At 38.4% G+C, this 275000-nt stretch overlaps 13 protein-coding genes across 17 annotated transcripts in view; 5 read left to right on the top strand and 8 right to left on the bottom strand.

Moving 5' to 3' along the window:
• ece2a (endothelin converting enzyme 2a) overlaps positions 1-49761 on the bottom strand; it is an 86773-nt gene extending 37012 nt beyond the window's left edge. Inside the window, exons 1-3 of one of the 2 annotated variants that reach the window (XM_082173696.1) lie at positions 49635-49761; positions 49243-49406; positions 18859-19142 (exon numbers count right to left, since the gene is read on the bottom strand). In XM_082173696.1, the coding sequence (XP_082029822.1) occupies positions 18859-19142; positions 49243-49402 (444 nt within the window). In that variant the 5' untranslated portion in view covers positions 49403-49406; positions 49635-49761. Of the gene's footprint in view, positions 1-18858; positions 19143-49242 lie in introns of both variants that reach the window. The other variant, XM_082173697.1, reaches the window with a different exon arrangement.
• Positions 49762-50596: 835 nt separating this feature from the next.
• Positions 50597-63821, top strand: ncapd2 (non-SMC condensin I complex, subunit D2). Its single transcript, XM_082173441.1, has 32 exons — positions 50597-50747; positions 51074-51201; positions 51287-51362; positions 52515-52573; positions 52669-52844; positions 53312-53457; positions 53580-53707; positions 53811-53934; positions 54152-54299; positions 54888-55085; positions 55193-55327; positions 55660-55747; positions 55849-56038; positions 56121-56239; positions 56406-56612; positions 56773-56947; positions 57035-57119; positions 57206-57342; positions 57831-57963; positions 58244-58319; positions 58537-58740; positions 59221-59378; positions 59483-59591; positions 59744-59867; positions 60134-60289; positions 61130-61307; positions 61403-61497; positions 61583-61663; positions 62853-63036; positions 63152-63308; positions 63396-63503; positions 63586-63821. The coding sequence occupies exons 2-32, from the start codon at positions 51084-51086 to the stop codon at positions 63663-63665; spliced, it is 4152 nt and encodes a 1383-aa protein (XP_082029567.1). The 5' UTR covers positions 50597-50747; positions 51074-51083; the 3' UTR covers positions 63666-63821.
• Positions 63822-63948: 127 nt separating this feature from the next.
• acsm3 (acyl-CoA synthetase medium chain family member 3) lies at positions 63949-72400 on the top strand. Of its 2 annotated transcripts, XM_082173561.1 has the most exons (13): positions 63949-64559; positions 65360-65570; positions 66088-66295; positions 66394-66537; positions 67328-67484; positions 67848-67927; positions 68202-68325; positions 68524-68604; positions 71102-71203; positions 71292-71419; positions 71498-71597; positions 71820-71939; positions 72064-72400. In XM_082173561.1, the coding sequence occupies exons 1-13, from the start codon at positions 64332-64334 to the stop codon at positions 72157-72159; spliced, it is 1779 nt and encodes a 592-aa protein (XP_082029687.1). In that variant the 5' UTR covers positions 63949-64331; the 3' UTR covers positions 72160-72400. The 2 variants fall into 2 exon arrangements, 1 of the variants encoding a protein (XP_082029687.1); XR_014206882.1 differs by lacking the exon at positions 72064-72400 and having other exon boundaries at positions 71498-71715.
• A 1758-nt stretch (positions 72401-74158) lies between these two features.
• Positions 74159-83283, top strand: map6d1 (MAP6 domain containing 1). Its single transcript, XM_082173672.1, has 3 exons — positions 74159-74905; positions 76726-76948; positions 81404-83283. Exons 1-3 carry the CDS (start codon positions 74292-74294, stop codon positions 81473-81475), a joined length of 909 nt encoding a protein of 302 aa, XP_082029798.1. The 5' UTR covers positions 74159-74291; the 3' UTR covers positions 81476-83283.
• On the bottom strand, positions 83095-119877 carry yeats2 (YEATS domain containing 2). The gene is made up of 31 exons (XM_082173438.1): positions 119735-119877; positions 119207-119324; positions 119008-119105; positions 118177-118269; positions 116919-117146; positions 114661-114773; positions 112950-113111; positions 112456-112567; positions 111900-111944; positions 108504-108705; positions 108008-108232; positions 107238-107399; positions 104089-104183; positions 100991-101173; positions 98800-99040; positions 97279-97440; positions 96967-97085; positions 96572-96709; positions 94803-94985; positions 94277-94613; positions 93452-93586; positions 90531-90614; positions 90236-90407; positions 89695-89771; positions 88863-88942; positions 88568-88769; positions 85759-85997; positions 85601-85675; positions 85269-85342; positions 84561-84638; positions 83095-84387 (listed from the first exon to the last, which is right to left on the bottom strand). The coding sequence occupies exons 2-31, from the start codon at positions 119304-119306 to the stop codon at positions 84345-84347; spliced, it is 4257 nt and encodes a 1418-aa protein (XP_082029564.1). The 5' UTR covers positions 119307-119324; positions 119735-119877; the 3' UTR covers positions 83095-84344.
• Positions 119878-124496: 4619 nt separating this feature from the next.
• klhl24a (kelch-like family member 24a) lies at positions 124497-146153 on the bottom strand. Its single transcript, XM_082173558.1, has 8 exons — positions 145982-146153; positions 143643-144523; positions 142932-143047; positions 141468-141652; positions 136072-136190; positions 130951-131139; positions 126874-127062; positions 124497-126774 (listed from the first exon to the last, which is right to left on the bottom strand). Exons 2-8 carry the CDS (start codon positions 144441-144443, stop codon positions 126574-126576), a joined length of 1800 nt encoding a protein of 599 aa, XP_082029684.1. The 5' UTR covers positions 144444-144523; positions 145982-146153; the 3' UTR covers positions 124497-126573.
• A 163-nt stretch (positions 146154-146316) lies between these two features.
• On the bottom strand, positions 146317-149134 carry LOC309501493 (putative G-protein coupled receptor 148). The gene has a single exon (XM_082173641.1). It carries the CDS (start codon positions 148895-148897, stop codon positions 147785-147787), a length of 1113 nt encoding a protein of 370 aa, XP_082029767.1. The 5' UTR covers positions 148898-149134; the 3' UTR covers positions 146317-147784.
• Positions 149135-149264: 130 nt separating this feature from the next.
• On the bottom strand, positions 149265-152687 carry LOC309501495 (putative G-protein coupled receptor 148). Its single transcript, XM_082173650.1, has 2 exons — positions 152398-152687; positions 149265-151077 (listed from the first exon to the last, which is right to left on the bottom strand). Exons 1-2 carry the CDS (start codon positions 152408-152410, stop codon positions 150014-150016), a joined length of 1077 nt encoding a protein of 358 aa, XP_082029776.1. The 5' UTR covers positions 152411-152687; the 3' UTR covers positions 149265-150013.
• A 177-nt stretch (positions 152688-152864) lies between these two features.
• mterf4 (mitochondrial transcription termination factor 4) lies at positions 152865-157543 on the bottom strand. The gene is made up of 4 exons (XM_082173657.1): positions 157491-157543; positions 155052-155430; positions 153597-153781; positions 152865-153353 (listed from the first exon to the last, which is right to left on the bottom strand). The coding sequence occupies exons 1-4, from the start codon at positions 157515-157517 to the stop codon at positions 152928-152930; spliced, it is 1017 nt and encodes a 338-aa protein (XP_082029783.1). The 5' UTR covers positions 157518-157543; the 3' UTR covers positions 152865-152927.
• A 56-nt stretch (positions 157544-157599) lies between these two features.
• pask (PAS domain containing serine/threonine kinase) lies at positions 157600-175143 on the bottom strand. Of its 2 annotated transcripts, none has more exons than XM_082173463.1 (21): positions 174908-175143; positions 174587-174769; positions 172948-173165; positions 172616-172783; positions 171857-171991; positions 171032-171166; positions 170316-170517; positions 169783-169967; positions 168757-168868; positions 168565-168666; positions 168185-168359; positions 166437-167389; positions 163850-164025; positions 163615-163770; positions 163254-163379; positions 161865-161999; positions 161517-161716; positions 158817-158950; positions 158563-158706; positions 158252-158432; positions 157600-158151 (listed from the first exon to the last, which is right to left on the bottom strand). In XM_082173463.1, exons 2-21 carry the CDS (start codon positions 174756-174758, stop codon positions 158052-158054), a joined length of 3909 nt encoding a protein of 1302 aa, XP_082029589.1. In that variant the 5' UTR covers positions 174759-174769; positions 174908-175143; the 3' UTR covers positions 157600-158051. The 2 variants fall into 2 exon arrangements, with proteins under 2 accessions (XP_082029589.1, XP_082029590.1); XM_082173464.1 differs by having other exon boundaries at positions 174587-174768; positions 174911-175143.
• A 1116-nt stretch (positions 175144-176259) lies between these two features.
• On the bottom strand, positions 176260-230407 carry kcnab1b (potassium voltage-gated channel subfamily A regulatory beta subunit 1b; the record flags this gene model as incomplete). 2 transcript variants are annotated; one of them, XM_082173629.1, is made up of 14 exons in its annotated part: positions 176260-176584; positions 178827-178915; positions 180039-180159; positions 180789-180883; positions 180986-181106; positions 182938-183023; positions 191359-191445; positions 200740-200783; positions 201200-201244; positions 201359-201403; positions 202326-202405; positions 209147-209184; positions 213776-213819; positions 230154-230407. In XM_082173629.1, 14 exons carry the CDS (start codon positions 230405-230407, stop codon positions 176495-176497), a joined length of 1239 nt encoding a protein of 412 aa, XP_082029755.1. In that variant the 3' UTR covers positions 176260-176494. The 2 variants fall into 2 exon arrangements, with proteins under 2 accessions (XP_082029755.1, XP_082029754.1); XM_082173628.1 differs by lacking the exon at positions 230154-230407 and adding an exon at positions 223564-224604.
• Positions 230408-234863: 4456 nt separating this feature from the next.
• On the top strand, positions 234864-255365 carry dnaaf6 (dynein axonemal assembly factor 6). The gene is made up of 6 exons (XM_082173715.1): positions 234864-235074; positions 235159-235237; positions 238205-238310; positions 238394-238490; positions 254547-254632; positions 254717-255365. Exons 1-6 carry the CDS (start codon positions 234988-234990, stop codon positions 254844-254846), a joined length of 585 nt encoding a protein of 194 aa, XP_082029841.1. The 5' UTR covers positions 234864-234987; the 3' UTR covers positions 254847-255365.
• Positions 255366-255593: 228 nt separating this feature from the next.
• pip4p1a (phosphatidylinositol-4,5-bisphosphate 4-phosphatase 1a) lies at positions 255594-264953 on the top strand. The gene is made up of 7 exons (XM_082173682.1): positions 255594-255812; positions 257189-257382; positions 259036-259142; positions 259269-259374; positions 259569-259621; positions 262394-262484; positions 263449-264953. Exons 1-7 carry the CDS (start codon positions 255695-255697, stop codon positions 263590-263592), a joined length of 813 nt encoding a protein of 270 aa, XP_082029808.1. The 5' UTR covers positions 255594-255694; the 3' UTR covers positions 263593-264953.
• Positions 264954-275000: the final 10047 nt, after the last annotated feature.

Below are 275000 nucleotides of genomic sequence, written 5' to 3'. Positions count from 1 at the left end.
ACTATGCAGAGAGAAAAAAGAGAGATGATCATGGGACTATTTTGATGACAAGCATTTACAAAAGTTGATGAGCACTTGGAAAAAAAACACACACACACACACACACACACACACACACACACACACACACACACACACACACACACACACACACACACACACACACACACACACACACACACAAGCTTGATGACTAAATTTGCTGCCGACACCTTCCTTTTTAGCTTCAGTGAGAAAAGTTTGTAGTCCTAAAACCCATCCTGACTGAAAAGAGAAACATTGGTGTTCAAGTAAAGCATCTTCCCTATGAGATAGAAAGACTGTTTTGTGTTTCTTTCACTGTATGAAACTCAGCGACGCTCTACTGCAGTGCTGCTGCTGCTGCTGACGCAATATCAGGAAAGTTCATCTGTGCGCTAATATTCAGCTTTGACTCGCAATGTTTACACAAACAGCCCATAAAAACGAATGGCCGCATCAGAAACCCTTAATGAACTACTAAATGAGAGCACAAATCAGACACGCTCACATCTCTAGCCCTCACTGCAATCCCCACATCCAGTCATAAATGTCTATTCATCTGATAATTTGATGCAACCTGCTATGTTTACTCACATGGACATAAGCTGGTATTCTCTGATTGGCTGGACAGGCTTGACATCACCAAAGGGACAACAATTACATCATACTTAAAACTAATTACATTTGGCAAATTTCACATGCGGAAATGATATTGCTATACAAGATTATTGATGCCAAACAGACAGACAGAACACAATTGTATTTTTATGATTTTCTCTGGACATGGTACTTTGATATATCTCAAAATATTGGAATTCATGTACCATGGTATTTACATAACCTATAAAAAGAGTAATGTTTGCAGCACAGATGGTAATACCAAGTTTTTTTAGTACAGAAATTCACGTACCTTAGTTTATATAAGGTACCCCGTGGTACTTAAAAAGACTACCATAGTAATACCATGGTTGATTTAAAAAAATACCAGAGTTTAAAAACCCATGGTCCTTTTATGGTACCTCTGGTATGTATGTGTGTATCATTGGTATTCTTGGAAGTACCTTGGAAATGACAAAGTGGTAACAGTTCAGTCTAGGATCCAATTATCACTAATAACTAGTTGCTTATTAGCACACATATTAATAGGACATTGGTTTATTAGTACTTACAAAGCACATATTAATGCCTTATTCTGCGTGACCATATTTCATATCCCTAATCCTACCCAATACCTAAATGTAATAACTACCTTACTTACTATTTATAAGGAGTTTACTGAGGCAAAAGTCATAGTTAATAGTTAGTTAATAGTGAGAATTGGACACTAATCTAAAGTGTGACCGACATAGTATTTGAATATGGCATATATATATATATATATATATATATATATATATATATATATATATATCATACACTTATTAAAAACCACAGCATTCTAGGAAGTTCCTTGGAGTACCATGCTTCACAATACAGTACTTTGGCATTAACATAATAACATTATTGTACTCTGATGTATAGTAAACCATGGTACTAAAATGTTACCATGGTATTTATGGTACTCCAAGGTACTTCTGAGAATACCATAGTGGTTTTGTGTGATTGCCGTATTCATAAACGTAATCGGTTACTAACGTAACCTCGGTTCTCTCTAGAAGAGGGAACGAGTATTGCGTAAGTTAGCTTACGCTACGGGAAAGTCATCTTTTCTCGAGATCTGAAGCCAAAAAATTATCCTTAATTTTTATAATTTTGTCAACGCAGTGCAGCAGCACGCAGACCTAGGGCAGGCTTACTAGCGTGCCCATTGGCTGCCCTGCGGCAACTGCAGCAGCCTATCGCTGAGCCTTAGACGTGACGTCACGTCCAATGAGCGCGCCTCATGCGTCACAGCCCGCGAAAGAGGGGGTGTGGCTTAGCGTATAAAAGCGAGGCTTAGAGGCTGCTTCACTGGTTTCTGTCGCTGAAGCGAATGAGCTCGTGGCGCGAGCATGGCAGGTTACGCAATACTCGTTCCCTCTTCTAGAGAGAACCGAGGTTACGTTAGTAACCGATTACGTTCTCTTACGAGAGGTTCTCTCGTATTCCGTAAGTTAGCTTACGCTACGGGAACTCCCTTGTCAACGCCGTGCGCGCCCAGCATCCACTAAATGAGTCCCAGGGGAAGTCCGGGGAACACGATGAGTGGGAACCGGGCGGCCAATAGAATGGCTAGCGCAGTACATAAGCACACACTAGGGCGCTCAGAGCGGCACGGCCGGTCTGAGCTGATAAACCCTTGTATAATGCAGCTCAACCAGGAGAGCTAAATCAACCGCAGTAGCCCGCACACAGACAGTGGGCCGGCCTACGCGTGACTTAGACTGATAAAACTTTCGCCTGCAAGGCAGGAACTTCCAGGTTGTAAAACCTAACAAATGTCGAGGGGGAGGCCCAGCCCGCCGCCGTACAAATGTCATGAATGGAAATTCCGCTGGACCAAGCCCACGAAGAGGCATGCCTCTGGTGGAGTGAGTAGCTGCGATAGCGTCCACTATCCATCTGGACAGGCTGTGTTTCGAGGCGGCGAGACCTTGGTGCGCCCACCAAACGAAACGAAAAGCTGCTCCGAGCGCCTGATAGCGGCGGAGCGTGTGATGTAATTTCTCAGCGCTCTGACCGGGCAGAGGAGATTACCATCGACCTCGCTGCCGGAAGGCGGCAGGGCTGAGAGAGAAATGACCTGTGCTCTGAAGGGAGTGCCCAATATTTTGGGGACGTAACCATGCCTCGGTTTAAGAATAACTTTCGAGCCATAAGGTCCGAACTCGAGGCACACGGCGTTAACGGATAACGCGTGAAGGTCTCCCACACGTTTGACTGAAGACATAGCTATCAGAAAAACAGTTTTGAGCGTGAGGTATTTCATATCCACAGTTTCTATGGGTTCAAAGGGATTGAAGGCGCTTTCAGGGCCTCTAGGACCAGCGAAAGATCCCACATAGGAACCGAGGGGGGTCGCGGGGGAAAGCGGGTGACGAACTCGTTCCTTCCTAATGCGCGGCCCAGCGCCGAACCGGCAAAAGCTGAGATGGCCGCAACATAGACTTTGAGCGTGGAAGGGGACCTGCCCGTGTCCAGCAGCTCTTGAAGGAAAACCAATACCTGCGATACCCCACATGCTTGTGGATCCAGCCCCTTGGCAGTGCACCACTTTTAAACACAGACCATTTAGACGTGTAGAGCCGCCTCGTAGAGGGGGCTCTAGACTGGGTGATCGTGTTCACAACCCCTTCTGGCAGGTCAACGGGTATCCGTTGAGTCTCCATGCATGCAGAGACCAGCGCTCTGCATGGGGATGCCAGATCGAGCCGTGGGCTTGAGAGAGAAGGTCTCTTCTCGCCGGAATCGGCCAGGGGACTGTGTCTGCCAGCTGTATTAGCTCCAGGAACCAAGTCTGGTTCTCCCAGTACGGGGCTATGAGGAGCACCGTGTGGCGCGCCACGCGCTTCTCTGGTTCTCCTGATGACTTGTGGCAACAGAGAGACCGGCGGGAAGGCATATAGTGGGCCGCTGGGCCAGGTCTGGGCCAGCGCGTCCTCGTTCTTCGTAAAGAACTTTGGGCAGTGAGCGTTGTCTTTTGACGCAAAGAGGTCGACTTTCGCTTTGCCGAAACGGCGCCTCAGTGACTGGACTGTTTGGGGATGCAAGGACCACTCCCCAGGGGGAACATAGTCCCTGGACAGTCTGTCGGGACCCTCGTTCAGGTGCCCAGGCACATGCGCGGCTCTCAGCGAGCGCAGTGAGTGCTGAGCCCACACGAGGAGGCGTTCCGCCAGGGTGCAGAGCATTTTGGATCTGACGCCGCCCTGGCGGTTCACGTAGGCCACTACTGATGTATTGTCCGTGCTGACTAGAACATGGTGACCTTGGAGGACTGGGAGGAAGTGCCTGAGCGCTTTCTCGACCGCGAGCATCTCTAGACAGTTTATGTGAAGGAGATTCTCCTGGTCTGACCAGCGGCCATAGACCGGTCTGCCTTCGAAAAGTGCTCCCCAACCTTGGTTGGAAGCGTCTGTCGAGACAACCTTCCGGTGCGAGATCGCTCCCATCGTCACTCCCGTGCGATACTATTCGGCTGCCAGCCAGGGCTGTAGGGCTGAAATGCAGCCTTGATTCACCCTGACTCGCGAGTCGCCGGCCGCCCAGGCTCGGTGAGGCACGCGCGCTTTCAGCCAGCGTTGAAGCGGGCGCATGCGCAGTAAGCCCAGCTGAAGCACTGCTGCAGCTGAGGCCATATGCCCCAGGATTCGCTGGAATGTCCTCAGCGGAGCCTGGCTGCCCACCTGGAAGGATATGGCGAGATGACGGATGCGGCGTGCGCGCTGCTCCGATAATCTGGCCGCCATAGCCACCGAGTCCTGTTCTATCCCAAGAAGAAGATTGACTGGTGGGGCGATAATGAGCTCTTGGTCCAGTTAACCGAGAGACCCAGGTTTTACAAGTGGCTGAGAAGCACTGTTCTGTGAGACACAAGCTCTGTCTCTGACTGCGCCAGAATAAGCCAGTCGTCCAGATAGTTCAGTATACGCATTCCCCGTCTTCTGAGGGGAGCGAGAGCCGTGTCCATGCACTTCGTAAATGTACGGGGTGCCAAAGACAGGCCGAACGGCAGGACTGTGTATTGATATACCCGACCGTCGAAGGCGAATGTCAAGAATGGCCTGTGACGGGTGTTATCTGGATCTGAAAGTACGCGTCCTTCAGATCGAGAGAGATAAACCAGTCTCCTGGGCGAATTTGCGCGAGGATTTGTCTGGTTGTGATCATTTCGAACGGCCGTCTCATGAGGCTTTGTTCAAATGTCTCAGATCTAAAATAGGTCTTAGCCGTGTTCTATAGTGTTCAGCACCCATTCTGACATGCCCTGGATAGCTTCCCATGCTTCTGCACGCATAGCTAGGGGTCGAATGGTCTCTGGGTTCAGATCGCCGCACTGCGCGAGATGGGGAACCTGTATCAGAGAAGATGGGTTTCATTCATTCAGAAGATGCTTGAACATGGGGGCTGGTAGACAGTAGTGACTGGCTGTACAGCGTATGACGGCTCGATCTTTATGGATGGGGCACATTTCGCTGTTAAAAACCCGTGTCGCGAGAGCGGCATGAGGGGTATCGTGTTTGTTAGTAAGTGCGCGCACTCGTGAGCGGGCGCAGGGCTTACATTTGTCACACGGCCAGTGTTTGAGCGCTTTAGAGGGTCTGCAACCCGGGGTAACTGTGTGGCAGAGCGGGCAGTGGGTAGGTGTGGGCACAGAGTCGTGGACACATTCTCTACGCTTATCACTCGAGCGGCGCGTGCCCGCTTTACGAGAGTGCACTCTGAGCGCGTTACCAGGGGAACCGTGTTTGTGTGTAGCAGTGAGCACGAGGGTGTGGGCACATTTTCTACACTTATGACACCTTCGGCGTGAGCCGGACAACCCGAATTTATACTCTTTATGAGATTTATCTGGGCCGCCTTAAAAACGGCATTTGTGTGCAGGCGAGCGAGTTGTGTTACTGGCTCGTTGGCTGCGATGTAAGCTGCTGCAGTAGCCTCTTGTAAGGGGACTGACAGAGCTGGGCGCTTTGATGGCTCATAAATACTCAAGCACCATCCTTGTGAGCGGGAGGGTGCGAGATGCGGGTTCCCTTTCTGTATGTAAGAAAGCTGGCCGCGAGCTCGGAGAAGCAGACAGAAAAGAATTTTTCTTTGCCGCCAGGGCCGGAATCGAACTCGGGTCTCTGGCGCTAAAGCCTAATGTTCTGCCACTGAGCCACAGGGGCACACATAAGCTTTCAGTTAGCGCGAGCATATGACAGAGCGTCGCTCGTGACGTACGCTCTGATATCCCTTGAGAACGGCGCAGTTGCGCGGCTCGAACAAAGGGAGAGAGAGCGGGAAGCACACATCATGTGCTGTGACATCGTTTGTTTGCAGGCGTGCGTGTATTAAAAACAGGCTCGTTTACTGCAATATAGATATTTCTAGTCGCCTGAGCTTAGGAGGGGACTGAGAAATGTGTAAGAAATGGAGGTGAGTGACGCGCGCGACCGAGACGCGGGGTAGCTTTCTTATAACGTAAAGGAAGCTAGCCCGTGACCGTCCACTTCTGACATCCCTTGTGAGCGGCGCCTGTTTGCGCGGCTCGAACAGAGAGGTCAGCGTTTGTTTGCAGGCGTGTGTGTATAAAAAATAGGCTCGTTTACTGCAATATATGTATTTCCAGTCGCCTGAGCTTAGGAGGGGACTGAGAAATCTGTGAGAATGGAGGTAAGTCCGACCAGGGTGGGGCTAAACACTCGTCTCTCCTTTCGCCAGTGACGGGGGGGGGTAGCTTTCTTGTAACATAAAGGAAGCTATAGCCCGTGACCATCCGTTTCTTACATCCCTTGTGAGCGGCGCCGTTTGCGCGGCTTGACAGAGGGGGGTAAGCAGCTGTCTATGATAGCAGCGTTGTCTGCTTCATCCCCTGAGGCGACGGCAGTGCGGGCGAAAGCCGGCCGCTGCGCGTCGGGAGGTGGGGGGAAGGAGATAGCGAGGCTCGCGGGAGGGGCTCCGGCGAGCGTTCAGCTACTGCATCCGGGTCCGGAGGCAGGAGGAGGGTCCAACAAGGCGAGTCGAGCCCGCAGGGTCGACATCGGCATCTCCTCGGAGAGTTCGCAGCCGCCCGAAGTAAGGGCGAGGGCTGCGTAGTCGAGGCCCAGGCAGAGAGCGCAGATCACATGGCGGTCGCTGTCGCTGAGCGGGGCTCTGCACGAGCCACAGGGGGAGCGAGGCATTTGCAACAACGCCTCGCGCTCTTTTAGATGCAGTGTGTCGCGGGGCGAACACACAAACACACACAACACAGAGCAAAGAAGGATATAATCCGCCGGATAGCGGAGCAGGCAGGGAAGGCTGAAGGCGGCGAAGACGGCCGGCTTCCTCAGGCTGATATCCTCGGCGTGCTGGTCGCTTGTTTCAACGGCGGCGGCTTCCTCAGAGTTCAGCGATGCGGAGAGCGTCGCTGAAGAGACAGAAATCAGTGAAGCAGCCTCTGAGCCTCTTTCGCGGGCTGTGACGCATGAGGCGCGCCAAGCGCGCTCATTGGACGTGACGTCACGTCTAAGGCTCAGCGATAGGCTGCTGCAGTTGCCGCAGGGCAGCCAATGGGCACGCTAGTAAGCCTGCCCTAGGTCTGCGTGCTGCTGCACTGCGTTGACAAAATTATAAAAATTAAGGATAATTTTTTGGCTTCAGATCTCGAGAAAAGATGACTTTCCCGTAGCGTAAGCTAACTTACGCAATACGAGAGAACCTCTCGTAAGAGAACTATGGCAATTCCAAGGTACTTCAAAGAATACCATGATATTAACTTCATAATAGTGTCCAAAAACCATGAAATTAACCTGGAATTGTCTCAAAAAATATACATACAGATTACCATTCAAACATTTGTTCGTAAGAATAATCGTAAGATTTAAGATTTGAGGTCGGTAAGAAGTCTCTAATGCTCACCAAGGCTGCATTTATTTGATCAAAAATACAATAAAAACAGCAATATTGTGAACTATTATTACAATTTAAAAGAACTGTTTTTGTATTTTAATACATTTTAAAATGTAATTTATTCCTGTGATGGCAAGGCAAAATTTTCAGCAGCTATTACTCTTAATTGTCACATGATCTTTCAGCAATCATTTTAATATGCTGATTTGCAGCTCAAGAAACATTTCTTATTATTATCAATGCAGAAAACAGTTGCGCTTCTTAATACTTTTCTTTTTTCAGGATTCTTTAATGAATAGAAAGTTCAAAAGAACAGCAATCCCATGGTCATTTTTCTATGGGGATTAGACAAATGCATCCTAGCAGAAATAAAAAAGCTTAATAAAGAGTATAAACCAACATATAATGGCAACATATAAATGGCTGTAAGAGAGAAAGAGAGATGGCTGCTATAATCCATCCGTGCAGAAACGAAGGCAGCGCCTCGCTGAAAACTGGACAGAACCTGCTCTGACTGTACACACTGTGCCGAGCTCGAACTGTCGTCTTCTCTCTGTCTCTCGTCCTGTCTATCTGTCTTTCCTTGGCTCTAATTAATGGTGGCCCCCCTCCCAGTAGGCATCCAGCGTTTCCATAGCAACGCTGCTCTGCAGTCGATACTAGCCTCTCGTCTCCGTGGTAACGGAGTCGGGATGCGAGAGGTTCTGTCTCTGTGATTTTGGGCTGCAGTGTGTGGGAGACGGGCTGCACATGCATAAACAAACACGCAAACAAACATCCACGAACCAGCTTAAACGCTCCACTTGACAAGACCTCTTGACAAATTTGACAAGTTACAGGATTACAGACACAAACCCACATGTGTATCTTACATGCTGACACATTTGGAGATGCTAAGAGACTTATTTAAACTTTTTTCATTAGAACAAAACTCATACGCCTAAACATAAACAGTAACTATCCAACAGATAAGCAGGTACCATGGTATTACAATAAAATATACCATGTTAAAACAGTGGAAGTGCCATTATATTCTTTATATTACCTTATATGGGTATATGAACATGGCAATCATTCAGTACTATAGTGTGCATCGAAGTCCATACTGTCAATAAAATGTTGAAATGGAAAAAAGGTCAAGGATCAAAACTGTAATCTAAACAAAAACTCATTATTAATTAATAATGAACATTACTAAAGAGAATTCGGTAACACTTTAAATATAATTCATTATAAAGACATTTTTGATGCATTAATTATGCTTTGCATGGTCTCATGAATAACTGCAACCCCAGTTATAACACATTCTAATACTCATCTATTCACAACTTTAGAAAGTAAACATTTAAAAATACATGACAAACAACCAACTTCAGATGTAACAAAGAATCTGCAAATATTACAATGCATTTTAACTTTGGTCACAATTCTTTACGAAAAGATATAATGCTTTATAACGTACATTATGAACACCAATAAATAATTCATAAAGGCTTTAAGCAAAGAGTTACCGAGAATTCTTGTGATTTTACTCTCATATTCATTATAGGAAACATGATTATTGGAAAGCAAATCCAAACCAGTCTAGATATATGTAATATGTGTGAGTTATTTCCTATCACACACAAAGAAAAAGTAACAATGAACAGAAAACAAATGAGCTGACATGCCAAGTAATTCCGCTTAACCAGGCGCTGAAGGGATCACACGAGGAAAAATAAGAGAAAAGAAACGAGGGATTTTGTCCTTTCATGAGTGGAGATAAATCCTGAATGAAGGATTAAGGGAGTAATGCCCTGAAAAAAAGAAAGCCTAAGTAGGAAAAGAAAAAGGAGAGACAGAGAAGAGAGAGGACAAGTGAGGAAATCAGAGTGATGAGATAAATGAGAATATGTGTGTGTGTGTGTGTGTGTGTGTGTGTGTGTGTGTGTGTGTGTGTGTGTGTGTGTGTGTGTGTGTGTGTGTGTGTGTGTGTGTGTGTGTATCTAGAAATATAATGAGCACTTAAGCCATCTTATTGGCTAATCACCAATCAAAACACAAGGACCTGGCAATGACCATCAAACTAGCCCGGAAACAGAGAAAACGTGTGTGTGTGTGTGTGTGTGTGTGTGTGTGTGTGTGTGTGTGTGTGTGTTTAAAACTGTTCTTAATGCACGTGCATTATACACAAACACTTAAATACTAAGTTGTACAAACTTTTAAATTGCACATAAGGCTGTTATCATATAAACATGATAGATTTATTCAAACATCCATTAAATAATGACGATATATAATACAGTGCATATATTTAACAAAATTAGTTCTTTTTTAGATAACTAATGAGCTATGGACATTGAATAACTTTCCTGAGGTGAACGTAACGTTAAGTGACATTGTTTACAAGCGGTTTTACTGACGTCTTTCCGTGAAGAATTCAACATTCTCCATTTTATTTTGCCTTCTTGTGTTTGTCCTTGAAGTCCTCAACCAAAAGCAGCATCTAAAATTAGTCTCGTGCTAATTGTAGGACTGAAATGTTATTGAAGTGCTGAAGTTAAAATGCCATGGTCAAATCCACCTTCTATGAGCTCAGAACTCAAAGCAGACTTTGTTCACAGGCCTGGATTCTTCTTTTAACGCGTACACTCACGCTCACACTGTTAAATTTGTCCTCGGGTCTGAATAATGCCTGCATGTGATCTTGCCCGTTCCATCTCTTAACAAATGGAGTGCTGTTATTCATGAAGAGAGGATTTTAGCACTTGGTGCTGCTGATATAGTGATCAGCTGATTTTAAAATATGCCTAAATTAACTTCTGATTTAAATGTGTCTGTTTTTACTATTGGACATTCTATATCAACAACAGAGCATGTTTTTTTAGTTTTTTTATTCCATACATATATAATGACCAATAAATATCTTTATTATCTCAATTGTTCCTCTAGAAAAAATATATATATTAAAAGCAGAGCAAATTAACTCTCCTGCTTCTGGGCTTTGGCAACCTCACATGTGGTTCCTCAACAGATGAGTCCCATTTTTTGGATTGTAGGTCTCTTCTAATTATGTATAGTTAGAATAGCAAGAGAGCAAAATAAATGGGTATATAGCAATCCTCAAAAGGAGGAGAAAATGCTACTTCGTGTTTCTAATCAAACTTCTACAATATTTTGGTGTAAAATCACTTGGTACAGAAGAAACTCTCTATATAAACTATATACAAAGGTAAAATAAAATGCAATCTAGACTATTTTAAATACAGGTTCACATGCAACAATGAAACATGTTTTGTGTTGAGGAATTCAGGAGAAATTCAGAAATCAAACATTGAAAAGAGCAAAACTTAATGGGTAATTTCCTATTCAGCCATGCCAAAAAAATTCACATATTGTTGGGCCCATACAGGTTAATATTAATAATGCTTATTTTTATTTCTTATTTTGTACAATAATTTTGGTAACTTATTAATATGTTGGCAACATTATGGTAACAATCATTTTGGGTCAACACTAAAATCCAAGAATAAGATCTGTTTCCTGAAGCAAATCCAGTTGAGTACGACTGATTATTTATATTAAATGTCAACTGCGCTCATTGTCTCGAATTGTGCTCAGATATGTAGATATATTGAAGTGTGCAATCAAAATAGATTTCATTATGAACTCAATCATTTCTCATCACATTCCTACAGATCTGAAAAGGCAAAATGATCCAAGCTGTCATGAATTGTACAGCTCTATACTCTTAGTATGCAAGCCAACAAACTTTTTTTATTTATTTAAGGAGAATTATCTGAGCTCATATATTTAAATGTAACAATTTGAGAGAATTCCTAAGCCATTAGCCATGAAAGAGCAATCTCTGAGCAAACACATTTTTCTCTGGGAGTCTGAAGATCAAGACACACAAACCATGAGTGATGCGTCACATATCGCTTCTCTGATCAATAACTGGAAGCATAAACATAACACTTTAATTGCAGATATATGTTTAGTGTGTGTGTGTGTGTGTGTGTGTGTGTGTGTGTGTGTGTGTGTGTGTGTGTGTGTGTGTGTGTGTGTGTGTGTGTGTGTGTGTGTGTGTGTGTGTGTGTGTGTGCGTGTGTGTGTGTGTGTGTGTGTGTGTGTGTCCGAGTGGACATACTGTCAGCCATCTGCGTTCAGGATGAGAGGTGAATGTATGAGGAGAGAAACACAGCTTGTCTAATCAGCCTCAGGCACACAAACACAACACACACAGACACACACATAAAAACAGAAATAGTGTTTCTCTGTCCTACTGTCCATATGTCTCTCTTTTCCACTACACTAAATAGCTTTCCTTTTCTTTCCTTTTTTGCTTCCATTTTGTATTTTCTCCATCTGCTCTCTTCCCCTTCTTTTTTCCATCCGTGTAAAATATCCTCCTTAATTTGTACCTCTACATTGAAATGCATCAGTAAGGGGCCATTGACACAGAACACGTTTTTGCGGTTAAAAGACGCAGGTCGGGTGAAGCGAGAGAAAAATAGCGCAAGGTCTAGACACAAGTTTTTTAAACTTATTTTAACTTGAGTGCCGCATTTTTTAAATGTGAGATGCAAACGCAACGGTCAAACATCTGTCTAGCACGTTTACATTGGAAAACAAAGGAAAAGTACAGCAGTGGAATGAAAAAAAAACATGTTCTGTGTGAAACGGCCCTAAGACAGCTCTAAAGGGAGAGATATAATACTTTTTAAGTTTAGTGCAATATATAGACAGCCTAAAAAAAGTGGTTCACAACTGGTGGTTCATGACCCAAAAAAGGATCGCGTTTCTGTTATAATTAAGGTAAAAAACAATACTGAATGCATGAAAATGAAATGCAACTAACTATATAATTGTGCATAATAAGGGTACCAATATACTATATATATATTTTTTTTAAATTTGTTGTTGAAGTCAAATCCGTCAAATTTAATTTTACATTATTTTTGTGCAAATTCAACAAATAAGACAGATGCCAATACGGACAGGTTGGTAGCATTCCTTATTTTTTGAAAACTATGAACAAAACTATGAAAAGGTCAAAGAAAATACAACCCAACCCATCCAGTTCAACTTCACATCACATGGAACAATGAAATGTGTCGAGGACAATGCAGTGAATTATTGGCTCCCAAGAACATCCATCCATCTACTATCCATCTATCTACTGTATCTATCTCCATAATGTCTTCAGCATCAATCTGCCTCCAAGGTTTTCTTGCTCTACAGCAGGGGCAGGAAGAGTTTGATGTGGGCTGGTTGCTGTGAGGAAGTTTCTGGATTTTTCTCAAGACTCACTGCTTTAAGATGAAGAAATTCATTTCAAGCTGTATGTATACAGCGTACTACAAAACTATTCACATTTGCTGCCAGGGTGTTGGTGTCAGATGATGAAATTTTAATCTGTATGTGACAGCAGTTCTCTGCCAGTCAGGTCAGTGTTTATGTAAAGCCTGCAGGCAGTCAGCAGAGTTCTTAAATCTTTAATAAGACAAAATACACAGGTCCCGGAATCATCTCTCCAAATCCCCAGCTGCAACTCTCTCTTACACACACAACAACAAATCACAAACAAGGGCAGCCTGCCTGTGGGACACGGGTGGTAACATAATTATTCTGTCTCTAAACAATTTTTTTTTTTTTTTTTGTATTTGTGAGAAAGAATTAACTACAACAAGTGCTGACAATGCATTAAATAATTAAAAATGTTTATAAAAGTTGAATAACTTGACTTCATTCAATAATAAATGAATTTTACTGTCAGTTTTGTCAAGTCAGACATTTTTAAAGACATTTAAAACCACAAAAAAGGGTCCAAATGAAGAGAAAGTTATAATACGATCCCTAAAATGGTGTTCAGCTGCACCACACACCACAGATTCAATTTCTGGATTATAAAATACAGAATTAAAGAACTGGCTCACTTTCAAATGATGTGTGTGAATTTGAATTAGCCACAAACCACAGGAATTTGAATGGGAATCAATCCATCCATCCATACATACATACATACATACATACATCCAATCAGTCTGTAAGGCCCATAAACTGCCAAATTTCAAAGCTGTTTATACTTTTTGTAAACTTTCAAACAAGGCTTTGTCAAGTCATCATTCAAAATGTGTTGTGACAAACAATGTTATGCGAATTATTTTTATTTTCAATAGATTTAATTCTACTACCTTGAATTCAAATTGCAAATCTACATCCTATTTGCAGAAATCAAATTCAATTCAAATTACAGAATCAAGTTGGCATTCAAAAGACATTCTCAATTCAATTCTGAAGAGTGTACAACCCTGTTCCGGAACACACAAACACTCAAAAAACAACTCTTAGATAACACACACGCTTTACCGCACCCTCACACTACACCTCACACTCCAAGCGTCTCATTCCTCACACTTTATCCCACACACAGAGACACATCCCAAATTTCATTTTGCAATGTCTTATTGATATGAGCACAAATCTGACTGTCTGAGTCTAAGAAATCATGACTGCAGTATTACATAACTCTGGCTCTAGTTAGCACACTGCTGTGTATGTATGATACTAACAAGGGAGCTATCAAGACTTTGATGAGCTGACAGATAAATGAGCTCACCCACATGGACGGAAGCATAGAAATCTCATCTCTCTTTCTTTCCCTGTATTTTTCTATTCGATACACAAAATCTAACTGCATGCTTTTTAAAAACACACTTTCACGCATTTGATTTTTAAAATCACACTTTCCTCTCCACAATGACTTTCAATTATCTTTGTCAATTAAAATAATTTGTATTCATTTTGGGACTTTTTTTCTGCAAACATTGTACTTTTTTTCTTTTAATGTTGACATATGCAATTAACTGCAATTATCGGCATATTACGTAATTCTTTTGATTAAAAATTATAATCAACTGACTGCAGGAACACAGTCCTTTAAAGTGAAGAAATCTGATAAGACGCTCATCCTCTCCATCCTGGCTTTCTACTCTTTCTCTCGTTTCCTTTTTCCGAGTGAGCGTAAGAGCCGGAGGGCGAAGAAAGGAGAGGGAAAATGAAGAAAACGAGCAGACAGAAAATGAGAGTTGATGTGCAATTTAACCATCCGATCCGCAGCCTCCCTCCTCAGCTTCTTCCATCTCTCTCTCTCTGTTGAAGTATTATGTAACCGGGCCCTAGGCATTGTAATTAGGAAGCTTTAGGTATTAGCTAAGACCAAAGACAAGAACAAAAGAACAGAAAGAGACTGAGTGTGTGTGGGCATCTTTTTCCACTTCCACATATAAAGGTTGAGCCCTTAGTGAGGAGGTTTTTTGACCAGTCAGATATGTCTTAGACTTTCTTCAAGATAGCACTGAACTTCTGGACTATTCCTGACCCCGGAGTGTGTCTCATGCAAATCACAGGAAAAACTAATGGTGTGTATCTGATACAGTAAAGTTACTAGTTTATCCTTTCATAGAAAGTGATATCTTTACTTAATTGGAAAGCTATTATATTCTATTCTATTGTATTCTATTCTACAGTGCATGTGCCATGTGCCAAAACAACAGAAAGTACAAGACTAGATTCCAGTCACACTCCTTTAGTTCACACAAGCCAACTCAGGTGGTCCTGTAAAGTCTGTCTGGTGTAAAAATACAAGCTTCTATGGTGTGGGTTAGTCTATAGTAAATATGATTAGCTTTATATAAAAACAAATAAATCTAAACAAGTGAGTCCTCATTCATATAGCTAGATAGCCAAGTCAACATGCGAGAAAGACGGACTGAAGACTTGTTTGTACTCTGTAAGGGTCAGCAGAGTGAATCTACACAAGAAATATCTCACTTCTTCACCACAGGCGAGTGTGACACTCACCGAAGCAATCTCTGTGTGTCTGTGTGTGCGTGTTTGAGGAGGGAGCCCTGTGTGTGCGGACAGCGTTTCTATGGAAACGGGTGTAGGTGATTCATGGACCGTGTCAGGCTGAAAAATAAATTTCACACCTACGAGTGTGTGAGAGAGAGAGACAGAGATGATGATGTTTTCATGTTTTCAAGTGTTTAAGAGTGTTTTAATGTGTAAGAATGTGTGTGTGTTTGTATGTCATGAGGACAGTATTAACTTTGTGCCAATATTCATTAAATGCTCTTCAAATACATCAACAGAACATTATTTTACTATTGGTTTTTCAAAGTTGTAAAAAAGATTATTGGAGTACATTTTACAAGAAAATACAACTTCAATCTTTCTAGTTCCAAATCTCACATTTGATTTAATGTGTGACTTATTTGTACTTCTTTATAATTATTTGTGAAATGTACGAAAATTTCTGAGTGAATTTTTTTAAATGCTTTTTTTTTCAGCGCAGTTACGAATATATCAGCCCGTTCTCATCCCAAGGCGTCATATATTGACGCTTTTGACATTTCGTCTACATCGAACGCACATGGCACCCTTTAGCGTCAATATGAGACGCAGATAGAAATGGGCCAGAAGGCGCCTCCTAGCTTTCTAACCCTATCCCTACACTACACCTAAACCTACCCATAACCGAACAAAGCTCTGTGCGTCTCATATTGACGCTAAAGGGTGCCATGTGCGTTCGATGTAGACGAAATGTCAAAAGCGTCAGTATTATGACGCCCAAGGATGAGAATGCGCAGCCAGATATATATATATATAAAAAATTATGATCTATTATATACAATGATATACAATATAAAATCTTAATATTTAAGATATAATATTATATATATATATACACACACACAATACAATAGTAATAGTACAATAGTAGTATAATATTTCTTATAAATTTATAATTTATTATATACAATTAAAATACAATACATTTTCTACATTATATATAAATATTAATGTAATATTTATAGTATAAAATGTTATATATATGCATACATTTATACATACATGCATACATATTTATTATATATTTATTGTGTGACATTCATTACATCCAGTACGTCAGCATGCTCATATACACAGTGGAGATAGAAGATCTCCAGTATCATGGATCTTCCTGCTGTAAAACCAGATCTAACTCAAACTATTTCCTTTTCCTTTCTCATTTTAACTTTTTTAAACTTTTATTATGAGCACAAATCATAAGTAGTGATATCAGACTTGATATTTTTCACCTGTCAGTGGATTTAATATACTTGAAACTTTAATCAATGACTAATATTGGCCAGACAATAACACAATTACGAGACTCAGCTCAGAGTATAGGTTTTAATTTAGTTTTAATCTTGTGCACGAAGCTGAAGTGGAGCCTTAATAGAGCTTAAAAAAAGTCCAAATATATGAGTTTGTTCTATCAGTAATCTGTTAATAATGACATTGTTATTACTTTCCCTTTTCCCAGTTTAATGTGCAGAGACATATCTAAAAACACACATCAATGATTGGAGAGTGGCACAATCAGATTAACAATTTGTTTGAAAACATGACAGAATCTGTAACTTATTTCCCTTCCAACATCTGGACTCCTCTATCCTCTCTGAGTTAATACCTAAAGCTGCAAATTACCACAAACACTAGAATAGAGGAAGAGAGGACATTGTTCCTTCATAACTGGCAACATAAAACAGCTTAACTGGGGGTTGTGTTTTCATATTTTATGGGGACTTTCCATAGACATAATGATTTTTACACTGTACAAACTGTATATTCTATATACCCTAACCCTAATTTTCAAAAATCATCACTTAATATGATTTATAACCCTAAAAATGTCTCCACAAGGACAAGGATTCCAGATATTGCCATTTTTTGGGGGACATTTTGTGCCGATAATGTCGGGTTTACCAGGCCACACACACACACAACCACACACACACACACACACATCAGACTGCCAGCCTAATCTGTGCTGCTCTGACATACTGATGAATAAACTATGAAGGGAGGAAACTGAACTGACTGTTACACTATTAACATGAGAGAAAGAGATTAAATATAAATGGCACTGTGATTTCTGCTGTGATGAAAGGCTAGATTGTACGGAAATATTTCCTATGAGTTTTAAGAGTCAAAACATCTATTAGTAGACCTTTAGCACGCAAAAAAAAACACAGGGTTGTTCTTATGCTGTGTGGCACTCACTGAGACATCTGATGAATAATTCTTGTAGCAGTGCATTGTGGGATTGAGTGAAAGCCACTCAGCCCCTGTGAGTTTAATAACACAAGGTTTGAATCACTCATTTAAGGATAAAAGGGAAAAACACTTTCCATCTGTGGCCCCTTATGTCACTGAACATGAGTCAGCATGTCATCTGTACTGTGATTTTACTTCCCTCTAATCTTCATTAAGGGATGTGACAGATGTGGAAGTTCTTCAAATTTCGAAGAGTCGAATTAATCTCTACCCAAGAGGTAAAAATTGACTCATCCGGCATCCGTGAAAGGCTTCTCCTGAGCTGAGCTGCCAAATTTAGACTGTTTAGAATCATCAGTCCTGATGTAAAAATATTAAATGATTTTACCTGCATGAGTTTCTTTCTTGTGTTGAACACAAAAGAAGATATTTTAAAGAATGTTGGTAACGAGACAGTTGACGGTAGCCACTGACTTCAATTTTTTTTTTTTTTTTCTACTATAGAAGTCAATGGCTACTGTAAACTGTTTGATTACCATCATTCTTTAAAATAATATTCTTTAGTGTTCAACACAAGAAAGAAACTCATAGAGGTTTGGTACAACTTGAGGGCGAGTAGGTGATGGGAGAATTGTCATTTTTGGGTGAACTATCCCTTTAATTCAAACATTTAAAAAAACTGACGCAAATCGGTTCCCTGCAAATAGTCCCACTGGCTCTTTTTACTTACTGTAAATATGGTGCTTTCTTTACTAAATGTACACATAATTGAGAGTTACAGTTTCAATAATGCCTGTCTCCTCCTAACACCGCCTCTGGAATCAAGTGCTGCGAGAAGAAAACGACAAGCATATTGCGTAAAGAAACTGAAGTTATTCATAAATATTCTCTTAGATCTCTAAGGAAGTCAAATAAACAGGTTTCAAAGGGGAAGAATAAGAGGATAGTTCTGTCTAGTCCCTATACCAGAACATCAGAAAGGGATGTTAAACATAAGCAAACTTAAGTCTGTTAAAGGTAAAGCGTGTAACTCAAAGATTATGCTCAATCTTTTTTGCTTGAACGGAACAGGAACTCTTGGCTCATCCAATGGTGTAAGTTTGGGGAAGGACCACCTATTTGGCAGAACAATTTTGTTTTCGTGCCACTAGCAATGAAATCCATCTAGAACCCAATAGTCTCCAGAATTCAGACAGCTGAAACCCCTCACAGTCAAAATCTTACACTGTCGTTCCTCACCTCTAAGAGAACCTGGTGCAGCAGTCGGGCCGCCTTCTCGGAGACCTTCCACGGGTCGGTCTCCTCCACCAGCATGGCGTCCAGAGTTCCCTTCTCCAAAACCACATCAAACACACCGTCAGAGAAGGCCAGTCGACGGGCGTCCATGCACAACCAGCTGAGCTGAGCGCAGTTCTTGTGTCTCTCCGCCATGCTCTCCACACAAACACTAGAGTAATCCACGTTAGTGATGGAGGTGTAGCCGGCCTGGTACATATCATAGCTCAGAGCACTGTTACCACAACCTGAGAGACAGAGAGAAAGAGGCTGGCAAGTGAAAAACAGTTTGTTACTCTATATTTATGTTATGGCTTTATAAAAAACAGTTTGATGAACAGGAGATATCAGAGGTCACATACATACTATGAATTTCACTGCATATAAAGACCTTTATAAAGCCTTCTGTGAGCTTATTCAATGTGCATGTCTGTTTAGTTTTTGATGTCATAACCAAACTTTAAAGATTTCAAACTCTCATGTATATGGTTCACGGATGATATCAGTGTTCTACACTAACATTCAAAAGTTATTGTTTTGTTAAAGGGGGCCTATTATATAAAATTCACTTTTACATGGTGATTGAACGTAAATGTGTGTCAGCAGTGTGAACACAACCACCCTTTTTTCATTTTTTTTTTTCTCTCTCCACCATAGGTTCTACACACATTACGGTCCAGAGAATGTTTAAAAGCAGTTTTATACACAAAATATGTTTGCTATGTTGCTAATATTGTCAAAATGAGCTAAAATCAAAGTGTTTCTAAACATGTTGCTTGCTGCATTGCAATGGATACCACAATGTTTCCCATCTCAATTCTGGGAGTGACGACTTTGTACAGACATGGAGCGATAATATAGTAGTCGCTGTCGCAAATAAATGTAGTCACTCTCAACTTACTGCATTCTTGCGTGAGTTTAGAACGGGGCCAAGAAGTCAGAAAGCAGCAAGTCATAACTTTCTCATAATCAAAACATTCTAATTTTAAAATGTGCAAAAAATTGTCAGATGATTCAAAATCACCAGTCTAACCAGAGGTGTGAGTGACAGGAAGTCACATGTTGTGACTTCCTGTTGTGGCACCGGGGTTGTACGTCTCAGCTCCTGAGGCGAGAGCAACTTTAATTATCGCCTTCTTCGTTAGTCTAATTAAAGGTTGCTTAACGAGCAATCTTACAGAGGGTGTTTAATCAAAGGCATTTTCTCAGTCTGTAGTCAACACATCTCTCTTCTCACTTAACGCTGAATGTAAAGATAAAGTCATGAAGTCATTTTTCACAGGAAAGTTGGTGCACTATTAGTGTTATCTGAAAGCTTGCATGCTGTCATCTCAGCTGGACAAAAGGTGTTTCCCTGGAGGCACCTAATGGTACGTTTAAATCAAAGTGTTTCAAATTCGATTTATTGCTCTTTATAGAGCGTTTATCTCGCTCATGCTGCCACTCTTCTCCCAGATCTCATTACAAAACCATTCAGTTCAAGTGTGCCAGTTTGTGCCAGTGAAAAAAAAAAAAAAAAAAAAATTTTCCCAGCATATCAAAACCTAACAAGTCCACTTCAGTAAAAACAACCATTAATTTCACTTAACATACTTACTATAGATATTATTATCACTACAATAAACCAAAATAAATTAAACAACCTGACAGAGATTTCAAAAGCTTTTTATGCAAAGGAGGAAGTTCAGTATTAATTATAAATATTATAGTATTTATTAATATTTTGAATAAGCTTTGTATTGTTATATTTTCAGTTTTCGTTTTATTATTAGTATTAGTAAAAATGTATTTAACTATTTTTATTTCCGTTTTAGCTTAGTATTTTTATTACTTCAAATTAAGTTTATTTCAGTTAGTTGCCATAGTTTTACATTTTATTTCAATTACCCAAAATAATTTTTAATACTTTAATTTAACAATCCTTAATCCAATGTTAACTTATTTTGAATTTATAGTAGAAGTTAATATGGCCTAATTATGGTATCTTGGCAGAAACTTTGTTAAAAAAAATAATAATAATAATTTCTCCTATTCTATCTCATAGGTAAAATGTGTAATTTCTGCACCATTACTGGTATCAAATGGAATTGCAATTCTTGTTTTTTTATATATATATAACTAACTCAACCAAAGGCATTGGTTTTGGACAGATTTTTTGACCAATGGCAGACAAGGCTTTCTATTTAGGAAACCTGACTTAAAAACAGCCGTTATTTCTCCAATTCTGTTTCGTGCCACTAGAATGACAAAACCGACACAATTATTTTAAATGACTATCGTGTGCCAAAAAGCTTGAATATGAGACACACATTTGTGTGCTGTTTATGCTGATTTTGATACAGTATATACCCTGCCTCACAGGTGTTGGTGGTTTATAAGGTCACTACAACAGTGTAAATAAATGTGTGTGTGCAAAAGGAAAGAAAAGAGAAGAGAGAGAAACACTGAGAGAGAGAGTATTCCTAAGCTGTCAAGTCAACCACTGCCCTCCACTCATAAACAGTCCTTATTTCCGCTCTCTCCATGACATCAGCAGCTACACATCTCCCCTGACCTTTTCTACCGCTGCCTGTGCCTGGATCTCCCTCTTCAGAGCTTTCGTAGTGGCGTCGAGGACCTGGGAATTTCCAGAGCGGACACACTAACAGGACAGAACGCTAAAGTTAGTCTAGCATATCACGCGTAGCATTCCTTCATTCCCTGCTCTCTCACTATCTCCTTCTCCACATAGGGAGACGGAAAAAATTTGTCCACATCTCAGACAGTCACGAGACGTGTCGAACAAACATCACAAGACCCAGAGACTCAAGAACGTGCAATACACAGATCTCTAGGCAGTGTGTCTCTGAAATAGAAAGTAATCTCTAGGATTCACTGTATGAACTCTTTTACCAGTCAGGCTGCAATTTCACAAAACCTTCTCTCTCTTTCAGAAACTGAATGTTTAAAATTGGAACAGGTTGCCTCATGAAACCAACCAGTCTCATCTATACTGTAACTGAGGATCAGTTGATGTTTTTATCCTTGAGACGACGTAAGTGGCTCATCCATGATTTCCCATAATGCACCAATGCTGCAGTAATAATGTAAATGATTTAGCACCATGATGTCATACCAAGTAGAGCATGAGATTTCAATGAATTACGCAACACTAGCAGAATAAAGGCATGACTAGGCCTCTCAAAATAAAATAGTGATGTCACAGTCAGCTAGACTTTTTTGGGCCATTATTTTGTTACAACTTGACAATTCCATTGGATGATTGGCCGATTGTTAAAAGCGAAACCTACTGGCAATCTTATCAATGGATAGTTAAGGCCTGTTCACACCAAGAACAATAACTATAACCATACTATACACTTAAATTTTAAAATTAAGCCTAATAATTAAATTTGAATGCCTGATTTTTTTCGTTCTTTTTTTTTTTCTTTTTTGGATGATAAACAATAATAGTACCATGTTGTATTGTCACTGGATGTCCAATGTAAAACGTGAATCCTGAAGCAAAACCATTAGAGAACCACAAATCTAGATATTACCTGAACTGAAAAAACTATTGAAGTTGTTCACAAGAGACACAACAAAGCAGTTCCTCTGCAGGTCTGTAATGCATAATTTAGAGAAGGAAATGCATGAAGAGATACAGATCAGCATCTGAATGAGAGGACAAACTTTTTCTAAGATAAATTATCATCACTTTCCTGGAATTTGTGACTACTTCTGATACACGTGCTCTCTGAACATACATGTTCTTTCTTGGAAAACCTCCACACATTTTTCTCTATATAGTATTAACATTCGCCTTGATGTTAAACCCATAAAGACACTTCCGTGCGCACACAAACTCTCATATAGTTCCCGGAAATGTCATCTTCACGGAGGGAGCGGCTCTGTTGCCTTGGTGATGTGAGATAGAACGCATATAGACTGACTCCCACAGGGCTTTGTTTACCAGCCTCCCAAAGCATGCTGGGAATAGCAGATACACAAGAACACACAGGAACAGAGAGAGAGAAAAAATAACCATCATCAGCAGCGCCGTAATTAGGTCACGAGAGTGCAAACGCATAGGACGAGTAAAGCGGTGAGCATATGTGTCACTGTGTTTACGGCTATGAACATGTTCTTTCCACTACGAGCAGTGATGTGTCTGTTTATCTCTGTCACACACACTGAGACAATGAGATGGTCTGTCACACACTATATGAAATATTCTCCAATGAAACTTTCAACCAAACTAAACTCATCTCTAATGAACTCAGATGTAACTTTTACTGTTACACAGCACCAATATTGAACATGATTGATATTTTTTGACAACAAGACAATCAATGCAACTCTCAAATCATTGAGACAGAGGTCAGAGATTAAAGCCGCATTCACACTCACATTTATTTTAATAGCGCTTTTCACAATACATATTGTTTCAAAGCAGCTTCACAGAAAATGCATGTTTCTATGGTACAATTAAAAGTAATCAGTTATCAGAGGTGACTGAGTCCAAGTAATGTCCATATGGCAGATATGTACAGTAACAGTTGTAAGATAATACAAAGCATGCAATTAGCTATCATCATGTTTTCATTTAAGCAGAAACAATGAGCATGTTACATCAATGATGTAGTGTTGTGTTCATAATGATTAAAACATATGGAAAACTTGGCAGTTTTGTATGTTGAATCAGAGTTGGCGTCATCAGTTCAGACTAAGGACAAACTCGCTGTCTGTTACTCTCTCTCTGCATTAATACATAAACATACCAATAACCATATACAATGTATGTGAAAGCATGTAGGCCTATTATACAGTATTACTAATATTGTTGTCTTTATACATACATTAACGCAATAAATACATAAACTATATAAAAGAAATCAATACTTTTGTTCAAAAAAGATGCATGGGAAAACACCTCTTAATTTTTCAAATCAGGAGTTTTAATTAGACCCATTGCCACAGGTGTACAAAATCAAGTACCTAGCCATGCAGTCTGCATTTACAAACATCTGTCATTCTGGATAGCTCAGTGAATTCATGTGTGGTATTGTGACAGGATAATTCAAATCCTTGGCTTACCTAATCTGTTGCTTACCTTTTCGATAAGTCAGTAAATGTCATACCTGCTAAATATTCCATGGTCAACTGTAAGTGGTGTTATTAGAAACTGGAAGTGTTTAAAAACAGCAGCAACGTGAAGTCAGAGAGAGTCAGAGTGCTGAGGCACATGATGCATAAAAGTCACCAACGCTCTGCTGATTCCATATCTTAAGAGTTCCAAACTTCCACTGGCATTAATATCAACACAAAAACTGTGCGGCGGGAGCTTCATGGAATGGGTTTCCATGGCCAAGCAGCTTCATGGAAACCTCACATCACCAAGTACAATGCCAAGCGTCAGATGGAGTGGTGTAAAGCGCACCACCACTGGACGCTGGAGCAATCGAAACGTGTTCTGTGGAGTGACAAATCACACTTCTCTGTTTGGCAGTCTGATGGACGAGTCTGGGTTTGGCGGATGCCAGGAGAACGTTCCCTGCCTGACTGCATTGTGTCAACTGTAAAGTTTGGTGGAGGAGGGATAATGGTATGGGGCTGTTTTTTAGGGGCTGGGCTAGACCCCTTACTTCCAGTGGGAAATACATAATGTTTCAGCAGTCCAAGACATTTTGGACAATGCTATGCTTGCAACTTTGTGGGAACAGTTTGGGGAAGGCCCTTTTCTATTCCAGCATGACTGTGCCCCAGTGCACAAAGGTCCATAAAGACATGGTTAGATGAGTTTGGTGTGAAAGAACTTGACTGGCCCGCACAGAGCCCTAACCGCAACCCCATCAAATACTTTTGGGTTGAACTAGAACGGAGATTGCAAGCTATAGGCCTTCTCAGTGCCTGACCTCAGAAATGCTCTACTGGATGAATGGGAAAAAATTCCCACAGAAACACTCCAAAATCTTGTGAAAAGCCTTCCCAGAAGAGTGGAAGCTGTTATAGCTGCAAAGAGGGGACCAACTCCCTAATTTGCATTTAGAATGTGATGTCATTATATATAATAAAACATTTCTTGAGCACCAAATCAGCATATTAGAATGATTTCTGAAGAATCATGTGACACTGAAGACTGGAGTAATGGGCACTGAAAATTCAGCCATCACAGGAATAAATTACATTTGATCATGTGATCCTGGGTGGTGCATTTGAAATCTGAGGTTACATGGGATCACATGTTCCCAAAAACTTACCAGTTAGTTTACAAAGAGTAACACAGAAAGACAAAAGTTGAAATAAACTTGAATTCAAGACACAAAGAAGCTATCTGACGCAAAAGTTTCATTTGATAAAACAACCTTAAGAACCATAAACCTACATTTCTGTGCAATGTTATTGAGGTAACACAAAAATGACCCAAAATAAAGTGAGTAGGGCATAGCAATGTTTGAACTCACCCAAAGAAAAAGGGAACAAAGAGGTGTAGCGGCCAAGCCGACATTTCCAATCACCCTCCTGCCAGGCTGCAGTCTGTGCTCTCTCACACACAAACACACCAATTTCTCACATACTAGCTTTTACAAGAAAACAAGGGAGCGTTTAAGTGTATTCTCAAGTGCGTATTAATATCTCTTTCTCTTGAGCGGGGATCACCGCATAGTATGTGTGTGTCAGTGTTTGTAAGTGAGAGGATGTCCCCAGTTGTGTAAAGTGATATGAATCATCTTTGTGTGTGTTGAGAGAAAGTGTGTGTTTGGTGCAGAGATAACTCTAGGTGAATTCCTGATGAGACTCAAGGAGCTTTTCCGAACATACATACACACACACACACGGTTTAGCTGGAGGGGATGTTAGCAGTCGACTCACGGCAGGAGAAAATGAGAGCAGGACGGAGAGATTAAAGAGCTTACTCACCACAATCTGTACACAGAGAGAGAGAATGATAGAGGGATGAAAGGATGAAAAGAAGGTGTAGAGGACACTTCAGACCTCTTTAACTTCATTGTGACCTTATTGTGAGGAAGTTTGCATGAACATTTATGCAAACTTTGTCATTTTCACACGTGTCGATAAAGTTACAAATCCTCTGCCCTCTATCTGTTCCACTGCTGTGTTCTCTGACTAGTCGATATGTCTGTATTTCCCACAGGCCCTTAGTCACAGTAAGAGCTTTGTTGTTAGTGAGACTGTTGCTGAATTTGAAACCTAGTAACATTTGCATTCTAGCAAACTGCTATTTTCTGCCATAGAAAGATATGGTAAAAGTAATACGAGTAGTACTAGTATGCAGTTCCGAATTCACCATGTGACCTGCCAGAGGGACTCTCCCAGAATCCTCTCTGCTCTGACAACGACTGCATTGCTGCTTATGTAACAGAATGCACACTCTTTGGTGGCCTAACTACTGATTCAGGGGGTCAGGTGCATAAACATAGACCAATCTACTTTTTTATTCCACTAGCTTAAAAAAGTTTTGAAGACAAAAATTTGATGACTAACTTGTAAGATTTGGCAGTTTATGCACACGGCCACACTTGATTGGTTGAGTCAGATTGGTCTAAAATGTGACGTGTGCAGAGAAGTTCATTTAACCAAAGAGTTCACAAGTAGTTATTTTTTCAACATCATTAGACATTATGGCTCAGGTCCATCCTTTAATATAAAACCAGAATATTTGTATGACCTGTTCATTAATAAACCAAGCAAACAAAAGCAAGACCTTTACTCCTTTTCCTCAAGCTGCATGACTTAAAATATAATTCATGTCTGCAAATGGTATGGAACTAATTTCAAAGTACAATACTTATGGTTAGCAACTACCAATAACTGTAACAGGATAGAGACAATTACTATGACATCAACAGACAAAGCGGGAGAAAGCGGGAGAGAGAAAGATAGCAGCTGGCTGTGTGTCACTCAGTACACAGCATCTCTCTTGACCTGATATGATGATGTAATGCTTTGTCTCTGCCCCGGACACACACACACACGCACACACACACACACACACACACGGTCTCAACTTAATCTCATCCTTAATGCATTCTCCTGGCTGAGAATTCATAAACCACACACACACACACACACACACACAGTCTTTTCTGGTTCTTTCTTTACATGTGTGTGACACACAAGAAACAGTAGTAAATTAAGTGAGCGAGAGACAATGAGAAAGAGTAGATACGCTATTTCTGCTGACCTTGAAAAGAGTTTCTGATTCAATAAATCTTCTAGGCTAGTACACACATTGCAGCAATAACACTGACCCTAACATTCAGTGCTGACCTCTGACTTGCACACATGGGATCATGATTTTTTTTCCTGACCTTGTGACCTTACAACAGAAGTTACTACTAATATCAGAGAACACAGATTAAATGACCCACAGCCAACAGGCTATCAGCCTATGTTTGTGTCCGTGCCAAATTAAGCTCATCATAAAGATGTCTTTTTAATAAAATTTGCATATTTACTGTTTAGGTTTTAAAAATTTAACCTTGATTTTTTTTCCACAGTAAAGATTACAATTTAAAATGTTAAAACCTCAAATATGGTTATAAATATAATTTTCCATTTTAGTCTTCAAACATTGACCTTTTGACTAGTTTAGTGCTAAAACCTCAACCCTGCTGGTTTGTTTACGGTTTTCGTGCCTTTTGTTGCAAGTTTACTGTAAAATCTTTTAAGTAAAGATTTCAGTTTTAAAACAAACATTTCGGGCTTGTTTGCAGTACAATTTTAAGAAGCCTGTATGCTCGTTTACAATAAATCTACAATTTTATTGCTAAAACCTCAAACCTGCTGGCTTGTTTATCCTTTTAGTGCCCTTTGTCGAAAGTTTACTGTAAAATTTCATATTTCAGTTATAAAACAGCTTGCTTACAGAATAATAAAAAAAAATTAAGAAGCAAGACGCTTATATGCTAATTTACAATAAGTTAGTTTAGTGCTAAAACCTCAACTCTTCCGGCTTGTTTACCGTTTTAGTGTCATTACACATGTAAAGTGTAATGTTTCTGTTTTTAAAATGTTGTCTCTGTTCATCAAATTGAAACCATTCAAACATAAACCTATTTGCTGGTTTAAAGTAAAGTTTACAATTTTAGAGCTAAACCTCAACACTACTGCCTTCTTTACAGCTTTAGTGTCCTTTCTACCTAGTTTACTGTGAAGTTTACAGTCTTAATTAAGTCTCAACTTTCTCAGCTGGGACTGAGGGGCTACAGATGGAAGGACAAGACAATATTTTCTTGATATGTTTAATCATGATCTTAAGTCAGTCTGTGGCAGTCTTCCATGCAAAAGGATTTGATTTTATTAATCTTCCTCCCAAGTTATCTCTGTGATGAGTCTGTGTGTGTGTGTGTGTGTGTGTGTGTGTGTGTGTGTGTGTGTGTGTGTGTGTGTGTGTGTGTGTGTGTGTGTGTGTGTGTGTGAGAGAGAGAGAGAGAGAGAGAGAGAGAGAGAGAGAGAGAGAGAGAGAGAGAGAGAGAGAGAGAGAGAGAGAGAGAGAGAGAGAGAGAGAGAGAGAGAGAGAGAGAGAGAGAGAGAGAGAGAGAGAGAGAGAGAGAGAGAGATAAAGACTTTATTTGATTTGTCAATACTTGTAATTTACTCCTATTTTACTTATTTTACACTGCACACATGTACAGTTATTGTCATGCAAATAAATCACACTACACTAAAATGGAAATAGAGAGTCGATGGACACAGATTACTGCAGTACCAGCATGCTTTATTTGTGTTCATTTGTTAAACAATTATTCCCTAATTACCTAATTAGTGGGTGTGTCAGTAAACTACATGAAGCCAGTGTGGGGTCAGAGCTGCCAAACACCTTCCTTCTCTGCAAACACTGAAGAAACAAAACAAGCCTGAGCTGACCGGAGCTAAAGGTGAGCGGAGGACGACGTGATAGAGCAACAGACCGTTCAAACTTACTCTGGCATACGCCAAGACAGCGAGAGAAGGTTCTAGAGTTGATTATCCTGTTGAATGTATGCAGAAGAATTGCGGAGGATTTGGAAATGAAAGGCACATCTCTGTCCATCTGTTGGATTTCGAAGCATTGAATGTCAAAGAGACGGTATAGGACAAGATACCTGCGTGTGGGCGAGAGGAGGAAGGAGGGTGTGTGTTTTTTTTTCTGTGCTTGTCTTTTTTGAAAAGGGCAGAGGACTCTGGCAGCCTCTGAACTCACAGAGGAAAGCAACTCTACACATACTTTTATTCTGAACTCAACAGACATCAAATCTACCACAAGAACACTCCACTGTCTAACACCCCACACACTTCAACACTGTACACCCACGAGAGATGAAGCCCGAACTCCATAAAGTTTCACTCCAACACTAAAAAGTTATGTTTGTGGTATAAACCCCAAATCTTCTGCAAAGTCAGTAAAAATCTGCCTTGCTGAATTATCAAAACACATACTCCAGAAAAATCAGACCCCTCTTGGCTTTTTGTACATGTATCTAGTAATGAGTCAAACACCTGGTGATCGGTGCTAGTGTATGTGTCTTGCCAAATCCAAGTTCAACCCCTCTGGACCTCAATGGACAGGAGTGTGTAATGCCAGGTCAAAAAGCTGATTACATAAATATTATCATAACAGTACTGCAATGTGTATAGCGTGGAATAATACAATAGGGCTGTCAAAACTAACGCTTTAATTTCTGCTATGAATATTTTCTGTTTAACGCACTAAAAATATTTAACAGCATCTGGTTTTTTTCTTCCTTTGGTTAGCGTTACAGTGAGTGCAAAAATAAGTGTAAATACTTGTAAAACTGATGTTACATATCGAAAGGACTGATCCTAACTTAAAAATATTGATACAAATGTTTTAACTAGTAATTTTCTTACTTACAATGAAGATTAAAGCGCACAATAAACTTTGTGGGGAAAACATGAACTGACATCTCTCATTCATTCACAGAGAGCTGATATTGACAGAGACAGAAACATCACTATATATTACTATAAACAATATACAATACTATATTAAAGGCACAGCAGCAACATGTGACATAAATTATAATGGATTTATGCAAAGATTGTTTGAAGTTAAGAGAGGATGTAAACTTTGAGTTGAATGATCGGGGTAAATTGTACCTATTTTGTCTTCTGGGAAACATGAAAATATCTTATGTTACTTCTGGGGCCTGTACCATGAAGCCGGTTTAGGTGGCTAGCCAGCTATGTTTCAGTTTAGTTTCCGCCAACCCTGGGTTTTAGGTACTATGAAAGTAGCTTGGCTTGAATCGGTGTTCGTTGCCATGGTATCTTACGCTGCACGGCTAACCTGCTCCGGGGCAGGTTATGTTCTGGATTTAAGATCTCAGACTGAAGTTTGACCAATCAGCTGAGAGCAAAGAAACATATAGGTGACGTAACTTATTCCCAGTGTCTGTTACAATGACTTCACCTTTTCTTCCAAATCCGGTGGACATCTCAGCGCAAATTGTTTGACGAGCACTTTGTAGAGAAAGAGTTTTTAGCCAGACAAAATCCCCTTGCCTTTCCTGATAGTTAGGACTACTTGTATGAAAGATACAGATTTTCCGCGGAAGGAATGTCTTATCTTTGCGAACTTCTTGAGCCGCACATAAAGAATTTAACACGTCGAATTCATGCACTTACTGTAAAATATTGCGTTGCGTTTTTTTTGTTGTTGCAAGTGGTACATTCCTGTACGGTGGGTGACGCACAGAAGCTCGGGGAAAACACGGTTTGTCGAACCATTCGTAAGGTGGTCCTCGCTCTGCAGGAGTACATGAATAGTTTCATTAATAGTGTTCCCCAGACATTTATCGGCCATGTCCATAAAAGAGGGCTTTTATAAAATTGCCGGTAAGATATAGGCCTATTGATAGGGTGACATCACATGAACACATTTTATTATTTTTTTCAAAAAGCAAATTGCACAAATGTACTATACAATATAATACATGTTAAGAATTATTTTAAATCTTTATTATTATTCTGTTAATCTTATGAGATTCCCTAGCTTTTTTAGTAGTACAAATACGTTCTATATTGATGTAAAATGATGTATTTATGTATGTGTAGCCCTATGTGTAATATAGCCTATAGCCTATTTTTATAATATATAAAAAACGTGCATGTATCATTTTTTATATATTATAAAAATAGGCTATAGGCTATATTACACATATAGGCTACACATACATACATCATTTTACATAAATATAGACCGTATTTGTTTAACTTACACATTAACAATGAGCAATCTTTCTCCAACAGTCTTCTCTTGCTTTGGCAGCAGAGACCGTATTGTTTCAAAGCTTGAACTACATATTTAAATTCATCGTAATTCTGAATGATTATCTCTTGCTCCTCCGCGGGAAAATATATCGCTCACGCTCTACCCGCGATTGGTTGTTCAGTGTCGACGTCACTCTTTAATGTGCACGCGCGCGTGGAGTAATCATAGCATCGGTTTGGTTTTGTCAACTCAAAACTACTCCTGTAACCCCGAGTTTGTTCAGCTACCTTCATGGTACAGGCCCCTGTAGGGCAGTACTAAAAAAATATTATCTTTAAGCAAAATAAGAAATAGTTACCATCATCCTGTTCAAAGGTTCACAAAAAATAAAGGAATAATACTATATTTATAATAATAATAATAATAATATTTTTTAAATTATTAATTTGATTGCTTTCTGTGGTTACTAGCATTTGTTATGCTGACTTAGATTTAGCAAAGTAACTAATCAGCTTCTAAGTTTTTTTTTGTTGTTGTTGTTGTTTTTTTATCCCAAAATGTCATTTGACTTTTTTGTAGCTTTGGTAATATTGTGATGCACTATTTTAAACGCATAAATTTACATATTTTGATGGTTAAGAAGAATCCATTTAAGGATTTCTAATCAAAAACCAAACAGAGTACCATAACCGGACCGCCCACCATCCTTCTTGTTCAGAGGTCCAAAAGGGTTCCATATTTAATGGGTACTTGGATTTGGCATGACACCAGCAGCCTGAATCACACAGTTGAGAGTTAGTCCTGTGGCTCAAAGGTCCTGTCCATTCCAGATTCCTCTCTGCTTCTATCCAAATCCAGTTCTTTGCTTTGTGACTGAAAACTGGGCAAAGGTCAAAGACAATGACCTTTTCTTGCACCTGATATCTCAGCAGAATGACTCACTGAGTCAGCACATCTGTTTGAGCTGACTGTCATGAATATCCAGCATTTAATTCAACCACAAACGGTAAACACTTTTCACACGGCAGGATGGATCCATTACCTGAGGGAGGTCAAAGAGACATCAATGAAGCGGTACATGTTTTAAAAAAGTATGGTATAAAAAAATGGTTGGAAAAATAAATGTTTTTTCTAAATATTTTGTGGGGTTTACCCTGGACCCCATTATTTTAAGCAATGGCCCTGGGTATCACATAGGTTCTGGCGTTTTAGTGTGTTCAAGTCTCCCAGGGTAGTTCATATTTATGAGCTGGGAAGTCATAACTACAATGTTAGGTGCATTCAAATCACTTTGGTTAGAGTATGTAAACAAAAAAGATACATATCTACAGATTAAAAAAATTACAGCTCCAGAATGTTTTCCAAAAACAGTGCAATGCTTCAACCAGTCAAGTCTTCTTCAGTGCCTGATGAAGACCTGACTATAGTCGAAACGTTGCTGACATCTATCTTTTAGTCTATTGCGTCAAACATGTTTTCTCACTAACTCGAAAACACTGGGCTCAAAGAAAATCCAGTTTTCCACTTGTATTTACAACATTGTGGTAACGATCATGTGTATTCATCTCATAAATCTGCCTTAATCTTGTAAATCTTTCTGACATGATGCACCATTTGTACTGGCATGAATTCTTTTTGCAAAAACCAGTTCAGCGCAAATCCAATTTGCCAATTTCATTGGGTAAGGTTAGGGTGTAGGGTAGGGTTGGGATGAAGGGTAGTGTTGTGATAAGATTCCAGCATCAAGCTGTCCACACCAGACACAACGTGACCAAGAGGCACGATAAAATCAGCCAATCAGAGAGCTTGTGGGCGGAGTCTCTCTGCAAGCGCACTACACATGCAACCAAATGGATAAGTACATAATCAAATTCATAAATATTAGCCTACCTACACCATTTAAACATTATTAAAATTGCCTACCGAGTGACTGAAACAGTCTTTGTCATAGAATACACTTGATTGTTCACAGTTTAAACATTGATTCCTTTAAATTATTTTCAAGATCAGAGGTGAATTATCTATTGTCGCTTTTAGTAGGCCTATGGCAATAAAGGTCACACAAAATGATATTCAAGCTCATATTAGATGCTTTTAACATCAAAGTACTGTTAATATTTTCTTAAATCTTAGGCTTCCCTTTTGACTGTTCATGTGTAAGACACTGCCCGTGTGTTTGGAATCAAATATTATTATTATTATGTATTTGGACTCCATCATAAAGCAGATGTCATAGAATCGGCTGTGAGGCAGAATTTGCGCTGAACTGGTTTGGGGAACAAAAAAAATTCACACTTTGTTGTACTGACACATTCCTACATGACATCTGCTTTATGATGGAGTCCAAATCTTTTTGCAGCTGTGATATGACACCTGAGCTAAATCTAAAGGTAACAAACAGTATTTACTAACTTCAGCTCAAGTCTACAGTTAAACCTGTAATATCAGCCATCTGTCGGGTAGAAGTATTTGATTCCAAACCTGCTAATGAAGTAACAAGCACTGTTTTAGACTTCATTCAAATGTAAGATGTTTTAAAGTGTTAGTGCGGAGAGATCTGGGATCAATATGAATCTGCTGGAGAGGTTGCAGTGGTATAAAGTGGGGCAAAGGAACCAAAACTCTACGGATGCGACTGTTGCTTAGAAACAGTTTATTCCATGCCCGATCCGCTCACGACAGACAAAGCTCTGCGTGTGAACACACAGACACATTCACATGCAGATGAAAGCATGCCATGCCCACATATTGGCCCCACATGTTCGTGTGTATATATGTAAAGCATATCTTATTAGGAAAGGCAGCTGCTGCTTAGCTAATTAACTGTATTGTTAAAGAGGGGCAATCATATACAGCCTTTATAAAAGAAAAGCAAATAAAAAAGGGAAACATAGAGAAAGCGAGGGTGACAAAGAGACTGCATCATTTGTTAGAAGGTGACAGAAAGTTGCTGGCAGACAAAGGTGCATGCTGAACAGGATTACATAACGGCAGCAGGGGTCCTCCTCCTCTCTCGCATTGTCATTAAAATCGGATTACATGTACAGAGAACAAACGCTACACACTGCAGCAGGGCTAGGAGAAAGGAGAAGACAGACAGAAAAACAGAAACAAATATATTGGGAGGGAGGGATGGATGGATGGATGGATGGATGGATGGACGGACGGACGGACGGACAGACAGAAAAAGACTGTCAAACAAAGAGGCCGATACATAGACTGTTAAATGGAAGTATAGATGAATACAAACAGGTAGACAGATTAACAATAAGACAATAAATCAGGAATCAGAGAGATAGATGGATGGATGGTTTGAAAATAAAAAGCCCTTTCTATTTATAGATGGCATTAATTAGCTTGCTATGGTAGTATGCTAGTAAAAATACATTCATAGAATTTTGTACCATCATAGACAGACAGACAAAACTATATGAAAGACAGATAAATCTCTAGAACGATATTAAAAGACAGACACTACAAATCAAATCTTCTGGTGCATTAAGTGTTTTTTGAAAATCGCTGTTGAAAAGTGAATCGGACTGAGCACCAAAACACACTTGTAGCCAATCAGCAGTGAGGGGCGTATACACTTAAAAAGAAGAGTTACGATCAGGCAAGAGGTAGGCTAGAACCCGCGTTAATATCAGAGAAGCTTTCCAGTGCTGGAGGACCTTAAGGAGCGGGAAGGCCTGAAAACAGACGCCGAGATGGCTATATTTCTTCTAGATACATGAGTAACGTTGGTTTTGTGTGTTTCACAGAACTAAGATTAGCTGTCGTTTTCTTGAATATACTCGTGTCATCTTCGCTTGTTTGTTCATTTACATTATTATTATTATAAGCTTGAAACTCTAAACCTCCTTCACTGCACAGCTCCCAAAGTGTGTCCGTAAAGTGAGATAACATTCTATGTTTTTCCTTTTGGTTCCCTTTTTAGTGATCGCTATAACCCCTTAATCTGGTCACATTTGTAATATATTAGTTACTTGGACTATTGTGTTATGTAGGGAGCTGTTCATGGAAACTATTTGTTTTTTGGTAAAATTCCCGGTATTTTTTTTAAACGGTAAAATTCCCTCCCAGAACTATCTTACACGACTGCGATCCCAAACAGCAGGCATCCGCCTCTGAAAACAGGGTAACGCATTTATTGTTTAGTCAGCGTCCTCTGATACGCAAGTCATTTTATTCGCAAAGGTTTTATGCGATATTCCAAATTTGTTAAATTCACAACTTTGGATGGAAATCAAGCTATAGACAGACATTGCTTACATCATACCCTCAGGCAGGCACCGCAGGCTTCCGTCATAGTTGTTGCCTGTGTTGCATAGTGTGTACGTGAATGTGGGGGCGGAGGCATCAAGATAGGGGTGTGATCCTTTTGGGGAGGGGTGTGTTTGTTTTGGTGACTTCAAATATCAACAGCGTTTACCAGAAATTGCTTGCTGTACCTTTAAGTTAAATTCTGAGTTGTTTTTTTCTTTTCAGAATGAGTTTCACTAAAGCATCATGGCAACACCAGCAATAAGCCTCTCTGTAATAATAATGCCCTCCAACTAACCTCTAGCTGGAACATTCTCATTACCTCTAACCCAGTTCATCATAATGAGCATGTACACACTCACGTGCACACTCATGAATACCGTCATTCAGCGTTTTCCAGATACAGATGGTCAAAGGAACAAACTGTTTCTGTGTGTTCGGACATTGACAAGTAAACAGCTGATATGAGCACACGTAAGGTACTCAGAGGTAAGGAGCTTATGAGGAAGTCATGGGGCACTGAACCATCATATGAGCGGTGTGTTCTGATGCTGGTAGGTGGTGTTCTGAGTCAGTGTTTTAATCAAAAATATAAATTTATGAGTATAAACAAAGCATACTTTTGTACTTGTTGTGGATGTATACAAAAAAATATAGTAATTCTCTTTTGCAAAATGGTGCGGGAGGAATTTTCGTCTCAAAATCACACTCAGCTAATACGCTAAACAGTCACAAGACAAGAGTCAGTCGTGACAGAAACACTTGAGGTTTCACACACCCGTTCACATCTAGATTAACACACAGCGAAGTGTGAGATGGGATACATAACACTAATTCCCACACATATCAGTACTGCTGATGTCGAGAGATTGTCTTGTCTATTAGTCAGACCAGAGATCTGTCAGGAGTCGACAGACACAACTCACTTCCTGTGGACAAACGCCATCTGGCCCTCAAACACACCTCCAGAGAACTTCCAGTCCTTGCACAGTCACACATGCACACTTCAGGGGATGAATATAGCGTAATGCTTCCTGTTTAATTAATGATACTACTGACTACATTACTGTGTTAACTGCTCACAATCAATGCAGATTTATTCATCTTTTTTGAAAACCTTTAAAAAAATTATTATATAAAAGATTACATGATATTATATAAAAATATAAAATTATATAAATGTATAACTTTGCATCTTCATACCATAATAGGCTCAGTGTGAGCATTTAATGGTACTTTTTATTAAAATATATAATAAATAAAATGTATATCAATCAAGTCAATCAATGTCATATTTACAAAAATAAATAAATACCGTTTAAAAAAAGTCAGTCAATACGTAGTTTTTTTGGTGGAAATTAATATATTTATAGAGCAAAAATGCATTAAATTGATTTGAAAAAAGTACTGTAAAATGTTAGATTTTTAAAAAACTAATTTATTTCAAATTAATGCTGTTCTTTCGAACGTTTTTATTCATTAAAGATTCCTTAAAAAAATAATTACAGTTTAAAAAAAAAACAATCACGGTAATAATAATAAATGTTTTTTTCAGCACCAGATCAGAATTATTAGAAATATTTCTGAAGGATCATGAACATCTGACAAAGAAGACTGGAGTAATGGCTGCTAAACTGTGCATATAAAAGAAGATTTAAAATAATTTGGCTGGAAAGTCAAATGCTGAAAAATAGGAATAGAGTGACAGTCAGATGAAGGAATGTCGCACTGCACTGTGCTGATCAGGTACAAACAGTGTAGACAGCTGTGTGTGTTGATTATACTGGGACCGATCTAGATTTACCACATCAGTCTAGACAGACTAAGCTGCTGTTGTTTTGAAAACTTTACTTGGTGACAACATCATCCTGCCCTCTTGCCACTGGTGTTTAGTGGTTGTTTGTATAAGTCCATCAAATAAATATGGCAAATGTCAAATTTTCCAGCACGGAATGGTGGATAACATATGGAATGGGTTCAGATTGCACCGGTATAACGTAGGTGGGAAAAGTATTTCAGAGATGAGAAACTTCACTGCAGAATCCCTGGTTTCCATAGTTACGATTCACACTGCACCACTCAAGAGTCAGAATTCAGGCTTTGGCCTGTTCTAGCACAATGAAGTGGTAGTAAAACTAACACTGACCCAAAATCAGTCCCCCGGGGCCATCAATCTTAACCACGATCTGAAGCCAATATAAAATCTGAGCCAATGACAAACTTCTCTCAGCAGACAACTTATGAAAAACCAGCAGTCTGACAGCAAAGACAAACCACAAACACATTCAGAAAATAATTAATGCCTGACTCACAGGTTTAGGGATCAACAACACACAAAGTGTTAATACAAATTAACCCAAGAGAGAAATATATGTAAGTGAATTTGAGTCAGAGTTGGTTAGTTGGATCCTTATGGAAATAGGATACAAGTGTGTGTGTGTGTGTGTGTGAGTGCAGTAGTGATGCGCGGATCACGGTTATATCTGCACGTCGGGTGCGGAGGTGTAAAGACAACCTGAAAACCATACTCGAGTAAAAGTAAAGATACCTTACAGTGAAAATGACTCCATTACAAGTTACAAGTCACTAATTCCAGTACCACTTGAGTAAAAGTCTTAGAGTATCTGATTTTAATGCCTGGCTCACACTACAGGAGTTTTAGGCCGATTTATGCCCGATTTCCCCCTCCCGAGAATCGGAGAAAAAATCTTGTCGAGGACCTTGATCGGTTCCGATGTTCGGCGCAGATTATCTGGTAATGTGAGGTGTTCACAGATCGAATCTTGCACCTCCCGATCTGCTCTCACACAAATCGGGCTCGCCCCGATCATATCAAACATGTTTGATATTTAAGATTTTAAATCGGGATGAGCAAGTCTGTGATTACGTCAGTGCTGTCAAAATAGCCAGGAAACAAGTAGGGCTGTCGTGCTGAAGGAATTTCCCTTGAGATAATTTTGAGTGACTCAACTCGATATGCGTTTTTATCTCCATTTATTTATTGCTAAATAAATGAGTGTTACGCTGTGGTCAGCAGGCACAAAGACGAGTACATGTTCATGAAACCGAAAGTAAAAAGCGCGTTAAAACGAAGTGGATTAAAATGAAGATACAACACGTCAAAATAAGGGTCGGGGGTCCACATAATATAATAAACACAACATAAACACGACAATGAGCTTGTTAGACCATTGTTATATAACAGTTAATTCCTTGAATCTCACTTTACGAGAGGCTTTCTGCTGATATTTTTACCAGTATTGACATTGAAAGTCTCTGCGCATTAGAGACTGTCACTCAGTCATTAAACTGTTCTTTCAACGGAAATGTAAAAATGCGGATGCATTCACAGATAGGTGCTAGATGTAATGAAACAAGCTGTTAATTATTTTAATATTTAATTTAAACTTTGAGCTCCACTTTACAAGACTCTGAGCAGGACAACGCTAAAGCTGATGCGTCACTCCATGATCAACGCCGGCATTGATTTATTGTATTGACCAGCGCTGACGCCATTCATGAGAAATATCCTGAAAAGGATGATTTTTGAAAGATTTCGCTTTCCTTGGTCAGGGCTACCTTTTCACCAATATGACTTGATATGAAGGCACACCCGTCGTTTTGGGCGGCCAGGGGGCTGTGCCCGTCCCCCAAAATGCTTGTGTTTTTTGTGCTATTTGTTAAAATATTATAATGTTATTTTTTTCCATTTAGGCTATGTTGATTATGAAAAGTAAACAGCACGAGTAAGATATGATGTGCAATGTATCGGGAGACATAGAGTGGGTCAGACATGATTTTGACCACTTCATTACGTTTTGCTTTGTAGAAAGCCTTTCTTTAAAGTGAATTTCGTTTTGTATAAATTGTTTCTTAATTTATATAATTTTTTTATCAACCAATTGCCAATTGCCTGGAAGCAAATATAGCAAACAATAATCATGCAACAAGACATAGAGGCGCCTGCGCTGTCACTTGCATTGCTCGTGAACTGGAGCGCATCTCATCATAAATTAACCGAAACTCAGTGTATGCCTCACAGACATGAGAAATACATCGAATCTTTAAATGTCTTTAAACGAAACAATTCAAAACGAAAAGAAATAGGCTACTCTCTGATTATGTAATCCATGTGCATTTCTCTCTATATACTATAGGCGCGTTCACTACGGAGATGGCGATCGTCAACTTCATCTTTGCAGCCGACAGAAAACACTAGTTTATTAATAAAATCAATGCACGCGTCACCGGATTTACAAATGCACATCTAGCTTGTTGCACGCTTGTTGTCGAAATAACGAGATATTATGTTGAAATAACATTATTAGCCTAATAATAATAAATCTTTAATCAATATTTGATTGAATGCTGAATGCTGTGCTTGGTCAATTTAATAAAATTAATACTTTAATTGTGACAATTAAAATAATTGAATATTAAATATTAAGTGGCCAATTTTTGTAATAGTATGGGCTCGGGTAGGGTCGGGCTTGATTTTTTTGGGCCCGATCTAAGCTCTTAACTCAAAGTACCGGTAGGTTCAAAGTCTCTGTGCGTGTGTGTGTGTGTGTGTGTGTGTGTGTGTGTGTGTGTGTGTGTGTGTCTCATGGCAATGCATGTCCCATATGTTTCCATGCTTTTCCACTTAAGATCTGCTGCGTGAGATCACGTGAGGCGCTTCCTCTGGCACGATAATCTTAATAACATTTTGTAGTGTGTGGTGCACCGCGATTTTCAAACCTTGTAGTGTGAGCATGTTTAAGATTTGAGGGACGAAAATCTGCAAAGATTCTCCTTAAGTGTGTGCTGCAACCAGATTTCAAAATCGGTTAGGATTTTAAAACTCCTGTAGTGTGAGCCAGGCATAAGAGTACTTAAGTATTTTACTCGCACTGAATGTCGGCTCAAAGATGCACCCCTAAGAGATGTGACAGTGAAAAAAACAAGAAAAGGTTGATTTGTGAGGAGAGCAATCGCATGTTTATTTACTCAAATCAAAATAAAACTGAACACCTCAATATTGCAATAAATCAAGGTTCGACACAACAGCCTCTCAGTTAAAGTTTCAGTTAAGCTCAAGTAATCAAAAAGGGCATAAGTAAACCAATATCCTTCAGAAAGTTCGCTTCAAAATAATAATATAATAATGATGTTAAAGGCATTATTCAGTCCGAATACAATGATACGATGTCCTACCTGAATTCATGGGGAAAAAGTTTAAGTTGTCTGAAGTTTAAAATAATTGGTTACCCGTAAGCCAATCACATAACGTTTGGTTATGACTAGTGATGCTCCGATTGATCGGCCGCCGATCATGATCGGCCGATATTGGCAAAAAATAGCTTGATCGGCAACCCCCAAAAGCGCCGATCAAAAAAGCCGATCACGTGACGTAAATAACTCGCGCAACTTTTCCGCATGCGCGGCAACACAACAGCAGAGCAGAGCTTGCTTAACAGTGGCAAAATGAGTTCTCCTATGACGGCAATTCAATGGCAATTATAAACGAGCGCACAACTGATGCTGGCGCGCGCGGTAAATGACATTCGCGAGAGGATAACAGATCTACGCGCGAGGAAACGGGAACTCGCGAGCTCATTCAAACCCTGCGCGGGCGCATGACATCTCTGCCCTCGCGCGCGCGCGCATGATCATTCCCAGCACTCTCGCGCTTGATCTCCTCTCGCCTGCTGATTTTGCTCGCTCGAACACTTTTATTTTTGGCAGTCGAGGGGTAGGACTTACTGTTTTAATAACCTCAAATGTCATTGTCATTATTTTATTTTTTGGATCTGATGTAGTTAGTTCCTCAACTACATCCATTGTAGTCTGCCTGACCCCTCTTTGTTTTGAAAAATTATACTGTGCTTTATTTGGAAAAGGTGGCCTACAGTAGCCTTATGTTATCTTGTTTTCTAACTACAATTAAATAAATATTGGTGGTTCTTCAAGATTTTCTTGACTCTAGCATATTTCCATTCTGTGATCGGCAGTGATCAGCAATCGGCAGATCATGATTTTGGTGATCGGTAATCGGTGATCGGCCCCAAAAATGCTGATCGGAGCATCACTAGTTATGACGTGTGTTATGCGTCGGCTCAGCCGCATCGAACTTCCACTGTAAACATGTATGATGCGAAAACAAAACCATCGAGCGAAATCCCGGAGTGAACATGGCTGTGAACGACTTTTGCAGATTATGTGAATTAAATCTACGCATCCACGGTACAATCAACGTCTACCCTCTCAGCCCGCCCTCTGTTCGTTGATTGGCCGGCTGTTTTGAGGCCGGAGGAAAACTGGGAGATAGGTCGCCATCTCAGACTGAGTACAGAAGCGAACTGAAATTGAGCGGAAGTACAAGTCTGACGTAGTCAGGCTACCTGTGTTTAGGCTATTAAGGAAACGCAATTTTGCCAAAGAAGAAATTTTACTTTAAATACATTTTCACTTAAAAGCAGCCTTCTTCAGTGTAATTTGATACATATCATTATGCTTGACACTGATTATTAGAATAATTGTAAAGTGACAATCGGGTGGGGGAGTTTTGGATGATTTATTTTTAACAGCGGATTTCGGGTGACTAAATCACAGCTGATCTAGTGTACAGTTATCAGGTACAGGGTTAAACTCAAACCCTTTCATAAATCACACATACCCAAACAGTTTTCTTTCATGTGCATCCACTGCCCCATTTATCGGAGGAGAGCCCATCTATCATCCGAGCCCTGTTGCCCGGGTAACCCAGTTAACATTCCAGACACGAGTCACAGAGAGAGAAATAAAGAGAGAGAGAATGGGAGGAATTCTCCCTGATCTCCAAACAAATAATCAACACATTTAAAAGTCAAACACACAAAGCCAGATTTTCACAAGGTCACATAATGCATATGTGCTACTACAAGGTCATGCATAATACAAAATACATAAATATAACCTACACAAAACTATATCCAAAACTCAAAAACATATTTTATATGCAGACACACAGTGCACACTCTTTAAAGTATAAAACATTTTTTTTTTATTATAGAAAATCATATCCACGACAAATTGAATTATATTTTTCCGCTTATACTGTATGCAAAACTAAGCAGAACAAAAAACTGGATTAATGGCTGCTGAAAATTAAACTTTGGCATGACAGGAATAAATTATATATTTAAATATATATTAAAATAGAAAATGGGTATTTTAATTGGTAATAATATTCCACAATATTACTGCATTTTTTATAAAAAAATGTAAAAAAATAAAAATAATACGGTATAGTGTATAAAAGCAAATACGCACATTTTTACATGATAAAGCAGTAAAACACTACATAAAGACGTATGCATAAAAAAAAGGTCCAAACACGCAACAAAAAAATTTATAAGCAGGAACACCCATATAAATCTACACAAATATTTAGCTAATATCACATAAGATCACATCCAGTAATACACACGAAACACAACACATTTCATGCTTGTGTTGACAGCACCTGTCAAAACGACAATAGAACTCATTCAGATCATCAGCCAGCGGTTGTCTAATGCTTAAACAGTATAAATGCAAAATATGTATTTAACAAAACAAAAAAACAATGTCCAACACAAAAAGCCCATATTTTCTGTGCAAGCACCCTCATTTGACTACAAAAAAAATCTTTTTTATCAGTATCACGCACAAAATTATAGTAAAACACACTATATTCTTATGAATATACAGTATGCGTACAAAATACACAAAAAAAGCCAAAACAAGACAGATATTCCCACTTGAGCACAACAGTGGGTGAAGCACACACAATTCGCTCACATGCAACCCATTTCTTCATTCAATTTTCCCAACTTTCATTCATAAACTGCAGAGGTTGTGGTGGGGAGGGAGGGGGGTAACCCCCACATGACTGCAGTACCTTCCAGCAGCATTGAACCCTCTCAGCCAATCAGACGGCAGGGGGAGAGGAAGGAAGAACAAAAAAGGATTGGCGGGGACAAGTATATACCGCATAACACTGCAGCCTTCCCCTCCCCCACAGTTCATTCATTTGCTCACTTTCTTTTCATTCATCCCTTCACTGATTCATTCATTCATTCATAAAGTGAAGTGGTGTATCTTTAACTCAACCGCAGCAGATCTAGACTGCAGGACTTCAGGGTTCAGAACGTTACGTGTCTCTGGGGGTAATGAATGCCGAGAGTGAGAGAAAAGAGATGCGAGCGCGCTGACTCACACTCATTCTGACCGATAGTGACTCATGATTTCTCTATTCAAGATGGTTCATTCAAAACTCAATTCCCTCAAACTCTTCAGGATTTCACTGAAGATGAAATGTGATTGTTCAGACTCACTACAAAAGGACACTTGAACGCATCTCTCCTTCTTTGTTAGCTTGTTCACTGCAGTGAAACCAATAGCAACCGAGAGAGGAGTGTGCATGGGGGGACCCTGCTGGAATGAGCTGCCATGGCACTTCAAAGACCACCCTATCGCCTCCCTCCTCTATCTTTGCTCTTTCCATTCTGTCAGCAGTGACTCTAATGAATGCGAGTTTGCCCACTGACTGAGTGGAAAAAAGACCCACTTGAGAAGACCTACTAGGAATACACATGGGTAAACAACATTAAAGGAATGCTCCGGGTTTAATACAAATCCATAGACAGCATAGTGTCAAATACCACAGAAAATTATATCTACTCATCAATAATGCTTCCTGACTGACATCAATTTCAATGGCCGCCAAACTAACGGTTTTAAAGAGATAGTTAAACCAAAAATGAAAATGTCATCATTTACTCACCCTTTTCGAGTCATGGCGTTTCAAACCTGTATGATTTGATCTGCAGAACACAAAAGGAGATATATATTTTTAAACTGTTTCATCCAAAACAGTGTTGGACCCCATTCACTTTAATTGTAAAGACACAAAAACAAAGAATCACAAAGACATTTTTCAAAAAATCATCTTTTAGCGTTCTGCAGAAAAAGACAAAAATGCCCAAGGGTTTGCAATGACATTAGAGAAAGTAAATGATGACAGTTTTCATTTTAGAGTAAACTATCATTTTAATCTGTGGAATGTGCCAATATTTTCTGAATGTTATAGGTAGAAATGAATGTGTAACTGTGGTAAACACGATTTGTCCTGCAAACTTAATCAATAAAGACCACTTCTCAAAATCCAGTTATTTCCTGATGGATGTACTCACAAAAACACGTACACTACCGTTAAAATTGTTTAGGCAAGTCATTTTTGAAAGAAAGAAATACTTTTATTCAGCAAGGATGAATTAAATTGATCAAAGGTTACACATTTATAATGTTACAAAAAAATCTATTTCAAATAAATGCTGTTATTTTGAACTTCCTATTCATCAATGAATCCTGTAAAAAGAAATGCATGACAGTTTCCAGAAAAATATGAAGCAGCACAACTGTTTTCAACACTGATAATAACACGAAATGTTTCTTAAGCAGCAAATCAGCATATTAGAATGATTTCTGAAGGATCATGTGACACTGAAGACTGCTGAAAATTCTGCTTTGCCACCACAGGAATAAATTACATTATAAAATATATTAAAATAGAAAACAGTTATTTTAAATTATAATATTAAAGCTTTGGTGAGCATAAGAGACTTCTTCCAAAAACATTACTGAAGTACAATGAGTGCTAAACGCGATTTCTTGATCACTTTAACAAGTGTCCATTCTTGCATACAGTTTAAACAGGCCATGAATTAAAGGAACACTCCACCGTTTTTTGAAATAGGGCTTATTCACCTTCTTTCCTACATTTAGATAGGTGGGCAAATGCATTTTTGTCTCAGTGCATGCATTGTTTTAGTTTGACAGGGTTGGCGCTAGCTTAGCTTAGCATAATGAATGGAATCCTTTGTTGCCAGCTAGCATGTCCTGAGTAAAAGTGATAAAAAATTACTTCTTGTGGCCTGCGTATTCACAACAAGTACAAATAGCGATGCAGATTAACACTAGGCGATTTCCTATGCAGATTTTGACTTGGGACTATATTAGGGGGAAGCACAGGTGAAGCACTGCTACTTGGGCGCAGAGATATCACGCCCAAGTAGCAGTGCTTCGCCTGTGCTTCCCCCTAATATAGTCCTTAATATATAAGTTAATATCTGCCTAGGAAATCGCCTAGTGTTAATCTGCATCGCTATTTGTGCTTGTTGTGAATACGCAGGCCACAAGAAGTAATTAGGTAGGTTTTTTTTTTTTTTTTTTATCACTTTTATTCAGGACATGCTAGCTGGCAACAAAGGATTCCATTCATTATGCTAAGCTAAGCTCACGCCGACCCTGTCAAACTAAAACAATGCATGCACTGAGACAAAAATGCATTTGCCCACCTATCTAAATGTGGGAAAGAAGGTGAATAAGCCCTATTTCAAAAAACGGTGGAGTGTTCCTTTAAGGTTTCTTGTACCAAACAAAGCCATAATATATTTTTTCATGATCCTTTCCACACCCCCACTACCATAGAACTAAACACAGTTTTTGCCACCTTTAAAACCACTATATGTAAATGACATCTGTTATGATCACATAACCTCCGCATGCTAGCACAGTTTACACGTCGTTCATCAGGGTGAGACAAATTGCTGAACAGACATTGATATGCAAATGTGGTGATGGTTGTGCCATCATAGCCATGACTATTTACGATTACGAATGAGTCATTTTTGCAGCTTTATTCCCAATAATGGTCTGTGTGGACTAGGAAGAAAGTGTATATCTATAGTATGTATCAAACTCTTATTTTAACAGATCAAATAAGATCTCGCTTTCCAAATTCTATGTTTTTATGTACACATACAGATGAAGGGCACGCTGGGATATTAACTGCCTCTGCTTGTGACAGAATCTGCTAATGTTAACTGAGGGGAATCCACTTCTCCTCATGCCACAAATCATTCCACATCCACAGAAACTTGAGACACATGCAGCTTTAACAGCCTGAGCTAGTGCATTCTGGGTAAGGGAGGACACAAATGTTGCAGTGGCAGTTCTGAAAGAACAGTGTCCTTGAGCATAAATAAACTGTCCAATTCTACCCTGATCCATTAGACATTAGTTATACGCACACACACAAGAAGAGAACTGAGAAAGAGATGGATGGAGAGAAAGAGAACATTAGAGAACACAATCCCAAGCAATTCAGCAAGAAAGAACAAAATACATTTTATAACTATGAGATAAAAAAAAGGGGACAGAGAATGTTCTATTCAGCAGCAATTTAGAGGTAAAAGGGTAATGACTGGTGCATTACATTAAAAAAAAAACACTACATTAATTGTGTCAGAGGTCACAAGTGAAGCTTATGAGAGAGGGTACGTGCGGAAGAACTCCTCACCCTGTTCCCCGCTTGAGAAAGGTCATGGAGAGAGCGTGTTGTGGACTGCGGAGGGAACATGATGTGAGTGCAGAAAGGGTGTCTGTGTGGGGAGAGAGAATGAAAGAGAGGGAAACAGAGGAGGAGATGAAAGGTGAAAGAAGAAAGGTGTTTCCTCACTGAGCTGATGAAATCAAATCCTAGTTTTTCGTTAAACGAGTATTCCTGAAGTCAGTCACTGGATATCTATTTATTACTGAAATAAATAAATAAAATAAATATATAAATATATAAATATATAAATATATAAATATATAAATATATAAATATATAAATATATAAATATATAAATATATAAATATAAATATAAATATATAACAACAACATTTAAACATTAATCAAACACTTTTAAATTAATTTAGCAAAATCGAACAACTAGCTCAGGGGTTTTCAAGGGGACCGGGAAAAAAGGGGGTCCGAGGAAAGGTTTAGAGAAAAACAATAAATCTAAATACTAAAATAAGATTAAACTAATATAAATAGATTTAAACTAAATAAACTAAAATAAATTAAACATGATTTAAATAAATGTGGAAAAAAAACTAATAATTTATCCAAAAAATATATTTAAATAAATACAAATTAATTTAAATAAAAGAATGTAGTGATGCAACAAAATAGAACCTAAATATTTTCCAAAAAATATTATAAACATTTATAATACTAATTTTCACACTATTAATTTGATCTTTATATATAAAAACATAAAGTTGCCTTCTAAATTTGAGGGTGGGGGTCCTTCGCACAAGGAAGATCATGTTTGGGAATCTGTGGCATCTAAAAGATTGAAAACCTCAGATCAAACTAACCAGAAGCTACACACATCAGACTAAAAAAACAACACTACTGCCTGGTTTCACAGACTGGGTTTAGATGAAGCCAGGATTAGGCCTTAGTTCAATTCAGACATTAAGTAGCTTTTATAAATATGTCTTAGAAAAAAAACATTACTGGTATGCATCTTGAGACAAAACAATGGCACTGACATATTTTAAGATATGTTGCTATCAGTTAAAATAGCTCAAACATGCATTTTAGTCTGAGACTAGGCTTAAGCCTTGTCTGTGAAACTGGGCTTACAATTCCAAGGTTAACCACTGGTCTTCAAACGCTAGGTTAGGAACACACTTCATTGATCCATGCTCTTTAAAACTGCATGAAATAAAGATCAAATTGACCTACACTAGCCCCTAAACCAATGCGCTTTTATTATGCCACTTTAAGTGTTGGTAATTGGATTGAGATCTAGCTGAACCCCAGGGGGATGGGAGCTTGTGTCAGTGCATTGAAGAACAGATCTGGAGCTCAGAGAGCATGTCAGAGGTCCATGCTGAATATATAATCCATATTGTGAGTGAGTTGAGTAACACTGCCCCCTTCAGCTCATTGTTTGTCTGCCTGACATGATTTTTAAATAACAAATCTGGGAGTACAAAATCTTGAAAATGTATCAAGAAACAAAAGTTCCTTGTCTAGGCCAACCAGATGATAGGAGACCATTCTTGAGTTTCTCTTTGTGATAAGTACTTGTGAATATTTTTCATATTTCTAGGTTCCTGGGGTTACATGCTTTTAAAAAGCTGGAAACGCAAGGAAGGTCATACGTTCAAACCCTGTAAGGAGTTCCTGTATGTCCAACATGCCAACAAGTAACATGATCCCAGGATACCCAAAGGGGGACATCCCTGAAGGAACTGTACTGTCAAGCATCTGCTGAATAACTGATATTAAGATTATTAGAATAGAAGAACAAAACGGAAGTTGCAATAGCTCGTTGTGTTCGGTCTTCCGGTTTGTAATTCCACAGCATGAAGGTAAGATCTTACCCTCTTACCATAAGATATTTATGAATTTACCGCTCACTTTAAAATCTTCTTGGTCTACTGACATTTGTTATGACATCCGCTTCAAACATTTCAATGCTCTTGATAACTTTTGTTAACACTACAATAAGTAAATCCACTTCACCAAAGAATTACTCAGCAATGCCATAGAAATACATTGCTAACACAAAAATGGAAGTTCAAAGACAAAATCAAAATTCTAAAGATGGCTGCGCACTTGTTTCTCTGGCGCATAAGGTCTTGATTTCATGGTGACTTTAACTAAAATGCAACTTCTGTTAGCAACCTAAATTTAAAGATAAAGATGAATAACTTGGGATACATGATGATTGAGTCACATTATATCAATTTGCTCATTAAAGATGGATCCAGTGAGTTTTTGCTAACATTTGGCTCTTATTCGTCTCAACAGCACCGGTGCACAACATTTTAATATATTTTCGGTAAAGTGGTATTTCTTTTCAAATTATAAAATTGGCAACCAAAAAATAGCTGGGTGCGCCAAAAATAAAAACACAAGAAGTGCAGTAGCGCCCCCTACTGATCAGATGTATTATACACAATCAGCTAAATATTAACATTTCAAATTGTAAATGTAGTTTTTGGACTGTCTAACTTACCCAGCATCAAAATGTTTTCTTCAGATCCCACATGCTGTTTGAGCAGATGTCCAAATTTAGTGAAGTCTCCGAACCACTCGAAGCTCTCCTCCGTCCGGTACCGCTCATTCCAGTATTCCACATCTTTATATCTGGCGTTAGAGTCCGGCAAATATTCCATCCTTCTTTAAAATATAAACGAAAGTCCTACTGTTATTAAATGAATACAGGCTTGTTATTAAAATATTCGTTGCTGACTGTCATATCAACTATTGTGATGGTTTGTATATCTGTAAATATTGCCTGATCTGTAAATATTTTGCATGTTGTTGGTTCAGAAACACTAGTTCAATGCGGTTAGAACTATCAGCTGGCAAACTATAAAATAAACATCGGTATCCAGAGGCTCTTACCAGCTCAATATATTTATCAGTTTTAATATGAATTAAAACATATGCGTCTAAAACACTGAATAAAAGAATGGGCGAAATTACTAGCGGGTATTTTTGTCTGACAAGACAACCCACGTGTGTTTCTTTTTTCATGCACTCTAACCTCGTGTGGTCATCGTGACGCCAAGAGTGGGAAATCAATGCAATGCTGTCAAAATAAAAGTTTAACTAAATGCAAGAGGTTGATATTGGGAAATGAACAATTTTATGTACTATTTATGTATTTTATGTAAGTTACACAATTTACCACTGAGTTATTGTATAGTTTCGTTGTAGGTGCTTCCAATCACAATCAATCGACACTATCCTCCTTTAGTTTCCTAACTGCCCAAAGTCTATTATCAGCCTTTCAATGCTTGATCGTCTCTCTTTAGAAGGATTCATCTGCACTGTTCGCAGCTTGTCACTGTTTTATTTGCAGTCATTGTTATTCTGAATGGGCATTGATGATGATGGTCCTGTGAAGAGACTTGGTAAATCGTTGATACAAGAGGGACTAAAATAATTTAAATGTTCAAGAGTAAAATAAAACAAAAACAACCAGAAGAAACACAATACATTAAATAATGCTATACACATGAACTAAACATAGAATGCATACAAGACACTCCAACATAAGTGAGATGGTAAAACTTTACAATAAATAAGAAGAGGTTTATGGAAATGTATGTAGGCTACTTTTGACTTATAAAACATTATTTTCCCATAAATGTATACTTTCAAAATTCATAGTGTTTACAAAATATTTGTTTGTTTGGTTTTACAAAATTGTACCGTAACATTGCATGAGTTGTTTTTAATGGCCACATAACCGTATGTGTTTTTTAGTGTAGCATTTTTGTATTCTTTAAAAATCTGAAAATCACTACCATTATCGCAGAGTAGTGTGGCGCCCTCTACTGATGACTTCAGCACTTGTGAGTGGGCGGAGTCAGTGATGACGTCCTTCCGTTGGCGCGCTGTGTGAAATTCAAAGCTGCGACTCAAACCGTTCAGTCAATACAGTCAACTTTCTTTCTTCGGGGTAGTTCATCTGATTTGGTGTGGTTCGGAATAAGGCGGTCGGTTTGCACGGTAGGTTTTCGGATATGCGATATTACTTTTTTTAAACATTGGAAAGTGTCGTTTACTAAGAAACATTTTTTTTGTCTGTTCATACTGTGAGTTAGCGTAGCATGTTAGCTTACCCTGTCAAACAAAACAAACGTTTTGCTTCAGTTTAATAATATCAATTAAAACTCGTTATTTTCTTTATTTTGCGATTATGTTAAACGAGGTACTGATTTAAGTACAATGACCTCTATAAGACATATGTAAACGTGTTTTTTTTTCTGCTCCTGCGTTGCGGTGACTTTGGTTCCTACAGATAAACATATTTATATTCACTGCTTGTTGTTCAGGCGTGCAGAGATGTCGTGGGATTTTATCGTGCCGGTTTGTTTGGATGATCTCGTGAAGTCTGGTGCTGTTAACCAGTATGTGGTTCAGGATGTGCTGTCTGCTAAACAGCTCCCCTCTCACATCAACAGTAAGTGCTGCTGGGCTCTTTTAATCTGTTTACATTTCATTATTTCTGTAGTGGAATAATTACTTTTTTTCTGTCTCTTGCGAAGGCTTTAAAGCAGCACTGAGAAGCCAAGGGTCCCTGTGCATCCTGGAGCATTTTGACACAGCATACAGTGTTTTGCAGTAAGTGTGGACACACATTCCTTTTTAGATAAATGAGTGTAAAATTGGTTCAAGTTTTGTTATACAACCTATATGTTTTGGCAGCAGTTAAACCTGCAAAACTGGTGTTTTACAGTATTAATACAAAGAGGTGATGAATCATTAAATTAAAACAAGGCAACCATAATAACTAGGGTTGGGTATCAATTGAAATGTAAGAATTCGAATCCCAATTCGAAGTCAAACATTTTGATGTTTCATATTTATTTGAATTGAGATATTTAGATGTTTCACGGTTTTCATATTTATTCTGTGTCTTTTTGCAAAACAATCTGTTGCAGCTAAATAATACCATGAACAAAAATCAGCAGCCTAAAGAACAACTAACTAATAAACTAGGGCATGGGTTCACATGCACACACAATGCATGACAAGAAACCAATATGGGTATTAAACCAAGCTATATGCATAACAGATGGGTGAGGGGTAGCTATGTTATGAGCCCTGTTAAACATTGAAGGGTTAGTTCACCCAAAAATGAACATTCTGTCATTTAATTATTCACCCTCATGTCGTTCTATGTCGTAAGACTTTTGTTCATATTCGGAACACAAATGAAGATCTTTTTGATGAAACCTGAGAGCTTTCTGTCCCTCCATTGATAGCTACGCAACCACCACGCTTCAAAAAGGTCATTAAAACTAATCCGTATAAATTGAGCGGTTTAGTCCAATTTTCATTGGTTCTTGCACAAGATCAAACATGTCCAATCACACATGAAAATGAACCTCATTGGTGAACATGCTTGAGCTTCTGTTTACCACAACTGATGTGTGAGTTGATAAATGTTTGTGAATAAGTTTTAAATTCAATCTGTTTATCATATAAAGCAATTGTGTTTCTCTAGAAATTTTGGACTAAACTGCTCAATTCTTATGGATTAGTTTTATGAACTTTTTAAAGCGTCAAAGTGGCCATTGCTTAACTGTCAAGTGAGAGACAGAAAACTCTCAGATTTCATAAATATCTTAATTTGTGTTCTGAAGATTATTTGAAAGTCTTACCGGTTTGGAACGACATGAGGGTGAGTAATTAATGACATTTAAAATTTTTTGGTAAACTATTGCTTTAACTCCACGACTTGGCTAAGCATCATTTTCTGATTGCGTTTAGACATTGTCGCACAGTAGATGTGGCGGTGAAAGAAGACATGCTGGAGTTGCTGATACAAGGTTGGTATCACTCATAATCAAGCTAAATCTAGTTATGTTCAAAGAATCAAAACTACATTTCCAACAATGTATCACAATGCTGTCTTCGTTCTCAGTGGTCAGGGGTCTGTCGGTTTCCCTGCCGACTCTCCTCCTGTCGGGCTCTCTGTCAGCCGTGGACCGCAAACAGCAGCTCAACGCTGTGAAAATGAGTGTTTTTCTGCTCTGCAAACTCACAGAAACACTTGAGAGCGACTCATACAGGGAGACTATCGTCACAGCACCCAGCAAGGTACAGCTGGATGTTATCAAGTTTTTCATTAGTGTCATACTATGCCCCATGATGAGAACAAGGCAAATATGAGCTTATTGGGTGGGATTTTGTGTTCTCTTGTTAACTGATTGGTGGGTAATCTTGGCAGAGCAGTGGAGATTTGCTGCGCTGCTGTAAGGGCCCACCCATATTGATGCCAGCTGTCACTCATAATACAATTCTCCTTTAGAAATGGACATTTGTGGCTGATTTGACAGCTTACAGTGTGTGTGTGTGTGTGTGTGTGTGTGTGTGTGTGTGTGTGTGTGTGTGTGTGTGTGTGTGTGTGTGTGTGTGTAAATGTGTCAGTTAGCAAAGAGTCGCATCTCCTAATGAGCCCACCAGCTGTGAATGTCTTCTTTGGTAATCTGAGGGCAACAACTGTTGCTTCTGAGCTTGTTGATTTTGTGTACAACATATTAAACGTTTCTCTGTGTTTCTCTCAGGGTCGTAAGAAGGATAAAGGTGCTGGAAAAGGTCTCCTGCAGTGGGACAGTGAGAGAGAGACAGTTCTTCAGTGTTTGACTCAATTGCTGCAGTTGGACATCCGCACTCTGTGGAGTTTGTCTCTAGTGGAGGAAGAGTTTGTCAGGTAACTGTCTTCCTCTTAAACTGTCTCTCACCCTTGCTTTGTTTAATCTTTTTAAACTTTCTATGTCTTCATTGATCACAAGTGTCAGTTTCTGTTTGTGCAATGTGTGTTGGTTTATGTAGCTGTGTGACATGCTGTTGCTATAAACTCCTGGAAAACCCCACCATAAGCCACGTGAAGAGCAAGTCCACCAGAGACGCCATCATTCACGTCCTCGGAATCATGGTGAAGAAATACAATCACATGTTGGGTGGGTTTATATGCACATCACACACCCATGAGTGGGTTTGCATTGCTGTAGCCTAGATGTTGAGCTGAGTGTTGTCTGATTATGCTCTCTCTGTCTTGTACAGGAGCATGTGTGAGGGTGATTCAGCTCCTGCAGCACTTTGAGCAGCTGGCGTCTGTGTGTGCACAAGCTGTGGCTGCCTGGAGCACAGAGTATGGGGTCAAGGCCATCGTTGGAGAGGTCATGAGGTGAAATTGAAGTCTTTTTAGTGTTGTTCTTTTACTTGAATGGTATTGCTGGGTATAGAGATTGTGCTTTACAGTCTGATTCAACCAGTATTTGGTTTCAAATAGAAATAAAATTAAGTATAGTCAATAGTTCTCTACCTTTTTTACTCCATGGACCCCTTTGTCTCAGACAATATTTGAAAATCCTTTTATATAACCTGATGTGTATGTATTTCAGAGAGATTGGTCAAAAGTCGAGTGAGGAACTAGCTAGAGAAGCTTCAGGTGTGAAGGCTTTCTCCAGCTTTCTGTCTGAACTCAGTAATCTGGTACCCGAAACCATGATCCCCAACATCAGTGTTCTCCTGGCTCACCTGGAAGGAGAGGTACAGTCGCATTTGTTCCCTATTGCATCACTTCTGTCATAGGATTTTTGCCCAGTGATGAGACCAAGGCGAATATGAGCCCACTGAATTTGAGTCTGAGCTCTCCTGTGTTCCTATTGGCTGGTAATCTTGGCTGGGCAGTGAAGGTTTGCTGTCTTGCTGTAAGGGCCTGCCTACATCCAACAAGCCTCTTCCTCTTAAATTCCTATCCTTTGAAGATATAGGGGAGGAGAAAGGAGGGGGCTTACAGTTGTTGTTTTTGTGTGTGTGTGTGTGTGTGTGGGGGTCACAGGTTGAGTCTCAGTTCTCTGGAATAATTCTGTCGGCGTTGAGCTCTCTCTTTGGTAATCTGAGGGCAACCGTTAAAGAAAGTTTTATATTTTATAGCTTAACTTTCTTTTTTGACTGTGCTATTTATATTAATGCATTTAGAAACTGCTTTTATCCAAAGCAACTTACAATTGTGGAGCATGAGCAGTTTGTCACAGAGCCAGCAATGTTTGCAGAATACAATGCATCTTTATTAGAAAGAAATTAGGAAACACACTAGATCAAAGAAGTGTTAACATGTTGTTTGTGTTTGGACAGAGTCCGAGTCTGCGAGTGGCTGTGTGTGAGGTTCTCGGGGATGTTCTGGTCCGGGTTCTGTCTGGTGATAAGCTGGATGATTCTGCTCGTGCCGACCGAGATCGCTTTCTGGACACACTGCAGGAGCACATCCATGATGCCCACTCACATGTCCGAGCACGTGTGCTGCAGGTCTATGCACGTATTGTCAACAGTAAGGTGAGTGGCTTGTGAGGTCCCCCCCCCCCCCCCCCCCCCTTTTCATGACAACGGAAAACAAGGTGTATTTTTCTTGAGATATATAATTCCCCTTCTCCCTCTGACAGGCCTTGCCACTGTGCAGGTACACTGAAGTTATGGAGCTGACCGTCGGGCGTCTGGGTGATAAGTCTGTCCATGTGTGTAAGAGTGCCATCCAGCTGCTGGCTGCCTTCATTGCTCATAACCCTTACAGCTGCAAGGTATGAACATGCTCAATTAAAACATCTTGTACATATCCTACTGTACAAAAGTTTGCTGTCAGTAATTTTTTTTTTTTTTTTTATCTGCAAAGGACATATTACATGCATCAAATGTGCAACTAAAGACATTTACATTGTTACAAAAAGATTTCTATTTCAAATAAATGCTGTTCTTTTGAACTTTCTAATCAAAGAATAGCACTACTGTTTTCGACATGGATAGATCATGGATGATAGATAGGATCATGTGACACTGAAGACTGGAGTAATGATGCAGAAAATTCAGCTCTGCCAGAAATTAAATATACCTGTTTTTGTTATTCTGTGTTAAGTTAAGCAGTGTAGACCTAAAAAAGCCCCTGGATAAGGAGATGGCCAAATTAAAAGAGATGAGAGAGAACCAGAAAGAGCAAGTGCCTGGTATGTTGCTTTTATAATTGAATTGTTCCTTTCAGTCTTTAGCTGGTCATTATTCCTATCATTTTGTGTCCAGCTGTAAGATTATAGCTTTGTGTTTGTAGTTGCAGTCATCACAGCAGCCGATCTTTGGGATGCAATGAAGCCAGAGGTGGAGATGACCGTGAAAGCACAGCTGGAGCCTGGAAGTGAGGAAGAAGAAGAGGAGGAGGAGGAGACTGGGGGAGAGGAGGAAAGAAGCGACCGGGACACTGCTATCCAAATTGCACAGCTTCTCCGGGAAAGTAAATACAGGTACATGTGAACTAACACACATTCTCTCATACCCTTATTTCTGCACACAGACATGCAATGTGTGGTGTTTAACTGTGTGTAGGAAGGCAGTTGGTCTGTGTATGAGGGCACACTCCCTGTTCCCAGAGTCATCATTCTTCTCAGATCTGGCTGACTTGAATGCAGAAAAGCTGATCAACACACTTGCAACACTTTTCAAGGGTATGTTTTTTGGTACTTTGAATGGTCTAAATAACTTCCATTTTAAAGCATCATGCTGAGGAGCATGATAGTGTCAGACAGAAACTTGTGCATCATCTCACCTCCCTAGATAAGATGACAGGGTTCCTAGTCCAAATAAAAACATGGTGTGCATCTCTCTCCTCAGGCCCAGAGCAGGAGACACCTGAGGCTGTGACAAGCGACGCTCCACTCACCCCACAGAAAGAGGATGGAGGCAGTGAAGGGAAAGAGAGTGAACTCAAGAAGCAGGAGATGTTGGTTCAGTACTTGAAAGATACAGAGAGCTTTGCTCTACAAGTGGAAAGAGCCATTGCTGTCATTAACAACATGCTGTACTGGAAAACTACCACAGGTAATTACTGTGAAGTACCTGCTTTTTTTTATTTTTTTATAATTCCTCAAATATATGTCACAATACAGAAGAGATCTGTTGCTACTTCTGTTTCATCGTGACATTCAATACATATAAGTTGACAGTGTTTAGTTTTCTCTGACTGGTCTCCCTCTCTCAGTTGTGCAGGAGGCGGTGCAGTTCTGTGTCACAGCATTTGAGTTTAGTGTGGCTGACTCTGTGTGTGGAGTCAGAAAGATGCTGCCTCTGGTCTGGTCCACTGATGTTACAATCAAGGACGCCATTATCCAGGCCTACAGGCGCCTGTACCTCAACCCTCATGGGGACAACACCAGGTATGCAAACATTTTGGTTTGTTCAAGGCTAAAAGAGTACAATTTAATATACTGTAGCTCAAATGGCTTTTTGTGTTTGTCCATCAGAGCGAAGGCTCAGACTTTAGTGGACAATCTGTCAGAGCTGATGGTCGATGCTTCATTAGGGACAGTCCAGTGTCTGGAGGAGATTGTGAGTTTTAGCCCCTCATTTAAGCAGTCACTCCCACACTTTATTCTTTTGACAGTTTTTATTTTTGTTTGTTTTTCTTGGTGCAGGTCCAGGAGTTTTTCAGCAATGAGAGTGCCCTGCAGACTTCAGTGGTTCAGGTTTTGTGGGAGAGGTTCTCTGGTAAACGAGAGACTAAAGCACTTCATAGGAGAGCTGCAGTGCTACTGCTGGGCATGGCAGCACGGTGAGACCTTCAAACTCTTAATACTTCCTGGATCTTTTAGTCAATGATTCAGTTGAACTGATTTAATGTCAAAGCATAAAGCATAATAAAAATGTTGCCCAATGATGAGACCAAGGCGAATGTGAGCTCAGTGGGTAAGAGTCAGAGCTCTCCTGTGCTCCTTATGGCTGGTAATCTTGGCTGGGCAGTGGAGATTTGCTGCTTTGCTGTAAGGGCCTGCCTACATTAAATAAGTTCTTCCCCTCAAGCTCTCCTTCAGAGAAATGCAGGAGAGAGATGGGAAGGGTAGTCATAGTGTGTGTGTGTGTGTGTGTGTGTGTGTGTGGAGACACGGGTCGAAGCTCTGATCTCTGTAATGTCCAATGAGCTATGTGCTGGTTCTTTGGTAATCTGAGGGCATTCTTGTCTTTGACATGCTGCTTAAGAAATGTCGTATTTTTGAGGCATGGTGAACTACTTGTCTGACCTTTCTTTTGGTTTGTGTTTAGTGCTGAGAGGGAGGTGGTTCTGAGTAATTTGGACACACTCTGCTCTGTCGCTCTGGGTGAGAAAGTTGCAGAAGATTATCTGCTGGCTCGAGACACACTCATCACCATCGTTAATATAACAGACTATGTGAGGGTATGTATACACTGTGTATATACTACCCTTGAAAATATTGGAGTCTAACTTTTGTTTTTTGTTTTTGAAATGTCTCTTATGCTCACCAAGGGAGCATTTTCTTATAAATATACAGTAAAAACTATAGTATTGTGAAATATTACAATTTAAAATCATGATTTTTAGATATTTTGTGATTTTCTTCCTGTGATGGCCAAGGTGAATTTACAGAAGCAATTACTCCAGGCTTCAGTGTCACATGATTCTAATATGCAGATTTGTATGTTCTTGTGTGTTTAAGCAATCCAAGGGTGTCCCCTTCAGGCTTCCAATGGACCACCATCTCTTCAGCTGTCTGTCCCAGGCCATTGCTGATGGTGTGTTCTTATCTTTTTTTGGTGTTTACACCTCGTATTAGCTTTTGTCTTGGGTGATCTGATCACAAGTGTTGGTTAAAACCCTTGCTTTGCCACAATCACCCAATCTGTTGATGTCGGATGTAACATGGTCTTTCTCTCATTTCCCTCTTTCTCATCTAATTTCTCTTTCATACATATCTCCTGTTTGGTAATGGCAGTATCTTCATTTGAACAGGAGTTGTCCAGTCTGACCCCCATTGGCAGACCTTCATGGAACAGGCTGTCCGTGTCATCTACTTCTTAGCTGAGTCACCCGACCAGCTGTGTTCCCATCTCCTCCAACGCTCTGCTCGTCTCCTATTGGAACAAATCACAGAGGGCAGAGAGTCCACCCAAACACAACTGCAGGAAGGTGTGTCCCAGGACTCTGAGGAGCAAGGTAATGTGGACATGAGATGTAACTTTTTGCATAGTTTTGGAAAATGTTTAGGGTCATTAAGTTTTTAAAAGAAAATCTGTGCTTTTATTCAGCAATGAGGCATTCAACCGATCAAAAGACTTTTACATTGTTACAAAATACATTGTTCTATTTCTATTCAAAGAAATAGTTTCCACAAAAATATTAAGTAACACAACTGTTTCAACATTGATTAGGCTAATAAGAGATGTTTCTTAAGCACCAGCATATTAGAATGATTTCTGAAGGATCATGTGACACTGAAGACTTAAGTGATGATGCTGACAATTCCACTTGCCATCTAACTAATAAATTGCATTTTAAAATACTGTATATTAAAATGTAATATTTTAAAATTAATAGTTCAGAATATTACTATTTCTGATAAAAAAATCCAGCCTTGGTGAGCATAAGAGACTAAGACGTTTGGGGTCAGTAAGATTTTTCTCTTTTGTTTTCTAGTGAATTGTGTGAGCTTGGCCCAGGTGCTGTCACTGTGTGGAGCTGTGGCCTTCTGGCAGGTATCTCACCTTGAGAGGAGTGTCAGCTCTGAGCTACGGAGGAGGAGAGGACAAAAGGAAGAAGAGGAGGAGAAAGAGAAGGCACCTGCCAACAAAAAGGTTAATGACAGGCCCCTGTTTGGTTGTTACCTGTTTTCTGCACTATCACATTAAAGTGTTGATCCATTATAATGCTGTTGACTGATTTGTGCCTCTTTTGCTAGACGGCTAATGACAGTTGTGTGGATGAGGAGCTTGGGCTAGTTGGCGCTTCAGCTGAAGACACTGAAGCTGAGTTTATCCGCAAGATCTGTGAGACTGAGTTATTGGCCGGTGAGCCCATCTAATGAAACAAATTTGACTCTTGATGTTTTGGCTTGGAATGCAGAAAATGAAATCCTCATAATTGTTTATTGAAGGATTTACCTGCTTGACAAAGCACTAAAGCACTGATCCCTGTTGCACTGTGATCTCTTTTTTTGCAGAAGGGAACATGCTGAGTGCATTTCTGCCTCTGCTGGTGAAAGTTTGCAGTTCTCCAGGCAAATATTCCCACCCTCAACTCACCACTGCTGCCTGCCTGGCTCTGTCTCAGTATATGATGATCAGGTATTTATATTAATATATTTTACACTAAAGTTTAAACATTTGCAGTTGGTAAGTTTTGTCAACTTTAGAAAAGTCTGTTATGCTAAATAAAAGCCAGCATTAATTACATTTTTATTTTAAGAATTCCTTGAATGGAAGCTTCAAAATAACAGCATTTATTGGAAATAAAAATCTTTTGTAACATTGATTTGTCTTTACTGCCAAAACTTTTGAACTTATGTTGTATAACATTTAGTCAAGCAATGTTAACATCTGTCTTTCTCTAGTCCTCCTGTTTGTAAGGACAATATCAGGCTGCTGTTCACGGTGCTGGAGAAATCCCCACTTCCTGTTGTCAGAGCCAACACAATTGTTGCTCTTGGTGATCTAACAGTCCGCTTTCCCAACATCCTGGAACCCTGGACGCCCAACCTTTATGCCAGGTAGCTCCAAGCCAAAAGATCTTTCATGAATTTCTGTCTGATAAACAACTACTGGTTTTGGGATGTTTTGCATAATTGGTTGTTCCAGAAAGAAATCGTTCTTGCCACCTTACTAAACTTATTACTTTGCCACCATTTGAAAGTTCTGATTCACTTCAATTTAGGGCACTTTACTAATTTAAGCAGAGTAGTGATTTCACAATTTGGTTGGCAGAGGGCTAAGTTGAAATAAGAGATGCTCCGATGAATTGGCCAATGATCGGTATCAAACGATAAAGGCTTTTAAAGTCTGTCCATTTTGATCACAATTCAAACAATGGCGTTTTGACTCTCTTAAATGTGACATGACAGATCACTGTAGCGCTTCTGTTCAAGCGGCAGTGCGGAACATGAGTCATCTCTTCCATTTTAATACAAATTATAGCACAAAAAACATACATGAGCATCAGAAGGTATGTAGAAAGATACAGTTCAACTTACTGAAATGAACCATGTCTCATGTAATCGCCTAATCAGTGTTTCAACTGTGGAAAGATGTCAGTAAAACAGCTTGTAAACCATGTGTCAGTTCATTAGTTAGCTTTAAAAAAAAACACACTAGAGAGGAGCTTATTTACTGTTAATTATGTATGTATGCTTGAATGAATTTGTCATGAAGTGTTTATGAAAACTACCTTATGAGTTGAATACAATAGCTCTGTTAACTTTAACCTCTAATATTATAGAGCAACGGCAAATATAATTCTGAATAATCAGCTATCAGACACTCTTAGTATCGGTGCATCTATAGTTGAAATGTTTATTACTGTGGTGATCAGTATTGTAACTGATTTGTCTTAGGTTGAGTGATGAAAATTCATCTGTGCGTCTGACCGCCATCATGGTTTTGACGCAGCTGGTGCTTAAGGATGTGATGAAGGTCAAAGGTCAGGTTAGTGAGGTTGCAGTGCTGCTGCTAGACCCCGAGCCACACATTGCCAGCCTCGCTCTCAACTTCTTCAACGAGCTCTCTGCAAAGGTAGCTTTTCTACTGCAGCTCTGCTGTCTCTCATATCCCCCTCATAACTCTGAAAACGAGAAGTCCCAATTCTAATACTCTGCTTATGTCTTCAGGACAACGCCATTTACAACCTGCTTCCAGACATCATCAGCCGATTATCTGATCCTGAGCGTGGAATGAAGGAGGAGGATTTCAACACCATCATGAAGTGAGATATCGTTAATGCTGTTACTGCAGTTTCATTTATTCTACATGACAAATCACTTTGATTTAACTTTCTTTCTCTTTCTCAGACAACTCTTTTCCTACATCACTAAAGAGAGACAGACCGAGAGTTTAGTGGAGAAGCTCTGCCAACGATTCAGAACTGCAAAGTGAGTTTCAGACACAATGTGCAATTCATCTTTCTGCACGAAAACATTAAAGGGATACTTCAGGATTTAGCATCAAGAATGCTTTGTATTAGTAGAAAACCTGTAGTATTTTCGAATTACCGTGCTTTCCACCCTCATATCCCCCTGGGATGAGAGATTTATGTATTTTTTGTCTGGAAAAAATCCTCAGATGACGCAAAAATCGTCATATTGCGTCATCGGAGGATTTTCTGGCCAGAGGCTAAAGACTACAGCCAGTAGGAGGGGCTGTCCTGCATGTTTTCAACCCGCCCATAGGAGGTGGGATCTCACTCACAGAATGTACACAGTATCAGCCGTCTTTCTTTGGAAGCTAAGCTAGCAGGCTCTTGTTCTGTGGAGAAAGCTGAGTAGTAGGAGAAAGCTGAGTAGTAGGGGTTACCATCCTCTTTTTCCCGGACATGTCCGGCCGCCGAGATCGTCTAAAATGTCCGGGATTCGGCTTTTGCTTTCTGCAGTCGCCATTCATTGTTTACATGCACACCTTTTGTTTCAATCTAACTGAATTCATTCCGATTGGTGAATCTGAATGTAGTGTTTACATGAGCGCTAAACAAGTGATCGGTTGATGTGCGTTTTAACATTGCTAAGAAAATTCCCGCTCCTCCGTGAGAGATAGTAGACCGGTGCGTCTCAGTAATCACGCCACCGGCCTCGCGCCGTTCTCCCGCGGCCCTCAGCCTCGTCCTGCTCGCCACAGTAAACATGATGAATGGCGACTGTAGAACGCAAAAGCCGAATCCCGGACATTTTGGGCGATCTCGATATCCCGGACAAACTCGTCACGGAGACTCACTAGTAGCCTAACCTTGTTGTTTTCAACTGCGCTCTCTAACCGGGAGGTGTGGCTTGGGAGTGGCCTCGTAGAGCAGTGAAGCAAGTGCATTCTGGGAGTTGTTGTCTTTTATCCACATAAGCCAAAAATGAATTTTCTGGCTTTTCTTAGTCTAGAAAGCTCCAAATTCAAAAATTTCTTTACATTTCTTCTACATAAATGACCTATTTTAAATACACATTCATCTTTCCAGAGGTGAAGTATCCCTTTAATAGAGCAGCATTTCTGTTGTAAGATTGGGCTGCTTTATGACATGATCAGAATGAGGTCTGAATCTCCCTCTTATGTGTAATCTGTCCTGTGTTCTGTCTGCAGGACCGAGCGTCAGTGGGCAGATCTGGCCATGTCTCTTTCCCTGTTGTCTGTGTGTGAGCGAGGTTTCAAGAAGTTGCAGGAGTGCTGGGACTGTTACAGTGATAAACTCACTGAGCCTGGAGTCTATCAGCCTCTCCTGTCCATTGCGGCAAAACTCCGTAGAAGAGCAAAACCACAGTTTAAGGTACTACAATTGTGAATGTGTGGTGGCGAAACGGTGTATCCACACAGAGCATTGATCGTGACTTGGTGACCGGTTGCTGTTTGTTCTAGTATGCTGAAAGTAGCTGTTTGTTTAGGCACAGGTTGAAGACTATGAGAAGCGTTTGACGGCTGTTCACACTAAAGGGCTGGAGAATGTGGAGAGCGAGGAGAGAGAACCGCAGACAGGAGACACACAGAGCCAAAACTTGCATACGCCACAGCCACTCAAGAGTGTGCGCAAATCCACACGAGGTAAAGGTTCAAGCTAATTGTTCACAAACATACAATAAATAATTCTATTATAAAATGAATCTCATTGTGCATCTCCCTCTCCTTCAGGCCGTGGTAAACCGAAGTTGGATGACAGTGATCTTGTAACCCCAAGAATATCTCGTTCTCGTCCCAAACCTGCCATCACCTTTACCAGTGATGAAGAGGAGGAAGAGGGTCAGTTACTTTCATGTAATTCTTTTTCTCTTCTCATCTCTTATGCTTCATTCTGATTATTTTATTTATTTATTTTTTTCAGATGCTGTCATGGCTGAGAGTGAGACTCCTAAAGTGACGACACCCATCGCCCGCACACGACGCACTCGTCTCAGACACTGAGCAATCTTTTTTATTTTATTTTTATTTTTTTAATACAATTTTATCTTATTTTAAACATTATGTCTGTGACTTTTAAATGTTTTAATGTTTTAGTTGTCACATGTATGGTATAATCTCTGTGGATTTTTAATTAAACGTTTTTAAAACACAAAAATAGCTCTGAAGGATTGTTGCATATAATTATTGACTTTTGTTTTATTTATTTTATGTAAGTGCTTTTAAAATGGCAGTTTTCACTTCTGTTGAAGGTTTACGCACTTATTAACTAAAATCCATAAATTAGCATGCACTGTCACAATTATCCGGTTAGTCTTTGTTTTAAGGCGTTACAAGTGGGACTTTAGTTTTGTAGACGGTCCACTCCTTTCTACTAATCTGAAGAAATTTAGTGTCTGTTTTCATTGAGCTGAACTCTGTCTGGACCTACAGTCTATGGTCTGGACAGCTTTTATTGGTTCTGCAGTGCTTCCATTTGTCTTTTCTAGTTTTATAGGACGCACTTTCATTTTTAGAAGTTTATTGCAAAGAACGGAAAGACCTTTTAAAAGAAACGAAAATAAAATAATGGTCCGTGTGAAAGTTGCAGCTGTGTGAGTAATGTCTGGTGGGAGAAACGACCTCAAAGCGTTAATTTTGTAACGTCGAGTCCACAGTTAAAGGCTGATAATGAGTTTGTATGTGCTTCGCAAAACCCTTTTTAAACACCGTCTGAAATACGTCAACAAAAATGAAATGTATGAGCGAGGTTATTGGCTGCAAATGTGCAGATTCAAAACATCTGCACCAAAAAACTTCAGCGATTATGAGAGCATGAGACGGGATTACAACGTTCAAATTCCTCAGCAGTTTAACTTTGCCAAAGATGTGCTCGAGCAGTGGGAAACAAAAGAAAAGGTAACTTACTTAAGAAATGTATTAGTTCTGCTTCTGGTGTTCTAATTATGTTTTATTTTTACATAAAGCGGGATATTTTGTAATAATTCGAAAGACTTTGTTTAGTAAAAGCAAAAAACACTTTTCAGGACGACATTGAAAATACACGAGAGAAAGGGGGGGGGGAGAGAGGCCAATGAGAAAACAGGCAGTTCTCTACCATTGGCGTGTTTTTCGGGAGGTTTGGGGGAACAATGGGATTGTTGTTTGCGTTGAATATACTCAAATGAATAAAGTGGAAATACTTAGGCTATTGAGAATAAGATTGAATCACTGTGTCTGCTTTCTGTGTTTTTTACACTGATATACAATTTATGGGACTAAAAGTGAAACAAAACTTTTACTAAAAGTGAAAGCAATGCCACTAGTCATCAGGTCAATAACTAATAATTATTGACGCCCTGGCTTTTATTTTTTCACCCCAAAATGGTCAGTATGGAGCTTGGTTTTGTTCATTCAAAAATAAAATAAAAATCTGTCATTTTACTAAACCTCTTGTTGTTCCACATTAATCGATTGATTGATTGATTGATTGAACGAACACAATAGGAGCTATTAGCCAGGTAATTAGGTAGGAATTATCATTTTGTAAATATTTTTGGTGACACTAGTGCAACAGAAACTCATGCACTTTGAATTATATAATGTTTGTGGTGACTTTTATCCAAGCTCACTTTGAATATCTTACATTTAAGCTATTTATTTTACAATGCCTGCAACACTTGTGAGAGAGTTTGATGTATTGTTGCTGTATATTACAGAAGGGACAGAGGTCGTCTCTTCCAGCTCTGTGGTGGGTGAATGACAGCGGAGAAGAGGTCAAATGGAGTTTTGAGGAGTTGGGCTTCCACTCAAGAAAACTTGCAAATGTTCTGCATCAGGTGTGCAGTTTGGAAAGAGGGGATCGTGTGTTCCTCATTTTACCCCGAGTCCCTGCGTGGTGGCTGGTTAATGTAGCGTGTCTCAGAACAGGTACAGTCTCACAGACCCGCTGAAAGAGATTTGTTAGGCATTTGCTGAGAGAGATTTCTATGATTCTTTCACCCTTGTTCTGTTTTCCATTGGTTGGGGTTAAACTGTAATCTACTTTTATTGCTTCACACTGCTGGGGAAATATGCTGGTTTGAACCAGCTTAAAGTTGAATTGTGTAATTTTAAAATAAAAAATAATAAAAAATATCCACTAATGGATAAGATGAAAGTTATTTACATATGGCAGACATTTAAATTCCACACTATTTTGGCTAAAATATATATATTTGTTCTTTTTCTTTTTTTCTGAATGCTTAAATTCTGAATTTAAATGTAGCCATCAGAATAATATAATATAGGGTTAATTCAGGATAACTGAAACATTTTTTAGTTTATTTAAAAAGTGTCCCAATTTACCCTACAGTATGAGTAGGCAGTTCACTACTTAACCTCTTCTCTCTGCTTGTCCTTTCAACACATGGTTTCTATTTCACCGTTACCCCATGCCCTCACACAGGTACGGTTCTGATCCCCGGCACCTCTCAGCTCACGGCTCGAGATATCCGCCACCGGCTGCAGTCGTCTGGGGCCAAGTGTGTAATCACTGATGAAACTTTGGCCCCACTGTTGGACACAGTAGCCTCTGAATGCCCTTCCATCTCCACCAAGCTTCTGCTGTCCCGCAGGGCCGTGCATGGCTGGGGCCACCTGACAGAACTCATGGGGTCAGTGGAGAACATGAGAGGGGGCACTTTAAATTAGTGAAGAAATGACTGAGTGCACACATTAAACATTTGTGAAATGCGTTGTGTTTGCGTTGTAGAAGAGTGTCAGATGATCATGTTTGCGTGGACACCAGGAGTGAGGAGGCCATGACTATCTTCTTCACAAGTGGCACAACCGGCTCTCCAAAAATGACCCAACAAAGCCACTGTAGTTACGGTCTGGGGCTCACGGTGAATGGCAGGTTTGTAACATCATTCCGAGGGTCAGTGGGCTGAATTCATGACAGATCAGCACTGCATTGAGCAGTTAAAAAACTTACACAGTAGCTAAGGATGCATTGCAAGTATATATATATATATGTATCTATATGTGTGTGTAAATATATATGTATATATAAATATGTATATATGTATGTGTGTATATGTAAATGTATATATGTATATACAGTATGGGTGTGTGTATGTATGTATATACTGTGTGTGTGTGTGTGTGTGTGTGAATGTATATGTACACTACTATTCAAAAGTTTGGTGTCAGGAAGATTTTTTTGTCTTGAAAGAATTAATTTAGCAAGGGCGCATTAAATTGATAACTTAAAAAGTGATATTAAAGATATATAAAGTAAAGAAAGTTTCTATTTCAATTAAATGCTGTTCTTTTGAACTTTCTGTTCACCATAGAATCTTGAAAAAATGCATTTTGAATATTAAGCAGCACAACTATTTTCAACATTAATACTAATTAATAATTGTTAATTGAGCATCAAATCAGCATATGAGCATATTAGAATGATTTCTGAAGAATCACATGAAACTCAAGACTGATGGCAAAGCTGAATTTTCAGCATCATTACTCCAAAGGAATAAATTACGTTTGAAAATATATTCAAATAAAAATTTTATTGGTAATAATATTTGACGATATTTAGTTTTTTTCTATATTTTTTATCAAAAACCCCAAACTTTTGAACAGTAGTATATAATGTAATGTAAAGTAAGATAACATGTATATAAATTGTGTGAATTCTGAAGGTACTGGCTGGATCTGACTGAGCAGGATGTGTTCTGGAACACGTCAGACACAGGTTGGGCCAAGTCGGCGTGGAGCAGCGTGTTTGCTCCGTGGATCCAGGGAGCGTGTGTGTTTGTTCACCACATGCCACGCTTTGAGACAAGTACAGTTCTCAAGGTACAGGAAGATCACAGGTCCTTTCTTGACAAGAATGTTCTGCTAGAAAAGGTTAAGGATCAAGAATTGATTCTTTAAGAAATCTCCTTATCATGTTGTATGAAGATGGAATATTTTTGGAATATTTGGAATATTTAATTCTTTGATTAATAGAAAGTTTTAAAATAAGAATCTTTTGTAATACTATAAATGTCTTAACTTTGACTTTTTTTTTATCAATTTAATTCATCCTTGCTGAATAAAAGTATTCATTTCTTAGTGACCTTTGAACAGTAGTGTATGTATTATTTATTGACTTATTTAAATAGAACACATTCAAGTCAATGAAAGCTTTCTGGTAACACTCATGTTTTCTCCTAACAGACTTTGAGCAGCTATCCCATCACCACCTTCTGCACGGCACCAACAGCCTATCGAATGCTTGTACAGGACGACATCTCCAGGTACTGTAACTGATGTGCTGTGATGTATTTGAATTCAAATTAATTATCTTTTAGGTCTAAAGTTACAAGTTCTTTATAGACTTCATTTGTTGGTTTTATGATTATCGAGTTTGTATATAGTGTCTGGTTTTTTTTATAGCATGTAAGTTGCAAATTTTTTAACTAAACTGGCTGTTAAATGACTGAGAATCTTAACCTGGACTTGTAACGCTGTCAATCACAGCAGAATCCAGATGAATATGTCTCCCTCATCTTTGCCTGTGGTTTCTGACAGGTATAAGTTCAATGCTCTTGAGCACTGTCTGTGTGCAGGAGAGCCCATTAACCCAGAGGTGATGTGGAAATGGAAAGAACTCACTGGACTGGACATCTATGAAGGATATGGACAGACTGAGACTGTAAGTCTGGGATCAGTTTTTGAAGGATCAATATAGACAGGGCTGAAAACGGGTCCTAAATTAGCATCTGTTTTCATCCATATTATATAGTCATTGATTAATTTACAAAATCCATAATGAACAGGAGGAGAATAAATCTAAGCCTAGCCGTGTGTGCTATCAAACACAATGTAGTCATTCCTCTGTTTTTTCTCCCAGGTTTTAATAGCTGGCACATTCAAAGGCATGAAGATCAAACCAGGATCTTTTGGAAAGGCTTCTCCAGGATATGATGTTCAGGTGCAGTAACAGTCTGTCCAGGGTTTAAACTGGGCAAAATAGTGGTTTAGTTTTATACTTACTGGCTTCATATTAAATTTACTATGAAATCAAAATGGACTATTCTTATTTTTTTTAATGGAATATTACTAGTCTGGCTATCACCAGACCAAACTCAATCTTTTAAAGGGATACTTTACCGTTTTTTCATATTAAACTATGTTATTCCCTTAACTAAGACGAGTTGATACATACCTCTCTCGTCTCAGTGCGTGCACTAAATCCCTCTGTCTTGCGGCGAAACTTTGTTAGCCCAGTTCATTTAATATGGGCCAAGCAGAGAAGCTACCAAACACCTCCACGTTTTCCCTATTTAAATACAGTTACTCGCGAAGTGTAACTCGACCTAGAACGGTGACACAAAACAAAACGTTGCGCTTTTCTAAGCGTGTAAAATGGATAACTATTTTGTATGGCGGAATACCATAGCAAGTGCTTGTAAGCACTTCGACTTGGCGCAGTAATATCTTCACTAGAGGGAGCGGGGGCCGGTGAGAGGATTTTTCACGAGTGAAGATATTACTGCGCCAAGTCGAAGTGCTTACAAGCACTTGCTATGGTATTCCGCCATACAAAATAGTTATCCATTTTACACGCTTAGAAAAGCGCAACGTTTTGTTTTGTGTCACCGTCCTAGGTCGAGTTACACTTCGCGAGTAACTGTATTTAAATAGGGAAAACGTGGAGGTGTTTGGTAGCTTCTCTGCTTGGCCCATATTAAATGAACTGGGCTAACAAAGTTTCGCCGCAAGACAGAGGGATTTAGTGCACGCACTGAGACGAGAGAGGTATGTATCAACTCGTCTTAGTTAAGGGAATAACATAGTTTAATATGAAAAAACGGTAAAGTATCCCTTTAAGACTGAACATTGGTCTGGGGAGTCTGCTCTGTATTTTCTACTGCACAAGAGGTGTGATCAACGGGCATGACTCTGTACGCAATTGGATAGTCCAATCAGACCAACGATCCAGGTGACGTACTTTGCAGCGAAAACTCCAGGCAGGAAACGTGTTGGTTTGGAGCATTGATCAGCGGTTTGCAGAAGCAGCAATGGCATCGAGCGATTTTTGCAGGTTGTGAAAAAAAACAACATGCAGAGTGGTACTTACACCCACTCGAGTGATTTTTTTTGCTATACTAAAGAAGCCATTGAGCTTCGTCAAGAGGTTAAAAGTAATTGGATTGACCGTCGCTTCTCTATCGTCATTGTGTTAAACCCGCCAATAGCGCGCCAGGTGGATAAGCCAGTTTGTGATTGGTCCCTGCAGATTTGTAACGGAAGCAGGATAGAAAAATTTACAGGTTTCCAGCTGCAGGGCGAAATCAAATCGCCGGCAGATCGGCCGGGGTTTACCCAGTCTAAAATATTACAGTATTGATTAGAAATGGATTATACGTGCACATCATTATATATTTTGTAATTTGTGTGCCCTCATATTCTTTAATCAAAATAACTTCCCCTCCCTCTTGCAGCGACATCTCATCTCATCGACATTCTCTTCTCTTCTCTTCTCTTCTCTTCTCTTCTCTTCTCTTCTCTTCTCTTCTCTTCTCTTCTCTTCTCTTCTCTTCTCTTCTCTTCTCTTCTCTTCTCTTCTCTTCTCTTCTCTGATGACATGTTTACTGGTGTGAGGGCGGGGCAATAGCAATAGCAAACCCCTAACCATTAAATAAATTCCTGATGGACAAAATCAAGTCCCGCCCTACTTTTCTTCTTGTTTGAGAAGCCGTTTCACTCAAATATACATCACAATAGTGATGAAAAGACTATCACCACTTCCGTTTCATGCTGAATTTAAAGAGGATCTATTATGCTTTTTCAGCTTCCTTTAGTGTGTAATGTTGCCGTTTGAGCATGATAAAGGTCTACAAAGTCACTTCAAAGAGGTTATTCTCTATATCAGTAAGCACTTTCTGAACGCCCTCAAACGCCTCGATTGTGGTCTTGAGTTTTCTTCTGGGAATGTGCACGTCACAATATTCCTCTTTTAAATAATTCCCTCCGAAGCCTGGTTGAGTTGCATTAGTAGTGTTGAAACTCGTGGTTAAGGGCCGTGATATTTCTGAAACACTCAAACCAGTTGACCAATCACAACACACCGGTCAAGCCGACCAATCAGAGCACATTGTGCTTTTATGCAGGAGGGGCTTCATAGAGACTGGAACTAAATAGAGTGTTACTGACAGACGGGGAGGAGAAGTGCTGCAACAAAGTAAGATATGTGAAAATTGAAAAACCAGGCATGAAAATCTATTCTAGTAGACCCCAAAAACAAAATCAAGACTTTAAAAAAGGGCATAATAGGCCCTCTTAATAATAACTAACAACATTTTTTAAATTACAGAAAAACAACTAAGATGACAGGTGTTTTTGTTTTTGTTTTTTGTTTTTCACTAATATGATTGGATTGCTTTTCTGTGAGGTGTTCTAGTAATTCTGGACTGCTTTGGTTTAAGGTGATAGATGAAGATGGTTCTGTTGTGCCACAAGGACATGAGGGAGACCTCGGCATCAGAGTGAAACCAGTCAGACCCTTCTCTCTTTTTACAGAGTATACGGTAAATTTTCCTTTTCTCAGCTTATTAGGCTCGGTACTAACAATAAAGCTGTTGAGCTGGAGTTGATTTATCTAAATTCATCCTGTAGGGGGAGCCGGAGCGCACAGCCGAATGTTTCCGTGGCGATTTCTACCTGACGGGTGACAGGGGAATGATGGATGAAGAAGGATACCTGTGGTTCATTGGCAGAGCTGATGATGTCATCCTGTCCGCAGGGTATGAATTCTGCTTTGATCATGATGATGATGATGTCAGGTTTTGTAATCTGACATCTGTGGATTGTGTGTGTTTTAGGTACCGCATTGGTCCATTTGAGGTGGAAAACGCTCTGATAGAGCATCCAGCTGTAGCAGAATCTGCTGTGGTCAGCAGCCCTGATCCGGTTCGAGGAGAGGTAGTGCAATGCATTCTGGGATTTCCTTCTCAGTAAAGGGTACATGCAGTGTGACCTTAGAATTGGGCAAAACTTTACGGAACTTGAAGGCAGCACTACGCCTTAAAATGGTGTCTAAGTAGGCAGCTCAATTAATCTTCTATTTAGTTTAAGTAAAATTGTAGCCATAATTATTACACACATGGAATACAACATTTAAATAGCATTGACTTCATGTTTCAGGTGGTGAAGGCTTTTGTAGTGCTGACAGCAGGTTTTAAATTTAGAGACCATAAGGAACTGATCCAGGAACTGCAAACTCATGTGAAGACTGTAACGGCTCCTTATAAATATCCACGCAAGGTAACTTACTAATAGAGTTCAGTGCTTGCTAATTTCATTCTTTCAATTTAGTCCATTTTAAAAGGTAGATTTTGTTCCAACTTTCAATGTTTAAATGCTTTTTTTTTTCTTTTTTTTTTGTCAGATTGAGTTTGTGGATCATCTTCCCAAGACAGTAAGTGGGAAAATAAGACGAGTGGAGTTAAGAAAGAAGGAATGGGGGCAGAAAACTAAAAGCTAAAACTGGATATGAGAAAACAAGTTTCTGTTCAAATCACATTCCACCACTTTATATGTCAGACAGTTCAGTCTGATAAATTGATCTACAAATCTGTAGTCCTTCAGCTCGCCTGCAGGTGGCAGCATTTCATTACAATGAAGTTGCAGAACTCATTTCTAATTTCATGCCATACACAATTTAATAGGTTTTAATGATTCTACCTCATGTTTAAGCAACTCAAAATGTACAAGCTTTGCCATTATTTTTTTTTTCTTTTATTCTTTTAATCTTAAATTGTAGATTATATTCTGCATATGCAAAATGTAAATATATATATATATATATTTTACATAATTGTAAGCATTTATATAATTAAAAGCCCCTTTTGAATGAATTAATAAAATAGTTTTTGGGTGACTTTGTTAGATAAACCATGTTTCTTCCAAACACAGAGTGCGCCTTTATTCCTCAATACCATGATGTCATGTGACTGATGACAGATGGCAGACACAAATCTGATCTTTGCTGAATGATGAGAGTATTTATGGTTATGAAGATTTCTGAATTTGGGGAAATTTTACCCTACAGAGGAATGCAGTGACTTATCAGATGACAAATCTGTTGCTAAATTAGTTTTGACAACTAATGGAGATACACAGCATCACTACAGATGACTTCTGAAAAAATAACGCCCACAAAAAAATAACGCCCACAGTTTATATGAAAAATAAAAGGCAACATTTTTCAAAAACCTAAAACCTAAACTAGCCGAGCTGTGAATTGCCCACACTGGTTATTCAAAGAGCATAGAGTGAGAAATGTAGTGGCGCAGGCGCAGCACTCTCACTGACAGCCGTAATGAGAGATGGGTGCTTGTGTAATTGACCTGTTAATGGGGCTTATGCTTATCGGGTGGAAAAACAGAGCCATATACTTTATTACTGAAATATCAAGCCAAAATATGCCAGAAATCAACACATTCAACTGCTTCCTGGCGTATGTCATTAAATCTGAGTTTGGATGTTTGTTTTGACAGCCTGAAGGATGTCGGGCTGAAAACAGCAGTTGTTTGTGTATCTCAGAGAGATGTGTTTGTGGATGAATCTGTCAGATTTGGTTTGCAGCAACTGATTTGAATTGCTCAAACTGCAAACTGACTGTCAAAACCTGTGAGCTGCGTACCTGTCCATACAAAACAAAAAGGGCTGTACCTTCAATGGTACCAAATGGTAATATGGGTATGTTGGTATGCAGTGGGTTCCAGGTTTGAGACCTATATATATATTTGGGTTACAGTGTAATTATATATTTAAAAACTGAATTACATGTACTTACTATAGGGTTAGGTTTAGGGTTAATTGCGTGTAATTATGCATAATTTGTTGTTATTAGTAACTACATGTTATGTGTACAAGGGCACTGTAAAATAAAGTGTTATCATTTGAAAAGAAACTTGGACTTCAGAATGTACAATTTGGTACGTCATTAACATTTATCGATATATTTATATCTTAGAACAGATTTTTTTTTTTTTATATACAGCTTTTTAGTTATTACAATTTTAATTCAGCTATATAGGCCAGTGGTCTCAGACGATTGGAAACAGTCACCGTTTTAATCTCCCTTTTGCCACCAGTTCATTATAAATGGCCCTGCGGTGTGACAAGTTATTTGTCAAAACTAGAAATACTCCATAAAGTCTCTGAATGAATTTGAGCTCATGCATATTAACTTTAAAAGAATTAGCAATGCTGTTTAAAATGGTTTTAGACGAAGTAGAAAAGCCTACTACATGCCTACTTTCTCTGGAGTAGGCTAGGCCTAAACGTATAGTCGACATGCCTACTTCAGAGAAAGTTACCATGGTAATACATCTAGAGAAAATGATAGTAACCTACTTTTAGTCAGCATTTTTGTCGACAGCATTTTTGTACATCAGTTGCTATCTGAGTCAGCTGCACGCGCCGATGATGCCCAGAAAAGCTGTCTATAGGTAGAAAGAAGCGCACTACAGGTTTTGATTAAAAAGAGGGTTTTAGGGCATTAAGTTGAGCTTTGTCAGGGAAAACAGCAGTGAGGTGCGCACGGGTCATCGACTCGGATCTTTATGGATTATTATTTTTTCTGCATCAACTGCAAATCACGTGAGATGAATGTGCAATGACAGTGTCCCGACACCGAACGGTCTCGCGCAGTTCTCGAGGAACGGACACGCGCTCACATCTTCATGTAATCTAGCGCTTCATCGCATTTTTTTTCTGTGTTTTCTTTCTTTTTCTTTTTGGTTTGGTTTATTTAATAGCAATATGGCTTGGCCGTGTATCAGCAGAGTCTGTTGCTTGGCTCGCTTCTGGAACCAGTTCGATAAATCGGATTTGTCGGTACCGCTAACGATTCAGAACTACTCGGACATCGCGGAGCATGAGGTGCGATCCGTCACCAAACTCGTTTCCACGGAGCAGGCACCGAGCGTCGACTTCGTAACGCCGGATCACGCTGCTGGAGTCCGGCGGCCACACCGGGGACGGACCGAACCGAGTTATAAACCCCGCGAGGACTACCATCCCTCGAGTGTGCCTTTCCCGAGCATCACCCAGTATAAACAGGATTACAAACCCTGGCCCATCCCGAAAAAGGATAACTTTCCCTGGATTAGTAACGGAGGGAAAGCTTTGACGGACAGCCCGGTGAACGGTTACTCTGACGGGGCGGAGAGACAGGAGCGGGGCGGCCGGCAGAGAGGAGGAGATCAGATCAGCTCATACAGGTACTGATGTTCCTGCTGTTCTCCAGCACATCTCATTCACTGCAACACACTCACACTTCTCAACAGTTAGTTATTATCAGAATCATGAGTAAATCGATTTTACTGATCCAGCAAAGATTGCTACGGGAGTTTATTTATTTTAGCCTACTTGTACACATCACATAGGCTAGATAAAAATTCCCAATAATAATAATATTTTTATTATTTTATTTACTGCGACAAAAAAAATCCATAGTAGTATATGGACAATCTTTTCTCAATTTGTATGCACCAAATAGACTACTCTTAAATAAAGTGTAATAATAATAACACTTATTTTTATTTTGTATGACAGATAAAATGTGGTATCTCTGAGATATGTTCACTATAATGTACAAAAATTAATAGCTGGGGAATATATATGCCTGATAGCTTTCATGGATTTACTGTGCAGAGAAAAGTATCCTTTCTTTGAAGATAGTTTGCTGTGGTGCTGTAAAGGGACTCGTGTGGTTGTAATGGTTGTGCATTGCAGTGATTTTCAGACAGTGTGATCACTGTCATGCATATTTCATCTGACGGCTCACGAAAGACCTGAATGAAACTAAAATAATCACATAAAACAGTTATTTAATGAGAACAGAATGAATTATGAACAGTCCTCTGTGTTCATCAGCCTTTGATGTGATGTGATCTGTGAATGCTGTGATCATATAAAACCTATACTTCCAGTCATTATCCACCCAAACATGTCATAGATTCTCTAAATTTTGTTTTCTTTCTAAATTTCTGATTAGGAATGTAGAGATATGGATAGTGAGCATAATTTTTCATACAGGTTATGCTGAAGTAAATCTATGGTGGGGAAAGTTACTTTTAAAAAGTAACTAATTGCATTTCTGAGTTACTTATTATGTAAAGTAATTTGTTGTTACTTTTTCTCATCTGGGCTAGGCTTGCTTGTTTTTTAATAACAAAAAGTTCTATTTTTGGCAAATGTAAAGCCTCAGACTGAAGGAAATGCAAATTCATGCCAGTAGAGAGCACAGGTCAAATAAACATTTCAGCTGCGCCACCATTCTGGATCGCAGGAGAAGAACGTTTAAAACCCTTACTTCAGCAAAAAAATTATAATAATTAAAAAACACAAATGTGATGCTTGTCTAAATAAATTTTGGCTTATTAGTATGGTTGAATTGGATCATCAAAGGTCAGCAGCAAAGACATTGCTTAATAAATTGAGATTAAATACATGAAGTATATATGTGTAATTTTTAGGTTTGCAGTATTTTCTGAGTTTGCATTTTCACTGTTATCCTTCATTTCGGAGGAATACTGAATCTGTTTCTTTAGTCTAGAACGAATAACCATCATGTTCACACAGCGCACACAACACCTTTGCCTTTCACTCCCGATTTCTCTCAACATGGGGACAGGAGAGCTGTCAGTCTATTCATGGGTTTCATCAGGTCCCTTTCCACAGGTGTATAAAATCAAGCACCTAGATTATGAATGCAGACTGCATTGTGCTTGATTAATACACCTGTGGAAAGGGACCTGATGGAATCCATGAATACGTGGGGGGGAAAAGTAATTCAGATATTTTGTTGTAATTGTAATAGTAATGAGTTACTTTACTAGTTACTGAGAAAAGTAATCTGATTACGTAAAGTGCGTTACTTGTAATGGTGGGCACCTGTTGCTCTCATTTTGCAGCCTGAGTTTAACTCAGCCCGACATCTGCTGCTCTTCACTGCAGATCCTCAGGGCTCCCTCTCTGTTTTTGCCTGTCTGTCTTTTTCTGTCCCTGTCTGAAACATTTTATCTTTCTCTGGAATCAGACAGGAGTACCAGCCTTGGTCTGGAGCCCGGCCGCCAAAGCCCGGCCACAAACGGCCCACCTTCCTGGGCACAGGTGCTGACAAGCCCCCGCCGGAGACCAGCTACCAGGCCGCCTTCAGCACGGACACACACAGACACACGGACGGGGTACAGGAGACCAGCACACACGGTCTGTCAGAGAGAGCACACACACACAGGACAGAGATCAGCATGAAACCAGAGGTGAGTGTGAGGACAGATCAGAGGAGACGTGGGGAGAAGAGAAGGAGTTCAAATCTGACAGCCGCTGATGTGACAAACTTTCAAACTGTGCTCAGCAGAATGAGAATGAACTGCTTCTGTGATATAATCAGAAAAATAACACTTTTATCATAAGGGAAAGTTAAGAAATGAAATTTCTCTCTCTCTCTCTATATATATATATATATATACTGTATATATATTCATGCATATATATTCAATATATATATATTCATATATATTCATATATATATATATATATATATTATTATTATTATATATATTTTTTTTATTAATAATTCAGCTAGTAGGCCTACACATTAAATCAATCACATGTGACAGCAACAAACAAAAATTAAAATAAATGTTGTTTTGAACTTTCTATTTATCAAACAATCCTGAAAAAAAATCACTGTTTCCACAAAAATATGAAGAAGCACAATGTTATCAACATTGATAACAAGAAATGTTTCTTGAGCAGCAAATCAGCATATTAGAATGATTTCTGAAGGATCATGTGACACTGAAGACTGGAGTAATGATGCTGAAAATTCAGCTTTGCATAACAGGAAAAAAATGAAATGGAAGCCTACAGGGTAAAAGTATGGGACAGTTTTAGCAGAAATATGCAAATGTTATAGTTGTCAAAGCATTTGCATGAATTATTCACGTTTGATATTTGTGCTGTAAAGTTGACATAATCCTTTTGAAGTGGGTTTACTTTTCTAGGCAAATGAACTTGTGGCCATAACCACATTTGTAATTGACAAAATAAAATGACTTTCTGTGGTAATCATCAGCATTTAAATCATATTTAACCCATAATTATGTAAGCAGAGATGTTGATTTGCGTAACCTTTTAGGTTAATCTGCTAAATCAAGCCTAATATGCAATTAAATTATTATTATTTTTAACACTGATCCCTTTCTGGGACAAATGAGAGTTTTAGGTCAGTCCAGCTGATCTGGTAGAAGCGCTGATTCATTGGAGTTATGTAATCGGTGACCCGCTCCTGTGTCCCGTTATGTGAATCTAGTCTGAGCGCTACCTGTCAATAATGATCCAAACTAACCGAAACAGCTGAAGCTTTTGCACATCAGAGGTCTTCAACCCTGCTCATGGAGACCCACTGTCCAGCAAAAGAGCAGGATTGAGACCTCTGCAGTAAAGTATGCACTAATTAGGGTTCATCATTTAGTCCTAATTACTCTCAGGGTAACCCATGCATGCCGTCAGACCTCACGCATGACCAGTGAGGAAAGAAACACAATGCCAGGAGTCTGAGGCTGATCTATGAGAAATTGTGAAGCATTTGTGCTCCTGGTTTAAAAGTCTCTGTGATTGAGTTGTAACTTTTCCCTTCATAACCTCTGCACTGCTCCATTTGTCAAGATGTCATACTGTAGTTGGATCTCTATGAGAGATTTTAACATACAATTGTGAGGACGCTGAACATACAGCTACTGGATCATACTGTGAGGCTGATATGCTTACATTGTGTGGGTTATGTGTAACCGTACTGATAGAGTCTAGTCCACTGGAGACTTACGTGACTGAGCCAGCTGGCATTATTTAAGCCGTCCCAAGGGTTTAACTCACACACAGCTCGTCCTGCCCTCCCAATCTCCCTCCAGATGATGCATCTAATTTAGCTGTAAAAGGCAGACTGACCATCCACCGTTCTTAAACACTTACTGGAGAGACAAAACCAGATGATCATTCTTAATTCTTTAAGTGTCAATTATTTCATTATTGTTTTCTGTAAGACCATCAGTTTATTATGGAAGCTAATTTCTGTCGACTTTTTATTTCACAATTCTGACTTTTTTTCTCTCGCAATTGCGAGTTTATATCTCAGTTCTGAGAAAAAGGTCAGAATAGCAGGATATAAATTTGCAATTGTGAGAAAAATTGAGAGTTTGAGAGTATGACTTTTCTCTCAGAATTATGAGATATAAAGTAGCAATTGCGATATATAAACTCAGAATCGTGAGATAAAAAGTCGCAATCACCTTTTTCAGAGGCCGTTTACACGACACAGTGTAACGACACAGAAAGAAATTCATACAGGTTTGAAACAACATGAGGGTGAGTATATGATGACAGAATTTTCATTTTAAAGTGAACTATCCCTTTAATGCTTAAAGTTCTGCATAATTAAGGGCGTGGCCACTTGAGTGACAGGGGCCGTTTGTCTGCTGTCAGGTAGCCGTCACGCTAATCCCGCCTTTTTGCCCATGAATTTGTGAAAGCGGTGACATCATGTGTATGCGTATATTCGTTTTTCATTACAAAGTGACATCGCCATCTACTGGCCTGTCAGCAAAATACAGCGTTTTTTTGTTGTTGCTGTTTTCGCATTTTTAGTACATCATTGTCGTGTAAATGTACCCTAAATGAGGTCACGGATCACTCTGCTGATGAATTGAGTTGGTTTAGCTGTGTTAGATAAAACGATTCAAAATCTGCTGGGTTCCAGGAGCAAGACTTTGAGAAACACTGTTGTAGAGATCAAACCTGCACAGGTTTCACAGTGAATAAATCCCAGGGTTTCATAAGTTGTCATGTAACCTTAAAGGACAGCTAAACAGATTATATAAGCTTTTAAGTTGACATCAGTTTCCCATACGACAGCACTCTGTCCCTGATGGTCAGCAGCCTATGTCAGATGACAGACAGAAGTGGGCCATGTTCAAAGTGGAATATTACTGTACTGTATACTGCATACTATATTTTAAATGTCATCAATTCCCGTGATGGCAATCTGAATTTATATCATCATTACTTCAGTGTCACACGATCCTTCAGAAATCATCCTAACATGCTGATTTGCTGCTCATGAAACATTTATTATCAATGCTGAAAAGAGTTTTACTGGTAAATATTTTTTGGTGAAACGGTGATACTTTAAAAAAAATTTATTTGAATAGATACTTCAAAAGAACAGCATTTATTCGAAATCGCAATCTTTTGAAACATTTGAAATGTCCTTATAAATGTCACTTCTGATCAATTTAATGCCTTTTCTGAATAAAATAATTTCTTTGAAAAAATACAAATAATAATAATCTTACCGACCCAAACCTTTTGAACTGTAGTGCATATAGTACTGTGCAAAAGTCTTTCGAAACAAGCCCTCTTATCATTTCAGAAATATTTTTTACGTCTCAATGGCCAAATTTGCATACTGTGCCCAATATTAAGGTGCGCTCAAGCCATGTCATAATTACCGTAACGATTCTGGACTGTAAAAACTAAAAGCCTTGTGCTTGTAGAAGATGTACGCAAGTACAATGTGTCAAAAGACCCTGACCACTGCAGATTTAAGATGTGTTCGACTTGAAGCGGCAATTTATGGTAATTCCGACATGACGTGAACGCAGCATTATTAATTCATAAAGCATTTCCAGCAGTAATAGGTAGTATGCCATTCTGAAGACCTGAGGGATGAACAGTGTCTGCTGCTTTAAGCAAGTCTGTGTGTCTGAGGGTGTCGAGTTCTTATTCTAGAAACGCTAAACAGTGAGAGTGTGTGTGAGAGTGTGTGTGAAAGAGGACAAGATTTAGTAGATGATAAATCTAATTTTCACCTCACTGCTTGGCTTCTCATATAGCAAACTCTTATTAGATGTCAGAGAGAGAGAGAGAGAGAGAGAGAGAGAACAAGGCAAAGAACAAAGAACAAAATAGATGGAGGCAGGGTGGAGGGAGATTATATTCTATAATGTGTGACTTGGACGAGCACATCCCAAATTATAGTACTTAAATAGTATGCTAAAGTTGCCCAAATTGTGCTCTATTTTTAGTGGATTTTTGAAGTGTGCATACATTATAGGCTAATATGTCCCACAACACCCTGTGCTGCAGAAGAGGAGGGGAGTATTCCATGACCTTATGGGTTTTTTTTCCAACTACTTACATTTTAGATGAAAATTGTAAATGTAAATTCAGGCTTGGCCTGAGAAGTGACATATCAGAGCAGCAAATAAAAAAATTATATAAAAAAAAATACACAGTGCAACTGTTTTCAACATTGATAAGTAATGTTTCTTAAGCACCGAGAATCTGAAGGATCATGTGAAAAATTCAAGATGCAGAAAATTCAACTCTTTTATCACACCAATAAATTAGTTTAAAATATTTTAAAACAGAAAATGGTTGTTTTAAATGGTAATAATACTTAAGGAATTTTACTGAATTTTTGATTGCATAAATGCAGCTTTAGTGAACTTAAGAAAGCGTTAACTACTCACCCTTCATGTCGTTCCAAACCAGTAAGGAAAGTCCAAATTTGGACTAAATCGATTAATTAATGACAGAATTTTCATTTTTGGGTGAACTATTCCTTTAAATGATTTTGCCAACCTCAAAACTTTGAATGGTATTTATTAACTTATTGTTTTAATGATTTTAACAAAAATGTTTTTGTGTAACAGGAGCCGAAGACTAAACTGTCACCAAATCCTTCTGCTGTCTTTCAAAGCAAATCCAGGATCTTCAACATATGATCCATCAAGCTCCCCACACTCACGTCCGATTCAGCCTTTCACTAGAAGAGAAGACCATTTTGAAAAAGGAATGTCTAAAGAGACACCTGAATGTTATTCTGAGAGACTAGGATAATCAGAGGAAGAAAATGCCTAAGGATGAATAGAGACTGTTTCAAAGCAAGAGCTTGTGAAGAGCAAAATCAGTAAAACTAAATCATTCCACTGAGGAAATTACAGAACTAGAGGATTTTTGCTGGAAATTTACACAATGTAAAATCTATGCAAGAGAATGTATGCTTCAAATGTCAACCATCTACTTGATATGTTTGTAAAGACGGATCAGGTTTAAGAGAAAGAGAGAAAGAGTGTATGAGAGTGTGAGAAAGTTTTAAGGCCTCAAATTCTGCTGAGCTCACCCTGTCCCTGCTGAATGAATATCTGCATGTTTCGTAATAGTTTTATGAAGCGATTGAATATGCACAATTAGAAATGTTTTAAAAGAAAAATGTAATCTAGTAACTCTGTGTCTGGATGTGTGTGTGTATCCTGTACAAGCCTTGTTAATAGCATTATTTTGTATATAGTGATGATGTTGGTCTGCCTTTATCGATCTGTTAATGTCTGCCTGAGGACGCCTGGTACTTCCGATCACCCCTTTCTTGCTCCAGACACACTAACCCTTTATGAAACGCACATAAAGACTGTAACACATTAAGAATATTTCACTGATTTCTGGGTTGTCCAAGTTTTTTTTTGTAAATTTGGTTTAGAGATAAATGGGGAAAATAAGGCAAATCTGTTTAAATAAAAACGACATTCTTAAAATTTTCTTCCATATTATTTGGCTGATTCACATCTTACAAATATTTATGATTTAAAAACACCTCACATGCTCTTTTAACTAACACTTTTATGGCAATAAATAAAACTGGAAGAAAAAAAAACTAATAATCTGCACCTTTTGACCAATGAATTTCCATGACTTTTGATAAGTCACTCAAAATTATTATAAAACTCGCTCTATAAAGAGCAATTCAGAGCAAAAGGAAAAGTGCTGAGCATGACTATTTACAAGAGACATTTCCATGAATTGATTAAGGGTAATTTAGAGCCAATTAAACATTTAAGTCCTGAGCATAACTATTTACAAGAGACATTTTCATGTCTATTAAATAGACAAACTCTCTAAAGCAGCACAAAAAAGGTAACTAAGTTTAGGGTCCTATTTTATTCTATACTATTAAATAGTTGCTTATTAGCAGGCATATTAGTTGGATAGTGGCTGTATATTAGTACTTATAAAGCAAATATTAATGCCTTATTCTGCGTGACCATATTCTACATCCCTAATCCTACCCTATACCTAAACTTAACTACCTTACTAACTATTAATGAGCAGTAATTAGGAGTTTACTGAGGCAAAAGTCGTAGTTAATAGTGAGAATTAGACCCTAAACTAAAGTTTGTCAAAAAGCAATTGCAAATCAATGCGATTTTTACATTTTCTGTAGAAAACTTGGAAAAAGTGGCTAAATGTTGTGGGTAAATCTGCTTATACGTGCATCTCTCTGAAGTTCACCGTTTGTGACATTTCATTTGTACTGGCAGTTGGAAAAAGAACAGAACAAATCAGGACAGATGGATCCATCTTAGTTTTTAATACAAGAATAGTCATTTTCTGATACACAATGTAAAGGTAAAACATCCAGGAGTTCGGTTAGACAAGTAATGACTGACTTTAACACTGAATAAACACACAGAAATTCATTCTCTCCCATCCACACAAACGCACCAAAACAATTCTTGATGTGTTTTAAGCACGCACACACACAGAAACTGAGGCTAGTTGTATGACAAAACACCCCACCAAACAACAGGTTTAGCAAACACACAAATGCCTCCTGTCTATCTGCACATTTTCCTCAATGCCCCCAAATGAAAACAAAATAAACTTCAATCCTTCATAAATCCTAGTTGTACGAAAAAGATTCATATGAAAACGGCATGATTAAGACTTTTCTTAGACATTCTTTGCCCTAGTGTGAAATTAGTGAAGACGTGCGACTCAAAAAGGACATTTAAACTCCACTCAAAGTTCTTAGAACCACGTGAGAAGATAATTTAAGACCCAATAAAAAAAGACAATGAACCAGGATGATTTCACATAAGCGGCACAAAAGAAAAGTAATTACCTTCTCCAAATAAATCCTGCTCGATAAAGTACAGAAAAGGTAATAGTTTTTCTGTATTGTTCAATGGCTCATTTAATGTCTGCATTTCTGGTTAAAGTAATACCCAAAACTGAAACCGTTGTTGCAGATTTGGAAATACAAGAGGATGAGTGAATAATTCCAGAAGTCATTTTTGGGTGAACTATTCCTTTAAGACTAATATAAGCTAAACAGTTCTGTGTCAACGGCAGAGTCATGTGATCATGAGTTTCATTTTCAGAGATTGAGGGTCTCAATGTGAGCAGAATCATGGAAGAGCGGTTAAGAGGTTTGCTGCATGAAGCATCTACTGTACCTGCTCATTTTCTCAAGAGACTGATGGTTACATTAATATATGGGACCATAGTTCATAAATATCAGAATTCATAAAAAAAAGCATGAAAAATAAATATAAATAGAGTGATGTAGCCATACGAAACGAACGCTGTTCAGGCAGCGTGTCAAGATTACGTTGCTATCCATTTGGTGATCTTTCCCTTGAGCTCAGTACTCTTGTATCTGTAGCTGCTGTCATCCTAAATAATTACGCCACGGACAAGTCAGAGGATATTTGCGCCTGTGATTGATCAGCCCTTGCACATTCTCCATCTTTACACAATGAGTTAGTGTGTGACATTCCACCTGTGTCGTCTGTGGTCAGATGCCAGGAGGTGAAGTCAGTCAGCGTGGCTTTCATCCTTCACCATGATGCCCATGTACCTATCAGAGACAGAGATTATGTACTAAAGATTTAAAAATGAATAAATAAAGCTGCAATTAAAATGCCCTCACGTTTCCAACTTGTTCCAGACCATGGGAACACTGATGATAGACGCCGATGATAGTTGAGAAAAAAGAAAATATAGAGAAGTCTATAATGAGAGCAAAATTACCTATTAGTCAGAAAATCACAGGTGGGAATAGAGCTAATGGCCTGATGCACATCCATAGCCGATATCTCTCTCGGAGTTCTGTGGAGACAAGAAGAGAGGGATGAAACAAGGATGGGAAAGAAAGAGAGAGAAAACTCACGGTACATTTGCTATCTTGGTGTAATGGGTTATATTGAACTTTGAGCATTAAATGAGTGGTCTCGTCAAACTGCTGCTTTCTGTTAATGTATGAGACATCGACCAGTTCCTGCGTGACTGATCAACACTATAAAAGGCAGTTACAGAAGAATGTATAAAAGCCTGATGAAATATTCTGCTCAATCAGTGTGTGTGTGTGTGTGTGTGTGTGTGTGTGTGTGAGTGGGGCATGTGAACAAAAGCAGATGTGCTGAGTAAGTAGAGCAGCACTGAGCCGATCTCTTCTCTCTCTCAGGGCTGGGCTTAGCTGCTCTACAACTCAAATAAATCAGATTTTAATGAGCTATTCTCAGTGCTCTGATAATTACACATTATCATAAAGCACTTTCCCACAACCATGATAGAATCACATTAGATGAAGTTCAATGCTCAAGAGTTCATCAAAATTGACCAAGAAATAATGCTACAAGCTCCATCTGAAAAGAACAAAACTGCTTTTACTCTGAATCCTGCTGGTTTACCCATCTGTCCTGATTAATCTTGTACTGGCATACGGGCGGACACACTGACCTGTTTTGCTGGGTTTTCCCATGGGCATTTGCCAAAGACTCCCTGAGGATTTCACTGGCAAACTGCTCCACAGCCTATGAAGAGATTTCGACAACATTCAGCACTGGCATGTTAAAAATGCATTATCAATTCATAACACTGTGTTCTTCTCAGGAAACATTTTCTGTTCTCACAGAGAGTAAAAAGAAGACAAACAAAAGCAGAATGAGCAAAAAATAAATAAATCATGCTTTGTCATGGATTCTTGTTTACAAAAACAGAGTAACAAAAAGTACATGGTGTAAGTTTCTCTCATAAAATAAAAACAAATTACTCAATCTCAGACTATTTACCTTAAGAACCATGGTCTCCACGACAGGAGCAAAAACGTTCTTCTCCACCTCCACCTGCTGCAGCGTGACGCCGATCTAACACACACACACACACACACACACATATCATTACATGTCTGACACAGCAGAAAGTCAAAGAAAATTTCAATCTCACTCACCTGCTCCGCTGTGTCTCTGATGAACTGGGTCGATGGGCAGCGCCCTAAGAAAAACTTGGGTTCCTGTTCGGCCTCTTCCTGTTCCAGTTTGACTTTGACCTTGGCAGCGTCTATGTCTTTCACACTGATGATGTCAAGAGGCTCATTATCTTCCTCGTCAGGCTCCGCCTTTAGAATCTTCTGAAGTTGCTCCAGACGTTGAGACAACTCCTCACAGCCCGTCAGAGTCGAGCTACACTCTAACAAACACACACACACACACACAACCGTGTTAGTGTAAAACAGCAGCTAGTAGAGCTAAACAAACACACCAAAAACAAACAATACTCTTGATCTACATTATAGCTCGGTTCAACGGTTCCAAACATTATTATTATTTATTTACTCACAATACTATTATTTTGATCAATAATAATCATTTGTATTTTGCCTAATAATTATTATAATTAATTAATATATTATAATAATGACTAATAATAGTTTGTATATAACCTAATATTTATTGTATTAATTTATTATTATTACTATTATCATTATTCATAGTGCCTAATAATTAATATAATGAATTAAATATTATTGTTATTATATTGTTGTAATATATTATCATTATACAATTGTCATTATTATTACTACTACTACTATTAAAAATAAGTTTATGAAGTGCCTTATAATTATTTATTATTATTAACAATAATACTAATTATTTTGATCAATAATAATCATTTGTATTTTGCCTAATAATTATTATAATTAATATATTATAATAATTATTAACAATAATAGTTTGTATATAACCTAATATTTATTGTGTAAATGTATTATTATTATTAGTTTATAGTGCCTAATAATTATTATAATTATTAGTTATTATCATTACTACTTCTATTACTAAAATAATAGTTTATAATGTGCCTTATGATTATTTATTATTATTTAAAAAAAAATTATCAATAATAATCATTTGTATTTTGCCTAATAATTATTACAATTAACATATTATTAGTAATAATTATAATTATATGTAATATTTAAATATTTTTATATAATATTTAATATATATATATATAATATTTTTTATATAATCTTGTTTATTATATTAATTTATTATTATTATAATTATTATTATTGTTGTTGTTATTATTATTATTAATAGTTTGTATAGTGCCTTTTACAAACCCAAGGATGTTTTACTCTGTACAACAACTCCAAAAAAAAGCAACCTAAGAAAGTACATGAATGAAGACCGAAGAAGAAAAAAAGAAAAAAAAAAGTAAAGGACAACATACAAGACTCCTAAGTGAGTATCCTCGCCATCTACTGTCTACACAGGATATTTTCTAAGACAGCATGCTAACTGAAAATAAACCTCATTAGTGACTAATTTAAAAACATTCCTTATGGACAACATCTCCATTAGTGGTCACTCTGTTCAAACAAACAGCGCTTGTGATGTGCATTATGCCTCACACTCGATCCCGATAGAGTATGATGTCAGCACATAGCTAAGCTAATGACTCAACCCTCTAATTAGAAAACCAAACAAAACAACATTTGGGTGAAACAGTCCACTGGATGCAACTGACATAATTTTCAGTACCAAATAAAATATTCATAATCAACATTTTCCTTCTTGGATTCACCATCAGCTTATCGCAATGCATTCTGGAAACAGCTTTATCTGCAAAAGTTGCATGAAATGCTGCATATAATTTTGGCTAAAATGAGCTTCACTATCCACATTTTTCCTACGCCCCATGTAACTTCCCTAAACTGTAAACAATCAGCGAAAAGTTCTCAATAATAAGCGTTTTCATAAACTGGGTACAACGAGATGACATTATTCCACTGAATATTAAAAGGAAATTTAACCGTGTAAAAGCATTAACAAATTACTACAACAGACAATGAATAGCCCCAAAAGCTTTTCGTTGCTTATTTCTGCAGCAATATTACGGACGTGCTCAATATCACTGAAGTAATATATGTCTGTATTATGAAACACGCGTTGCCTTAATCTAAAATGTTCATTAACTGGAACACTGAGTGATAATATTTCAGAGTGATTTCCTTAATACTGTATTTACCTGCTTTAGAAACATTCCAGTAAACATTGCTAAAGGGGATTAGAAGTGAAAAGGGGAGACAATTACATTTTAAAGCATCTGTGTGAAAGCAAACCTGGAAAGAAACGTGAAGATTTGGGGAGAAAAACAAGAGATTCTCAGTGCATTCCAGTGAATTATTCATGGCATATATGGTATATCATATATTGTAAATTAAACCCAAACCGGAAGTGCCTCCCATAATCGAAAACTCAGTAGACTGGTTAGGAAAAAGGAGGATAAAGCAGCATCATTTTGATATCTTTTTTATTATGAGGCAGCAAAAACTGTGTGTAACAGCATCTGGAGCATACAGTATCTAAGATGCCTTAAAATGCTGTCTTGGTAGGACGCTCAGTAGGGATTGAAACAGAGCTGATGGTGAATTTCAGCCGCTTATGTCTGAACTGTAAATTCTGTGAGTTGAATTCATGCCCAACTCTGAATACTGACATAATTATACAGGCTAATGCGCCATATTACTGGAAACTAAAGAGAGAGAGAACACTACTGGACTGTCTGTGCCAAGTCTTGTGTAAGTCAAAGTTCTGGACAGCTGAGAGAGACACAGGACACGATGAATTAACCTCAATCACAGGTTAAAAACACACGCACGCACACACACACACACACACACACACACACACACACACACACACACACACACACACACACACACACACACGTTACATAAGCTACACACTCACCCGGTTCACTGTCGATCTGTGTGAGTATGTCCTCAATGGAGTCCTCCTCTGTGTGCTGGGGTTCAGGGTCAGGGGGTGTGTAACCCCGGAGACGGCACCAGCGGAGCACCTCTTTAGTTCTGGGTGGGGTGAGGGCCTGAAGCCGAGGTGTTCTCTCTAACAGATCAGCACACACACGGCGCACAGCCACTGCTCGCTGCAACTACACAGAGAGAAAGAAACAAAAGTAAATGAACAAAATCCAACAGAGCTTATAGATGCACCCAGACCAGATGAAACACAAACACTCATGTACCTCTGCAGCTCTGCGTTTGCCAATGTTCCATGAGTAGTACTGATCCACAGAGGTGGCGCAGAACGGATGAGAGTCCTCATCTGTAAAGCACACAGACAGACAGACAGACAGACACACACACACACGTCTCTGTTGGTCTGGCTTAGGGTAAATTTACATTATTTAAGTGGACTAAATGATTAAAGCAAGCTGGTAAACACCTGTCATTTCACTGGAAGAGTTATGACATTTTGATTAAAAATTATGAGGTTAAAAAAAAGAAGTCGTTCAAAAATTAATACATTTATTCAGCAAGGATGCGTTAAACATTTTAAAAGTAAAGACTATTACATTGTTAGAAAAAAATTCTAATTATATTTCAAACGAATGCTGCTCTTTTTAACTTTCTAAGCATCAAAAGAATCCTGGAAAAAATTCCATGTTTCCACAATATTAAGCAGCACAATGATTTTCAACATTGATAATAATAAGAAATGTTTCTTAAAACCAAATCAGCATATTAGAATGATTTCTGAAGGATCATGTGACATTAACGACGAGTAATGATGCTGAAGATTCAGCTTTGCCAACATAATTTTAATTCAAAACATTTTAAAATAGAAAATAGTTATTTTAAATGGTACTAATATTTCACAATATTTCTGTTTTTACTGTATTGTTGATCAAATAAATGCTTGGTGAGCATTTAAAAAAAAAACTTTTAAAAATGTTACCAAACCCAAACTCTTGAACACCAGTATATGTATGGATGAATAACATGCAATCAGAAATTAACCAGGGTGAATTTTCATTGCATGCTGACTTTAAAATCTGAGTTTAAAATTAAACTTACTTTTCTCAGGGATAATCAGAGGAAATTTCTTCACTATGACTGTCAGAAGTTGCGTCATGTTTTCGATGTGTTCCGTGCTGAGAGAGATTGACAATTTTGCAACAAATATGTTCACAAATTTTACAAGCTTTCAACATTACAAAAAATATTATTATTGTATTTTAAATTTTTTTAATTGTGAGTTTTCAGACTAGATTGAAGACTAGGCACTGCAAAATAAAAAAGACAATAAATAGACAACATATCTTTCTATTGCTTTTTACTCGAAAGTGTTACGAGATTGAATTGGTCAGAAAAACTGAATGGTAACTTAGAATAGAACAATTCATAAAATTGAATTCACTCCAGAAAATGTCAAAATGTCGAGAATTACATCAGTATTATTACTGACTGGTTGTTGCTATGACAACGTGTAATTAAAAAATTGGTGAATGTGCAAGTCTATGGGTGGTCAATGCACCTCTGCAAAAACAGAAACCTTAGTGCATCACATACATACAGACAGATCAGGACGACACAAAATTGTGTGTGTGCTTCTTACTTGATGAGTTCATGTGTTGATTCCATGCCCTGTTCTTCTTTAATAGCAGCTGTATCTGTGGATGTAGGGGTTGTCGGCAAGGGAGCAGGGGTGGGTGTTGAAGTGGCCGGGGCAGATGTTTGGGGAACTGGAGTCGTACAAGTGAAGCCAACCAAACCAGGTTCAGTTTTAACTATGTAACAAGACAAGCACAACAGAGGTAAAGAAAAACTCAGTGGATTGAATAGCAATGCACATAACTCATTGACGTTATTTCTACTGTATGAATGTGTGTGTGTGTGTGCATATGTCTTACCTTGAGCAACAGGTGTGGATGCGGAGGAAGCAGTTCCACTCGGGGTAGTGTTGCTGCTAGATGCTTTAGCACCAGACTGCACAACTGAAACACAAACACACACAGGTTTACTTTACCGTTCAAGGTTTTTTTTTTGTTTTTTTTTAAGAAATGTATGCTTTTATTCAGCTAGGATGCATTAAATTGATCAAAAGTGACAATAAAGACATTTATAATGTTTCCAAAGATTTCTATTTTAAATAAATGCTGTTCTTTTGAACTTTCTATTCATCAAAGAACCCTGAAAGAAATGTATCACGGTCTAATAACTTACAAATATATTAAAATAGAAAAGTTATTTTAAATGGTAATAACATTTCACAGCATTACTTGTTTTTACAGTATTTTTGATCAAGTAAATGCAGTCTTGGTGAGCATAAAAGACTTTCAAAAACTTTTAAAAATCGTACCGACCCCAAACTATCTACGGTAGTAAGCAAGTCTTGATGAAATATAAACAAAATGCTATGTCAGATATTGCTGCTTTCAAGCTTTTTCCAGAGCAGAATATTCTGTACATTCAGAAGTTTTTATTATTACATAATATGCACTCAAGTAATTTTGGCTAGCCATTTAATATTTCTTTCTGCCTATTTCACCCATCGAAGAGCTTTACCAAAGCTATTGTAACAAAATGAAAAGCAGAGAATGTGCCTTAGGCGTGTGATTGATATTGTATCGATGTTACAGCTAACTACATATCAATAGCTACCTCTAGGGACGCCGCTAGACCTGAAGGGAAATCTTAGTCCCGAATGATTCAGAGGCACAAGGGTAAATTAACTTTTGACTTCTTTGCATAATGGCTTGTCTAATAATGACCCATAAATAATAGTGTACAATATTAGTTTGCAGTATTAATTGATTATCCGTTGTTAATCATCGGCCGCTTTGGATAAAAGCATCTCCTAAATGCATTAATGTAAAAATGTAAATCTGGGGTCATCTGGGACACCATTAGTACCAATAATTGCTTTTAGGTTTACTTTACAAAGGCTACAAAAATTGCTTCGTGTTTTTCTGATCATGGGAGACCAGCAGCAACATGATGTGTAGCCTTAAAGGTAAAAAGGTAAAAATCAAGTTTTTAATGTTGTTTATATGTCTATGTGGTGTTTTTAATATGCTTTAAGAAATTCATCAGTCAACACCATTGCTGAGTATTTTCTACTTAAAACTGCAGTGAACCAAAGATAGTCTCAAAAACTATGTCACAAACTACCTTGTAACCAACCACGTCAATGTGCGGGCGGGCTTTAGCATATCATTAACTATGAGCGCTCTGAAGCAGTGGCGTCTCAAGAGAAACCAGGTTATCCCGGAATATTTTTCTGTTGATATGAAAAATCGGGTACATTTAGCAATATAGGGGGGGAATTATGTATTGATATATATTAGAATGTTATGATGAACTATATGCCTTTCTCCATGTTCTGAGTTGTTCAAAGCGTTTCTAAGGACAATGATTTTTAGAAGGCAGCTGTCGGACTCTGAGATGGCGAACGGGAACATGGTTTATGTAACATTAGCAACACATTATTAGCTGTTTGAGAATGTAGTCAATCTAAAGCTAATCATATTAATTACAGTTATGTGTCCGACGTTTTAGAGAGTGATACATAAAACGCATTCCCATTCTGATTTCGAGTGTAGGTGGGGCTCGTTTGCATATTCATGGATCCACGTATACTACATGAAGCAAGGGTGTACATTCAAGCTATTTTAAGGTCTGAATAAATTTTTTTCCCACAGGAAAAAACATAAAAATATGCCATTTTGGTGATCAAAGATGAGTTTTAAGGGATACAATTATTGACCACGGGGGGACTTTAGTAACTAGATTGGGTGGACTATGTAAAGTACTATACAACCAAATCAGTTGCATGGTGATGATATACTGTCTATCAATAGAGATTTTGCTATATCGTGGTATGTAATATATCCTCAGTGCAGGAAAATAAAGTGTAGAATTAATGTATATTTAATTCATACAGTGAAGAATGTATTTATGAAGATACTATATATATTGTTATCTGGAAATAACATTTTTCATTTTGTGAAGTTACATTTTGTTCATATTGCCCACCCCTAGTGCTAATTTAGTAAAAACCATCATTCCGACATTACTAAGGTAGCATTAGAGTGGTTTTTATGTTCTGATTCATACAGTTCCTGTTGTCCCTCGTAAAATTTTAAGAGCACTCAAGCCTGCCATTTCTCAATTACTGAATGCTGTAATCTCTCTATTGCTTTCTTTACTCATATCCCTCTCTATCACTATGACAACAGCTTGCATATTGTTACAGGAAATGGCCTGTCTTACTGCTCTGATGTACTGTATTCATTCAACGCAAAATAAACTAACCTGAGGCAGCTTCTGCCGCCATGGTGCCGCACAGATCAATCTAAAACAAAGCAACCAGGTCAGAGAGAGCGCAAAATGAGAAAATGAAAACCATATCTGACAGGAGAGTGTCTCTGGAGCTCTGTTCACCTATTACTGTCATCACTGATGAATGCTAAACAAAAACAAAAAATCTCTGATACATACAATCTTGCAGGCTTAACACAGCTGACAAAAAACGTCAGTCCATGAAGGCTGGCAGAATTATAACACCACAACCTGAAACGACCCATCACAACATGCAAGAGCGCCTTGCTTAAGATCACAATTGTGATGTATCATGAATCGAACCTTCAATCTTTGGGTTGCCAGCACTGGGAAGAGAGCTTGTGTGTCAAAGCAGTTAACTAGAGCATGAAGTTGAAAAATAATCTAACTTTACAATATCACACGGACTCACACTCGCAGCCTTCAGGACTGTAGAGATCAGGAGTGTGAGTAAGGCTGAGTGGGTATCAGAGGAACAGGGTGCTGTTACCTTTGCCAACAGGCATCAAGATAGTCTGCAGCGCCGAGGACCCACTGCCCACACTGAGCTGCTTCAGCTGATTGGCTGGGATGGTGAGAACCGTTTGCTGGGAACTGGACTGAGCTGGGTGCAACTTCAACATACCTGCAAGTGAAGAGAATCATGGTGAACACAAAACAGTGACCAAAAAATTTAATAAATGAAGCATTTCAAGCTAGGATTCATGAACTTTACGGAAGTCAATTCAGAGAAGGAGTGGACAGCTTGCATTATCCCAAAAAATTTGTTGTAACGTGTTTTTTTATTAAGTCAACCAATTTAAATTTTTCCATTCATGAATCATGATAAAGTTACTGTGATGATGTATGAAGTTATAAGACTTTGACACACCACCCACCCCTTATTCAGTGTTGAGAAAGATTTATTTCACTCCTGAAGCTAATGGTCAAGGCCATTCAGTCATCAGATTACATTTCATATAATTACATTTGTGATCTGTGAGAGTCCGTGGGAGCTTTAGTGGTTTGCCATTCTTAAAGGTGTTGATCATATTAGCGAAATTTTGTGGGCAAAAAAGGTCCATTGTCTATTGTCAATAATGCAGTGATGTATGAAGCACAGCTCACAAAGAAGTCACTTTCAAACCAAGCAGCTTTCTGTCGGTCAATGCTGCAAATTCGCATCACCAATTTCAACCCATAACTAAATCTGCGTGGGGAAATCTTTCGTCCTTGCGCGAAATTCCAGATTATTTGGATTCCTGAACAACGGTAAATGTGACCACACTTTAAGGACAAAATTTTTGGCAACTCTGGACAGCAGATGACTGGTTACCTGAGATGGTGGAAGCAGTTTTCCCGCTGAAAGTTCCTCCCCCAATCAGTGATGCTGCAGTGACCAATGAAGGGCTGGCGCTTTTGGACCCGCCCACTACAGACGACCCCGCCCCCTTTGACAGACTGATAAGAGGCATGTTGACGGTCTTGGCAACTGTGACTACGGCCCCAGTGCCAGAGGCAGAACTCTTTGCTGTGTTGGCGGCAGAGCTAGCGCTCTTGGCAGCACTGATCACGGCAGCTTGATTGGCAGCTACAAGCACAGGGTGCTGCGGTGGTGCTTTAGCTGTCTGAGGTAATGGCTGAGAGGAGGATGCTCCACTGCCTTCTGCTGACTGTACAGGGAAAAACATTAAAGGGGCTGTAGGTCAAAATAACTTTAGACATTAACTTTGTGACCCATGCACAACACAAGTTTCTATCATGACAAAGAAACAGAATGATGATAATGACTAAGCTACCTAATACGTACGTCAATTCGAGTCAATGTGTCACGCATTATCAAAAAAAGATACATTTCTTACATGTTGAGAGGTTGGCGTGGAACTGGGTGTTGTTGGGGTGGAGCTTGTGGCAGTAATGACACCTCCCGTCATTCTCAGGGTTGTTGTGCCTGGTTTGTTCAGGTGACTTGCTGCGGCAGCTGTTACCATCTTCACTGAGCCGTCTGACAGCTTCACCTGAGAACCTTGAGACCCACCCACCACCTGTCAATCAAACATTAAGAGAAAGAAGTTGAAAAAAAATATATATATATGTAATGCATTTAGTTTTAATGCTTTCAGTTCATAAAAACTAGTCCCTCCCAATATTTGTCTTGTTTAATTTTAAAACATAACATTACTGAAGTGAAATAGATTATTAGTTTATTTTTTCATTTATCTATTCATACATTCTGTAAATAAACCGAAATGTTGTCTCACACCACTTTGGCAATTATGTTCTTTAATATTCATGCTAATATATTCACTGGACTTAAAAAGAGGGTGAGAAAAATACTGTGGATATCTCTTTTACATAAAGCATTATATAGCTTGGAATTATATAGCAAGAAGACTTTAACTTGTTTCTCACACTCATTCTTGTATGTTCAGTTCCTAAGGCCCATCTCTTACCCTCTAATATTTCTTCTCTCTCAAGCACACAGTAAATACCCTTCAAATACAAATACTCCACCACCACCTTCAGAGTATTTAAGTACATCAGGAGCTGATCGATATATATGACCATTTTACTGTACACAAACAAATTCTAAGCAGGTCTAACGGACCAGAGGAAAAGGATTGATTTAGTCTCACCTGTGCTGAAGGGGATAACGAGAGTTCTTATAAAAAAATTATGAGCAGAAATCATGGTGCCCTGTGTGCTACACTTTATATTGAGAATAATGAGGGTATGATTTTAATGGATAATTAACAAGAAGAAAGGTAGTAAGAGAAGGAAGGAAGGAAAAGATGTGCATGAGCGTGTGTTCACAGGTTGAATTACAGCTCAAATGTCAGCTGCAGGCATACTCATTAGCCTCTATCTGATAATCAGGACACACACACACACATACATAGGAAGGGCTCTAGAGAGTGTGAGCTTTTCAGAAGAGGCGTTGTGTAACACTAATGAAAGTGCAGCAAGTGGAAAAAAAGAAAAGAGATAAAGAAAGATCAATGAGATGGAGAGAGAGCAAGAAAGCGATGACAGAGAGGGAGGAAATAATGGCAAAGCCCTGAACACTTTTGCTTTTATACAGTAGCTAAACTGATCCCACTCCTTCTGAGTCACTGTGAGTGTGTGTGTTTTAACATTTTATTTCTTTATTTTATTGAAGCTAACTATGACTGTTTTAGCAAGGGAAATGAATGCGCTGTTGAAGCCATCTCAGTGTTTTCTGCATCGCTATCTACAGAACCACACCAAAAAGAAATTATATTTCCCAGGAATTGTGAGCTTGCATGTTGAATTTAATTAAAAGTTAAATAGGGTCAGGTACTGTGAAAAAAAAGACAAAACATCTTTCAACTGCATTATCTTGCATGTAAAAACAAAACTACAGCACAACCTAAACACCTGTCTATTCCAATCCAATATGCTCCATCTATATAATAAATAAAATAACTTTAATATAAATGATTATATATAAAATAATAAAATAAATGATATAGTAATCATTTTGACACTTATAATAATTATTGTAATATACAATAACATATTACATTACATTACATATCCCTGAAGCTAAACAACTATATAAAGTAGAAGGGGAAATGTTGTGTTATTAAATCCTTCCTTTGTTACACACCTGAGCCAAAATGGCTGCCTTCTGTCCTGCTGTGACTCGAATGGCCTGCTGAGTACTCGAAGCAGGACTCGATGCCACATGACCACCACCAGAGCTCTGTTTCCCAGAGCCCCCTGGCTGGCCAACCAAAAACGTGCCCTGGAAAGATCAATAGTGACTTCGTCAACGTAACACAAACTGACAGGGAAAGGCTTTTGGAATGTGTGTCTTTGACTAGACACTGTTTTGGACAACAAGAGCACCCGCTGAGCTAAACATATTAAATAAAGGTTATTTAGAGTATATATAGATTATGCAAGAGTTAAACTGAACTAAACAGAGTTTATCAGGATCCATTCCACAGACTTAGAGTGTAAAAATCTTTATTTTAAACAGTTTACAACAAAGACTATTACCTGCGGAGTCTGTTTAAGGATGTAAGAAGTGTAGGATAAATTGGAAGGCAGGCTGCCAGTCCCTGAGGAACCACTGGAGGAATGTGACCCTCCAGAACTAGAACTCTGAGACTGCTGGCCTACAGATGGACACAAAAAACGTGATGGATTGAAACACCAGTTGTGTAAACAGGTCTCAATGTGTCCCTCGTCTACTTGTGATCCGATCCATCAAAATACTGTACATCTTAATACAAGATGTAAACAGGCCCAGAGAGACAATGATAGTTCCCAAATCCCATGATACATGTAGTGTGTCAGTGTATGTCTGACCTGTGCTGTGTGAGGCTCTCAGAATGGCTCCCTGTGGGATCAGTAGCAGTTTGCCTTTGCCCGATGGGTTCTTGCTGTTGGTGGTCAGGTAGAGTTTGGTGCCTGGAGGCAGATTGGCCAGGTTTGCCAAGTTATTTGCTGGCAGCTGGAGGGTAGCCATTACTGAAAAATAAAAATAAACACAAATCACCAAAAGTTTCAGTGAATATCAACTTGACCTTTTGCTCACTGAAAGCAACTGTATGGCTCTGAACCGTATTAACTATTTTCATGGTGTTTTTGTCCTTGAAAGCACACGGCGGCTATATGCTTTCCCCTGTATGGGAAAAAGCAGCGTGAACTACTATTCAAAAGTTTGGGGTCAGATTTTCTTTGGAAAGAAATTAATACTTTTATTCAGCAAGGATGCATTCAATTGATCAAAAGTGACAGTATATTTATAAATATATTCAAGTAGAAAATAGTTATTTTAAATTGTAATATTTCACAATATTACAGTTTTAACTGTATTTTTGATCGAATAAATGCAGCATTGGTGAGAATAAGATAATTTGATTGCACAAATAATGGTAGTGTACTTAATTTTCACTCTTTTGTGGTTCATGAAAGAAAAATGTTTTACAAGTTTGGCACAACATAAGAGACGAGTAAATTAATTATTAATATTATACATTTTTATTGCTGAGCTGTCCCTTTAAGGGTCAGAATAATGAAACTAATTTTGGTGCAGCTTCTACTAACATTATAAGCGGACTCATAAGACAAAAAGTACAGAACCTAGACAGAATATATAGCGACACGGCTTAAAGACTGTTTCATATACCACTGAAACAAGCTTTCAATGCGCATCCACATATTGGGTGTTTTTAAAATTAATCAAACTATATCCTGTTTCCCCCTGTGGCAGCAGGAAGATACTAGTGTCTGACTGAGTAATGGCGATTCCTAATGGTTTAGTCAGCTCTGCAGTACAGCCACACTTAGATTAGCCCTGTGATATTCCCCTTTCAGCACAACATCTGCTGATCAGCCTGATAAACACATCTCTAAACACAAAAACAGATGCTTTCACACACACACACACACACACACACACACACACACACACACACACACACACACACTACTATTCTGAACATCTTAATTAGCATCCCTGGCTAGATAAATGCTTTCTGTACTTTGCACACATATACACACTTTACCTTCTAAAAATGACTACATGTAACATACACAATTTTATTGTACAATTCAGACATGGATTCATGCATCTGAACAAATCAGCAACTGATTCGGCAAATAATTATAAACCAGTTCAGATTTTCAGTGAGGACAAAAAAAAAAACAACCTAATGCTGACAACTTGTCATCACCCTTAGTTAAGATTAGTTCATTAATTAATTTTGACCTGTTTAAAAGAAAGACATAGCATATTAGAGATCAGTTTAACTATATGGGTTACTTTATGGCATGATGAGGGTAAAAAAAAAAAAAAAAAAAAAAAAAAAGTGTATGAACTCTGACCTCCACTTTTGCCACTTCCTCCAGACCCACTTGCTGCCTTGGTACCAGCATGCACCTGCTGTCCCACAATGCCGCTTGCACCGCTGCCTCCTCCACTGACGATTGCCTTAGCGACGCCCTGTGCTACCACTTGCTTTTGGCCCACCACCTTGGACACAGAGGGACTGGACTTAGCAACCAAGATCTGCCCGCTGCTCATGGAGACCTGTTTGACGGCAGAGCCCAGTGGAATCCCCAACACCTACGCAAACACACACACACACACACACACACACACACACACACACACACACACACACACACACACACACACACACACACACACACACACACACACACACACACACACACACACACAGTTACTCTGGATCTGGAAAAACTTTTTAATTAAAAAGTATCATTAACCAGTCAGTAACAAGTCGACTCACTATGCACTTTTAAAAAAGTATCTCAAAACACATTTGTTCACTGGGGCATTTCCTTGATTTATTTTATTGTTGTATTTTGTTTTATTGTCTTATTTCTATTATGCGTGTATGTTTTTCTTTTCTGTGAATGCACACATGTATTTCTCTTCTGTAAAGCACTTTGTAAACAGTTTTTAAAAGGTGCCATTACTTAAAGCTTTACTTACAAAAAAAGTTAGACTTTTGGTCACCTTTTGGTACAAAACTCAGTTTATAAAACAATTAATCAACATCTTTTCTCTGCTCTTCATTTTTTAAAAATTAAAAAATAAGTATACTACCGTTTAAAAGTTTGGGGTCAGTAAGATTTAATATTTTTTAAAGAGGTCTCTAATGCTCACTACATTTATCGGATAAAAAATAAAAAGGGTAAAGAGTAAAAAAGAGTAAAATTGTGAAATACTATTAAAGAACATTATTTATTTGAAATAGAAATCTTTTGGTCCAGACCAAAAAAAATGTAAATAGTGTTCACATTGGCATTTTAACACAAAACCTAAAAGATACCGAACCTAAAGGCATTGGGATATGTTCACAAACTGATTGGTCGGCTTTTATTACTCATATTTTGTGACGGGACTTGTCGAACATCCAAAACAATGCTGTGTGCTGGGATAAATGCACTCGATGCATATGCGTACATATGTCATATGATGGAGCTGAGAACTCGTGAAGAGCTTATAAAATGTGTAAAGGAGTCAAAAAAGCAGCAGGAATCTCTCCATCACACACACAAACGAAGATCTGCTTCTAGAAGACGCGGTTCTGATGCCTGTACCGAACTGTGATGGGCAACATCGTGACGAGAAAAAACAGGTATGCTAGAGTATTCTGTCTTTTTTAGAGTCACATCTTGTGATATGTCCCGTTTTTGTTTTGTTTACATGTCTTTGGTCAGTGTTGCATTCATATTTCACAGAATCGCACCCGAGTTTGTTTGGAAGCGGACCGAGACCCATCTTTTCAGCGGTCTCTGTCGGCTTGTTTGGTGCACACCAGGGTTCGGATGGCAGCGTTCACACTTAATCAAATGAACCGCACTAACAGAGCAATCGCACCAGGGTTTGTTTTAATCAAACCAAACATGCCAAGTGTGAAGACACCCTTAAATGGGCCAGATCGAGGAAATGCATCTTTAACAAATTATATTGTTTATAAAGATCATAGAAAATGGCTTGACTTTAAACCTTGAGATCTGTGTAAAAATATGGAATAAAAAAATAAAGAAATAAATGTGCTTAAGCCTCTATTGTAGAGTCAGAGAACTAAGATGTCTTTTTTGCGCAGAGTGGCGTTTGCAGATGGACAGTCTCTCTAAACAGGAGCGACTTTGACTCTCAAGTGCTAAAAAAAGGCTGCAGTAAAGAGACGAGTAGGACGTCCAGAGAGACACAATGACCTGAGATATGTTTAGACCGCATGACCACAGCGCACTCCAGTTTTCAAAAACTCTCTCAGACAGGACGGGTAGCATTCAACAAGGGATGGAACTATAGAAACACTACAGTTCTGTATGGAAGTTAGCTAGACATCAATTTTGGATATTATATGTGGACCGGAACAATCGTTGAGCTTTGATGCTCAAATGTTTTCAGCCATGAAATACAGCCAAAGAACTGAAAGATATGTTATTGGTTTTGTGACTGAAGAGTCAAACAACTATGAAACATAAATAAGCAAAATGAACAGTATGGTAAAACAAAACTAAAAGTATACATAGAAACCTTGCTGGGTGTGGCCCCTCCTCCAGCCCCCGCCCCGCTCTGTTTCTGCGGCGACATGGCTATCATGTGACCGCCCTTCACAGTCACATACTGTTGTTGCTGCTGGGATGTTGCCGTAGAGATCACCTGTTGCTGTGGTGACGGCTGGGTGGGCACCTCTCCTGGTTCTTGCTTGATTATAACCTTAAGACAAACAGACAGTCAGGCAGAGACATTTTATTACTCTGTGAGTGTCGTATTAAAGCGAGATGTGCACTGAAAAACCATCAGTTTGATTCACGGTTCAATTTGAACCAAGATATTATCAGAGATATTGGATGTGAGATCAAATCCAAAGTTAATTTAGTGAATCTCACATTCCCTTAGGTAAGAAACACACTTCTCTGAGGGAGAGACTGAACATTGAGATGAACTCGGTGAACTTGTGCGAGATTCACCTCTCCTGCCAGTAGCACACAGCAAAACACACACTTACACAAGCTCCATCACACAAAACACACATCATCACTGTCATATTGCTCTTCTATACAACAGTAACAACGCTCACGCTTAAACACTCTAAATATGAATTTAAATCCAAATGTTGTTCCTTCAGGAAACTACAGTGAAAAAAAAAAAAGTTTGCACACCTATTCATTCTTTATAATTATTACTATTTTTATCACTTAAGACTAAGTCCTAAGACTATGAAATAACACAAATGGAAGTATGGGAATTATATAGCGATCAAAATGTTAAGTAAATCAAACCTCTCTTATATTTTATCTTTTTAGTCACCTATGTACTATGTACACAGATCATTCTCTTAAATTCATAAAGGGCATTCTGGGATGCTTTTTAAACACTATTAAAGGAATTCACATGTATCATGGACATATGATAGTTTTATTCCTTCACTTTGTCATTTAAAGAAGAAAAAAATAGTTTAAGAAATTCATAGGCACAATTTATAATTACAAAACTTTTTTCAAGCATTTAAGCTTCTGACAAAACGTTTTTTTTAAATCCTGAAACATGGAAAAAATAAATTCAGTCAAGTACACTATTGTTCCAAAGTTTGGTGTCAGATGTTTTTTTTTTAAAGAAATGAATACTTTTATTCAGAAAGGAGGCATTAAATTGATCAATAGTGCCAGTAAAGAAAGTGCCAGAGTGAGTGAGTGAGTGAGTGAGTGAGTGAGTGAGTGAGTGAGTGAGTGAGTGAGTGAGTGAGTGAGTGAGTGAGTGAGTTCTGGGAATACTCCAGTCCTCTGCATAGCTTGTGCAAAAGCAGCAGCATCACGCCACAGATAGATGTCCCATTTTAAACTCTCACACACACACACAGCTGCTGCAGACCGCTTACTGCACCGCCTGGCAGTACCTATTAATAACTACTGGTGTTAATTTAGCCTGCAGTGTCCAGAAAACACTGAAACAGCCTCAGAGAATAACCCACATAGAGAGAGAAAGAAAGATCATTACCTAATTTCAGTGTGTTTCTCATCAGTTCAACAGAAGGACAGACAACCTATTAAAGCTTTGTCGGTATGATTCAGTCAAACACTATCTTTTCAGTTTGTAAATAACAGCAGAGCCCATATTAATATAGCTCTAAAGCACAATGACAGACAAATGATTTTCTATTCAGGAGTGCCTCCCTCTTACAAGCTCCATTACAGCTCTCTCTGAACACAAATGGATTGATTCATCCTGCCAATCTGCCTGAAGGGGAACTGATTGTGCCACATTGTTTTCAAATGCCTACATCTGTATTTTTCAATTATAGTTGATTTCAATCACAATACACACATCATTTATTCTGATATTCTATTTTCATCCACCCACCCTTCACTTCAGTTGCCTTGTAGAAGCAAGAGAGAGATGCTCACCACTATGCATGGTAATAAATCAAGCCATTTATAGTCAAGATAGTCAAGTCAAGTCAAGTCTATTTGTATAGCGCTTTTCACAATACAGATTGTATCAAAGCAGCTTCACAGTATTAAATTAAAATAATACAACACGGTTTGTTTCAAGTGGAATTTATTGATTGATAAAATTAAATTAAATATCCCCAAAATATCCCCAACTGAGCAAGCCAAAGGCAACAGTGGCAAGGAACCGAAAAACTCCATCAAGTGACCTAATGGTGTCCTAAAACTCCATCAGGTGACCTAATGGAGAAAAAAAAACCTTGGGAGAACCCAGGCTCAGTCGGGGGCCAGTTCTCCTCTGGCATTTATGAGCTAAAGACCGGATTGTATTTTGAACTGTAAGATTAAAACTATTATATGAATGCCTGGCTGAAGAGATGCGACTTTAATCTAGTTTTAAACTGGGAGAGCGAGTCTGAGCAACGAACAGTATCAGGAAGACTATTCCAGAGTTTTGGAGCCAAATGTGAAAATGCTCTCCCTCCTTTGGTGGTTCTGGATATCCTAGGTATGACCAAAAGCCTTGAATTTAGTGATCTTAAAGAGCGCGATGGATTATAGGGCGATAGAAGATCCGTTAAATAGACTGGAGCTAAGCCGTTTAGGGCTTTATAAGTCAGTAGCAATACCTTGTAATTAATACGGAACTTTATAGGTAACCAATGCAGTGATGATAAAATCGGTGTTATATGATCATATTTTCTTGATCTCGTAAGAACTCTAGCGGCGGCATTTTGGACTAACTGTAGCTTGTTTATTGAGGATGCAGGACAACCAGCTAATAAAGCATTACAGTAATCTAGTCTCGAGGTCATGAATGCATGAATTAACTTTTCTGCATCAGAAACTGATAGCATATTACGTAGCTTAGCAATGTTTCTAAGGTGGAAAAAGGCAGTTTTTGTAACATATGAAATATGATTTTCAAAAGACAGGTTGCAATCAAGTATAACACCCAGGTCTTTTACTGTAGAGGATAAAGTAACAGGAATGTTACTTTTTGTAGTGAATTAAGAGACTGCTAAAGGGAAGCAAAAAACACTCAGAGTAGGTAAATTCTTGTTTAGGAGTCCTAACCACACGGCTGGACTTCAGCAGTAAGACCCTGAACTGAAATCAAAGCAGGGTTGCATTGAATAAATCCATACACTATGAGAGAAACACATATACTTTCAGTCTCACCTTGACGCCAGAGGACAGGAAGCTGCTGGTGTGAACTTTAGGAGCAGGTGATCGAGCACCATGGGCTGTGCTGCTCTGCTTGGCTGATGGACTGCCTAGGATAAACACATGGATACAGCAGATATAACAAATAGATATGACACTTCATCTGATAAACAACCCATGCCTAATGGAAGTATGTGTTGAAGTCACAATATATCAGAAGTCGCGGAAGTAACAATCTTTTCTTCTGTATTGTGATGTACATCTGAGTAAAATGGATTTCAGAAAATAATTTTTTTTAGGGCAGGCACTTGCTCAATTCATTGGTTGTTGATTGGATGGAGGCAAACAGCTTTATTAGAAAACAATTAGGGCAGGACTTGATTTTGTCCATCGGATTTGATTAGATTGTTGTGGTTTGCTATTGCTGAGATGTCATGTGAGTGACAGGTTGTCCCACCCTCGCGCCAGTTAACATGTCATCAGAGAAGAGAAGAGATGTTGCTGTACGAGGGAGGGGAAGTTATTTCGATTAAAGAAAGGTGTAGGAATTTTTTTTGCCGATGAAATGACTGGCTGGAGAAGTCCGACATGCGTGAGCGAAATCAATCGGAAAATCAGGTTATGATTTTGATTAATTGATTAAAAAGATAATTTGATCATTTTGATTAAAAAGGCACTTTTTTTTTTTATTAAATATTTCATAGATGAATCACTCACCTCAAGATCAATAAAATGCATTAAGCAAATAGGTAAATTTCTATTTAATTTTAATGTGAAGGCCTTTTCAAACCAATCAATTTTTTCAGCACAACAAGATTGGTCAAAACACATGAAACAAAGCATCTCTATGGATCTCTTCCACAAGCTCAAACATTTGCCCTACAACAAAGCGTCTTTTATATGTGAATATATCATGTGTCAGTGTCACAGTGCTTTTTGCTCTTTAAAACTTTTTCTCAGAGGTTGACAAAAACTTTGGCACATACAGGTTTTTTGTCTGCATCTTTTGGCGCTTTTCCACTGCATGGTACGGTACGGCTCGGTTCGGTACGGCACGCTTTGGCGCTTTTCCACTGCATGGTACGGTACGGCTCGGTTCGGTACGGCACGCTTTGGCGCTTTTCCACTGCATGGTACGGTACGGCTCGGTTCGGTACGGCTCACTTATGGCGCATTTCCACTGCATGGTACGGTACGGTACGGCTCGCTTCGGCTCGCTTTAAATGGTACCACCTCTGTTGAGGTTCCAAGCGTACCGTACCGATACTAAAATGTGACGTGCAAACACTGCAGATCACTGATTGGTCAGACAGAATCATCACTGGTCAGCGTCATTGTATTTACAACACGAGACACTAAACCCGCTAGATTTAAATAGCCAGTAGACAACAGCCAACACAGCGCCTGTTTTAAAAGTATTTGCTTCAAAAATGCTTTACAAAAAAGAAATGGCTGAATCGTGGTCAGTGGACGAGGTGCAGACGTTCCTCTCGTTGGTTGCCGAGGAGCGGATGGGGAAACACGGAATGAAAAATTAGTATTTAATATGATGATGTCATGGCAGTAGAGACGGCAACTATAACGATCAGTCCCACCCACTTTGAAGCGGTACTACTCTGCAGTGGAAAAGCAACCGAGCTAAAGCGAACCGAACCGTGCCGTACCGAGCCGAGTCGTACCACGCAGTGGAAAAGCGAAGCGAGCCGAACCGTTCCGTGCCGAGTCGAACCGTACCGAGCCGTACCATGCAGTGGAAAAGCGCCATTTGTGCACAATGAAATTGTGAGTTACTCTGCAGCTCAATGTTTAAGCTAAACGTGTTAAGATCGCAGCTCTGCTCTTCTGTGCTCAATTTCTCCAGTATATCTGTGTGAACTGAAAAAACAAAGCAGTTTATTTACTCCAAATCTCATAATGCACCATCCATCTCCCAGGATGGTTGGCATGCTGCTGCTTCTCCAGATTCACAGCCTGATTTTCACAAGCTCTGTTCTCCAGTAACAAAAAGACACACAGCTCAAGAAAATGCATGCAGTGAATTTGTGAAGCTGCTCTGACACTCTTGACAAAATTTAAGACAAATTCTTTTCCATTCAATTAGGAAAAGCAACATAAATGACAACAGTTGTCATACTGTTATTTCATTTTTATCACGTGATTTTCATTTTTAAACAAACAACTGAATGAATCAGGACAGTAAAACAGCTTTACTCATCTTCATGTCATAGATACATTTTCCTGGTAGGGATTTCTAATCTCTTGGCAATCCCTTAATAATTCATAAAAGCATGTAGCAGAATATTTTATATGTTGATGTTAGCTTTAACTCAAAGCAGATGTTTCTTAGATGTTCAGACTTCATTAGCACCTCATTTTCATGCCGTTGTATGAATTCTGCAGAGACCATATCAGAACACAGTCAGATTGGCTGCATTTTGAAACCTAGTAAGCTTCATACAAAACAGCATTATTTGCAATCAAAGATGCACTCAAATGTTATATCCAAGTGTCTACTGTACCTGAGAAAAATGACAACTATGATTTCTACAGTCATGGGGTGGTAAATAGTATTGAGTTTTGATTAGTATCTCTATGTTTGTTCTTGATTTGCCCATCTCTAATGGTCACTATGCTTTAGAACCACAGCACAGAGCTCTGACCACCCACACAAACATTATCCCTAAGAGCATGTAGGTGTGTTTGTGTGGAGGTTTTTGTGTGTGTGTGTGTGTGTGTGTGTGTGTTACACACATTACACACACAGTAATGTTACATCAACTCCATACTCCACACACTCCTAAACTCTCAGTGATGTGGTCGCTATGGCAACTTGGTCTTATGATGGCCTGCAAACCCACAGCATTAGTCATGGGAAAGAGTGAAGCACAGAAAGTGTGTGTGAGAGAGAGAGTGCGAGAAGGATAAAGAAAAAGAAATGAAGGGGGAACTTGTACTTTGTGATTTGTCTTCATTTTTCACACCTGACACTCACTAAGTGGCCTCCTCATGCGCGATGCGGCAAATTTCAAGTAAAAAATTATTTCACTGTCCTTGCTACAACCAGAACATTGCTGCAAAGCAACAAAAATAACCGCCAAGCAGAACTTCTGTGATGTTGACCATAAGGGAATAAAACCAACATGGAAGTGATGCGATGTATGTACCTGTAGCTGCAGATGACGATGCAGCCATATTAATGACCTGTCCTGGTTTGTCCACTATAATATAGGGGTTATTTATGACTGAGGGGCTGGACTTCATGTGAACTGGTGTGGATGACGATGTCCGGGGAAGTGGAGAGTGACTAGGGGTGGAGATAGGAGAGCCTGGAACACAAAAATTATGTTTCTGTAATAGATTTACAGTGTGACCCTTATAAATTTCTCACTGTGTTTCAGAGTTACACAGACTGCAAATCCATAATGCATTACAGAACAGTTTGAGTCTTCGGAAAACTACTTTTAAACACGAAATTACGAAATATTTACGTACATATTTACAGCGGGTCTATTCGCACGGGATTAGTATGAGGGATTATTACCTGAGGTAATTTTTCCGGACCTTTTTACTGAAGGTAAAAGTCGCCGTAATCTTTACTGACATCGTCCGTAATGATTACTGAGATGGCACATTCGGATGGGACTAAAATCTGGTAAGAAGCTCTGGTAATTATTATTTTACCCCACCTCTCCATGTTAAACTAGTCCCATCCGAATAGGGCTTTAGATCTGCTGTCACACATTGACAGCAAATCTATAATGCATTACAGAGGAGTTTTACAACTTTCTGACAGTCTCCTTTTCTCTAGAAAATCTAGCATTCTCTAGCAGAAAAAAAGCCAGAGCAACATGAAAGAGACTTTATATAGAGGATTTTACTGCTTGCACTTCAACTCTGCTCTTCTCCACCTCCTTTGTGCTCCTGTGAGACTCACCAGACACAATCTTGCAGCTCATCGTGATCGGCTGGAATGATTTCCCGGGTGATTCGGCGGGACTGGGCACTTGCCCTTGTGGAATGATCTTACAGCTGGCCGTGATTGGCTGAAAGGCAGAGTTTCCGTGGGAACCAAGGGTTATTTTGTCAGACCTATTTGACTGCGAAGTTCGTTCAGAACACGAAGAACGCATCGACTCAGTCTTGACAGTGACACCTGGAACTGAGGGGGAAACGAGAAAATGTTAAGATTCTAATCAACAGATTTAATCAAGAAGTAATTTACACACATATAACTTCAATAAGTATCATTTAGAAACAGCTTAAGCTGTTCCCACAAACACAACATGCATTTTCACACAAGTGACTTGGGCAAGGACTGTATAATGAAGGTCTAGGCTTGGAAACAGCAATAAAGTGCAAACATCCTACTAATCCTTTTAATTATGTGGAATCCTGTCAGTTGGACAAGCATTTGTGTATGCTTTGTCTACCTCTTTCTAAGCTGGGTTGATCATCATGAGGGTGCTGAGAGGGAGAGGAGTGTCGCCGAGAGCCCAGGGCAGCTGTGGAGGAGGAGGAGCCAGATCCGCCCACAAACGGCAGATGAGAGGAAGATGATGATGAAGAAGATGAGGGGGCAAAAGTGAAGAAGTCATCGCCCAGTGAGTTTCTGTGGAGCTCAACGTCCACGACCTTTAGGAAAAAAGACAGAGAAAATGAAAAAATGGCATTTTAAAGGTAAATCATATATATTTGACACTTGCAATAAACATTGTCATTGCAAAATCATTTCAGAACTATAAAAACCCTGCACTCTTACTGTGTCCAGATTGAAAAGTAATTTATGCTCTCTGAGTTCTGTAGCTAAAAAAAACCCTACATCTTTCATCAATTCATTTTTTCCTTAGAGTAAAAAATGTACCTTCTACACACCTTTTAGTGCACATACTCTGGAAAATCATTTACACAGTTTAGCATTTAATTACACTGTGGCATCATTTCTTCCTTTGTTACAAGTGACAACAACAACAAATCTTCATTGGACACATTCACCCATATTGTTAATTTACCTGTCTGACACTTGCGTTACCACACTAACCAGAACTCCAGTTTTGTGCTTTCCATCATCTATGACTATGACATTTTCATCACTATATTCACAATTGAGACCTTGTCTCTTCTTGGCCCATTTAGATAAGTGAGCTCCTTATTTAAGTTGATAATTATCTGTGATAATTTGCAGGCACTTATACACAATGTTCTCACTCTGAGCGCCTTACAGTCCCTTCAGTCCGTTTTTTAAACAATACAAATTTAATGTAGTTTTTTTTATTTAGTAGTGTCATGATGAAACTATTTAACATAACAGATATTTACAAATATTCCACATGACAATAACTGAATTTATACATCCTGTTAAAAACTTTATATACTGGTTCTTAATATTGTGTGATGCTTCCTTGAGCATTAATGTATGTTTGTAGCCTTTTGTGATAGTTGTGCTATTGCTGGGTTGTATGGAATAAAAAGAAAACTCAATTTTAAGCTCTCTCTCATTTTAAAATAATACAGTTTTTCTCAAATGCTAAAACACAAAAGCCAATCCTCTAAACCAAATGACCAGTTGTCTAAACACATTTACTAAATCTAGCCATCATTTTCCAATATCATAAACACATTTCACATGAAGACACAATTCACAAAACACAATCCTCCGTTCTCATAAATCTTAACACATTTTTCCTTGCTAAAACACAAGTTGCAAAAGAACTCTGCTCATATTCTCAAATGAAAGCTCATGTGATGCAAAAGGCTTGCCACAGTCAGCAATATTTGAACACAATGAACACACCTGGCGTCATTCATTACACACAACGACTCAAAATTGAAGACACTTGTTGCGAATGCTGTGACCACATGTATAAAAGCAAGTTCAGAGTGCACAGTTTGCTGAAGATTCCAAACAAACACAATGGATGAAGGCAGAGTCAGGGGAAGAGGAAATCGAGTCAGAGGAGGGAGAAGAGCTGGCCATGGAAGAAAAGGAGCAGGCCAACGAGGAAGAGGAGTTCAAATCAGAGGAGGAAGAGGAGCAGGCCAACGAGGAAGAGGAGGAGGCCAACAAGGGAGAGGAGGAGGCCAACAAGAGAGAGGAGAAGGTCCAGGAGGGAGAGCAAGACAACCTCGCACCATCATTACGGACGAGATGCGAGCAACAGTCATTGACCATGTCATGACAATGGCTGAAGCAGGACTGTAAGAGTCCGTCCAAACCTGAGTAGGTTCACCGTGGCCACCATTATCAGGGCATTCAGACAACACAACAGGTATTGTACTCTTTTGCTTTCTTTGTCACAATACAATTTTACAAGCCCGTGAAAGTAGTCTATTGGTTTCAAATCAGTTGTTACTGTATTGTAAAACATGTCAATTGACAACACATGTTTCTTTCTTTAGAGTTGAAAGAATGCCACATAGAGATGGGAGGGTTGCCATATTTACAGCGGCACAAGAAACCCTCATTGTGGAGATGGTTCGTGAGAACAACCTCATCAGACTCCGGGAGATCAGAGACAAAGTCATTGCCGATAATGTCAACTTTGAGAGCATTGATGATGTCAGCTTGGCCACAATAGACCGAGTTCTCCGGCGCCAAAAGATGCGGATGAAACTGGCATGCTGTCCTTGGGTCTTACAACACCCAATGTGTCCTCACCTTCCTAGAGGAGCTAAAAGACATCCTCCTGGACCGCCAACAACACCATCCTGGGCCCGCACATCACATTTATGTGATCATTTGGGACAATGTACGCTTCCACAGAACAAACCAAATCAGAGAGTGGTTCACCACCAACAGTAACCACTTTTTAAACGTCTATCTGCCACCCTACTCCCCTTTCCTGAACCCTATAGAGGAGTTCTTCTCATCGTGGAGATGGAAGGTTTATGACAGACAACCATACACTAGAGAGAACCTCCTAAGGGCAATGGAGCTGGCCTGTGTTGACATCCCAGTGGAGGCCTTCCAAGGATGGATTCGCCATTCCAGGGCGTTTTTCCCGCGGTGCCTGGCAAGAGACAATATAGCCTGCGATGTGGATGAGGTGATGTGGCCCGATGCAGCTCAGCGACATGATGCTGCACAGTGATTGTGGTGTGTGTGGTGTGAATAAAGTAAATAAAAAACCTTCACTCCCTGATCATGTTTTCAAGAGTACTGTTGTGTGCAATAGATTCTGTTTTTGCATTGAGTTGTGTTACAGTAGTGTACATGCAGAATTTACTATAGATTTATACTCTTCATATGACATTTACATTTATGCATTTGGCAGACGCTTTTATCCAAAGCGACTTACATTGCATTATCCTATACATTTATACATAGGTATGTGCAATCCCCTGGGATCGAATCCACAACCTTGCGTTGTTAACGCAATGCTCTTACCACTGAGCTACAGGAAAGCTATATGAAACTCACAAATCTAAATGTCTAATCCTCTGCAGAGATCTAAGAAGATCCATTACTGTAAAGTTTCTAAAAAATATGCATTGGCAGTTATGAAACAAAGAACCTTCTCACAAATTGAGCATTGTGTTTTCAATTGTTTTGCTGTAGTGTGTAATGATGTGTATAGTGTTTACATTTTTGAAAGCTTCGAGCTGCTCTTTTGGTGTGAAAGTTTGAGTTTTGAAGTGAGAGGTTTGAGTGTGGTTGTGTTTATGTAGCTTTAGAAAAGGGTGTTGTGTTTAGACATTTGGGAACATGGAGGAAACGTTTGTGAAATGTGTTTTAGCATTTGAGAAAAACTGTAATAAAAAACATAATTATGTATATCTATAAGCACAGCTGTAGTTTCTTGTAAATATTAAGATACTCTGTGTCTTACCGTTTCAGCTCCCAAAGTCTGTAAACCTGTGTATGTTCGGTCAAGCTGAGGGAGAACAGATAAAAGAAGATAAATAACAGAGACATTAAAGAAGACATTCAACAGTCTTTGCTGTCAAGAATCTAAGAGGATGGTGGGTTAAGGAAAGTACTTTAATCCACAAACTTTCCTTTTGTCTTAACATCTCAATTCATCTCCCTCTATTTAACCATTGTATTTTTTACCTATAACAAAAGGGATTGTTGTGACAAGAGATAAAGGAGAAAAGAAATATCAACAGACAGAAAGCTTTTTAAAATTGACCATTTCACCCTTTAGACTCAGAGAATCCAGCATAAAGTGATGGATTCATACAGGCATATTCTATTATGTGCAATATGCACACACAAACTCAAAAAATTTAATTTGAACGATATAGAGGGGGATGTCCTCTACTGTTTGAATGTACCACGTAAAAAAGTACAAAGAAAGAGAAACAGAGAGAAAAGAAAAGATGAAAAGGGCAACAAAAGGGTTCAAAGAGAGCGTGTATGGAAGCGGTCGGTAAGCGTCTGACCTTTAAGTGGTGGATGATGTCGATACGCTTGTTCCGTTGATCTTTAAAGTGAATCTGCACACGGACAGGAAACTCTCCCCACCCTCGACGTGTCAAGTGGAACGGTGGCTCACTAAACACACACACAGTTTAAAAAGAGTCTTTCTCCCTCAGAAGAGAGAAATAAAAGCACCACAGGGATGCATATAGTCTCCTCCACTAGAGGGCACTGCCTGTTCTGTGTTGATATTGCTTGTAGCAAAATGAATCATTGCTAACGGAATATTATTATTTTTAAAGAAATTAATACTTTTGTTCAGCAAGGATACATTGATCAAAAGTGACTTATACAAGTAATTTATAATGTTACAAAAAAAAATCTATTTACATTTTTTTTTGTTCTTTTAAACTTTCTATTCACCGAAGAATCCGGAAAAAAAAAATTCAGTTTCCTCAAAAATATTAGAAACAAATCAGAAACAATAAATTAATTAGAGAGGCAAGTTAACACACACCTGACTTCCACAAGATCATTGGGCTTGTAGCTAGGGTGCAGGAAGAACCAGACCTTCTTCACGAAATGATCGATACTAGGCTCTTTACGAGAACCCCGAACATACACCATCCATTTATGTGTGGACTGATCGTTCTCCTCACGTTTATCAGGAGCAATATACCTGAGAAAGATAACAACAGTAATCTAAAAATCAAACTCAAATCAATTTATAGTAGCATACACACAAGCTTTCACTTATTGTTTGGGTCAGGATTTTAGTTCACAACCAAGAATTAGAAAAAAAAAATAACAAAAAAAACAGTATGAACCTCTCAGTAACTGTCTTTAAACATATTTTAAATATTTAGAAATTCTTAACACTTTTCTTCAAGCTTCAGTAGGCAGCATTTTTGTTATATATTCATTCAGTAGCAGTCAGTTACTTTGCCAAAGCTGTGAGTTTCTTTTCAGCTCAGCATGCATTGTGCATTTTCAGCTACCTGCCTCAGTAATGTGATTTGTGCACTTCATTTTAAGTTTCTCAGAAAAGAAAGCATCTGCTAAACACATAAATGTAGAATGTAGAGCTGTTTAGATAGATAAACAGCTTGAGATGGTGAGTTTTTTTCAGCACACTGGCCCTGAAGTAAACAGTCTCATAAAGATCTTTAGTAGCTCTGCAGGCAGAAAAAAAATGAGCTTGTATCGTTGCTGATATGCAGACACACACACTTGCGTCTCTCTCACATGCTCTGAATGGATTTTATGAGGTAAAGAAGACAAGGACTGTGTGATAATGCAGAATAAATGAGGTTAGATCGCTGCCTAGGGAAAGCTAAAGCTTTGCTTTTTGCCACATAGAGGTTTATTGGCTTTCGGAAAAATAATACTGAGATTTTCCAGAGAAAGTTATGCATTTAAAAATTAATACAAGCTCATAGAAATATCCATTGTTTCTCATAAAAGCATTTATCCAAATAATCAATGGCTAGCATTCATTCAGGATCTTTTTTTTTTTGACAGAGGAACAAGAAAAGGATGGTTCAATTTTTTTTTATTAAAATGAAAATTCTGTTATCATTTACTTACCCACGTCATTCCAAATCTGGATGACATTCTTCTTAATTTATCAATCACTCTTTTTCATGAGATTTCAATGAATTGAGACTAGCTCCTCACTACAGATGTGCTATATATTCAAAGTCTTCTGAAGCCATACAAGGCATTTTTTACTTAAACCTTTGACATCAGGCGTATTTTGTCTTGGTATGATCATGGCACTTCAGATATTTCTCCTTTTGTATTCCACAGAAGAAAGAAAGGCATACAGATTTAAAATGATATGAAAATAGAATGATTATGGAATGTTCCTTTTTGGGTGAACTATCCCTTTAAGGTTGCACTGCAGAACCGAGAAAAAAGCGTCCTACTCAAGGGCACACCAGAATTGTTCAGAGAAACAGCACAAACATCAGTGAACATCCCAGAGGTGCTAAATCAAAACTCTCTAGTGCACAAGAGCAATAACAAAAATGTAGGCCATTAGCCCTCTGGTTGTTGGGATAAAGCTGATCTACACTACAAATGATCAAATGTTTTTTAATTCATACAGGGTTCACACTACTAGTGCAAAAGACATCAAGCTAATCTAGTAAAATTGAAATTGGTAATATGAAGCACTCTGATCTATCCGTGAAATAAGGGCAAAGAGACAAATAAAGGCTACATACTTTGATACGTTGCCCACAACAATGGTTTTCTTCATGTAGAGTCGAGAAGCCTCCTCTCCTGTAGTATGGTAAGTCACATGCTGCTCTAAGGATAATGGCACACCAAATGTGTCCTACACATGGGCAAGTAATAATAAATTGTTACTGTCAAGTAATGGCTCAGACATGTATTAAAAAGTTTTGATAACACTTAACTTAAAGCCTTTATGTAGAATACATTATAAAAGTTTTTTAATGCATTAATTATGCCTTGTAATGCACCTTATAATGCATTGTACGCAGGGCTCCATACTAACTTTTATTACTAGCAACACTATAGCCCCACACTGAAGATTTTAGGAGCACAAAATGAAAATTTAGGGGCACTCCTTAAATCGACCTGCAATGCAGTTATTCACATTTAGAGCTTTGAAGTGCTGGAAAAAGTTGTGTAAAGCACTTGAAAGTCAGTGAATTTCACTCTCAAAAGGTTGAACAAACCCTGAAATTAATAATGTAAAAACATTTGACTACTATTTCTGCCACAATGCCATGTTACTATATTAGTGTTACTACATTAAATCCATGGTGAATGTTGGTGATTTGTGGACTGGAAAGCGTGGTTTCCACATCAGCACTGTTTGATCTGATATTGTTTATAACAGAGAATTCTGCAATGAATTCAAATGCTTTTTCATTGGATCTGCCAGTGCTGTGTTGTAACGGTGTCGCATGATCAAAGATCGGCCCACGATCGGCGCAGCTCAAACGAGTAGCACGATTTTTTTCTGCTTTCGTTTGTTCACCGTTTGATTTTTCTCATATGCAACAGAAATGGCAGCTCTTATCAGTTGGGCAACGTGGTGGTCACACCAGTGTGACCTCTAACAAAATTGAGTCACACCGGCAGGAAAAACGGTTGCAGTCTGGAGCCCTGGTGTGGTCTCACGAATAATTGTAACCACAGTTATACTACTTATCTATTCATTGTTATTATACCTTTAGAAAGTATAATGCATTAAAAACTTTGCCAAACTGTGCCAACTTCAGATGTAACAAGGAATCTGCAAATATTATAATGCGTTTTCACTTTGGCTATTTATTTATGAGAATTATTATTATCTAATGGCGCTTTTCCACTGCATGGTACGGTACGGCTCGGTTCGGTACGGCTCACTTATGACGCATTTCCACTGCATGGTACGGTACGGCTCGGTTCGGTACGGCTCACTTATGACGCATTTCCACTGCATGGTACGGTACGGCTCGCTTTAAATGGTACCACCTCTGTTGAGGTTCCAAGCGTACCGTACCGATACTAAAATGTGACGTGGAAACACTGCAGATCACTGATTGGTCAGACAGAATCATCACTACCAGCGTAATTGTATTTACAACACGAGACACTAAACCCGCTATTTAAATAGCCAGTAGACAACAGCCAACGCTGTAGCACCTGTTTTAAAAGTATTTGCTTCAAAAACATTGTATAAACTTAAAAAAAAGAAATGGCTGAATCGTGGTCAGTGGACGAGGTGCAGACGTTCCTCTCGTTGGTTGCCGAGGAGCGGATGGGGAAACCCGGAATGAAAAATTCGCATTTAATATGATGATGTCATGGCAGTAGAGACGGCAACTATAACGATCAGTCACACTCACTTTGAAGCGGTACTAACTGCAGTGGAAAAGCAACCGAGCTAAAGCGAACCGAACCGTGCCGTACCGAGCCGAGTCGTACCACGCAGTGGAAAAGCGAAGCGAGCCGAACCATTCCGTGCCGAGTCGAACCGTACCGAGCCGTACCATGCAGTGGAAAAGCGCCATAACATACATTGTGAATATGTTTATAATGCATTATACTATTACATACATGATATATATATTATATACATTATATAAAGACTTTGTTACCAAAGTGTTTTATATCCTACATAAGGACAACAAAATGTGTTTGATTTGTAAATTTGCTATCAACATGTCGTGTTGCATTAAAATGCAAAGTGCTGTTTTTATACTACATTAAGCATTTTTTATCTAATTGGATTCTTCATAAATGTTATCAGATTTGTTTATTAAAAATATTAATTAATCATAGAGGTCTTCTATTACTTTTCTATCTATTTTTCACATTGGGCTTAAATAAACACCCCTGAACTATGGTAAAATCACTATGACACAACCTTTGAGGTTCTTCTAATAAAATGGGGTTTTGCAGCATTATTACTACATTCTGAAAACCTATTAAAGCCTTATGTTCTGATAGTGTGTGGGCCACTAACCTTTCCTGTGTTTCTGCCGGGTCGCCGTTCACGTGGAGCCCCATCCTCTCTCCCGCTGTCTGTCTCTCTCTCCCCAGCTTCCCCATGCTGGCTGAGGGATTCGGTCTCAGACTGGACCTGTGATGGCGTCTCTGAATTCTGGTTCAGTGGAGACGAGGAGCGGGAGGGGGAATCCAGGAAGCGCTTTATGGCAGGGTGGTTGAGAACAGATGGGTCACTCTTAGTGGCCTGGAAGCAAATGAAATCAGTGATCAACTGTTTGGGCTTAAAGGAGCTTTCTACAAAGCAGCAACAAAACTGGATGTTTATTCATGTAGAATGAGAAAACCCAGACATTTTCTGTGTGCAAGAGTGTTTGCCCACTTTTTTGTGGCCTTAGTTCCAGCAGGATTTTTCACATTAATTTAAAACTCATAGGGATATAAAAAAAGTTAGAGTTAGAAGCCATGAACCAAACCAGCTACGAGATGAATCAAAAGATTAAAAACTTAACTTGAGCAAAAATGTATTTAAAAATCAGACAAAAAGATTTACTTAAGTGTCTACTTAATGGCTTTAACGAGGGAAAGAACGACAGTCCCTTGAAGCAATTCAAATTACATAATCAAATTTAAAATGATGGAGAAATATATAACTACCTGCTAGTTATTTCGTGAAGTAAAGTCCAAGCCTCTACTCATTTGAATTGAGAATACAATCTCAGGAGCCTTTAATGAGCACTATTTATTCATATCACACATTAAAGCTAAGCTTTTAAAAACTCACAGTGTACTGTACATTACAGGCTCTAAGCTCACAGTGTCCCGGACCAATATTTTAATAATTAATAAAAGAATCACCACTGTCTGGCCATCTGAGATTTTTTTTACAGTAGTAGTAGAGAACGCAGTGTGTATATATCAGCACCATTTGTTGTTTGCTTTTGACATCTGATAGAGCATTTGGACCCCGAAATGGTGATGCGTGATGTCAGACTTAACAAGTGAATTCATTTAAAGATGCTAATTATGTACATAGAAACAATATATTTGGTAGAGGTTTTTTTTTTTTTTTTTGCAGAATCAGTTTTTCCAACAGGAATTCCACTGTTGAATGACTTTCGGCTGATTAAACAAAAGCATGCACCATCGAGTAACAACCTCATTGCTCATAGTAGGTCTGTCTTTAAATGTTTAAAAATTATTGTTCCCAATGGAGAAAATGAATGGGTTTTTTTACACGTTTCATTTTATAGACAAAATGTATCTCTATACATTACCTCAGGGACTTTAGGCTGGCCAGCATTGGCATAGTAGTTTGCAACAATGCAAGCTCTGAGCTTGTCCATCATTCTCCTGGCCTCATTCAGCCTCTGAAGAAAAAACAGATGACAATAATAACATTATTAATGGCAACATCAAAGTAAATATTTTTTTATGATCTATTTATAGTGATTAATTTATTTTATTAAAATTTTATATTCATATTAAAATATTAGATTTTTGTCCATACAAGCAAATCACCTCACTTAACCCTTATTTAAACCACAAACAAAATATATTTCATAACCTTGTGAAGAGACATCTCATCAATTTTAGAGTCTTTTGACCAAAAGCAGCTGCTTTAACTATTGCGTTTTACTAACAATCACTGCTGATGATGGGTGAACTTCAGGCCTTTCTTTGAAGCCTACAAAAGTTTATACTTAAATACTTACATACAAATAGGAAACAAAAATCTGGAATACATTACACAAATTTTTCCACGATTTTTGTCCGGACTTGCATTCTGGAAGATTCTACACTAGTTGCTAAATGTCAGTTGTTTTAAAATCTTTTCCGATTTTAAAAGTTGTGCAGTGTATTCCAAGTGTTTCCTTTGTCTCAACTATGTTTTAGTCAAGATACTTTGACTTTTGAATAAAATATTGACACAGTACTCGTAAGTGAATGTAGTTTCTCAGTACTTTTTACACCCCTCATTAAAAGTACTTTTGGCCTAACAAAGTACTGCTTAGCCTAGAAATAAGATAAAGTTCTGTCCTGAAGTCCAGTCCACATAGTTTTGAGACATACTGTCAAGATCAGGTGAGTGTTGGACAGACGATTACCTGCCCGATGACCTCGATCTCATGCTCTTTATTCTTCATCTCAAGAGAAAACTGATCCTTAATGATGGCATCAATCTTCTGCACCGCAGCATCACGGGCTGGTAAAAAATCAAACAGGCAGAATAAAAAAATTACTTAAATCACTATTAAGTAAACCACTGTGTTATACTTTACATCACTGTTAGGAACCTAGACTTACCATTCTGCTCCACCACTTTGCTCCTCTTGTTCTCCTGCACTTGAGTGATGTCCTCATAGTCAGGATCTTTGTCCTCTATTTTCCTTTTCACCCCAGACATGATCACTCATTGGCTGGACTGCAGACAAAGTACACATGACAAATAAACAACAACTAACTTATCCTACAGACACACAGGGGTTGTGTCTCAAAACTTAGTTAGATGCCTACTTGATTTCTTATGATTCCCAAAAATGCGTCCTGGGTAGGCAACTTACTAGGTTTTGAGACACAGACCTAGTATCTAAGCATACATAAGTGTCATTATATTTCCTTGACAAACTGCTATTAGTTGTTGCAGAGGTTTAAGAATACGAAAAACAGAAAGACGCTGCTAATCTGACATACACACACACTAAGCTAAATAGAACAACAGCTTTTAAGCAGTTATTGCTAAACTCTCATCACTGACACTTTACTAAACTGAGCAAAATGTGACGTAAACACGCACAAAAGTTGTAGGTGTGTTTGTTTACACGTTAAACCTACGCTGAATGTGATGATGAGATGTTTAAAGGTGAGGTGTTTAGCCGTTAGCTTCTGTTGGTCTCGCGCACAATAAAGTCTCGCGCGGACACACGAGCTCGTGCAGGGCGCGTTCCCGTTCAGGAAAGAGCGCAGCGAGCGCGCGGCCTGCAGGGGTTTTCAAAAAAGGGTCGAAAGGGAGTGCTTGGAGGTCCTTGTTAAGAGCAAAACTGTAGGCCTATGTCAAATAAATAAATAATGCCTTAAATAATATGTGTAACAGTACAGTTCTATCATGAATAGAAAACAAATGTAATAATGAAACTAAAACTAAATATTTTCCAAATAATGTCTTTACATAAATATGCTTATATAAATTTTTCGCAATGTAAATTGGGTCTTTATACAAAAAACTATTTCGATAGCCATTAAATTTCAGGGTAAGGGTCCTTTGCATGAGGATAATCACATCTGGGTGTACAAAACATCTAAAAGGTTGAAAATCCCTGAGCATTATTGAACCTATAGCCTACCTGAGCAAAGAACTAAAATCCCCCAAAATAATATTTTTGAACTCTGCAAAAACAGTTCAACAATAGCCTATTAACACACACACTGACTCCAACTTAACATCCTACATTTAGGCTTTCAGTTCAAACACATTTCACAGTATGCCAGAAAATAGATTACATTTTTTGTTGGTGATGGTGGATCCAATCTGAACCTAATTCATTCAAGAAGAGTTAGGCCATGCTATACCCGAGCCTGACCAAAGGGTGGCGCACTTACATCAACATCTCACCAAGTGTGATCCTGCTCATGTATGTTTACAACAGCAAAAAGCACACGTCTTATACTCTGGCATGAAATGTCCAGGACATGGTAGGATAAATATGAAAAATGTCATATTTTTAACATGTAGGCCTTCCATGGAAGTATAATATACTTCCATGGTAGGCCTACATGTAAAAAATATGACATTTCTCAGTTTTTCATATTTATCATACCATGTCCACTTATTTGCAGTTTCACATTCAACCCCTTTTCCTTGTTTCTTACGATAACACCTGAGTCATCCGTTCCAAACAGTAACATTAACACATCATCTCTGGGGGCCATTCATCACCTGAGAGCCTTTACTTTGACAGAATAATGAACTGAGAAGACCTGAACATTGCACAGGTTTTGAAGTCTCATGCTTGTTGCTGGCCAGGAATGTGATCGTGAATGTCTTCTTATTTCCTTTCACAAACGACAACTTGTTAGCAAGTTTCATTCGTCACACCAGAGCAAACACAGCCAATTTCATTTAGCTTTATTCAGATTTTACAAAGGCAGACACTTTTAACAATGGCAATTGTCTCAGGGCATATAGCATTTAAACAGTCAGAAAGCTAAAATCAACAGTGGCAAGAAAAAATAAAGAAGAGACCTTGAGAGGAATCAGCGCTCAAAGGAAGGTCTTTCTTTCTGTTCTGCCCTTTCGCTGATAATAAAATAAAAAAAGGTTTTAGAGGTCAACTTCAATAAGGAGAGCTGTCTCAACAGTGCTGCAGAATACAGATTTTTACAAATATATTATATTGTTTAATTTGAATATGCCTTTAACCACTGATAAAAGTATAGTACTCTCCACTTTTTACAGTATTTAAATACATTCTGCGTATTTCCCCTCAAAATTAGCAGAGAAAATGCAAAAATGTCTGGGCCTAGGCATGAGCTGAGGCATGCAGGCATGTACAGGGCAAACTGTTTGGAGTCTTGACCAGTTGTAAAGTTTGTCATGTGATAGGACGACTGTCCCTATGCTAACGAATTTAACAAATGCCAGACATTAACCAGGTAAGAAAACTGTAAGCTAAATCGCCCACAAATGGTTATAGAGTAACAAATAAATCGCTGAACTCTTTTATTTTAATATTTTTAGTTTTCATGTAAATTTTAGTTAAAATTTTAGTTAATTTCTTTATGTGCTTTAGTCATTTTATTATTATTATTATTTAATTTTTATTATTAAATATTGCTATTTAGGTTTAATTGATTTTAATTCAAAACTTATAGTTTATTGACAAGGCAACATTTCACATTTTTATTTTAGGATTTATTTTTCATTTTTTAATCATATTTATATTTTGATAATATTAATATCATAATTTAATATTTATGTTTTATTTTTTCAGCTTTTTTTCAATCAACAAATGTTTTTAGTTTTAGTTTACAATTGTATCCTTGAACCTGACTTGCTTTGACTAGAGTATGAGGAATATAGTGCATAACTTGGAAATACTGAGGAAGTTCCATAGAATCTTACAGATTGCACAAACATGAATGTATGTTTCCTCAAGCCACAAGGATGAATGTTTCCTCAAGCCACAAGAATGAATGAGTTGTACAAACACAAAGCACTACAAACATTCTCCATGCTTAAGATATAATTATGAATATAAAATTATAACATACAGCATGGTGCTTGAAGCACTTTTGCAGTTTCACCATTTAAGGTCTATTATAATTATATTTGGAAAATGTCCAGTGTTTTTTATGCTTTGGCTCAATTACAACTATTCCAGATAAATGACGTGATGGTATTTTAGGTATTTTAGGTTTAACGTCATTTTGAGTTCCTGCTGGAACAGGAATACCAGGATATACTTATTTCAACCATGACAACTCTTGGAATAGTTATAGCATGTTATTGAATATGGCAATGTTAAAGGGTTTGTTCACCCAAAAATGAAAAGTCTGTCAGTAATTACTCACCCTCATGTTGTTCCAAACCCCGTAAGACTTTCGTTCATCTTCGGAACACAAATTATAAGATATTTTTGATGAAATCTTAGAGCTGGATCACTCCTTCATATGCTGCAAGGTAATTGATATCTGCCAGCCCAGAAAAGTTAGTAAAGACATGGTTAAAATAGTCCAAGTGACTACAGTGGCTCAACCTTAAGTTGATCAAGTGACGAGAATACTTTTTGTGCGCAAAACAAAACAAAAATAACGACTTTATTCAACCATCTCTTCTCTTCCATATCATTCTCCTAAGCTGTTGACGTAGTGTAACAGCGCAGCGCTTCTGGGTTGTACGTCAGAAAGTAGGCTCACTATTGGCCGACGCTGGTCATGTGTGTGATACGTGTGATGCTGGCCAATAGTGAGCCTACGTTCTGACGTACAACTCAGAAGCGCTGCGCTGTTACACTACGTGAACTCACTCAGAGGCCCACACAGAAGAAAATTAATAGTTGAATAAAGGGTTAGGTCGTTATTTGGGGGTTTTTTTGTGCACAAAAAGTATTCTCGTCGCTTGATAAACTTAAAGGGATAGTTCACTTTGAAATAAATTTTTGGTATGTTTTAGCTATTAGCTTACCTCAAGGGCATCCAAGATGTAGGTGTCTTTTTTTCCGCAGTAGTTTCAATTTTGATATTTTTAGGTCAAACCGTTCTTGTCTGTCAGTCATATAATGCAGGTCTATGGTCACCACTTCAAAGAGCATGCACAGAGTCCAAATTAAAACAATTCCCCGTCGTCCAAATTAAACAATTCCCCATTGTAAGTACACATTGATGGCCTAAGACACGAAACGAGCGGTTTGTGTGAGAAAACGAACAGTATTTATATCGTTTTTACCTCTTATACACAGCCATGTCCAAGTGATCTGATCTGACGTGTACGCAGACTGGTGCATAGATATATACACTAGATGTCGCCTTGTCTACGGCAGTTCATTGGAACGAATGTCTTTAAGGCGACATCTAGTGTATATATCTATGCACCAGTCTGCGTACACGTCAGATCAGATCACTTGGACATGGCTGTGTATAAGAGGTAAAAACGATATAAATACTGTTCGTTTTCTCACACAAACCGCTCGTTTCGTGTCTTAGGCCATCAATGTGTACTTACGATGGGGAATTGTTTAATTTGGACGACAGGGAATTGTTTTAATTTGGACTCTGTGCATGCTCTTTGAGGTGGTGACCATAGACCTGCATTATATGACTGACAGACAAGAACGGTTTGACCTAAAAATATCAAAATTGAAACTACTGCGGAAAAAAAGACACCTACATCTTGGATGCCCTTGAGGTAAGCTAAAACATACCAAAAATTTATTTCAAAGTGAACTATCCCTTTAAGGTTGAGCCACTGTAGTCACTTGGACTATTTTAACGATGTCTTTACTATTTTTTCTGGGCTGGCAGATATCAATTACCTAGCAGCCTATGAAGGAGTAAGCCAGCTCTCAGATTTCATCAAAAATATCTTAATTTGTGTTCCGAAGATTAATGAAAGTCTTATGGGGTTGGAACAATAATGAAGGTGAGTAATTTTTGGGTGAATAAACCCTTTAATGTATTTGGTCTTGGTGGACTAGATCTGCTACGCTACTGCTAAAGATACACAGACTCACTGCTGTGAGCATGTAAGATTTGCTGCTGCCGCATGAATAGACATAAATAAATCATGTAGCAGATCTAGGCAGGTGGAGGGTTTCAGAGGAACTAGCTTACAACAAACCATAAACCAGACTATTTAAATGTTAGTCAAGCAATCTCATTGGCTGCAGGATAAGCAGAGGCCAATCAGCTCGTGCCATGCAGTAATCATGTCAAGCTTGCTCACTCTCGAGTTTCATGACTGAACCAGATATGAATAAGCTGGCTGAAAACCAACTCAGAACTTGAATGACCAGTCCAGTCCAGAATCAGATTCCAAATGTATATTCCGACAACAGTGACAAAAACACCACATCTAACTCAGAAGAAAAACAATATAAAGCTGGTTTATTATATTTATTAAAAATAAAAAGTGTAACAGTACACACAATGGCAAAATAACATATACAAAAACCTTAGAACAGTACAGCTGGTAATAATTAAAGTGATTGAATGGAAGAAAAAAAAAATCAATAAATCACATATGTATATGAAAATATATAAATACATATATACAGACACACTTATATCTTTTATCATTGCAGGCAGAAATGGCGATGCAGTGCTTTGAGTAAACTAGCTGCCAGCATCCTGCCCGACTCGTTCAGATGTATTGCAGAAAATGAAACCAATACTATCAATCTAATCTAACGTGTCTGTTTCCAGTATGATAAGCACTAGAGTAGAGACTGTAACTATCTATCAAAAACATGAAAACAGTTCCAAGTTAGTCTTATTTGAACACGCACATTCACGCTAACACGCAAGAATTTTCTGCCAGTCCAACTCTAAAGGAAAGGAGATGTAATCTACAGCTATGAGCATTATTCACCAAACACGACATAAAATAACAACACAGATAACATTAAAAACATAACAAAAGAGCAAAATGTATTTACACTGAGATATATTACTAACACTAGTAAATACAAGTGCATGATTGGGGCTCTGCTTAAAATAAAAATAAAAAAAGATCAGAAAGGCACGTCCTGGTTGTCACAAAGATGATGAGATGCTTAAATACAGATATGATACACAGAAGGAAAAAAAAAATTCAATAATTCACAGCTGTACGGTTCATCAAGAACCTAAAAGAACCAGACGTGACATTTCATTGACCTAAATCAGAGCTGTCCATCACTGAGCTCCTGCTCCGAGCCGGAGCCTTAGGTTTTCAAGTGCTTAGAACACAAAAACCTCCTTATGAAACCCTCATACAGCATGTCTGATGTATTATTTAAGTGCTTACTTTTATTTAATAAGCTCAGAAGTTTAATATGACGTAGAAAGAGTAAATAGCACATTAAAATCAACTCCGAGACTGAACCTAAAAAACAGTTTCGGTCTGCAGACTACTTCTCCATGTCAAGAAATCTATCGTTGTCAAAATGTAGGAGTAATGATACAAAACAACAGTAATAATAACAGTGATAAAAAGGTTTAAGGCATAAACAAATGTACATTTAAAAAGAAAAAAGAAAGGAAAAAAAATGGCAGCATCACAGAATCTATGTGATTACTCCATCAGATTTGACATCTGAATCTGTGTTATTTTAGTTTTTATCAATATTTAGCTTTTATTTTGTTAAAAAAATGTAATGTTAATTTTAGTTTAATGTTTAGTCATTTCATTATGAGCTTTTGTCATTTTATTGGTTTTTTATTTTATTTTTCTAATCAGGTTTAATTGTTTTATTATTTTAGTTTTAGTTTCAACTAATATTTACATTTTATTTTATTTCAATGGACCCTTTTCACAGACTGTGATGACGCGTTTCCACAGTAATCAACATCACAAATCTAGTATTTCCTTTTTTTTTTTTTTTAAATGCTATAATGTATGTTATACTGTATATTTCATTGGCAGTAAATTACAAAAAAAAAAAAAGATCAACACTTTTGCAAGGGTGTTTATAATACAACGGCTAAGAAATAGATGGCAAATTTGACATCTTTCTCTTTTCTGACTGCTGTAATCAGTCTCTCTATATTTTTCACTTCTTTTGGAAAGTCATGGAAATGCCATCACAGATTTTTTATTTTGTTATTGGAGTAAACAGGAATACATAAATTATATTTCCTGTCATCTCCCCTTCACCACTTGATGACTTCCACTTCTGAAAATGTCGGAAATGTGAGAAGTGTCCATTAACAGAAATATTTGTAATAGCTTTAGTTTGCAATATCTAAATGTATGTCAGCTATGAGGAAGGTTATGCATTACATCCGTCTTCCAGAGAAACGACTGCAGGAAACTCTGCCACATAGATAACGATCTAAACAGCTTTGACATGATGATGAAATCAACTGTAACAGTTAAACAGTCCTGAAGTATGCACATTGTTTACAAGAGCACATCTGATTATGTATGTACAGACGAGTCCATGCTTGGGAGTTTGCATGTGCGTTAGTGGGTGCTATCAGGCTTTGCGTTGTTTCTCACTGAAACGGTGTATGGTAACACAGCCATGGTAAGAGATGGGACGAGGCATAGCAGCCGTGCATGTGATGATGCCAGAGGCCGGGTCATAGCACACAATGTTGTCAGATGCGTCCCCATTTTCTCCCCGTCCACCCAGGATGTAGATCTTTCCGTTACAAATTGATATCCCGCAACTCTCCTAAACGCACACAGACATACAATAATAAAATCAGTATATGGGACAAAATGACAGGAACGTTTGACTTTTTTGGTTTATTAGCAGCTGTGCTTCAGGTACCTGTCTGCTGAAGGAGTGGCCCACATGCATCCAGAGGTCCTGTGAAGGATCGTAGCAGTAGATGGACTTGGTAAGGCCCCCGCACACGTAGATGACGTTATTGAGAGAAACGGCAGAAATATTGGGTTTGGTGAAGGGAATACACGCCCTCAACTGCCAGCTGTCTGTCTCTGGGTCATAACACTGGACCTGAAACAGATTTGTGCAGAAAGAACAGAGAAAGCTTGTGTTATAAAAGGATTCAAATTCTAAACTATGTAAACTACTTCATTTAATAGTGTTATTATAATGTTATTTATATACAATCGTAATCTTTTGTGACGTTATCATTTTAAAATTAGTTTTAGTAAATTTGATATACTGTAGGTCATTTTTATTATTAGTTTTAAGTTATTTATGTTTATGAAGATTTCAGTTTTAGTAACTTATTACAGTTAGCTAGGCAACTGTTTCCCCCCCCCATCTACTGTAATATTTTTATTTCTGATTTATTTCAATTAATAATTTTCCTGTTATCACTGTAAAGCTGCTTTGAAACGATCAGTATTGGGCTGATTGTATCCCTGGTCATATTTTATTATATAGTTTGTCTACACCACTTTAGACAAACAATAAATATTTGAGAATGAAGCGAGGATGCGGATTGAAAATAATGTAATAAATGCGGCAAGTCACTTCAGGAGGAGGCGTGCATTAATGTTGCTAAACAGTGACATGCTCATCATCCTAAAAAAATTACCAACGATCCATCAGGTAATGTTGTGCCCTTTCTCTCTTTGAGAAGTTGGGAACTAATATGGTCATCAGACCAAATTTCTATCAGGCTCCGCACCTCCTCACAACTCCAAGTTTGTCCGCGAGCTGCCATGCTTAAAGTGCAAACTGTAAACAAACATTTCTCCTCATCCCATAATGCACAGTGCAATTGACTACGGCAACTGGTTTAGTCCAAAAATGCACAGTTCTTTGGCAGTTGGTTCTGTTCGAGGTCGGATCACGTTCTCACCACAAACGAACCGCTCCAGAGATCGTTTGAAAGCGTACCGAGACCTCCTGCATTCACACCTGCCCAAAACCGCACCAATGGGGAAAACGAACTCTAGTGCGATTCAACCGAAACTAAATGAGGCAGGTGTGAAAGCACCCTTAAAGGCCCTTGCACACTGAGTCCGAAATTTTCCCACGTTAAAAAATAAATACGACCTCACGTTATGTCAATCACGCTTGTACACTGCCTCCAAAACTTTCATCCGTCCAAAAAATCCGTTTTTCGCATCCGTAGCAAGCATTTTGAATGGTGTTTTGACGAGGCACTTACTATTGTTATTACTCATACTAATTATTATTAGTGGGTGCTTGCCAAAGGCAAGACACGCACTATTGTTTTTGCTCATACTAATTAGTGGGTGCTTGCCAAAGGCAAGGCATGCACTATTGTTATTACTCATACTAATTATTATTAGTGGGTGCTTGCCAAAGGCAAGACACGCACTATTGTTATTGCTCACACTTCTTCTTCTTCTGGACAAAAGTTTGGCGCGCACAGACCTTTTGACTAAATCATGGTTAACTATGGTAAATCATGGTAAACTATGGTAAATCATACTAGAACATGGTAAATCATGGTATACTATAGCTAATCATGTTAACATGATGCTAGCAAAATGCTAATAATGTTAACATGATGCTAGCAACGTTAACATTATGTTAGCTAATAATGTTAACATGATGCTAATTAACAAGCAACATGCTAATCATGCTAGCTTCTTGTTAAAAACATGCTAGCATGATGCTAACAACATGCTAATCATATTAGCATCATGCTAACAACACTCCAATAATGCGAACATCATGCTAGCTACATGCTAGTCACATTCTTATCATGCTAGCATGATGTTAATTGTGTTAGCATCTTGCTAAAAATTGGCTAACCTTACCCTAGCAACCGAGTGGTGAGTTTTGCCACTGCAAGCACCCACTCACATTTTCTTCAGGAAATGTACATTCTAGTTTAAACTGCAATTCTAAATCCAAAACATATTTACATATACATACATAAACACATGCATTTTTATATATTCTTGTTCCTGTGTGTAGAAATTAAACTCACACAAAAGTATTTTTTTTTTACATGAATATGCAGGTGTTATAACAGTGATATCAACTCTGCCATATTTATAATTTCCTCATTGCCATCACCAGTATAATGCCAAATATATTGAGCTGAGCCTGAAACCAGAGAACAGGCCCTGAGGGTGAGGAAACAGAACCAACTAAATCTAATATATGCACTCTTCAGTACAAGCAATCTTTCTCTGTGCTAGCTGAAGTATAGTTTTAAAAAACTTGACAATATGGATGTCACCGAAGACACACACTCTGACAGAGAGTAAAGATGTATTGTCGAGCAGACACCATTTGGAAACTCTCGAGTGACAGACGAAGCAATTACATGGAGGAACATTCAGCATTTTGTGGACGAGAGCTTTGTATTAAACTATATCAGCTCCTTCTCTTTCTGTTCCAGATGGCAAGTAAAGAATGCAGTAATCTGAGCACTGGAAAATCAATGAGAGAAACCTATGTGAGATGTTATCTGAGATGGCACCAGTGTCTGAGGACAATAAGCTCACGACGGAGGTCCACCTGTTCACTCTGTTACAGACCACCTGCACAAACACACACATTCACTCCCCATCTGCCCTGCCATTAGCAGCCCTTCTGTTCAAAAAGATGCCCACATTCGAGGGGTTGCATGAGGCACAAAATAAAGGTGAGTTTAGCAGGACCCTTCTCATACCCAAAAGTCTGGGGTTATCATATTTTGTTTAAATAAATGAATGCTCTTGTTCAGCAAGAGTTATCAAAAGTTACAGTAAAAACATTTATAACGCAACAAAAGATTTCTATACCAACTAAATGCTGTTATTTTGAACCTTATATTCAAAGAATCCTGAAAAGTTTTCCACAAAAATACTAAGCAACTGTTTTCATCATTGATAATATTAATATTATACATTGATCATTTCTTGAGCATCAAATCTTCATATTAGAATGATTTCTGAAGGATCACGTGACTCTGAAGACTGGAGTAATGACACTGAAAATTCTTTGTCAGGAATAAATTACATTTTGAAATGTATTCAAATATATTCAACCTCTTCCAGAGGTAATCGAAAACGTATTTGACCGGACTGCTTTCGTAGCGTGTGGTCGAATGCGTTCGAACAGCCACAAAAGACCTACTACTCTCCGCCTACTGACCTAATGAATAAACATTATGGGAAGCACGCTAGCCAGACGAGATTTAAACTTTGTCGGCTGGAGACCCAAGTTTGGTTTGAAGAGGAAAAACGTACCAAGCACAATGTTATCTCACTTTTCCAGATTTCTAACACACACACACTCACAGTGTTCGGCGTGGTGTTGCGACTGTCAGAACAGAAACTAAACCTGATGCTCTCCGTATGTTTTTTCCGTCATCTCTGGGCACATTCATATTTAAATTGAGGGAGCATATTTTGTCCATTAGGTCGAAAGATCTCAAATGGGCATGTGTCTCCTTCGTCTACTTGTGATCCGATCGTCTAAACGCATCTTAATACCAGGTGTAAACGTAAAGGCGTGCGTTACAGGTTGGTTAAACTCTCTTGCTCTGGTTATGGTCTATTTGCTTCATAAAGGCACTGTGTCAAGGAGGAAAAAAACATGACAGTATAATTTAGATGTGACTAATCTTTTCAAGTTGGAATGAGTGTGTGGTTTATTCCAGGTAACAGATGACAGGTTTGAGGAAAGGAGGGCAAGGCAAAAAAGCAGTTTTTATTTGATAAAAGGCATCATCTATGTCAGTTTTTCATAAACAAATGAAATCAATACTTTCTTTTTTTTCTTTTCTTTAATGCACCTAGTCAAGAGCACTCATTGGAAGGGTCTGCCACCACTTAAAAGTCACTGGGCATCAAATGCATTATCAGTGCTTAAGCTGAAGATCAAAGACCAAAGATTTTTGTTTTTTTTAGATCAGCTCTGCCTAATTTTTTATAGTGTGTTTGTTTAGTGCTGTTTCTCAGTCACCTTATTGGAGCAGCTGTTTTCATCAAGTTGTCCTCCGATGACGAAGAGTTTTCCCGCACAGCTAGTGACCGCCGGAGAGTAGACGGCTTCTTTCATAGGGGCCACCTCAGTCCAGCGGTTGGAGAAGGAGTCGTACACCTCCACGTTACTGAGACAACACTGCCCATCATAACCTCCAACTGCATACACCTGCAGGATACATACACAGATATGATATATTATATACATATACATATATATGCCTATATGTGTGTGTGTGTGTATTCATTTTTTATTTGTTATGTAATCCATCACAGAGAACTAAAATAAATCAACACTATCTTTTCTTTCCCTAGCTCATGGCTGATGTTCAAGGATAATATAAAAATGGTCTCTGTAGCTGCTTAAAAACAAACAAACACTCTTCATATCCTCTCCACAAACCTCTTTATCCTCAAACTGACACCGCAGAGGAAATGTGGAAGAGCCACGATAACTACATAATGACACTGACCTACATTAAAGCTGTTAAACAGAAAACCTGTTCAACAGATTGCAGTTGCCTAAGGCCTAAGTTCATGTGCAAACACACATACAGACAGATGACCTCTGAACTAGAAGGGTTAAGGGTTAAGTCACACCCTGTCCTGAGTGACTGAAACGATATTCATACCAATTTTTCTTGGCCAAAAATTATGATAAATGAATAAATAAGATAAGAATTTGAATCCCACTCTCATAACAAGTCATTTTATTCAGGCTGGCAGAAACAAGATAAGAGAATGATGGATGGATAAAGGTTGATGGATGGATAAAGGTAGATGGAATGAAATCAAGTTAGATGGCCAACTCATTCTTTGAATTGTAGTTGTTATCCTGTATGTGCAGGTGCTCATATTTCAGCAAAACAATAAAGAGGTTCTTCTGAAATTAGAGAGAGTCTTTACAGTGTCACCACCTGCATACACGAAAAAATGCATCTGCAGTACAAATGTGGGCAAAAACAATGTACACACACACACACACACACACACGGGATAGTTCACCCCAAGATGTTCCAAACCTGTATGGATTTTTTTTTCTATGGATACTATGGAAGTCAATGGGGCCCATCAACTGTTTGGTTACTGACATTATTCAAAATATCTTCTTTTCAACCGTGTTCAGTAGAAGAAAGAAATCCATACAGGTTTGGAACAACGTGAGGGTGAGTAAATGATGACAGAATTTAAATTTTTGGGTGAGCTATCCAAAGGCATGGATATCTAAAGGAAGGAAAAAAGGAAAAAATCTAAAGGAAGATGGAATTAATTAAACATGTAAGGGATAGTTCACCGGAAAATAAATTCTGTCACAAAACCGACTAACTCTCATGTCATTCCAAACATGCATGACTGACTTTTTTCGTGGAGCACAAATACAGTGGTGTAGAGTTTATACCGGCCCAGAGGGGACAGGGACCCGCAATACGCTGATTTCACGCAGCCGCCATTTTGAAATCGAAAGTGAGGCTCCGGTGGGAAAAACCCCGGAAGTAAAGATAAACAACAATGCCTTTGGACTACCAACTTGAAGCTTCTGCCGCGATTTACACAATTGGATGTTAATATCCAATATAGGATATGTATATAGTTCATTCCTGCTTCTTTTTTTACTTTTTGAATTATAAAATTTTTTTTTTTTATTTATAAATGAATTTCACTGTATATAGTCTAAAGTATAAAAGAAAATGTATGTACAGTTTTAGAATTGACACAACATCATTAAACACAACAATACGCCATCGCATTCACGACTCTCCTGTGATTAAAGGCGACACTTCCGGTTTTCTTCCCACCGGAGCCTCGCTTTCGATTTCAAAATAACGGCTGCGTGAAATCAGCGTATGGTGTCACAGTGAGCCTGCTACGTCACCAACAATCAAAAAACTTCTTGGTTGTTTCTCAAACAGTTATGACATGGGCCCGACTGACCAGTCAGACTACGCTTTTCAGAAGCGTTCAGCGTTTTAAAACTGATCATTCAGACAGAGGGAGAAAACAGGTGCTGCAACAATGTAAATAAGAAAAATAATGTGTTTTTGAAAAATAATTGATGTATTCTAGTAGACCCCATAAAAATAAAAATAAAAAAAAAATAATAAAAAATTGTGAACCTGTTAATGACCTGTTTTTTTTTTTTACAATTGCGTTCCCCTGAAAAAAATTCATATGGGTTTGGAACAACATGAGGTTGAGTAAAAGCTCCGATATACTTCAAGTGGAATCGAAGAACGAACTGATGTGACGTCATTTCGAACAAAATCAGGCCCAAATGAAGTTCGTTTTGGGAGTTCGAAACAGCTTGCCAAAGCTAACTATCCGGAAAAGTTTGCTACAGCTGGTAAACACCTTTGTATTACCACTGGTCCGTGGCGATTACGTAATAGGTAGTGCGCAGAGGCTCCACCTTCTTTCATGTCAAAATCTTCTCCAGTTCATTTATCCTGTTCAGTCCATTGAGGTCAGACGTCCTTGAGTAAAAACATGAACACACTGGAGAGCTGCTTTATAGTAGAAAATGCAGTTGTACTTCTGATGAAACGAGACACTAACACTGTTTTTCATGTTTAAACACAGTAAAGCTGCTTGATTTTAAGCAATCTATTGAATAAAGTGCTATATAAATAAATGTGACTTTACTAGGCGCTGAATTGCAGAGCTCGTGCAAACATATCGACGTTGCTATGATCAGATGCTTTTCTTGTGCTTCACTAAAATGCTTGCTTTTTAAAAGGAACTTTCCCGGGAGTATACCGGGGACTTAAAATGTTAACAATTTCTATTTTTGGAAGAACTACTTTTTTTTAAAGGAGGATTTCAAATGAATTTCCATTTTAAAGCAATTATAAACATCCTGAAAATCATGCAAACGTGCTGTGAACAACCAAAGAGGAGGATGGGCACTGGGCGGACAGATAAACAAACACACTCAGAGGAAGAGAGAGAATTACAACTGTTTTCCAAGGAAAAAAGATTCTTTAAAAGAGATCATTATGTTCATGCCTCTCTGCGTGCATGAACAGAAGAAATCTATTACATCCAAGCAGGCAGAATGTTATACCCCCCGCATTTGTAATGAAATGCATATGTCTCAAACATTTACAAACACCCAAAATAAAATACAAATTTAATACAGTATTAAAAGACCAAAACACTTTTCATGAGTAATTAAAAAAAAGAAAAAGGAAGAGGATCACGATTCTACATAAGACAAACAAAACATACAGTACCGGGACAGCTCATTTCTACAAAATTATCAAATGGCAACAGGTCAAATTACAACAGCACAATCTGAATAGAGCTGTAAACATCTCATTGTAACATCAGTCCTAAACACGCACTGAAAGCCGGGATATAACAATGGCTAAGTGACAACTGTACACTTTTTTAATTTTCTGCACTGATTATAATGTAAAGTTTCATCCTGCAGAAACGATCAAATAGTTTGGTAACACTTTACTTAAAGCCATACATATACATACATATGAAGAGTTCAGATGCAAAAGCCTCTAAATGCCATCTGAAATTTTCTTATAGAATGATCATTTTTATCAAGCTCGTATATTTAAATTCAATAATTCCACTTAAATGGCAATGAAGATTACCTATTAATTGTCATTTAAGTGAAATTACTGAACTTAAATATACAAGCTTGATAAAAATGATCATTCTAGAAGAAAATTTCAGATGGCATTTAGAGGCTTTTGCATCTGAACTCTTCATATATACATATATATAAAATAATACATTAGATAAGTATTTTAATGCATTATGCCTTGCAATGCACCCTATATAATGAATTGTATGGTCTCTAGAATAATTGTTCCCAGTTATAATATACCTTTAGAAAGTATAATGCATTATATAACAAGGAATCTGTTAATATTATAATGCATTTTAACTTTGGTTACAATTATTTATGAAACAATATAATGCATTATAATGTAATTACATGTACATTATAATGCATTATATTGTTTCATAAATAATTGTAACCAAAGTTAAAATGCATTATACATAAAGGCTTTAAGTAAAGTGTTACCAATTGTTTGTCTCGTTTTAAGCATAAACCACACTAAATGTTGTAAAATAAAAAATAAAAATTTGACAATGGAATATTCTTATTATTATTATTATTATTTTATATCTTATGCAATTTTGTTCCTGATTAGTTGTTTATTTGCAAGATTGTCATGAGTTAATTTTAATTAAATGGCACATCAAAGGCTGAAATTGTTTTTGAGCCGAAAGTGGAGCAAACGTTAAGTGTATCAAGCTGAAATATTTGAAGATTGTGGAGAAGAAAGAAGAAGAATTCAGAGTAATTAGGCATTACCAACTAATTGTGATAAGGAAAAACAAAGGAAGGGTGGGGATGTCAAAAAAAATAAATGCTGTAACTAAAGCATTATGGGAGCTAAAATTTATTTTCTCTTTTTCTGTTTAACCAGTTGTTGTATTACAAATTTATTAAATGTTTAATTTAGGTTGCAACAGTAAAAGTTGAGTACATTGAAGTTAGCATTTTAAGATTCAGTTATGATGATTATATCAAGAGATCCCTGCCAGTCCTGTTCTCTTATTGCTGAGACGACTCTCACCCTCACCCTTTGTCTTTATGCATTTCCTGACCATTAAAGCTCAATGTACAGCTGTGCTTTTGTCTCTATGATAATGTTAATGTATGGACAATCTAGTCAGGCTGATTGGATTAGCATATATGCGTTTGAATAGTTATGCTGATTGGATTGAGACTGGTAACTTGAGACTGGTATGCTGATTGGATTGAGACTGGTAACACGCTGGAGTCTAGGGCGGTTCCTTAACCTGTATACTTAATTTACATGCTTTGTTCAACCTCAATGTAAATCCCTCCCCCTAAATGTATATAAAAGTGCAAGGCAAGTTTCTTTAGATTAGACTTGATGATGATGATGAACTACAGACTTGATGAACTACAGACATGGAAGAATAAATCTCTTCTGCTTATAAAATCCATCTCAAGTCTCCTGGTTTCTGCTTCGATGAAGGAATAAAAGTTTCCAACACAGTGCAACACACAGGTGCACATACTGTATGCACACCACACTCTCTCTCTCACCTTGCCCAGTAGGACGGTCATCTTGTGTCTCCAGCGCCCCTTATTAAGAGAGGCCACTCTGATCCAGACGTTGAGCTGGGAGTTATACATCCACACGTAACTGCTGTTGATGCGTCCACCTGTAAAAAATAACCAAAACATTAACACGCAGCAAGAGCAGGCTTTGTGTGTGTTTCTACACCAACTTAACCTTATTTTGGGGACGCATTTATATCGAAAACTGCATCCTCAGGCAGTTGTGGCCTAATGGTTAGAGAGTCTGACTTGTAACCCGAAGGTCAGGGGTTCGAGTCTCAGTACCAGCAGGAAATGAAGGTGGGGGGAGTGAATGAACAGTGCTCTCTTCCACTCTCATTACCCACAACTGAGCAAGGCACCTTACCCCCAATCACTCCCCAGGTGCCGCAGTAAAAATGGCTGTCCACTGCTCTGTGTGTGTGTGTGTGTGTGTGTGTGTGTGTGTGTGTGTGTGTGTGTGTGTGTGTGTGTGTGTGTGTTTAAAACTCACTGCTGCATCTACTGTCATACAAGCATTCATGAGAGGGACGTTTTGATGTAAGCGAGTTGTGAAGCTCGCACAAGAAGTAACACGGAAGCACAGGGGACCACCATCTCTCTTGTGAGCTTCACAATGCTATAATGTGGGTTTTTCCAAGTGTCAAACAAGCAGCACCCATTCAATGCCATTATATGGACTCACAGAGATGGAATATTTTCCTTAAAATTTTCCTAAAAATTTTCATTCGCGTTTATCTGAAAAAAGAAAGTCATATACATTAGGATACAAGGCATGAGTGAGTAATGATGAGAATACTTTCATTTTGAGGTGAACTATTCCTTTAAGTGTCCAAATACTTTTTGGGGCCACTGTTTAGTTATCAACCACTAGCAGCTTTTTTTTTTTGTGGTAAAAAATGTCAACTTTGCAAACCCACAAACATGTTATTAGTTCTCAGTTTGAGGCAACACAACGTCTGTAATTACACAAACCACAGTGCTTCACCTGTGTTCCTGTTAAACAGAAATTCTCCCTCTGATCTTAACGTCCTTTCTTGTTGTCATATATGTTTATCTAAACCTGCTGAGGGCTGTTCTATTCTGTGCCACTTCACATCTGACCCAAATGGCTGGTTATCATCCAAACAGCAGGTCTGAGGCAAGCTCTAACAGTCCTTCTCTCCCACACACACACACGCTAAACACCTGGCAGCAGGCCGTTCCACTTTAATTCTGTTCATAGACTTAGATAACGTAGGTGTCAGAAGTTTTCAAATAGCACATGATGCCCTTCCTCCCTCTCAGAGTCCCTTCAAGGTAAGTTGGTGCTCTAGCTGGGCATCTTGTCAACACCTTCATTAAACTAATTTCGGTGCAGGAAACAATGTCATCAAAGACCTTTTTAGCTCATATAATTGAACACACACGCATTTAAAGAGTAAACATAATAAAAACAAGCAACAGAAAAAAAAAAGGAGAAAGGGGAAATTCAAAGAAGGAAAAAGCGGGGGGGTTTGAGGAAGTAGGAGCACCACAGTAAGAACTACAGTGCTCGTAAACTCCATTAGCGGATGAGCTGAGCAACTGTCTGGTAAACAAAGGCAGAGTCCAAATCTCTGTCTAATTAAAGAGGATGTGTTTGCCTTTTCCTCTAATACTGAGTAAACATAATAAAGCCTGGCTCCAGTCCTTTTAGTTTGCTCTTCTGTCATGAATATCCCCTGACAAAAAACATGAGGCCTTTGTGACATTCATTCAGACTGAAGACCAGACAAACCAGCATTTAAGACGGAGTCAGTCTCCTGCTGACACTTCACATGTTGTCACACATCTACTTTGCATCCTTAAATCAGGATGCAAAACCTGCAGGTGAACAGTAAAGTATGGTTCCCTAGACCAGGGCTGCCAGGTTTTCAAAACAAAACCAGCCCACTTGCTATTCAAAATCATTCCTGATTATAGGCAAAACCATGTCCACCAGACTAGCCCAATCGTGTTCAGTGAGGTTCCTCTGTAAATATTGGGTTCTGTGTGGTAAAAATCGTGTTCCTGTGGGTTGACGATGGGCTTGGTTCGCTACAAAACTACAAAAAACACATGCCAACAGTGTAAATGTAGCCCAACTCTGCAGGAAAACTGCGGAATTGGCAACACTGCCCTGAACACGCATACAAACTGCCTCATATAAAAAAAAAAAAAAAAAAAAAAAAAAAACCTACTATTTTATTATATTCCTTTAATTGGGAAACTGTACAATTTAATTTAGTTCAATGTCTGTAGAAAAACAATAATGATAATTAATGATATTAATAATCCTGAAAAAAGGAATCTTTTAGTTGAGTTGATAAGTACCTTTGCATTATGCAATAGCATTAATAGAGCATTAATAGAGTGGTGCAGGTATGACATGAAGTCATACCTGCACCACTCAATATGATTTATGTTTAGTGACGGCCCTCTTAATAGCCTCCTAAAATGGACAACCGTGAACAGGAAGGACCAGATCATTCAAAACGTCAAGCTGTAAAACTGAAAGCGTCTTGGTCATGTTTGGACAGAATGATTTATGGTTTCTTTAACAGCGAGAAAGCATATCTTTATTTATCCATTATTATGCCATTGCAAACCTGTATGATTTTCTTTCTTCTGTGAAACACAAAAGATGGTATTTCAAAAAAAGATACCATATATTTTTGTCCATAAAATGAAAGTCTATGGGGTCCAAAGTCGTTTTTTAGAAGAAAGTAACATAAGATGAGGGTGAGAATGATGGCAATTTTTATTTTCAGGCTCTTCTGAAGAAATGCAAATAAAGGGCTCCCATGACAGATTATTTGGCAAGTAATTTAATACGTTAATACCGTTCAAACTGTCCAAAGTTTGCAGGGTACTTTAGTGTATTTCAAGTTTATTTACTTGTACACACTTTGATTTTATTTGTATGCAATAAACCGAAAGCAAAAACGTATTACCTGCAAATTCTTACCGGTTCTGCAACAGTAATGTTTAAGAAAGACAGTTGAACCACCATGCCTGTAGGATATGACTTCTGACAGATTTAGTAAGGGGCCTCTGAACCTAATGCTGGAGGCCGGCCAACTGCACGTGCTCACGAGAACAGCGAGAGAGAGAGAGAGAGAGAGAGAGAGAGAGAGAGAGAGAGCGAGAGAGAGAGCGAGCGAGCGAGAGAGCAAGAGAGCGAGAGAGAGAGAGAGCGGGCAATCCTGACACGTGAGAACATGAGCTCAAATACTCAGCTCTATTCATGGAAATCAGTAACACTCTTAACTACTTCATTTTTTTGAAAGAACTAAATAATGGCTCTAGAAGGAGAATACAATTCAGAGTTCCTGGTTATTACATCTAGCTTGTGTAAACAAAAACACACACATGACCTAAAAGAGTTTAGATCAAGTTGAAATGTATAAAAATGTCACAGTTATAGAAACTCCGAGTGCATGACCTGTATACATAGACCTAACCTTTGGGCACTGGATGACGTAATGCAATAACTTCACCAACATCTGCAGCCAAACACTGCAGATCATTCCTGGAACTATTCTGAAACTTTTGGCACATATACTCCCTTAAGAAGCCGCTTGCTTGTGCCAGTTAGAGTTTAAAATGTCCCAAGTTCTCAGCCAATAGCTAGAGTTTGCCAGTGAGAACAGCCCTTGACACACTAGCTGGTCACAGAGGCATGTTGTTTCCGATTTTCATCGAATCATAAACAGCTGTTCTAGAAATGTCCTCACAAACAAGGCATTTGCTAAAAGCCCTTAACTCACCACAGAAAGCCCAGGACTAATTTGCCCAACCCATCCATAACAGAATTTGTTCAAATGAAGCTCAACTGAACAATGTATTTAAAAGTAGAGGGTTACATTGTTTGAAGAAAATGAGAGTGGTGCTTGCTAATGCACAAGGCACTGCCACAACGCCAGGATGGGGTGTATGGTTGAAAGGGTGTTGCTATGGAGTTACTAAAGTGGTATAAAACATGTTACTATGCGGATGTTAGGGAGTTGCTACGGTGTTCTGAATGGTTGCTTACTGGCATGATATCTTAAAAGCTCATTCTCTGGGAATGTGAGTGGTGCTTGCTCATGCCAGGATGGTGCCAGTCAGGATGGTGTGTAGGGTTGCCAGGGTGTTGCTATGGAAGTATTAAGGTATTCTGAGTGGATTAAAGTAGGCGTAGCATAATCTTAGTTGAGAATTGATGCGGAATCTTCTATCGCAGAGGATAGAGCCAAACAAAACACTGATCACAAATTAGTCTAAAACGAGAAATTTTAAAGAAAAATGTTGGAGGATTTCGATATGAGAGAAGAGGAGCTACATCATACCTCGGATCAGAGGTCACCCTTCTGCCGGAACTCGACTCCCTTGATAACGCACGTATGGCCGTTGCCAGAAACCAGTGATTATACTTTATAAGGTTTTAAACATGGATGTTGTTTTTACAAAAACGCATCACTTCAGAAGGCATTTATTAACCCCCTGGAGTCTAATTGATTACTTCTATGATGGATGGATGCGCTTTTTGGAGCTTTAAAAAAACTCGGGCTCTATTCAATGCCATTACAAAGCTGGGAAGAGCTCTGATTGTGTTCGGATGAAAGAAGAAAGTCATATACACCTGCTGTAGGATGGCTTGAGTGTGAATAAATTATGGGATCATTTAAAATTTTGGGTGAATATTCCTTTAAGAGCCCATTCCCAAGTATCTATGATATTCTAATCCCCATTTATGGCTTGGGTCCTGTCCTCAAAACTGATTTTTCTTTTTTCAGTTTTTAACCCGTCAAGTAGACGTCGTGTCTGACTACTTAAAGTTAACCCACTTTTCCCCACACATCACACGGTGATAGTCTTGTCAGAATTTGGACACTTCAAATGTTGTTGTTTTTTACGGTAAAATTAATCAAAACAAATCATTTGAGTCCTAAATATTCTTGACAGCATTATTCATATACATTTTTCATTAGATGTCATTTATGTTCCAAGCAGACATCAAGACTCCTCTCTAACATGTAAATCTGGGTAAATCTACTTTTATAGGAAGTTCCACATGCCTGTGCCAACAACACAGCTCAAAAGAGAAAGAGTGTGTGTGTATGTGTGTGTGTGTGTGTGTTCGGGTTCCGCAGAACTAGCCTCTTGCTGATCAGTCACTGTGACCAAGTACAGGACACACAGTACTAAAAGTATAGCAAATATCACCATGCCCTAAAATGAAGCCTGACGTGACAAAATCACAACCATATAGGGCGTTTCATATACAGCTATGAGAGGGTTTGGGACCAATGAGGATTTTCTGTGGATGGGGCTACCCGAAAATAGAAAACAATATTTTTCAATTTATCATTTGTGAGGCAGGAATAGGAGGGTCTCACCTGACACAAGAATGTCGTTGCGGAGGGCGCATACTGCATACTCAGATTTAGTGTACTCGGGGTGTTTAGCAAGAGATGTCCACTCTCCCGTCACGGGGTCGTAACATTCTGTGTATGGCAGATTGAACCCACCCACTCGCTCACAGCCTCCAACCACCACAATGACCTCAGAGAAACCAGTAGACCTGCAGATAGGGAGACACAATATCTTTAGATAAGCACAAGCTTTGAAGTGGAAAAAGAAAGAGATGACAGCATCAGGATGTGGTTAATCTTCATTCCTGCTAAGGTACAATGAGCTTCTGATTCTGAAATGATTCATTGGAAAAAGAATACTCTTCCTAGACACTTTCATGTGTGTTTTTCTTTCAAAATAAAATTCAATGTTGCGTTTAAGAATTCTGACCTGAATAAGCCAAAACCCTCAACCAAACACACACACAGCCGTCTGAAATACACTATGCGACAATGTTAACATCGAGTGCCTGCACAGCTCTTTTATGTGTGTTTAGTGCAGACAATAACTAAAGTCCTGTACAGTGAATGTTTTGCATTTGTGGTTTCTCTGGGCTGAATGTGTGCGTTTTTAAATCACTAAATCATTTTATGGCAGAGTGGAATGTCTGAAAACAAGCTCATACGTTTTCAGCACCCAATGCAAGATGCTAACTCCAAACACAGATAACACATCCAGAACACAGATCTGGCTTCGAAATACAGATACAGATCCCATATTAGGATATTGAATCTAAATACAGAAACTCCATATTAAGATACTGCCTTCAAGAACAGATTACGGCACCCCACATCTGACTGCTACAAAGACAGTAATCTAAAAATACAGATACTTCCTCCAAACAGATATTTCCCTAAATAAATACTGCCTCCAAAATAACAGACTACAGACATAGTGTGTTTTGAGTGGTTGTAGTGTGGTTCCTAGATATGACGTCCCTCCTGCAATGTAAGTCAATGGGATTTTTCAAGTCCAATCATTTTTTTTACTGATAAATGGCAACACTGGCCCAGGCCATTGTTTCAAAGTCTAGGTTAAAGGCAAAAAGCGCATAAAACTGAAGTATACTTTGGGCTTAAGGAGTTTGCTCAAATTCTAAAAGAATAAGCAATACTGATAAAGAAAATTAATTACAAAACAAAGTTTATAATAACTTCGTATTTCAAACAGAATCATGTCCCTTCAGTTTTTTCAGATGTAGTGCATTTTCCAGTAAAGAGTGAACTCTAAGGAGTCAACATTGTGTTGAGTGCATTTTTATTTGATAATGTAATTGAGTTCATTGTTGCATGTAGGAGTGGTTTTTCATGATTTTTCAGTGGTTTCATTTTCTCTATAAAATGCACGTTACTTTAGTCATTCACATTCACAAAATTATTTCATGAGCAATGCTGACAATGTGATCTGACATCTCATTGATACATTTTTGATCAGAAACTACATCGTACCTGCGAGGTCTTGTACGTGGTGACATCATCTCATTGCCAAGTACATGGTAGCGACGTGCTTCATGCAGCAGTTGGTAACATTCTGGAGCATTCTGGATCAGTTTATCACCTTCCACCTGCAGCAGAGAAATTATCACAATCTTATTGCTTGACATTAAACCTGTTCCCTCATATATGCCTTCCTGTAGAGTCCAGCTATCTTGTTTAAATAATCTTGTTCTATTATGACAATAAAGAAAATGCTTGACTTAACAAGTTCAACACACCTGCCGATGGTTTTCAAGTGAACCCAAGGATCTTGATTAGCTGGGTCAAGTGTGTTTGAATATCATTGGAGCAAATCTCAGCAAATAGCCATATCTCAAGTCTTCGCTTTATCTAGTTTCATAATTTTAGGACCATATACTATACCCAATGACATATTTTTGTAGGCCAAAACCCTGAAATGAGTTAGAATTTTAGCACTTATGGTTCCATCATCCTGAAGTCAATGGATTTTTTGAATTGGTTTTTGAAGTGTCAAAATTGGACAACAGAGGTGGCCTGGGACATAAAAAAATCCTATTGGGTTTCTGTCAAGTGAACCAGGCCTATAAAAATACATCAACACTGTAGCACTCTATAAACATCTAAGCAGAGCATTTCTGGATTTATTGAACTAAAAAATAGAGCTTCTCCACCTGTCCAAATTAATTTGAATGTGCCACCCACCGTCTGTACAAAATAGTTGGGGTGCAGCAGAGGCAGTCGGACATGTTGCAGCAGATCTTTCAGCATGGGCCTGCGATACTCCACGCCGTGGTAGACCCAGTGCATCACCGCCTCAAACACCACCTCCTCCCTGCCAACGGACAGTTCGTCGCTTGCCAAGTATTCCTCCAGCTCATCCTTGTGGAGGTCTAGAAACTCCTCATGCTGAGCCACCTCTGGAAAATTCAGCAAGGCGAAAGCACGGCAACGACTGGCCAGCTGTTTGAGAGAGTGGGCATCTGCAAAGCGCTGGATGCCGAGGCAGTTGCAGGGGTCAAGCTGCTCCTCCAGGAATTTTGCGCAAGCATCCCGCAGAGTGGCGATCTGGAAGAGGCTGGAGGTCTCGAAGAGGAACTGGACATTCTGTGTGGTGATGCAGGCATGTCCGGTGTAAACGTACTGCAGGAACGTGTCCATGGCGTCCGCCTGGATGCCATTGATCTCCACCAGCATCTCGTGGCTCTCCTTGTGGTCGTTGCAGAACATGGCACGGAAGTAACTGCTACAGGCCGACAGCACGGCACGGTGACAGGGGAACTGGCGCCCCTGGACACTGATGATCACGTCCGTGAAGAGGCGGCTGTCACGGAACTCGTTGAAGACCTGGAGGACGCTCTCAGAGTGAGAGGAACCGGAAGAGAAGTTGAACACTTCGCTCAGGGTCTTAGACTCCATCTCAAAGATTTTACGCTTGATTGCTGGCGATTCAGGCACGCCAACAGAGTTCTCATGATTCAGACGGCGACCCAAAATGAGCACCATGATTGTATCTGACAGGAGCCCTTCACCAACTAAGAATCACTATCAATGCCTGCAGGAGAACGATCAGCGACCATCAACACCTGTAGAGGAACAGCAGTTACAATCAACAAACACTATAGGTGGTATTCAGTCCTACTGAGGTCCACCTTCTTGAGAATGGTACCCCTGCTACAACATGCCAGTCTGTAATTTTCCAAGTAAATTCAAAGATTGGTTAGAATGTGTTTGTCATCACTTACTGAGAAGGGAAATACTGCAGCCATATATTATTGACCTCTTGCATTATTAATTTCAGACTTTTTGACCCTGATGCAGAGGCTCAAGTTCATGCTCAAGAGAATTTAAATAGTATCAATTATTTTGCAAATCTATCATTATTTGTTAATATAGCCATAGCCCCCTGTATCACAGACAAGACTTAAGCCTAGTCCTACACTAAAATGCATTGAGCAGTTTTAAATGAAAGCAAATGGCACTGACATATCTTAAAATATGTCAGTGCCATTGTTTTGTCTCAAGATGCATACCACCAGTAATATTTTATTCTAAGGAATGTTTATAAAAGCTACTTAAATGTCCTAATTGAACTAAGGCCTGATCTTGGCTTATCTTATCTAAGCCTTGTCTGTGAAACCGGGCCTATATTTTAAATTTTTGTTGCCAAACCAAGTAATGAATTATTAATTCAGCATTTTTATTAAAGCAAATTGTTAGCTTAAGTGTTATCATAAGTGTTATAATCAGTCACAAGGGTCATGACAACTAGCAACATTTTAAAAAAGACAAATGTGTAAAGCTATTGCACAGGAATTGAGTTCATAACTGTGAATGTTACTCTGAAATTCGTCAAGTCGTGAGCAGTAAAAACAAAAAACAAAACAAATGTATTCCTAAAAGAAACACTGATTCTTTGTGCTGAGAGATACAGTGAGCGATTGCGCGTGCGTGTGTGTGTGAGAGGGAGTGAGTTTGCGCAATCTTTTTTTAAAGTCACTCAGGTTTGTTTTGTTGTGGAAGTAGAAATAAAAGAACATGGCCGGTTGCTCAATATTTCCCCTACAGCAAAACATGACCCATGTGGACTGAAATGATGACCTCACAGAAATGAGATCAATTATGTGTGATTCTACTCTATAAAAGGCAACAAAGACTGCTAGGCAAGCTAACGTTAGTCGACCAGATCATGTGCCAAATAACCATCCTGGTATAACTGTTTTGCTGGTCCAAGATAGTCTACAAGGGCTTTCCAGCAGGCTAAACATTTTCATGCAGATTCTGAATACATTTACAGCCTGCAGAGCAGAAATAGGTAACGTAGCATATATATACATATTTAATACTACAGATAATATGTATAATCCTGAATAAATCCTTGATTGTTAACTCGCCATAAACAACCATGACACAGAATATATTCATCTTTAAAAGCACAGTGTTAACGCATTCATCATATCGCATTATATTGACATGATCTCTCAACAATTCAAGTTGTTCAGAAAAGCATTCAGCAGAAAAGTTTTCTGCATTTTTTTTCTCACCTTATCCCCAGGAGAACAACTTTCTGAAAAACATCAAAAACAATAGCAAAGAGTAGAGGTCCTTAAAAGTAAATGCGATCTAAAGAAATTCTGAAAAATAGCTCCATAAGCGTGAGCACTTGTGCTGTCACTGTGAAGATTTCTTTGTTAACGTCCGTCTCATAGTGGCTCTCTGCGTGTTCTGGCACAAAGAAAGTACACACAGCTTCTAGGCTTGTGTTGTGTCAGCTGTTCTGCAGGGTGTTTATAGGGAAATGTAGTTCTGGTGGCATATCACCAGTCCTTCAAACCAGCAAAAGAACACCATATCCCAGAATTCCGTGCGGGAGAATTTCCATGTGGCTGGCCGTTGTTTGCAAACAAAAACCCGATTATGAACGAAGAGTTTGTGTCATGTTGTTGTCACGTCAAAATATAACAGCCTTTTCAAGAGTAGCAAAGCTACTAGCCCATAGTGTTGTTTGACGTTATTAGACATGTTATTTTGTACTACACGAACAAATTATTTAGATAAGAAAAAGTCTTGTCTCCCTTGTATATTTTACATGTGTTTTTGTACAGTATATTAAAAGGCTGGTGTTGATATTGCGTTCGTTTCTGTAAAAAGCCGACTTGATTAAAAACTAACAAAACAGGTAGTTCTCTGGACAGATCGGGAAACGGAAAAAAACCGTCACGGCGTGACTAGAAACTTGATATACCTGATTTAAATTTCGATAATATGCAAATAATAATAGGAATATTATGTGGATGATATGAATTGCGATGTATGCAAATAATTAAAGGAATATTAGTTTTTAAAAAACACATTTTATTTCGTGTAATTATTTTATAGACAAAAACTCGCCAGCATAACTACAAGAAAAAATCATCTTTTAAAAACAAAAACTGTATCAATACCGCCATCTTGTGGTTGTTTCGCGCGCATTTTTTTCTGACATAGATTGGATAACACTGTACAGACAAACATTATATTACAAAAATGTATTATACTTATCACAATAATATGCATTAATATGTATTCTTGGATTAATTTCCATTAGAACCTTAATATATGAATCGAATTTTGCAGCAACAGTGACATTTGTAAAGTTAATTTTTATCAGACGAACACAAGAAAGAGAGAGATCAATGTTTTAGCACTTAAACTTCTCTGGTAAGTGTTATTTATTCATTTTCAGTAACCTTTCAAATAACCCAGACGTATCCATTTTAACATAAGCTACAGGTGCTCGGTTAGTCGCCCTTATAAAATGTACCAATTTTACACAGCCTTTCAGTCGAACTATTACAAAAGTCAATGCAAAAAATATAGCAACTTGGATTTCAGCCACAGCTGTTATCAAAAATGAAATAACATTAGCGATGTTAAAAGCCTCTTACACTTCTTGTAAGTAATTTATGATAGGGTTTATACGACAGGCAATATCATAGGCTAGGCTACTTATATGAATTAGGCCAAATCTGATGTATATGTGCAAGACTCTGAACAAAGCATATAAAGGCTGGGAAATGACTTAGTAGTTTTTTTATTGATAGTCTAGAAATAAAAAGTTTTAGTAACAAAATACATTGTGTAGGCTAAATACCTTAAGTAATTACAAAATAACACCCAAATAAACTACAACTTTTTGAATATTCACACATATTATACTCAGGCATTTCATATTATTACTTTCCTCTTGTGAACAAAACCACAGTTGAGCATCATTAGAGCTATCAAATGTAAGGTTTTAACTGATTTGATTAAAAGCTCAGCAACGCCCTTTCAAAGGTCTTTTTCACAGGTTCAAATCAGCATCTTTATAGCACAGGTGTGATAGTTCTTGGCCTATTCAGCCGAAAGAACTGAAACAGCACGCCGCACAGTTCTCTATAGCGAAGCCCGTACAGGTACGGAGCTAAGGCTTTGGGCAGGATGAGTAAGACGTTACACACCACCAGGGACATCCACAGGCTTGCTCTGAGGTCCAGAGCCTCACTTTTGTAGCAAAGCATCAGCTCGATCACCAAAACCAGCAGGGGACAGAAAGCCAGGAACAGGTGGAGATAATGGATCATAAATGTTCCTTTAGCACGGGACGAGGCTTGGCCCTTCCACACACCCGAATTACGTGTATAAAAGTAGAGGATGAGGTAACCAGACAACACCAGGAGGAGGATGAAAATGATACTAGTGACTGTCAGCAACATGGAGACATGGAGTGGGCGAAAGTGGCTTACAGTCAAAACCATCAGCAAAGGCAGAGAGCAGATGTGGAGGGCGCAGGGGGCCGTACTATGGTACCACAAAAACATGCCAACAGCTGCCGCAGGGAAAAAGACTGAGACGGCCCAGATGGCAGCAACTGCTCCGTAGGTTCGCGACACGGGCCACACTGCCAGGTAGCGAAGGGGTGATAACACAGCAAAGCAGGTATCCAGCACCATTGCTGTAATACTTAGTACGCCAGAACTGTATAATACCGTGGATAGGAAGAGCAGCACGGCACACGGCCACTCTGTCATCAACACACCAGATAAGTTGATGCAGGCACTCAGAATATTCATGCAAACAAAGAGTAGGTCGCTGAAAAGAAGATTGGCCAGGAGGAGGAAACGCGTCTGCTGCCGCAGGTCAACGCGGGAGAGGATACGTATTAGAAGAACCGGAGTGGTCAGCAGAATGGCCAGGAAGGCCAAAATGGGGCACATCTCGAGCACTTTCATGTGGCTGGGAGGGATGAATCCATGCCACTCATGCGCAAACATCTCCGCTGGGCTTTCAGAGGAGTTGGAAAAATTCGAGGAACGTCTGTGAAGCTCAGCTCGACCAGACTTGTTGTACCAATTGCCAAATGAACAAAGCAGAGATAAAAAAAGGTCTTCCGCAGCTAGGTAGAAAAGCTTAGACTTTCCCTCCATCAGAGTTTCCATCTCTTGGCACGTGTTTGTGCGTCCAATCCAAAGGCAAAAAGAGCGACAGACAGGTAAATGTGTCTCTCCTTCTCTCTTCTCGCAGACTGTGGTAAGTGATTTAGGGGACAGATCTGTCACAGACAGGCTTGTAGATGGTTTCCGTGGAGATAGAGAAATGGGTAAATATCACTTCACAGCTAAAAGGATCAGAACGACACTGGGATTTTGCACCAAGGCATACATATTGATATGTCTTCCTAGAATCAGGACTATTGCGTAACATTTACACTGTTATTTTTGGACTGATTGTTTAACTTGGAGGACTAAGTGCCTCAGGTTAAACATTGAATGCATATAGGAAATTGGAGAAAGACACAATCATGTAAAAATCCTGTAATGTAAATTTATTTATCTTAAGAGGACAAAACAGCACTATCGACCAGTACTTACAAGAGTTTGAATCAATATTGTGGTCATGAATAACAACATGCAGTACATTAACTGGGAGAATCTCACACAAAAATTGTCAAGAGGACAAAAAGAAAGAAAAAAAGAAAGAAGGATATTTTGCATGAAAACATCTGACACTGTTTCATCTCTTTTTTTACATATATGAGAATGACATGCAAAACATTATCCTGTACACACAAATATATATATACATACTGAGTTTTGTTTCCAAATGATGATGATGAGAATTTGGGGAAATTGAAATTGTGCTTAAATATAATGTCATGAAAATGTCATATTGCTAAATATTAGAATATAGGTATTACAATTATATATAGAAATATTTGTTGTTGTTGTTGTTTTTTACCTTTTTATTTTGGTGTAAAATCTGACCTGGACATTTCTTTGTGAGATTCACCCAGGAGCACTTGATATAGTTTTGTTATGATGAATAACAGGACATAGCATTCAATCTTTAGTTTACAAATAAAAATATAAAAATATTTAAATAAATGTAATATTATTTCATGTTAACAGTAAAAATGCTTTAATAGAATATTAATACTAAATATTAAATGTTTAGTCATTTAAATTCACTCTTCTGCAAATTAATCCTCCAAAAACAGAGGAACCAGATCCAGTTATTTTGCAGGGTGGCTCTGCTCTAGCTTCAAGTCCACTCCTCTATGCTACACTTCTCTGACTTTGATGTCTCTTCTTCCACAACACCTGCTGGACAGTCTCGTAAATCTCGCGATAGCGCAAAATGTACAGGTAAGGAGTGCAACAGCGTGGCAACAACATCAGTATGCACATATTCACCAAGTCAATCAACACTCCCACCATATCATCATTGGTTTCTCGCTTTAAAAGAGCCAGCTCGACTGCAAAGACCAACGCCGGTACAAAATACATCATGAGCAACAGAGTGTGTGCTAAAAGCGTCATACGCGCCCGGGAATAACGACTACGCCATATCCCAGAAGTCTTGGTGATGATGTAGAGATGTATGTAACAGTACACAATGAGAACAGTGCAGAGGCTGATGGCAATGATGAAGTACAAATGAACGCCAACCTTCATTTTCATCTCCAGCGAGTGCAACGCAATCAGCATCAAACACACTGGACGGCTCTGTTGGTTCTTGCCCATCACCACCTCAAACATCACTAGCAAGGAGACCGGACACACTGCGGCCATCACCCATATGCTAATAATGATCTTCTTGGCCCGAGATGGCGGGAGAATCTCTTTGTAACGTAACGGCCAACGTACAGCCACATATGTGTCTACAACCATCAGTGTGACCGTGATCACAGAGCAGCTGTACGTCATTACCATGCTCACCATCATAAACTCACACAGCGAGTGGGGCATGTGCAGGCCTACAGAGTTGCAGGAGACCATCGCAAGGTTTATGGTGAGGAAAAGCATGTCTGCGAAGAGCGTGTTTGCCAGGAGCAGGTAGCGGGTCTCTTGGCGTAGCGAAGGAAAGCACAGAATGCAGATGGACAGAACGGGGTTGACCAGCATTGTCACAGAGGTTAGCAGAACCGTGGGGATGAGGAACAGATCCATATGTCTGGTGTCCATTATTCTGTACCAATCATCAGAGATGTTAACGATGAAAGATTGAGTCATATTTAAAGTCCAATGACGCACTACTGAGAGAAAGCGTTGGAGTGAAGAACAATTGCTCCTCTGTATGCTGAGACTGGAACGGTGGAGCACATATATAGCTTCTCTACCTACAGAAAACAGAAAAAACATGAGTACAAAAATATGTACATCACCATACACACAGTATGTCCTGTAAACTTAGGATTCAAAGAAAAATTTCAAATAAAAGCAAATTCAGTTTCATTTTTTGTAAACCAGGAGAAGTAAAGACAAGTAATACATGAAATACACTGATAATCAAATACACCGTCCAATCAAAAGCTCTATAGAATAAGAATGTCCATCCTCCTAATATTACAGGCAATGTTTTTATAGGAACTATCAGTATATGTCCCAATTTCTGGTGGACATTAAAAGGATAGTTCACCCAAGAATGAAAACTCTTTTACTCCTCATGTTGTTCCAAACCTGTATGAATTCTTTCTTCTGTGGAACATAAAAGTAGCTATTTTGAGAAATGTCTTAGAATATTTTTTTTTTATATATTCCACCAAAATGGTGTAGGTACCTACATTGTTTAAAATATCTTTGCTTGTGTTCCATGGGAGAAAGAAATGCCTAAAGGTTTGGAATAACATGACGGTGAGCAAATGATGCCTGAATTTTCAGGTTTGAGTGAACTCTCTCTTTAAATGGTTATTATAGCCTGAATTAATCTTTCCAGTTTGTAGTTTCTCCAAAAAATAACGATGGATAAATGATACGTTAATCATAAAAACTAAAATTAAAATCATCAAACAAATTAAAACCATCAAACATCAAATAAAGCATTGATTAACTTTTTCTCCCAATACACAATTTGACAAACATAAGTCTTTTTTAGTTTTTTTTAAATCATTGTAATTTCTATGAATTTCTAAGCATCTCATTCCAGTTTCTAGTAAATGGACCTGAACGATGAACAGAGAATAAAAACAAATAGTCCAAACAATCTCCCTCTAATTAGAACAAGTTAATTCGTTTTTCTTACATATTCCTGATAATACTGCATTTTTTAAATAAGTGAAAGAAATGCAAAAAATGGGTGCGAGTCCATATTTTCATGAGAACATTAAGACACAAATGAAAGGGTTAATATCAATAACAGTATGGAATATATAAAAATCTACTTTTGAGTGAAACTAAATGAGCTTTATAAACCTAATTACAGTTTAATCTCAAATTCTCAGCCACAATGCCAAATGCCACATTTTTTAAATGAGTTACAGGCAAAACAAATCTATGCAAATAATGTGTGTTTGTATCATTGTACTATTGTACTATTCCAGGCCCACAAAAACACATCTGTTAGTTTCAGCCCCGTTTCACAGACAAACATTTCACAGAGGAAGAATGAAATATGGTTGTATTGACTAACAATCGATTAACTGTTAAAATGACTCACGTACCTGTTCCACTCATCCACGTGCAGTAACTTCTGCTTCCATCCAGACCTCCATTAGACTAATGTCGCCCCAGATCAATACCTCCCGACTCTGTCCTTGTTATCAGAGAGCAGGCGTTCCACTGATGCGCACAGATCCGTAAACCATCGCACGGCACTAACACTCTTTAAGCTCTCTATGGTTACTCAGCAGTTGGTGTAAATTGTGCTGACCCTCCCCATGACAGGCCGTTCAGATAAACTAACACTAACACCGTTATTACCTCAATGTCCCTCGACACTACTATGCACCTCATATCCGGAGCTAAAAGCTTATAAAGCAATAAATGAGATAGAAGGTTAAACAAACAAATAATATACAAAAATGTTGGCATGACCACCAGTCCATAAACAAATGATACTAGTAGTTTGCATTGTTTGTTTGTTTTTATGCAAAACTGATACCATCATGTATCACTCACAAAGAAAAAATTATTGGTGAATTTTGCTGAATGAAAAAGTTTATTAATTTTGATTTTTTTTATACAAAATGCCTCATTTCCTGTCCTTCTTGTAACCAGTGTTCCAATGATGCTTCCTCCTGTGCTGTCCGTCATCATCATCATCATCATCATCATCATCATCATCTTCTTTATCCTCCCCTAACTCCTCGTCCTCATCACTGCTGTACTCGTCCTCCCTCCCTTCTTCCTCCTGCTCTCTCGTCATCAGTTTGCGAAAAACATGGAACTCCTCTACAGTTGCCATGGCGACCTGCGTCAGGTAGGTTTCCTCTGAGACGCAGAGGACGTCGTTGAGCGGGGGGTTGACGATGAGTGTTTGGCCCTTCTTGTCTGGCGTCTGGTACAGTCCCCTCCGCTCCAGAAAACAGTGACGACACCGCAGCTCAGACAGAGACACCCTGAACACCTTCGCCTTCAACATCTCTGCCTGCCGCACACCCATACGGAAATATGCATACTGCCGGGGGGGGGGGGGGGGGGGGGGGACAAGCTGTGAGTCAGTTTGCAACTACTGTAAAACAAACACTGCCCTGAGAATGCCAACTTCAATGAGCCACAATGGCTCACAGAACAGTCACAAGAAAGCCATTTACAAGGATAGTTTACCCGAAAATCTAAATTCTGCTATTATGTACTATGTCATCAGAGCAAGGGAAACTTTTAGTGAAGAATGGTTTAAACTTAAAGACACCTGTCGTACCTGAAATTTGTACTCCAGCTGGACCAAATCCTCCTCTAAAACCTCGGGTGAGTCTCTGAGGATGTCTGCGACCTGTTGGACGGTGAAGAGGCATTTTTCTCTGAGCAATCGGGACACCATGTTTACCCTCTTGATAGGCAGGACCATGATCTTGGGGTAGTGACTGATCATCCTCTGAAGACTGCCTGTGGACAGATTTCAGACAGATTTCAACTTGACTGGCTTTCAAACTGGGGTCTATGGCAGTGGTTCTTAACTCCAGTCCTCGGGACCCGCTGCTCTGCACATTTTGTATGTCTCCCTTATTTAACACACCTGAACCAGATCATCAGCTCGTCAGGAGAGACTCCATGAACTGATTTGAGTGTGTCAGATAAGAGAGACATACAAAATGTGCAGAGCAGCGGGTCCCGAGGACTGGAGTTGAGAACCACTAGTCTATGGAGTAGTCTATAGAGAACAAAATGTATTTTAACAATGAGAAAAAAACAAAACAAAAAACGAATAGTCGGAGACAATAGCCTTGTGGGCAGCGCTCTGACATTTGGGCGACTTTAGTTTGAGTCCTGGATCGTGGACCTTTCCCGATCCCGCCCCCCCTCGCTTACTGTTGATTGTCTAAACTGTCTATACTCTCAATGAAGGCAAAAAATGCCTAAAATAAATCTCAAAAAAAGAGAGAGAAAGAATTAGCGTTAGAAATTAGCGTTTAATTTTGAGGAAACAAATTATTTACCTTCTCTCCTTACTTGCAATGTACATAGGTTTAAGGTTTGGAACAATATGTATCATAAACTGTTCAACACAAATAAATCATAGTTAAATTAATTAATAAAAGTTTATCTTTTATTTTAATAAGGAAAAATATTACTTGATACAAAGTAAACATTTTCCAAATAATGTTTCACATTTCACTCATTTACACCACCGTTCTAAAGTTTGGGGTCAGTAGAATTTTAATAAAATGTATTAATAAGAAGTCTCTTATGCTCACCGGCTGCCTTTATTTGATCAAAAATACAATAAAACAGTAATGCTAAATATTATTAAAGTTTTTTTTTTTTTTTTAAATGTTGTTAACATGTTTACAATATAATTTAATCCTGTGATGGAAAAGCTGAATTTTCAGCATCATTACTCCAGCCTTCAATGTCAAATGATCCTTCAGAAAATCATTCTAATATGATGATTTGGTGCAGAAAAAACATTTCTTACTATTATCAATGATGAAAACAGTTGCGTTGCTCAATATTTTTGTGGAAACGGACTTCGAAAGTTCAAAAGAACAGCATTTTTTTAAAATAAAAAAGCAACTTTATAAATGTCTTTACTGTCAGTATTTATCAATATAATGCATGCATGCTGAACAAAAGTATTAATCTAAAAAAATGTATATCTTACTGACCCCAAACTTTTGAACAGAAGTGTAATTTCCTACCAGAAAAGATGCATCACCTTCTAACAATCCCATCTTCCTCAGATGATTGATGCGCTGCTGTAAGTCTGCACCTTTAAGTGAATATACCTCTGGACACTTTTTCATTATTTTCAGGATACTGGAGGGATTTAATCCCAGTAGCAACAGTGCTGTCAGAACAGACGGAACATGTTTCCCACGGCTCTTCGTTGCACCTTCATGCATCTCCTCAGCGTGAGTTTCTGAGAAGCCCATCTCCAGTAAAGAGGACAGAGTGAGCTGGGTCACAGGACTGTGGATGACCTGACCGGTGCGAGATGGATTCACGTGATGGGGCTCTTGTGTGGTGCAGAACGGCATATGACCTCTGCTCGCAGCCACAGTGCAAACACGCCATCTCCACATCCATTGCACCATCTGAGACACAGAGAAGAGGAAGCAAATGCTGTTCAATTCAGTAAATAGTGTTTGGACAATAAATCTGAGGCCTGGTTTCACAGACAGGGCTTAGATTAGTCAAGTCAAGTCAAGTCAAGTTTATTTGTATAGCGCTTTTCACAATACAGATTGCATCAAAGCAGCTTCACAGTATTAAATTAAAATAATACAACAAAGTTTGTTTCAAGAGGAATTTATTGATTGATAAAATTAAATTAAATATCCCCAAAATATCCCCAACTGAGCAAGCCAAAGGCAACAGTGGCAAGGAACCGAAAAACTCCATCAAGTGACCTAATGGTGTCCTAAAACTCCATCAGGTGCCTTAATGGAGAAAAAAAAACCTTGGGAGAACCCAGGCTCAGTCGGGGGCCAGTTCTCCTCTGGCATTGGATAGAGGCCGGATTGTAGTTTGAACTGTAGGATTATATGAATGCCTGGCTGAAGAGATGCGACTTTAATCTAGTTTTAAACTGGGAGAGCGAGTCTGAGCAACGAACAGTATCAGGAAGACTATTCCAGAGTTTTGGAGCCAAATGTGAAAATGCTCTCCCTCCTTTGGTGGTTCTGGATATCCTAGGTATGACCAAAAGCCTTGAATTTAGTGATCTCAAAGAGCGCGATGGATTATAGGGCGATAGAAGATCCGTTAAATAGACTGGAGCTAAGCCGTTTAGGGCTTTATAAGTCAGTAGCAATACCTTGTAATTAATACGGAACTTTATAGGTAACCAATGCAGTGATGATAAAATCGGTGTTATATGATCATATTTTCTTGATCTCGTAAGAACTCTAGCGGCGGCATTTTGGACTAACTGTAGCTTGTTTATTGAGGATGCAGGACAACCAGCTAATAAAGCATTACAGTAATCCAGTCTCGAGGTCATGAATGCATGAACTAACTTTTCTGCATCAGAAACTGATAGCATATTACGTAGCTTAGCAATGTTTCTAAGGTGGAAAAAGGCTGTTTTTGTAACATAAGAAATATGATTTTCAAAAGACAGGTTGCAATCGAGTATAACACCCAGGTCTTTTACTGTAGAGGATAAAGTAACAGGACATCCTATGATGTTAAAGTTGTATTGTGCGAGGTTTTGTGGGCGGTTTTTTGAACCGATAAGTATTACCTCTGTCTTGTCTGGATTTAATAAAAGAAAATTACGCGTCATCCAATCTTTTATATCTTTAACACACTCTGTCAATTTGGAAAATGTAGCGTTTTCATCCGGCCGTGATGAAATATATATTTGAGTGTCATCAGCATAACAATGGAAACTAATTCCATGTTTCCTTATAATATTTCCAAGTGGCATCATATATATTGAAAATAACAGAGGGCCTAATACAGATCCCTGCCAGGATTGGGCCTTTAAAAAAAAAAAAAGTGGACATTTAAGTATAAAACATTAAGATTTTATAAACATACATACCTTAGGAAAAAAAAACATTACTGGTGTGCATCTTGAGACAAAACAATGGTACCGACATATTTTAAGATATAGTGCAAATTGCTTTCAGTTAAAACAGCTCAAACATGCAATTTAGTCTGAGACTAGGCTTAAGCCTGGTCTGTGAAACCAGGGATAAATATATTTGAAACAATATATCAGCTTTTCTCAGGATTAACTTTACTTTTAGCCCCAGTCTCCCTTATGTGTGTATGTTGAGATGCTGTAACTGTTGAGGGGCTATACATTATTTTTAATTAGATTTAGCTAAAACAATGAGACGTTTTAGATGTATGAATGAATGATTGTGACCTTGCACTTCTAATCATCGAGGCAGACGTTTCCTGCAAAACTATTTTTAGTTTTATCGTTGTGTTAGGATATCCAGATTTTCTAGCAATCACATAAACTGTTATAATATTAAATACGCTATTAAACCATTTTTATAATCAGATTCATCACGGAATCTGCTTGATACAAAGTTATAGTTGGCAGCATCGCGGCAGCTTCTTAGCAGCTGTTAAACATTCAATCGAGAGTCTAATTCCATGATAATGTGTGAAATTTCTTTTAGAAATTCGTCCTCACCTGTTTTCTGCAAACATGCGTACCCATATCTGTGCCGCGTCAAAATACACCCGAGCTGCAACAACAGCCAGCGCTCAAAAGTTCCGGATATTTCAACAGAAGACATTATAAACTGCAATCATTTTTATTGAAGAAATTCCCGTGACAGTTACATTTTAATAGAGGCTTTACAAAGCCTGTGAGCAATTTGAAATAATACCAGAAACAGACAGCCAAAGCAAACTGAAATGCCAATAATTTATTCACAAGATAAATATTACAATGTTAAAATTAATTAATATATTCATTATTTAAAAGGTTAAAAATCAACCTAAAAATATTTTAAAAACTCTGAAGGCCTAATAACAAATATCTTAAAGCTCAGGTAACCCTCATCCAGGTCTAGCGCATGTGCCATGTTTTAATAGGACAATCCTTGTGCTCAACACCATTACAACAAACAACAAGAACTTTCAACATCTCAGAATACCATGTTTTAAACCTCAATGAAAGGTGAAATACACAACACGTTTGATAAATACACTCCTATTCCTTCACCAAACACAGAGATAAAACTGTTTCTTAGCAACACAGATTGCTTTCATTCCCAGTCACACTTTCCTTTTGCTCTTTGGACGGACTGGTATCATCAAGAAGGACAGCAGCAGGTGGACGGAGAGTTCTGCAGAGATTGTGCATTAGTGTTCATGGTGACATTAGATGTAATGTCATAATTAGTTGGCCAGAACGCATTAGTGTTTCTTTAAACAACAGTTCCTCACTCGTCGGTGAGGTATTTCAGCAGCTCGGACTGCAGCGCCGCCATAGTTCTCCTCTGCTCCTCATCCTCCTCCTCATCTTCATCTTCTAAAGGAGTGTCTTCCAGGTTGTTTTCGGGGTCCAGGTAGAGGATGTCCGCTCGGTGCACACATGACGAATTGGAGTCCGCATGCTCTGTGGATTCTGAGATAAAATCGAATATCGTAAGAATCCTGCAGCATTGGATTTGAAGTCAAATATGTTTGACTGAGCTGAATATTATCTTTTTGGTAGCATAAAAGGCCACAACATAAAAATAAACTAAAACCAATACCGTTGCTGGAGGGAAAGACCTCTCCCCACGAGTACTCTGCTAGATTTATGGGTTGCTGTATCCACTGTGACTCCAAGAGCTCCTCTAGATTCATTCTCTGATCAACCACTGGGTGCAAAAGACCAGCCAACAGTGCATACAACTCTAAAACAAGAACAAAGCAACAGGTTGAACAGGAATAAAGCCACAATTAGCAGAATTTGTCATGTGTCTCTAGTCGATCCTTATTGCTGTGATGAAGCAGATCTTCAAACCTGTAGAAATCTTGCATGGAGGGTGGAGTTGGGCCTGCAGGGTTTCTTCCACACTGCAAAATGGGTTTTCACTGAACAGTAAGGTGTATAAGAGCACTCCTAGAGACCACATCTCCAGCTCTGGACCCTCGTATCTAAATACATCAAAAACCATCACAATAAAATATGGAACTTGCAGTCTCATATTTCACCTTTATATTTCACTCAAGCACAGATGAGTGGACACATACACATTGTATTCTCATCATTTTAAAAGTTATCACTTAAAGTCACATAACATTTTTTTTTTTTTAAATGGAATATTGCAGAATTTACTATAAAAATCATTGATCCGTTCACATTTAAATCATGTGTCCTCATAATCTTTAAGCAAAATAACTTCCCCTTCATCTTGAGATCACAGCAATAGCAAACCACAACCATCCAATCAATTATTGATGGACAAAATCAAGTCCCGACCTACATTTATTCTTGTTCCAGAAGCCATTTCACCTGGATATACATTACAATAAGGAAAAGACTAAATCGCAACTTCTGACTTTAAAGCTGCCGTCGGCAACATTTTTTTGATCATATTCAGTGTAATCGACACTATAATCCGACAGAACAACATAAATAAGGTGGTTTTAGAAAAAAAACCCGAGCTTCTAACTCCACCTGGAGCGTGTTATTTGTTTTGCAAAAATCCAGCGCTCCCGCTTCATCAGGTCCAATCAGCGCAGGGGGGGGTGAGATCTGACTGTCAATCACAGGTCGTGCACACGCCACAGATCCCCCCTCACTCGCGCACGTTAATATCACATGCACACGCCACGCCTGAAGTTCGCCTGGAGATTGCATGAAGCGTGATGGCGGAGAGAAAATCTACTAACAAGCTTCCAATTCCTCGGTTATTGCTATTTATGTATAGATTAGCCAGGGCAGCCTACCTCCGAGTCCATGGTGTTGATAGATGCTGAAGAGACGTACGCGTTCACAGAAAATCAGGTACACACGCACAGTGACGCACTGACGAGCACGACCTCGATGGGAGGGTGCTCGCTGGTAGTGGGGAGGGGCATGAGAGTTGTAAACATTCAAAATTTTGGCTAATCGACCCAATCTGCCAGACTTGCCGACGGCAGCTTTAAGGTGTCAATTTTATTTGGTAAAGCCATTATAGCACTATATTCGATGACATTCACCTACGGTGGCCGAGAGAGCTCAACGCGCAGCAACTGAAGAAAACACATGCAAACAGAAGAAAACACCAGCAAATTATGAAAACATCTTCATCAGTTTCACAACACACGTGTGCTCCAAATAACACAACCAAATACAGAAACTCACTGCAAATAGCATAGACCACAACAGAAATGTTTCCAGGGGAACCAAATAAGTGACGAACCCGGCTGGGATGTGCTTATTGCTCGTGAGCATCCCTATGCCCTGCTCCCTGCTCCCTTCGAAGGGCAGACGGTAGAGCTCTTGAAGTGAGCTTGACTTTGGAGTGAGCAGGGCACTAGTGTGCCATTATGTAGTGTGTAGTGTGCCATTTCCTCATTATTTTCACCTGGGATGTTCCCATGACAACGAAGCACAGTGTCCATCAGCTGAATAGCTGTTCTTACGACAGAAATATAATGCCGTTAACATAACGGCTGTAAATAAATATATTTTTTACAAAAAAGCTTTTAAAATATGCGTTATATATCTGTGTGTGAGTGTCTCAACTTTAAAACTTTGGACCCTACATTACCTAACATTTCTTATGAAACTTTTATGAAAATTTAAACATAACATGAAAAAAATTGTACAGTGTAACTGATGTATAGATTAATATCTTTCCCTCATGTTCTTTTTCTCTATCTTTTTTATTTATTTATTTTAGTTTTCAGCTCTTTGTTCTTTTCTCATTTGTATTCTGATGACATTGAACATATTGTTAATACATTTTGTATATTGTATACAAGTTGTATGTCATAAAAATGTAATCTCTGTATGTTTTGCAACAACAACAACAAAAAAAGTTAAAAGAAATAAAATAAAATAAAGTAGACTTTTGAGCTGTAAGCACGTCCCAGCCGGGTTCGTCACTTATTTGGTTCCCCTGGAAACATTTCCATTGTGGTCTGTGTTATTTGCGGCGCGTTTCTGTACTTGGTTGTGCTGTGAGTATTTGGAGCACTAGGTGTTGTGAAACTGATGAAGATGTTTTCTTAATTTGTGGGTGTTTTTTTCTATTTGCATGTTTTTTTTTCTTGTGCTTTCTTCAGTTGCAGCGCGTTGAGCTCTCTCGGCCACCGCAACGTAGGATTAAAATCAACTTAAAATTTAATTTCACCACCTTATTTTACTTGTGATGTTGCACATATCGAAGTTAAGCAGAATATTCAAACCTATTTCAATATCCAAACAGGATTTTTTTTAGTAAGTAAGTTACATTTTTATTGAGGGAGAATTAATAAAGACCTGCTTTGATGAATCATGCACAATAACAGTATCAAAAGGGATCAATTTTGATTTAATGTTGACTTCAGGGGGATCGTAGTGATATCATCCTGTGAAGTTAATGTGTGGCTCTTTTTATAGACATGAATACATAACCCATATGTTACCCTTCTCACACCCTTAACCACCTGATCCTATCCTCTATTCTGTCCTTATCAAGCTAAGACACAGATGGAACTGAGACGGGCTGTGTGATGTTTCAGTACGTACGGGTTTCCCTGAAGCACCTCTGGTGAGCAGTACTCCAGAGTGCCACAGAAGACGAAGAAAAGTTTTCCGGGTTCCAGCAGGGCAGCTGAGCCAAAGTCGATCAGCCGGACATGAAAGTTGGAGTTTATGATGATATTTTCATCCTTTATGTCCCTGTGAAGCACTCTTTGGCCTCGCAGGTAACTCACTGCGGCTACCAACTGCGTACAGACACATACAGAAATATCAGGTAAAAGTGAAAGAAATATTCAATAAAACTTTACTCCAGAGCTCACATCAGAATATTATAGGACTACTGGCTACCAACACATCTACTCTGTGCTAAAGTTCTCATAGTCTGTTTCTCACCTGTCTGAAGATGTAGCTGGCAAGAGGCTCGTCCAGTCTAGGCTGCATGTCGATAAACTCAAACAGGTCTAGTCCGTCCCCATGTTTCTGCATGACCATTTGGAAGTATCCCTCATTCTCAAACACCTCCAGCACCTGCAGAAAATAAAATTTTATGCACCAATACATTATATACTATATGTACATTCTAACCAAAACAATTTAGTTTATAATGTGTAGATAAATAATCTCTATTTTATCTCTATTTTAGACATCTATAGAGCAGCACATTGAGAGATAAACAATACACATTCAATTGATTTGCATAAGTGAATAAAGTTGGAATGAAAAAAATGAGCACGAAACTAGTCTGCTGTGGCATTTAGGAAACAAAAGGTCAAAACACATTTTGTGAGAAGTTAACATATGTACAGGTTGCACATAAATGAAAACAACCATAGCACTCATTGTGTTTATTATTAAGGAAAAGGTGGTTTTTTTTTTTTGCCATTTCGTTCTTCCGGTTTAAAAAGCAAAGTTGAACCAACATCACGAAAAGGTTAAGTATATTCATTATTTCGGAGTGGTGATTGGCTGCCGTGGCTGGAGAGTACGATTTTACGTCACCGGTTTCTCTGTATTACTCATGAGAATAGACTAATTTGATCCCTGTATTATGCATGAGATCGCATTACAGCGGAGAATTCAAATGTGACAAGACCGGTTTGGTGCCGTTCGTTCACCTCTGCCTGTTTAGCTATTTGGATAGAAGTAGTAGTGTTGTTTGCATTTTCCCCAAGATGATATCAGAACTGGAGTTAGAAAACCAATACATGGAAAATATGACTGTAACAGCATGCGGAGCGCGGATGAGAGAAGTTTCTGTGTGGAACGCTGCAACACTGGCAATGCAGATCACAGTTCATATCCGGACCAGAACAAGATATTTCTCGTGCTCTCCTGCTCCAAACTTGAACCAGCACAGTTTATGCGCACATATCTCATCATGTCTTCTTCAAATGAAATCGTCTATATGTGTGCAGATAAGGAAACCCGATGATCTGATCATGAACCCGATGACATGGATTATTCTGATAATAATGTAGACCAAAAATTATTCTTTATTCCCCCAACTCTGTTGCTTGTTTTTTAATAATATTTTTAAATTATTTTATATACATATTTTAATAATGAGTGTGCTGCAGGTCTATGTTTTAATGGTTGTTAAAATGGCCAATTTTTAGAGTTCTTCTCAAATCTGAGGTGTGAATGATCAGGCTAAAACAGGGGGGGTTTCATGAAACTTTAATGGCCAATTTATTTAAGCAGGAGCTATGTTTGATCATGTTATTTTGGCAAAAAAAATACTCTAAATATTTAATATATAGTCAAACAGTTCTCTGAGTGTACCTTCACGATATTGGAATGTTGCAAACGAACCAGTATGGCCACTTCCTGACTGATCCGGCCCAGATCAGGATCATCCACCCAGCATTCACTCACCACCGCACTTTTCCTAATGAATTTCACAACCACCTGAAATTGAAGTGAGAGATAATAAATTCAACATCTCTTCAGCAGCTCATATAATTGTCCATAAAAGATTGAATGGAGCCTACAGCAATGACAATGACTCAGTGTGTAAACATCCTCTTTTAAGAACCCTGTCTAAGGTTTGAACAACTGACGTCAACATTATCAGGTTATTATCTCTCAGCCGGATAAATATGAGTGCATGGACAGCAGTGAGCGCAGAAAGAGTGTCACTGACTTCCTGTCCACATATCCGTCTTGAAGCGAGCCAGACAAAGCCGAAGGCTCCCTTTCCAATAGAGCGCAGTGGGCGGTAGTTTTCCTCAAAATAACCCTCGCATGCTCCGGACTGCTCCAGGTCCTCAGAAGAATGCAAAGGATCTGACCGAATTGCCTAAACGAGAAAAAAGCAGTTGTTTAAGAAATGAGCTTTTTAAAGCCTGTCTTCTAGATCAAGTACTCATGCAGATCACCTCAGCAAGGCTGCAGGCAAAGGCCTCCTGTTCTGGGGCTCCTGTCCTCACTGTGGGAGACATTATGCTCTGTAGTGCCTCCTGGTGGTGGAGCAAGAGATGACTCCCACTCAGCCATAGACAGACCAGAGAGCTGCCGCTGGACAGGGACACCCATCGCACATCACACTGCACCTCTACACGGAGTGAGAAAGAGATGCTTTATCAGTTGGATTCATGCACTGAAACATCATAAATGTACTGTAGAAAAGATGGATGGTGCTTTTGAAACATGGCATACAGAAAGAGTACACAGTGTGAAATGGGAAAATGAAGTACAGTAAGAGATAACGTACAGTCATTATCACAGAATAAGCCCAGGCAAGGTTCACCCCGAAGGGCTTTATTTTGCGATAATGACTACAATATCCTGCTTATTACACGACTACTTGCCAAATAAATAAATGGATAAGAAATGTCGATTGGAGTTTATATCATTTTATCTCACTTGTGGTTTACCTGTTACAGACTGCGATTTCGGCAATCCTATAAGATCATTACAAATCACACTGTATGATGCAGATCTAATAAACTTCGGTATGACATGTATGTAGACTGTACAATGATGACACCTTTTGAATCGTAGGCTACGACCCAAGTAAGTATAGAGGAATAAAACGTCATCAGCATATGCTAATGGTAAACAAATAGAGCAAGATGAATCGCACTTTGGCAATTGTGGTTTTTATGTGCGCTGAAAAAAAGAGGAGGAAGCGAAAGAGGAGAATTTGGATGCGGTCATGGCTAGGGAAAAGAGGCCTACTTGGCATGCCAATCTTGCAGGGGCGTAGCCAGAACTTTTTTCCAGGGGTTGCCAGTTAAGACCCAGTGATTTTATTGGGGTGGCAAAAAAAAAATAAAAAAAAATTCCAGCTTCAAATCTAGAGAAAATCACTTAACGTGTAATAGGCTACCTTAAAACGGATGTGGAATGGAATACATAAAACAGACTGCATCTCAAAAACAGCACTGGTTAAAAACTGGATCATCGTTCTTATAATGATTGCATATAGCCTATAACCGATTAAACGGCTTATAGTTGTTAGTAAACACCGCAAAATAATGTTTAAACGGGTTTTGTTAATCATTATTAAAAATGCAAAAGCGTGTTCATTTATATGAACAAATGCAAATGGATGCGCATTTCTTTGTGCTATCACAGGATATGTGAATAATACAGGCTACTGTGTGTGTGAGAGCAGGGTATAACCATGTGTTATATTTGTTAATTTTGTTGGCTAAACCTTAAAGTTTTTTTTTCCATTCCATTGCGCTAATTTTCCATTATTTTCCGATGTAAACATGAGCTTGAAGAACATGTTTGACCGTTGCGCTCACTTCTCACTCTGCTGTGTTTTTGTTTATGATCGTAAAGCTGCTTCACCAAGCAAGCATTTGCTTCGTTGCCATGTCCACTTATTATAGGCATCTGTGGGCTTGTTTTTGTTTCCATATTAATAGGTGAAGTGACAATTTAGTTCAACTGGAGTGTGAACATTGTTGCTGCTTTGTGCCAGTGTTAGCTATTAAAGCCGTCAAAATGCAACAGGGGCGGCCAAGCTTCAATCGGGGGTGGCACTGGCCACCCATGGCCATCCCCTAGCTACGCCCCTGCAATCTTGCAAATAGAGCTTGAGGTAAGTGGTTTTAAATTTTAGCGCCATGTAGCGTTGATCAATACGGCATTTCTTGTTGCATTTTTATTGTTCCGTTAAGCAATAAATTATTATTAGTCAGTAGATGTAAGTCGTAGCAGCAAACACACTGAGATGAATCATGATCATGCTACATTTCTGACACTGTCAGAAAACAATTGCAGGCTTTCTTTGGTCGCAAGAAGGTGACAACAGCCATCTTTGAACCTCTCTCACTGTATGACGTAGGACTACCGTTTAGGAACCACAACCACAATCTATTTTGTCTGGGATAGCTCAAAATCGTTCAATGTGTACCAGGCATTAATGGGATAGTTCATGAAAAAAAATTAAATTCTGTCATCATTAAATCACCAAACAAACTGTTAAAGGTGATAAAAGATTGTATTTTGTATAGAATGGAAGTCAGTGGACTCCAATGTTTAGTTCCCAACGTTCCAAAATATTCTCCATTTCCTCTATTTTAAAGGTTTCATTTCATTGTGCTTGTTGACAATGTCAATGTTTTCTTGCTTTAGCTGAGAGTTTCTGCCTTTCTAGCCACCTAAAATCAAAACGTTTATGCTCACCATAAAACTAGTATTGAGAAAGAAAAAAAACACTAAGCATTTCAATTTGCAAGATTAAAAATTACAGTATTAAAAAATTACCACAGACAGAGTGATACTAAACATGAAAGTAGCACCGGTATAATGCTATGGACAGTTTAGCAGTCATTATAGAAAAAAAATGTGCCACTCAGTGCAGCATAACTGATATTATCTGCTTCTACTATTGGCCTAATCAGACTAATGGCAAGTTAAAAAAAACAAAAACACATATAAAGTTCTACACAATATGGTCACTGTGAGTCCCTAGTATAATTAAAACAGATGAGGTAGAGGTTGACATACCGATTGGCGTTCCGTCTCTGTTGTAGCACGTCACATGAATCCTGCCCTCTGGAATGGAAGAGTTCACCTTGACTTTCTTAGGAGTGGAGGTGGCAGGATTGTCGCCTGGCAACAGAATTCCACCCCTCCCCCTCCGGAGATCCAGAGCTCGGCCAATGGCATGTTCCGAAAAGGAATTCCACTGTCCCAGAACTTTAGTTATATGATTTTTTGGCAGTTGCTCTAGAGTCCTTTGCTGAGGGCTTGCTTGCCTTTCTTGCTCTTTCGGTGATGGGGCAGTTCCTTGTGTTGCTTCTTGCTCAGAGCAGACTTGAGCTTCTGCTTCAGTGTCTGACTCTACAATGAAGGGTGAAGGAGTACGCAGGAGCTCAGCAGTGTCACATGATGTAAGTGAATGGTTAAGATCTACAGATGCATTTGGGATCTCAATGCTGTCGTTCAGGTTCATCTCTGACATGGCATGAACAATGACATCTCCGTTAGAGTTCAAATCCAGAAAGGTGCTGCCAGATTCCACTAGCTGACATCCCTGCTGAGACTCATCTATCTTTTCCGGACCAGAACCGCCCACAAGCCGCTCACAGAACCCAGATGACGACCCACTGCCTAGGGAAATCACCTCAAAACTGGAGTCCTGAAGCTGGGCTTGCTCTGAACACCGGCAGGCCTGCGAGTGAGGTTCAGGATGTGGTACAGAGTCACAGGACTTTACTGGAGCTTCTTTACGATCTGAGTTTTGGCCTGCCTTGGTAGAATCTCGTCCAGTGAAGAGCCGCCCAAATGGGCCACATTGGGCGGAAACCATAGCAGAAGGGCAGGTCCTGTGGACCTCCAGGGACTCCACCAGAGCAAAGGTCTGTAGCAGGGCGGTGGTAGAGTTGGCAGAGTCAGACTCAGACTCTTGAGTGGTCACATCCACAATCTGCTCGCAAAGCTCTGTAGTGTCATCCAACCTGAGATAAACAGAGAGAACGATGTCAAATCATGGAAATCTGCACTAGTCATCTATTGTCTTTTATGATCTATAGAGCTTATTCAGAGCAGCACCATAACAGGTATGAAAGCGAGGCTGTAAGCCGGGATAGACTTGCTGTGTTTTCAATGGCATCCGCTATAAAAAGCTCCTGACCTAGATCACTTATAATTTTCCACAGCTCATGCTGTCTGGAATTTTTTGTCTACTGATATTTCTTGGAAAGATATTTTTGCAGTGTTTCAAATCAGCAGAACAATACAAAAAAACAGATGGCGAATCGAAGATGGCGCTGCTGTGAATAAGGTCTAAAGAGTGCTTATTTTTTGACATGAACAGAAAGACGATACATATTTTTAGGTTTAAGTGGGAATCACTCAAAGACACGTCCAGTTCATATTTCATCACAAAATCTAAATATAATCGATTCTTCAATAGAAGCTTATTTTTGAAAGCCACTTAGATTTTTTCTACAAAGTGAAATTTTCATAATTAAGACAATAACGGTACACTACATATAATAGAAAAATAACATTTCAATTTATTTGTATTTAAATCGCAAAAAAATTACAAGCAACAAATGCTGCCATGTCAATCTGCAAAAATGTAATATAATAATAATGGGTTTCATTTCATTTAGTACTTTTACAATAAGCACTTTTTTTTTCCAAGTACAATATGACCTGGACATGTTTCTGAGAGGCTTTAAGAAATTCACTATTAAACTGTGCACATTAACAAAAACTAAATGGGAGGATTTAGTGGAGTATCTAACCCATTCAGTGGTGTGGAGGTGACAGCAGGTGAGGTCATGGTTGAGGGAACATTGCTCTCCTTCTCCAGTTTAGCAATGGTCCCAGTAAAGATTCTCTTTCCTTTCCCAAGACCCACTCTCCTACGCATGGCTAGATGCACCATTACACTGTCACCAGCAAGCACTGTGTTTGGATCTGCACATATCATCCAGAGACAAAACACTGGTTAATACATAATGAAAACAGCAATAATTTATTCAACATTGAAAATTACAGCAAAAATCTCTCATTCAAATCAGAACAGGAAAAAAATGTGTAAATAAAGTTTTAAAAAAACAAATAATTTAAGGGACAGCAATATAATTTAAGTGTGTATTGAGCAATAACAGTAAGAACTCACTACACGTGTCCTGTTGGTCGTCCTTAGTTGAGAGCATGTCAGTAGTGAGGGTTAGAACATCACTAGGGGGACAGTTAGCACTAGCAGAACATCTACAGGGGTCTGAGAAGTAGGCAGACAGGATGAGAGGGGATTTTAGAACAGCATCACAAGCTAAAGTGTGTGTTTTTACAGCACATCATGTCTCTTTACCTATGTGGCTGTCAGAGGGGATTGATGCGTCTCGTGGATGAGATGCAGGCTGGTCGATTCTTTCCGCAGCACGAACTCGCTCATAAAATGCTGGTATCAGGTATGTGACGTTCTACACAGGTGCAAAAACTCGCTGTTAGTATGTAAACTAGCTTCAACACATCACTTACAGGTTGGATCAGCTTTGACATTTAAATTTGCATATTTGTGTTATTTCCTCCGAGGGAATTACCTTTATAAAGGACAGTTATAGTCCTTTGCTTTTGTGTGCTTTAGGCCATACCCATTATCTAAATTACCCTGTTCCTACCCACAGGGAAAAGTTAAAAATGTTTTGATAATTATTGATCTGAAGTGTCCAGAGAGTTGTACTTTTACATAATGGTGAATATTTAATGAACGATTTGATTGACAGCAGTGGTTCTTGAGGCAAAGTTGTTCAGTGTGAGGAGATCTATCAAATGATATGCATATTGTGTGGATGTGTGAAACACCATGTGATTACAGAGCTGTAAAACTCATTAGCTGATTTCTTTCAAAATTCTTATAGACCTCTAGGGCCATGAGTCGAACATGCCCACCGAGTTGGTGAAAAAAAATCTAATTTTGTTCTCAAGCTATAGCCATTTTTGTAAAAGTGGCCCCGCCCACTTCGAACGTTTTGGCCCCCCTCAGCGACCATGAATCAATTTAATTAGTTTTTTTGTGACAATTATTGATATTCAGACTCCAGAGAATATTTCTGCACTGGTTTGGTTTCAATCGGGCGAAAAACCTAGGACTAGTTGGTAACCAGACAGGTCACGGTAGCCATTGCCTTCTGTGAATACTATGGAAGGCAATGGCTACAGTCACATGTCTGGTTACCGACATTCTTTAAAATATCTTCTTTTGTGTTCAACAGAAGAAAGAAACTCATACAAGTTTGGAACAACCTTAGGGTGAGTAAGTGATGACAATTTTCACTTTTGGGTGAACCATCCCTTTAAGCATATCTTTATTAAAAGGGTTTCATAGCATCTTTACCTTTCCAAGCAGCTGACTGCTGTTGTACCCGAACAGCAGAGAGCTGAAGGGGTTGTTGAGACTGTGAATGGTTCCGTTGGGCAGGAGCGTCAGGAGACAGCTACTGGGAGCAAACACACACACTGACCCAGAGTACAGCACACCGGCGCTGGGGGACAGGACACCACCCGGACACGATTTACCACCTGCAGGACAAGAGTGCACTGTGTAGATCATACTGAAAATCAATAGCAATTTGAAATGTAATTGAAATATATCTAATTACATTTATCAGCAACATTCTTAATTAGATTGGACAAACACCAACAAGAAACAATAGTATAGATTTTCTTTATGTCAGACCAAATATTGGAAATGCACTATAACTAGCAGCCTTGGGTTATAAATAAATCCCCACATATAGAGAAATCTGACTCACAGTTCACAAAGTACGAGACAACACACACTTAAGATAGACTGTGTTTGTGACTTCAGTCTGCTAAAGCAGCACAATAAAACTCTACATGCACTGCAGTGAACGAGAGAGGACTGACCTGAAGGAGTTTGGTTGGGCCATTGAGAGCTTAGGAGTGAACCATCAGAAGGTTCTGGATGTGCTGATCCATACATCTGGAGCGGTGATCCATTCATCTGGAGCGGTGATCTTCCACAGGACACAGCGGCCTGCAGGCGGACACACGCTGGAACCACCAAACCAGACCTGGCTTTCACAAACAATCTCTGCATACGCAACACCTGAGATAAAGAGCAAAGAAACAAAGGTGCACAATAGGATTGTTATTAAAAATGAAACTAAATGAAAATGATTAAAAACACTTGTATATATAAATTATTTATATAAATATTAGAGGCAAAAAAACTAAACTAAACGCAAATTAGAAATTTTGCCTTGGCAACCAACTGAAATAAGTTGAAGCACTACAATTACTAAAAAAACAAACAAACAAAATCTAAATAGATAAATAAAACAGAGTAATATCTAAAGATAAATAAATAAAAATGACAAAAGCACAATATTACAAAAAATTTAACAAAAAATTAAATGAGAACAAAAAGCCAATTCAAAATAATAAAAACTATAATACTATATAAATATAACACTGTTGCACAATGCTGGTTTGACAGAACCAATGATAAAGTTCTGATTCAGACTGTTATTTTTGTTGTCACAAGCATGATTAAACGAAATTGCAAAAATGACAACCGTTTCCCTAGAGTTTTTTTAATAATTTTTTTTTATGATCATGACCTTGGGAGTTGTCCTGCAGTGGAAGGGAATCTGTAAAGATGGCATAAGAGACATGATTGAAAGTCCAGTCATCTCCTCAGCAGCGTGGTAACCATAGAGATGGGCAAAAGTGGCGTCACAACTGAGGACTCCACCCTGAGGAAACAGTAGGAGGAGCTGGAACTTTTCAGCTTTACAATACAATTTTCTTCAATGGCACACTTCACCACCCCACCCCAAAAGTTTTGGGTCGTAAGAATTGTTTTATTGAAATCTGTTATGACAAAAGGCTGCATTTATTTCATTAAAAAAAAAATACAATACAATTAAAATAGTAATATTGAGAAATATTATTACAATTTATAAAAACAGTTTTCTATATTAATGTTTTAAAATGTAATATAGTTTGTGATGGCAAAGCTGAATTTTCAGCATCATTATTTCCAGCCTTTAATGTCACATGATCCTTCAGAAATCATTCTAATATGCTAATTTGCTGCTCAACAAACATTTATTATTAACAATGTTGAAAACAGTCGTGCTACATCAGAAGCAGAACGGGACATCAGTTTACTGTTTACAGCATCCAGTGTTGACAGCATTACTGATTATAATGGGTTAGCTTTACTATTTTCGCTTGCTTCTGGTGTAGGAAAGTAAGTCACTTTTGATCAACTTATGCATCCTTGCTGAATTAAAGTGATAATTTATTTAAATATCTTACAGACCCCAAAACTTTTGAACGGTAGTGTGTGCTTCAATTAAACTCTTTTGAAAATAACACTAATGATCAACATCATGCTTAACTTAATTAAACCTTTCAGTTCACAAGGGAATGAATCTCACATTTTGAGTGAAAGTCACGTGTGCCGTGATTCTCTCCACTCGCTCCAGCAGGAGCTCTAAGATCTGCTGCTGCTCCGTTATCTGAAGCCACACAGACACGGGGAACTCAGCTCCTGTCAAACTCACTGCAGTCACCTGTGGAGAGAATGAGCCAGAGCCGTGCGTGACGCTCACATCCAGCACATGAAAGCAGAGATCAGAGCCAAAAGACACTTTTCCACTGTCGGGGCAAAACGTTCTCTTTGCTTAATCACTCTATTCCGTGCGGATACAGTCCAGTCGGTATTGATATGGTTTTATTTTCCACTGTGGGACAGATAACAGCTTTTTGGGATGAAATAAATGATCAGTCGTTGCCTTGCTAACGCGAAAGTTTACAGACGATATGTGATGTAAATAGTAACTAGATGTAAAAATGCTTTTAATTTTATAATTAATTTGTGTTTACGCTGCTCAAATAGCGCACTTAGCCAGCTACAGAGAAACTGGTAGCCAGGCAGCAGGCAAGTGAACAATCCTGAATGGTGGCGACACTACATGCATTCTTCCAGCACTGAGAATTCCAGGCTGAGAATGGTTTGTAAACAGGTTGTACCATACCAGGCTCAAGTGGAAATACAACTAGAACCGTTTTGCTCGATGATGGAAAAGCAGCTAAAGACAAAACGTACAGCATGGAAGAAATTATATATTCATGACTCAAATAAGTTGGACGATAGCTAAGTGAATTGTTGTTTAATTAAATGAAGTGTTTTATACCACTTTTGCAGAAATCGCAACTAGGTTCCCATCAGAATCCAGAGTCTCCTCCTTCAGGACTTCCACTAGCGTCTGATTGGCTCTTAGTAGTGAGGTCAGCTTCCGGCCAATCAAATCACTGTATGCGCAATCAAACAGCTTATAAGCATGTTCATTTGCATCCAAAACCTTGCAAAAAAAGAGAGCGAGAAAGCAATCATTGAAATCCTTCATAATTTAGTAATTTTATGAATAATAGTGCAGCTAAAAGATCAGGCGAAGTATCCCCAGTACCAATATAATGCCTTTGTTTAATCAGAAAAGGGGCTTTGAGGGGCACAACCGTCTGATACCTGTGATGTGGTGCAGTTAATGGACAGGACAGCTTTATTAGGGTTGATGGTGAGAGCTGTGCCTCTCTTCTCTGGAGCGATACAGATGAGCTGTCTGAGCAGAGAGTTCTCCAACACAGGAGACCCTTGATTTGATGATGGAGGTACAGGTTGGGAGCAATGCAGATCAGAAATCTGAAGATTCCTCGTCGCCACTGATGAACCGACATGAGAATCACCTTTTGGAAAAGAAACAAGTCAGGTAAAAATGAATATTCTTCCATTATTTACTCAACTTGCCAAACCAATTTAAATTTCTTCTTCAGTGGAACTGGAACACAAAGGGAGATGTTCGGCAGAATGACAGCTTCAGTCACCATTCACTTTAATTACATACACAACCATTCAAAAGTTTGGGGTTAGTATGTTTTTTTAAAAAGAACTTAATACTTTTATTCAACAAGGATGCATTAATTTGGGAGAGTTAAAAAAAGCATTAAAACAGTGAGAGTAATGACATTTATAATGTCACAAAAGATTTCTTTTTCCAAAAATGCTATTCTTATGAACTCTCTATTCATCATTGATTATAATAAATGTTTCTTGAGCACCAAATCAGCATCCTAGAATGATTTCTGAAGGATCATGTCATATTGAAGACTGGAGTAATGATGCTGAAAATTCAGCTTTGCCATCACAGGAATACATTACAAATATATGAAAAAGAAAATTGCCATTTTAAATTGCAATAAAAAATTTACTCTATTTTATATCAAATAAATGCAGCCTGGGTGAGTATGGAAGCTTGTTTCTGCCACAGAATAAAAAAATAAAACAGGTAATTGCGATGTTTTATCTCACAATTCTGACTTTTTTTCTCACAATTGTCAGTTTATATTTCACAAATCTGAGAAATACAATTTCTGTCTTTTTTTTTCCTTAGAATTGGACCTTTTAACTTGAAATTGCGAAATTCTCCCTATTCTGACTTTTTTCAGCGCAAATGCAAGCTTACATTTCGCAATTCTGAATTGCTCGATATAAAGTCGCAATTGCAAGTTATAAGGTCCCATTCTAAGGGGGAAAAAAAGACTAATTTTATTTCTCGTCAGAATTGCGAGATATAAATTAGCAATTGTGAGCAAAAAAGTCAGAATTGTGAGATAAAGTCACAATTCTCTTTTAAATAGTTTTTTACATGGCAGAAACAAGCTTCCATATAAGATACTTCTTTAAAAACTAAGAAAATCTTACCAATCCAAACTTTTGACCAGTAGTGTATTTTTTCAACACAGTGAGAGTGAATGTTGACTAAGGCTGTCATTCTGACTAACAACTTTTTCTGTTCTACTGAAAAAAGGCTTTTGGAACAATATGAGGGTGAACAAAAGTAAGCCAATCATCAGAGCAAACTATTTTAGAAGAGAATCTCTTTAGCAACCACCCTGAAACTCTGAATAATCATATTTTCTAAAACATTCTAAAACAACAACTCTTAAAAGATCTTCCTTGTGGTACTGCTAACACTTTATTGTCAACAACTACTGATGTATACTGTATTGTTGTGATTTTGATCAAGTTTATTGTTATTATTTTTTATATTCATATTATTTTATAAGCCCACACATTGTGGCACAGGTGTGGAAGCTGCGTGGCCCACCTGATGCGTCCATGCGGGTGAGAGTGCAGTTGCGTGCGGCGGGGAAGGACTGGTTCATGCAGAAGGAGTCACTCTTCGTCATACTGCTGATACTGCCATCATCTTCATCATCATCAGCAGCAACACAAACACTGTCGCCCCTCGGGCTGCTCCTCCGGCCGTGCATCAACATCCCCGCTAAGCTTCAAATGAATGTGGACAGTCAAAAATACGGTTCTAACCAACGACCTTATTGTTTTCGAGACGAGCGAGAAAGCTTTAATCACATATATCGCATAATAAACGAATACATCATGATTGCAGGGAGCGCGACTCACCCACCACCGCACTGCTGTGCTTTCAGTTTACAACCTGCAGCCTTGGAGACAGAGAGAGGGATTTTTCCTTCTTTCCTTTTAGACGACTTAATTGAATAATAAATGACAAAACAAACACTTGCTTAGAAATAAAGTTCTCAAATGGCCATAAATAGTGTAGTTTCGAAGTGTTTGTTTGAGTGAAGTATATCGCGGCCTAGAATGTTTGGCGCGTATGAAATCGAAATAAGGTGACGGAAGACGAGGGAGAGCAAATGAAAAAAGCGCATTTTGAAACTGACAGGGAGTTTATCCAATAGAAAACATCAGTGGGAGGAGCTTGGTGCATCAACGCATTGGGGGAGGGACGTGGCTTCTATGGAGACCAAACGGTAATGTTTATGTTGTGTTCAGCATTTTCTGCTGCCTCTTGTGACCTAGTTTTTTCTCCGTTCAGTTATGCCCTAGTTTTTCTACCTTTTAAATTAGTTATGGTTCTTTCTTTTTTTTAACAGTAGCCCACACTTATTTAGATTCCAGTCAACGTTTTGTAGCAATGTTCATCAACCAGCAAAATAACTTCAAATTTGGTTACAAAAACACTTCATTACTTCAAACATTCATTATATATTAAACACAACCTGGAGATACACATTTTTATTTTCTTGATGTTAAAAGCACTCTGCACAATTCATTCATTAACAGCTTCCTCATTTTCATGTTTGTAAACATTTTGACTCCTTTTGTCACTCCTTGGACATTAACTAGTTGCTTACAGTTGTTGTGCAGATTATCTCTCTCTGGCTTCAAGTATGTAACTTACTGCTTAGCAGTTCAAAACTTACCAAAAACAGCAGCAGGCATTAAGTCTTTAACCGGTGTTTATCAACTTTATCACTGGAAAAGCATTTAAACAAACTAAGTTTCTTTTATAATGTTCATTTAAAATGGAGAAATAAGAAATTATTGAACAGATTAGACATGACATGAATTGTAGGGATTACAGAGGGAATATACACAAACAGTCTAACAACCGAGCAACTTTTTGGAGAACATTTAAACATCATAACAGCCCACTTTGCTGTTGATGGCTTTTTAATCCAACACATTTTTGCTAATGCACACATCTTACACAGTTTAACTCCACATGCTGCTCTGCCATACATCACAGTTCTTTGCCATTACATTCTCAGTGCGATATGCAGTGTGTTTTCCTTACTTTTTTTTAATAGACAGTAAGCAGGGCCTGTCATTCGCCCCTTTTCAGAATGAATATCCAGAGGTCAAGGGTCAAGACCAGGTTCACTTTGGCACATATGGGCGATGGACAGCTGTATGCAAAACCCCATGGATGAGGGAGTCCAGGAGCTTCTGTGCTTCACAGGCAGGTGTGTATCCACAGAGATTTTAATGCAAGGTTGAGCTCAGGTTTAGGTCGAACAGAAGCATGCATAACATTTTAGCATTTCTACTGTAATGGTAACAATGGCTCTCTGCAGAAGAAGTTGACATAGACACACAATGGTGGGAATCACACACTGTGGACACCCGCCGACACAAGAGGGCTGGCACGAGATCCTGAGTCTCAAGGCTAACAGGTTCACAGAAAGGCCTAGTGATGGTAGTCCTTCTTACTGTGGGGACGGTTACCCAGGACTTTGTCGATATCCGAGGCCACTTGAGTGGTGATCTTTGGAAGAACCTGTCAGTGAGAATGTAATCCATATGATGTAACTATTAAAAATGCAGGCAACAGAATCAAAAGTTCAACGTCATTATTTACTCAAAATGAAAATTCTTTCATCATTCATTATACTGTACTTTTTTAAACAATATTTTTTTGACAAACAAAATAAAATAAAAATACACTAGCAAATTAATTTAAACTTAATATAAACATTCAAATGTTTTTCATAAAAATCCATTATTACTATTGTTAAACAAAAATAAAACAATATAAAAATAATTCTTATTTTATTGTGTATTTTTTTAAATAATTAAAAAAATTGCAATAAAATGAATTGAAAACAATACAAACATAAAAGATTTATAATTATTATTATACAAAAATAAAACATTGACTATTAGTAACGTAATAATTTACTCAAAATTCTTTCATCATTCACACCCTCATGTGTATCAAAAATTCATATATTTCTTATTTTATGTTTTTTTTGTATTTATTCATTTTAGTAAATGAAAGTAAAATATTATGGATTCCTTTTATTTTTGTGTTAACTTCATTAAAAGTGGTCAAGCTGGTTTTTTAGAATATAGTAGCTGCTGTACTAGATCTAACTAGTTTGACTAAAGGACCTTTCACACTGAGTGAAACACGATAAAGCGAAGCGAATCGGCGATGAACGGTACTTTCACACCAAGCGCAAAACGATTGATTGCCTTCGACAAATTAACGCCTGAATGATAGCGCCACGCTGATCGAAAATGCATTTAACACTTGCACACGAGGCTTTAACACATTTGAACCTTTGGCTTTAAAGGGACAGTTCACCCAAAAATGAAATGAAATTGTCATCATTTACTCACCCTCAAGTTGTTCGTTCTTCTGCTGAACACAAAAGAAGCTATTTTGAAGAATGTCGGTAACCAAAAAGTTGATGGACCGCATTGACTTCCATAGTATTTTTTTCCCATACTATGGAAGTCAATGGAGCCCATCAATGGTTTGGTTACCCATATTCTTCAAATTATCTTCTTTTGTGTTGTAAACTATCCCTTTAACCTCGTTCGCTGCACAACATACAACAGTAAATTAAGATAAATAAAGTTTGGTACTACTCCAGAAACACAAACAATCTATAATGCTTACGACTTTATTAAGATATTAAACTCACCATCGATTCCCATTTTCTCTGCAATTCCTTGCCACAGAACTACTTTTTTGTCAATGTTTTTGTAGTCGCTGTGACATTTATTTAAAAGTTCTCTGTTCTCAGACATGATTGATCACGGCCCTGTCCCAAATGGCATCCTAAGCCCTTGCGATCTTCCTCCGAGTCCACACTTCCACAAGTCCACACGACTGCAAGTGCACATGAAGTGTGACTTTTGGGACAGGACCAACAAGAACTCAACATCCATTCTCTTCTCTCCTCCGGTATACTTTTCTTTGGTTTTTACACTGGTTTTTAAAAATGCTTTCTGTTCTATAGCGACACTAATCTCGCCTTTTTGTGTGGCTCCAAGCACGTGATCTAAATCTAAAATTTAATCGGTTGTCCCGTTTCATCGCGGGGCGACGGGGAGAAAAACTGACACACTGAATGGAGAAAAAAATCCTCATAGATCTATTGTTTCAATTCAAGAGTGTCATTGCGTCACTTAATCACGCTCAATGTGAAAGACCCTTAAGATGGTCTCAATCAGTGGTTCTCAACCGTTTTGACTTCATTGCCCATTGTCCACAACAAAAAGTTTTCTTGTTGTTTCTGATTTACTGATTAAGAATTTAAAAAATATTTATTATTCACTATTTCTACCTAATTAAATTTTAAGATTAAGATTAAAAAAAAAAAAAAGAGTCTTTTCAGGTCTGAATTAAAATATGAAATATCTGGATTTTTAATTGTTTAATTATAAATGATTTAATACTTGTTTTGTTTTCATTTTATTGAGGCCCCCTTGGAAGTTTGCTGAGGCCCCCTGATTGAAAACCACTGGTCTAAATAGTTGTCCAACAATTTCGCCAAGCTAGAAACCATGTAAAACCATCTTCTGTCTGAGGCTTTACCAGTAGTTAGATCTTCCATCAGTGAGTGAAAGTTTGCCATAGCACATAAAAATAGCATCCAGTTATATCCTGTTTTTGATGTTTTAAATGTAAATGAACCATGTGAGATTCAGAAGTAAGGTGTTAAGAGATAAGAGCAGAGAGCTGTAGAAGGTGTGACAGTGTATTTGAGATGTTTTGATAAATCTCTTGCCTGTATCGCCCCCAGGTTTTCAGTGAGCTGTGCAGGGTTGGAGGTCCCCAGGAGAACCGAACTCACTCCTTCATTACGGAGGCACCAGGCTACAGAGGAACACGGAGAACAGATGTATGAGGGATCTGTGGTTTGGTCCTACAGTATATGTATGAAAGTTTCAAGCCAGTGAATCATTGGAATCTCCACTGAGCTGGTGGGATTTTGATCGTGTGCTGCAGCCAAAGGTTTGTTCATACAGGTATTTTTAGCAGTACTTTTTTAAACAAACTTTTTTGTATTGTTTATCAAACTATTTAAATTAAAATATGAATCAAAATACACAATAAAATAACATTTCAAACAATTAATACAAACAATATATTTTTAGAAAAGATTTATTATTATTACTAAATAAATAATAGAACAAAATCACCATTTTCTAATTTTAAACCAATTAAAGAATTAGAATTAAGAATTTTACCCTCCACAGCTACAAACTTCTATTAAAAACACATATATTAAAACTGTAAAAAGGCTTCCAAATGGACCAAAGCATGCCAAGTTAGTTTTTCATTAGGTATGTCATTTTAGTAGTATACAGCCACGTACTGTAAAGTGTCAGGAATGCAAACCACATTTAAATAAAGGAGTGAATCCCCTAAATTATTCTTCCGTGCGTGTGCGTACGGAACACGACTCACTCCCGAAATTGCGATGACAGCATGGTAGCCATATCAAAGTTCTGGCGTCTCGCGTGTATGGTATCCGCTATTTTTGACGAAAGTAATATTACAAAGGCCAAAGACTTGTTATGTTCTGAAATTTGAACTAAACCACCGTATAGAAATGCATCATGTTTTGTTTCTGTTTGTAAGGCTGCTTCGCACATCGTTGCCATGTCCATTTATAAGCGTTTTTGGGTTTGTTATTTGGGTTTGGTTCATAAAGCGATCAAGTTTATGGAGATTAAATAAATTGAGTTCCATTTAATTTGTTCAAAAATAGGTAAATACATATAAGCCTCCAACAACAACAACAAAAAAGTATTCAGAAACAACTCAAAGACTTGGTGATTTTAAAGCCCTGTGGGTTACGTGCATAAAAGAAAATTCAGCCTTTTACTTATGTCTGTGCTGCGTATGACAGAACAGTCTGAGTCACTCTGGCATTGATAATATGTGGCACATTGTGACAGTTGAAGTGAAAATTAGTGAAGTTCTTTTGACCTACCGATGGCAAGTTGTGTCAGGGTACAGCTGAGCCTCTCAGCGATGTGGGTCAATTCCTTAAGCTTCGCCTGCTGCTTTCTGCCATCCTCACTCAGAATCTTCTCCTTCAGCCACTGATACGGCTGCACGGAGAGAGAGAAAGTGAGACGACCACAGCAAACCTCCCCTGACAGACCTGCCACCCTCATAGCTGGATACTAACTAAAGGTGTAATTTATTCACTATAGGCCTTATGGAGCCCCGTCCCTTTTCAGCGCTGTGCTTTTTGAGTTCTGTCTCCCAGTTTGTATTTCCATTACATGAAGGTAAGATCTTACAGATTTATGAATGAACCGCTCGTTTTAAAATCTTCCCGGTCTACTGACATTTGTTATGACATCCACTTCAAACATTACAATGCTCATGATAACTTTCGTTAACTCTACAATAAGTAAATCCACTTCATCAGCTAATTCAACAGCGATGCCATAGAAATATACAGAGCTACCGCAAAAACGGAAGTTCAAAGACAAAATTCTAAAGATGGTTTCACACTTGTTTCTCTGCCGCATAAGGTCTATATGAGCTCCTAAATCACTTCATCCAGTGACAGACTGTCCTGTTTAACTCTTGTTTTGTTCTTCAGTTGATTTGGAATATATCTGCTTTACACCAAAATCTGGCACTATTTCAGTTGGATATGGTTCAGTTTACTCAACAGATATCCATCCTTATGTCATGAGGATATTGCCATGACACAAGATTAAAGTACCTTCAAAGAGGCTCTGGAAGATTCTGGGATGCCATTTTCATATTTTCCTGTGATGATGCCACAGGCCAGAGGAGACCAGGACACTACTCCAACACCTGCGGTACAAGACATATTTTAATACAATTTTAAGTCCATTTTAAGGTTAATCATGGGTGTTTATGTGTGCGTATTTATGTAGAATATGTGTTTGTTTTTACCAATCTTATGATAAAGCTCTGGCAGTTGCATCTCCACTTTATCTCTCTGAAATAAATGATACTCGGCCTGTTCACACACAGGTGGAATCAGATTAAACTGCCTCGCTACAGAATACGCCTCCTACATGGAGAGAAAGACATGACAAAAAATAAAAGAGAATAATTTGTATTCTCATATTATATTTGAGAATAATAAAATGTTTTTGGGGTTTACTAGAATAGGTTTTCATGCTTAAATGTTCAAAAACACATTATTTTTCACATATTTGACATTGTTGCAGCACCTCTCCTCCCAGTCTGTCAGTAACGCTTTGTTTAGTTCTGGTCTCTATGGCCCTGTCCCAAATGGCGCACTTCATGTGGACTTTCGGTCTCGTGGACTTGAATTGCGCGTGCTCGCTGAGTCTACGAGTCCGTAGGTCGTCCCATTCAGCATTTTACCGCTCTGAAGTGTGCTCAGCAGCGCCCCCTTTGTACCCTTGAAGCGGTCTTCCACGAAGCCCGCATAGATGCAGGCTCCACGCACTTTAACTACCCAGGAATCCTTGCGAAAGGCCAATCAGACAACAGATGGGAGGAGATTTCACTCACGGATAATTGTTGACATGGCTGAGAAGAAAATATTACTGTTTTTATGACCTAAATGTACATTTTACCAGTTGTTACCTACAGTTTATACAAACATTATGGTCATCGACCAGTGGTTGATGTCTCAAACATAATAATAGCGTGTTTAATAATACGATCGCATTATGATTCATTAAATAAATAGAACCGAATGGCAGGGCTTTACTGAGTCATATGTAAACATAGTATGAATATTGAAACCTGTAAATTGAAAAAAATATGTTTAAATTATGTTTTAAAATTGTAATCTTAGTTCAAATGGAACATTATGTATTATTATGTACAACTGTATACATAATTTAAATAAGCATGATTTATCTATTGTCTAATGCCCAGGTGATATGCACAATATCAAAATATAGAACTGTAAAATTAGGCTGTGTAGTGGACATGCAGATAAGACGTCGGAGCGCAAAAATGTGATTTCTCCTGTCCAACAACAACCAGACCGTTATTTCCGGCATGCCGAGCGAGTCTGTCCCAAAAATACCTCTCAATGTGCCCTCGTGGACTCGCGCCAAGGGCCCTATAGGTCTGCACTACATGACGTCACCAAAGTGTGGACTCTGAGGAAGTCCACAAGTCCGGAGTGTGCCATTTGGGACAGGGCCTATGAAGCCCCTCCATCCATAAAAGTGCCATGTGCTCTGATTGGCTGGACCAGTGTGTTGTGATTGGTCAACCGATTTGAACGTGTTTGGGAAATGTTATGGCCCTTACCATAACTACGAGTTTCAACCTATGGTTTCAACACACTACTAACCAACCAACTGAACCAGGCCTCGCCTCCTTTTTTGCATATGCCTTGAGCAGGAATTATTTAAATGAGGAATATTGTGAAGTGTTCATTCCCGGAAGAAAACTGAAACAGCTGCTTAAGGTCCTTGCACACTGAGTCTGAAATTTCGTATTCGTCATTCAGTGGCTCTGATTTGTCAAAACACCTCTCAATGCTACAGACGTGAAAAACACAGACAATTGAACCTGATCCGAATTTTTTTATGACGGACGAAAGTTTCGGAGGCAGTGTGTTAGCGTGATTTACATAACGTGTATTCAACTTTATTTTTATTTTGTATTGTGTGACGTCAATCTTATTAAATATTCCAAATAAACTCCCCCACTAAAAATACCAAAACAGTGCCCACACTGTCAGACAAATATTAACAGAGCAACAAAACAACTAAACAACCAAACATGCTTGATGAAAGGCTTAATATGAATAAAATATGACAATATAAAACAATTGCATCATCAGGATTGACTTAAATCTCAAAAGGAAGCATTAAGGAAAGAGTGCACAGAAGTTTGTCCTCTCCACTCACCATGATCTCCATAGCTGACCAGCGTGACGTGCCCCAGTACATGGACATACCATGGTTAATGACATGCGTCATGGCTCTCACAATCTCTGAAACACACATGTACAGACAAAAATATCAGCCAAGCTTTTGGAATTAGTTTGCTCTAGATCCAGAGAGTCTGCTCACCATTAGATGGCGCTATCTACATCCTCTCCTTGTGCAGAGTGACTGGGCTTGTTTTTTCAGAAAGTCATTTAAAACTATGGGAATTCCCAAGATGCATACTTTGCACTTATAATTTAATAATTGATTTACATGTCCAGTTGTACATGTGTATTATTTTAATTCCTTTTTTTGTAAAAGGATACTTTGCATTGTTACACAAATGCCCATAACATGACAAAGGAAATAAGGGTAAAGTATTGTAGCAACGAAGAAGGACAACACCATTTTTTTTTATGAAAATGATTCTGCAGCATTGGAGATCAAACCTATCATGTTTATATTAAGGGGACCATGAATTGCAAAATACAATTTATTCTACTCTTAATAAATCAGATAATATTAAAGGGATAGTTAACCTAAAAATGAAAATTCTGTCATAATTTACTCCCCCTTAAGTTGTTCCAAACCTGAATGAATTTCTTTCTTCTGCTGAACACAAAAGACATTTCGAAGAATATGGGTAACCAAACAGTTGATGGGCCTCATTGACTTCAATAGTATGGGGGAAAAAAATACACGGAAATCAATGAGGCCCATCAAATGTTTGGTTACCCATATTCTTCAAAATATCTTCTTTTGTGTTCAGCAGAAGAAAGAAATTCATTCAGGTTTGGAACAACTTGAGGGGGAGTAAATTATGACAGATTTTTCATTTGTGGGTGAACTATCCCTTTAAATTGGCTTATTTAGCCATGTTTTGGGAGGCTTATTTTGGGATTGTGTTGTCAGAACAGTTTGCTTGTTTTTCCTGTGAGATCTGGCAAAACTGACAGAGTTCCACAAAGGATAAACGCTAATAATGCAGAAGAGCTGAAGCTATTTCACAGACTTCTGATTTAACAGGATTAAACACGAGGAGCATTTCAGCAGTAAACTGACACGACGGCTCTATATCTCACTAAGCAAGTTGTATTGTACAATAACTTTAAATGTCTCTGTATCATATATTCAAGCATATCAGCACAACTGTATCCATTCCAAAAGGTTCTAGACATCCTAATGAAAGAAAAATATTTTTCTATCATTTACACATTCTTTGTTGTAAGATAATTCATTCTCAATACATTCATTAATTTAGTTGAATTTATTTAATCATGCATTATATCAGAAACTTTCACAGCTGATGCTGTGCAGTCCTAATAAAGTATAGCAATAACATCCTAAAATTCAGAACCAGGTGAACTGGTGAACTGAACTGGGTGCTAAAAGCACATGCAAATATACCACCAGAGAATAACAAATGGGCATCAATATTATGAGTTATATATATAAATATATAAAGAATACAAATATTTTTATTCATTTTACTCGATGAGTTATAATAAGGATAATGGTCTGCATATGGTCTTTAAGAGGAGATGGGGCATATTGAACTTTAACACACTAAGGAAGGCTCAGTGTCAGGACATTTGTGTTTTATCACCTAGTGGAGTTTAATAAAGAGGAATTTAACTATCCGTCTGTTTGCAGACCATCAGTCCTTTTTTATAGCTTACACTCCTGGGCGAAAACTGGGCCAAGCCATAAATGGCAAAACATTTAGTGGTCTTTTAATGGTCTTTATCTATTTTAGTCACAAATCAAGTAAACTTGTGGGTAAACTTGCAGACAGCTTTTTACAGAAAGCAGAGTCAGTGTTGTTCCAATGTTGATGGCTTCAAACAGTTCATGCTGAAAAACGTCTCCCAGTTCGTATAATTTAACGTGAGAGCTTTAATAAGGTTTAAATCTGGACTCTGACCAGGTCAAAACATGAGCCTGATGGACTTGTTCTCAAGCCACTTCTTGGTTGTCTTTGCATTCTGGGTAGGAGCATTGTTTTGTTTTTATGGGAGCATTGTTTTTATGGTTTTTATTACAACCACACTTTATGGGCAAATAAATAGTTGCTTCCTTAAATTTTTAAGTACAATTAACTTGGATGTTTGAGTCATTTCAACTTAAATTACATTAAACTGACTTAAAAAAAATTTGTTGAATCTTGTATAACTTATTAAAAAAGGTTAGAAAATTGACAAATTAACTTATTTTGATGAGTTAAAGCAATATAAAAATATGTTGTTATAACTTATGATCATATAATTTTTTACAGTGTACAATTTCTAATGAGATCATGTATAATGATAAATAGAAAAGAAAAATCATGTATCATGCCCACAGTCTTTGTTTCGTCATATGCTTGCACACGATATCAGTGTGTACATTTGACAGAGCGCCACTCTAACACCATCTGCTCTGAAATCCTCAAGGCATTATCCTGTTCTGCGCCATTACCAGTGGAGCACTTTTACTGCTGTTACTCTTCAGCGGTGCTTTATAGCTTTTGGACAAGAACAGCGAGTACAAGATTTGCTCAAAAACCTCCGTCATTGAGTTAATAAAGCTGCTTTATTGCTTCATCTTTCAGATTTTCATGTGCAAAGAGCTGCTTTTCTCTGTCTCATCAGTGTTTTGACTCAAGGCGCTTCACTGAGGCCATTACTCTGCGTCCACTGAGTCTGCATTTCATCTTCACATGCCACCAGTGAATGATGTCTGTGGGGAGCTCTTTGTCTGACAGTGGTGTAGCAGGCCTGCCCTAGTCTCATCAAATGCCACGCATGAGGACCAACATTTTGTTCACTGACTGTCTGAACTTCTGCAGAAAAATTGGAACACACTTGCTAAATCTGGCAGGCTCTAATCTGATTGGCTGGCATTAATCAGTCCACCTAGATATAAGAGATTGGTGGCGCTAACAGCTAACGCCGTCTTTTTGCTGCTGGTAGAGAAATCCATTTTCTTTATGTTTCTGTACTTTTTAACAGTTTGTGTGTCTTGTGGTGCTATGCCCCAACATTTAAGTGATTCTTGTTCTCAGTGGTCAAATACGATAGGCCGATCAGCTGAATAGTGGGTTGCGCCACCTAGTGTGTAGACGTGAATTAGCCAAAGGCGAACAATCATTTCACGTTTGGTGTGAAAGGACTGTTATCTTCACTTTATCGACGCTGGTCGCTCATCGCTTTTCTTGTCTAAGTGGGCAGGTCATAGTCCAATGTGGACCAATCCTGTAAGACCAGGGCTGCTAACTGCATACATGTGAGAAACAAAAGAACTTATGAGAAGGAAAATAAGGCAAGAGAAGGTGAAAATAGATAATAAATTATATATATAAAAAAAAAAAACAGGAGAAGCCAAATTTACCTCAGTAGCCTACATAATGAAAATGAAAGCCCACACCCACTCGCTCATTACAAACTCTGTACAAGTGAAAAGAAATGTGTGTGGGTGAGAATGGAGGAAGTGAACGTCAGCTAAGCACAACAATACATCTGCTCAAGAAAAGAGAGAGCAAGACAAAAACACAGGGAACCAGAGGCACATGCCAGTGAGAACAAAAATGAATCATATAGCTTCTTCTAACCAGAGACTGTGAACTCTAGCTCAATTCTGCTGGATCTCTCAGAACATCCAGTGGAACCCTGAAGTATTAATCTAATGTAATGTGAATGTCTGGGGTTTCTGCAGTGCGTAGGCTGAAGTGTGCATGTGCAGATGCGTCACGCTCAAGTGTCCCCTCAGATTTTTGAGACAAGTGGATTTTGATTGCAATTTCCCAATAAATCTTGTTGTAGGCAAAAGAAAATGTAGGGGAGAAAAAAGCCTTTCAAGCTCAGTCACAATTTAGCTTGGTTTATTAAGCTCACAGTGCATTAATGTTAACAAATACAACTTCTGATTTTAATAATGTATTAGTAAATGTTGAAATTATTGTAAGACTGGAAAAACTGGAAGAGAGGGCAACTCTCTGAGAAAACAAAGGAAATTAATATCTGAACTCTCTTGCTATATTAACATCCCCGTTCCAGACATGATCACACTTGAGTTGATCATCTCCCAATTTACAATTCTCTCCCTTCCCCATCTCGTCTCTCTCTCTCATGCTGAGATCCCCTGAAATTCACCCAAACATCTATATTGTTTAATGTGAAAAATTATCATACAACACTATCTAATTGATGACTAGTCTATTCTTGGGCTATGATTTAGACATCTATTACATTTTCACTGACAGCCCAAATTTTGCCTGGTTTTAGCCTAGACATCTGGGCTGTGTTTGGACGGTTATTAGACATCTTTTAAACGCAAAATTGCTTGCTGGGTACATGTCTGGTATCATTTGAAATGTCTCAGTGCAACTGGTACAAAGGTCTCATCCCCAAAGAAGTAAACCAAAAGGTAATCAAGTTTTTAAGAGTTTAGAGATATCTTGCTTACAGAGGAGGGTGGATCTTTCATGCAAATAGCATCCTGTCCTCAAAAGGTGTAAACTCTGGAGACCGTGATTAATGCAAATTCCCATTGTTAGCATATGTTTAGGTTTCTTTCTTGGTCTGAGTATATAAAGAGATGTCTCAAGAGGCTCGGGGCGATTTGTGATGAGATCCGCCCGTAATGCTGAGTGCCTTTCAGACACTCAGCATTATGAATTTCCTGTGTCAGGTACATATTTTACTCTCTCTGAGCATTTTATGTTATTGTATTGATTATCTCTGAACTTATAATGTAATTGATCCATAACAAATTGTTTACATTTGGATTTTATAACTTTATAATTATATGAATGCGACTGTCTATTTTATGACTTACTCTGAAATGATTATGTGAATGCGACCATCTAAGATATTAGCCAAATTACTTCTGTTTAGTGACCCGAAACTGATAAGTTTGTGATCGTGGGCCCACATATATGAACGGCCGCGGTGTGAGGACCCTGTGCGACTTTGGCACCCGAATGAACGAGGATAATAAGAGTAAAGAGTTAAATAGAATAATCAAATGTGCTGCTAAACTATTATATAAATGACCAATAACTAATTGGCATTCTAACCTAAATTCGAGATGGTGATAAAATGGAGACAGATAAAAGCTGAATTGGAATCAAATTATTTTGCCATGCTGAAAAGACAGTAACACGCAGTAAACCTTCACCCGCTTATCGGAAACTGTCATTGGACCTATAGACGGCCTTACATTATTATTATTATTCATATTTGTAATAAATGCAGTAGAAGTATTGTTCATTCTTAGTTCTTGTTAAGTAAAGTAGTTAACTAACGTTAACTAAAACCTTGTTAAGTGTTACTGAAATATGATTACAATTTAAAATAACTGTTTTCTAATTTAATACATTAAAATAAGATATAAAAAAAAATAAAAAAAAATTATTTGATGGAAAAATGTTCAGCATCATTACTCCAGTCACACAATCCTTCAGAAATCATTCTAACATCCTGATTTGGTGCTCAAGAAACATATCTTATTATTATCATTGGTGTGCTGCTTAATATTTTTTTGAAACTGTGATAAAACATTTTTTAGGATTCTTTGATGAATAGGAAGTTAAACAGAACAGCATTTATTTGACATAACGTGTGTGTGGGTGTGTGTGTGTGTGTGTGTGTGTGTGTGTGTGTGTGTGTGTGTGTGTACTTTACTGATTAATTACTTTGATTACATCAACATCATTAGCACTTTGAACTTTATTTGAACAATCTCAGAAAAAGTTCCACATGACCCAGAATGCACCAGGAAAAGATGTACTGTGAATGCTCTAAACAGCAACAGAATTATGCCTAATCATATGCCTTGATTTGATTTGGTGTGTGCGTGTGTGTGTGTGTCGTGTGTGTGTGTGTGTGTGTGTGTGTGTGTGTGAGAGAGAGAGAGAAAGAGAGAGAGAGAGAGAGAGAGAGAGAGAGAGAGAGAGAGAGAGAGAGAGAGAGAGAGAGAGAGTGGCAGTGCTGTATGAATTTGATTTGTGGCTTTAATATCTCTACAGTAGACTGATATGGACGACTCAAGCACAAACAGGTCATTTGAGGTTTGTTGAAACAGCCAGTTGGTGCTTAGCCTACAATATCAGATGAACACTAATAAACACGTCTGTTTGGTGTTTATAAAAAAGGCAACACATATTACAGACCGTGAGTGCATTATAGAGTAATGCTGTATTCATTTAGTTTGAAGAGATCTTTAAATGCACAGAGGACTGTGTGTGTTTGCATGTGTGGTATCCAACAGTGCTTCAATACAAGTTATGCTCTTGTCAACAGCATCCATTACATATTTTTTAATTATTACAGAAAATAATTGTTTCCTGTAGTTTGTAAAAAGCAAACAAAAATCCCATTTACACTAATGCACTGAAAACTAAAGTCTATAGAGCACCAAAATTAACATTAAAATTAAATCTTGATTACCTCATCTGTATATATGTATGTATGTATGTGTGTGTGTGTGTGTGTGTGTGTGTGTGTGTGTGTGTGTGTGTGTGTGTGTGTGTGTGTGTGTGTGTGTGTGTGTGTGTGTGTGTGTGTGTGTGTGTGTGTGTGTGTGTGTGTGTGTGTGTGTGTGTTTTAACATTCCTTGAACCCCATATACGTACAGTATACCAATATATCTGCTCTAGCATCACATTGATGATCTTTCTCACAAAGCTTAGTAACAACAAACAACAAAAGGCAAACACTTAAACAACTCTCCAGGGAGACCATGGGTAGTAAAATTTGTTCTCAGTTCAGTTCCAAAATGTTCTTTTATTAAAATACCCTTTATTCTTCCCACGAGGATTCAACTGTATGTGCCAAGAACAGACTGCGCATCAATTTGGATCAAAATCATTCCAGTCTCGATGGTAGAATGATGATGATTAAACATTTTACTTTGATAGACCTTATGCTATTCCCCACAGCAAAGCGCAGCAGTGCCTCTAAAGCTCTGATATGTATGGAGAGTCCTCTTGAGATTATCCTCACACTGTAGGATGTCTATGCAGTACTTTTCTGGCTTGAAACCCTGATGTAAAATGTGTTTACGTGTTGATAAGACTCGCTCATGCAGACAGTAAAAATCCTAAAGCAGTCCAATGGCAGAAATCAGGTGTGTGTGCGTTTACTAACAAATTTGTCTAAAGAAGTTAGCTAAATCTGACAAAATAAATAAAAATAAAATGATGTTTTTTATTTTAAAAAATGTAAAAAGCCTCACATAAAAGCAATTCAAAGTGGTATGTTCTCATTAGATTGCAAGTAAACATGATTATGTGGATGTATGTGTACAAATGTGAGAAGAAAAGTTTAGAGTTTGGAGACACAGCAGGGAAAGAGCATCTTAAAAATACACTATGTACCCCATGTGTATAATCCCTCTAGAGAGAGAGAGAGAGAGAGAGAGTGTCAAAGAGAGAAAGACATATTTGATGATGGAGAGAGTGTGTCAGAAGCAGACTTCCTAAGCACTGCAGTGCCATAGAAATTGAAAGAGAGTGAGAGATTGGTTAGGCTGGGATTATGATAACAGCATGGAAAAAAACGGCCCCATGAGATGTATGGAAATAGCATCCTATATCCTGTTTTACACACACACACACACACACACACACACACACACACACACACACACACACACACACACACACACACACACACACACACACACGACTCCAAACTACTGAACGGTAGTGTGCACTTTAAGGTGCAGTAAGCAATTTCTGAGACATGCTTTGGATCAGACTGAGCAGCACAACACACTTGTAGCCAATCAGCAGTAAGGGGCGTGTCCACTCGTGATGGAGGAGGAGAGAGAGTGAGCAAGAAAGAGAGAAGGCTGAGAGACATTACCAAAGAGAAAAGAGGAATATCAAGGGTTATTATCAGGCAAGAGCTTTATGACCCGCATTAATATTAGAAAAGCTTGCCAGCGCTGGAGAGACCGAAGCGGGAAGGCCTGAAATCAGACGGCAAGGTTTCTGTTCCTGCTCCATACGTGAGTAACATTGGTACTGTTTTTTTACAGAACCAAGATATGCTGTTGTTGTAATGTTAGCTATAGTAACTGGACAGCTTTGAGTGTCATTGTTTGTTTGGAAATGCTGTGCTGTTGGCGACTAACAACTGACTCTTGCTTGTATACTCTAGTGTACTGTAAGTCAATGTTTTGTTTTTCCTTGTCGTTTGTTCTTCATCATCGCTTTATTTTTCACGAAGCATTATTTAGCTTCGCTTCATCTGGTAAAGAGACATCCACTTGTGTATTGCATGTTCGTGCATTTTGAGGGCAGATCAATGAAGCAAGGGGTGTGTTTGTTTGGGTTGATTTCAAATTAAATCTGAATGTGAGCTAGCAAAACTAGAAGCATCTGTGTAGTGACTTGGAGGCCCAAGCCTCACTTACCCTCCATAGGTGAGTTGCTGTCAGGGCGATTGGCGAAAACCACATCCACATATTCCAGCTGTAACCGCTGCAAAGAACCCTTCAGACCTAGAGAGAGAAACAGAGAGAGAATGCGTAAGAGAATTTGAATGCTTTGGTGAAATCAAACTGCACCCAAAACCGCTATAAGGTGGTCTGAGGAACGTTCAGTGTTCGACAGGAAAGACATTCATCAAAAAATTGTCTCTCCCTCAAACTATTGCTTCAGAACACTTGGGATAATGCCTGAGTTTTATGGACCACATTTATAATACTTTTACGAGGTATTTTGTCTTTTTTTTTTTACGCTCAAAAAGCATAAACATTTTACTTAATATATTTTTGTGTGTTTTGTGAAGGAAAACAAAAAAAGATTTGGAGCAACATTAGGGTAAGTACAGTGAAAACTATTCTATAAAATAGGAAAGATAACAAATTAAGACACAAACTTATGTAGTTGTCAAAGGACTTTGAAAGGATGAATGATTCAGTCCGACTGTCACTTTCCTTGTCCCATTCAGAAACAGAGAGAGACAGAGAACAAAGACATACATTATGCACTGTCAGTAATATGTTTGTTCTCTTACGAGAGGTCTCTCGTACTGCGTAAGATATCTTACGCTAGGGGAAAATCCTTTTCCGCGAGATATTGAAGCCAAAAATTATCCTTAATTTTGTAATAATGCAAAACGCGTTGCAGCAGCAATGCAGACATAGGCGAGACAGCTCGCGCGCCTATTGGCTGCTCTGCGGCAACTGCAGCAGCCTATCGAGCGAGGCCCGGCGTGACGTCAGACCCAATCAGGGCACTTCGCGCCCGCTGCGTCACGTCCCGCCGAAATGGGCGTGGTCTAGGCCTATAAATATCGCTCGCAGGCAGCTATTATCTGATTTTTCATCCTTCAAGCGAAGCACACGCATCGCTGGAGCTGGATTAGAAGCCGCGCCGTCGAGAGAGAGCACCTTCAGCGGGACGAGTCACTGAAGTCGCTGGCCGCGCCGCCTTCCTGCCTTCCTGCTGCGCTTTCCGGCGCTTATATCCTTCTCTTTATTGCACTGTATTTCTGTGTGTGTGTGTCGCCGCCGCGACACACATTTCTAAAAGAGCTAGCGTCTTTTTAAAGATGCCTTCCTGCGGCTCGTGCAGAGCCACACTCAGCGACGGGGACCGCCACGTGATCTGCGTTTCCTGCCTGGGTGAGGAACATGCAGCTCTCGCGCTCGCTGACGGCGGATGCCCTCACTGCGAGCTGATGGCAATGGCGACTCTGAGGACTCGCCTAGCCGTCTTCACCGAGACTGCTCCCCCGCCCGCCGCGGCGTCGCGCCGTAAAAAGCGCCGTGCCCAGCGGGCCCCGGAACCCTCCCTCAGCCGCCAAAGCTCGCCGGTTCGCCCGCTTGCTTCCCCGGCTTCTTCTGTTTCGCTTCCTGACGGACAGCGGCCGCCGTCTGCCGCCGCTTCCGTTGATATCGCGGATGAGGAAGCCCTGCTGGGAGAGGATGATTCCTGCTCTATCCTGGCGTCAGGCAGTGAGGATTGGGCGGGCTCTGAGGACCCCGCGCCCCCTGCCCGCACTTCGTCAGGCAAGAGAGCTTCCATCGAGACGGAACTCATGCGAGTACTCGCACAGGCCGCGGCGAGCCTCGGCCTCGAGTGGTCTTCGCCTGAGCAGCCCGCTCACAACCGGCTGGATGGATTTTTCCTGCCTGGGGAGCGCGCTTCACCTGTGTCCAGACCGGCGCCTTTTCTTCCTGAGTTACACGAAGAAGTCGCCAAGTCCTGGAGCGCCCCCTATTCTGCTAGAGTGCGTCCTGCTGTTTCTTTGGCATTCTCCGCCGTTGACGATGCCAAGAACAAAGGATACCTCTCGCTGCCGCCGGTTGAAGAGGCGATAGCGGCCCACTTATGCCCGCCCTCCGCTGGACGGCGCGCTAAGCCGGCCCTACCCTCTAAAGCTTGCCGCACGACGTTGAGCTTGCTCCACCGCGCTTTCTCCGCCGCCTGGCAAGCTGCGTCAGCGTTGCACACCATGGCAATGCTCCAGATCTTCCAGGCCGATCTCCTCCGTAAACTGGATGAGGAAGGACCTGACGCGATCTGCGTGCCGGACTTAAGGAGTGCCACGGACCTCGCTCTTCGTGCTACTAAGTCCGCAGCGCAAGCCATTGGACGGACTATGGCTTCTCTCACCGTGTCTGAGAGACATCTATGGCTGACGCTCTCGGAAATGGCCGAGTCTGAGCGCACCGCGTTCCTCGACGCCCCGCTTTCCGCCACAGGCCTCTTCGGATCCTCCGTCAAAGATTTCGCAGAGAGATTCGCAGAGGTACAGAAAGCGTCTCAGGCTATGAAGCACTTCCACCCGAAGCGCACCAGCTCTGCAGCAGGCCGTGCGAAACCGTCTGCTCAGAGCTCACAGCCACAGCCACCGTCCACTGCCTCCACTTCACAGCGCCGCCAGGCCAGAAGCGCGAGACCGCGCTCCCGCTCATCCGGTCGCCGCCCCGCAGGACGCGGCTCGCGACCTAAGGTTACGGTGAAGCCCGAGGCCCCGAAGTCGTCCTAGCACAGCTAGGAAAACGACGGTGTTCCAGTCCCGCTGCGGCCGGACTCACACCAAAGCTATTCGCTCGTCCAGTTCCAGAAAATGTGACTGTTCCAGTGTTTTCTGCAGCCAACAAGTCGGTTCTGTCACCCGCTTGCCTGCACACAAATGCCGTTTTCACGGCTACCCAGATAAATCCCCAAAAGAGCGTATTTTCTGGTGTCCCGGCCACGGCCGATGGTGTTTCGTGTGTAGTAAGAATGCCCACTGCCCAGTGCCCATCCCTACACATAAGCACAGCCTGTCACACAGGGCTCGCGCACATAAAACCGACTCAGGTCGGTTGCGCTTCAAACATGGTGAATGTGCCCACTACCCAGTGCCCACTAACACCACGTTATGCATGTCTCACGGTTTCTGTAAAAACGAAACCAACGTGCACTCGCTTCACGCAAGCGAACGATGTTTTCGGTGTGATAAATGTGCCCGCTGTCCCGCGCCCACATCCACACATAGACATGACAGTTCCCACGGGAACCGCCCAGCCCTCCCCCTCGCGGTTAACCACCGTAGAGGAGTCGAGCGCGGGCAATCTGCCCGCTGTCATCAGCGCGCCCCATGCCTCAAATGTCACGAGCGACACGCTTGTGTTACAGCACACAGAAGCTTCTCCATCGCTGGGCGAGCGGAGCGCGCTTCGTATTCGACCCCTAGCTATCCATGCAGACGCATGGGCAAAGCTACCCGGGGTTTCGAAGTGGGTGCTGAACATTATAAAAAGAGGCTATTCGCTGCAGTTTCGCCGACGCCCTCGTCGCTATGTGGCGCGCGTCGAGACCACGGTAAAAACAGAAGTAGCACATCTACTTCGAGCCGAAGTGACGAAACTATTGAGAAAAGGGGCCATAGAACCTCTCTCTCAAGATCAGAGCGAGGGAGGGCTATACAGCAGATACTTCCTGGTACCGAAAAAAGACGGGGGTCTCAGACCCATACTAGATCTAAGGCAACTGAACAAAGTGCTTGTGAAGCGACAGTTCAGGATGCTCACGACCAGGCAAATCCTTGTGCAGATTCGCCAAGGAGATTGGTTTGTGTCAATAGATCTGAAAGACGCGTATTTTCAAATACAGATAGCGTCACGTCACAGGCGATTTTTGAGATTCGCCTTCGAGGGCCAGGCATATCAGTACACAGTCCTGCCGTTCGGTTTGTCCCTAGCACCCCGTACATTTACGAAGTGCATGGATGCGGCGCTCGCACCCCTCAGAATGAGAGGCATGCGAGTGCTGAATTATTTGGACGATTGGCTGATTCTAGCGCAATCTCGCGCAGTGCTCATAGAACACACGACCATTTTACTCGATCACCTCGAGGATTTGGGTCTGAGTGTCAATTGGGCGAAGAGCTCCCTGTCACCCAGTCAGAAAATATCTTTCCTGGGCACAGAACTGGACTCACTATCCATGATAGCGCGACTATCACAACAGCGCGCGGTAGACATTCGACGCACAGCGAACTCTTTTCGCTGCGGCGCGTCTGTCCCGCTCAAAAGATTTCAGAAGATGCTAGGTCTCATGGCCTCAGCATCGTCAGTACTCCAGCTGGGTCTGCTCCGCATGCGCCCGCTGCAGTTTTGGCTGAAAGCGCGAGTCCCACGCAAAGCGTGGGCACCCGGTTTGCTTCGCCTCAGGGTCAATCAGAAATGCGTTACAGCTCTGAAACCCTGGAAAGCGAACGACTGGTACCAATCAGGTGTAAGCCTGGGGACTTCCTCGAGGGTGAAAGTGGTGTCCACGGACGCGTCCACCTCGGGATGGGGAGCGCTGCTCGAGGGCAGACCGTTCTTCGGCCAGTGGTCAGAACGGGAGAAGCTCCTGCACATAAACTGCCTCGAATTGTCCCCAAATAAAAGGTCACCACGTCTTGGTCCGTTCGGACAACATGTCTGTGGTATCCTACATAAATCGCCAGGGCGGCATCAGATCCGAGAAACTGTACAGGCTGGCAGAACGCCTCCTGGTATGGGCTCAGTGCAACCTGCGCTCGCTCAGAGCAGCGCACGTGCCAGGGATCATGAATATAGGACCAGACAGACTGTCCAGGAACAATGTTCCGGCAGGCGAATGGTCCCTACACCCACAGACAGTCCAACTGCTGTGGAAGAAATTCGGCAGAGCGGAAGTGGACCTGTTTGCGTCTCAAGAAAACGCTCACTGTCAAGAATTTTTCTCCAAGAGCAGGAGCGCGCTGTCCCATGTGTGGCCCCGCCGCCCGCTCTATGCTTTTCCCCCCGTCTCTCTCCTGCCTCAGGTGATAGAACGGATCAGGGAAGAAGGATGCTCAGTACTGCTGGTAGCACCGTTCTGGAAAAACCAACCTTGGTTCCCAGCCGTGATGCAGTTAGCAAGTACTGCCCCGTGGCCAGTACCAGTGAGGAGAGATCTCCTCTCACAGGCCCGCGGCTCGATCTGGCATCCTCACCCGGATCTATGGTCCCTTCATGTCTGGGCCATCAACGGGTACATGTTGGACTCCCTAAAGGAGTATTAAACACGATCACGCAGGCTAGAGCTCCGTCTACAAGACGACTCTATTCTTCGAAATGGTCAGTGTTTTCGGGCTGGTGCACAGCCCGTGGTGTGTCACCCACAAATTGTGATGTGACGGAGGTGCTTTCCTTCCTACAAGAGCTGTTGGATGGGGGCAGGGCCCCCTCCACGCTCAAAGTTTATGTGGCAGCTATAGCAGCGTTCTCAGAAACAACGCTTGGTCAGTCAATAGGAAGGAACGATTTAGTCATCCGCTTCCTTAAAGGAGCTAAGAGACTGAATCCTCCCAGACCTCCCTCAGTCCCCGTATGGGACCTTTCTACGGTTCTGGAAGCCATGAAAGGTGCGCCATTTGAGCCTTTACAGTCAATCGATTTGAAACACCTGTCTTTCAAAACGGTGTTTTTGCTGGCTCTCACTTCGGTGAAGCGCATAGGGGATCTGCACGCGCTCTCTGTGAGCGCGGCGTGCATGGAGTTTGGGCCCAATGACTCAAAAGTTATACTCAAACCTAAGCACGGTTATGTTCCAAAATCCCTCAACACACCGTTTAGGGCGCAGATTATCTCTCTGTCAGCCCTACCGGTCCCTGATGAGGAAAGAGACGCGAGCCTCCTTTGCCCAGTCAGGGAATTACGAGCTTATGTGTCTCGCTCGTCTGTTTTCAGACAGACGGAACAGCTCTTTGTTTCGTTTAGCGGACGTTCTAAGGGACTAGCCGCGTCGAAACAGAGCCTATCCAGATGGATAGTTGATGCTATAGCGCTGGCATACGCCTCCAAGGGCATGCAGTGCCCTTTGGGTGTCAGAGCGCATTCCACAAGAGGCATGGCCTCTTCGTGGGCTTGGTCAAGTGGGATTGCCTTGCAAGATATTTGTATGGCGGCAGGCTGGGCCTCCCCGTCTACATTTATAAGGTTTTATAACCTAGAGGTTCCCGCCCTGCAGGCCAGGCTGCTGTCGGTCTAAACTACCAGTATTATCTGACCTGATGCGTTCAGCTCAGAATGCTGCGTTTACTGAGCACAGCTCATTTTTCGACAGTTTAAAGCTGGGCAAACTGTGTAAGACCCACATTTTTTCCCATCAGTTCAGGCCGTACCCCGCCCTGTCTGTATGATGAAATTTGCGTCCCTTCGACGCTACTTTATGTGGAAAAGTGAGGCTGCACCCCTCCTTCTTCCCGGACTCTCTGTGAGTTCACTGAGTGATTGTGCACTATATGTACCCCGGGCTTTCGCCCTTGGGTCTTTGGTGTCAGATCTCAGCATGCACGGCGTTTTACATTGGGTCCCCTAGCGTAAGATATCTTACGCAGTACGAGAGACCTCTCGTAAGAGAACGTACTCGGTTACTAACGTAACCTCGGTTCTCTCTAGAAGAGGGAACGAGTACTGCGTATCTTGCCGTGCATGCACACGCTCTGGTTGCTTCGATGATGAAAAACCAGATAATAGCTGCCTGCGAGCGATATTTATAGGCCTAGACCACGCCCATTTCGGCGGGACGTGACGCAGCGGGCGCGAAGTGCCCTGATTGGGTCTGACGTCACGCCGGGCCTCGCTCGATAGGCTGCTGCAGTTGCCGCAGAGCAGCCAATAGGCGCGCGAGCTGTCTCGCCTATGTCTGCATTGCTGCTGCAACGCGTTTTGCATTATTACAAAATTAAGGATAATTTTTGGCTTCAATATCTCGCGGAAAAGGATTTTCCCCTAGCGTAAGATATCTTACGCAGTACTCGTTCCCTCTTCTAGAGAGAACCGAGGTTACGTTAGTAACCGAGTACGTTTGTGTATATTTATAGACTAGGGTTATATCAGTGACCATTTTGGTATCGTCCAATATTAGGTTTAAAATGATCGAGATTATTCTTATAAGGGTGATACCTGAAGTAAATAATTCTAGGGCTTATTTCAAACTTGGAAGCTTGTCAAGATTAAAGAAGCTAGTAACTTTGAACACTGTTTTGAACACAACCCTAACAGATGTATAATATTGGACATTATATTAGTGATCAGTCATACAAATATTGCATATTTATTGGTATAAAATTCGGGAACACAAAAATAATTATCATAGGTCAATCATATTGACCAAAATAAATGGTTTCATTCCTATTTATTGACCAGTGGCCCCCGAAAAGACACATTGGGCACACTTAAAATTAATGTCACATAACACTATAGACAATTATGTACATTACCATTACCAAAAGTTTGGGGTCAGTAAGATTTCTTTATGTTTTTAAAGAAGTCTCTTATGCTTACTTAGGCTGCATTTATTTGATAAACTCAGAAAAAACAGCAATATTATGAAATAGTATTACAATTTAAATGAACTGTTTTCTTTTCTAATTTATATCTGTATATTTTATATTTAAATGCAATTTATTTATTTATTATTTTTCAGCATCACTACATCATTACAATACATAAAATGTTTTGCTAAACATTTTTTACTTTTAAAAATATTCTATTTTTTTCTTCTTCTTCGGATTCTTTAATGAATATAGAGTCAAAAAGAACAGTATTTATTTGATATAGAAATCTTTTGTAACATTATAAATGTCCTTACTGTCACTTTTGATAATTTTATTATTAATTTCTTTTTAAAAAACCCATCTTATATCTCTTGTTTTTCCATTTAGAACCTCACAAACATCTGCTCTGTGAAATGTTTTGCATGAAAAGTGTTCTTGAACTGTCCTTCTTTAAATAAATGGTTGGTTTGACATTTAATGCAATGGCATTCAAGCGTTTTTGAGCGCTGTTTAAGTGTCCAAATACTTTTTGGGGTCACTCCACCTCCGAACACATTTATGCTTAGTTCCATTTTAGCTTTTCTTTTAAATAAGATTTTCTTCTTTTATACACCTATGTGTAAGTACTGTGAAAGTAAAGCATTGGCAAAACTGTGATGCTTTACAGTCATGCCAATAAATCTTGGCTGAGAGAGAAATAGAGAGAGCAAAACACCAGGTGTGTTGAAACAAAGTCAGAGAGCTTTCAGGTGATCAGACGCTGACGTGATTACTCTGCCATACAGAAATTAATCTGACAGATAAACCGCACACTCATTCATCATAAAAACACTGTAATCCAGCCAATCTCAGACTCATTAATCTGCCCCTTGCTCACCGAGTGCGCCCTCGCATCCGCCACGGCTATAATCAGTCACAATTCTCTGAGTTTGTGGAGGAGATATTCTTAGCGGGGAGCTTTTTAAAGGATAAACAGACGTTCCTTTCTAGCCCACAAACAATGTCAAACAAACACGAGCTAACGAGGACGAGAGAGAGAGAGACGAGAGCCAGGAAGGAAAACTACACACAAGCTAGAGTGATAAAAATAACTGGGGATGAGCGAAGTATGCGAACGATTCAATTAGTTTCATGAAATACAAACAATGAGTTTTCTCAATCTGAAAGTGATACAGAAATGACATTATAGATATTAAACTCTCATAAAATCAGTGGTCCGCCTCCGTCTCATAGGAATACAGTAATAGAGCAGAGATAAATCAGAATATTATTCCATGTAGATTTCCACTCTTAATCAGGCACTCAAATAAAGCTTACGATCTCAAACACTTCACATAATTACATGCTGTCGATTATGAGAAAATTAAAATTAAATTACAAAATAAATGAAAAGCCTTAAAAGGTTTTAAAAAGGTAACAAACTGCAGCTAAATCTGTATGTGATCAATAATTTTTATTTTTTTAAATCAATTATAATTTTTCGTTTTATTCAGCCTTTTGGTATTGTTTCCTGAAGAAATATCTAAATATATTTAAAATAATATAATTTTTTTTTAATTTATAATTAAATTTGGGGGGTGTAAGAAAAACATAAACAAACAAATAAATAAGTCTTACTCTGATTCTCATTTCAATGTATCTTGTTTTAAAGATTACAGTTTAGACATTTTACTAGAAAACAGGACAATCATATGATTATGAAAATTATATTTGGAAGTGTAATAAAAGTAGAAGGCGAATAGTTTCTGTGTATACATACTGTATTTGAATCATTACCTTGAAAGATTCAGAGAGAGAGAGAGAGAGAGAGAGAGAGAGAGAATCTCACACTGTTTAAGAATGAATTTTGGTGTGGGTGCTGAGCTTTTATTAGGAACAAGGCCACACACTGCAGCGAAGGAGAAAAAAAAATCAATAAAGGAGGAGGCAATGAGAAAGAAAAGAAGAAAAAAGGTTCAGGTCAATTACAAACAACAGGGGGATTAGAAGAAAGAAGAATATCTACCTTCAATAATGTGCTTCCTCGAGAGCCCACGCTCTGTCTCTGCCCTAGAGAAAGAAAGAAAGAAAGAAAGAAAGAAAGAAAGAAAGAAAGAAAGAAAGAAAGAAAGAAAGAAAGAAAGAAAGAAAGAAAGAAAGAAAGAAAGAAAGAAAGAAAGAAAGACAAATGCCTAAATTTTAAGGAGAAAATAAGGGTATAGTTATTACTAATAAAATAGAGTAGACAGACAGACAGACAGACAGACAGACAGACAGACAGACAGACAGACAGATAGACAGATAGATAGATAGATAGATAGATAGATAGATAGATAGATAGATAGATAGATAGATAGATAGATAGAAAGACAGAAAGACAGATAGACAGATAGATAGATAGATAGATAGATAGATAGATAGATAGATAGATAGATAGATAGATAGATAGATAGATAGGTAGGTGTATTCACTCCACTAATACTTACTTTCCTCCCCAGTACAGTTTAGTAGTGATGACCAGACTGGATCTCCTGTACACACACAGACAGATTATGGATTATGTGTGAAGTTTTATACATTTCTCAATGAAATTGATCAGTGGGATCTCCCTTAAATAAATAAAATGAGAAAACTAAGATAAATACCTCCAACACTTCTTCTTGATAATGTTTCCTAGGATTATTTCAGCCCTGTGAAGAAAGACACATTTTGAGTACTTTGTAATAATATTTAAATAGAAAAAATACTAAACAAAACAAAAAAAGATTTGTAAAGCTTTTTTTTAAAAAGGCCATTTTTGTTTAGTGAATTCACTAAACAGCCACTATAGCACTGTGCTATGCATATTTAAACAAAGTTACTGTCATTCTTTTCAGGGCAAACACACCTCCTTTGTATGCAGTTTCATTATAGAATTTGCATCTTTCACAAACGTCAGCGCTATTTGCCTGACACACAGTTAACGTTGAGCTATGGTTACTGTCCGCGGAAATCTGGAGGAAATTTAAGCTTATTCAAAATTAATGTAAGTGTACTTTTATAGTGATTATGGCAACAGTCATTTATCAAATGATGCTCTAAAGCATTACAGCCAGGCACATATCCAGACTTTTGCCATTTTAAATATAGTCAATGTAGTTGCCTGATCACAGTGGTGGAGTGACACTGTATAGATATATGGTTCCTATAGTTTGTTGTATCCTGCACTACTTAGCACTCAGAACCGGCCTGCAAACCAGAGAATTGCCCCATGTAAATTGCATTCAATACTAAATTTGTGGCTGTTTGCGTCACAGCCTGAATGCATAATTCTTTTAGTGAATTTGATGCAAAAGCATCAAAGCATCAGTGCAGACAATATGTACAGAAATGATGCGATCAGTGGGTGAATTTCAGTCATAGTGAATTCCCTTCTGCATCTTCTAACAGGTTTAGATAAAACAGCTGGCAAGATGGAAGTTTGGATATGAAGTTTACAGGCTGGACTATTATATCTGCTGAATCCCAATTCCCATTCTATCTATTAAATAGGCTTTATAGTATGCAATAATATTTAGAATAGTTAGATGGTATGAAAAGGTAAGATGTCCAGATGAATTCAGCCAAACTTACTTCCCAGCTGAGTAGACCTCTGCAGTGTCAAAGAGGTTGACCCCGTTTTCATAGGCTATAGTCATCAGCTGCTCTGCCACCTGCAAAACACACACACACACACACACACACACACGTACGCACGCACGCACGCACAGTATATCACTCAGAAAGCACTCAGCTGTCAATCCTCAATGCAGAGAGCTGAGAAGTGTGTGAAACAGATAATTGAACGCTCACCTTTCTGAAAACTGCATTGCTTAATCCTCTTCACATGACTCACTGCCATGTGAAGCACTTTTATAACATTCATGTCCCTCACACTTAACCGAATTCAGGGCTGATTTTTTTTTATTAAATTTTTTTTACATATTGTGTTAAACCTATGTAGAATATATTTGCCACTTTTATTCATATGGACAGTGCAGTTAGGATAGGCAATGATGGAGAGAGAGGGGCAGAACAGGATCACAAAATGCATGTTATTCAAAAGAAAACCATTTATCTTTGTAATCTTTCATCAAAACGCAATAGCTTGCTCTGTCCGTGAAAGATGTTCCTCTTCGGCTGATTTCACCGAGCACTGTTATTTTTCAACCCCTCCCTTCCAAGCACTTGCCTCCATCCTGGCATTTAATGCCTGCTTGTCACTATGTATATAGGAATATGTGATATTGCACTAGAATTAACAGCATCTGACAGTGTTTTCATTCCGAACACCTCACATTGTTTGTCACATAATGCTGAAAAAATAATGCATGTCTTTACGGACAGATTTTCAGGCAGATGAACAGAGTGGCATTCATGTGCATATTAACACAAGATTATTATTATGCATGGATGCTTGGTAAATGTATCCTTTAAAAAATTGTGCTCATCATTTTATAAATAGTAAGACAACAGCTAGTCGTGACGTAGGGTGTGATAAATTAAACTGCACTGCAATGTCACAACTATCTTCAAGATTTCAAAGCACAAGCTATTACACACACAAGTCATCATTACTAATTTGAAACGATTGCGACTGCATTGCATTGCATCCATTGCACTGTTTTTTCATTGTTGTTCTATGTAAACAGGTGCTAGATGGATGCGTTTGACAAAAGAGCTTGAATATTTTGCAGCGTCTTGCGCATGGCACAGCATTCTAAATACGCAATGCTCAATTTAATATAAGATCAAATAAAAAAAATGTCTCAGCTCTAGCGTTGGGCATAGTGTTAGTGACATAGTGTTCTAAAAATACAGTGCTCAAGTTAAGATAAGCTTTAAAATCAACTTTTTTTTAAAAAGTGTTTTTTTTTCCATTCCACTTCCCTGCGTTGTGTTTTTGCACTTCACTGCACTACTTTTTCATGTTTTTTTTTTTATGTAAACACGCACTAGACGGATGTCTTTGACCATTGTGCTAGCGTCATTTGCAGCGTCTTACACAAGTCATTGGGCCCTATTTTAACAATCTAAGCTCATGGTCTAAAGCGCTCAGCGCAAGTGCACTAAGTGCGTGTCCGAATCCACTTTTGCTAGTTTAACGATGGGAAACGATGGGGAAGGTTAAAGCGCCATCTACAGGACAAGACGGATTCCACCATAACTTTATGTACACAATAATAATCTTTTACATTGTAATCCTTTTATTTTTAATATTTCGCATGTTTGTGTGCTGCTGCGCGTCCCTTTGTGTGTAATAAGCAGTGTACGTGCGTTGTTCACCGCCTATAGGCTCATATTATGTGAGGCTCGCTCATGGACGAACAGTTGGCACAACATGGCACAGGACGTGAAAATGATAACTGCGTCGGGCTGAAACTAGCAAGAAAACACTTGCGTCACGCCTGATGCTGCATTGCGCCGGGTGTATGATAGGGCCTGTAGTGTTCATATTAAAATAAGTTAGACTAAAAAAATGTGTCTTGAGGCCTTTTGTTTTTGTTTTGTATTTGAAGTGAGATGCAGGCAGTGGAATGTGAAAAACGCAAAGACTTGAGATGCATTTTTTAAAAGTTAAACTTCTTTTAACTTGAGAACCGAGTTTTTAGAACACTGCGTCATCGATGAGACGCTGAACACGCAAGATGTGAACGCAACGGTCAAAGACATCCGTCTAGCACGTTTCAGCGTTAACAGCCAGTTAAGTCACGGTCACACTAGACTTTGAGCACAAGGAATTTCAATTCAAGTCAAGTCATCTTCATTTATATAGCGCTTTTAACAATGTAGATTGTTTCAAAGCAGCTTTACAGAGATAAACGTATAATTTAAGGTAACAGAGATTGTTTTGGCTTTATAGCGCTTCTTTAATAAAGTTATTTTCCAGCTAAAGTTAGTTTTGATTGATTCGCTTCCGTCGCAACGATCATTTGTTATTAAATTAGGGGCCGATTAGACGACACCATTCTCTCTACGCAGACTTTAAACGCAAACCTGTGATAAACGCTGATGGCGTTCACATGCGCATTAAGAATTGGTTCTATAGTTATGTGCGTTTGAATATATGTGCGCAGGTTTGTAATTCCCAGAGATGGGGGACTCGAGTCACATGACTTGACTCGAGTCAGACTCGAGTCGCAAATTTAAGGACTTGAGACTTGCTTGACTAAATTAAGAAAATGACTCGACTTGACTTTGACTTGAGATCCAATGACTCGAGACTTGACTTGACTTGAACTGTATGACTCGAGAATGACTTGATATACATTTTTATATAAATCATCGCAACATCAATTGATGAACAAAATGAAAGCAACGGAACCATTGACGTCATCAGATTCTGCGCGATTGCGTGACGCTGCACAAGCACAGGAAAAACATACATCACGGTGAGCGCGGCAGCGCGCTAAATACTAAAACATCTCCCAGCATCGTTTCTCTTTGGATATAAACACTAGAAATTGACCATATTCATACAAGAAGATTTGCTGTACGCATAGACAGGGCCGCGGGAAGTGGGGGTGCTGGGGGTGCTGCAGCACCCCCTGTTTTCACAGAATTGTAAATGCAACGCATATGTTTGTTCATTAAAATGTATAATTTTTTAGCATTTAGTCATTTATTTGTATTAAACACTTTAAGTGGGCTATTTAAAAATTGTTATTTATATGTTAAATTATCTTTTTAAAACATAAGCGCAGAGTGTTAATATTGTGTGTGTGTGTGTGTGTGTGTGTGTGTGTGTGTGTGTGTGTGTGTGTGTGTGTGTGTGTGTGTCGAAAGAATTTGTCCGCAGCTGCTCAAAAAAAAAAAAACGTCAAAAACCCCACTGTCAGTGTTTTGTAAGGAAAAGGCAAATATGTAAAATATAGCAGGAGACATTTTAATTGTTTACTAATGAAACAGTTATTTTTTATGTCAGTGTCGGCTAGACAGATGAAGTTGACGACTCGCGATCAGAGAGAAATGCACATTTCATACGAATTACATAAGCAGCGCAGTCTGTTTTCTTTCGTTTTGAATTGTTCTGCTTAAAAGTAGACATTTCAAGCTATCTATATGTCTCAGGTCTGTGAGGCAATAGGCTACCTTATAGGCCTACGCTGAGTTTCATTTATGAGACGAGCTCCAGGTTCGCCAGCTCCTCCGTATCCTGATTATTTATTTTCTAATAGCCTATATTTAGGCTACTTCTTATTAAATCCAGACAATTTGTTGATGAAACATCGATTAAAATTAAGATACAATTAATACAAAACGAAATTCGTTTAAAGACAGGCTTTGTGCTTTCAGTTTGAGGTCTCTGTGAAAGTTTTAAAACATTATTTTAGTGCCGCTTTAGAGCGCTCACGTCCGTAACGGAGAACTGTCTGTAACATTTTTTTATTTATTTTTTGTGAAATAAATTTCTAAAAAAATGCGACTTAGTCCAGTGCGATTTAGGCTATAGATGTTTTTTTCTTCCCCGTGGCGCATTTTGTGACTGATATGCGACTCCGGAGCAATAAAATAAAAGGGACTCCGGAATAAAAGCAGAATCAATAAAGTCAAAAATGTGATGTGCAGTCAGGTTTGAGTGTGTGCGCGTTTTTTGAGGAGTTTTATAGTCTTGATATTGTTTCTTATTCAAAAGTGGTGACGCCCCTATTCCACCCCCCCCCCCCCCACCCCCCCAAAAAAAAAAAATCAGCACCCCCAACCTAAAACCTCTTCCCGCGGCCCTGCGCATAGACGACCATCACAACCTCGAACAGTCGAACTTCATTCACCACGTCTAAAAGTAAGTTATGGCTTGTTTAACCTGTTTGTTATAGTTAATTTGACTATCTTTAAATCTAGAGAGAATATTGGTCAAAACAGCATGCCTCTTTATACACAATTATGTTTTCAAATGTAGCTTAATGTTGTCAATATTCAAATGATAATTAATGATGGCATGTTTTGTAAAACATTTGCCACATTTCTTTCAAATCATGCTTTAAAGCCAAATATGTCGTTCTTTCCAATGACAAAAAACAACATAGAAAACTGTTAATGTTTTGTCGTGTTTTATGTTTCTCTTAAAGCAGGGTTAGATGTTATCAGGGGGTTGGGGGCAAAATGGCAGCAGAATTAATATGCACCCAAAATTCTAAATGTGGTGGAAAAAATGCCCTAGTATGAGTTATTTTTATAATTATAACTTAAGATATTAAAACATATTTCCAGAATTTTGGCGCGATTGCAAATGTGATAATGATTTTATAAAACAGTTAAGTAAACAAAGAGTGAATATTGTGATGTGACATTTTAGACATAATATTCCCAATATTCTCTGTTTTTGCTCTATTTCTCCAATGACAATAGTTCCAAACAAGCCACAGAAAGAGTTATGCGTATTTGTGATTAAGTGACCTAGTTGCTTAGTTCCAGAACGAATCTGCCGTTTTGAACGAATCAGTTGAATGAATGCTTCTATGACTCGTACATTAAGACGGTGATTTGGCGCCACCTATTGGCGGTTTTAACTTCATAATTAAAAATATATAACTTGTATAAAGGGGATGCCAGTTTGAAGAATGCCATTTGGTGGCATAGGAACCATTATACTTGAATTGTGAATTGTTTAATACCTTTTAATGGTCTTCTGCAATGTTTGAGGCATATTTATTTTTTCATGCTTTAATGTTGGCCTAATTTCAGTTACATTTACATTTTAGGCTATGTAGTTTGAAATTGTATTTATTTTTTAGATTTTGATTGTAGTAACCACTCAGCTGGTTGTGGAAATGCATATTTAAAAAAAAAAATTTGCAAATAAAACCATAGTCCACAACTTCTGTAGTTTTAACTTATTTTAATATATAAATTCAGTGAAATCATCAAACGTTTGTATGACTTGCCAGTGACTTGTGACCCAAGCTACGACTTGACTTGACTTGCTTGACATAAAGCAGTGACTTGACTTGACTTGACTTGCTTTTCACAAAATTGACTTGGACTTGCTTGAGACTTGAAGGTTAAGACTTGAGACTTGCTTGTGACTTGCACATGTGTGACTTACTCCCACCTCTGGTAATTCCCTACAAACCAAGCCTAAACAAAGTATTGGTCTTTCCTTATAAATTTTGAAACAGAATATTATTTTATTTTGTCACTTCGGGGTAGGTACGCAAAACGAATTTTCCCGACAACGCTTTATCTGTAGAGTGGTAAAGGGATCCTCCATAAGGAGAGACTAGTTGGCACTTCAGCACTGCGTTGTCATCGGGTCCAGGCGAAGGTCCTTCATCAGATTTCAATGGACACTGTCGTGATACGAATTCACACTCTGCAGCATCTTTTTTTATAAACATGAATTCAACATAACAAATAGTAATACCATCAAAATGTAAAAATATACAATCTACTCGACTTTACTGCAAAAATATGTGTTCTTTTTATTCAGCCAAGTGGTCATGCAATGACATATCGATCTTCTATATTCGCAGTTCAGTGTTCACCAAACTTGAACTTCGGAACGAAGTGAAATGCAAAACCTTTTGCATGAGCTTGCGTTTCCGATCTGATGCATTTGCATGTGTATGAATGGAAGTCAATGGAACAAAATGTGTAGTGTGACCACCCCTATAATAGGTTTTGGACCAGAGCATCTGTTTTTCTTGTGTAACTGCTGCAATGATACAATGATCTTCATGTCAGAGTTTGATCTTCTGATGAAAGAACAGTTGAAATGATGGTTAAAACCTCTACAATCCATCAGCCTCTCTCTCTCTCTTGCTGTCTTTGATGGAGAGCTGTCAGCCAGCATGAGTGACAAAGATCCGTTCTGTCAGCGTAGTTGTATATTAGCAGGCCGATAAGGGAAAACCGTCTGTTCAACTGCTGATGAGATGACTTATGACATGTGGAGAAGGGTACCGAACTGGGACATCCGCATCTCGCGTAATTTGATTGGACAAGAGGGATGACTGGACAAAAGAGGAGACTCCGCCTCTGGGGAGAGACAGGCTTGTCGTGGAAGTTGTTGCCACAGGGACTTTTATTATGAACCGCTAGTATTTATGTGCATTTGCCTTGGGTGAGTGTCAGAAAGGGACACTGGCAGAATGATGTTATTGTTTGAATAATGAGGAAGACCACAGCATGATGTGTCTACGAGCCTTCCTCTCTGCCAAGACTGTCAACACAAAACATGCTTATCTCGGCTAACTCTACCCAATTTGTGTTTATGGCTAAAGTGGATTTAGAAGTGGGAATTATGGGTGAAAACAGATGATTCAGCCCCCTATTATATTAGGTTACATAATTATGTATTAAGAGTAAATATAGTGTTTTATCTATAGATTAATAGCTGTTGAAAATGTATTGGAAAAAAAATAAAGTTTACTTTCTGGTTATGAATATAAAAATATAAAAATTGAAATACTCACCTCATCTGAAATCTGCCCCCCGAATGTCACCCATGTGCCTGAGAAAGAGAGAAAGAAATTGAAAGAAAGAGAGGGAGGGAGGGAGGGAGGGAGGGAGGTAGTGTGAGTCAGAGTTATCCAGTGAATTAGTTTATTATTATTAGTGATCTTGTCCCTCTGTGTGATGCCGTCGCTCATCCACATCCCTACGATCGGTAAATGAGCGATGGCTCATGGTACCATCACAGAGAGGCACAGAATCACTCTCCAGAACATTTTCGTTCACTGTTCCTTGCTGGAATGATCTTCCCGACTTCATCCAGAATGCAGAATCCCTGACAACATTCAAAAGACAGCTGAAAACTCATCATCTTTTCAGTGAGCACTTAACCTCATCATTAAAAAAAAAATCTATCTTTCACTTTCCTTTAATCCCTCCCTTTTCTAGTTTATGCTACTCTAAGCAATGTCTGAAACTTTGTATTTTGAGCACTTCTTCTCTACTCTTCTGCTTGTTTGCCTTTTCACGATGAATCGCTTGCTGTATTCCTCATTTGTAAGTCGCTTTGTATAAAAGCGTCTGCAAAATGAATAAATGTAAATGTATTTCACGCAGAGTTGAATTTATTTGGTCTGGTGCCTGTCACTGAAACCTTCAAACATATTAGAAGGAAACACAGACCTGAATCTGAATGTTTTACAGTAATAATACAAGTTAAAGAAGAATGTAAGAAAACAAGGCCAGTGACATTTCCTTGAACTTCATTGTTGTTCAGTGAACTTGATGTGGGCTATACATTTCACTTCCATATTGATGTAAACAAATCAACATTTCCCTATTGATTTAATTCAATATGACATAATAATGGTGTTCTTTTTTGGGAAGCTTTTATAAAAACTTTTTATTTATTTGTCTTTTAAGTCTCTCTGGATGAAAAGCATCAGATAAATGTATGTACGTATTTTAACCATCTTGTTAAATAGCAAGAATTTTGACAACTTTTCCAGTTCTTTATAAGGTTATTAGCTTTTGCAGTTGTGAAAATATAAAAATATCATAAATAATCCTAAGAAATCAGGGAAGTCGAAACATTAAAACTCACTTCCAAAAAATGTCATGCAGTTTTTTCACATCAATAAATATTATTACAATTTAAAGGTACTATTTTCTATTTTAATAATGTCATGTATTCCTGTGATGGCTAAATATTCAGCTGTCATTATTTCAGTCTTCAATGTCACATGATCCTCCAGAAATCATATGCTGATTTGGTGCTCAATAAACTTATCAATGTTAAAAACAGCTGCTGCAGCTGATGCTGATGTTGATCATTGCTGCTTTTGTTGCTGCAGAGTAAGTACAGAGACTTGCTACTGCCAATACATTCACAGACATGCTGCTGTGAGCAAGTAAGACAAGCTGCTGCTGCTGCACATATATAACATACATGAAATAACCCCCATATAGTGGATCTATACAGGTGGAGCTGGGGAAGGTGGAGGGTTTCTGAAAGTGTGCTGCAGACTGCTAACAGCAAACCCTGCAAGGATTTGAATGTTGAGCTGCAGCTCATTGGCCACTGATGCCACAGCAACCTATCAGCTGCGCTATGTAGATAATGATGCCATCGCTACCAAATTGAGTTAAGGACCTATCAGCCTGCGGCATCTAGAGTTTCATGACGGAACTTTGTATTTATTTAAAAAGCAAATCTTGTATTACATTTCCTGTCACTTCTGATCAATCTAATGCGTCCTTTCTAAATCAAAGTATTCATTGAATATTTGATAGGGAAATTGAAACCATCAAAAATAAACAAATAAATGCTTCAATACTTTAGTACAGCATTTGGCTAAAGAGATAAAAATGAGGTTGATTCTTGGGAAAATCTGTCCTAGGATTTCCTGAGGGCTCTGTTATTCTTGGCCTGACTCACACGGCTGGCAGTCTAAAGCACCCATGATTCATTGCTGTCAGGGTAAGACTCTGCAGTCACTGCCCCACATCCCTGTCAGAACCACCTACTATCACCCTAAAACTCACCCCGCTCCGGGATGAGCATCTCTCCAGCAAGCACTGGTGTCCTGGGCTTCAATATATGGGATCGGCTGACATTCGAAGAAACACCCGACTGTGTTTCAGGGTGAGGGAACCCGTCGGGGCTGATCAGCAGTTCCCATGGCGATCAAGCGCCCATGGGTTGTAGGATAAATGAGGAAATAGTGTGGGCGTTTGCAAGTGTTACGTTCTCTTGGTGACACCTGTGCAGCTATAAGAAGCATTTGGCGTCTTTCTTGTGTTTCGTAAATGACGTAACAGCCCTCATCCTGCCAGATAACTTTATGCGTACAGCTACTGTGAGCAACGGTGTGCACCAGGGTCTTCGGCAGCTCATCAACTGAGACAAACAAGGGAATCTTTCCGCCTAATCCTGGATCTCCTCGCACATTACTGCATTAGATCTGACTGACTAGATTTTTTATATTCATTTACATTAGTAAATGAAAAAACTTAATATATGCTGTGTTATATTTTACACTTTTATTCACTAAAATATTGAAGTGTACCAAGAGTGATATTTACTATACCTATATATTTTAGATTATTTGTACAAAAATTGTTGCGCTTCCATCATAGTCTTTAAGCAAACACTACTGACTCACATGAATGAACATACATTTATACATGCACATATGCACACACAAGCCTATACAAGAAATTACTGCTGCTTTGGTGGTTTCCACTGAAAGCTGTCCTCATGTATTCAGTAAAGTGCATGTCTGAAGCACTGAAATCTTATCGGCCTGCAGTGCTCTTGCAGCATTTGATCAAGTGGCTAATGTTTGCGATGTCCGACCTGAAGCAATGACCTCTGACGTCTCAGGAAAATAACAGCTACAAGCAATGAAGGGTGAGTTGCAGCACTTTTGCAAAGTATTTCAGCACCAAAACCTGCATTTCAATCACTAACCATCAGTGAATAAGCAGGCGTGAAATTAAGCTCTTAGTAGTTTAAAGCCTTAAAGCCACAAAACAAGTTACAAGTTTCATTCAGCACAGCTTTTGTGAGCATGTTTGCTCTGTTGCTGATTTGTGTACTCAGTTAATCAGGTATTAAAAATAATACAGAAAGTGCATGTAAATAACACCAAAAGCCACTCAAGTCAAGCCAACACCAAAAACTTCAATGCAACAGATTTCAGAGTTCAACATTTTGATTAAGTTCATCAATGTTAACTTGGTCTATTAGCGAATAATAGTGAAAGTCAACAATTCATATTTAACAATATACCTACCAATTTTACAACAAGGAACAACTTTATTTAAAAAATTTTTTTTTATTATCATAAATTTTTTTTCTGTACATTAGCGTTCAGAAGTTTGGGGTCAGTACGATTGAAAAAAAAAAAAGAGAAAATAATAATTTTAATAAATTTCGCAACAGTGACAGTTAAGTTAACATTAATTTTTTTTTTTTTACTTTCATCAAAGATGAATTTAGAAATATTTCAGAAATATTTCTTGAGCAACACATCAGAATATTAGAACGATTTCTGAAGGATCATGTGCCACTGAAGACTGGAGTAATGATGCTGAAAATTCAGCTTTGCCATCACAAAAATACATTATACATTTTAAAATATATTAAAATGGAAAATGGTTATTTTAACTTGTAATAATATTTCACAATATTACTGTTTTTACTGTGTCATTGATTAAATAGTTGCAGCTTTGCTGAGCATAAGAAACTTTTTTCAAAATCTTAGTAACCTCAAACTTTTGAACGGCAGTGTATATTTAGATGCAGGACGGAGGAAAGACTCGTACCGAGGAAGATTCTTATCTAAGATAAGAGAGACACCATTTGGAAATGGATTGTGAAGGGCTTTTTTTTTTTAATGGTGGAATAGCAGCTGTTTGTTCCTCAGTGCTCTTTCTGAAAGCCTTTAGTATGACAACAATAAAATCCAGCTCACTTATCCTAGTTCAGTCCACACCAAACCAATTCAGTTTTCAATGCCCTGTGGTTTTCATACGAGAAAAACATGTTTGCTCTTGGAGACAAAACATAACATTTTCAATTCAAATTTTTGCATTTTATAATTGAGAGCAGAACATCAGACCAGAACTGACACTGCTGTATTTTTCTCTGCGTATCTTGCATTAGTTTGTAGTGATAAATATAGAACGGCCAGATTGGAATAAACTGCATGATCTCTTGCATGGTTTCCTGGAGCCCCGCAGCATTAGAAATGCCTGCTATATAAGCCACTGCGTGTTTTTATCTCAAAACTGATTTATACAGTCATTATGTTTCCATTCACAAGTCTTGTGAATGAAAACATCTATTCGTAAACTAAAAGAAAAAAGAGAATAAATTAAGCGTCAACACATCACTCTCCCGCTGTGTGTGGAGTGTGTGAGGCAATTAGTGAGCTTGTGTTTTAATTCATGATAAATTAAATATGAATGGATGGAGGATAACATTTTCAAGATCATGTGACTTCAAACACACAATGTTGCATGCGCTTTATCTTCATTGAAACATATTGTGTGAACGCATCACAGATCTATGATACTTATTGTCAGTGTGACCTTTTGGGGTTTATGGTTTATGGCCGCTGGTTTATAAATCAAAAAATGCTCACCAAGTCCAAGGCATGACACTCGCAGTCCTGACTTCCCAAGATTCCTGTGGAGAAAGTGAGAAATCTGTTACCAAGGACATAACATTCCAGTGTCTTCACTTCAGACATGCCTGTTTTATTTCATTTCATTTCATTTTGGGTGTGTCTCCTTAAAATAAATGTGCTAAATTAATGTGAAATCTACTTAACACTTCTGGATAAGGCTTAGGAAAGCTCATTGCGTTCCTTCAGTTTAGAGTTTACTGATTTGGATGGTGATTGGTGAATAGTATAAATCCACTGAACATCTGCTTTCCTTTCTGAACAGAATACTAAAAATTACATAATCATAAATATAAAATGTAAAATATAATTTGTGCAAATATTATTACTATTGCAATACAGGGATGGGCAAAATTCTGAAATTAAAAATCCGGCTCCATTCATTAGTGGGAATTTGAATTGGCCACACCTACAATAAGTTTAAAAAGTTACTGTGAATTGGAATAACAGTAAAAAATAAATTAACAGAGTTATAATTCAAAATAGCTATTTAATTGAAATATTATAATTTATTTATATTTTTAAACCTTTAAAACTTTCAGAAGAGCTTTGGAGTGCAGACACATCCTTCAATAGCATTGAACTGTGACAGTTACATAAATAAATACACATTGAAATGTTCTGCACAGATATTTTCATAGTACACTGAACACTTTTATTTCAAAAGGAAAATAAAACGTTTAAAAAGCCACCAAGGTCCTAATTGTTTAAAAAAAATTCTGCTATTTAAAAAATAAAATAAAAACACAAACACATTCATGACCTCCAACACTGGGACTGCAGTGCATGTGAATAATGAACCTCCTTTTTAGACCCAGAGAAAACCATTTTAAGATCTGTTCATCTGTTCAGATGACAACTGAATGTTTGATCCACAGAGACCGCTGTGACTCTTACAGCACTTCGGTGATTTAAGATAGCTATTACCCGTGAACAAAAAATCTTTAATACCTTTAAAAATGTACACGTGAATGCACACGCACAAAATGGCTGGCTGGTATTTATGCCTCAAAGTCTTGGATCTACACTTTTTATGGCTTGAGCCTCCCATTTAGATCATCTTATTAGCTACAATATAAAATACATTAGCTACAGCTCTATTCATCAGGGTGTGAATGTGACTTTAACAGTGGCCTTGGTTTCAATCTACAGTAATTCCTCAGCAATCCATTTCCACTCCCCTATCATTAAAATGTCCTCTACTCTGAAATGTGGCGTCCTCTTAATGCTTGACTGAGTCACAGATGAAATATCAATTTGCTCTATGGTTCACTGTTACTGTCCTCAGATTGCTTAAACATTTGTTTTTATCCTGTGATTATGATAAATACATGTAGACTAAGTGCAGTTTATTTTACTGTTTGAAGGAAAAGATTCTATCTATCCATCCATCCATCCATCCATCCATCCATTTATCCAATTATTTATCTATCCATCCATCTCATTATCCATATATCTATCTATCCATCTCATTATCCATCCATCCATCCATCGTTCTACCTACCTATCTATCTATCTATCTATCTATCTATCTATCTATCTATCTATCTATCTATCTATCTATCTATCTATCTATCTATCTATCTATCTATCTATCTATCTATCTATCTATCCATCCATCCATCTATAATCAAACGCTGAAGTAATAAACTTTGATGTAATTTGTTTGTGCTACAGAACTAAATGACACTTCAAATAATGTGGATTGCTGAGGAGAGGTGTGATATTGCATTTCTATGTGATTGAACTTCCAATTTTCAACCGGTAGATGAAAAATCCCATAAACTTGCATTGAAGTCATTGTTATTGACCACAAGACACTCAGAGAATCCACGCAACCACATAGCAAAGCACTAAAAACCACTCAGAACGCCTTAGCAAACATCCTGACAACCACCCACAACACCTTAATATCGTGGTGGTGGGTTCTGAACGAGCAACACCACTCACATTTTCCTTTTTTTTTGTTAAAAATACCAGAGCAACAGCTCCTGATGTCTGGATCTAACCCTGCCAGCCTCAAAACCGGATTTTGCATCGTAATAAGACCATCAAGATGAATTTTCTTCATTTTTGGGGTATTATTTTAGGAGGAACAACCAGACATGGTACTTGAATATTTCTGTGTATTTGTGAAGCTGTGCATTGCCTCACAGGAAGCAAGTTAGCATGCATTTGGAGGGAAACCAAGAACATTGATTTTGGCTTGCGGACACCCACCCCCGTTTTTCAGTTTACGATGAGAATACCAATTCAGCACGGACAGTTCACATTTCCCTTCCAAACGGATCCGTCTCCAAATTTTTGCATATCAACACCCTTAAGTAATCTGATTAAGAATGAAACCAAATTATAAGATAATGATCTAGTTTAGGTCTCTCGGTCTTATTCCTGCAGGTCAAGTCAGCTTTTCAGATTACCGGTATTGCCTTTTCAAATAAGACAAATCTGTTGTCTTTATAAAAGATGGCTTCATCCTTCACACTGATGCAGCTGGTGCATGTCGCCCAAACATCATCTCCCACTCTATATTTTTTTCCGAGCCATTATTAGTTTGTGTGACATTACAACCACAGCACATTCTCAGCTGCAGACATATATAATTTAAAACTCCCCGTTCTCCGTGTGATGGGGGAGTGCGTCTTTTTTCCGGGTATAGCAGACACACATGCTGTTGGGTGTCAACAGATCCTTCCTCATCACAGCGCGCGGAGTCAGAGAGCTGTAGAACTGAGAGACTGTATGACAGAAGAGCTCAGAAATGCCTCGGCAAGCCAATGGAAACGGTATGTATCGTCTCACTGACAATGTTCAGAGGAAGGTGTGTGAAGAACAGATGTGTCATGACAGGAAAGCAGGTCTCATTTGTTTGTATATGTACATGACTGCGTGTAGGAACACAACAGGTTTTTTTTCCTTTTTTGACTGGATGCTCAAAACACACAACACAAAAATACAGAATCACTTGTGTTTCAATCACCATATGTGTTACAATCGGTTGCAGAGATGGAGGAAGAAGGATCTACGTGCAGCAATTTTATTAACAAACGAACTCAAACTTGACAAAATAATCTCAGCACAAGAACAGAACAACCTAAACATGCAATGTTAAGAGCTGACAAAGAACCAGACAACATAGACAGAACTGAAGAGCAAATTAACAAGACACACCTGAACTGAACAATCAATCAAACACCATAGAAACAAACAGGCAGGGAGCGGAGAAAGACAGAACTGAATTAATTGACAGAACACAGACAAAAATCAAAACAGACAATATGTCTAAACATGGAACTTAAAAATGACATGTTTTCCTGGGCATTCTACCATTGTAACTATAGTTGGTACCACAGTTTAGACACTATCATAGTACCGTGGTGTACCATATGCCATGGTAATACCATATTTGATGTCATACACTTAAAAATTACCATGGCAGTGGAAGTTTTTCAGACATTTACCATAGTAGTAGCACGGTATTTTTGGAAGTACCATATAAATTCCATGGAGCATGATTTTCAGTACCATGGTATGTTCTAAACTACCATAGTACCACCACAGCAACATTTTTTTTTTACTGAAATTCATGTACCATGGTGTTTTAAATGGAACTCCAAAGTATTTATAAGAATACCATTGTACTACCATAATAAACATCCAAAACACACTATACATTCAAGTTTTTAAATTGGTTTATTAAAAAAATATATAAAAAAACGAATTCATCATTTTGAAAGTAAAAATAATTCAGTAAAAACTTTTACTATATTTTAAAATATATTTGAAAACTACTTTATTGTTATGATGGTAAAGCTGAATTTTCAGCACCCATATAGTCTTTGTCACATGATCCTTCAGAAATCAATCTAATATGTTGATTTTCTGTTCAAGAAACATTTCTTATTATTATCAATTTTGAAAAAAGTTGCGCTGCTTTACAGGATAATGTTACAAAAAATTATATTTCAAATAAATGCTGTTCTTTTGAATTTTCTGTTCATCAAGAACAGAAAATTCAAAAGAACAGCATTTATTTGAAATATAATTTTTTGTAACATTATAAATGTTTTTACTGTCACTGTCACCATGGTACCATGTCCTAAAAAATCATGTACCATGTATCAAAAATACAGTACCATAGTATATACTAAAGTACTATGACACCGTCACAATACTTTTTTTGTAAGGGTGTAAGACTGGAAGAACTGGAAGAGAGGGCAACTCTCTGAGAAAACAAAGGAAATTAACATTTGAACTCTATCTTGTGAAGTTAGCATCACCATTTGAGATGCAAGTCTCACCTCAGAATACATCTCTTTCCCTCTTCCCCCACTCCTTCTCTCTCATGCTGAGATCACAGAAATTCACCCAAAAATCTATATGGTTTAATGTCAATAATTATCATACAGTATTAAACATGTTTGGTATCATTTGAAATGTCTCAATGCGACTGGTACAAATGTCTCATTCCCAAAGAAGTAAACCAAAAGGTAATACAATTTTTAAGAGTTTAGAGATAACTTGCACACAGAGGAGGGTGTGTCTTCCAGGCAAATGGCATCCTGCTCCCAAAAGGTGTAAACTCTGAATGCAAATTCCCATTGTTAGCAAATGTTTCCATGTGAAAGAAGTTTCTGTCTGCAGAAATGCAACAAGAGGCTCATGGCGATTTGTAACTCAAATTAGTCCGTGATGTGGAGTGTATGCAAAACACTCTGCATCATGTATTTTATAATGTCAGGTTTGCATCTTCTCTCTTTATTCCAGAGCATTTGATGTTTTGTATTTATTATTTGAACTGATTATGAAATTTGCATGGTACATTTACCTGACATAATAAATAGTTACATTTGATTTTATTCTGACTGACTCTGAAATTGTTTTCCCAAGTAGCTAGATTAAACGAATTTGTATGTTACCGCAAGTTTTGAGTCAGATTAGTGACGACTAATATTTGGCACTTATTCAAGTGTACTTGGTTTTGCAAAGACAAGAAGTGAATTTCCGTTTAGGGCAGCAAAAGTGCTGTTTGACCAACCTAAATCTGGGTGTGTCTTACCTCTGTTTAAATTTAATGTTACTTAAATAAGTGTACGTGGGAAACCACGGCATGGCCAATCCAAAGCTATTATAAGAGAAGTAAAGTTGGTCAACTTATATCTGTAATAGTGGCCATACCAAACGTTATGTTAAATTCAAGTGTATGCAATTCCATGGGGGCTATACCAAAGTACCTTTGATTGTGTAAGCGTGAATGCAACCAATCGAGGTATATAGCAATTACCTCGGTTTGGTGACCAAAACTGACGAGCTTGTGATCGTGAGACCCGCGTTAAACAAAAGACGTGAGGACCTCTGAGTGACATAGCTTCCTAATCTGAGTTAAATAGAACAATCAAATGTATTGCTAAACTATTATATAATTGACCAATAACCAATTGGCAATCTAACCTAAATTTGAGGTCATGATAAAATGGAGTCAGATATAAAATGAAGTCAGATAAAAGCTTAAATGGAATTAAATTACTTTGCCATGCGGAAAGACAGTAACAGTAACCTACACGCGTTCTACCGGAAGCCGACATAAACTAACAAAAGCATTTGGGTGACCAGACAGATAAAAGACAAGCATTCAAATATTTTTCAGTATGACCGTTAAAGGTGTTTCAGTAAGACTGTTGTAAGAGTATGAGCATGTGAGAGTGTGCGTGAGTGTGAGGCCTAATTACTGTCTCTTGTTATACTGTATAGTCGTCGTAAAACAGAATTGATAACGAGTTCAGAGCAGTCAGGGGACTGCTGCAGAGTGTGATAACTACTACTCTGTGTGTGTGTGTGTTTGTGTGTGTTCTGAACGATTTTACCACTGCATGTGCATCTTTTAATAAAAACAAAGCAATTATAAAATAAAACTATTAAGCCTCATCAGCAATGAATAACACAATATGATGATTAAAAGATAGGTAACTGTGTGGAGGAAGGGATTTATAGGCACCCCAGTTCCTCAGTTCCCTCTCCAGCAGAATCAGGTTTAATCCCTCAGCAGTGTCTGAGCAGCCCAGAGCTCACAATCTGACAATTAAAAACATAGTTCACCAGAAATTGAAACACTGTCATCATCTACTCGCCCTAATGTTGCTCAAACCATATGTTTTACTTGCCTACAAGGAATAAACTAACTGGGTATAACTAACTAACTAACTAACTAACTAACAGATAGGGAGGGAGGGCAGACAGTCAGATTAAAATAAATAGTGATAATGTTGATTAATAATAGAAAATGTTGCTCAAACCATATATTTGACTTGCCTACCACTAACTAACTTACCAATATAGATAGACAGATAGATAGATTTTAGATTTTGCCTTTAAAGTCAACCTGGCTAATAATGTATGATAACAAATATCTCTCCCAACAAACCCAGAAAATTAAAAATGAAATATTCCTGTGCCCTTTAGGCTGTTTGTTAGGTTTCCTTATCCTGCATGTGCATCTGAAGATTCTGGAACAAAGTGGCTGCTGTGTTACACTCACACACAAAAACACACATTATAGCACAACGGACCATTATGGTGTGAAGAAAAAAGGCTTACAAGACAAATAAAACTAACACATACACTGATTGATTTCTAACAGGCAAATGGCCAAGAAAACAGAAGCCCACACAAATACAATGACTAGGAAGAATGCACGTACACACGCACACAGCACGACTGCCCATCTGGACTGTGCAGCACCGCCAGTGAACCATCAACACTGCAACTGTTTGCTTTACTGCTATGAATTCAGAAATACCAGGCAAAATTATACTTCTGTGATTTGAACAAATAAAAGACAGAGCGATACAAATACAGACACACAATGCTATAATGCTTAATCCCTTGGACACACTAAGATATGGCCTTTTACAAATCTGTAGACAGGCCCGGCGCCACGAGGGGGCAAAAGGGGGCATTGCCCCCTCATATCTGATTTGTGCCCCCTCAGTTTCATTTTTGCCTTCATGGTTACAAATGAAATGTTTAACCTTTTGAGCGGTACAGTCCCATATATGGGATTTTTTATTTCTGTGCCCCTGAGAGTACAGTCCCACACATGGGATTTTGAATGTTCAGTGGCGTCACATACTGTAACTGCAAGATTCAAACTGTGCTTTCGCGCATTCGGTTGGCGCTGACGGACGAGCTCATCGCTGTCATATATCACAACTATGCAGTGTTTTCAACCTCATAATGTTTATTTTAGGTTTCAGACATTTAGATACACATAAGCAAGCACTAGTAGAACAATACATTTGGAGTTTGTAAAATAAAATACACAGTAGACATCAAAGGTTTTTAAACTATATCTTTAACCTTGTCATTTATAAATTCAGAGAGAGAGAGAGAGAGAGAGAGAGAGAGAGAACCTTACTGCTGAGAACTGTTAGGGGGCATGGCCCAAATGTTATTATTAATGTATATTAATGGCCTGTACATTTTCTCTTGCCATTAGCATGTGCAGCAGAGAGTTGATTCTGAACCATGAGCAGGACAAACACAGAGATGGAACAGCAGTTTACTTTCTTGTCACACATTTAGTCAATTACATTAATTATATACATTCTGACCACTCACTACCAACACACACTCTTAATCACAGACACATGGTGCAACAGAAAGATGTTAAAATGTAAGCAGGACTTTCTAGAAAAATGTAATGTTACAAAAAGACCCGAGGTTCTGTCAGAGCAATTGCTATTTCTAAAGATTAAATCACAGTGAGTGACAGATGATTAAACCACAGAGACAGATATTTATTCTCCAGGACATCCGACATACGGATAAATATAGGGTCATTACTCATGGTTAACTTTGCCTTGTGAAAACCACCTAAAAATTCTCTGCAAGAGGCAGGTTGTGCCCTGCAAGCTGTGTTTGCCTATGACAGTTTGGTTTTGTTATGTGACTTGATTATGACCTTAATAAGTCAAATAAGGTAATTCATTTAATATCTCCTCAGCTTTTTCTAAATACAATTGCAGGGTATTTATATTAAGTACATAAATATGTAAATGTATTTGTTGCATACTTGGCATAAAATAAATGTATTTCAAATACATTTTAGTATATTTATTTTCCACAATACTATACTGTATATTATATATATATATATATATATATATTTTTTTTTTTTACACAGACACAAACACACACGTGTGTGTACAGTGTGTGTGTGTATACAGTATGAAGGAGGGGATATTTGTTTTTAATGACCCTACAAGTTCATTAAGGAAGAACAAAACACTAAACTTGGTAACGGTCCTTACCGGGCAAAATTATTTTGCAAAAAAAGCTTCTGTACTTTATTTACCTGGCCAAAAATTATGCCTGCACAGTTTTGCATGTTTTATTGCGTTGACAATTATGCAGTATGCTTACAAAATAAAGTTAATAAATTGAGGAGATTTGATAAAGTGTGAAGATGTAAATTTTGCTAGGCCGAACATCACTTTTTGCCACTAATATATATATTTTAGATATACAGTTTCACCCTTTCTCAAAATCACAAATTATTTAACCTTTTTCCACCCTCTTTTTCTTACCCCATTAAACAAGTTTTTTTTTTTGTTTTTTTTTGCTGCCGTTCCTTTAAGACTATATGTAAATAGCCTCTTTGCATGTAAAATAAACAGCTCTTTACTGTGCTTACACATGGAGCACAGGATGGGTTTGCTGTCAAGTAAAATATAGCTCCATCCTTCAATAACAACTTCTCTGCAATGCCTGTGTTACCTTGTGACGGGTTCACAAAACAATCTATGCTGAAATGTGCCACACAAACTCTTTAAGTTCAGACTAAAATGTCCCTGATCTTGTTCAAAATAAACTTCAGCCACACTTTCCTAACACCGGAGTCCTTTGGAAAAGATATACAGGTAGTATTATAGTAGCTATCTACTGTACCTGTTCTTAAAGTTACAGGATGTTTTCATCGTACATCAAACTCTTATTTCAAAAGAACAAGACAAATTAATTTCCTCATGAAATTGCCCTTTTATTCATGCAATGAATTCATTGAAAGTGTAGAAAAGTAATAAATGTCAAACATGAGTGCGTGAAGCTGGACATCAGCCGAGGATGTTCAGGTTTACCCTGCTGCCCAATTATATGACCCCTGCCCAACAGCTAATGTGTCCAATTAGAGTAAAGCTCAGGCAAACTGCCAGTTCTCTGTCGTTATGGAAACTAGCAGATATGCCATAACTGTTGCATGCTTGAGGTATACTTGTGTCTCAGATGCATTTAATTATTTCCAGCACAAAAACCATTAGTTCACACCTCCCCCTCATATTCACACACACTGAATGTTTTCAGCTCTCCAGCCTTTACTCTAATTCACAATTTCACACACAAGACAAGAATCCGCTGTTCGTTGTCAGTGAATAAAAAAATAAATAAATAAAAGTTGTTAAAAAATTTAGCCAATCACAATTTACTTTCAACTTCATCAATCACTCCACCCAATCTCATTATTAACCAGACAGAATTTACTAGAATGAGTTTGTTCATTCACAGAGTAAACTGCTATTTTTATAGAAACCTTTTCCATGTCTTTTTGAGAATGAAAAACATAAAAATAAAGATCAGTGTTATCAAAACAATAACTTACTGTCAGCGTAAAAAAAAAAAAAAAATTGTTTCAGAACTGATATCTCACAACAATATGATCAGAGTTTTCTGTGGTTGCCGGAAGTTTTCCGTACCTGTACTTCATGCCGGTGAGTTTTCCAGTGGACTCCTTCAGGGAAATGTGGTGCCTGTGCGTGAAGGAGCCCAGGCTGCGAGCAATCAGAGCCACCGTTCGAAACCGTGCCCTAGCCGCGCTGGCCGTGTTAGGACTCGACGTGTTCTGCTTGTTCGGCTCGCTGGTGCGCGGGGCCTTCAACCCGTGATCCGTACACGCGAAGGACACCTGCATGACTGTTAGCTGCAAAGGATCTTGAGCAGGGAAAACTGACACAGCTTGTCCTGGAAGTCCAAGAGAATCAGAATGCAGTTCTGGTTTGGATCTCAAAAGCTGAAGAGTTACTAGTTCATAAATTCAAAGTGCTCCAGCCTCTCTCTTTCTTAAACTAGCACTCTCTTTCCCAACAGGAGCTGATCCCGTCTGTGCCGCCGCTTGATGCTCTTCTTAACCTGTGCGGTGCTGCTTTGCCCTTCACTCTTCTCTCGATTTGCCTCTTTCCTCTCCGCTGTTCTTAGCTGACCCTCAACGGTGTTTCTCCTCAGGCTGATGACGGGCAGAGGGGGGTTTTCTTCAGCCCACGCTCTTCACCGAGACTATAAGAGCAGTCCGAGTGCACCGCAGGAGATGCACAGCTATGCAACAGACTCCGGGACTCTGGGAAAACACTCGGCGGGCAGCAAACCGGAAGATCGATGTATTCCTGAAAGTCTGAACAGGACCCCTTTCCGAAAGCCGTCCAGATGAGTGAGCTGCAAGGTGAAAAGCACGCTGCGTCCCACATCTAAATGTCCTCTCACCAAAAAACAGGCGAATGCAGTTCAGCTGGCACACACACACACACACACAAAAAAATTGTCAGTTTGATGAAGATATATGTAAACAAAAGCAGACAGGCGGAGGAGAGGACAGAGAGAGAGAGGGATGCGGCATGATCACTGGGGCTGTAAGTGAAAGAGAAGCTAACAGAGATGGAGAGAGAGAGAGTGAGTGTGAAAGAGGAGGCATGAAAGCCAAGCATGTGAGAATGATGCTTAATCAGAGACGATATAAGAAGAGAGGAAAGAGAGAGTGGGAGAGGAAGAGAGAGAGAGAGAGAGAGACTGCAATGAGACTGAAATAACTGCAGTCTCTCACCAGCGGCTAGGGCTGAGAGTGAAGACAATCCATCTGGATGGGACTACGCGTGAACGTGATGTGTTCGGATACGTTTATAATGCAGATGTCATGCTCATTTCGCAGTGTGTCACATGTGGTCCGCTGCAAAAGCTTGAAAAAAGGGTGTGATAGAACAGCTAATCATTGATTTGACATCTTTTAGCATGTATTAAACCCCTGAAAGATGTTACTGAGTAATGTTACTGACATCTGGTTGTCAAATGAAACAACGCTAATGTGAAAGCTGAGCGTGACCATCCTAAAAAGCAGAAAACGAGGCTCTTATCAGGTCACACAATGTCCCACAATGCATTTGGCACGTGTGTGCCACTGCTTTCCCCCGAAACTTCCTTGTGCTGCAGTGGGATTATGACAATGATTGAACAAAACGTGCCATTCAGTGAAGGAGCTCAAAATTAGACATCAAGTTAAAGCCCAAACCCGGCCCGTAAATATGACCATGTTATCCGACCTGACTGGTGCACTCAGATATTAAAGACTGAACCTGACCGAATCTGAAAATGTTTTTATTTGTTCTCTAAGCGAGTAGACCCGAATGCACAGACTCTCACACAAAATAAGTTTGGATTTTTAGGAATTACAAACTACCTGACAGAAACCCAACGTCATATATGGAAAAAAAAAGAGTAGCAACTATACATTACATAAACAATACTGGACAAAGAACAGAGGAAACAAAGGCTGCATCCGAAATCTCATTCTTCCCTACTATTTAGTAGGTGAAAAACAGTATGTGACAAAAGAAGTATGTCCGAATTCACAGTGCTCATTAAAGAGTAGACAAAAGGTACCCAGATAACCTACTACTTTTGGTGAGATTCAAGTGTGCATACGATGAACACTTTACTATGAGGCCACGGGGGAGGATTTATGAACGGCAGTGAAGAGACGTAGCTGATGCTGGTAGGTCACATGATAATGACAACATGGCGAATGTAGTACATCCAGATTAAATTCATTCTACACACATACTATATTTACATTTACATTTACATTTATGCATTTGGCAGACGCTTTTATCCAAAGCGACTTACATTGCATTATCCTATACATTTATACATAGGTATGTGCAATCCCCTGGGATCGAACCCACAACCTTGCGTTGTTAACGCAATGCTCTTACCACTGAGCTACAGGAAAGCCACTATATAGAACATACTTTTTTTTTGTAAATACTTATTCAAAATGAGTATACCTACTCAAGAGAGTATATGATTTCTGACACAGCCACAGGGCTTATAAACCTGAGGAAACCTAATCAGGATTAAATAGAATAGGTGTGTGGGACTAACTAATGAGGAAACTAACTATAATCAGGCAAACAGGAACAGATCAAACAGATTGAAAATGGAACTATAACAGGACATAATAGAACATAACCGTTACACTCAGAAAATTCCAGATTAATATGGTTATATAAAATTTATAAAACTGCAATTCAAAGAATACATACATGTTGTGCCTTTTTGCTTATGAATTAGGCAACCGTGGGATAAAGGTGAACCCTAACCCTATGTTAAAAACAATGAAATCACTTGATGAGCAGCTTTCTTTCCATTGCAAAATATTTGTCAGAAATAGGTGATATAAAAAATTAAATATCAATTATTAGATGACAAGCTTAAATAAGGTATGACATGGAAGAAGTTCAAAAAGTTCTAAAATTACTAAAACTAAAATTTAAATAAAAAAACTTAAATCTAATGGAAATATTAAAAAACATTAATAAAAATGACAAAAGCACAAAACAAAATTACTAAATCAAACTGAACTATAACTGAAACAAATTAACAATATAAAAACAAATGCTTACTCAAAATATTAATAAATAACAACAATGGTATATAATTATATACTTTTTTAAAAATGTGTCCTTATGAGTGAGTCGTTAAATCATTCACTCAAACGATTCATTCAAGAAGACAGATTCATTTAGCAATGAAACAAGTGGCTGTCTTCATGAGCGAGTCGTTAAATCATTCACGCAAACGTTGTGTTCAGAAACGCCACTAATGCATGTTGCTATGAGATGCGGAATGGTTTATTTTACTGTGGCTTCATTAGCGGAGCAAAAATAGACAGTATTTTTTATAAAATGACTCAATATTTACTTCTTGTTTATTGTTGTGTAAAATCATATTAAGATTATATTATGTATATAATGTTATTATTGTCCCAATTTCCAAAAAGAGAGTTTTGCATTTAAAATGTTCTACTTTAGGAGTACACATAGATGACCTCAAAGCAAACAGACATGAACTAAAGCCCCATAAAGGTTTTTAAGCTATAAACTCTGCAGTGCAGTGGCCCTCCAGGACTGTAGCTGAATAGCCCTACTCTGCCTGACAGTCTTAACTGAGTGTAAGTGTGTCATTAAAGTGAGCTTAATCTGAGACTGTCACACTTTGGCGTCCCCTGATGGAAAAACTATTCTGGCACCCTGAGACAAAGATCTCTCTAAACGTCCCCCTGATAATAAGACTCAGTCAGAGATCACCCACTTTATTACGCTCTCGTCCAAATAAAGATTTCTAACAGGAAATTAGTTTAGTCAAACATGCTTTAGCAAGAGCCCTCTGAGGACACAGCTCATTTTTAACGTCTTAGTTTATCCAGATACATTATCATAAGTTAAGAAGTTTTTCCCCTCTAAGAACAGCTTAGAAAGTCACTGATTTAGAAACACAATTAAATGTGAAAGTTTGGCAAGATAAAGTGTAATAGATACCCCCATCGGCGCTGGAGCTGGGGGGACCATTTAGCCCTTCTGAACTGAATTTAGTTGGCTGATATTAAAATGTGTAAATCTGTTAGCTGTTTTTAAAAGTTATTTTCTTGTATAGACTATAATTTGCTACATTTTAATGGGTTAAGGCACATTTTTTAACCCCACATTAAAAGGATAGTTCACTCAAAAATGAAAATTCTGTCATTAATTACTCACCCTCATGTCGTTCCAAACCCGTAAGATTTACATTCATCATCTTTTTAATGAAATCTAAAAGCTTTCTGTCCCTCCATTGGCAGTCTACGTAACTACTTTAAGCCCCAGAAAGGTAGTAAAGACATCAATAAAGTAATCCATGTGTCTCCAGTGGTTTAACAGTCATATGAAGTGACAAGAGTGCTTTGTTTGCGCAAATTATTGCGCACTAATTATGAACGTCAGAGTTGAATATAAAGATATGCATATTCATTTGTTCACATAATTGGCCAGTTCAGGAAGGTTACCTTGTTAATATCATGTATTGACGTCATAAAGCAGAAAAACTAAAGAAAAAAAGAATCTTATCTTAGACTGGTGGACGTACAGTATGAATGGGCTGTATCATCCTGGTCAACAAGCTCCTCATAACCACTGGCCTCAGCATGGCACGTGCACAGAATGAATCTGTCGGTCACTGGCTATGAACATAAGCTGTACAGAACCCCTATTATTGATAATATATGTTTTGTGACTCTACATCAAATATGACAGGATTATGTAAGAACAGATTTACATTTTGTCAGCATAACCTTTTCCTTCAGCGCAACTATGTACCTAACCCTCATCTCTCTCTCTCTCCCTCTAACCCCTCAGAATAATCCCAGCTGTCATATGGGATTAGTTGTATTGCAAGTCATTAGCATAAAGAACCAGTGTGAGTCAAAGCAGATCAAGCTGGCTGCTAATCAGAGCTAATAGCTTTATTTTACCCAGCGGTAGCCCTCCTTCCACGGCTAGAATAACACCTCTGACTCATACTGGTGTTTCACCTCATAAACAAAACCTTTGATCTTTGACACATGCTTTCATGCACTGATTATACAGTATGGGTACTTGTCTTTTCATTCCAGAACCTTCTAAAGGCATGCTCTAAAAATTTAAAGCATCTACATATATAATAAATATGTCAAGTATGTAACTGAAAAGCAGCAAATACTTTTAGAAAACCTGCTTTACATTTTTTAATCGCGGTTAAACACTTTGACCTGATTTTTTCTATTAATGTAAATCCCAACTGCTTAATTCAGTCAAACTGAAACTGAATCCACGGCTCATTTAATTTGCTAATTTTCTTGTGCAAGCCGTCACAAGTCATGCAATTTATTTTGTCTAATGAATAAGGGTGCAAGTAAATTAATATTACAATACACCGCTGATAGCTGTAGTTCAAAAACATGACTGCAAAATAAACCATGCTGAACGCGCCCTGCATCAAATCAGGGATGTACTGGAGTAATTGAATTATAGTTCTGTATCAAAGTATTCTTTTGGGAAATTTTTACTTAAATAGTGTTGAAACTGAATATTTGACTTTTCTCACTCTCTCTCTTTTTTTTATTTTATAAAAGGGACAGTTCACCCAAAAATGAAAATTCATTCATAATTTACTCACTGTCGTTATTGCAATTATGACTTCCTTTCTTCTGTGGAACTGTGAAAAATATATATATATATTTATTTTTTTAAAGTCAATGGGGTTGAAAGTTGTTTGGATCCCAAAGTTCTTAAAAACATCTTCTTTGTGTTCAGCAGAATAAGGAAGTCAGGAATTTGGAACATGAAGGTGAGTAAATTATGACAGAATCTATTCTCTTATTAAAAAAATGTCACCTTGCTGAGCAAACAAACCAAAATAAATTAATTCACTGTCCTTTAGTTTGAAATCCAAGTCAAAAGGTATTGGAAATTTATAAACGACTGCTGAGTTGAATACATTCAGAACAGGTTTCAGGACATACAGCAACAGTCAAAACTTTAGGCTTGGTAAGATTTCGTTTTTTTTTTTTATCCTGAAAAAGAGTATCACGGTTTCCACAAAAATATCAATCAGCACAACTATTTTTAACATTGATAATAATAATAAGAAATGTTTCTTGAACACCAAATCCGCATATTAGAATGATTTCTGAAGGATCATGTGACACTGAAGACTGGAGCAATGATGCTGTAAATTCAGCTTTGCCATCACAGGAATAAATTACATTTAAAAATAAAACAAAATAGAAAACAGTTATTTTAAATTGTAATAATATTTCACAATATTAATGTTTTTACCATATTTTCTAATCAAATAAATGCAGCCTTGGTGAGCATAAGAGACTTTTTTCAATAACATCACAGTTTATTACATTTGAACAGTGTAAGTTTAGGATATAAGTATTCCAAGTAATAATGTATAAGCAGAAGTACATACAATTCTGCCTGGGTCAAAGAGCCCCTAGAGGTTATTTAAATAATAATAAAGCATTAAAGAGTGACATTTTGTAAAGAACATGCTAAAAATATATGTTGCTGATATGATCAAATCACCAAGTTTGCACGTGTTCATTTGTGTGCAGTAAGTGCAGTCCCATGAGCCAGTTATGACACAGTAATGTTGGCTTAATGTTTCTATGTCGTATAAAAAAACTTTTAAGCACCGTGTAAAATCGAGTGATATGTACCTGTAGATCATTTTGGTGTTGGTGCTCACTGAGTCCTTTAAAGAGTACCCATGGATCTGCATAAAACGGCCCAGCTGCTGAAGCTCGAGGGCAGAGCTGGATCTACCTGTCCAGTGAGGACAACCTGCGGTGTGGTGTGAGCTCAATCCTGCCCGCTGTCTCTGGAGGAAGTGGCCTGTGGTTCTCTCAGAGCGCTGAGCGCTTCTCTGCCTGGGGAAGGGAATGTCACTGCAAGTTGCCTTGTACAGGTACATTTTGCTGAAAATGCTGTACTGTCATAAAGATGTGAGAACTTGTGATGTGAGGGCAGTTTTTATATTAGCACTCAGAGCTATCAGTCTGGATAAACAACTGCGGCCAACTGAGGCCAATCCAAATAGAGGACATCACGCATGGAATTGTAATCCTTTAGTACCATCCAGTTATGGGTTTTCTGACCTCGAGGCATTCCAGTGAACAATGGGAGATAGATTTGTAAGTCATCTAGAATCCCCATGTTCCCTGTGTGACTGTAGTCAGAAAAAAATCCCCAAATCTCTGAGCAACCACCCACATACGCTCATACAAAAAGAAACACTGAGACACACATGTGACAGCAACAGCTGGATCTACAACTCAATTACTTCCTTAATTCCATAAATTAAATAATCTAAACACGTCGGTTTATGACATTGCATTATTCTTGGTAATTTGTTAATTGGATAACAAAATCTGCTCTTGCATGAGGCCTGGCGCTGTCTGGCATCAGTGCCGACTGCCAGCTCCTTTGGTGGGATAAGCTGGGAAAAGCTTGGCCATATTTATGACATCAGGTCAGATCAGTGGAATGGTATGCATAGAATTTCAGCCAGAACACATATGAGATGGTGTATCACGGCTCCTGCAACCTCTGTTTCTATTTACTGAAAACAGAATTTTCCATTGAATGATCCTGTGTCCTATTTTACAGAGTTTTTGTTCTATCAGCTCCTCCTCTTCCTTCTATGATGCTCAAAAATGCTGACTTGTTATACTGACTAATTTAACAAGATTTGTTCTCAATTCAGACTCGCCTACATAGATGTATTCTCAATTCAGACTCGCATACATTAATTTGTTCTCAGTTCAGATTCGCCAACATAGATTTGTTCTCAGTTCAGACTCGCCTACATAGATTTGTTCTCAGTTCAGACTCGCCTACATAGATTGATTCTCAATTTACACTCGCCTACATAGATTTGTTCTCAGTTCAGACTCACCAACATATAGATTGTTTTCAATTCAGACTCGCCTACATACATTTGTTCTCTATTCAGACTCGCCCAAGTAGATTTGTTCCCAATACTCTCGTCGTTTGACTCGACGAAAATAGATTTGTTCTAAATTCAGACTTGCTGACATAGATTTGTTCTCAGTTCAGTTGATTTGTTCTCAGTGTAAACTCACATAAACAGCTTTGTCCTGAATTCAAAATTACATAAACAGATTTGTTCTGAATTTATGCTTATTCAGTTTTGCCTTAAAGTGCAGACCCAGTTTAACGGATTTGAACTCAAAATCAGACTAAAAAAAATTTAAACAACCTCAAAATCAGAAACACAAGAGCTTCAACAGTTTGTATGTATATTTAGAGCACAAAGCACAAATTTGTTGTCAAATTCAGACTCAAACTGATTTAGTTCAAATTCAGACAGATCCGTTCTCAATTAAGACTCATAATGATATAACAGTACTTCAATTCAGGAATGCTGAGAATGGCAGAATAAGAGAGTGAATGGTTCAGTGAGGGACAGTGAAGGAAAGACTGAGGGACTATGGAAAGATGAGAGTCTCTGAACATTCTTTTTGTGAAAAATATGGGGAAAAAAGAGATCTATGACCATAAAAAAAGAGAATGCTGCAGAGAGAGAAAGATATGGAAGCGGAGAGAGAAAATACATGAATGGAATAGGAATACTGATAGCTTGACAGATTCACCCTATAACTGCTGCAGGCAACAAATTCAGCTGTGGCAATGACTTAGTAAACCTCCACATACTTCCAGTCACATACACACACAGTCAGTTTTCCTGACTGAAGCAGGCTAATAGACATGGCTCTCATAAAAATTTAACTTTAATAATCTTTAAATTAGGTAAGTCATGTTCTGATAGTCTGAGTCAGTTTCTGTATCCTGGGGGATATAGTGATTTGAGAGGCTGTGGGGAGGGACAGTGAGCGAATGAACCTAATTTATCAGAAAAATGTTGAAAAGTGTGTCCCTGAAAATACTCAGGTCAAGTGATTTGATAAAGATTCTGACATTAACCTGCATGGCCACATAAATTGAGAAGACAAATGACGTTATCGTTAAATAAAAGCAATATTTTAAAGAGACAGAATTCTGAATTACTGAACCGTCTGTTTCTCCTTGACATTCATAAAAGGGATTAATCCAACACAACTCTACTGATCACAAACTACTCGGCTTCAGGCCTGCAATCATTTTGACAAAGTAAACCAAAAACGCCCTCTAGTGGTTCTACTCACAGTTGTAAACATTCATTCAATGGCCTCTTGAGGATATCATATATGTATAACTTTATTGTTGTTTAGTAGAGATTAATGCATCACAGGTCAATCCATATTTATATACAGACTTATCTAACACTAGAAAACAAAGCCAGTTTCTTAACTACACTATCTTAATTATGTTTAATTAAAACCATAAATACTTTGGAACAACAATACATATGGAGGAAAGCTCTATTAGAAAGTTTAACTTTAGTTAGTGTGTAATGTTGCTGTTTGAGATGTTGCTGTTTGCAAAGTTACAATGCTCAAAATTCAAAACAAAGGGAGATATTTGCTTTTAAAGAAATTGCTTTTTAAGGACTACAGGCTGGTAGGGACTACACGACATTCCTCCTGGGTTAGTGACATCATGAACCCTAAAATTTACATAAACCCCGCCCCCGGAACACGATTTACAGTTTATCAAGACAGAATATGCTAATCAATGACTAGAAGATAACAACACATGACATAAGCTACATAAATTCACCAACTAACCATTCAGAAACGTCCTGTTGCTTCTACATGTTGTCACCTCTTCTTGAGTCTCTCCATCATTGTCTGAATCCGGTTTGAACATAAAAGGCTAAAAGTTTTTGAAATTTTCAGTGCATGTGTGTGTGAGGTAAAAGGACACGAGCTGTTGAAGATCCGCCCCCTGTGCCGGGAGCAGCAGCTCATTTGCATTTAAAGGAACAGACAAAACGGTGTGTTTTTGCTCACCCCCAAAAATGACAATTTTAACATGCTATAAAAAATATCTGTGGGGTATTTTGAGCTAAAACTTCACATACACACTCTGGGGACATCAAAGACTTATTTTACATCAAGTGAAAAGGGCATTATACCACCCCTTTAAAGGTTAAAGTTTGTTTATCGAACTCGCTACAAAATTATATCGCATAGTTATTGAATACACTTGTTGTTGTTGTTTTGGCTATTGTTGTTTTATTATAAGTTTATAATTATAAAATTATAAGTTATTATAAGTTCCTTTTATAAAACGGTTAGTTCCAATCTTTGATTCTGATTGTGTTTTATTCACGATAAAACACGGCTATGACCGCTTCACCCAACGGTTCTATGTATCACTACACAACACCCCTAGCAACCACTCTTAACAAATTAAACACGTTTGATTGATCTCATTGATATTGTTCATTGAAGTTATAGTAACGTTAGAGTATTGTGAGAGATCGAGTAAGCGAGTGTAACGTACCTGCATTTACAGTAGACACATTTTCCTTCAGGTTAGTTCTATATTCATAATAAACAAATCCGTTTGAATGTCCGCTGCGATATCTTGTTCTTTTAACAGTTTTCCCGTGCCCTAGTAATTTGACAGTTTCGTCTTCCTTCTCTGTGATCACATGCTCGAGTCCTTTCAATATAAAAGTCTTGACTACTGACTGACTCACTCATTAAGACAGTCTTTGGCGCCATCTATTGGCGAAATAATGTATGTTACTTCTGTTGCTGTTTACGGTCAGGGACTATTTTTTCTAGCGGAAGGAATGCTTTTAGTGATTTTACTTCATGAAAATTGTATAGATACATATTTTTCGGCTTTAATATTTGTATTGTGTGGTACCCGTTTTATAAAAGCAATAAGATACTCGAGGCAAGTGCTGTATCGTGAATAAGTCACGACTAAAGGGGTTGCAGGCACTCCGCTTTGCGTCGATATTCACGATAAAGTTACAGCACAGCCTCTCGTACCTTTTTGCTTACTACTTCTGTGAGTTTGTTTTAATATTTAACATAGTGCAATTGGACTTTCTTATCATTTAATTTGGCAATTAAGTAAATTATGTAATTAAAATTATAGCATGCACATGAAAACATAATCTGAAATTATTTTTTATTCTTTTAATGAATCACATTTGAATAAATCAAAAAGTCACTCACCTGTATTTTATAATGTACAAAAAAAAAATGTTTTCAAATAGACAAGTACCTTATTACTTACAAATAGTTATTTAGATAATAATTTAAAATGTGTTCTAAAACACAATGATCTCAGTTAAGACTTAACAATAATTATTGCCAAAAATTTACTATTGATAATAAATGATTTACATCGATTATGGTTTTGTGAGTTTTATGCCATACTATTTTCCTAGAAAAAAACAAAGAAGCCTAGCAACAGTTGCTACTACAATCCGCGTGCAGTCTCCATGGAAATGCTCAACTCCAGGCACCCGGAAGAAGAGCAGCACAGTGACGCCTTACAAAAAACTATATAGAAAACTCAACAAAAAAAATACTTCACCTTCTCGTCAAAACTTAGCGAATAATAAAGATGGAGGGTCTTGCGTCCGTGCATGATCTCCAGGCTCTGTCCGCCCTGCTCTCTCCAAACAATGAAGATGAAGAAGAAGATCTCCAGGTCTGAGCTTCTTACAAATCCAGTTTTACATTGTATTCTTGCGTTAAGGATAAGTGGCTGAACAATTATCCTGTTTTTTTTCAGAAAGTGAAGCCCATAGCAAACCTGGGCCCGGGACATATCGGTTCTCCTGCTGCATCTTCGGGGGATAAACACAAAGAGGGTATATAATATTAGGCTATTATTCTTATTATTTAAAAATTGTGTGTGTGTGTGTGTGTGTGTGTGTGTGTGTGTGTGTGCGTGCGTGTGTGTGTGTGTGTATATAAATATATATAAAATATATATAAAAAACAGTAATATTGTGAAATATTATAACAATTTAAAATAATATTTTATTTTAATATGCTTTAAAATATCATTTATTTCTGTGATGCAAAGCTGCTTTCAGAGGTAGACAAAGTACACAACTTCCTTACTTGAGTGAAAGTACAGATACTAGTCTAGTCAAGTCAAGTCAAGTCAAGTTTATTTGTATAGCGCTTTTCACAATACAGATTGTATCAAAGCAGCTTCACAGTATTAAATTTAAATAATACAACAAAGTTTGTTTCAAGAGGAATTTATTGATTGATAAAATTAAATTAAATATCCCCAAAATATCCCCAACTGAGCAAGCCAAAGGCAACAGTGGCAAGGAACCGAAAAACTCCATCAAGTGACCTAATGGTGTCCTAAAACTCCATCAGGTGACATAATGGAGAAAAAAAACCTTGGGAGAACCCAGGCTCAGTCGGGGGCCAGTTCTCCTCTGGCATTTATGAGCTAGAGGCCGGATTGTAGTTTGAACTGTGGGATTATATGAATGCCTGGCTGAAGAGATGCGACTTTAATCTAGTTTTAAACTGGGAGAGCGAGTCTGAGCAACGAACAGTATCAGGAAGACTATTCCAGAGTTTTGGAGCCAAATCAGATACTACTGATCAAATATTACTCCGTTACAAGTAAAAGTTGTTAAGACAGATTTTTACTTAAGTAAAAGTACAGAAGTACTCATTTTTAAAAGTACTTAAGTATAAAAAGTAAATGTCAATGCATTGTTTTATTATTGTTGCATTGGTGTGTGTAATACTTACAGTACCTTATGCCTCTGAATGTATGCCTGCATACCTACCCTCATATCAATATCACAGTTATTTCTAGAACACAGTTCCAGTAGTGGGATTGAATGTGAGATTGAATAAGTGCACTCAATAACGTCCACAATGGTTTCGGACACCCAAATGGCTGTTCCCTCAAATAGTGCCCTATTTAAAGTTTTTTGGCTTTTAGAATGAATATGTTCGCCTTACTGTTATCTATAAGCTAGTGTGCACCAAAACAATGAAAAAATTCGCATTTAGAAGACCAAACCCAACTTTGAAAATGAAAATCAGGTTGATGTCAGAATCCAACGCCGGATTGATATTAATCTCCAGAGACGATATATTGTTATATATAACACATAATATATATGTGATGGAAAAATTATCTTTCTCCTTAAGAGCATTAAGGGAAGACTTCCTCCAAATATGGAGTAAATGGATTGATTATATTAAACCAGTACGCCCAGATTTCTTTTAAAAGGTGTTTATTTTATTTCATCTTTATTTTGGAATATGGCAACTTTCTGTAAAAAATAGCTCCCCATGTTTTGTTGTATATAGTTTCTGTAAATAGGAGGAAACAAAGCAATGGTAACACTTGTGAAACTTGACTCCAGGCCTGAGAGAATACAGTCTGTATTGATAACTGTTTTATTTATATTTGTATGTATACATATATATATTTGCATATTTTTTTTATTTTTTTTATTATAATCAGTATTAATACTGTTTTGAAGGCTTGCATATTGTATTTCTCCTTGAAAAATGAAAAATAAAAAATTACCAAAAAATAAAAAGATATTAATCTCCAGCGTTGGACAGACGTTGTATTGTGGTTGAAAACGAAAATCCGGTTGACGTCAGAAACCAACATCAGTCGGTTTCTGATTTCTGACGTCAATCTGACTTTCATTTCCAACCAAAATCATCCCCTGACTGACATTACTACTTTCTACTCAAGGACCGTGACAGAATTGTAGTGGAGTAAAAAGTAAGATATTTGTCTTTCAAATGTAGTGAAGTTAAAGTAAAAAGTTTCCAGAAAAAAATAATACTCAAGTAAAGTACAGATACTCAAAAAATGTACTTAAGTACAGTACTCAAGTAAATGTACTTTGTTACTGTCCACCTCTGGCTGCTTTTTCCTCAGCATCATTACTCCAGTCTTCAGTGTGACATGATCCTTCAGAAATCATTCTAATATGCTGATTTATTATCAGTGTTGAAAACAGTTTTGCAGCTTAATATTTTATTATAACCTGTGATACGTTTTTCAGGATTCTTTGACGAATAAAAAGTTATACAATATATACTACCATTCAAAAGTTTGTGGTCAGACTCAGTAGCCTAATTTTTTTTCTTCTTTTTTTGTTGTTGAAAGAAATACATTTATTCAGCAAGGATGTGTTAAATTGATCAAAAGTGATAATAAAGATTTATATTGTTAGAAAAGATTTCTATTTCGAATAAATGCTGTTCTTTTTAACTTTTTATTCATCAATGCATCCTGAAAAAAGTATCACAGGCGCCAAAATAATAGTACGCACCACAACTGTTTCCAACATTGATAATAACTGAGTATCAAATCAACATATTCGTTTTCTAAAGGATCATGTGACACTGACGACTGGAGTAATGGCTGATGTATATTCAGCTTTGCATCACAGATATTTTAATATATTATATTTTAAAGTGTAAAGTTTTTCTGTAGATTTGATCAAACAAATGCAGGCTTGATGAGCAAAAGAGACTTCTTTCAACTACATTAAAAAATATTAATAGTAATTTCCAAACTTTTGACCGGTAGCCTACTGTATATACACACACACACAAACATGTATATATATATATATGTATGTGTGTGTGTGTGTGTGTGTGTGTGTTATTTTAAAATAATATAATTTTATAATAATAAATATAATTGACTAACTAATTTGAAATTGTTAAACATTATGTCACGTTTTGCTATTTTCATGCTGCTTATGGGTTCACTTGTGAGAACACAAAAGCATCCTTCTATACGGTTCTGTCTCTCTTCCCTCTAGGTAGCACTGCCTATGTGAAGAAGAACAGCAAAGGCATCTGGGATGAGGATGAAGTGACCGAGGGGGCGCATTTTGATGACCTCACCGATCCACGGCCACAGCCAGAGTAAGAGAAAATACATGCATGTCAAAATCACTTGAGCTGTAAGTGAGCAGGTCCCTCACTGTAATGTGTGTTTGTATGTTTAGGTACGAGATTGTGCTGAAACAGTCTGTTGGGACTGAAGATTTGTTTCTTGGCTTGAGCAGAAAGGACCCCTCATCCATGTGTTGTGACAGCATGCTGGTACTGCTCAATCCTCACTCATTAAATCTTAAACATTAAAACAACATTCACAAAACTTAACAGCATCTTTGCTGGGGTCATTAAATACATTATAAAGGGGTTAATTCACCCCAAAAATTGTATTCTGTCATTAATTACTCACACTTATGCCGTTCCAAATCTGTAAGACTTTCATTCATCTTCGGAACTCAAATGAAGATCTTTTTGATGAAATCGGAGAGCTTTCAGTTCCTCCATAGACAGTTACGCAACTACCACTTTTAACTTTAACTTTATTTTAACTTTAAAAAGTTCATAAAGAGATCCATTATCCAAAACAATTCATATGAATTGAGCGGTTTAGACCACATTTTCTGAAGACAATCGCTTTTTATGAAGAACAGACTGAATCTACGTAGGCTTTTATTCACATATAAACATTCATCAACTCACACATCAGTTGTGATAAACAGAAGCTCAAGCATGTTCGCTTGACGTGCGAGAACCAACGAGGTTCATTCTTGCGTTACGCTGAACATTTGAGCTTCCGCAAGAACCAATGAGGTTCATTCTTGCGTTACGCTGAACATTTGAGCTTCCGCAACAACCAATGAGGTTCATTCTCGTGTTACTCAGCACATCTGCATATTAGCATTGCTGTTTAGAAATATTGAATAAGTTAAGTTGTAATCTCAACTCTAAACATTGCTACAGTATAAGTTCCACACTTTTTAAATGAATTTAAAGTTTCAAAGATCAAAAGCTTAATATTCAGTTATTTGATTTACCAGAAAGAAAAAAGACTGGGGTTTGAAACATCCTTTCTCCTCCCTGTAAGTAGTTGATATGACGGACCACCTGTCAAAAAATGATTGATTGACAGGTGCCACGCCCCTTCCGGTGACAGGTCCCGCCCCTTCCGGTGACATGTCCCGCCCCTTCCGGTGTCCCGCCCCTTCCGGTGTCCCGCCCCTTCCGGTGACAGGTGTCCCGCCCCTTTTGACTTTTGATTGACAGTTTGACAGCTAGTTTTGACTTTTGATTGACAGGTTGACAGTTAGTATGACTTTTGATCATGTTTTGACAGCTAGTTTTGACTTTTGATTGACAGTTTGACAGCTTTTGATCATGTTTTGACAGCTAGTTTTGACTTTTGATGTCTTTTGAAGTCTTTTGAAGGCTTTTGAAGCCTTTTGATATTGACAGAAAGTGTTATAACAATATGTCATGGTATCTGACAGCTAGTTTGATGCCTTTTGAACATGACAGTTAGTGTTTTTGAAGCCTTTTGATCGTTTGAAGACACTGTGATTAAATAATACGTCATGGCTATATGACAGCTAGTTTTAATTGTTTGAAGCCTATTGAAGCCTTTTGAACATGACAGTTAGTGTCTGTGAGTGTGTGTGTGTTTTTGAAGTTGGTATCACACACACGATCCTCCCTACATATTCCTGAGCGTATCCGGGCTGTACTGTGAAACTGATAAGGGGAAAACTGGAAGTTTATCTCACACACAAATGTTGAAAAACCATTCAGTTCTTTTAAAAGAATATAAATGAAATGTTTATAAAGATCTTACTAAAATCTCACTCCAAAAGTTTAAATAAAATGGAGTCATAAAAACAATTGCAATAAGTCTCTCAAAGCATCGTCTGTGTGGGCCGCGCGCGCGTCTCTCTCTCTCTCTCTGTGTGTGTGTGTGTGTGTGTGTGTGTGTGTGTCACGGGATTCCCCCTGCCTCCCTTTTGAGCTCTGACATCTGAAACGTGCTGTTCAGACACAGTGATTAAACAATGTCGTACAAAAACATTCTATCCTTTAAAATAATGATCGTGTCAATTAAACTAAAGTTGAAAAAACATACTGTTCTAATGATCATTTAACTAAGGTTGAAAAACTGTGGAAGTTTATCTCACACAAACGTTGAAAAACCATTTGGTTCTTTAAAAGAATATAAATGAAATGCTTATAAAATATATCTTACTAAAACCTCACACCAAAAGTTTGAATAAAATGAGAGTCACAAAAATTGCAATCAGTTAAATGTTTATATAGTTAAACAAGTATATGAATGGGTTCAAAATTGTTTTACACAACTTGTTTACTGAATTCATATAGTCATTCCTGAATGACCTCACACTGTCTCAAAACATAGGGAGTCATAGCGTCTCTCTCTCTCTCTCTCTGTGTGTGTGTGTGTGTGTGTGTGTGTGTGTGTGTGTGTGTGTGTGTGTGTGTGTGTGTGTGTGTGTGTGTGTGTGTGTGTGTGTGTGTGTGTGTGTGTGTGTGTGTCAGAGAGTCACACAAATTCAGTGATCAGGATATCAGGTGCTGAGTTTATTTATAAGAAGTATAATAAAGTTTAAATGATATATTTTAAAAACAAAAGACTGTTTAAATAAAATCTTTAAAGTTTGAATACATACACATCTTCTATTTATCTTTTAGAAGATTACTGTAATGATTTTGTGTAACGGTTATTAAACAATGTCTGTTCAAAAACTGTACTTAGTCGTCTTAAATCTCATTTCAATTCAATCATTCAATGAATCATTTCAAGATTCAATCAGCATTTTTTTGTCCAAGCGGAGTCTCAATTTTTGTGGCTTTCCACAGCCATAATGATTTTTGTACCGTAACTGCATATTCTATCCCTTACACCTAAACACGCTGATCTTTCTGAATTTATTTCAAAGCATAATCGTAAAAGTTTAAATATGATCTTTTAAAAATGAAAGATTGTTTTAGTTTGAAGTTTAAAGTTCTTAACTTTCTTGCTTGAAAAAATCTTTAAAGTTTGAATACATTGATATCTTCTATTTATCTTTTAGAAGATTACTGTAATGATTTTGTTTAAATTGAACCTAAGGTATAATTGTTATTAAACAATGTTTGTTCAAAAACTTTAGACGGTTGAAAAACTGTACTTAGTCGTCTTAAATCTCATTTATATGAAAAGATTCAATCATAATTTTTGTCCATGCGGGGTTTCAATTTTTATGGCTTTCCATAGCCATTATGATTTTTGTACCGTAACTGCAAATTCAGCAATCAGGATATCAGGTGCTTAATTTATTTCAAAGTATAATCTTACAAGTTTAAATGATATCTTTTAAAAATGAAAGATTGTTTAAATAAAATCTTTAAAGTTTGAATACATACACATCTTCTATTTATCTTTTAGAAGATTACTGTGACCTAAAGTATTATTGTTATTAATTAAACAATGTCTGTTCAAAAACTTTAGATGGTTGAAAAACCGTACTTAGTCGTCTTAAATCTCATTTCAATTCAATCATTCAATGAATCATTTCAAGATTCAATCAGCATTTTTTGTCCATGCGGAGTTTCAATTTTTGTGGCTTTCCACAGCCATAATTGATTTGTGTACCTTAACTGCATATTCTATCCCTTACACCTAAACACGCTGATCTTTCTGAATTTATTTCTAAGCATAATCGTAAAAGGTTAAATATGATCTTTTAAAAATGAAAGATTGTTTTAGTTTGAAGTTTAAATTTCTTAACTTTCTTGCTTGAAAAAATCTTTAAAGTTTGAATACATTCATATCTTCTATTTATCTTTTAGAAGATTACTGTAATGATTTTGTTTAAATTGAACCTAAGGTATAATTGTTATTAAACAATGTCTGTTCAAAAACTGAAAAACTGTACTTAGTCGTCTTAAATCTCATTTATATGTAAAGATTCAATCATAATTTTTTGTCCATGCGGGGTTTCAATTTTTATGGCTTTCCATAGCCATAATGATTTTTGTACCGTAACTGCATATTCTATCCCTTACACCTAAACACGACCATCACAGAAAACTACATTTTCAAAAATGTAAAAAAAAGTTTTAGCTAAATAAATATATAAATAAAAACACCTTACATTTCCAGAGAGGTGAAGTAGTTCTTTATGCAACGATAAAAAACAATCCAAAAAGCAAATAGTTTAAGTTGTCAAACAAAACACCCCCAGATCCTTCAGAGATAAACTACAGTGTGAACTGAAGCTTCAGGATATAGGGTAACAGACCAGATGAGTCTCGGGGGACAATGTCACAGTAAATCTAGTCCGCGTTCCAGAGTACATCCAGAGTTTTATACTAAATTCATTTAAAAGCATAACCTTAAAAGTTTAAATTAGATATTTATATATGTCAATAAAAGTTTTATTAAAATCATATCTTATTTATCTTCTTAGAAGACTTATGTATTATTTTTACTAAACAGCGTCTGTTCAAAAACTTTAGATGGTTGAAAAACTGTACTTAGGCGTCTTAGATCTTATTTATACAAAAATATTTCAAACAGTATTTTGTCCATACAACATGTTGTCAAAGTTTGTCACAATGTTTTGTTGTTGCGTTATTTTGAAGAAATCCGAGGACTCTACGTTGCTCTTATTTAGACTAAGTTGTATCATCGAGTTAAATGTAAATTTGCAAATCCAAATGATAGGAAAACTTTATGATAGGAAAGTACGGACAGCGCCTTTGACCAAGCCTCTACATATGGGGCACTTGCGTAGAGAAGGCGCACATTCTTTGCACACAACTAGGTGACCACAGGGGATGAAGACAATGTTCACTTCCTTATCCATGCAAACTTTGCATGTGCGCTCCTCTTGAAGTCTTCTTAACTGTTCCTCCATAGGCAAGTCTGAAAGATCTTGACTCGGTGATGCAGCTTCATTTGTCTGGGCCATCAGTTCTCTCAGCAGGCAGACATCATTCTTCTTGATCCAGTTGCGGAAGACCTCTGCTGCTGCATTTCCTTTCGACAGGACTAACTCAATGAGCTGCCCTGTCTGCTGCTTGACTGTAGTGTAGTTACGAATAATGTCATACTCTTTCTGTGAGATGACGTTCTCCTCTAGAAGATGGTCCATTAAGCACTGCACACTTTTTAGCCGCTGTGACACGGCAAGATGATGTTTCTTAAGAAAAGTAAGAAACTTACTTTCTCGCTCCTCCTCTCTCTTCTCATCTTCCGCACGTAGTAAATCAGACACCAATTCTTGAACGGTTTTGTAATTTTCTCCACTTGCGAGAATTTTGCTTTGAACGGTTTGCTTCACCACAGGATTGTTCATCATCACTGCATCTTCTCCAGGACCCAGGTGTACAGCAGCTGGATCAACAAATTCTCTTGAGTCGCTGTCTCCATTAGTCAATAGCTGTTCAAATAGTCTTGGAAATCTTGCTTGAATCTGATGAACAAACTCTTGGCCCTTTTCTTGCAACAGGTATTCACATCTTGGAAACCACTTAGCATGTTCTCTCCATGGATCATCACCAGACTCCCAACATCTGAGTCCACCATCACAACAAAAGCACTTCACGTCATCATTACGACCAACATAGTAAAAACCAGCCTTAGCCAATTGGTCTGGTCGAACAGTTATTCTTGAGGGCCAGTTGACAAATGTGAGCAACCTTTCTTCACACTGTTGCATTGCCGTTCCATTGGAAAGGCCGCCACCAGATAAAGGTACATTATCTGCACGGTCACCTTGAACAAAGCGGCAGTTGGGGTAATGCCCCTGGTGCTCTGATGCTGCCCGATCTCCCGGTTCCCAGTTGCTAAGCTGGCCTCCACAACTGAAGCAAGCCACTCTGTCGCCCTGGCCAACGTAGTAGAAACCACTTTTGGCAAGCTCAGCTGGAGCTAATGTAGCAAGAGTCCAATTCTGAAAGGTGTCAAGGCGTTCCAGTTCCCGACGCATGCCAGGATTGTGACAAGTCGGAGGTCGCTGGTGAGACATATCCTCAACTCCACGGGAGGAAATGGGGCTGGAGAGGGCCAGGTTGCTGAATGCCGTGTTTAAGTAACCCACCTGCTCCTCCATTTGGCTTGAAAAAGATGCCGTGGCGGTTGATGTTACGGCTGTCGCAGGGTTGGAAAGCTGTAAGATGGCTACGTTGCGAAGCGGGGGAAAAGGCAGAGTGAGAGGATGACAGGAGGTTTGCTGTGGCGGGTAAAAATGTGACCACAGGGTGTGTCCACTCAAGCCCTTCTCTCTGCTGGACATCCCATGACTAGTGTCTAGTCGTCCATGACAGAACACATAATCTTATTAAACTTATTAAATACCCTCTATGATGCAGGAACCGATGCTAAAAACAAAATCAAACACCACAATTTCAAAAATTGAAAAATCACCACACAATTTCAGGTATTCACATCTTGGAAATGGTTGCCACCTCGGGAATACAGTCATTTAAATGCAGAAATCAAATATTTAAATATTTAATCTTTTAAATCATGTAGTATTTTTAATTATTCTAAATATTATTATTCTAAATATTATCATGTATACTATTATAATACTATTATTATGAGCTCAGACATTTTTTAACCAGATTTTTTTTATTTCAACATTATACTTTCGAGTATACATTGAAGTAGTGAAGAAAATGATAGATCGGCAGTACATAAAGTAAAACGACGTTTACAGATGGTCTAACCAGAATAGAAAATCTCTGCAGGCTATCATGTTTTGCTCTACGGTATAGTTGACCAGACTTTCAACTATTTCACCAACGTCAGTTTTTGCATTTTTTGACACCAGTGACATGCAGAGATCTGTTACAAAAGTCCATATAGCGAGTATCTCTGTGATTTCGAATTCGTCACAACATTCACGCAGCACATCCAGAACTTGTTTGAGGATTACGCCGTTCGGCTCTTTGCCGTTAAAAAACATGGGTGTTACATCAGGCCATGGCTTTGTCAAGCCTCTTACGACATCCATTTCATTTTTGAGATGTGTCACACGTTTGGTATCCTGCGCACAATCGTTTTTCATACCACACGCAGCATCGATGATCCTGTGCATCAAGCCAACCATCTGACCTCTAAAATGATCTTTAAACATAGAGTCTAGCGTAGCTCTTAAAGGACACTCTTTGCCCGTGGCGCACTCACACGCCGGATGATACTTGTTCTCCATCCGTTTTTGCGTCGCCATTTTTTCAACTTTTCGAATAGTCCACTATTCGATGATGAAAGATGCTTTTCGTTCCTGGAATGTTCCCGGAATCTCCTGAGCGAGTCCTTGCGGCACAGTCGTCCAGGGTTTGTGCGTTAATGCTCGGAAGTTTGTGTTTTGGGGTCAGAAGCGTAGTTTACGTCAGGTTCAGGCAAACAGGACTTTCAACTTTTTCCTTCAACCTTTGATCAATGAGATGATGCAGTAGCACAGCAGTCCGTGGCTAGTAGAGCTAGAGTAGAGCTAGAGCGTGCGATGTCCTGAAATATTTATCAGGACAGCGATTGGGGTCCGCCCCCTCGCCCCACTGGAGGGGTTGAATAGGGTGTCGTCATCAGGGAAGCCTATGTAAATTATAGTCACGATGCATATGCCACCAGAGAGAAGTTTATTATCTTCACTCAATCCAGTTACAAAATCTGATTAAACACTGTATTCAGTTGGCTTTAAGTTAATTTTACCGACTATGAAGATATTAAAGTTCATAGACCTTTAGCGCATTCAAATGTATTGAGTTAAAATCAATATCGCATTAAACACATCATTACTGTGTTTAATAACTTCAATAGTTATCAAGGACCAGCTGATTTAAGTTTTTCTTCAAACAAAAGTAATTTTCTGATAAATCATCGTACACCTACATGTGTGTTTTGTTGTATGCACAGATTTTGAGGGTCGCTTATAGAAAGATGCGTCCTTGTCTTTGTTTCGCGGTATTTTTAAAAACATAGAACCAGAGAACAGAGAACCTTGTGCGGAATTCTATATCCGCATAAAGGGTTAAAATATAAAATATACATTTTAGCGCTATTTAAAAACTAGGACGGTATAATAATAATATAATGTAAAAGTCTCACGTGAAGATGATGGTTTAAACCATCATTTTATCAAATCAAGCCAATTCATGTGAATACTGTCGTATATGAACAAAGAGAAGACCTAGAGTTCACTAACACTACAGCTACAGTAACAGTAGGAAACCGATATCCGGGGGAAGGTGTAAAGAAAACGCCATACAAAACATTACAATCACACCCGGCAATACGATAAGTGTTACGCTAGTGATGTTAAAAATTGTTAAACAATTTCAAAACAGGGTGTTTCAGAAGAAATGCAAATAAATGTTACGCGTTAATATTTGGTCTTGTTTCAGAGTCGGTATGGTCCGGTGAAACTTTGATGAGGCCGAGAATAATAACTAGCGACAGTTAAGCGAATGAATCACAGTTGATACATGGTATTTTTATGTGAAAGGAGGGTTGATTCATTTTTTTTATTCTGTACCCACCAATACTTTGAGTTTTAGGCATCTGTCTTTTAGGCCCGATCCAGAAAACAGCCGTTGTGTTTTATGTCTTAATAATTGTTCTTCTTTTTATGATCTTCTTTTTATTCTGCATAATTCCGAATGTTTTAATATATAGTAAATTTCAATGGTTAGATAAATCATCTAACTATTATATGTGAAACAAGCTCAGTCGCATTAGAGTTGGATTCTTGTTTATATTGAACATTGTTATTGAAGCGCATGTTTAACAGCGCTATTATTCTCGGCCTCATCAAAGTTTCACCGGACCATACCGACTCTGAAACAAGACCAAATATTAACGCGTAACATTTATTTGCATTTCTTCTGAAACACCCTGTTTTGAAATTGTTTAACAATTTTTAACATCACTAGCGTAACACTTATCGTATTGCCGGGTGTGATTGTAATGTTTTGTATGGCGTTTTCTTTACACCTTCCCCCGGATATCGGTTTCCTACTGTTACTGTAGCTGTAGTGTTAGTGAACTCTAGGTCTTCTCTTTGTTCATATACGACAGTATTCACATGAATTGGCTTGATTTGATAAAATGATGGTTTAAACCATCATCTTCACGTGAGACTTTTACATTATATTATTATTATACCGTCCTAGTTTTTAAATAGCGCTAAAATGTATATTTTATATTTTAACCCTTTATGCGGATATAGAATTCCGCACAAGGTTCTCTGTTCTCTGGTTCTATGTTTTTAAAAATACCGCGAAACAAAGACAAGGACGCATCTTTCTATAAGCGACCCTCAAAATCTGTGCATACAACAAAACACACATGTAGGTGTACGATGATTTATCAGAAAATTACTTTTGTTTGAAGAAAAACTTAAATCAGCTGGTCCTTGATAACTATTGAAGTTATTAAACACAGTAATGATGTGTTTAATGCGATATTGATTTTAACTCAATACATTTGAATGCGCTAAAGGTCTATGAACTTTAATATCTTCATAGTCGGTAAAATTAACTTAAAGCCAACTGAATACAGTGTTTAATCAGATTTTGTAACTGGATTGAGTGAAGATAATAAACTTCTCTCTGGTGGCATATGCATCGTGACTATAATTTACATAGGCTTCCCTGATGACGACACCCTATTCAACCCCTCCAGTGGGGCGAGGGGGCGGACCCCAATCGCTGTCCTGATAAATATTTCAGGACATCGCACGCTCTAGCTCTACTCTAGCTCTACTAGCCACGGACTGCTGTGCTACTGCATCATCTCATTGATCAAAGGTTGAAGGAAAAAGTTGAAAGTCCTGTTTGCCTGAACCTGACGTAAACTACGCTTCTGACCCCAAAACACAAACTTCCGAGCATTAACGCACAAACCCTGGACGACTGTGCCGCAAGGACTCGCTCAGGAGATTCCGGGAACATTCCAGGAACGAAAAGCATCTTTCATCATCGAATAGTGGACTATTCGAAAAGTTGAAAAAATGGCGACGCAAAAACGGATGGAGAACAAGTATCATCCGGCGTGTGAGTGCGCCACGGGCAAAGAGTGTCCTTTAAGAGCTACGCTAGACTCTATGTTTAAAGATCATTTTAGAGGTCAGATGGTTGGCTTGATGCACAGGATCATCGATGCTGCGTGTGGTATGAAAAACGATTGTGCGCAGGATACCAAACGTGTGACACATCTCAAAAATGAAATGGATGTCGTAAGAGGCTTGACAAAGCCATGGCCTGATGTAACACCCATGTTTTTTAACGGCAAAGAGCCGAACGGCGTAATCCTCAAACAAGTTCTGGATGTGCTGCGTGAATGTTGTGACGAATTCGAAATCACAGAGATACTCGCTATATGGACTTTTGTAACAGATCTCTGCATGTCACTGGTGTCAAAAAATGCAAAAACTGACGTTGGTGAAATAGTTGAAAGTCTGGTCAACTATACCGTAGAGCAAAACATGATAGCCTGCAGAGATTTTCTATTCTGGTTAGACCATCTGTAAACGTCGTTTTACTTTATGTACTGCCGATCTATCATTTTCTTCACTACTTCAATGTATACTCGAAAGTATAATGTTGAAATAAAAAAAATCTGGTTAAAAAATGTCTGAGCTCATAATAATAGTATTATAATAGTATACATGATAATATTTAGAATAATAATATTTAGAATAATTAAAAATACTACATGATTTAAAAGATTAAATATTTAAATATTTGATTTCTGCATTTAAATGACTGTATTCCCGAGGTGGCAACCATTTCCAAGATGTGAATACCTGAAATTGTGTGGTGATTTTTCAATTTTTGAAATTGTGGTGTTTGATTTTGTTTTTAGCATCGGTTCCTGCATCATAGAGGGTATTTAATAAGTTTAATAAGATTATGTGTTCTGTCATGGACGACTAGACACTAGTCATGGGATGTCCAGCAGAGAGAAGGGCTTGAGTGGACACACCCTGTGGTCACATTTTTACCCGCCACAGCAAACCTCCTGTCATCCTCTCACTCTGCCTTTTCCCCCGCTTCGCAACGTAGCCATCTTACAGCTTTCCAACCCTGCGACAGCCGTAACATCAACCGCCACGGCATCTTTTTCAAGCCAAATGGAGGAGCAGGTGGGTTACTTAAACACGGCATTCAGCAACCTGGCCCTCTCCAGCCCCATTTCCTCCCGTGGAGTTGAGGATATGTCTCACCAGCGACCTCCGACTTGTCACAATCCTGGCATGCGTCGGGAACTGGAACGCCTTGACACCTTTCAGAATTGGACTCTTGCTACATTAGCTCCAGCTGAGCTTGCCAAAAGTGGTTTCTACTACGTTGGCCAGGGCGACAGAGTGGCTTGCTTCAGTTGTGGAGGCCAGCTTAGCAACTGGGAACCGGGAGATCGGGCAGCATCAGAGCACCAGGGGCATTACCCCAACTGCCGCTTTGTTCAAGGTGACCGTGCAGATAATGTACCTTTATCTGGTGGCGGCCTTTCCAATGGAACGGCAATGCAACAGTGTGAAGAAAGGTTGCTCACATTTGTCAACTGGCCCTCAAGAATAACTGTTCGACCAGACCAATTGGCTAAGGCTGGTTTTTACTATGTTGGTCGTAATGATGACGTGAAGTGCTTTTGTTGTGATGGTGGACTCAGATGTTGGGAGTCTGGTGATGATCCATGGAGAGAACATGCTAAGTGGTTTCCAAGATGTGAATACCTGTTGCAAGAAAAGGGCCAAGAGTTTGTTCATCAGATTCAAGCAAGATTTCCAAGACTATTTGAACAGCTATTGACTAATGGAGACAGCGACTCAAGAGAATTTGTTGATCCAGCTGCTGTACACCTGGGTCCTGGAGAAGATGCAGTGATGATGAACAATCCTGTGGTGAAGCAAACCGTTCAAAGCAAAATTCTCGCAAGTGGAGAAAATTACAAAACCGTTCAAGAATTGGTGTCTGATTTACTACGTGCGGAAGATGAGAAGAGAGAGGAGGAGCGAGAAAGTAAGTTTCTTACTTTTCTTAAGAAACATCATCTTGCCGTGTCACAGCGGCTAAAAAGTGTGCAGTGCTTAATGGACCATCTTCTAGAGGAGAACGTCATCTCACAGAAAGAGTATGACATTATTCGTAACTACACTACAGTCAAGCAGCAGACAGGGCAGCTCATTGAGTTAGTCCTGTCGAAAGGAAATGCAGCAGCAGAGGTCTTCCGCAACTGGATCAAGAAGAATGATGTCTGCCTGCTGAGAGAACTGATGGCCCAGACAAATGAAGCTGCATCACCGAGTCAAGATCTTTCAGACTTGCCTATGGAGGAACAGTTAAGAAGACTTCAAGAGGAGCGCACATGCAAAGTTTGCATGGATAAGGAAGTGAACATTGTCTTCATCCCCTGTGGTCACCTAGTTGTGTGCAAAGAATGTGCGCCTTCTCTACGCAAGTGCCCCATATGTAGAGGCTTGGTCAAAGGCGCTGTCCGTACTTTCCTATCATAAAGTTTTCCTATCATTTGGATTTGCAAATTTACATTTAACTCGATGATACAACTTAGTCTAAATAAGAGCAACGTAGAGTCCTCGGATTTCTTCAAAATAACGCAACAACAAAACATTGTGACAAACTTTGACAACATGTTGTATGGACAAAATACTGTTTGAAATATTTTTGTATAAATAAGATCTAAGACGCCTAAGTACAGTTTTTCAACCATCTAAAGTTTTTGAACAGACGCTGTTTAGTAAAAATAATACATAAGTCTTCTAAGAAGATAAATAAGATATGATTTTAATAAAACTTTTATTGACATATATAAATATCTAATTTAAACTTTTAAGGTTATGCTTTTAAATGAATTTAGTATAAAACTCTGGATGTACTCTGGAACGCGGACTAGATTTACTGTGACATTGTCCCCCGAGACTCATCTGGTCTGTTACCCTATATCCTGAAGCTTCAGTTCACACTGTAGTTTATCTCTGAAGGATCTGGGGGTGTTTTGTTTGACAACTTAAACTATTTGCTTTTTGGATTGTTTTTTATCGTTGCATAAAGAACTACTTCACCTCTCTGGAAATGTAAGGTGTTTTTATTTATATATTTATTTAGCTAAAACTTTTTTTTACATTTTTGAAAATGTAGTTTTCTGTGATGGTCGTGTTTAGGTGTAAGGGATAGAATATGCAGTTACGGTACAAAAATCATTATGGCTATGGAAAGCCATAAAAATTGAAACCCCGCATGGACAAAAAATTATGATTGAATCTTTACATATAAATGAGATTTAAGACGACTAAGTACAGTTTTTCAGTTTTTGAACAGACATTGTTTAATAACAATTATACCTTAGGTTCAATTTAAACAAAATCATTACAGTAATCTTCTAAAAGATAAATAGAAGATATGAATGTATTCAAACTTTAAAGATTTTTTCAAGCAAGAAAGTTAAGAAATTTAAACTTCAAACTAAAACAATCTTTCATTTTTAAAAGATCATATTTAACCTTTTACGATTATGCTTAGAAATAAATTCAGAAAGATCAGCGTGTTTAGGTGTAAGGGATAGAATATGCAGTTAAGGTACACAAATCAATTATGGCTGTGGAAAGCCACAAAAATTGAAACTCCGCATGGACAAAAAATGCTGATTGAATCTTGAAATGATTCATTGAATGATTGAATTGAAATGAGATTTAAGACGACTAAGTACGGTTTTTCAACCATCTAAAGTTTTTGAACAGACATTGTTTAATTAATAACAATAATACTTTAGGTCACAGTAATCTTCTAAAAGATAAATAGAAGATGTGTATGTATTCAAACTTTAAAGATTTTATTTAAACAATCTTTCATTTTTAAAAGATATCATTTAAACTTGTAAGATTATACTTTGAAATAAATTAAGCACCTGATATCCTGATTGCTGAATTTGCAGTTACGGTACAAAAATCATAATGGCTATGGAAAGCCATAAAAATTGAAACCCCGCATGGACAAAAATTATGATTGAATCTTTTCATATAAATGAGATTTAAGACGACTAAGTACAGTTTTTCAACCGTCTAAAGTTTTTGAACAAACATTGTTTAATAACAATTATACCTTAGGTTCAATTTAAACAAAATCATTACAGTAATCTTCTAAAAGATAAATAGAAGATATCAATGTATTCAAACTTTAAAGATTTTTTCAAGCAAGAAAGTTAAGAACTTTAAACTTCAAACTAAAACAATCTTTCATTTTTAAAAGATCATATTTAAACTTTTACGATTATGCTTTGAAATAAATTCAGAAAGATCAGCGTGTTTAGGTGTAAGGGATAGAATATGCAGTTACGGTACAAAAATCATTATGGCTGTGGAAAGCCACAAAAATTGAGACTCCGCTTGGACAAAAAAATGCTGATTGAATCTTGAAATGATTCATTGAATGATTGAATTGAAATGAGATTTAAGACGACTAAGTACAGTTTTTGAACAGACATTGTTTAATAACCGTTACACAAAATCATTACAGTAATCTTCTAAAAGATAAATAGAAGATGTGTATGTATTCAAACTTTAAAGATTTTATTTAAACAGTCTTTTGTTTTTAAAATATATCATTTAAACTTTATTATACTTCTTATAAATAAACTCAGCACCTGATATCCTGATCACTGAATTTGTGTGACTCTCTGACACACACACACACACACACACACACACACACACACACACACACACACACACACACACACACACACACACACACACACACACACACACACACACACACACACACAGAGAGAGAGAGAGAGAGACGCTATGACTCCCTATGTTTTGAGACAGTGTGAGGTCATTCAGGAATGACTATATGAATTCAGTAAACAAGTTGTGTAAAACAATTTTGAACCCATTCATATACTTGTTTAACTATATAAACATTTAACTGATTGCAATTTTTGTGACTCTCATTTTATTCAAACTTTTGGTGTGAGGTTTTAGTAAGATATATTTTATAAGCATTTCATTTATATTCTTTTAAAGAACCAAATGGTTTTTCAACGTTTGTGTGAGATAAACTTCCACAGTTTTTCAACCTTAGTTAAATGATCATTAGAACAGTATGTTTTTTCAACTTTAGTTTAATTGACACGATCATTATTTTAAAGGATAGAATGTTTTTGTACGACATTGTTTAATCACTGTGTCTGAACAGCACGTTTCAGATGTCAGAGCTCAAAAGGGAGGCAGGGGGAATCCCGTGACACACACACACACACACACACACACACACACAGAGAGAGAGAGAGAGACGCGCGCGCGGCCCACACAGACGATGCTTTGAGAGACTTATTGCAATTGTTTTTATGACTCCATTTTATTTAAACTTTTGGAGTGAGATTTTAGTAAGATCTTTATAAACATTTCATTTATATTCTTTTAAAAGAACTGAATGGTTTTTCAACATTTGTGTGTGAGATAAACTTCCAGTTTTCCCCTTATCAGTTTCACAGTACAGCCCGGATACGCTCAGGAATATGTAGGGAGGATCGTGTGTGTGATACCAACTTCAAAAACACACACACACTCACAGACACTAACTGTCATGTTCAAAAGGCTTCAATAGGCTTCAAACAATTAAAACTAGCTGTCATATAGCCATGACGTATTATTTAATCACAGTGTCTTCAAACGATCAAAAGGCTTCAAAAACACTAACTGTCATGTTCAAAAGGCATCAAACTAGCTGTCAGATACCATGACATATTGTTATAACACTTTCTGTCAATATCAAAAGGCTTCAAAAGCCTTCAAAAGACTTCAAAAGACATCAAAAGTCAAAACTAGCTGTCAAAACATGATCAAAAGCTGTCAAACTGTCAATCAAAAGTCAAAACTAGCTGTCAAAACATGATCAAAAGTCATACTAACTGTCAACCTGTCAATCAAAAGTCAAAACTAGCTGTCAAACTGTCAATCAAAAGTCAAAAGGGGCGGGACACCTGTCACCGGAAGGGGCGGGACACCGGAAGGGGCGGGACACCGGAAGGGGCGGGACATGTCACCGGAAGGGGCGGGACCTGTCACCGGAAGGGGCGTGGCACCTGTCAATCAATCATTTTTTGACAGGTGGTCCGTCATATCAACTACTCCTGTAAGAGATAGAGTTGGCTTTGGTGGTGCATTAAAAGAAGATAGCAAAGGCGGATTGGAGTAAAAACATTTGTCTGTCCTCAAATGACGGAGCTGTTTCTCTTTATTTTAAAAAATTGTATTATCAATGTAATCTCACAAAATGTCTCTCTCTCTCGCTCTATCATGCAAGGTGAGAGTTAAACTGCCAGATACAAAAGCATCTGATTTGGTGCTGGATGTGAGGGAGACGTTTCTTGACCTCAGAACTCCAAAGTAGTGAGTAAACTATTAACTAAAATATTTTACTTTTTCCATCAACAGTAGTATTCACTAGATATGTGTGCATATTCTTTGTTTCAGTAAGTTGGGCCTTCACTTGCCTCACCCAGTCCACAAACATGAGGGGAATGCCAGATTCATCACGGAGAGGGAAGAACTGGAGATCACACTGCCCATGAACAGACCAATGGACTGTATCAACCTGACATGAGAGAGGCAGAGAGGGTGACTGAACCATGAGAAGAGACACTTCGGCAGTGTTGACAACATCTATACAGATACAGTCCTACAGCCTTTCATTGACAGTCTTGGATCCAACCCGGAAACATAACCTATGAATATGTCCCAATAATCCAATTCACTTCGGTCAATGCCTTCCCATGATGACCCAATTCACTTATCAGCAGGTTTATTAGCTTTAGAACAAGGAAATAAACATTCTGATAAAAGGTTTCCAAATCAGCAGCTTAGATAAAGTGGAAAGGAACAGGTGCCTGTGTAAGAAGTCCCTTTTTATGATCATAAATTATCAAATGCCAAATTGCTTACTTATTAAAAATATTTTGTATAAATATTTTTGTTCAAATAAATTGCTCCATATAAAAAAAGGAACATTATTTCATGTCAGACTTTTAACCCTGAAAGCAGCCCTGACTAAATAGTAAGAGGTGCCTGCTAAAAAAATCATATTCTTGTAATACTCAGCCTAATAAACATATAATTGCCTTTCTCATTTATTTATTTATTTATTTATTATTATTTTTTCTTTAAATTTGGCATGCATGCATTTTTGAAAAGACACGTCTCTTGTGTAATGTAGTGATCTTTGAAATGGTTGTAAGTGACAGGAGGAACAGCATGTCGCGCGCGGTTGCTCAGGGGTATCGTGCAATACACCCCCCGAGCGCACGGATGCGCACAAGCGTTGCCACAGCAGCGGACGTACCCGTGTGACGTAGGCGGGCTCCGTCCACACACACACACACACACACACACTCTCTCCGGTAGCACAACAATACAAGCTTTCGCCGCTCCCCCTCTTTACGCCTCGCTCTCGGTATGGCGGACGGCGAGCGGTCCCCGTTGCTCTCGGATCTCGGTGATGGAGCTCTCGGCAGTGGGAACGGCGGGGTGTCTCCCGGAGCAGCTCCACATGGTGCTCCGAACAAACCGCAGAGTGAGTAGCGAGCACGGCGCGTTTCTGCGCTGTCACGGGCCCGCGCGCACACACACACACACCTGTGCATTTACTACAGTTGAGGTTAGGTACAGGCTATGCGCTGTTATTCTTGTCTTTGTACGTTGGTGGCATGGAGGCAGTGCCCGAACGGATGATTTTCCGGCGGATCGCAGTTGGGAGGCAGATAAATTGTGAGCGCGTATGTGCACGCGCGCGGATACTGTAGCTGATACATACTGCTGCTAAGCATATAATGCAGTTGCAAACGATACACCTGCGTTGGGTGGATGGTATTATTTTGTCAAACAAATCTATGTTGAATTGATCCTTGCATACTTTCGTCATCCATCTCGGAGGCTGATAAGCCTCTAATGAATGAACATCACTGTTGGCTTGTTCGGGTCTGTTTACTGTTCTGGTATTCGCCTTTCCGAGACGAAATATAATAAGGTAATATTGTCTAAAACTATACATATGCCTGGGGACGGCTGTACAAAGGTTTTCATTATCCACATTTACCGGCGAGTCGGCGTCTCTGCATTACACATTTACAGTAATCTGTTGTATCCGCGAACTCCAGCTACACCCAAACACACATGATTGGCACATCTTTGGGCCATTCAGAAAGCCTTAAAATATTGGCTGAGGAGACCCAAACCAATCATTGTACAGAGTGGGCGGGACCAATAGAAAGTTACTAAAGGGCGTGCTGAGGATGGTGGTGTGTTGATATGGTGATACTGGAAATATTTTATGAAAACAATACATGTTTTATCTCAAACGGTTGTTTCACTATATTACTTAGGCCATAGAGGCAGTGGTTGATGACTTTTGATTTTGGGAGTATTTCAAAGAGTAATAACTCCTAAATATCCTCACAAACAGTTTTTCACCATGTTTAACTGTATTTGTGAGGACTTAAAAAAAAAAAAAAAGATTTGGCCCTCACAAGGATAGGCAAATATGTAGGCTACATGCTTCTCTAGTAATGAGGCACATTCCAGCAGTCTCTTTACAAAGCTCCTTTCAGCAGATCTCGAGACCAAATCTGATTTTCTTGTTAATCCTTATGGCCTGGGCGACAAATAACTGTTTCACTTTCCCAAAGCGGAAGTTTCAGTGTTTGGTTTAAACTTTGTGAGGTAAATGAAACTTTAGCCTTTTACTCAATTTCATGAGCCAATATTTTCAGTATCTATGTTGAACTAATGACACTGTTATCCAGACATTACAGGTATACTGTAGTATGAATGAAACATTTCAAGCATTAAGTCTCAATGAAACTGAAGTAGTGACAGATATTTTATTCCGTATTGTGACACATCCAAGTCTAATGGATGTGCAGACTGGAATGACAGTCTCTCCCTTTTTAGGTTTTCCTCCGTTTCCGAGCTCGACTCAGTCACCCATGTTGCTGGGCGAGAACCCTCCACCGTATTCCCCCCTGACGTCTCCAGAAAGTGGCAGTGCCCCAGTCATCAGCTGTAGGGTGTGCCAGTCGCTCATCAGCGTTGAGGGCAAAATCCACCAACATGTGGTCAAGTGTGGAGTCTGCAATGAAGCTACTGTGAGTTGGGATAGAGCACTTGCACACTTAAAACATGCTTTAAAAATTAAATTAATTTGGCATAATAGCATATCAACTTTTGCACAATTGTAAAATTCTGAAGTTTTGCCTCACAATATGTTTTTATTGGTTTAGTTAGTTTGCATCCTACAGTTATTGATTCAATTCTGATGGTTTTGGGGCTTCTGTCAGTAAATACTGATACACTACCATTCAAAAGTTTGGGGTCAGTAAGATTTTGTTTTTTAATGTTTTTAAATCTCTTCTGCTCACCAAGGATACATTTATTTGATCAAAATACAATAAAAACAATAATGTGAAATATTATTACAATTCAAAATAACTGTTTTCTATTTTAGGATTATTTGATGAATATAAAGAACAGCATTTATTTGAAATTGATTTCATTTTTTTTGAAAAAATAAACACTCTTGATCAATTTTATGCATATTTTCTGAATAAAAGTATAAATTTCTTAAAATCTTACTGACCCCAAACTAACATACGGTTGTGCATATGCAATGAATTATTCTGTATTACATGTAATGAATTTGATTAAAAAAATGTAATCTATTGACAGCCCCAAAACTTAAAGGTGCGCTATCTAATTTTTTTGTTTAAAATGTACAAAATTTATATGAGCGAGTACATCATTAATCCACCTTCCAAACCGTGTTTTTGTCTTATCCTGATTCACTACGGTACACCTATAATAAGTGTTTAAATTTGGACTATTTTAGACCGAGCGGGATGACGACCGTTGCGAAATAACCCAGTATATGCTTGACTCGTCATATACATAACCCGAGAGAAGTAGCTCTGGCTTCAATATTTGTCTGTAAGACGCATAAAGTTTTGTTGATTAAAGGCAGGGTAGGCGGTTTGTTCCAGAAACAATATTTGTTATGCTGGTTGAAACTGAAAGTCTCTTCACATCCTGATAGCAATCACTAAATTAAGTGGTCTAAATGAATTTATATACATCTGTGGAAGGCGTAGCTCCATAAAATGTTCGTCCAATCATTGAATTCTGTCTAAATGCAATGATACGATGTCCTACCTGCCTATCATTGTATGTATTTTCACACCTGTACACCCTGCTCACACAGTTTCATGTTATGCAGAGTTAGACAGAAGTGAACTGAGCACCGAAACCGCAGCCACCTTTTTCAGTTCCTCCTGAACCAAAACAACAAGCTGTGTTCTCGCCGTAACTACTGTCATTTGAAAGAGATGGAAACCTGTGACGTTATACTCAGATTGGTTTGTGACTCGAATTTATGCGTTTCAATGGCAACACTATCAACGGCTAAATGAACATGCATCAGTCAGGTGGTACACGTAAGAGCTCTGTAAGTTGTTTACGTTCATTATTATTGTAATTGAGACATGAGGTAGTTTAATGCCGTCTCTCGTGAAGCTTTTGTTTGCTCCCTGCTGTACGCGCTCATGTGTTTTGGAGGAGGCAGGGTTTTGGAGATGCACTGAAGGGAGGGTGGGATCTTATGCTTTCACCGCTATTGGTAGCCGCTCCGAAAATTGCTTAAAGTGTACCTTTAAAAGCATGTGACCATCTTTGGGTAACCAAAATTAACTCTCTTTTCTCTCGCTCTCTTCCTTTCTATTCTTTTCATTAACCTTCATTCTCTCCAGCCCATAAAGAATGCCCCTGCAGGGAAGAAATATGTGCGGTGTCCTTGTAACTGTCTTCTCATCTGCAAGGTCACATCCCAAAGGATCGCCTGCCCTCGGCCTTATTGGTAAGGAGGAGACAAAGTTAAATTTAAAACAAGTGAAATGTTTGACACTAATAAACTTCTTGTCTCAAACTGGATTGTGTATGTGGAGAAAAATGAAATGTTTTTGTCTCCGTGTCTGTGGACTAGTAAGAGGATCATAAATTTGGGGCCAGTCCATCCAGGCCCAGCCAGTCCAGAACCACAACCTGCTGGAGCTAGAGTTTCCTGCGGACACTGCAGCAACACTTTCCTGGTACATACACGCACAATACAGCAACATCATACGGACACACAGTGTATCATTGACATCATGACCGAATCACTCGGCTCAGGTTCAGCGTCAAGTTAAAGTGGAAGATCAGATGGCTGTTTATTCATGTTTTATTTATGCAACTGCCTCACAGTAGCTTTCACAACTTTTTTTTAACAACTTTCTCAACATTTCAGTGGACCGAGTTTACTGACAGGACACTGGCTCGATGCCCCCATTGCAGAAAAGTGTGAGTGTTTCCCAGCCGACATTCACGAAACAATTTGCACATGCCAAATAAATTTCATTAGATCATAAATAAGTCAACATTTAAAGTCTTTCTCTCTCTGTCAGCTCCCAGTACACGGCTTTAGCTTCTGAAAAGCATTACTGCCTTTAACTGGCAGTCATTTTTTCAATGTTGATAAAGGTCCCATAAAATTTTAACACCCTGTCTGATCTTAGACAACTATAAGTAAGCTATTCATTGTCTGTAGACTTATTTGCTTAGCCAATGGCATGAGTTGGGGCGGGACTAACTGTTTGTCTGATCAATGACAGATAGGGGGAGAGTGTTTAGGAAAGCTGTTCTATTACAATCATTATTTTTGGAATTCTGTGTACTCATGCTAGTGGTGCAGAAATTACACTCTTTGCCTTTTAATAGTTTTGCATTAGGGATGTTAACCGATGACCGTTTAACCGATGGTTGACCGTATCAACGTTAAGTCAAGTCAAGTCAAGTCAAGTTTATTTGTATAGCGCTTTTCACAATACAGATTGTATCAAAGCAGCTTCACAGTATTAAATTAAAATAATACAACAAAGTTTGTTTCAAGAGGAATTTATTGATTGATAAAATTAAATTAAATAAGTTAACCGATCAAAGTTGTCGGTAGTCGGTAAAAAAAAAAAAAAAAAAATCTCTAAATTAGGCTATTATAGACAGTGGACTAAACACTACTAAAGTTAGCCATCTCATTCCAAGAGCTTTTTGTGTGAAGTGAACAAATCCCTCACACTCAATTTTTTATAACTCGCCTGTTTGTAGGCTACTTATAATAAACCAATAAAAACATTTGGCGCGAGGTCACAGCGTTTGGGTTTGCGCGCTCACAAGGTTTGCGAAAAGTAAAGGCTACAGGCTAAAACACTCGAGGTTAGAGCCAGGGCAGACGACAGGATGAAGCGTGCAAAGAAAAGTAACGTGTGGGACCATTTCACCAAAAAGAATGATGACACAGATGTAAGTTGCAACTTGTGTGATCCAGATCCAGTGCTTAAATACAGTAGTAGCACAGATTTGTCTAAAAAGATCTATTATCTAAATATCGATAAATGACGGCGTTTCCATTAACCGATGTTATGCGACAAAACGTCCTTTTTTCTCTCGCGATTAGTCATTCCAAAAATCACGCCAAAGGACGTTGGTAAGTTTATATATATATATATATATATATATATATATATATATATATATATATATATATATATATATCACAGCCACCGCATTAGACATTTTTATTATTATTATTAATGGAAGGAGACGTGGCGTGTTATCCAAGCATTAATGGCAGGGAAAGACACTTACTACGAATGACACATAGGAGTTTCTGGGTGTTTCGCCCTCATTCTGCTCTGAGAAGGCTAATTATTGTTTATTTTATGAATTTAATAAAGAACTCTGTCTCGTATTCTGTCCAAACGATCCATAGGCTACTTTTGTGTCCATTCGTTTTTCCTTTTTTAACCCGTAATTGAAAAACGAAAAATGAACTGTTGTTGTCTTTTTAAAACGCAAAGTTGAACACCAACATTTTAATTTGACCTGGCTACACCAACTGCTGCGCAAAAAAGTAAATAGACGAATTTTCAGATTTTTGTTTATGACTTTTTGCCCCTTTATTAAACTATTGTTTTCTAAGTGTCGGCTAACATCACATCTCCATCTCCGATGTTAAGCAGATGCGCTTTTAGAGAGAAATGCACCTTATACGGATTACATAATCAGAAGGTATTAACTTTCGATTCGAAATGGTTCGTTTTAAAGTGGACATTTCAAGCTTTAGCCTATAGACTATATTTTGTTTCAGTTCTCGCGCTCCAGTTTACGGAGATCATGAAAGTGCGTCTGATTGTTTTCTTTTATTTTACAAAAGCACGTTCTTGTTATTGTGAGTTCACACAAATAAAAGTAGTTGAGAATAATGTATTATTATTTTCTGTATGACCAGAAATGATAGAGTATTTTAAGATGTTTCCACTGTTGATAGGAAAATGCAAGTGTTCGCGCCCGCGCCTCCGTGCCATGCAGTGCGCGCTCCACACTTAGCTTTGTTCCTTTTTTTGCATAAAAGCGTCTTCTAAATATAGCCTATTAAATGTTATAATAAAATAATATAAAATTATTATTATTTGCGTAGCTATACATGGACATCAAACACACCGCGTCTTCTAAGTCAGGTGACTGTAAATGTTTCCATTGCAATTTTGCGAAATATTCCTTTTTCGAATTGCCTGAAAAACCACCTCATGCAAGCGTAAAAACTTTATTGCGATAAACGGGAGTTTATGCGAAATTGATGTGTTTCCATTGTGCGTAATTTTTAATTCGCAATTTCAATTTGCGCAATTTGAAGGGTAATGGAAACGCGGCTTATGATGTATCACCTGAAAACGCGACACCCGGAAGCCTCTTTGGGCGAGAAAGGTAGCCAAAGCCAACCTACCGTGTCATCTATGCTAGCTGGTAGGAAATGTGACAAACAGCGTGTGTGTGTGTGAGCGGGAGGCAGAGCGGCAGAGAGATGAGACAGATTTGCGAAATTGCAGGCGCAGCTCGAAATGGCTGTTATTTCAAATAGCGCATATTTTAAACTAATCGGTTAACCGGTATCAACCGACTAATGAGGCTCGGTGGTCGGTCAAGAAAATTTTTAGTTTTCGCCATCCCTATTTTGCATGTTCTATTCCATTACCCCCCTGCTGTTCTTCTCATTGGTCTCTTCCTCATCTTCACCAGATCTTCGATTGGCCAGCGATATCCGAGGAGGCGGAGTCTGTGGTGTTACCTGCTGTGCTTGCTATTTAGCATCTCAGCTGCTGGTCTGATTGTGAGTGTGCATCATGGTGTTATTAATTATAGACTATATTTTGTATTTTCTTTTTCAGAGTATCTATTTAAAATGCCGACTGTATAATTAGCATATCACTTATTGTGAACCATTTCTTTAATACGTTTTGTGATGGTGCATTACTATTTCCAAGCGGAGTCACAAATTTATGAATTAGCATCAGTTTTCATAATAAATTTGAATACATTTTTCCAATAAAGTTAAAATCGCTAACATTAAAAATACAAAAACTCATTTGTTAACATTTATGTATTGTTATCTAATATGAACTAACTGAGCAATATATTGTTTACAATGTTTAATAATCTTTGTAAATGTTAGTTAATAAATATGCATTTGTTCGTTTGTTCATATTAGTTCACGTTGCATTAACTAATGTTAACAAACACAACTTTTAATCTTCAAAAATATTTTAAGTAAATGTTGACATTTAGTCTAATAAATGCTGAAAACTATTGTTCAGTGTTAGTTCATGATCATATCAAGTGTAACGTTTTTTTAATGCTCACCAAGGCTGCATTTATTTGATTAAAAATTACAGTAATATTGTGAAATATTTGTAAAATTTAAAATAACTGTTTTCTATTTGATTAAACGTAGTTTCCTATGATGGCGAAGCTGGAGATTACTCCAGTCTTCAGTGTCACATGATCCTTCAGAAATCATTCTAATATGCTGATTTGCAAGAAACACTACTTACTATCATCAATGTTGAAAACAGTTTGACTGCTTGATAATTTTGTGGAAACGGTGATAATTTTGCAAAGTTCAAAATAAGAGGATTTATTTGAAATAGAAATCATAGTGAATAAACTTTTGAACGACATGTAAATCAACATGATACAGTTTGAATCTTATTGTAAAGTGTTACCAATTGTGAGACCTGTCAAAATAACATCAAACTGCATCACTGTATTCTGTAATTGTCTGTGTTTGTCTCCAGGCAGGGACGTGGTCCCAGGCGCGGGTGTATGGGGGCATTTATGCGTCCTGGGCAGCGGCGTTGTTGCTGGTGGTGTTGACGCTGGCCAGAGCACTTTACTGGAGCTGCATGAGGGTCAGCCAACCTCTCCACAACCTCACATAGAGAGAGAGAAAGACAGCAAGAGAGGGGGCTGCGATTAAGGGTGGTGGGAAAAAATAAAGTCCACAGGAAAAGAGCTAGAGAGAATCATGGTTAACTCTTAAAGCTTGATTGTGATGGCTGTAATGAAGGGTCAAAGTAAAATCCAGGCTTGAGAAACACATGAAAAAATGCTACTATGGCAAAGAAGATTAGTGTTTTAAAGTAATTTTTATTCGGAAGCTTTCTCTGGATGTGTTTTCATCCGTGAATATGAACGGACTTGTTACTCATGGTTACATGCAAACATGCAGTTATGATTCCAAATGCTCTTTTTCAGTTTTAACCCATTACACTCATGTAAAGGATATGTAAACACACACACACAACTCTCTATGTACATCTTAAATGAACTACGCTACAATACACAAACGACACCAATTCAAACATTGACCACAACATTACCTGCCTCTCTAGTGTCCAAATAAGCTCCGAAGCCTTATAAAGAGAGGAAGTACAGGTTCATCTCCACTAGATGGTGTTCCAAAACCACATAAACACTGGTGTTTCGTCTCATTGCCTGAATCTCTGTACAAACACTGCTAATCCAAATCATTTGGGCGACACGATTAACAAATGCGCAGAACATTTCTGTAACTGATTTTTCATAGACACTTCAAGTGTAAATGCGCTCAAACACATCTCTTTATCTTTAGTTGTGAATGTTAAAAACAGTATTTTTTTATAATTGTGAATTTTGTTTGTAAATATTTGTTGTTTATTTCATGAATGACTGAGCAGTTGCAATGTAGCTCTAACACGCTGTGATTCCTTTGTTTATGTTTTTATTTAATTTGCAAAATCACTACTGAAAAAAACAAAAAAATCACTACTGATGTTTTGACTGGAACAAATAATGAGATAACCAATGTACAGCCACACACACACACCTTCGGGGAACAGAAAAGAAGTCATATCTTCTGTTGAAGGTCTGCTGTGCTTCATGGACTTTATCAAAAGGGTCATTTACCTTTCTTCTCATGTTCATGTGAAGTTAATCGTCATGTTCAGGTACTGTAAGTTTGATTATGTTTGAACCATGATTAAATGATACTAATGAGATTAATCAGCCACTAGAATTTGGATTCTAGACTCCAAGATCTTTTTTTTTTTTTCCTCTTTGTCATAATTCAGTCTGGGTAAGAACACAATTGAGATGTTCAGAGCATTGAATTCTTGTTTCTGGTCACCAATGTTCTTGCATTATATTCCTCATAAATATGCTAAGTACATACAAATATGGTCCTAACTGCAGATCTGGAATTCAGAATCTGTATTCTGTCCATGAGAGAAAAATGTGAGGTCTGGACATCTGGAATCCCAAACATGAAGTCAGGATGTTATTTATAAAGAGCAGAAGGCCAATGATGGAGGTCTCCTCTGAATTTGTTTACACGTGAGATTAAGATTACACATGATTAAAAAGATGATGCAGTTATAAAATGGTGAATACACTTGGGTCCTGTCTCGTTTTTATAAAGGTCTGTGTGTGTGTGATTCACTTGCAGTGGTTGTTTTGGCACTTTTCCTCTCAATGTCCCTGGCTATTTGTCTCTTGTTTCGGGCGGATATATTATTTTCCTCGACATAGACTGATAGAGGCATGGGAAACATACAGAAACCTTTTAGAAACCACAACTCCCCTGAGCTGGGCAGAGAGAGAGATTTGTCAGCATTAATGGAAGAGAAAGAGCAGAGATCTGGGGACACGCACAGATAGAGAGAGGTTTCAGTCTTCTGGATGCGAGTCAGAGAGTGACCACAGAAAAGTCTGCAAGCAGAGACCAGAGAATTCATAATACACACACACACACACACACACACACACAGTCTGTCCCCTTCTCTCGCTCTCAAATCTAATTCACTCCAACTTTATTGCCATGACAAAGAGAGGGGAAAAAACTACACCTTTCACATTGCCAAATGTGACCCTGGACCACAAAACCAGTCACATGGGTCAGTTTTTTTAAATTGAGATTTATACATCATCCGAAAGCTGAATAAATAAGCTTTCCATTGGTGTCTGGTTTGTTAGGATAAGACACTATTTGGCCGAGATACAACTATTGAAAATCTGGAATCTGGGGGTGCAAAAAAATAGAAACATTGAGAAAATCTCCTTTAAAGTTGTCCATTTATGTTCGCGATTGTGCTGCATCCACTCACAAAAATAAATGTTTTATGCATTTACGGTAGATATTTACATATCTTCATGGAACATGATCTTTACTTAATATCCTTATGATTTTTGGCATAAAAGAAAAATCTATAATTTTGACCCAGACAATGTATTTTTGGCTATTGCCACAAATATACCCGTGCGACTTATGACTGGTTTTGTGATCCAGGGTCACAAATAGTCTGCAGCTCAGCTGTGTAATTTTATTTAATTTGCTGTTTTTATATCCTTATTTATTTGTTAAAATATACTTTGTTTACGTAATTTGGGCTACTCTCAATTTCGCTTTATATAGGACCATTTTTCATAATAAAAATGGTCCAAACAGTAAAGTTCTGTGTAGGCTAAATAATATTTACTAATATTTGAGCAAGTGAATAAGGATATAAAATTATTCTGATGGGCTATCCGAGAAAATAACAATTGATATTCTCAGAAAATATTAAGGAATTAACATTAATAAAAAAAAAGAGTAGTTAGGATGTGCTTGTGTCTTTTAGTATTTTTGGCACAAGGCAGATCTCTTTCCTCTGTTTTTATAACAAAAACACATTTGGGTAACACTTTATTTTACAGTGTCTTTGTTACATGTCTTTGTTACATTTGGCTTGATTACATAAAACTAAACCTACCACCTTAAAATAAAGTGTAACCCACTTTTGTATTGCCAAAGTGTTTTCCAGCTTCTGAAATTTGAATACAGTGAGAAATGATGCAAAATAAGTATTGTAAAGTAAAAAAATCTATTATGTAATTGGAGGAAACAAGTATAACAAATTAAAATGCATTTAGTTAAAAATGTAAATATAATTGGACAAAATTAGACATCTCTAAACAACTAATTGTAGCCTAAATGTAAACTAAAGGGAAACATAATATTAATTTTAAAAGAATAATTAAGGCTAAATAAATAAATAAAACAAAATGTCAATAATCAATGAGACAATGGCAAGGCAGATCAATCAATATCAATTATATTGTGCTTTTAGAAAATAAGTTAATTATTTGTATTTAATAAAAGCCTAATTAATTATTTGCATTATTAAATATTTATATTGCTAAAGCATGTGCTGCAAAAATTACTAGTATATTAATTAAAATGGCAATAATACAATAATGATAAAGATGAAAATTACATTCCAATTAGAAATCAAAAGTTCAGCAGGACGCAGTGCCAAGGAAGATTAATCAATTTAAATTATATTCTAATCTATTATTTTATCTGCTATTATTATCTGCTTTACACAATAAGCCAGGGCATTTGCAGTCTGCAGTTATATAAAATAAACTGACAATAATGCAGTAAATAAAGTAATGTTAAGAGTCATCAAAGCATATACTGTACAACATTTGTTTTTTTTATAAAATAAAGTAACAGTCCAATAAACTAAGAAAATCGCAAAGTAGTAAATTTTTTTTTTATAAAAGCATCTGCTATATGAATAAATGTAAATAAAGCTGAATAAGCAAATATTTTGTTCAGTGAGAAGAAACTCTCTCTCTTTCTCTGTTGTGTCTCAGGGGAGAGAGTGAGTTCCCAATGGAATCAATCCGATCTGAGATTACTGAGTTTGCACAAACACACAAGAGCCTTTTATCCTCCTAACGTATAACAGGATTCATCCTTAAAGATGAGCCCTGTGACCTTACACACACACACACACACACACACACACACACACACACACACACACACACACACACACACACACACACACACACACAGTCTCTCTATGTCCCGCCTGTTAAGCACATACACTCACTATCAGAGCTGCAAATCTCCTCCTCTCTGCTCTCAGCGTGAACAGGAATAAGCAGCCGTAAGAAGGATAGAGAGGGAGATCTGGGAAGAAAGGATGAGAAGGGATGAGAATGAAAGGATAAGTTGAACTGATGAGGAAGGGGTATAAAGAGCTTAGGCATTGTCCACTTTAAAACAAACATTTCATTTAGACCATCTAATCCACGCACACACACACACACATGGGTTTTCATGTTTTATGGGGATATTCCATAGACGTAATGGTTTTTATACTGTACAAACTGTATATGTCCCCTTATACTAACCCTACCCCTAAACCTATCCATCACAGAAAACTTTCTATTTTAGATTTTCAAAATAAAGATCATTCTGCATGATTTCTAAACTTGTTTCCTCATGGGTATCAAAAAAATTTCCCCACAAGGTCAAAATTTACATGGTATTACTATACTTGTGGGGTCCCCATAATGTAGGGACCACACACACACAGTTCAGATGTGAGAAAACTTCAGATTTAGCTAAATTAATATGATGTATTGAAATAGTGCATTCACTTTGTGAATTTGTGTCTCTAAATGTATTGTGTGTACCCAAAATGTTAGAGGTCTGACTGTCTGACTGTCTGACCTACAGTCCTACAGCTAAAAGCATAACGTTCAACTCAATTAACAGCCTGAATTATTGATGTCTGTCTGGACCAGAATTTGTGTGTACACTGGAATTAAAAGCCTCCGGTGTCACCTGTCACACTGCAGTGTGTGCGTGTGTGTGTGTGTGTGTGCGTGTGTGTGTGTGTGTGTGTGTGTGTGTGTGTGCGTGTGTGTGTGTGTGTGTGTGTGTGTGTGCGTGTGTGTGTGTGTGTGTGTGTGTGTGTGTGTGTGTGTGTGTGTGTGTGTGTGTGCGTGTGCAGACAGACAGACAGACAGACAGACAGACAGAGTCTTTCATCTGTTAATTTACAGTTTATTTCACCTTTAGTCAAGATGCTCCTTTAATTTAAGTTTCATGATTTGACAGATATTCAGAGAAGCAAGAGGACAATTTGCATAGGTCATTATTTTATCGTTAATTCCCGTATGTGTTCATTTAGATTAACTATAATTAAGATATAATTTTGCTTTGGTTAAAGAAACATTAGGGACTTTCTAAAGCTTATATATTTTATATATTTTATTAATTTTCTTTTATATTTTATATATCATTTTTTGTGTGAATGTTTAATGTAACAATAAAAAGAGTGATGCATTTATTTTATTTTAATAATATTTTTACATATGTATTTTTATATTGGTTATAATAATGTAGGCCTGCTGTATGGTATCCCAGCTAAGAAAAATATATTCTAAAAACATTTTGCTAAAGTCCCCATTAAGTTATGAAAATTGTATTTCTGAATGTTCTCTGAATGTTCAAAGCGTCCGGTTTTTTATGTTTTACAAAAAAAAAAATCTTGATTATATGAACGTTAAGGGTAAATTCTGTTTTATCATTTTGCAAACATCATGGAAACTTTACTTTTCAATGTCTCTAAACATTCTGAAACAAGTCATTTAGTCCTAACATGTAAAAAAAATGTTAGATGAACATCCAACAAATACGTTTAAAAAAAGTTCCATTAATGATGTATTAATGTTTTTGTGCAAACATTTTGTTCATAACTTTCAGAGAACCTTCTTAGAGTTCTGAAAACGTTCCCTTTAAGCTGAGATATTCATTTTGTTTTTCCATCAAATAATTGAAGCTAATTTATCTGAATTATTAAATTGTCTAAATTCTCTCTCTCTCTCTCTCTCTCTCTCTCCGTGTGTGTTAAACCAGGCAAATCCACATCCAATACAAAACATCCTCCTAAAAACGGAAAGCTTGGGTATCACCTATGTCAGTTTGGATTGGTGGAGAGAGAGAGAGAGAGAGAGAGAGAGGGAGAGAGAGAGAGAGAGAGAGAGAGGGAGAGAGAGAGAGAGAGAGAGGGAGAGAGAGAGAGATCAGGGATGAAGGTTATAGTTGTACAGTAAATAAGAGAGAGGGACAGGGATAAGATAAATAGTGAGGGAATGGTTACAGGTGTCTTTTCTTCAATCCTCCAGCAAAGAGCATCTCCACTGAACAGGTAACAGCATCTCTCTTAAAGAGAGTCTTACAGAAATGATACTTGTGTTGTTTATAAATTCAAAAGAGGAAAATTATTCATTAGGCCTGTAGTAGTTCATTTAACACTTAGTTCATTTTACGCTTTACTGTTTGAGTTTTAGTGCATTATTTGTTTATTGCGATTATGAATTATGATAGGCCTATGTTGATGATTTAATCAAATTTAAAGTGTTGATCATTTTAACAGATTTTCCTCTTTTTATTCATATATTTTTATTTAGTGTTTTTCTAACATGATTTTGTATTATAAAGTATATTAGTATAATGTTTTAAAGAAAGAACTTTCAATGTTTAAATAAAAAATGTAAATCATTTTTTTTTTTTTTTTTTTAAGACGTTCATAAAAATAAATGTTATGGACGTTTTGATGCGTCTGACACATGGAAAAACAGAAACTCATTCTGAATTTTTTTTATTTTATTTTTGAGAGAGAGATTTTAATATCTTTAAAAGTCTGACATCATCATCGGCAGCTTAAAGTATGTGTCTAAATAACATTAGATCGAATGACACTGAAAACGAACCCATCTGGTCTATAGCCTTATCTATTTTCTGCATTTATCCAAACCCGCGAAAACAGTCCAGCAGTGACATAAAGATCTGAAAGTCTACTTGAAGTAATTGGGATTCCAAACAATCGAATCGCTTCTTATTTTTACTCACTGATTTAATTGAGCTCAGGGAGTAAATTTGATGCTGATTATGAAGATGATGATGAAGATATTAATATTTTACAGATGGAGTGTAATTGTAATTCCTCTCTGGGTCCTTTTTCCTCGACTTACTGGAGCAGAAGTAAGTGAATGTGTGTGTGTGTGTCAAGCCTATAGCCAGCCTAGTGAAAAGGGGGTTCTTCTTTTCAAAAAGTAGACCTTTTTGCAGTTTCCCCCTCATTTTGTAATTAATTATGAGGTTCAAATACTTCATTTCGGTGACTTTTTATGCACTATTGTGCTAGATTAGCTTGTCTGCTGGTATCTTAAGGAGCACGCTTTTTGATGCACCGAAAATATTTATTATTTTATTACATTGTATTACAGTATTGTCAAATTGCTTACCAAGATCATGTACCACCTTTATCAGTCTAAACCATGGTCCTATAAGACACACTGTGTGGAGTGCACCGTTCCATTATCTGAAATACGCTTGCAAATCATTTGGCATGGATAACCAAAACTTCCCCACAAAAAGTTCACATGACAGACCTATTTAGCTAACATATTTTTTAAGTGTTTTTGATTCATGTTGTGAAACCTGAAGATTTGAAGAAGTCACTCAATTTTAATTAACATTTGTAGGATCACTATGTGCATTAAAAAGACGTTTGAGGGCCAAAAAATGGATAAGAAGTAGTTTTAAAACCATGTCAGTGGGCAGATTTTGTCAATACCTGCTCTCTCCTCATCTCCATCACTCTTTCTTTTTCTCAGTCTCCTTATCTTGCCCTGTTTCTTCCCCTCCTAAAGCAGAGCTTTGACTGATAGTCTTTTCATTTCCATCTGTGTCAGTGAAGAAAGTAAACATAGGGTCAACTGATATTTCGTCTATTTTTTTTTTTGTCACATTGACAATTGCTAATTATTACATTACATAAATCACATAAATTGGCCTATTTTCAATTCAAAATGGCGAAATTAGACAAAAGTTTATTAGTTTGCCAGATTATTTTTGACGGTCGTTTAACATTTTTATCCAAAAACAGCTTTCAAATATGAAATGGTTAGTTTAGCTACTTACATCTTATCTCGCACGCACTTAATGACCGTTTACTGTGAACATAAACCCGCCTACTTTAATTTGATTGGTCATCTCAAATATTTTGACATTGACGAGCGGTGACAGACCAATAAGGCTCAGAATAGACTATATTGGTGCTGTGCAATATCTTTACAGCACTAAAGTGGTATTAATACTATATTAGGCAATTATTTCACAAAATATATTATATACACCTCGAATACCTCATAGCTGGCTACGGGCTTATGTGTGTGCAGAGCACAATTGCTGGTGAAGACTTATTATTGGTACAGTTATTTAATAGTTTAATATTTAATCATACATTTTACTTATGATATGATTCCATATAATTCCATGACTGCATTGTTCCTATATATATTACCTACACACATAAAATGTCCTGCTCCATCTTTTGACCAAACACATTATTTTAAGTTTGGAGCATAAAACAAATGTATTCAATTCATCTACAGAATTAATTTACAATCATGATAGAAATGCATAACATAGTGTCTCTTCTCCTGCCGTCATTTCAAAGGATTTGTGCCAAATTGGATAGACTTTGAAACTCAAGGAGATCCCACTAACGTTATTTGTGAATAGTATTATGGGATACGATTAATCTGAATTGTTTATTTTGGCTAGCTGTGCAGGGAAAAAAATAAAGGCCTACTGGTGAGATGCAATCATAATTGGATTGAAAACTCTGGTGTTTAATGCAGTATATTGTACAGACTGAATTGTTTTTAATGACTCTTTCTATCTTTCAAACATAACTTTGCTTTCTTGTTTCCCCCAGCAGTGCTTTTCCCTGATTGGGCGTATAAACCAGCGTGCTCTCCAGGCTCGCGGCAGGTGCAGTTGTGGCACTTCCTGTTAGAGCTGTTGGGGCGTGGCGAAGGCGGAGCTATCACGTGGGGCAGCGAATGGGGAGAGTTTGTTATCAGAGACCCAGAGAGATTGGCTAAACTGTGGGGGGAGAGGAAGGGCAAGCCACACATGAATTATGACAAACTCAGCAGAGCTTTAAGGTACATGCACTGACTACAATCCATACACATTCATACATACAAAGATTAAATTATAATTTATATATCAAATATAAAATAAAAAGAAATGGCTGCTAGAAAATTATGAACAATATTGATATATCAACCTCAAATTCTCCTACAGTATATGTTAATATAATAGCTATATTTACAACTAAATTCTATTTTCAGCATAAAAATATATTACAGTATGAATTTCATATGACTATCATATTTACTATATATATATGCGCAGGTCCTGTAATGTCATGTGCCTATTATTCCAATTATATGTGCAAACATTCATGCATACAAAAGTAACAAATGATAGAAATACATAATTTTCTTGATACGACATAATTTTATGAAGAGACAAATCCATTATTTGACAAATCTGTTTTTTCCCCCTTCAAATCAGGTATTATTATAACAAGCGAATTTTGCACAAGACCAAAGGGAAACGTTTCACCTACAAGTTTAATTTCAGCAAACTAATCTTAGTGAATTACCCAAGTTTTCCAACCTACCCACAGGTACGTGAGTGTTTTTAAGTCTTTTGTTGCATAGTGGCAAATTTGACTTGTGCATATTATAATTGTTTTTTTCCCCTCATTCAGAATACAGCATCTGTACCTTTCTCTGCCTTTCCTTCTCATCTTTCCTTCTACAACCCTTCTAATGACAGGGGTAAGAGTGTCACTGCTGACCTTGGAACAATCAAATATTGCTCATTTGAGATGTCATCATTAATTTAAGCAAATATCAATGCTATTTAATGCTATGATTTGATTCTGTTTTTAACAGTGACTTTTTTTCTCTGTGTGCATGTTTGTTTGTGGACAGCTGTGCAGTCAGTTTCTCATCCCCTTCTGCTGCCATACAGTTTCCCCAAACCCCTCCCCTTTCCTCAGGCACATCCAATCCAAAGGCAATTTCCCCTCTTTTCTGGACCGCCTTCTTCAGTGACTAACCTATCAGAACTCTCCTGTCAGTCACCGGTCAACTCCAGTCTGCAGTTCACCCAGACTTTAAACTGGCCAGTCAAAAGCAGCACAGAGTGGCCTTTCAACCGAGTCATGGGATTACAAGAGAGGATTAAAAGTGGAGCACAAGACAAAAACCATGACAATGAAGACAAAAAAAAATTGTGATAACATACCATGCATTAGAAGTTTTATTGTAATTATTATTGGTTTTATCATAATGATCTATTTTTTTGTTTTAAGTTTATACATTCCCACTGGATGGTGAAGAGCAAAGCACTTTATATATTTTACACTATACTTCCACCCTCTCCTCGGGTCAAATTCATTTTCTTTTCATTTTTTAAATTTGAGTGTTATTCAGAGTGGTACAAGACCTTGTCAGTTTTGTCACATTTGAAATTGGAATACACACACAAAAAAATGGACTGGATTCAAGGAGTTTTTGTGGTTGTAATAAAAAATAAGTAACAAGTCCTTCCCTTGCAGGTAAATTTGACCCCTATAGGAATGAATGGGAAATGGGGAACATGTTTTTGTGTCAGAAAAAAAAAAAACGTGCACAACCCAGAACACACACATGCAAATAAAGGGCAGAGACCATAGAACATCCCACACTCACATAAACACACACACCTAGAAATGCCCATTAAAATAATGGTGCCAGTTCATTTACTCCCTATGGAGTTTTAAGGCCATCTCGTAGCAATATTCATTAAATGCCATGTTATATTTTTCCCACATGAGGTCAGCGGAGACACCCAATGCATGACTTTGTAAACTGAATTTTGCATGTACTGCAGTTATTTTGGATTTAAAGAATGTAAAAAACATGCTTAATGTTTATTGTTAAAATATACTAATTTAGAAATCAATAAAATAAAATCATAATAAAAATAGAATGAAATAATATAAGCTGCTTTCTGGACAAAAACAATGAAGAAGTGTAATTTTAATACTTCGGGTCATTTTGACTCGTGAGGGAAGGATGTGTAATTCAGACACGAGGAGAGTATAAAGGTTTAACAAAGTATTAAGTTGATTAAACAATATATGTGCAAACAACAGAAGTTTCTTAGTATACCTAAAACATTTTAAAGCAGCCAGGTTACAAATTATTTTGAGTTGAATCAGCTAGTTGAGGCCACTAAGGGGAAAAAGGAAAATGTTATAAATAAAATTAGAGGCTTATAACTGATCTGACATTAGAGCCCAACCCTCATGTGTCACACACAAGAGTTACAGATAGAATATCGGAGCATCCCAATTCAGCCTTCTGAAGTTTATTTATTTGTATTAAAGATTTGACCAAGACAGACTCTAAATATTCATAGTAACACATTGCAAAACTAATCTGAACCCTATACCCTTACTGAGCTTTGACAGACACAAAAGCACAGTACCTTTCTGCAATGCATGTTAGAGCTGAAGGGCTCTGCAGGTGGAGAGATCACATGGGCTAGACTTTGTGTTCTGAGATCCAGAGATATTGGCTCAGGACAAGCTATGAAAAACTCAGCTGTGATCTGAGG

The sequence above is a fragment of the Leuciscus leuciscus genome (genome assembly GCF_965113295.1).
Source record: "Leuciscus leuciscus genome assembly, chromosome: 6".
Classification (NCBI taxonomy): Eukaryota; Metazoa; Chordata; class Actinopteri; order Cypriniformes; family Leuciscidae; genus Leuciscus; species Leuciscus leuciscus.
This window is presented reverse-complemented; position numbering and strand designations above follow the sequence as displayed.

Bases quoted from the DNA above. Each gene is read 5' to 3' on its own strand.
- ncapd2 (XM_082173441.1), top strand. From the start codon at position 51,084: ATGTCGTGGGATTTTATCGTGCCGGTTTGTTTGGATGATCTCGTGAAG. The intron at 51,363-52,514 runs GTAAGTGTGGAC...GATTGCGTTTAG, and splicing joins ACAGCATACAGTGTTTTGCA to ACATTGTCGCACAGTAGATG. The intron at 53,935-54,151 runs GTGAAATTGAAG...TATGTATTTCAG, and splicing joins ATCGTTGGAGAGGTCATGAG to AGAGATTGGTCAAAAGTCGA.
- acsm3 (XM_082173561.1), top strand. From the start codon at position 64,332: ATGAGTTTGTATGTGCTTCGCAAAACCCTTTTTAAACACCGTCTGAAA. The intron at 67,928-68,201 runs GTACTGTAACTG...GGTTTCTGACAG, and splicing joins GTACAGGACGACATCTCCAG to GTATAAGTTCAATGCTCTTG. The intron at 71,940-72,063 runs GTAACTTACTAA...TTTTTTTGTCAG, and splicing joins CTTATAAATATCCACGCAAG to ATTGAGTTTGTGGATCATCT.
- map6d1 (XM_082173672.1), top strand. From the start codon at position 74,292: ATGTGCAATGACAGTGTCCCGACACCGAACGGTCTCGCGCAGTTCTCG. The intron at 74,906-76,725 runs GTACTGATGTTC...CTCTGGAATCAG, and splicing joins GATCAGATCAGCTCATACAG to ACAGGAGTACCAGCCTTGGT. The intron at 76,949-81,403 runs GTGAGTGTGAGG...TTTGTGTAACAG, and splicing joins AGATCAGCATGAAACCAGAG to GAGCCGAAGACTAAACTGTC.
- yeats2 (XM_082173438.1), bottom strand. From the start codon at position 119,306: ATGTCTGGGGTGAAAAGGAAAATAGAGGACAAAGATCCTGACTATGAG. The intron at 97,086-97,278 runs GTCAGACATACA...GTCCATCTGTAG, and splicing joins GAGAGCCTCACACAGCACAG to GCCAGCAGTCTCAGAGTTCT. The intron at 90,615-93,451 runs GTAACAGCACCC...TTTGTGTTTCAG, and splicing joins CTTGATGCCTGTTGGCAAAG to TTGTGCAGTCTGGTGCTAAA.
- klhl24a (XM_082173558.1), bottom strand. From the start codon at position 144,443: ATGGTGCTCATTTTGGGTCGCCGTCTGAATCATGAGAACTCTGTTGGC. The intron at 141,653-142,931 runs GTACGATGTAGT...CCCTATCTGCAG, and splicing joins CCACGTACAAGACCTCGCAG to GTCTACTGGTTTCTCTGAGG. The intron at 131,140-136,071 runs GTGAGAGAGAGA...TGTATCCTGCAG, and splicing joins TGACCGTCCTACTGGGCAAG to GTGTATGCAGTTGGAGGTTA.
- LOC309501493 (XM_082173641.1), bottom strand. From the start codon at position 148,897: ATGGAAACTCTGATGGAGGGAAAGTCTAAGCTTTTCTACCTAGCTGCG.
- mterf4 (XM_082173657.1), bottom strand. From the start codon at position 157,517: ATGGGTACGCATGTTTGCAGAAAACAG. The intron at 155,431-157,490 runs GTGAGGACGAAT...TCTGTGTCTCAG, and splicing joins CGCATGTTTGCAGAAAACAG to ATGGTGCAATGGATGTGGAG. The intron at 153,354-153,596 runs GTACGACAGGTG...CCCCCCCGGCAG, and splicing joins AGCTGGAGTACAAATTTCAG to TATGCATATTTCCGTATGGG.
- pask (XM_082173463.1), bottom strand. From the start codon at position 174,758: ATGTTGATGCACGGCCGGAGGAGCAGCCCGAGGGGCGACAGTGTTTGT. The intron at 173,166-174,586 runs GTGGGCCACGCA...CTTTTCCAAAAG, and splicing joins CACCCGCATGGACGCATCAG to GTGATTCTCATGTCGGTTCA. The intron at 163,380-163,614 runs GTCAGTGACACT...CTTCAATTTCAG, and splicing joins GACGGATATGTGGACAGGAA to GTGGTTGTGAAATTCATTAG.
- dnaaf6 (XM_082173715.1), top strand. From the start codon at position 234,988: ATGGAGGGTCTTGCGTCCGTGCATGATCTCCAGGCTCTGTCCGCCCTG. The intron at 235,238-238,204 runs GTATATAATATT...TCTTCCCTCTAG, and splicing joins GGGGGATAAACACAAAGAGG to GTAGCACTGCCTATGTGAAG. The intron at 254,633-254,716 runs GTGAGTAAACTA...TCTTTGTTTCAG, and splicing joins GACCTCAGAACTCCAAAGTA to TAAGTTGGGCCTTCACTTGC.
- pip4p1a (XM_082173682.1), top strand. From the start codon at position 255,695: ATGGCGGACGGCGAGCGGTCCCCGTTGCTCTCGGATCTCGGTGATGGA. The intron at 255,813-257,188 runs GTGAGTAGCGAG...CTCCCTTTTTAG, and splicing joins TGCTCCGAACAAACCGCAGA to GTTTTCCTCCGTTTCCGAGC. The intron at 259,375-259,568 runs GTACATACACGC...TCAACATTTCAG, and splicing joins ACTGCAGCAACACTTTCCTG to TGGACCGAGTTTACTGACAG.